The following is a 249914-nucleotide window of genomic DNA, read 5'->3' as shown; positions in this document are numbered from 1 at the left end:
TTTTTCTTGCTAACAGTCCCCCCGCACCACCTTCCCGCCTCGGTCCCACCGAGGCAGCGCCGCCAGCAGCGCCCCTGGGAGAGCGAGCACCGGCCACCCTGCCCTGGTTGGTCTGCGCTTCTCTCCGCGCCGTCTGGGTGGAGGCGGGACGCGGCCACATGCCCTGTCCCTGGCGGAGACGAGACTTGGTAGGAAAAGGCTTTCCCCGGGCCCCTGGCCGAGCGCCTTGGGGGTCCCGATCTCAGCGCGTTCCGTGCGCACCGGGAAACGGGCACCGCAGCTGCGGACGGGGCCCGCTCGCCCGCCCTGGGGCTGGGTGGTGACGATCTCGCCCGTCTCCCCAGGAAACTGCGCGTGTGTGTCCTGCGACCTCTTGCACGCGTGGTCTCGCCCCTGTCGCGGGGGCTATGAGGTGGTGGCGACCGTGGGGTCGGCCACGTGCAAAGCACGGCACCCGCTGTCCTGTCTCTGGGTTGGGGTGCACAGGCCAGTTCACGGCGACGTGACCTTGGACCTGGCCACCTTGCTCTCCGGGTTTCTAGCCCATCTCTGCTCCTTTTGTTGTCTCTCCCTGCCGTTTAGACGACGTTGGGGGCTTTTTGTTTTGTTTTGTTTTGTTTTGTTTTCAGGATTCCACTTCCTCCCCACTTTAGCTTATTTTATTAACGGCCTTGCTTTGGCTTTGACTCCCAATTCACAATCTGCTTCTCTAGCTTCACACACCCAGCCACTCCCATATCCTGCACGCCCTCCGGGCAGCCTATGTCCCCACCCTCCACCTCACATACCTCAGCAGACATCTGCCTGTACTCCTAGGAAGTCTCCTGGATGGATGCCCTCCCAGGAGGGCATTCACCTCCTCGGGCAGAGCGGCTGGTAATACTCGTTTAAAAAAAAAATGGAAAGTGCAATAAACCTGTGCAGAGAAAGCATTGCTCTACCTTGGAACCAAACGTTTCCATAAATGACACCAGCTCAAGAATGTTCACCTTAGTAATTTTGGGGGGAGGGGGGGTAAAGCCTTGGAAAAAGTAAAGTAGGGGTCTGTGGCTAGACACACGGTAGCAAAAGTACAGTTCACCACTGTATTGTGTGGAACGCAGCTGTTGAAGAAGATGAAGTGGCTTTGGAAAGGGGTGGAGGCTCTATCAGGGAGCAAATCTCAGGCCCCGAGAGACAGTGCTGGAGATAAGGCACTTTCCTTGCACGCAGCTGACCCAGGCTGGACCCCGGAGCACAGAGCCAGGTATAAAGCCTGACCACTGCTGGTTGTGGTCCCCAAGCAAAAAAACCAAAGCAAGAAACAAACAAGAAGCAAGTTTCAGAGTATCACCTCATGCCTACAAGTAACAATCATGATAGAATGTGGTTTTATGTTATTAAAGGACGTTCCCAGAAAGACAATTCCTTTTTATTTTGTTATTTCGTATTTTGGGGGTTTTTTTTGGGGGGGTCTCACCCCAGCATTACTCAGGGTTACTCCTGGTTTTGCACTCAGGAATCACTCCTGGCGGTGCTTGGGAACCATATGGGATGCCAGATATTGAACTCAGGTTGGCCACGTGCAAGGCAAACACCGTCCCTGCTGTACTATTGCTGGGGGTGGTGGGGAGGGGGGTGTTTGACCAAAAAAGACAATTCTAGCAGCAACACTAACAGCTTGCTTACAAAGTCATTTAGCTCTCACCACAGCCTTGTGAGAAATACTATTATAGTTACATTTAATTTTTAATTAAAAAATTTTATTAAGACACCATGGTTTGCAAAGCTGTTCAGAATAGAGTTGTTTCAGGCATACCATGTCCCAACATCAATCCCACCACCAGTGCTCCTTTCCCTCCACCAATGTCTTGGCAGGCATGTAACAAATTTATTTCATATTAGTTACTCCAATAAAACTAAAAGGAATTATCAGAAAATAAATCAATAAAAGTCACCTTGTGCTGATTGTTTTGTGAAGGGATTTTAACCAATATAAATAGGATATTAATTCACTATTGAAAATGTGTCTAATCCCTTAGCAAGTAAATACTCCTTTCTTAATTTAGTAAGGGCAACTATATGCCTACTTAGTGAGTGCAATACTTAATGCCCTGCCTTGGGAAGTTTGTTCTGTTCTTTAGAGAATCTTGCACCTTGCAAAACTGGTTTCAAAGCGATGAATTCCCTAAGCTGTTGCCTGTCCATGGAACTCTATTTAGTTCCTTCAAATCTGAATGATAATCGAGCTGGATACAGTATTCTTGGCGAGGTTTTCATTTCCTTGAGTTTTTGTACTCTATCCCTCTATACTCTGGCTCAGAGTTTCATTTGATATTTTGGGCTTTCCTTTGTATGTAAGTTCCCTTTTTAAATCTTGCTGCTTTCAGTATTTTGCCTCTATCTTTGGATTTTGTCATTTTGAGTACAATGTGTCTTGGAGTTTTCTTAGTTGAGTCTATTTCTGCTGGGACCCATTAGGCCTCTTCTGTAATCCTCAACCCTGGAAAATTCTTATCAGTGATTTCTCTAACTGTTGTTTCTTCATCACGTTTGCTTTCCTGTTCTTCAGGGACGCCGACGATTCTTAGATTGATCCTCACAAACTCACCCCAGGACTCTCTGGGGTGCTGTTCATTGCTTTTCAGACCATTTTCAACCTTCTGTTATTTCCTTGCAATTGTGAACATTGGAAAGGAGTGGCAGTGTCTTCTAGTCCGGCTCAGCGGAAGACAAGCCTCACCGGGAATGGTGGAGGGTCTCATGCTTTGCATGTGGGGTCAGTACCCGCCTAAGCACCACTGGAAACGACCCTGAGCACCAAGTTGGGAGTAGCACCAGACCACTGCTGAGTATGGCACAAAAGCAAACCAAACCAAACCACTTGCTGGCTGGCTCTTGAATATAAAGTCCCGCTTGATTAAGCACCAAATTTCTTACACAGACATGTTGTATGGTAACACATATTTTTACTTTTTTTTTTCTTTTGCGGGGGACCTTGTTTATTGGGGGGCCACACTCAGCAATGCTCAGTTGCTTCTTCTGGCTCTGAGCTCAGGAGTGACCCCTGGCGGTGCTCAGGGAACCAAACGCGGTGCTGGGAATTTGAAGCTTGGCCAAGCTAAGCATCTTGTCTTAAACTCTCTACCATCTCTCCAGCTCTCATATTTTAGCGATTATTTTCATTTTTCTTGCATTGTAAGAGTTGTGTGAGCCTGGTAAGTAGCTATCCATATTTGAGAGAGGAATAGGGAAGGTTTTGAACCCCGATGAAAGACTAGTTGCCCGACTATTGTCTCAGGGAGACAGGTTTTCTGGAAGGAGTGGAGTAGAGGCCGGGAAGGCAGCTTGCAAAGAAGGGAACTGAGCGAGCAGGGAGGTACTTTTCACCGTCACCCATCATGAGAAATACCAACCTTGCCACCTGGCATCTCTCCAACGTTACCCTCTTCTTTTTTTCAGAAAGGATTGACTTCAAACTTCTGCTTGGAAAGCCCCAGAGGTGAGTGTGCTGATTTTGGAAGCACTTTGAACAACAGAATGCCCGTGTTATCACATTAGATGCACTATTTTTAAAAAAAGATGCCTGATTTAAAAAAAAAATACTTTCTATATTTCAAAAACTCACCCAGCTACTTCAGATATCCTAGACATATTAATATAGGATACCCTTTGTTGACAATAAAATCATGAAAATGGTCTGAGGCATCCTTTTCCTACAGTAATAGCCCAATGAGAAATGTTATCTCAAAGGCAAATTTCGGCCGGAAAGTGAAAGGTGAGCACTTTATAGCTGAAAGTGGTTGCCAGTCATAGGAAGAAGCTGAAATGTCACCTATGATTAAGAACTCCCACATTTATAAGAACAGATCAAAAATCTGGATCCATATAAGTATACATTCAAATAAGCATAATCTGCAAGATGATTTAATATTTGTCAAATGTACATGCTCCTAATTCTAAAACAAAAGCCATCCGCTAACAATTCTTCCTGGCGCTGGGAAAAGCAGAGCACACTAACCTACTAACTCGGGCTTATTTGAAAAAACTCTCCTCCGAGAAGAGCCCACACCTCGCGCTGGAAATCCCCTCATCTCCCCACTTCTGCACAGACTGTTTAGTTTTCAGAGTCAGGTAATATTAAAGCATGGCTATTATTTTTGTTCCAGGGCACGGCTTGTCAGAATCATATTACATTTTAAGCCTTCGTGTAAGTCCCTGAAAACATGGGCACTATCTTGTTAACAAATCACTTGTCAGTGTCAGAGGGAGAATTAAGCACCTTCCCTAATCCATCTTCCTCACACCCCACCCCCAACACGGGGAGAGTCACCACACGCCGAGCTAAGGGGAAAATACAAGAGACATTACGTGCCAGAGAGATAGTCCAGTGGGTAGGGCGCTTCTCTCACACGCTGCTGACCAAGGTTCAATCCCCAACACCCCAGATGGTCCCTCTAGCCCTGCTGGGAGTGATCCCAGAGCCAGGAGTACAACCCTGAGCACAGAGCTAGGTGTGGTCCCAAACCCAAACATAAGGCAGTTACTAAATAATATTAAATAAACATTGTAAGCCTTGCTTACAGTGAAAGCTGATAAACCAATTGTTTTTGCAAGGCAAACACCGTACCCAGTCCTGAGTCGATGGCCACTTGCCTGTCATGCCGGAGCAAGCTGCCTCTGCCCCACCCCCACGCAGGGCAGGGCTGGCCTCCGTTCTGAGGGAGTTCTCCTTCCAGCCTCCTCAGCCTCAGGATGCCACCACGGCAGACAACTGAAGCTCGAAGTAACATTTGTACTTTTTAATTCTTGTTTTGGGTATGCCACACTGTCAGGCCTGATCCCCACGCTAAGGTAGGACTAAGCCCTCAGGGAGCAGGGCTCACTCCTAGGTCTGAGCTTGGGAATTGATCCCGACAGTGCTCAGAGAATAGGGCTCACTCCCAGCTCTGAGCTTGGGGGTCAGGCCGACAGTGCTCAGGGAGCAAGGCTCACTCCTAGGTCTGCGCTTGGGGATCAGGCCTGACAGTGCTCAAAGAGCAGGGCTTACTCCCAGCTCTGAGCTCGGGGGTCAGGCCCAACAGTGCTCAGGAAATTGTACGCAGGACTGGGCATTGAAAGGGAGCTGGCTGCATGCAAGGCAGGCACCTTCTTCAATAATGATCACTCTGGTTCTTATTTCAGTCGTTTTGTTTGTTTGTTTTCCTTTTGGGTCACACGCAGCGATGCTCAGGGGTTACTCCTGGCTCTGCACTCAGGAATTACTCCTGGCAGTGCTTGGAGGACCCTATGGGATGCTGGGGATTGAACCGAGGTTGGCCGTGTGCAAGGCAAACACCCTACCCGCTGTACTATCGTGCTGGCCCAGTCGTTTTTATTGAAATGTAATGAAGCAGACAGCTTGATAAATGATCACAAAAATGAAAACGTGCAAGAGGCCAGCATACTGAGCACAGGACTCCTTCACTTCTATTCAATGGACCCACCTATATAGTCATGCTCCCAGTCATCACCCCTTATCCTTCCTGAACAGACTTCACAAGACGCCCCCTGGGTGGTCCCGCCAGCCTGTGAACTTGCCCGCAGCTCCACACTGTTATTTTGCTCATGACCGTGTTGGTGCCTGTGCCTTTGCACTCTCCTTGTGTGCCAGAGGCTTATTGGTCTGTATCTTGGGTGAGTTTTGCCAGATGGGAGCTTTCTGACGAAGACCAGGTGCCTCTTGGCTTGAGCACAAACATGGAGGCTTTTTCTTTTATTTACAAACCTTTGTGCCTTACAGCTTGGAAATAAGAATCAGGAACCGCCTTTGTTTTTCACTTCTATTCAATGGACCCATCTATATAGTTGACTTCTCACGAAATATATTTATATATGATTAAGACACCTCCCTCGGATTATTATTCCTCCACCTCTGTTCAATCTAAAGCCCTCTTACTCTCTTCCTCAATTAGATTCTGGGGTCGTTACTTTAATCATCTCTTTGCAAACAGTTTTACAAATCAGTTATTGTCATTCCTCTTCTTTGGCATCTCGCAAACCCAACCCTGGTTATTCTCTTTTTTTTTTTTTGGAGGGGGGGTGGCCACCCCCTGCAGGGCTCAGGGGTTACTCCTGGCTCTGCGCTCAGGTCTCACTCCTGATGGTGCTTGAGGGATGATATGGGATGCCGGGCACTGAATCTGGGTGGGTCTCATGCAAGGCAAATGCCCAATCCATTCTCTCTCCGGTTATTCTTTATTCTGCCTGGCAAGCTACCTGTTACATATTCGATATGCCAAACACAGTAACAACAGGTCTCACAATGGAGACCTTACTGGGCCCTCTGGAGCAAATCGATGAACAACGGGAGGACAGTGTTACAGTGCTACAGTGTGACTGCACCATCTGCTCCTGCTCCTGGCTAAAGGGAACCACCCACATCAGCTTAACTGATTCTCTTTGAATTGCTAATTAGTACTTGCCTTGCATAAGGCCAACCTGGGTTAGATCCCTGGCTGCACCTACCTTTCCCCCGAGCACTACCAGGAGTGATCCCTGAGCACAGAGCCAGGAGTAAGCCCTGAGCACAGTAGGGGCTAGCCCCCAAACCACAAACAAACCAATATGGGAATTCACTCTTTCCAAAGAACTTTCAGAAGTGTTGCCATTCCAGGGGCTGGAGTGATAGGAAAGCGGGAGGGCATTTGCCTTGCACGCGGCCTACCCAGGTTCGATTCCCAGCATTCCATGGGGTCCCCTGAGCACCACCAGGAGTGATTCCTAAGTGCATGAGCCAGGAGTAACCCCTGTGTATCGCCAGGTATGACCCAAAAAGAAAAAAAAAAAAGAAAGAAGGGGGCTGGAGAGATAGCACAGCAGGTAGGGCGTTTGCCTTGCATGCGGCCTACCGGGGTTCGATTCCCAGCATCCCATATGATCCCCTGAGCACTGCCGGGAGTAATTCCTGAGTGCAGAGCCAGGAGTAAACCCTGTGCATCGCTGGGTGTGACCCAAAAAGCAAAAAAAAAAAAAAAAAGTGTTGCCATTCCAGTCCTCCAAGGCACTGCCAGGCCAGTTCCGAAGGCGCCCGGCTTGCCGAGTCTTCCTTCCGATGGGCCGGCTGAGCTCACGCCTGCTTCATGCTTCTCTGAGACAGGAGGAGCCAAGCGGAAACCCCCGAACATTCCCGCCATGGGGCTCAGCGGCATCACCTAGCTGGTTCTCGCCTTTCTCTGCGACTGAGCCCGGCCTCCCACCCTCCTCTCCAGGGGTCACTGTCTTGCAGCTGCTGCATTCCCCCCCCCCCCCCGCCCCCTCGCTCACACGGCCGCCTCTCAGCGCTGGGACAGGATCTCAGGTCTCTGTGAGAAACCAACCGAGCGCTCTTCCTGCTCGGGACAGCCACCACATCTCTGCTCTGCTCACAGGGAAGCTGAGAGGGTCATCTCCATTGTCTTTCTTTGGGGGTCACACATGGCGGGGCTCAGGGCTGCTCCTGGGTCTGTGCTCAGGGAGCCTTCCTGCTAGTGCTGTGTACCGGGGGGATTTAAACCAGGGCTGGTTTCATGTCAGGCAAGCGCCTTAAACACCCCCCACCCCTGTATAAATGCATCACCGTGGCACTGTAGCTCTGTCCTCCCGTTGTTCATTGATTTGCTCGAGCGGGCACCAGTAACGTCTCACAACAAATTGTGAGACTTGTTGTTACTGTGTTTGGCATATCCAATATGTCACGGGGAGCTTGCCAGGCTTTGCCGTGCGGGTGAAATACTCTCGGTAGCTTGCCAGGCTCCCCAAGAGGGACAGAGGAACAGAACCCGGGTCAGCCACGTGCAAGGCAAACGCGCTACCCACTGTGCTATCGCTCCAGCCTCCATCACTATAGTCCCTAAAATGTTTTTAAAATGCAAAATTGAAAGCCTTTTTCTCATAGGTGATACTAAGTATTTGTCAGAGAATCTGCACCTGTTAGTGTTTCAGGTCGGTAACTGAAAAAAAAAAAAGTGAAGTAGGGAGGTGACCAAAAAAACTGGGGAGTACGCGTGTTGCCTGCGGGAGGCTGAGCTCAGCGGCCCTTGGCACGACTTGGTCCCTTGAGCACTGCTTGGAGGCAACCCCCAGCACTGAACCAGGGGTGGCCCCTGTTCTCCTCCCCCACCCTCTATAGATTGGGGTCCAGAGAGAGACTGCAAAGGTCCAGAGTACATGCTTCGCAAATGGGGTGTCCTGGAGAGATCCCTGGTACTGCATGGTCTCTTGAGCACTGAGTCATGAGTAGCACCTCTCCCTCTCACTTCCCGGGCCACCCCGAATGTGGCACGAACATTTTGAAACAAAGGGCTGGGGGCAGGGGGGTAGCTCAGTGATCAGGGACTCAGGTTCCATCCGTGTTACGATCTTTCTCCCCAAACCTGAGTGGCCCCAGAACCTCCACTGCCGTCTGGGAGGTCTCCAAGCACCCGTCAGGTGTGACTGGGGGGTCCTGGCACCCCAGACCAAGCAGCACCCTGTCACTAGACACAAGCATTTAAACACTCACCCTGTCCCTGAGCACTGTTGGGAAGCCCCCTTCCTGTCTACTAAGGGGTCTTTCCTCTTGGGGCTTGGGGGACCATGTGGGGTGCTGGGGGTCGAACCCGGGCCAGCTACATGCAAGGTATTCTCCCCCATCATCTATATGTTTAATCCAGATCTATCCCCAGATCTGGAACTGGGAAACTTCTTCTGAGTTGGTAGTTTCCACTATTAATTTTCACACGTTTCTAGTTTTACCCAACTGAGACAGAATTGCAGGCGAATCTCTCCCAAGCTTTGTCTTCCTGTTTTTGTTCCCCATTGTTATTTCAGCCAGAAATTTCAGTGACTTTAGCCCCCTCTCCGCCAGCTCCCTCCCACATCAGCTCTGCTTCCAAAACACACCCCACGTCTGCCCATTTCCCTCCACTCTGGTCCAAGTTAACATCATCTCTTGCTTACAGTCCTCACTGCTTTCTGCCTTTAGCAGAAGTACATCTAGACTAGATATACTGGGCCTCTTATTGTCTAGTTCTCACTCTCAGAGAACCCAGCAGGCTACCGAGAGTCTCCTGCCCGCACATATGCCTGACTGGGAACACCTATAAAGATGATTAGAGGCTGTCCCAAAAGACTCCATCCCTCTTGAAGAGCACGGCAAGCTATCGAGAGTATCCCGCCCACACGGCAGAGCCCGGCAAGCTACCCGTGGCATACTTGATATGCCCAAAACAGTAACAATGATGGTCCTCATTCCCCTGACCATGAAAGAGCCCCCCAAATGCCATCGGGATACACTAGCACGTGACAGGGATAAATGGAGATGTTATTGGTGCCCGCTCAAGCAAATCCATCAACAACGGGGTGATAGTGATATCCAGCGGTACTGTACATTGGATGAATGTTACCTCTCCCGCCACTCAGAGGCTTCCTGTTCGGACATCTGGCCCTAGTGTAAAGCCCTCGAGGACCTGGCTGTCTCCTCCAATTTGAGGTTTCGATACACTGTCCTTCAAACTGCTCCTGCCATGTTGGTATTTTTCCCTCCCTGGTTCCTAGAACAAAAGCACCATTTCTCATTCTACGCTCTAAAGCACATGCTGTCGGTGGTTCTCTTTCTACTCTCACTTGGCTGTCACCCTAATGAAAATCCTCCCTGGCCTTCTTCCCATCCCGTCCCTGGGCATGTCTGTCGGTCTTCACTTCAGGCCAAGGTCCAACTCCATCTGCTCCCATTTCTCATCTTGGAAATAAATGCGGACCTTGTGAGCTGCCATATGACACAGCGCTGAAGCCAAATGCATAAGCACACACAACTCCCCTGATCTATAAGGCGATGAGGACGTTCTGTTACTACTCTGGCTGTTGGTTTCAGTAAGCCTGTTTGGGGGTGTCGGTATACCCCTATATCTCACTTAAGTCACTTAATCACTTAAGTTCCCGTTAGTCATCGATTTGCTTGAGCGGGCGCCAGTAACGTCTCCATTTGTCCCTGTCGCGAGCTAGTGTAGCCCAATGGCATCTGTTCGCTCCGGGAACATGAAGGGCCTCAAACCGATCGTTCATGATCTTGACGAAGAAGTCTGACCATCTGGTAGGTGGGCGGCCACGCGGTCTTTTGACATCCCGTGGAATCCAGTCAGTAACAGCTCTAGTCCAACGGTTGTCTTTAAATCTCATTACGTGACCAGCCCATCTGATTTTCGACAACTTGGCAAATGAGACAGCCTCCCTGATCCTTGATCGTCGACAGATGTCAGAACTCCGGATTCTTTCTCTCATTTGAGTGAAACGTGATATTCCAAGCATAGCTCTTTCTATTCTTCTTTGGGAGACCTGAATAGCGTTCTCATCTTGTTTGCGTAGGGCCCAGGTCTCTGAGGCATATGTTAATGCAGGAAGAACAGTGGAATCAAAGAGATGTGCCCGGAGCCGGAGGTTCTTCGTCCTTCGTTCTTGAAGGCGTTCCAAGCCGCTCTCTTCCTCCTGTGCAGCTCGGGTGTCAGGTCATTTGTCATGTTGACCTCTCGACCTAGGTACACATAGCTGTTGCATTCGGAGATGGTCGTTCCATTGAGAGTGAATGGGGCGTCAGGAACAAGGCTGTTTCTCATAAACATTGTCTTCGTAAGATTCAGCTGTAGTCCTACCTTTCCACACTCACGGTCAAAGTCGGTCAGCATTTGTGCCGCTTGGCTGATGTTTGGTGTTATTAAAACAATGTCATCAGCAAAGCGGAGGTGGTGTAGTTGCCGACCATCTATCTTCACTCCCATTCCTTCCCATTCCAGTCGTCGCATGATGTTCTCGAGGGTGGCACTGAAGAGTTTCAGTGAAGTGGTATCACCCTGCCGCACCCCTCTCTTGACATCAACGATCACTTCTTTGTAGAATGGTGAGATCCTGGTAGTGAATCTGCAATACAGCTCACGGAGGATCCTGATGTATTGGGCTTGAATGCCCTGATTGGCTAGGGCTTCAATGACCGCTTCTGTCTCAACAGAATCAAAGGCCTTCTTTAAATCAATGAGCGTTAAACAGAGCGGCATCTTGAACTCCCGAGAAACCTCAATGAGCTTGGTTATTGTGTGGATATGGTCGATGGTGCTGAATCCTTTGCGGAACCCTGCTTGCTCGCATGGTTGTCCTTCGTCTAGTGTTCTGCCAATCCTATTTAGGATGACTCGAGTGAACAACTTGTAGATGACAGACAATAGGCAGATTGGGCGATAGTTGCCAATGTCATGGATGTCTCCCTTCTTGAACAGTAGTACGGTCCTGCTGGTTTTCTCATCCTTTGTTATCTTCCGGAAGAGTTGTGTGGCCCTGGCATCTGTCTGACCCATCCACGCGTGTGGGCTAACCTACCACTGATCAGCCACTCCTCAGCGCCGGAGAGACACAGGTTGGGAAGGACACACAGTATTTCCTCTCGCAGGGCTGAGTCGTGACGGAGAGACGGCAAAACACGAGAGGGATGGTACATGCAATCGTGAAGAAGCAGCCAGGGGATCTGCTGGTGTTAAGGGGGCACCTGGGAACTGGAAGGGCAGAGCAGGCAGACCCGAAGAGGCTTGCTTTATGGCTTGAGGACTAAAGGGCATTAAAGCTGCTGTCTTCTCACATGTGACAGGCAGGTTGTCCCCATCCGAATCTCCTGTGTTGGCGTCGGGATTTCCAGTGGATGCCTTAGGGTGGGGCTTCAAGACGGGGCTGGAGAGGAAGTGAGCTGGGGTGGGGGGGTCAGCCTGCTGTCAAGCCCCTTCCCTACGGCAGGGGCTATGGGGAAGGTGCCCCCTGCAGTGCTCTGGGCTGGCCCAGGGCTGTGGGCAGCATCACAGACTGAGGGAGTGTGATCTGGACACAGGAGCTAAGGACTTTGCAGGCTCCATGTCAAGTACTCAGAAAATCAGTGAAGAGACGGTGTGAATGTTCAGGCCTGGGAAAACCAACATCTATCAACTCATTATTCCTCACAGCTCTGTCTTCTCCAGAGTAGCCAGGTCTGTCTCACAGGAGAAAAAAACAAGTGGATGGTTGGGGGCAGAGAGATAGTGCAGTGGGTAGGGCACCTGCCTTGCTGGCAGCTGATCTGAGTTTGATCGGTGCTACCCCCTATGGTAGCACGGTCCTGCTGGTTTTCCATTGGGACGGAACCTTGCATTCAGACAGGTAGCGAGTGAAGGGCCGAGCCAGCGTATTGATGAGTACTGACGGCAGGTTCTTCAGGTGTTCAGGTCTGACCTTGTCTGGGCCGGGTGCTGTTTGTTTCTTTACCGAAGAAATGGCGTGTCGGATTTCGGAAGGGAGAACGTTGGGAACGACATATCCATCCTGTGGAATTTGGTATGTCGGCAAGTGGACATGGCTATCGAAGAGATTTGAGTAGAAGTCATGGATAATCTCCATTGCCGTTCTGGAGGATGTGATGGATCCATCAGGACGCTGGAGGGCAGTCATCTTGGTCTTATAGTTGGCGAAGGACAGGCAGGCATTAAGAATACTTTTCCCGGCTTCTGCCGCATCTACCAGTACTTCTGCTCTTCTCTCTTTGAGGTCTTCCTTGATCGCATCTCTGCACTGCTTTGCGAGTTCGGACGTTAGCTTGCGGTTGCCTGAGGCATGCGCCAAACCACGCTGGCGAATTAGCTCAAGAGTTTTCAAAGATAGGCGATTTTTTGTGGCTATCTCTCTCTTGGCGTTCCTCGCACATTCATAGAGGTGCTGAACCAGTCGATCGTATTCCTCGTCAATGTTGTCAACAATGGCATCTTCCCATGTTGCTGGAATAGTACCAAAGAGTTCCCAGTTGGTGGTCATTCTGGGAGTTCTCTTTCTGAACTTTGCAGCCCTTTCTCCCCGCTCTGTGAAATAGAATTTTGCACGAAGGAGACGGTGGTCCGATCCCGTTCGAAATTTTGGGACAACAGCGACATCAGTCAGGCAAAACCGTCGATTGAATATGATGTGGTCTATTTTGTTGTGGAATCGTCCACCAGGAGACTCCCATGTCCATCGTTTAGATTCTGCCTTCTGGAACTGTGAGTTACCATGAATGGTCTTGGTTGACATGATGAACTCAGACAGTCTCTCACCCTGTTCGTTCCATTCTAGGCCATGGGTCCCGATGTGAAGTTCTTCAGCTGATCTTCTCGGTCCTATCTTGGCATTAAAATCACCCACAATGATCTTGTAGAAGGTGTGGTCTTCTTTATAGAACTTCTCTAGCTCCATGTAGAACTTCTCGATTTCTCTTTCATCATAATGAGATGTTGGTGTAGACAACGAAGAGAGAAACTGCAGGCAGTGAACCACATCTATTCAAATGTAAACGTCCGATTCGGGTTGTTAGGCATTCGAATGAATCAATGCTCTTGGCCAAGTTTGTGTTGACAAGGACACCAACGCCTCCAACACCTCTTTTATCGCATGTTCCGAGGAACAATTCTCCAGTGTCGAAAACGGCATGGTGAGATTCGTGCCTTCTTCTCTCGGTCAGACCAATGATGTCGTACTTGATCATTCGCGCTTGTACCATCAGGTCCTCGATGGATGCATCTGATGCTAGCGTACGTGCATTGAAAGTACAGACGATCATTTTTGTCTTCCTTCGTTGTGGCAGCCTAGGTCGGCCTTGAGATTTTGTCGGCCTCTCCTTTCTCATCCTTCTCAGTGCTGCCATGTCGGTGAAGCCTTCAGGGTCAGGTGAATGAGACCAGTTGTAGTTACTGGTTTTGGCATATCGAATACACAACGGATAGCTTGCCAGGCTCTTCCGTGTGGGCGGAATACTCTCAGTAGCTTGCCAGTCATTCCGAGAGGGATAGAGGCTTTTGGGGCGACCTCTAATCACCCTTGTAGGTGTTACCATATTTGAACCCTATCAAATACGGTACGACAATTCTGGAAGATGGGTATTTAGTGTTTTATGATGTGTCGTGCAGCCGCGAAGCGGCCTCGCGGGTCCGGAAAGCGTCCTGGAGTGTGGCGATGGTTGGGTAGTGGAAGTAGTGTCGAGAGTGGAAGTCAGCCAGTGGGGTATTTATCTGGGTAAGGTGGGTCTCCTGTGCGCAATTCGATCCCTGGGTGGTTGATGGAAGCAGACAGGGCAGGGTAGGGTGGGGCTCCTGATTAGAATCCCTTTGTCACCTGTGGTAGTGGGAGCAAGCAGAGAAGCTCTGTCCCTGGGTCCGCTGAGACTGGAGTCCAAGGTCTCAGAGAGTTCCGCTTATCTTGTTCTGTGGGTCTTCAGTCGTGCGTGGGTCTTGGCCGGAGCTGCCATGTGGGTCCGGAAAGCGTCCTGGAGTTCCGTGCAAGGTTCCGTCCCAGTGGAAAACCAGCAGGACCGTACTACTGTTCAAGAAGGGAGACATCCATGACATTGGCAACTATCGCCCGATCTGCCTATTGTCTGTCATCTACAAGTTGTTCACGAGTCATCCTAAATAGGATTGGTAGAACACTAGATGAAGGACAACCATGCGAGCAAGCCGGGTTCTGCAAAGGATTCAGCACCATCGACCATATCCACACGATAACCAAGCTCATTGAGGTTTCTTGGGAGTTCAAGATGCCGCTCTGTTTAATGTTCATTGATTTAAAGAAGGCCTTTGAATCTGTTGAGATGGAAGCGGTCATTGAAGCCCTAGCCAATCAGGGCATTCAAGCCCAATACATCAGGATCCTCCGTGAGCTGTATTGCGGATTCACTACCAGGATCTCACCATTCTACAAAGAAGTGATCGTTGATGTCAAGAGAGGGGTGCGGCAGGGTGATACCACTTCACCGAAACTTTTCATGCCGAAACCCTCGAGAACATCATGCGACGACTGGAATGGGAAGGAATGGAGTGAAGATAGATGGTCGGCAACTACACCACCTCCGCTTTGCTGATGACATTATTTTAATAACACCAAACATCAGCCAAGCGGCACAAATGCTGGCCGACTTTGACCGTGAGTGTGGAAAGGTAGGACTACAGCTGAATCTTACGAAGACAATGTTTATGAGAAACAGCCTTGTTCCTGATGCCCCATTCGCTCTCAATGGAACGACCATCTCCGAATGCAACAGCTATGTGTACCTAGGTCGAGAGGTCAACATGACAAATGACCTGACACCCGAGCTGCACAGGAGGAAGAGAGCGGCTTGGAACGCCTTCAAGAACGAAGGACGAAGAACCTCCGGCTCCGGGCACATCTCTTTGATTCCACTGTTCTTCCTGCATTAACATATGCCTCAGAGACCTGGGCCCTACGCAAACAGGATGAGAACGCCATTCAGGTCTCCCAAAGAAGAATAGAAAGAGCTATGCTTGGAATATCACGTTTCACTCAAATGAGAGAAAGAATCCGGAGTTCTGACATCCGTCGACGATCAAGAATCAGGGAGGCTGTCTCATTTGCCAAGTTGTCGAAAATCAGATGGGCTGGTCACGTAGTGAGATTTAAAGACGACCGCTGGACTAGAGCTGTTACCGACTGGATTCCACGGGATGTCAAAAGACCGCGTGGCCGCCCACCTACCAGATGGTCAGACTTCTTTGTCAAGATCATGAACGATCGGTTTGAGGCCCTTCATGTTCCCGGAGCGAACAGATGCCATTGGGCTACACTAGCACGCGACAGGGACAAATGGAGATGTTACTGGCGCCCGCTTGAGCAAATCGACGACTAACGGGAAGTTAAGTGATTTAAGTGATTTTACCCCCTATGGTCTCCTGGCGCTACTCAGGGTCCAGTTCCTGGACTGTGCTCAGGCATCACTCCTGGCTGTGCTTGGGGGATCATATGGGATGCTGAGGATTGAACCTGGGTCGGCTGTGTACAATACACGCACTTTAACCCCAGTACTGTCTCTCTGGCCCTGACATGAGAAGTTCCAAATACATTTATAAAAGCATGAAATAAACATACTTGTCAGGAATGTTTCACATGTGCGCTAACACAGTGTCCCACCTGCTACCACTGTTAAAAAGTATGAGAACCGACTGCTACCTGCCAACAAATAATCCCAACAACAACTGGCAGCTGGAGAAAGAATTTCATAGCTGTAATTCACAATACAAATTATGTTTATGGTTAGTATAAATTTTACTCATTAAAATCCCTCAAGAGGGCTGGAGTGATAATACAGTGGGGTAGCGTGCTTACCTTGCATGCAGCTGACCTAGGTTCAATCCCTGGCATCCCATAAGGTCCCTCGAGCACTGCTGGGAGTAACTCCTGAGTGACCAGCAGAGCCAGGGGTGACCCCTGAGCACTGCGTGTGGCTCAAAAACAAAACAAAAAGGATCCCTCAAGAAATCTTATTCCTAGTGATAGAAATGAAGTAACCTGCAGGTAACTTATTGGGAAGAAGAGAGGTGGCGGATTCGAGGAGGACGTCTCAGCTGCTGCCCACAGCAGGAGCCAGACTGTACCTGCATCTGCCCAGAGGGGGTTCCCCATCTGCGGTTCTGTCCAGAGGGGTTAAAGCTGCAGTGAGAATTGCTCTCTGCCGGAAAGGAACGGCATCCCTAATTCCTACCCTGGGGTCCCAGAAATGCCGCCTTCGCCCCGCAGAAAAGAATTTCAGAAGATGAATAGTGAAGTAAAACGTTTAGAGATTCTGAGGGAGGAAAGAGAGAACTGTTCATGGCCTCCGCCTGGGCTTCCTATGGACAGCAGAGGCCCAGGGCATTGTCATAAAGAGCTTTGGACCCCTGGACCCTCCTTTGCGCTCTTCTCTCAGCCTTTAGTTCCTGCTGAAGTTCCTCACCTGTGAGGGTCCAGGCTTCTCAGGCTTCAGCTGGAGTTGAACTTACCAGCCTCATTTTCTCTGTCTACAATGTTGTGGCCTTTTGGCTACTGCAGGGCTAGTGGCAGCGGAATTTCTTAAATCACATCCCGAGAACTCATTCCCAGGCCTTATGCCCCATGCCCTCTCCACCGATCTCCTGCCTACTTCAGAATAAAAGGAATCAAAACATAAAGGAATATAAAGCTTATATAAATAAGCTTTAGATAGAAATTTTCAGATATTAATGAGGATTCTTTGGAGAAAAGCAAGGTAACCTACATTTTTTTATCACACTGAACTGGGGGAATTGTGTGTGTGTCATATAAGAACTACAAGTGCCTCCCACAGAGGCAGGCTGGGGGCGGGTGGGGGGGGGGCGCGGAGTAGCAGGAGGGATACGGGGGATAATGGTGGTGGGAAATGTACACTGATGGAGGGATAGGTCATAAGTCAGTTTGATGTTTAGGAAAATTAGCTCTCAAATGGATGTGAACACCAATCAATAAAAATCAAAAACACCTATAAATTGAGATATTGTGTCAGTCACACATCAGTTTCATATACTTTGCTTTCTAAAAAAATTTAAATCCCTGGCTTGTTTTTATAAAATTATGATTTCCAATTAGTTTCTCATTACTCTGCAAACTTAGTTCTTATTAAGTATTAAAACGCATATGATATTTATGTGGTGAATTTGTGAGTTTTTATTTTTTTTAGCTATACCCAGCAATGTTCAGGGCTTACTCCTAGCTCTGCACTCAGGAATCACTTCTGGTGGTGCTTGGGGGGACATGTTAGATACCAGGGATCGAGGCTGGGATGGCTGCATGCAAGGCTGGCACACTCCCTATTATACTACTGCTCCGAACCCAAACTTGGGATTTTTAAGAACACACTAAGTTTCAATGATTAATGTCTGTCTTCTTCTTATTTTTTGCTCTATATTGTCTTATTTTTAAACAGCATAATAAGATTCAATTGAAATTGAAATATAATGTGTATCTTGCTAGCTGATGCCTTAAAAAAGCAAACACCTAGGTAGATTCACAAATAAAATCATAAATAAAACATATATTCATTAACCTGAAAACATACTCATATTACTAAAGTTCAAAGCAAATGAGAATTTAAAAAACGTCCTTTAAATCCTTTAACTCCTCTGGAATGTATTAAAATTGCAGCAATAGAATCTTTTTTTATGTAAACGTAAACTAAAATACAGGTGCTTCCTTATACACTCAAGTGCATTTTAATTAATATGTATTCCCACTTCCTTTGGTTTGGATAAAGTGCTTTAAAATGGAGTAAAGGGGCTGAGGGGCCAGCTTGGAGGCAGACACGAGGCTGGAGGTCTGACCCCTGGCACTGCCCACATGCTGAGTGGGACCCAGGGCACTGCTCTCGGTCCGGGGTTCCTAGTGAACACACAGCCACCAGAGAGTGGGTGAGCATCACGACTCAGTGTGTGACCGAGGTGACCGAGTGCTCAGCCCGAGACTACTACACCGAGGGGAGGAAGAGAAAGAAAATTTGTAAGAGCAAAATGGAAATAAGTATAGCCGAACACAAAACGAAAGCAAGTATTCAAAAACATTTTATTTATCATAGATCAACATTTTTTGACATGAAAGGAAGCCACTTTCAATTTCTCAGGAATGCCTAGAATCCAACAGTTCTCGGAAGGACTGGAGAGATTACAATGATTTTGCTGCGGGTGAAAGACATAATTTCAGAATGGGCTTTTCAAGTGGCTTTGCTAGGGCAACTTATTTGATAAGCCTGTGTGGCAAACTAGCTTTCCCGGGAAGTGGAATCCAACTATGCTTGAAGAATATCAAACCAGTCTGTACAACAAATATGAGAAGTACTATGTGTATCAACTGTGCTCAAATGAGAATTCTCTTATCAAAATATTAATTTTTTAAAAACCCCTCAAACAGTCACCCCCCCATCTCTGACCAGTACCTCTCTTTCCTACTTCAAGTCATACCACTGTACAAACAACTACCAAATTCCCGGGGAACTGTACAATGACTTTATGCTCTGTAATAAATACCCAACGCAAGAACCCTCGCTAACTTTAAGGAACAGGGTGATAACTAACCAGTAATAAGTTAGCCACTGTCATTTGAAGTTTTGAGGGAAAAAGCAGCCTGCAAATGTCCTTAACTTTTCAGTACTTCTCTGTAACACACAGAATGAAAAGATAATCTTTTGAAATTTAAATCACTTGGAAAATATCTTAAAAAAAATAGCATACACAGACAAGCATTACGTTTAAGATTTAAACTGTATTTTCTTTTATAATTCAACTTGGGAAAAAATTTTACAGTTATTATCATGTCTTACTTTTATTTTCTAAATATTTAAATCTACTACATACCAGTTTGTAAAATTCATCTTGGTGACTGACCAGTCCCCTTCACCTATGTGCTATCTTTCCTTGGGTAAATCTATTTGATGTGTGTAAATGCTAGGGAGACTTAAACAGCACTGAAAGAAGATTCGTGAGGGCTTTGAAACGTTGAAAGTTTCATTATTATCTACTTCCTGTAGGATTTGTACTTTGAATTCGGCACAGCACCATGAAGACTGTGCGAATGGAATGCACACAGTTCCTACAGGCACACAAACTGAAGTCCAAAGGCACAGAGTAATGCTGGTGGCTCTTTCTAGTCAGTTAAGAAACAATAAAAAGTCTGCATTATTCTTCATAATTTAAATACTTAAGTAATCTCCACTTTATTACTTTATAACAATGACTTCAAATTTACATTATTTTAAGTACCATTGTAATAGCTTAGTGTATAATACAGATATCTGCCGATATCCCATCCAAAAATTAAAAAAAAAAACTTTTCACCATATATATATATATGTATACATATAAAAAATTATCCTGAAAGACAAGAACACAGAAGAGGGACTTGGAGTATCGACTGCCATTAATATTTTTATCATCACAGTTACAACTCCAAAATAAACAGATACATAGCAATAATCAAAAGCAGTGCAAACATCTTTGGAGGTTAGGAGAAACTTATAATGCAAGAACATAAAACAAATAACAAAGGCAAGTACTTCAAGTACAAGGAAGCGGCCTGCTCGAGGTCCACCTTAGTGTTCGCTGGGGTCTCTTCCTCCTCTACTTCTTCCTCTGAAACACATTGGCCAACATGGCACCTGAAGTTGTTAACTGGCCCATTTTGTTCAGAAACTTGGTCTTTGTGTCTTCACTCACTAAGCTTGCAGCAATCGACATTGAGCTGGGGGGGAGGGGAGGGAAGAAACATTCCAATCATGTAAAACTATTCAGATACCCACTGTTCCATTTCAGTTTTAGTAAAATGCTAGCAGTTAGGTTCTGAACTGGCAGCACGTATTTATGGAGAAGTATTTTTTTTTTTTTTTGCATTTCGGGTCACACCTGGTGATGCACAAGGGTTATTCCTGGCTTTGTACTCGGGAATTACTCCTGGCGGTGCTCAGGGGACGATATGGAATTCCGGGGATTGAACCCGGGTTATCTGTATGCAAGGAAAATGCCCTACCCGCTGTGCTATCGCTCCAGTCCCTATGGAGAAATTTTGTGGACGCTACTCAGGGGCCTCCGTGGCTAGCCCCTGCAGTAAGGAAAGCAGGTGGATAAGAGTTAGAAGCAGGTCTGAGGAAGGCCCAACTGTGGCTCTATCATTTAGCTACAAATGACTCTGGCAAAATTATATAATGTGTTTCCATGTTTGTCAAGTGGAGACAATTCTATTACCCACCTCACTGGGCTACCAAAGTTGATTATATGAGTATAAAGAAAGTGTCATTATCAGTGGCGTCAGACAGGTAAGAACATGCGATGTCAAATGAGGCCTATAAGTAGCATTTATTCATTTATTTATTTCTCGTTTGGGCCACACCCAGTCATGTTCAGAGCTTCCTCTCGGCTCTGTGCTTGGGGATCACTCCTGGCGGTGCTGGGGGACCGTAAGTGGTGCCAGCCATCAAACCCCAGCCCCCTGCGTGCAAGGCCAGGGCCCTGTCTGCTGTTCTATCTCTCTGGCTCCCTCCCTTCATTCTTAGAGCACCCTGGAAGTTAGAAATGATCCCTATTTCAACGCTAAGTAAGCGAGGTCTTATCCTGTGCTGGAAACAGTTCTATACAATGCTACTTTATGGAGGCGGTGGGCCCTGTTCTCAGTGCCAATGGGAAGTTTTAGTAAATTTGTCATTTACTTTTGGTTTTTGGGTGACACCCTGTGGTGCTTACTCCTGGCTCTGGGATCCTTACTCCTGGGATCACCTGTGCTCTGGGGACCAGATGCAGCCTGGGGACTAACCCTGCGTTGGCCGCCTGCAAGGCAGTGCCCCTCCTTGCTGTACTCTCTGGACCCAGGAACACATTTTTCTGAGTCCATTTCCTCATCTGAAAAATGCAGACTAATTACTATTGCAGAACTTTTCATATTTACTTTTTTGGTTTTTGGGGCCACACTGGGTGTTGTTCAGGGCTCACTCCTGGATCTATACTCAGGAATCACTCCTGATGCTGCTCAGGGCACCATATGGGGTGCTGGGATCGATCCCAGGTCGACTGCGTGCAGGGCAACGGCCCTACATGCTGAACTAGCTCTTTGGCCCCAACTTTGCATATTTGAAATAAGCCACCATATAATTTTTGTTTTGGGGCCATACCCAGTGACTCAAGGAGCAGCCAGGGTGCGGCTCACTGGACCACATGTGGGCCGGCGGCATGAAAGGGAAGCGCCTTAACCCCAGGCTCTCACTGGCCCCATCACTTAGACATTTTAAATGATGACAAATGACCTGAAGTACTTACTTTGGTGTTAATTTGATAGATTGTGTGTTCAGAATGGAAGCCTCTCCCTGAAATATATGTGCAGAGATATCTGACATCTGGCCCACATCCCGGGGTGCTTAAGGGTTAGTCTTGGCGGTGCTCCGGGGACCACATGCAGGACTGAACTGGGTCAACTGCACGCAACCCCTCTACGATCTTTCCAGCGACTCAAGATACTTTTATTGTAAGTTGTCACGACCACTCTAGGAGGCGAGAGAGGGGCTTCTGCTGCGTGGTCAGGGACAAGTGCTGGCTGTGGTGGAGTGAGTGTGTATGGACGTGAGTCCCAAGGCTGACGGGTCAAAGGTCCTTTCATGCTCATCACCTTATGACAGAAACACCTTTGAACCATTTTTGCCCAGCAGGCCTCATTTAAGATCAAATGTCCAAGTTTACTTTGGCCACAGAACAACCGGTCTACTTGAAAAGTACTTCTCTGGGGCCGAAGTGATAGGACAGCGGGGAGGGTATTGCCTTGTGTGTGGCTGGTTCAATTCCCGGCATCCCATAGGGTCCCCTGAGCACCCCCAAGAGTGATTCCCGAGTGCAGAGCCAGGAGGAACCTCGGAGCATTGCCGGGTGTGACCCAAAAAGCCCCCCTCTTCCCCCCCCCCAAAATTACTTCCTCTACTGAATGTTCAATACCCTTTTACATCTAAGTTTGTATTTAATTTCACAGAATCTCTGAATTCTAACTGGTTTGATTAGAAGCTTGTGATTAGAACATAGAAAAATGTAAAATCCTCTGCAAGAGAAACAACTCCTGTCACAAATGAAACTATTTTAACCAAAGCAGTTATTTTGTTTAACCCAAATAGGGACCCCCAACATTGGCTACACATCAGAATCGCTCTGGAAGCTTCTAAACGTGCAACTGCTGAGAGGAATGCACACAGCATGAAGGCAGAGATTTAAATTTCATATTTCCCAGGTAATTTTGGTGCAGATGCCTATGGACTAGCTTCAGAGAACTCCAAATGTAAACAATTTTTTTCTCTCCCAAGAAATTGTTATTATACAAAGCTATAATAATCTATGTAAAGTTTGAACAGAGAAATTAAAGTGAACATGACAGCCTTAAAAACAACAAAGGATGAAAACCTTACCCTTGTGGCTCCTGGACAGTCTTGTTCTCTATTTTTTGTTCACATTCTTTGATCATGGAACTTAAAATAACCTGATGTAAAAAGCATGATTTTAGTGAAAGGCAATTTGCACTGTGAAATAAGGTTACACATAAAGCTTTGCATTTAATTTTCAATATTTCCATCAACGAACATGGCAGTTAAAAATGCAAAGTTTGGCAGTTACTTTGTTGAAAGAATTTATAATAAATAGTTATACTAGTCACAGAAATAGCTTCAAAAGATCCAAAATATTTTGCATTTTCCTATTAACCTGTCTAAATCTGATTTCCATTCTTTAGCTTCTCCCAGTAATCTTTCAAGTTAAATGTATATACATTTGTATATTTATCTCATGCACATATCACCATGGTCACAGAGATACTTTTCCAATGAAAGTGATACTGTTCCATGTCTCTTTACTTTCTCCAGGTTACAAAATGCAAGACGGTCTAAGGTCGATTTTAATTCCTACAGCAGAGAGCAGGTATAGGCCCATGTCCTTTAAAATATAATTCGAGTTGGAAAACATCCTTCTTGCAGGAAGAATTTGTAAGTGATGGACAGGGTGGATGGATCTAAACCACTGCTCCTATTGTTGGTAATTGCCCCCAAGATGGAACGACTCTTGAATATTCTTGGCGCGTACAGCGGGCATGGAGGTCACTGAACAGCAGTGCCAACTGCCACCCCTAATGTGGCGGGCTGCCCCCACCTCAACAGAGTGAATACAGTAAAACGAACAAACATGCTATGCCCCTTGAAGAATTTACATTCTAGTAAAGAAGACAGACGGTAAGAGTAACATGGGGCTGTGGCAAGAACATTCAGTGAGGGAAGTGGTGCTGGAAAGCCAAGGTCAAGAAGACTGTAGGGGGGGCTGGAGCGACAGTACAGCGGGTAGGGCCTTTGCCTTACACGAGGCCAACCCGGGTTTGATTCCCAGCATCCCATATGGTCCCCTGAGCACCGCCAGGAGTTAACTCCTGAGTGCAGAGCCACGACTCTGTGCATCACCGAGTGTGACCCAAAAAGCAAAAAAAAAAAAAAAAAAAAAAAACAAAAAAACAAACCCAAAAAAACAAAAACAAAACCAAAAAAAAGACTGCAGGGTCATGGCCAGAGTAGGCTTCCCGAGGAAGAGGACACATCGCAAAGGAGCAAGAGCAAGGCCCCGAAGGCAGCAGCGCACCTGTGGGGTTTTCACATAAGCTCAGAGAGCTCAGAGTGGCGGGCACAGGGCGAGGCAGAGGTGAGCACTGAGGCACAGACACGGGGTTGGGAGAGGTCCCATCGCACCCTGCAGATTATGGAAAGGGTTTGGGTATTATTCCGAGAAGGGCCCTTTTGCCCGGTGCATCTTGTTAAAAGAATTACAAGATCTTTAATTAAAAGATTTAACGGATCTACTGGATTAACCGATTTTGGGGAATATTTTCTCTTGTTTGGCTTGGCATTTAACACATTATATACTTTGTTTGGCTACCTTTGGCTTTTCAATTTTCAGTAATTTTCTTCTGCTACTTGCTGGTTTCCTCAAGCATCTCCTTGCCTTACATGTGGCTGACTCAGGTTCAATCCCTGGCACCACCTATGGTCCCCTGAGCCAGAAGCACTGGCGTCCCGTTGTTCATCTATTTGTTCGAGTGGGCACCAGTAACGTCTCCATTGTGAGACTTGCTGTTACTGTTTTTTGGCATATCAAATATGCCATGGGGAGCTTGCCAGGCTTTGCTTTGCCAGCAGCTTGCTGGGCTCTCCAAGAGGAACCCCGAGACAGTGAAATTCAAAAATCAGGAAATAGCAAATGAAGCCACAGTGGGATGCAATATCCACCAAATTCAAGTCTAAGGCAAAGGTTCAGAACATCGCATGCTGACTAGGTTATGCAGCAAGGATACACAACCCTTCTGGTCTGCAAAGCGCCCCTTCCACCTGCACTCTGATCACCAATGACTCCAGAGTTAGCAGTTTCTCCGGATCAGTGTGATGGCAGTGATGTGCTAGCAAAGAGTTTGAAAGCTCAGAAGGTGAGTGGAATAAATGAGGAAAAGAGATTTGGGAGAAGGCTAACGGGAATTTTTTGTTTTGTCTCATTTACCAAGCATAATAACACCTTAAAGAAAAGCTGGTTTTAAAAAAAAATAGGCATCAGATGTAGAGTAGGAAATACACAACTTTAGGATTTTGAAGAAAACACAAAGTTATGGGGAGAGAGAGAGAGCAAACAGAAACTTTGCTCTAATAAATTTGCAGGTCAGAGTATAGCAAAACTCTGTATAGCATTTTGTAGATTACCAAGTATTTCTTGGCCAGGAAGACAGATCAAAGGGCTGGAGCATATGATTTGTATGCGGGAGCTCCAGATTCACCTCACGGTCTCCTGGGCACCACTGGAGCACAGCACTAGGTGAAGCCCCGGAATACCCCAAGTGTGGCCCCCAAACACAGCAAGCAAAAGTATTTCATCTATTCCACACACGTTATCTAAGTAAATTCTAAATCAATTCAGGACAGGAGAGAACATTATTCCCAATGTAGAGAATTAAGGCAGAGCAAAGATGTTAAGGAGTTGCTAAGCTTGACCATCACCATTTACTTGGAGATTTAAAAAACTACACACAGCTTATCACTCCTGAGCCTCCTGCATAAAGGAATCAAGGCTGCAGAGGACATGGCAGGTACGGACACAGCACACTGATCATCACGGTGCCTTACCTCATGCTCCGGAGAGAGATGTTCCATATCAGTGCGTAAACATCTGAGACCAGGTAAAAAGTGATTAACCATTAAATCCTCTGAGATGACTTGTGACGGGCAATTAAGGGAATTAAAGCAAACCGACTAATGTGTCCGAATGAATAATGGATAGAATAAAAGGAAAGAAAATTTCTGAAGGGGGCGGGAGAGAGAGTACAGAGAGGGTAGGGTGTTCACCTTCATGCATCTTACCCGGTTCAATCCCTGGCACCTCATATGGTCCCGAGCACTCTGGATAAAATAATCCCAAGTACAAAGCCAGGAGCAAGCCTTAAGTACTGCTGGGTGTGGCCCCCAAACAACAAATCCTAAATGCAAGCTCACTGCTTAGAAAAAAACAGGCCTCCTTTCAGCCTGCCTCTCATGTGCTGACAGAGCTACCTTGAAGTCATTTATAATAAAAACTATTAAAAAATGAGCAATCAAGCATATTCATTCCAGTATCCTTTTAACATAAAATTTTATATAGAGCGTTTATTATTGAAATATTATATGATTTAATGATATATTACACAAACATGAAATTATGTGTACAATTAAGTACATAACTTCAGTGAATGTATAAATGAGCATGCCCCCTCCTCATAAGAGAATTGATGTTTCCATGACAACTGACTTGGCTGTTTTAGGAAAGATTTGACAAAAGCCAATTGCTTATAACTGGTAAGTTATGGATGTAAAAGGCCATTGTAAAAAAAAAATGGAAAAATTTGATGTCTAGCATAAGAAATGTTTCTGAATCTTCTTCACAGTTAATGAATTAAACTTAGGGGCTGGAGCATTGTACTATCACTGTGGCCCCAATGATGTGGTTTTATTAGTAGCCATACTACCCTACTAATAAAATTCAACCTGTTATGCTTACCACACAAACATTTTCAGTAAATGAACAGCATGTATTGCTTAGATGGCGCTTTCCTTTAACTGAATTGGGTACAATTCCTTGCTCTACAGGATTATACAGAACTTCTTACTTCTGCTTTTAAACACCTACTTTAACAAAGTCTAGGGAATAGGTGCAAACATTTCAATAAAAATCTCCCTCTCTTTCTCTATATATGTGTGTATATATATATATATATATATATATATTTGGAAATAAAACTCGACATGCCATTATTTCTTTCACATAAGGGTCCTGTCACTTCTCCATTACAAAGAGTTCTTCCTTGCTAATTCAAAGTACACTTCCTCTTTTTGCTTCCTCTATGTTCTCCAAGTTTCAAATGCTAACAAGATAAATCAGGAATGACAATAAGTTCTGCTTTTCACAGAACCAAGCACATGAAGATATATGTACTTATATCTTCATATGGATGAGGCATAAAATAATCAAATAGCTCCATCCACTTTATAAAATATGATTTATATTATCCACAAGAATAGGTGACCTGTAACAAATTCCCCAAATAAAACGGTCAACTATGCATATAATTTTGTTTTAAAGCTCCCAAAAGGTAAGTAGCTCCTTAACAAATGAATTTTACCTTTCTATTTTCTTGATTTGATTATTTGAAAACAAGTATCTCTCATCAGTATATTTCCTGCAATAACACTGTCAATGAGTATCAGTGGTTTTTTTTTTTTGCTTTCTGGGTCACACCTCGAGATGCTCAGGTTACTTCTGGCTCCGCTATCGGGAATTACTCTTGGGGGTGCTTGGGGGACCATATGGGATGCTGGGGATCAAGCTGGGTCGGCAGTGAGCAAGGCCAATGACTTCCCTGCTATAGTATCGCTCCCGCCCTGTATCAGTGCTATTCTGGAGCATTTTTTTTTTAAATTAAAAACTGGGAGCAACTGCATATAGGCACTTTTCTTCTATGTGGCCTTTCCAGGTTTGATCCTTGGCACTGCACATGGTCCCTTGAGCACTGCCAGGAGTGACGCATGATCCCTTAGCACAGAACTAGGAGTAAACTTTGAGCACCTTCAGAGTGTGGCCACAAAACATTGCTGCGCCCTCCCTCCCCCACCAACCCCCCCCATGGCCCATCCACTTTTTGCATTAGTTCAAACTGATGTCTGTATCTGTATCTGTATTTGTGGTGAAACACTAAATTCTACAACTTTTTGTTTTTTGGGGGGGCCATACCCAGTGGTGCTTCTGGGCTACTCACTGCTCCGACGTTTGCTCCCTCTGGTTCTCGGGGGGCCTTGTGGTGCTGGGCCTGGACTAGGCGTTCCCCCAGGCACAGCATGAACTCAGCCCGCTGAGCTACTTTTCTGGGCCCAGATGGTAACTCGCAATCCTGCTTTCTCTGATGAGTCACTAGGAGCAGCTCTTTGCGGCCATCTCCCCTGCCATAGTCTTAGGCCTGTGGGTATTTTACAGAAGCCTGTTGGATTATTCAGTCCTGCCTTCCGTGCTCTATCTCCTCTCCTCACCTCCTCCTGCCTTTTGACGGGAGAGCCTCGAGTGGGGGTCCACTCTGCTCCTCTTAATCTGAGTTTCACCTTAGGAACAGGGAAAAAGAACACTGAATGAGACAGCTAAAGATTATTATTCTACTTAGTGTCTCTCACAGGAGAAGTCACTAATGTGGTCAAGCTTTTTTTAACCATTTACAGAAAGGAGTGGGGCACACGGGGTAAGTGACCTCAGTGTTCTCTCACCACTGCTGCCATCACTGAAGATCATTATTTAGTTATTGCTGGCCAACCCGGTGGTTCTCAGGACTTACTCCTGGTCTGAGCTCAGGGATCACTCCTTGCGGGGCTTGGAGGACCTCTGGGGAGCCGGGCTCAAACCAGCACAATTCCCACTATACTACCTCCAGACTTTGCTGTTCTTTTCTTAGTGAGTGACTCTATGCAACATTTAGAATATTCTATTGGATACAGATGGCTAAACATTCATATTAAAGTATATAAAAAACTTTGTTAACAGAAGCTTTGACTATAAAGTTTTTTTTTTTTTGTCATACCCAGCTGTGCAAGTTACTCCTGGTGGTCCTCGGGGGACCATATGGGATGCGGGGACTGAACCAGGTCAGCCATGTGCAAGGCAAGCACGCTACCCTCTATATTATTGCTCCAGTCACTCAAGTTTTACTAATTATATCTTAAACTATAGACCATTAAAATTATGGTTGCGTTAGAAGTCAAGTCAAAATCAAAATTTCACTTTTCTATAATCTTTATGGTAAGCAGGGTATAGAAACTACACTCATTAAATTCATGAAAAAGTTACCAACTGAGGCTGACAGTAAAATTGGCCATACAGATGTAGAGAAATCTTAATAAAGCAAGGATACAACAACAGGAGAGAGCACTGTAGGCTTCAAACAAGTGGGTAGCGATATCCAGTCTTTTAGAATCCACAACCTGTAGATTGTTCACCAAGGCTAACTTATGCAAATGTGGAATAACAACTGAAAAAAAGAAAAGACATTCCCAGTTTATTAAAGTCATGCACTCACAACACTCATAATGAAAACTATCGACCTCTAGCATTATTTTTACAAATAAATGTCTACAGGCAAAGCATAAATATTCACATTAAAAAAATACGTAGCACAGATTTTCTTTTCCAATAAATTACTTTACTCCCTCATAAAATTATTGTTTTCATTTCCCAAATCTGTAGTAAAGGCTAATGTCAAACAGCACAGGCAGTTGAGTTTTCAAGTCACTAAGTAGACTTAATACCTTAAATTTTAAAATATATTAACATTTCAAAAATAACAATTTACTGCTGAAATAAAAGCAATGACTGAAGAAACATCAGCCAACTCAGTAGCAGAGTGCCAAATTCTGCGCTTCCCAGAGGCACACTAGCCGAATCTGGCAAACAAAACCCAAGTCTCTGTTGGTTTCCTGCTCAAAGGTCAATTAATTTATACTCTAATCCAGTAGTTGACATTGCCTTATCTCAACAAAATGATGATTCTAGGATTCAAAAATCGTCCCGAGATTTTCTAGTTTGCGGCGGCCCCGAGCTCTTGAACCTTCCCGTCTACGCTCTTTTTCCATCCATCCATGGCCTCTTTATTCCTTCTGCGATGTCTCTGTACTCAATTTTTTCTCAATGTCAACATAATTGCTATTAAAGGTAGCTATCTATTTTGTAAATAGAATTTTCAAATAAAACAATTATTTTTGGAAGTTCTTGAAAATTCCAAAGAGATATATATTAAGGTACCATATATGAATTAGAAATAACTACAGTCTCAGACAGGCAAAATACTATACAAATATTACCAAAAAAAGCTGAAGCAGAGCTTGTAAAAATCTGTACAAATGCTGATCAATTCTTCCCAGATCACATTTCCTGACACAGAAAGTTTATTTAATTCATACTTGGGGCGATCACATCGTTTTAACAAAATGGCACACGCAGAAAAACCGATACTCTACTAAGCCTATTCATTGATCCAGGAACTAAAACTTACTCTGTGCTCCTGGTAGCCTCAACAAAATTAAAGCAACTTCACAGTTTTTACTAAGGTCACCGATAAATCGGAAGTTACAGCATACCAAACTAAACTGGTTGCTAAAAAAAAGGAAAAAACTTCCTTGCTGTTCATTATAAAATATTGTCATTCTCGTTTTTTCTTTATTTGACCAGCACTTCACGGCCTTACCCAAAGAAAGTAAAACTAGCTTCAAGATTGTGTTTCTGTAGCTCGATAAAGGGTCTATGCCCACAGCAGACCTCATGAAGACTGCAGTCGAAATCCTGACTTTTTACCCTTTTTGCTTACTCTTGTCTTTTAAGAAAGTGAGGCAATAACTTAGCCAACGAGGAAACCAAACTGACTTAAGAAATCTTGTGGGGCCAGAGCAACAGTACAAGGGGTAGGGCTTTTGCCTTGCACGAGGCCAACCTCAGTTCAATCCCAGGCATCCCATATGGTCCCCCAAGCACTGCCAGGAGTGATTCCTGAGTGCAGAGCCAGGAGTAACACTTGAGCATCGCAGGGTGTGACCCAAATAGAAAAAAAAAAAGAAAGAAAGAAAGAAAGAAATCTTGTGGTCCCCTCCAGAGAATGTCAAATTACTAAGATGGTTACAGTGTAGCACTGATAACTGACAAGTTTCTGCATTAATAATTACTGGATGCTTTGATGCCCCCGGAGAAATTGTCATACAGTTTGAAGTCCATAGTAAAAAAAAAAATACTACAGAAACTATAGGGGCTGGAGCAATAGCACAGCGGGTAGGGCGTTCGCCTTACACGCGGCCAACATGGCCGACCCGAGTTCGATTCCTCCGCCCCTCTCGGAGAGCCTGGCAAGCTACCGAGAGTACTCGATATGCCAGACACAGTAACAACAAAGTCTCCAGTGGAGACGTTACTGGGCCCGCTCGAGCAAATCGACGATCAACGGGAGGGCCTTTACCTTACCTTACAGAAACTATCAAACAAAAAATGCTTTACCAGATCACTTTACCAGATTGATAATAAAATGGCATAGCCGAACTGCATGCTATGTGGTACATTACATATTGATCATGTGATAAAAATTTAAAAAATGTGGTTAAGGGATAAACATTTTCCTAAAAAGATGAAACAGTTCGCTTTAAATATATGACAGCATTGTATTTTGCAGTTATCAGTTAAATGTTTAAGGCAACTTGAAATTTTGAGTTTTCATGCCTCACAGCAGGTAAGCATACGTGAAGAATCTACTCAGTGTTTGTAATGTCCATCAATTCACATCACCAACTTGTTTCACTTTCAACACAAGAAGTGGAGGAAAGCTTTACCATCTGACAAATCCTCAGAGAATCTTTTAGCTTTGACTCTATATTACAATTCAGAAAAAAAAAAAAGCAGTAGCAAAATGCAACTTACATTCATCTCGAAATCTTGGTTCTGCATTAGGCCCAACTCGACCGAATGTTTTTATAATCTCTATGTGCAAAGAATACTGGTCTTGATACTGAGGATCTTCCAGGAAAGAAGCCAACTGCATTTTCACTCTTTCCAGCAACTTGAAATTGAATATTATAAATCATTTTAGAAATATATTAAACATAGCTTGAAGTACTGAATTCAAATGACATTAATACAAGAGCAGAAATTTGGAATTGAACAACTAGACTTTGCTTAAAAAAAGTTTGTATTTTAATGCTTGTTAATTCATTTTCCATTAAAAAATATAAAAATTTCCTGACAGCTAACTGGGTTAGCTGTGACGGATGTATAAACAGTAGAACTCTCTGCCCACCAATACTTAGGAAAAACGTTGTGACTTTATGCTGATTTTGTAGTTAAATTATAATTTTAAAAATATATCACAATGCAATTCATCCAGTTATTTACCTAAAAGAAGCAGTGAGTCATTAATGACTTACATCTTACTCACATTTCCCTAAAAGACATTTTTATTTTAGGATTAAGAACATGTTGAAATTCTGCCAAGACTGCAAGCTTTGCAAAATGATGTACTTTTTTTTTTCTTTAATGTTGCTTCACTAGTGGAATATATAATGAAGAAACAAAGGAATACAAGGGAATACTTTCTATAATGAACAAAGACGTTTAACTTTTATCATAAAAAATTACATGAGAAGGGAATTAGATAAAAAACAAAAACAAAACAACAACTTTTTTGGGAGGTAAAATGTCTATCCAGTGTTTCCATCTGGAAACAAAGGCCTTCGTTTTCCATTTAACTGACTAGGTTATATGTCCACAAATAATTTAGTATCTAATATTCAGGGCACTTCATTTGTATAAGGACATACACAATTTTATAACCAAGAATGAAACTGATACTAATTTAGAGAAGTGGTATAAAGTTGCACATAGAACCTAAAAAACACAAAATGAAGTTTCAGGATCGCAGTATGCTTTGAGGGAAGGAGCCTGACTAATCGCCGGAAGCAGGCTCCTGAGGTGTGCACTGCAGCGGATGAGATGAGACCTCGAGATGCTCGTGGCCTCCCATCAGTAACCTTGAGAGAAGGTTACGGTGCCTTCTCATTCAAACTTGTGAAGCTAGTATGTTGGGATTTCTATGTTGAAGCCAGTATCTCAAGCTCTCGGGCGAAACAGACTTCAGGTCTATACAAATGGGTAATGAGGAATCTGTAGCATCATTAGGTGCTTTTATTAGACGATCCTAAATTATTGGTCGTGTCAGTCCACCGTATAAACAAAAGACTCAGGAAGTAGACCCACTTGGAGGATTTGTAAAAAATGTATCATCAAGTCCAATTTAAAACAGAACTGAGAGTTGACTAACACGGTTTTCTAGTTGAGAAAAAAAGGACGGAGATTCCCTTGGGATATGAAAATATACTTTGGTTAGGCCATTATGTTTCAAATACTGAGATCCTCCTCTGCTTCATACATAAGGTGGAAATTAAATGGAAGCCATGATACCCCTACCCACTACTCCTGGGTACATGTATGTTAGAATGTCATCACCTTGACAACACAGAGACATAAATTCCAATCACGTCCTACCTCTCTTTGAATAACTGTTTCCATAATAGTGCCAAAGGCTGGAATTGTGGCAATCCTGACAGAGCTGTTAGAATTAAAGAAGAAATAAAATGAAACTTTCTGATGATAACCTGATTATGAAAGTGCATATCAAAGTAAGTACAAGGTAAATATACTGTATTAGTCTCTAGCAATGACAAAGTAAATTAAAAAAGCAGACCAAGAAGAATGCTCAAAAAGACAGACAGGATAACTTAAGGCCGCAGTCTGTGAAACTCACAATTCAGGATCACTGGACAAGGTAACAAGGGCCGGAGCAACCCGCTTGTCAACTAACGCTTCACTCATGCCTCGAAGAGTCAGCTGTAAACCAGTCAACATGCAATAAAAAATGGTGTGGTAAACTGGAATGAGAACTGGGTTAGCTGTGACTGAGGATGGGCAGGTAGACTCATTGGCCTGTCTTGGTTTAGTCACCCACACGAGCCATTAAAATGTTAAGCCTTTGGTTCATGACCCTACACACTTTCTGGTAACAACATGTTAGTGAGATTAGCAAAGCATCCCTTCTTGGCTTGGAAGAAATAGTCCATCAGCAAGTTTTAGTTCCTGGAAACGTTTATCGAGGACTAACGCTATGATGCTTCCAACACACGGCCTTTAAGTTAGGCTTCTCGTGAAGAGGTTTATGACTTTAAGAGGTTACATGAGAGTAACGTCAGAGCTAAAACGAAGTGAGCATCATCCAATGCTGTAACTATTTTTCATAAATTTTAAAAGCTGATGGTTATTTCTTGGCCGGCACATTCGGAAAGGATGCTGAGTGTAAAAGGCAGGGCTGACACTTACATTTCAGGGTCACTGGAGAGAGTAATGAGAGCAGGAACAACCCTCTGAGCTACCAGAGTTTCATTCACCCCCTTCACCAACAGCTGATTGGTCAACACAGGGGGGTATTCACAGGCGATGCATGGAAAGAGCAAACAGAAAAAAGGAACAACCAAGAGAAAGAGAGAAAACACAAAAGCAAAACCAAAATTAGAAGCTAAGCAAATACTGCTACTAGAGTGCTTTAAAAGGGCAGAGAATGCTCAGGAGGAAAACAAAGCTCAAACAGCCTAGAACAAAAACAAGAGCAGGTCACCAATTCAATGAGCCTGTACGTTTTGGTCAAACAGTTTGTCATCCCATGGTCAGCTGCAATGTAAAAGAAAGCTTTCCTGGAAATACACTTCCGGAGTAGATCTGGCCTAATCTAGCGTGACCGACCCGGTGCAAACTGGACTGTTTTTAAACAAACTCCGATAGCTACGGGCCACCACTAACTTGCTTCTGATTGTTCTTCAGAAAGCAAATTAGAAAACTCCACACAGGAAAATTCCCCATCTTTTGTATCACCAAGCCTTTCCTTTGTAGAAAATCTAATCCAGCCTTAGGAGGAAGTGTCTGATGTGGGAATCAAGTCTAGGTGCAGACTCCAGCTATGCACTTAGAACTGTGTGGTCCAAGGTAGATACGACACCGTGAAACTCAGTTTCCTCATCTGAAATGATGGACGAAGCATCTACCTTAGAGAAAAGCTATGCTACTAGTTTGCATCTAGTTCACTGAAATGCTGTGTGTGACAGACTAGACACTGAAGAAATGGGAATACAGCAGGCAGGGCATTTGCCTTGTATGCTGTCCGCCTCGGTTCGAGTTCCAGCATCCCATTTGGTTCCTCAAGCACTGCCAGGAGAAATTCCTGAGTGCAGAGCCAGGAGTAACCCCTGAGCATTGCCAGGTGCAGCCCAAAAAATGTAAAAAAGAAAAAAAAATGGGAGTTTACTCTTATGACTATTTCAGAGTTACATGATTTGTGACGCATTAAAAATTAATTAATTTTTGGCTGGACCAAGTGCTGATCATTTACAAGAAGTTCTAATTTGGCCTCTGGCACCACAAAACAAACAAAAAGCAAACATGCCTTCTCAACCCCTGCAAAAAAACAAAGCCCTCCACCGCTATACAAAACTACGCAACACAAGAGATAGTACTGCTTACTTATGTGAAGATTCTGAATTTTGCAATAATCTGTAATCATTTTACAAGTAGTTCTCTTTAGAATTTAGCTTCAGCATTACATAACTGTGACAAATAAGAGGCAATTATGCAGGAAAAGAAGAACTTTCACAATTAACTAAAACATTACTAGTATCAGATAAAAAGAAAACGGCAAAGAAATTTAAATATAAATAAATATAAATAAAAATATAAGTAAAACTTTTTTCTCTGTAGCGTTTTCTACAGGAGCTTACTTATGTTTGAGTTGACACAATGTATTAAAGTGCCTACTTACCATGTGCCAACCAAAAAACATTTTTACAAAAAGGGCTAACCTAAGCGCCATGTTCATTTTAATTGCTTGCGGGATTGGGCCACACCCCAACGTGCTCGGGGCTTACTCGTGGCTCTATGTTCAGGGATCATTTCCAATGGTGCCTGGGGGATCACGTGTGGTGTCAGAATCAAATCAAATCTGCATGCAAGGCAACATATATTATCTGCTCTGTCCTTATCTGACCTTAACTTTCTGGTCCCCGCTCTCAGTTTCAAAAGACATGTTCTGGCTTCATTTTGGTGTTGGGGTCACACCCCATGGCGCTCAGGAGTCACTCTTGGCTAGGGAGTTTTGGGGTCACTCCTGGCCACGTGCAGGATGAGATATGCATGCTGGGGATGGAAATGCTCATCTCTCCCATACGAAGTCCACCGAGCCATCTTCCTGGCCCTACTTTCACTTCTCTTTTTTTGTAGGTCCCACCCTCCCACCCCAGTACCCTCTGGTCTGGCCACTTAGGCACTCTGGCTCTGTGGTCAGCCTGGGAGTGCTAAGCTCCTGGGTTCTGGGGGTCACCAGGGTCATTCCAGGGAGGCCCGTGGTACTGGTCATCAAACCCGGTGTCTCCTTGCTAGCTTTTCCACTCTGGAGAAACCAGTGTTCTCTCTGGAACATGGATTTCCTCTCTTTCTCTCCTCTCACATCTTCTTATGCAAGTTTTGTTCAGTAAAAACTATCTTGGCCAGAGAGACAGCACAGCGGGCAAGATGTGCGTCTTGTATGCAGCTCACCCAGGTTCGATCCTGGGCACTCTGGAGGAGCCCCACAAGTGATTCCTGAGTGCAGAGCCAGAGGGAGCCCTTGAGCATTGTCAGGTGTAGCCCCCAAGCCGAAACAAAACAAAACATAAACCAGAAAAAGGAAAAAAAAAAAAGCCTTTAAAAAGTCCAAGTCTTTTATGTGTTGTAGCTAACATTAATGCTTAGTATTGTGATAGTCATAAGATTTATATAAGAAAAAAATAGTTTCTTCTTTCTTATAAGCCTATGGGCAGTTAAGGGGATATTATTCCATGTGTGATGAAAAACCAGGTGGGAATCATTACTGAAAGAAGTGTTCTGCATTCTGCAATGACAGTAATTGATTTTCTAATGTGCTTCATGAATCCAGTATTTTGAACTCCTAAAAGTTATATATTTTGGAAGACAGCCTGTTTAACAGTTTAACTGCAGTAGTCATTTATCTCAGTAAACAGAAAAGTACAGTCAAAAAGACTTGCATAGTACAGAAAATAGATAAGATTTAAAAGAAAATCTAAGAGATGGGACTGATAAATAGATTAACGTCAAAGGAACCAACAAGGCTAAGAGGCATTCTTAAATATGCCAAAGCTAAGGTTCTGCCCCATCACACAGTACACAACTAGATACTATTCAATACATCATGATATATTATGCAAATCACTTTCTTTAAACATTTCCCTTTCCCTCTTCCAAAGAAAATCACTGAGTCAACAGAAGCATTTGTTTACGTACCTCAAACATTCTAGCAGCAGTGCACCTCACAAGTGCTGAAGTATGTACAACGCCATACCACAGCACAGTTAATAACAATTCGTGGTAGGCTGGATTTGCACTGAAAGATAAAGATAAAAATAAAATTAATGTTAAAATTGACAGCTCCAGTGCATGACTGGCATATTAAAAAAAACCACCCCATTTATAAGGATATACCATATTTATAACGGTACACATATTGACAAAATTTAAGAAATTTTGTATGATTCAGTAATTTAATATTCTTTTGAAAAGCTAGCACTCATAGACACCACGAAGTTTTAGGATAGTCAAGGCTTATACTTTAAGCTTTTCTAAGCCTTTGCACGTGTGACAGAACTCAGTTTAAAAGTTATAAAAAAGAAAAGCTGTATCTTCAAGGAAAAAAAGAGCACTGAACTTATGAGTAAGAAGAAGAAGACATTTGTGGGTTTTAGTTTTATCACTTATAAAAAAGGGGCACTGCATGTATTATATAACATATCATATATGGATCACAGAAGATCAACTCAAACCACTGGAAGGGGAAATTGGCTTAGACCATCCAACTGGAAGGTATTATTAAGAAAAGCACGAATCTGTTTCTAGTAAAGGATGAGATAAAACTACTTTAGCAGCCAGATGATGTCATCATCAGCATAACTACTGGAATGAAAAAGAGCCCAAGGAGCCAGTGTTCATTTGAACTTTCCAGTTCAGTTTTAACTATTCTTTCAACCTATATTCATTGTATTTCTCCAAGTACCCCAAATAATAGGTCTCTACCCTTTTTATAGATCTTTTATTGCAATATTATTTTACATCTCTTGAGTGATAGCACAGCGGTAGGGCGTTCGCCTTACAAGCAGCCAACATGGCCGACCCGAGTTCGATTCCTCCGCCCCTCGCGGAGAGCCCGGCAAGCTACCGAGAGTATTCGATATGCCAGACACAGTAACAACAAAGTCTCCAATGGAGACGTTACTGGGCCCGCTCGAGCAAATCAACGATCAACGGGAGGGCCTTTACCTTTACCAATATAAAAATATTAAAACAAAATATTAAAATAAAAATATTAAAAATTACAAATAAGTAAAATGCCCCTCCCTGAAAGTTTAAGTCTTAAAACCAGAAGATCTGGCATGTAAGCCAATCATCAAGACTGAAAGCGTATCATGGACTCTATAAACCCAATGTATATGAATTTTAAAACGCCACACGTTATTAACTTTACCCTAGTTCGACAAACGAAGCTTTTAGGCTATCAAGAGGAGCATGTGACAACGAAAGCAGGGTCATTACATCTTCTAAGAATCCAACTAACAGTTTCCGATCTTCTTCCTATAGAGAAAAAAATTGCTCATGAATTTCCACACAATCCAGTAGAGCTAAAATAATATTCTATTTGTAATTAGAATATTCTAGCAAGTAAGGAAAATATATCCTAATTGGAAGCACCCTAAAGATATTTATTGGGGCTGGAGCTATAGCACAGTGAGTAGGGCGCTTGCCTTGCATGTAGCCAACCTGAATTCAATTCCCATCATCCCATATAGTTCCTTGAGGTCTGCCAGGAGTAATCCCGGAGTGCAGAGCCATGAGTAGCCGCTGAGCATGACCCAGACAAAAACAAAAAAATATCTGTTTGGGGCTGGAGCGATAGCACAACAGTAGAGTATTTGCCTTGCACGTGGCCAACCTGGGTTCAATTCCTAGCATTCCATATGGTCCCCCGAGCACTGCCAGGAGTGATTCTTCAGTGCAGAACCAGGAGTAACCCCTGAGCATCGCCAGGTGTGACCCAAAAAGAAAAAAAAAATTGTTAAATATACGTCTATGAGGACAATGGCACAAGGGCAAAGATGATCTAGATTTAGGCCAGAGGTTCTTATTTGGCTCACTAACCCCCGTTTCTAGAAAAAAACAAAAAACCCACTCACTACTTCTCTGGAAATCTACCTTCTTTAAGAAAACAAAAAAGTGCCCCCAATTGCTCCTGAGATGCTACTGTCCACACCACCGCCTCCTCCCTCTGTGGTGCCAATGACCGGAGCCCTTGGCTGAATTTAGACTGATGCTAACACAGTAGGCACTTGAGCATGTGGTCAACTATATTTAAATTTCAATGACAAGTCAAGTAAAATAGATTACGTTCCCTCGCTACCTCAGCTGTAATACAAATATTTATATTTATGAACCGTGTGGCACCTTATTGGACAGTTCAGGTAGCGATTATTTTCATCACTGCAGGAACTTTTACTAGATAGGCTATATTGTCTTGTTTTTGTGTGTTTGTTTGTTCTGTGCCACACGCAGAGATACTCCGGACTTTCTCCTGGTTGTGCACGAAGGGATCACTCATGGCAGGCTCAGCTAGGCGGGGTGTGAGAACTGAAGCTAGGTTGGCTGCATGCAAGGCAAGAGCCCTACCCATAGAACGTCACTGTCGCACCAGGTTATGTTGTCTAAGTAAGATTTACTTTCATTTTAGTTCCCCTTAAATTATTTAATTTTATTATTTTTTAGGACTGGGGATTGATCCAAACATGCGAAAGCATCTGCACTTCTGCTGAGCCACATCCCCAGTCCCCATTAATTTTGGTCCTAAGTATTTAAAATGAAACATTAATTATTAAATAAGTGCTATTTATTTAGTAAGCAGTATCTTCTTAAAAGTCTGTCTGTCTATCTATCTATCTATCTATCTATCTATCTATCTATCTATCTATCTAATCTCTCTCCAAACAATATGATTAGCAAAGAGAAGCAGCACACTGTTGAAATAAAGACTACTGTTTTTGGTTTCCCTTGGCTTTTTGGGTGACACCCAGTGATGCTCAGAGGTTACTCCTGATTCTGCACTCAGGAATTATTCCTGGTGGTGCTCAGAGGACCATATGGGGTGCTCGGAATCAAACCCAGGTGAACCCAGGTCGACCATGTGCAAGGCAAATGCCCAATGCGCTTTTTTTCTATGGCTCCAGCTCCAAAGACTATTGTTCTTCAGTGCCATGCTTCATTAAAAAAAGGGGGGGGGGGATGAGGGGTGGGGGGGATGCTGGGACCCGTGGGGATGGATGACGGGCACTGGTGGAGGGATGGGCACTTGATCATTGTATAACTGAAACCCAAGCACAAAATTTGTAAGTCTATAGCTGTACCTCATGGTTTTTCACTAATAAAAAGAGAAAAAAAACAAAACAAAACAAAAAAAAATCTACAGTTTAAAAAATTTCTTCAATGAACTGTTACTGTCAAACCCAGAAAATACTGATTTTTCACCACAACGCTCTACAATTCAGGAGAAGCAAATCTACTAAATTTCAAGAGCCAAAAATAACTTATGTTGTTTACTTTCCTAGGGGCAGGAAATCTGACACTGCATGGAGAAAGAAATGGGATGTTGGGGATTGAACCTGTGTCAGCCACGTGCAAGGCAAGGGCCCACCCGCCGCATTATCACTCTGGCCCCTGCTGTGTGCTTTCTTAAACAAGCAACTCTGTCTACCTTTAAAAGAGACTTTAATTTCCATCTTGTAGTTACGTTCTCTCTTTACGGGTGAAAATAATAGTATTTTAAAACTTCATGGAATGACTCAAAAAGATATATCTTTACTTATTCAGTACATCAATACCAAGGGCCCTCTGCGAGACAAATCCTGCTCTTAGTACCATTTTATGCTTTGAAAGATACAGGGTGAAAAATGACACACTAGCTAAAAATTACCAAAGTTTAAAAGAGAGAGAGAGAGAGAGAGAGAGAGAGAGAGAGAGAAAGCGTGACACCACACTTGTTAGTATGCTGGGACAGCCTCTCGAATTACAGAGCAGGTGTGTATACTTCCTGGCTTTCGTGGTAGGAGGCACCATCAGTGTAGGACGAGTGGGGCTGAAGAGAGTGTGGGCCCGGAGGCACGCGCGCACAGCAGGCTGACCCTTCACTACTGCCAGGAGAGCTACTAAACCAAAAGAAAAATTGACGCAACACACTACTGCTGTGTCACCTGACATATCCTGCACACAAGGGTTCTGCACATATCCACATTCTGAGGGAATTCTGCTTCAGTAGAATTGGAACTTAACTTGTTCATTTTGAGTTAATGTTGGTTTACAAGACTGTACTTTAAAAAAAAAAACTTTATTTATTTTTGCTTTTTGGGCCACACCCGGTGATGCTCAGGGGTTACTCCTGGCTCTACACTCAGGAATTACCCCTGGCAGTGCTCAGGGGACATATGGGACGCTGGGAATCGAACCCGGGTCAGCTGTGTGCACGGCAAAACGCCCTACCCACTGTGCTATTGCTCCAGCCCCAAGACTGAACGTTTTTAAGGCCACAAATTCAGCCCTTTTCTTTGGAGTAAGAGCTCCTATTGCAAGTCAGCAAGTCTCCTATTGCAGGAGAGCTAGATCTGAACACTAAGGCAAGTCAACTCAATTTGTATTTTTCCTTGGAGTACCTAACTTCCAGCACTGCCCATGACAACTTCCATGAGTGTACTCCACCACACTGTCTGCTGCCCACACCCAGCCGGCCCCCACCAGCTCAGCCCTGTAACCTGCTTCTCAGGGAGCTCAAACCTGTTTTGAAACAAGCGTGTAATAAAGATGAATCACTGAACTTCGGATTCAAAGATTACAAAATATGTGAGGATCAATGGGGGGGGGGGGGAATTAGGCGTTCATTTGTGATTCTCACACACTTTATTTTTTTAATTTAGTCACCATGAAATTACAAAGCTAGGTTTCGGGCTTATATATGTATACTGTTTCAACACCGATTCCTTCACCAGGAAGGCGATTCCCTCCGCCAATTTCCCATTTGCTTCCCACCCACCAGTAGGCTCCCACTAGAGGCACTTTCTAAAAACAGGCAAGCTTTCGCACTGTGGCTTGCAGTACTGCTGCTAACAGGGTTCCTAGACAACACTTCCCGTCTTTCTCCTCCTTGTCCTATGCCCCAATCCCCCAGGGGGCATGGGTGGACCTGCTGCTCCCGTGGCCCATGGAGAGGTCGCAGAACTGCACCGATGGGAACTCAGGCCCAGCCACCCTGCATCCCCTGGTGACTAATCAGTTCAGTGCAGCTGAGCAAGGGACCAGCAGCGAGACCAACAGAAGAGATACTCAGCTAATTCTACCAGCAACTAAACTGGTCATAATTTGGAGTTTATCAGGCAGTTTATTTAACTAAGAAAAACAGGGTATTAAAGAACTTTGCTAAAAACAATAGAGCAAAGCATTAAAAAAAAATTCATTCAATTTTGGTTTGGGGCTATGCCCGGCAGCGTTCAAGCTTACTCCTGACTGCACTAGGGGCTCACTCCTGATGGTGCTTGGGGTCGCTGGCTTTGTTTGGTTTTAAGGTCACACCTGGTTGGGATCAAGGCTCACTTCTGCCTTTGTGCTCAGGAGTCAGCTGCTGCGAAGCTAGGGGGACCATGTGGGGTGCCGGGGACTGAACTCGGGTCAGCCATGTGCAAGGCAAGCGCCCTACCCGCTGTTTCAGCCCCTTGGGCCCCTATTTTAAACATATTACAAATAACTTTATCTAACACATGTGCTATTGTGTTTTTAGGTCACGTACAGCTGTGCTCAGGGATCATTCCTGGAAGTACTCAGGGCACTGAACCCAGGCTGGCTGTGTGCAAGGCAAATGTACCACTATACTATCATCTTTCCAGCATTCCACTGTTTGTCAAGAAAATGGAATATAAAATACAAACTTTGTGACGGAAGCATAATCGAATACTTTCAGTAACATATCAAAAGCATACAATCACTAAAATCATTCAACTTAAAACTTTATTCTTAATTTCATCAAGATATACTATTATTGATTGAATAAAATAACTGATTTTTCTATATGAGTAACATTTTCAATTATAGGCTCATTAAAAAGACATGTTATTAAGTATCCTACTAAATACTGAGTAATTAATAAGAGTGAAACTTAGAAATGCTAGATAAAAGTAAAGGACTTGTACTGGAAACTCAGAATTTTCCCCTTACCTGAATGTAACATGTAAGAACTCCTGTTGCATAAATGGGGACGGTAGCTTTAGTGAGGACCCCATTTCCTGCTGAGGAATCTAAAATCATTAACATAATTTTAAAAATTAAGTATATTTTAAGTATGAAACAAAAAGCCACAAATCATAATCATAAGGCTTACAAAAATATCATTATTTTGAAATATATACAATGGTTTTTGTTAAAAAATACTTTTTAGAGAACTATTAACATGAACACTTCTAATAGACGGGAAAGAACTTGAACAACCAAAATGAGGTGCTAAATCTTTATTTCCATAATCATGAGATCAGAATCTTCTGAGTTTCCCAAGTGCCCACATAAACGTATCTTTGTAATAATTCATGCTTCAGATTTTAAAAGTTCAGTAAAAGGCACTAAATTGAAAGCAGGCACTTAGATATACTTAACTGCTCCCAGATACCAGATACTACCCCGTTTCCAGGACCATTTTGGCTCTCAAGAGAGTATCTGAGCTAGAAATGACTGATTATAATCACGGAGAAGGGAGAAGTAGAGCAGGGAAAGCATCCAACCACATGTGAGAGTTTTAAAAATTCCTGAACAATGTTGAAAATTACTATTATGGCACTGACAATGCTATTCCTGGTCACTAGGTACAGTTTTAAGTACTACTTTTATTTACTGACAGTTTTGAAATTTTTTTAAAAATTCTTTTCAGGTACATAAACAGTCAACTGATCTTAAAGAATCTGACGAACCGATCTTAAGCAAAGATAATCTCCTTTGTCCCCCCCCCCCCCCAGCCTCCCGCCCCCACCACTGAGCTCATGGCTTTCTCTAGGCTCTGCACTCAGGTTTCATTCTGGAGGTGCTCAGGGGACTATATGGGATGCCAGGGAACAAACCTGGGTCAGTCACATACAAGGCAAGTGCCCTACCTGCTTTACTATCTCTCTAGCTCCCAAAATTCCATTTTGACGTCAATTAATGCTTGAGGGTTGTTTATTCTCTTGATAGGAGTAATTTTTTCTCTGAGTGATTATTGATGTTGATGGAGTGTAGCTATTGCTAGAGGCAAGTCGCTCTCCTATATGGAGAAACTAGTATTTTATACTGAAAGTGTGTATTTTCTCCATTCTCATAATTCCCAAATAAAAGTATTTTACTAGGGAAAAAAAAGTGTGTTTATAGACTTGAGGATACACTGAATATAAAGATGAGTGTTTATACAGGGATAATTATCCCATCTCATATGAAATTAAAACTCCCCATTCCTACCATAGTCCCCAAAATATTAAAAATTTTTCCATTAATGTAACACCAGAAGTTATAATTACTTAAATATATAAGACCAACTTTTAAGCACCCTAGACATTAATCTATTAAGAACATCCATTTAGTTTAGGCCACACACCTGACAGTGCTCAGGGCTTACTCCTGGCTCTGAAGTCAGGGTAAGTCACTCCTGGTGGGACTTAGGGAACCATGTGGGATCATGGGGACGGAACCCAGGTCGACTGTGTCCAGTGTAGGTGCCCTACCCACTGCACTACTTTGGCCCATACATAAAAACCTTAGGATGCATTTGTTTGGAAGATTTTGTTTTTAAATCAATGTCTTTGATCTTAAAAGTAAATGGAGTTTATGGGGCTGGAGAGACAACACAGCGGGTAGGGCGTCTGCCTTGCGCGCAGCCAATGCGGGTTCGATTCCCAGCATCCCATATGGTCCCGAGCACTGCCAGGAGTAACTCCTGTGCATCGCCGGGTGTGACCCAAAAAGAAAAAAAAAAAAGAGTAAATGGAGTTTTGTAGACCACTAGATCAAACCAGTAAGAACAAAATTCGACTATCTATGCATACCAGTATCTATAATCAAGATGAACCGTGTTGAAAAAAATTTTCTTTTTCCCCAGAATTTCATACTAGAGACTGAAAGACTACACATGAATGTCAAGAACCATACATGAATGGTTTCTTAGGTCAATGGTACTAAACTAGACTTTTTTTTTTTGGTGGGGGGAGAGGAGGGTGGGACTGGGAGTTTGGCAACACTTGATGGTGTTCGGGTTTCATTCCCAGTGGTGCTTAGGGGACCATGCAGTGCTGGGATGAAACTGGGGTCAAGGGCCAGAGTGATAGCACAGTGGGTAAGGTTCTTGCCTTGCATGTGGATGACCCAGGTTTGATCCCCAGCACGACAAACGGCTGCCTGGCCCCCCTGGGAGTGAATCACCAGCACTAAGCCAGGAGTAAGTCTCAGTAATGCCAAGCATTACACCCAAACAAAAACAAAACAAAAACAAAAAAATTAGTGTCAACGGCATACCTGCCCAGTGCAGGGCCTAACCGCACCCCACCCCTGCAATCTCTCTAATCACTAACATTTTCAGACAGAGGCAATTCTGCCCAGTGAAGTGCCTCACCCCTGCAATCTCTCTTCAGTCCCTACCATTTTTAAATAGAGGCGACTCCCTGTGATGTGTGAGGACCATGACATGCTGGGGATCACACTCAGGGCCGTCTGCATATGCTCTGCCACTTGAGAGCCTGGGACATTTAATTAGACCTTTTTTTTTCTTGCTTTTTTTTTGAGGGGGGGGAATGGTCACACCCGGCAATACACAGGGGTTACTCGTGGCTCTGCACTCAGGAATTACTCCTGGCAGTGCTCAGGGGATGCTGGGAATCAAACCCGGGTCAGCTGCATGCAAGGCAAAGCCCTACCCGCTGTGCTATCACTCCAGCCCTATCTTAGACTTTTGAGTGTGCTTAGACTTTTAAGACAGATGAGTACAGATGATCACTAGTCTGACCCGTCAAGTCTGTCATTTCTTTCCTTTTATGGGGCAGGTCACACCTGGGGGTGCTCAGGGCTTACTCCTGGCTCTGTACTCGGGGGTCATTCCTGGCAGGCTCAAGGGATGCCAGGATCTAACAGGTTTGGCTGAGGCAAGGACAATGCCCTATGTGCTGTACTCTGGGTCGGCTCACTGGAGTTTCTTTTAGATCTTTCAGATCTCCTGTTGAAGGGCCACAGACCACAAGAGGCGCTGGGTGCGATCCCCAACACAAGCCCTCCACCAGCCTTGCCCAGGAGCCTCTCAGGGTACAGCCCCCACAACAGTAAAACAAAACCCACACTTCGTCTTTAATGTAAAAAGAACAGAGACCTTCTGTTCCACTGCACTGAGTTTGTTTACACTTTTCTCGAGTCACCTAAAAGTGACAGATTACATGCTCTTTACTTTCTAATTTTCAATAGTTTGGTTACAGCACTTCAACCCCCAAGGGCACAAGTACTCAGCTCTGAAAGTTCAGTCTTTGATCAAAGTGAAAGTAAGGGTAGGTATTTATAATCAGATATAAGATTAACTTCACTGCTACATTATGGGGATCAGATACGAGAGCTATAAAACCAAGAACTCTACAGTTTGTCTTCCCTTTAAAAGGACTTACTAGCTAATTTGTATAATTGACATGCACTGAATAAAATCTTCTCCTAATGTGTGAAGAGAACTATTTTTAAATTTGTTTTTGGTTTTGAGGCCACATCCAGTGATGTTCGGGAGATACACGGTGCTGGGACTAAAGAGAGACCGGCTACGTGAAGGGAAGGACCTTAAACCCTGGACTGTCATCTTATCCCAAGAAATCAATTTTTTGAAAAATAGCAATCAACTCACCGATGTTTTCTTCAGACAGCCTTAAAATCTCTTGAAACTGAGGTTTGACCTAAGTAATCCAAAGAAAAGATCCAAAGAATTTCAGATTCAAACAATCAGATGACAAATAAAATGCTGACTACTATTAATAACTAAATTAAAACAATTACCAAGATGCTGCTAAATGCTTGATATTATAGCCTGCTAAAACTGAAGTTAATGATAGGAAGGTTATTCAAGGTAAGTAAGTAAGTAAGTAAGTAAGTAAAGGCCCTCCCGTTGATCGTCGATTTGCTCGAGCGGGCCCAGTAACGTCTCCATTGGAGACTTTGTTGTTACTGTGTCTGGCATATCGAATACTCTCGGTAGCTTGCCGGGCTCTCCGAGAGGGGCGGAGCAATCGAACTTGGGTCGGCCATGTTGGCCGCTTGTAAGGCAAACGCCCTACCGCATTCAAGGTAAGTATGTTATAATTTAAATTACTGAAAGAACATTTGCTATATTTAATAGGAATAAAACAAACTCTGTTTAGAGCACTCAACAACATACTTATCACAGGTTTAAACTTTTACTTTCTTAAAATTTAATCATCAAGAACAGATTTAATATTTCAAGTTAATTTTTTTTTTAACTTTTTGGGTCACACCGGCAATGCACAGGGGTTACTCCTGGCTCTGCACTCAGGAATTACTTCTGGCAGTACTCAGGGGACCAAATGGGATGCTGGGAATTGAACCCGGGTGAGCCGCGTGTAAGGTGTTATTGCTCCAGCCCCAGAGTAAATGTTTTTAAAACAACTTTAATATTTATTTAGCAAAGTTTCAGTTGCCTAAAATGCTTATCTTTTACATGTTTTGATTAAAATGTGAATATAGTAACTATCTTTTATCCATTATATCATGTCTCTAAAGGACTCATTTAGATTATAATATATTATAAAAACAAAAAGGATCAACAAGATTAAAGAATGAGTTGGGTTCAAAGGAAAATACAATTGTGATATCTAGAACCAAAGGAACTTGGAGAACACAAATGTGACAAACACTTTGAGCAGCGGCTGTCAGACCAGTGCTGATTCCCACGGGGCCATGCTACTTGGAAGCCAATAGCCCTGCGGCAGGTCTACTACATTTAAGATGTTTGGCTCCACACTGCCGGAGTTCAGCGCAAACAGCATTTTCTTGACTCTGTGGCAGATGGTTATAGAAGCAGAAACAGCACACTTAAAGCAAGACAGCTGTTACCTACTGATAGTTCCTCTGCTGGAAATCTTCGAGATAATATTAGATGGTCTCAACAGAGTAAAAACCCAGACCTTACAGCTTTTTTATTTTTCATTTGGCGACCACACCCAGCTATGCTCAGGAATTACTCCTGGCAGTGCTTACAGGGACCATATGTGGTGCCAGAGATTAAACCAGGGTAGCTAATGCACGGCAGGAGCCTTAATCCCTGTACTATCTCAAGGGCCCTAGATTTTAAGTGCAGGCTAAATCATTTTTGGAAAATTACTAAAAATATGAATATTATCCATAAGAATTTTTGTAAGCTTTTTTTTGGGATATTAGAAGATAATTCAAAGAAGGAGTCATGTTTTTATTTGTCCTACAATTAGTACTAACCAATTACATTCCTATGTCTCTTATATGGAAGAAAATTTGGAGTATTAGTTTTTACCTTAGTATTTGTAAAGATTTTGCCAAATGTCCGACAGAGGCGCCAGAAAAATCTGGAAAATTCATGGACACAGGCCGATGAAGTAACGTTAATTTTGCCAACTATTTCTATAAGTTGCGGCAACCTGAATAGGAGAGGAAAGGGGAAGAAAGGCAGAAGGAGCACATGAATTACTGTTTCCGTGAAATCCTAGAAACAATGCAAACCTAACAGCACCTCCTATCCAGTTCAATTTTGAAGGAACGCTGTTACTTGGGACCTCTTGAAAAGGTCTTCACTTTACACTAAGTTTCTTAAAATATGTTTTAATTGCTTGCCAGAAAATTTATGGGATTCTAATGGCAGAGTCCTACGTATCCAGTTAATGAGACTCAGATCTCTCCATATGATGCTTCACTAAGAACCTGGCTACTACGGTGTCCATTTAAACACCCCAAAAGAAAAATATAGAGGTAGTTTTAAACTCATTTCCTTTACTAGATAGTAGCATAGAGAGACCCCTCCCATATTAGGGTAGGCAGCACCATCTTCACAGATAAGCATGTACATTACAGTGATTATCTCTTTTCCTAAAGAAATTCACTCTAGATCAAATGAGACTATATTTTGTTATCTTGCAGATTTCCTTGCAAAGGCTTAAACACAATGAGCTACCTCCCATTCAAGTGATTCAGGTATATCCAACGAGCAACTTACAATTGATTGACAACCCATAGTAAACTCTCCCAGCCTGTTGTACCCTCATGTTCTAGTTGGTGATCGTAGAGTTGGAGTAGGACGGCCAATTGCTCTCGACTTCCAATAATAGTAGATACATCTTGAAGAGGCGACATAGGTCGTGGGAACCTTGTCACTGTAATAATAATAAGAAAAACACATTACATGGAGAACAGCAGTTTGGTTAACTGTTGTGTCAAAAGGAAAACAAGGCTCTTCCTTCTAATATTTTGTCTTTAATAATAAAATTTTATGAAACACTCAAATCATTTTTAGAAAAGTCACACATGAACAAATTTCAAAAACGTGATTTTATTAGGTTATAGGGGCTGGAGTGATAGCACAGCAGGTTGGTCGTTTGCCTTGCACCCGGCCAACCTGAGTTCAATTCCTCCGTCCCTCTCGGAGAGCCCAGCAACCAGCAACTGAGAGTATCCCACCTGCACGGCAAAGCCTGGCAAGCTCCCTATGGCATATTCATATGCCAAAAACAGTAACAAGTCTCACAATGGAGGAATTACTGATGCCCGCTCAAGCAAATCGATGAACAATGGGAGGACAGTGCTACATAGTTAATATTCTGTAGAAGTTTGCGAATGAGTAAACTCATTTACTCATAAACTCATTTACTCACTTTAAATTAGGATTGGCCGAACTCATTTACTCATAAACTCATTTACTCACTTTAAATTAGGATTGGCCCAAAGATATTAGCTAAAATATGGGCTTAATCTCAGTTTTACATAAACATCAGAACTTGCAAGTCTACCAGAATATTTATGTTAATGAAGTAGTAAATATTATAAAATGTTTCCCATAGGGAGAAAGAAACTAATAGGTAACTGCAGGTAAAAAAATTACTTAATACCAGAAATAAGAATTTAAAAAAAAAATTAAGCCTTAATTAAATTAAGCCATAATTAAGCCTTGCGAGGAACAGATTTCTTTAGTACTAAATTGCTCATACTAAATGCTTTATTTAAAAGCATTTTCATTTGATAAACATTAGCTAATATGAAATACTAAAGCCAGTAGCCAGTAATTTAAATATTATAATCAGATACCATGTATATAACTTTAAAAGTTTTCAAAGAAAATTGGAAAACTCACTTTAAAATGACCTAATTAAAACATAACATTAAAACATAAACATATGCTATTCCTACACACAAAAAATAAACATATACTACTATATTTGAAAAATTCACATATATCAAGATCTGTGATTGCACAGAGCGTGATTAGATCTCAGGTTATTAATGAATACTTCTGGATTTGCTGCTGAGGAATACATGCCAACAGCTTATTAACTTTGGCCAGGAAATCCTACACCCCAATGGAGGGTTAGCCAACCCAACAGAGGCTAACACCCAAAAGACACAATAAAGATGCACCATGATCTCAAATTATTAATGGCATAATAATAATTAAGCGAAATTTAAAATTAAAATATCTTGAAGACAAATCATAGATGCTACTATTTTCTAGAATGCTAGAAGGAAGGAGGGCGCTGGGGAACGTGGCCTGCCCTGGCTAAGGCCTCCACTCTCAGTCTCTCCTTCCCCCAGTCAAACAGAATGAATGGTGAGGGGTATTCTTTTTTACATACACCCAAACCACATTTAATCAGGAAAATAATACACATTTATGAATACTGATTTATGATAGTTTAAAACTTTTCTAAACAACCAGATAAAAAAACCTTCGGAGAACTTCAAGTGATACACATTTCACTCCCACCACCCTCTCCGATTCGAGCCTCCTTCCCCCACCCTAGGATGGCTTTTGGCTTGTTCCCTCTTGCAGTCATATACAACCACGACATTTTGAAGGTGAAGACATGACTAATTTCTAGATCTTGTAAAAACTTGTCTGGCAGAACTTCAAAAAAGGTTTTATGTCATGCTGGTCACAAAATGCTATAACAAAATAAATGTTATTCCTCAAAACTAATCATACAAAAATCATGAATAATTAAAAGAAAAACAGGGACATTAAGATTTACCAGAGAGGACCAAAGAGCTCCTGGTTTGATCCCCGGCTCTATATATGGTCCCCTAAGCACACCCAAGAATGATCCTTCCAGCACAGGGCAAGAATAAGCCCCGAGCACCACCAGTGTGGCCCAAAGAACAAAAAACAAAAATAAAAGATTTACCATAGAGAGAGTGAGGTACAAGGATTTAAAGATAGGTTCAAGGAGGCAAAACAGTATCAGGATATATGAAATCATGTGGCTCATTAGGTTACTACAGAGAAGCAGAATAACTTAAGAATGGTTCAGAAGCTTCAAAACTAACAATAACAGAATTAAAAAACATAATTTATGTAATTTGAAACAACACAGAAAGCTTCCCAGAAGGTTATTTTAATAGACTGGCAAAACTAACAACGTAACTATCTAGTGACCACAACTATGCAGAAAGAAGTTATGAATCTTCATGAGATTATTAAAGGCTTGTAAAAAGGTTAATGGTTTTTATCTCCTGCTAGAATGTAAACTCTGCGATAGCATTAATTTTTGCTTATGTTATTCATGAATGTATCCTAAACATTTAAAATCGTGCATGGCATAAACAATAGCTACTGCTGTGGAATAAATGGGCAGTATACAGATTCATAGACTTCTAAACATAGGCCCTATTTGGGGATATGATATTTCTGCATTTATGGCACTGTTAAGAGTTACAGGACAGATTAAACCAGCCAGAACTGGAAAAGAAGATCAATTTTTCTGAAATGAGGAAGACCTAACGACAAGGCCACGCCAACACTAACAGACTACGTTCAGCATGCTACACCGGCTCTTCTAAATATTCCCCGAGTCTCAGCATGCGCTTGGCAACAGGTGACATTCAAGATTTATTTGTTAAACAAATAAGCCAATGACAGCAAATTTTGTAAATGACCACCCCAATCCTTATGCTGAAGTCCTAACTCCCAGATTAATATTTATTTGGAAACAGTGTTGCAGCAGACATAATTAGACAAAGTAAGACCAAACTGGAGCAGCGTGGGCCTCTCATCCGACAGAAATGATCATCGTAACTAGAAGCGGGCAGCACTGGGGCACACGCACGAATGTGCAGCAAAAGGCAGAACAGAAACTAGAGCGATGCATCTTCAAGCCAAGGAAGACTGAAGATTGCCAGTCCAGCAGAAGCCGGGAGAGGCAGGGCAACGACTCTTCTCTCGCCACCTTCGGCAAGAACCAAGCCCGCCAAAACGGTGATCTCACACTTGCCGCCTTCAGGACTGAAACAATCTGACAGGAAAGCACTCACACTGTATTCCCAGGAAACAAGCAGAAAAAGATAAGAAGAGCGTGAGAGAAGTAGAATGATAGGAGAAGCCCTCAACAAATGAAGTGCCTTAATAATGAGTACATAAAACTGAAAGGGCCAGCTCTGAATGCTCTATCAAGTCTTATCTTAAAAACTTTGAATGTGTACTCTCTCAATATTATTTTTAAATATGATGGCCAGAGCTGTGGAACAGCAGGTGGAGCACACGTCTCGCATGTGTGAGGTACTGGGTTTAATCCCTGGGGGAACTGTCACTGTCACTGTCCTCCCATTATTCATCGAATTGCTCGAGTGGGCCCAGTAACGTCTCCATTTTGAGACTTGTTGTTACCGTGTTTGGCATATTGAATATGTCACGGGTGCGGGCTAAATTCTTTCGGTAGCTTGCCTGGCTCTCCGAGAGGGGCTGAGGAATCGAACCCTACCGCTGTGCTATCGCTCCAGCCCCCCTGGGGGAGAGGTGAAAATAAAACCTTACCAAGAATAGGAACCTAAGTTTACCCCATCCATCCTTAACTTTCTAAGTAAAGCTGGTATTTCAGTAGTATAAACCAGTTTTATGCTGTGGCCTGATCTCTCCTTGGAAACAAGGGCTGAGACACAACATCCTAAAGATTTTCACTATCATAATTTACACTAAGAAAACTGCATTTCTATAAAAATTAAGTAACTGTGAATATTCCTGACATTATAATTTTTTTTGTCTATCAGAAACCAGGAAGACACAGGGGCACTTTCACAAATCTGAGAAGGTTGTAAAGAAATCTCATACAGAACAGTGGCTTGTCTAAAACCATTTATATTGGGTGCTGGTTACAAAGCGACTCCTAATGACCACGGATCAAAGACCAAGTACTGTTCGTGAACACATAAGAATGTTGCCGGGGGCTGGAGAGACAGCAGTGTGGGTAAGGAGCTTGTCCTGCATGCGGCTGGTCTGGGGTCCGTCTCTGGCACCCCATATAGCCCCTCAGTTCCTGTCAGGAGGGACTCCTGAGTGCACATCCAGGAGTAAACTGAGCACAGCAGGGTGTGCTCCAAGAGGAAAATGAATGGTTTTCTGCTATCAATTTTTTTTTACTTCTCGAAGAAAAATGTAGTCCTTCTTTGGTTTGAACAAAAAAAGGGGAAATTCTGCTGCATATGTTCATATTTCTATCAACAAGGAAAGAGAAATTGATTTTCCTTCCCTTACTAAAAATAAAGTCATACAGAAGAATAAAACAGAGGCAATTTTAAGTTCTGTAAACTGGTACTAGTAATTAGTGAATTTTCTCACTGACTCAGTAATAGACATGAAAGAAAGACTATCTTGGCCACTAAGAAAAAAGTGATAAAAAGGCGACAGATCAGGAATGGATCGATGGCGCAGAGGTAGGGTGCCTGCCTTGTACGATCTGGTTTTGATCCTCAGCACCCCATATGGCCCACCATGAGTGACCTCTGAAAACAAAGTCAGGAGCACTGCTGGGTGTGTTCCAAAAACCAAACCAAACCAAAAAAAACGGTGGATTAAGTCTGTAGCACTGTCCTCCCGTTGTTCATCGATTTGCTCAAGCAGGCCCCAGTAACGTCTCACAACAAATTGTGAGACTTGTTACTGTTTTTGGCATATTTAGTATGTCGCAGGTAGCTTGCCAGGTTTTGCCGTGCGGGCAAGATACTCTCTCTCGGTAGCTTGTCGGGCTCTCCGAGAGGAGCGGAGGAATCGAACCCGGGTTGGCCGCGTGCAAGGCAAATGCCCTACCCGCTGTGCCACCGCTCCAGTAAGTATAAATATCATACCAGGAGACTTACTCATTAGAAGACAAAGCCATCTAGGAGTTAAGACATCACGTAGGGTACGACCATGACATTTCACATACAGAATACATGTCAGTGAGGATGCTATTGTCTCAAACGAGTTTCAGAACACTCAGCGAAACATAATGCTTCGGGAAGCTAAGCTGCTGAGAGCCTACATCTTCCTTCCAGAACTGAAGTCCAGTACCTTCGATCTGTGGCACGTCACCGTGCAGCTTGGCTTTGCTGGAGAAAGGGGCATTCTGGAGCACGAGTGCAAAGAGGGACGGGATCAAGGACTGCAGAGCAGAGAGATACATGTGGAGCTTATGTTCATCCAGCCCGTGCTCTCCTTCCTGAAACAGAAGGAGGTGAAAGCTCATTCAGACTGTTGAAATGACGCGTTCACGACGCTCTTCCTTTCTGTGGCAACTAAGAGAACATTCGTTAAGGGACCTCTATGTCAGACGCAGCGTAAAACCTCACAGAGTTATTCATGGGTCTTAATTTCTCTAAGTATAAGAAAATGCAAAAGAAGCAGCGAGAGGCTGCATAGAAGAGACAGGATCTTGCATGTGGAGAAGTTTAAGGGGAACCAGACTCTTTCCGTTCGTTTCAACTCTTCAGGCAGGGTAAGAGGGTCTTGTCTTTGGAGATTGTGTGAGTCAGGGTGAAGAAACGACAGTGAGCCACAAGGACACTCGAAATGCTCAACTGCCAAAGCAGCACTTCCTCCCTTCTACTTCCCATCTCCCTTTATAGATCTGGAGACATCCGTATCTGCCAGCACTGAACGACTTTAAAACAGATCAGCACACAAAAAAACTGCAGGAGGAGAAAATTCAAAGGAAACAAGAACGGGGGAAAAGAGGAAAAGGGCCACTAGGACACAGAGAACCAAATAAGTGAAAAATAGGGTCACTGGAGAAGAAAGTGTTGTGAGAGCCTAAGATGGCCTTACTGAATGATACAACAACAACGATGTCAGAAATACCGAAGACGTGCGCTACTTAGAAGACAATTCTGGATTAATTTCCTAGTGGAAGAATTACTGTTGATGCTGAACATCGCAGGTATATTTAGTAGCCATGTGGAATTAGCCGTTTTATGGACAAGAAAAACCAGCTACGGGTAATTCTCATAAGGAAGGTAAACATTAAAAATGTGCTTGAAATTTCGAGTGCTGGGGAGAGAGGTCAGAGGCGCCGAGTTCAGCCCCCAGCAGGACACGCCACACTCCTGCCTATAGGATGGATCTTGATCATCTCCCCTCACCCCTGGGCCCAAGGAGCACTGTTCTGCTGACACCTCGCACTGAGCCTCACTACGTGCCTGAGAGGGCTGCTTCCCACATTCCTAGGCGTGTCATAAAAAGGATTGCTTCAATTAGTTCTATTCAATACAAACTTAAATATCCATTAAAATTAAAAACCATTAAAATATATGTGCAAATACCATTTAAAGAACAGCTGCAAGGTAGGGCATGTGCCCTGCATGCAGCTAACCTGCATCCCAAATGGTCCCCTGAGGCTGCCAGGAAGTGATCCCTGAGTGCAGAGCCAGGAGTAAGCCCTGGCTCTGCAGTCAGAGGTACTCACAGGGTATGACCCCTAAACAAACTGCAAAGCTTTAAATAGAGTCTAACCAATTCTTTCAAGTTTTGGGGTTGAAAAAAGCAAGAGCCTGAAGGCAGATTCTGGTTTTGTCATCTGCCAGCTTTAGGAACCCAAGCAAAGTTGCACATATGAAGTCTGTCTCCACTCCAAAAATGAAACAGCATCTAAGGGCTATAAAAATAAAACACATTTTATTTTTTATTAAATTTTTTGCTTTTTGGGTCACACCCGGTGATGCACAGGGATTATTTCTGGCTCTGCACTCAGGAATTACTCCTGGGGACCATATGTGATGCTGGGAATCGAATCTGTGCAAGGCAAGCACCCTACCCACTGTGCTATCGCTCCAGCCCAAAACACACTTTATATGTAAAGGATCTACCTTAAAGGGACATAATAACCACTAAAGAAATACCAGGGTTTGGGTCAAGGGACGTGGCTCACCAGAAGAGGCCCGGGTTCATTTTCAATTCCTGGTATAATAAAAATAAAAGTTTACTATTGTTTCTTTAACTTGGAAAGAATGCAAAACAAGCAATTTGAGGCCAGAGCAACAGTACAGAAGAAAGCATTCTGATATCACGTTAAAACGAAAACTTTAGTAACATTGTGTATTGTAAGTATCTCAGCGGGCTGGAGCGATAGCACAGCGGGTAGGGCGTTTGCCTTGCACGCAGCCAACCTGGGTTTGGTTCCTCTGCCCCTCTCGGGGAGCCCGGCAAGCTACTGAGAGCATCCCGTCCGCACGGCAGAGCCTGGCAAGCTCCCCGTGATGTATTCGATATGCCAAACACAGTAACAAGTCTGACAACGGAGACGTTACTGGGCCCACTTGAGCAAATCGATGAACAATGGGAGGACAGTGACAGTGAATTAGCCTGGAAATTTGGGAACTGGAGCTTTACCTAAAAGGTACGTAAAATATTTCAGTCTTCAGAAGAAAGAAGAAAGGGCTGGACCATGGTACAGTGGTAGGGTGCTCGCTTACTTTTGCACATGGCTGACCCAGGTTTGATCGCTGGCACCCCAGATGGTCCCTGAGCCCTAAATCCAGCTAGGGATGGCCCAAAAGGAGAAGGAGTGGGGGGGGGGAGAGGAGGAAGAGGAGGGGGAGGGGAGGAGGAGGAGGGGGAAGAGGAGGGGGGGGGCTAGCTTTCTGAAAAATATATGAGTTAGTTCCAGGAAGAGGCTATTTCAGCCAAGAAAGTCACTGTCTTTTCTTCCCCCCTAGATTTAATAAAGCAAAGCATTAAATCTCTCCTGGCTCCAGTTCAACAGAACCTTTATGGGGTAAACTATTTTGTATTATCATGTGCATCTAAGAAGTCCAATTGTCTGTGCTGCTCAGGGGACCTTAGAACAATACACTTCTTACATCATCTGTAAGCAATGCAGAGAAAAGAAGTGCTCACCCTGAGAAGTTTCTCAATCTTGCTGAGCAACGTAGGGATAAGATGCGACTGCAGGTTTCCGAGTTCTGTAGTCCAGGCAGCATAAGCTGGTAAAAATACTTGGTGTGTAGCACTAACGACCCTCTCTGAGGGATCACCTAAGGCTGAGAGTAACAATTCAAAGCCCTGCCAAAAAAGAAACAGGTTCAGTGGCGAGTTTTTTGGGAATATACGTTATAAGTCCCACAATATGTAATAAATACACGCGGCAATAAATTTAGAAGAATGCTACGCAGGAAAAGAAGCCATCATTAACCCCATCCTTGCCATTTTCTTCAGAGAAAATGCCTGGCATTCACTGATGAGGAAACCAAAAGAGAAAGGGAGGGAAACATAGCAGGCTTGGAGCCAGCTTCCGGCCATGAAGCTGTGGCAGATACTATAAGTTAGAGTCCTAGCAATTTTTCCTCTGAATTGCAGAACTGAAACCAGGCAGCCAATTCCAACTGCAAAAAGGTGCCAGACCTGCTATCCCGATTAAAAAAACAAAACAAAAAAAAAAACAAAACATGGTTTCTGAATCTGAGATTTGAAGCATCATGGTATTTGAAATGGCTCGTCCTCAAAGACATACCTGTTGATACTTGTCTGGGTCATCAATGTATCCCATAATGATACCAAGGCTTTTGATCACAGCTTCTCTTACCAAATCTGCCTTATCTTCCATTAACATCTGCTGCAACATTGACAGAACCAAAGAGCTACGGATTTCTTTCTGAAAAGAAGTGAGAACATGCTTTTACTACTCACACTAGCAATAGAAAAGTCCAGATTTTCAATGCCCCGATGACACGCACATTTATATTTGGTAAGTATGCTTCATTTTTCAAGACATAAAACATTACAGATACATCCTAAGCATTATTCTCCCCCTCTCTGTTCTGCTTCTACTCCACTCTTCCTTTCTAAAGACAGTAGAAAGATCTACCCTGAATTCCGAATCAGTAGCTTCCCAGTGACTTTATTTATATACCTCCTGACTACATGCGAACTGAAGCAGTCCACACTACTGCGGAGGGACAGTGACTTTTCTAGCACTACCTGCTCAACAGGCAGAGTTACAGGAACAAGAGAGACCACAAAAATCACTGTTTATAATGAAAACCTTTGCCTGAGGAAACAAACAGCGGCGAGGAAACAAAATCCTGATCTGTTTAAGTTTTTGAGCACTGAGGAAAAATTTCAAAGAGAATAATAAAATTTGGGAACAAAATATAAAATGAGGGGCTGGAGCAATAGCACAGCGGGTAGGGCATTTGCCTTGCACGCGGCCAACCTGGGTTCCATTCCCAGCATCCCATACGGTCCCCTGAGCACCACTAGGAGTAATTCCTGAGTGCAGCCAGGAGTAGCCCGTAGACCCTGTACATCACCAGGTGTGACCCAAAAGAGCAAAAAAAAAAAAAAAAATATATATATATATATATATATATACACACACACATATGTACAAAAAAAATGTCTACTGTCTTATTCCAGTTTTCCCACAAAGAATGTTAAGAAATGTCTCAGACTAATTATTGAGGTTAGAATAACAGTTTATCAATATACAAATTCTTGTCCTTTGTACACTGTTGTAATCAGATCTATTTATGGAACTCTTTAAAGTTCACTTGTTTGGGTTCTTTTTACAGATAATGGTTACAATAAACAGAAGTAATCATTTTTTTAAAAAAACTATGTGATTTGGTATGCAATGTAGTTTGACTATTAAAAAATTTGGAGGGAGGGGGTCCTCCCAAGTGGTGCCTAGGATGTATCTGGGATTCTTGGCCAATATTCAGTGGTTCAGTGCAAGGACCCCTGAAAATGCCCCACACAGTGCTAGGGATACCACTTGGAGTGGGGATGAGGGGTGGTGACATGCAGAACATGTGCTGCAGGAATCAAACCCAGGTGATTGCATGCCAGGCATGTACCTAGCCGCTGTACTATATGTCCCGTTTCTTAAAATCTGAAAATTTTAAGTGACCTATTTTTTAAATCTGGCTGAGTTAATGTTTTGAAGTATGTGCAATTTTAGCAGATTCCGTTGGTGAATATGCCATATGGTACAGCCTTGTTTATTTATTCTCTAAGCTAAAAATTACCCTCCCAAATGTCTCCAGTATCTTAAAGAAGCTTCTTGGTATCAACATGGATAATAAATAAACCTCAGCTGTGTGTGAGTTCAACTGTGCAGGTTAGTTTCATTAAGTCACCAGGAACCCCACAGTACAAGTCATGAGGCAACACCCCACTTCAACTGCGGCCGCTTGGATTTTACTGCTGCTGGTTACAGTAAGTTGCCAGGGAAGCAGATAATGATGGAGGAAACTTTATTGTCAATACTGCAAAGTATCCTTGGACCAGAGCATCGGAGAGCAGCTGACGTGTCTCTGGCAAGCATGTGATGTTCATCAATGTCTCACTTTTATGCTTACATGCTTATATGCTCAAACTCATTCAGGTATATATTTTTATGATTTATCACAGTAAGGTATTATTTTTCCCTTTTTATAAGAAAAAGTCATCAATTCCAGTTACTGGTAAAGGTATCAATGTTGACAGTAAAAATATACTCTCTTGGTTGAAGGCAATTTAACAATGTTCAAAAAAAAGCAAGCGTGAAAAATGGCAGAGACAGGACAGACAAGGCACAAAGGGGTAGGCACATGGCTGACAAGTACAAGGCACAGAGTCTGATCCCTGGCACCACATGATGTCAGACTCACTGACCTGTTGCAGTGCCAGGGACACTGAGTTATTACACCCACCGAGCCTAGGCAGGTAATGTCACTGGGTGGGCCCCTATAAAAAGAAACCGTAAGGGGCCAGAGCAATCGTGCAACAGGTAGGGCATTTGGTTTGCACGTGGTCCACCTGGGTTCAATCCTCGGAACCCATATGGTTTCCTGAGCCCACCAGGAGTGACTCCTGAGCACAGAGTGAGGAGTAAGCCCTGAGCACAGCCAGGCGTGCCCCCCAAAAGAAATAAAATATTAATAATAATATGTAATTCTCCTTTTAAGAAAAAGGATAATTTAAAATGCAAATGCTGAAAGATGCAGAAATGTTAATAGTATAAAAAGTTAAAAAATTCATAGGTAGTTCCACAAAAACCTGCCAGTGACATTTATGTAGGGATATAGAAAACTGCATATAGTATGATTAATATCGGGTAAAAAAAAAAGTTAAGGTAAATAAAATTACAAGTGAGTCTATGCATATGTTTTTGATTTCTTTTGATAACTACTAAAAACTATGAAAATATATCCTTCTGGAGAGAATGACAAAGTGCCAGGGAAAAATAGCTCTGATTTTCATTTCCTTTCCATGGTTCATAGAATTTCATTTTTAACAAAAATAAAAAATACAAAGTGATTGGGAGTGATACTATAAACTTAAAAATATTGCTCTGAATTCATAAAAAAAAAACTCATGATCTTAATTCTAGTTATTCATTTATCCATTCATTTATTATTCTGGAGGGAATAATATATTCATATATCATTACCAGCGGTGAATAGGGGCTGCCAGTCTAGCGGGTCTGATGGGGCCTTCAGTACTCCAAGCATGCTCTGCAGTTCTTAGAATGGTCTACCTGATCTGACCTTATTATTTTTTGTGGTGCTGGAATCTGATCCAGGGCCTCACACATGCAAAGTGCTGTACTGCTAAACAACAACCCCATTCCCCAAGCTTACTTTTAAAAAGACAACTGCTTGTCCATCTGTTTCTCACTCTTTACTATGTGAGATTAATAATAAATGCGACAACTATAGCTCACTCACTACTGTACAACTCTTTAAAATAACAATCTTACAAAATGACCTTTAAAGGCACAGGTCAGTGACCTTTGTGTTGGCCAGATGGCACGTTATCCTCATGAGAGGCCATCCGGTCTCTGCCGCAACCACGCAACTGTGCTGTAGCAGCGTAAAAATAAACAAACGGGGGTGGTTGTGTTCTGATAAAACTCCATATGCAGTCTGTGGATGAAATTAGGTTTCCAGGCTGGAGTCTGTCATCTCTCTGCTTTAAACCATGATCATTCTATGTGAAAATCTCTGAGCTGTTCCTCTACCACCTTTCTGCCCGCCAGCTCCTGGGCCCTGGGGAGGACCCAGCAGGCTAAAGAGTTGGGAATTCTTTGTCCGATGGTGGCAGAATTCCTTTTGCTACTTGGAAATGAAGGAGCACCTCACACTGCTCATGTCTGAGTGAATCTCGAGGCTGGAGAGACTGCTCAGGGGGATGGAGCTCAAGCTCAGCATGGAGCGGCCCAGTTCCAGACCAGACATCACACGGTCACCTCCAGGCTCCTCCCAAGCACAGAGCCGGAAGGAGCCCTGAGCACTCCTGGGAGCAGCTCCAGCCCTTTATTTAATAAAGGAACTGGCAGAGGAACCCAGGTGTGCGGGACCCGGGGCTAAGATCTCCAAGTCTGCTCCAATCGGGACGGGGCCTCCTCCACCCAGATCCCCCATCTTCCAGTAGCTAGGCGTTACACCCACCAACTTCCCCCGGCGTCGTGTTATCCCACCAACGGCCAAGACCCAGGGACTATAAAACCCAGCTCCTGGAAGACCTCTCATTATCTAGTTCTCATTCTTGGAGAACCCGGCAGGCTACCGAGAGTATCCTGCCCGCACGGGAGAGTCTGGCAAGCTCCCCATGGCGTATTCAATATGCTAAAATCCAGTAACAATGATGGGTCTCATTCCCTTGACCCTGAAGGAGCCTCCAATGTGGCACTTTCTAAAATCTAAGGGCTAGGACGAATGGAGACGTTACTGGTGCCTGCTGGAGGAAATCGATGAACGGGATTGACAGTGATACAGCAATTTAATAAACTCTAGCCTGTCACGTTAAAAAAAAAAAGGAGCATTTTAATAACTTTTCCTGATAAGAACAGGAGTTTATTTGGATTCTATACAAGTGGTAGTTTCTTACAATTAACTTCAATGTGGAATTTGAAAGCAAGGAAAGTTTATCACTGATGACAGACTTTTAGAACTGATACATAAAATCCCATTGATCTATCTTAGACTTTGCCTTTAATTTTCACCCATGTATGATTCTTGGATTTGTGCACTTGTCATTTGAGAATTACAAAAGCACTTTTTGTTGTTGTTGGTTTTTTTTTTCCCTTTTTGGGTCACACCCAGCAATGCTTATTGGAAGAGACACCGGCGTTTCCTGCAATGCAATGCCAGGGGCTACTCCTGGCTCTGCACTCAGGAATTACACCTGACAGTGCTTGGGGGACCAGATGGGACGCTGGAGATTGAACCCAGGTCGGCCGCGTGCAAGGCAAATGCCCTACCCGCTGTACTACAAAACCCCTACATAACCACTTATACTTACATTCTTTACCTGGAATATGGATTAAAATCTCAAAACATCACATTTTCTGGTATTAGCATAGATCTTACCACTAAAGTCTTCATATACTTGTGAAGTTAAAAACAAAATTCTAGCTTTCAATTTTAAAGCTTCAGTTTTATCACTTGTAAGAAAAGCTGTCACGCTGTTTTCCCTAAAGTGACAGGCTCCTTTCATTCATTTTCATGAAAATGTTTGCTAGATCCTCCAATCTGAATAACCACAGCTTATTTGTCAGTGGACTGCCAAGTTCAGTCTGCAAGTCAAACTATCTGGAGTGCTTTTCCGGAAACAGCCATCATACTTCAGTACGCAGTACAGATACGACAGAGTGTTTTCCATTTGATCATATTGATTATGATAAAGATTCGCCAAGGGCTCAAGTTTAGATTTCATTTGATTCATTAGCCAAGCTTATTGGAAGAGACACCGGCTTTTCCTGCAAGTATATGGCAGTGAAGAACACAACCACCAATTTACATGGGTGTCTCTGCCTTCATCAGTGCTGATATACTGGCACAAAGGCCCATTAGAGCATTCGCACAAAGGCCCATTAGAGCATTTAGTGTAAATGCTAACACAGAGAAAAAGAAAAAAAAAAGTTTCAATATATATTTTTCTTTTTGGGTCACACCCGGCGATGCACAGGGGTTACTGCTGGCTCTGCACTCAGGAATTACTCCCAGCGGTGCTCAGGGGGCCATATGGGATGCTGGGAATCGAACGTCCTCCCCGCTGTGCTATCACTCCAGCCCCAAATGTTTCAATATGATTCAGTTTTTACTTCACTGACCTTTTGAAAAGATATTGAGCAATCTCATGGCTGTCAAACTATACTCTGAAAATTGCTTATACGATGTATTTTACAATCATGCAAAATCAATGGTTAATATACCTATGTGTTGGCAATGCTGGAAGTATTGACGTGGTCTTTTACTTTTTTTTAGCTTATCTTTTTTCTTTAGCAGGACATATACTCTAGAAGATTTTAAAATGATAACACATTTAAAAAAAAATAGGCTACTATACCAAAGGAAAAAGTCTTAAAGTTGATAATTCTTACAGGAAGGTAAGGTGCTAACGCCCCACAAGATTCGGCCACAAGTAATCGTCTTTCTGGATATTTGTGATTAATCTGAAATGACAACAAAGGAAAAAAAAGCATAAAAAACATTATCTTCCTTTGCAACAGAGCTATTTTCCCCCAGTCCCTGCCAAGAATGAAATAGAGCTTCTTTCTTTCCCACTCTGGGGATCCCCGCGAGCCGTCCCTAGAGCAGGAGTCAGGAGTCAAGAAGACACTAGCAAGTGAGGCAAGGGGTTGATCTGTGAAGGAAAAGAGGATAAAGCAAAGAGGAAAACTTGGCACGGTATCTAGAAATCACGGATTCTCCTAAAACAGGACTTTCTTGGGAAATGAGAAGAAAGTTCGGATCCCTCCCTAGTAGTATTAGTAATCTGGAAACCCAGGTTTCTGGAATCTATAACTATCTATATATCTGTATCTATCTATCTGTCTGTCTGTCTGTCTATCTATCTATCTATCTATCTATCTACATACAGTCCATTCTATGTGCTAGAAATGACTTATTAGTCTACTTTATAGCCTAAGGGAGTAAGACGTGAGTTAAACAATAACTGACTCAATAACTCAATATGATGTGGTTTTGCTTTTATAGTAAAATCTCCAACAACTCCTGTATGCATAAGATTTGGGGTTTTCTACTGTGGTTATACTGAATCATAAAAAACAAACAAAAACCCAACAAAAAACCAGACACATACTGGGTTTTGTTCCCATATCTTATCTTCATAGAATAGAAATTTTTCTTTGACTGGAAAACAAGCATATCTGTTCTCATATTCCCATATGAAAAGGTGACATAATTCATGAATGTATTGGATGCCTAAAATTAAAAAAAGAAAATAATAATCTACTAAAGTAACAAACTGGAGCTATATGGTTAGATAGATTCCCAATATCCATAGTTATTCAAGTCACAGAAGAAGTATTCTCCAATTAAACTACAATAAATTTAATGCAGTCTTTGTTTTTTAACTTTTAATATATATATATATATTTTTTCTTTTGGGGGGAGCCCAAAATTAGTGCTTAGAGGGCCCAAGAGCTATGCCTGGAGATGCTTGGTCAACTGGCCCCACGGCTCAGTGTCAGAACCTGACAATGCAGTGCAGCATAAGGCATGCAGTGCCAAGGGTCACCAGGTCACATTCAGCAGTATTCAAGCCTCCAGGGCTACCTTCCGGTGATGCTCAGGAGGCCAGGTGGTGCTGAGGGATTGAACCTGAGTCAGGTGCATGAAAACCATGAGTCCTAATCCCTGTAGTGGTACCTTCCTGGAAGCCCTCAAAAGAAACTTTACAAGAAATTCAGCTGGCTTTCTAGAAGAAACTGACAAACTGATATTAAAATTTGCATGGGACCCACCTCCCTTCTTGGTACTTCGGAAGCCCCAACAGTCACACCCATGAACCACCTCTAGCGCCATGTTAATTCATCTACTGGCCTTGCTCCAGAGACTCCTAAATAAATCTTGAAAGAGATCAACCAGTGCCCAAAATCCTTCAGACACCAGTGCATGGCCGAGACATCGGGAAACCCAAAGAGGGGCGGGCCAGGCCAGGTCCCACCCAAACAAGAGCCCGGCAGCTGCTCACTCCCATGCTGCAAAATTGCTGCTATGCCTCCAGCTGGACTCCCTTGCCTCAGGAATGAGCCTCACCCAGAAATAAACCTGCGGAAAATTCAAGTAGGAGGGTCTTTGTGACTGAACTCTCCAGGCTTTTGCGGGGTCAGGATGGGCTATGTCCCCCTCCTCCCTGTACTTCCAGAAGCCCTGACAGTCACGTCCAAACCCTAACGCTGCTGCCCAGTTAAAAATTTAACTCCAGCTGTACCATTCAGTTAAAAATTCTGGACTTTTGGTGGGTGGGACGGATACTGGGATCAGTGGTGTTAGAGAATGGGCACTGGTGGAGGTATGGGTATTCGATCATTGTATAACTGAAACCCAAGCACAAAAATTTGTAAATTGACAACTGTACCTCATGGTGTTTCACTAATAAAAATTTAAGGAGAAAAAAAAAACAAAGAACAAACAAACAACAAGAAAAAAAGCCAAGGATACAGAAAAATTAGTGGACAAGAGCCAAGCATTTAAATACTGTTAGAATGATTGCCACCTCACAGAGGAAGACTCACATGAAAGGATAAGTTGGTCATGGAACAGGATGAGACTGGCATCTGACTACTATAAGAAAATGCCCATTCATCTGGAGACATACATAATTAAACAACACATTCTCTACCACAAGATTTACCCCTCCTAGTTATAAGTTTTCACTCCAGGAAATTCAAGGCTTAGCTGAATATTTTAAACACTTAAATAATTGCATTCCCATAGTACTGCAATAAAAATTGATTGAAGCCAGAAACTGGAAGAAACCTGAGTGCCCAAGAACAGAGGATGGTTAAAGAAACTTTGGTACATCTACACAATGGAGTACTATGTAGCTGTTAGAAAAAATAAAGTCATGAAATTTACGTACAAGTGGTACAACATGGAAAGTATCATCCTAAGCGAAATGAGTCAGAAAGAGAGGGATAGACATAGAAAGATTGCATTCATCTGGGGGATATAAAGTAACAAAATAGGAGATTAATACCTAAGAATAGCTGAGATCAGCACCAGGAGGATTACTCCATAGCTTAGAGGCCAGCCGGGCATTCTAGGGGAAAGGGCAGCTCAGATAGAGAAGGGAGCACCAAATAAAGGGTGTTTGGAGGATTCTCCCAGGAGGGGAGATGCATGTTGAAAGTAGACTATGGACTGAACATGTTTGCCACTCGATCCCTCTTTTGCAGGCCACAGCACCCAAAAGGAGAGAGAGAACAAAAGGGAATGCCCTGCCACAGAGGCAGGGTGGGATGGAGGAGGATGGGGGGTGGGAGGGATACTGGGATCAATGGAGGTGGGAAATGGGCACTGGTGGAGGGATGGGTACTCGATCATTGTATAATGAAACCCAAGCACAAAAATTTGTAAATCTACAACTGTACCTCATGGTGTTTCACTAATAAAAATTAAAAAAAAAAATTGATTGAAAAAGGAAGTACAGAAAGGGGGCACAAGTAGGTAACTCTTTAGCATACACATTATGAAGCTATGAAATTAGTCTTCCAAATGTAGAAAGCCAACAGCTGTCAATTATGGAATTAGTAAGTCTCAACTAAGGACTAAAAATTTGAATTTAGGAAAGTTCTCTTTATGTAATTAGGGGAAAACCTGAGATAGTTACTAACCTGTTCCCAGCACTGTGGCAAAAGCTCTGCCTCCACACGTGTTGGTCCAACGTGACGCGCAAACGCCACACAGCCTGTGAGGATCATTTGCCTGGAGACAATACAAAGAAAGCTTCACATTCACACGAGGAAGCGCAAGTAGAACTGGGGTAAAAATATTCAGTTCTATAAATCACATCAAGAACAATCTTTTTGTGCAACAAATGAGTCTTCTGTAGCCTGTCCCGGGTGGATCAGCCCCAGCCCCCTACCCCCTAGCAGAAGCATAATCTGAGAGAGAGATATTGGAAAAGAGCCTTGATCAAAACACCCTACGCTAATGTGGGCATTCTGAATTCCAAGAATGCCCAACGCTTCACCTGCTACCAAACCAGCACCGATTATTTTTCCACCATTTCCAAAATTAAAAATCATGAGGCTGCTGTGATGAAGCAGTGCTTTTTACATCAGATGTTTAAGCACTGCAGGTCAGGTGGGAGCGAGTGAGTGCTTCTGACACGGCTGCTGATCATGTCGCCCTCTGGATTTTCATGCCACTGTGATCCCTGGTGTGGAGATCTACACACCGATGTGTAGAGTGAAACCCAGACTCTTTTTGGGGGGACCTCCAACGAGGTACTGACCATTGTGGAACAGACCCCTCCCAGTGACTCTTGGCCACCAAGCCAGCAGATGTGGGGCTGCTTGGGTCCTGCAGGGCCAAACCCAGTAGTGCTCCAGCGGGGTACCCAGTGATGCTTCGAGCACCTCGAGGTGCAGGGGATGGGTTAGGGCCAGCCCCACGCATCGGGCACTCTCTCCAGCCTGTGAAGCTCCCTTCTAATGGACAAAATTACGGTCAAAGTGAAGGATGCCACTGCCGAGACTGGGAAACTGCCGTGCTTTAAGGCGGTACGCTGCCACACTGGCGAGGCCTCCAGGGAGCCTCTGGCCAGCTGTCAGCGAGGAACCGAGGCCCTTGGCTCAGAAATCCTTGGGGAACTGAATCCTACACCCAAACCCAGCCACGTGAAGAGTGCTCAGAGGCGATGATGCTCCAGCAGACCCTTGATGTGACCAACTGTTATGCTTCTTAAAAAGAGAAACAAGATTTATCACTCTTCCAAATGAAGGTCCATTATTAAAATGACTTCAATATGCGGAAATGTAAGTTTCTCCCTCTTTACAATGCTTCAGTAAAATGACTAAAATATAAAGTTGGTATCAATAAAAATTAAATTAGAATATTTAATTTGTAATAATTATAAAGTCAACAATTCACTTCTAGGCATTGCTCACAAATAATGTCAGTTTAATAGAAACTGCAGAATGAAGGTTGGAGCGATAGTACAGTGTGGAGGGCATTCGCCTTGCGTAAGGCTGAACCGGGTTCAATCTCCAACATCGCATATGGTCCCCTGAGCAACACCAGAAGTAATTCTTAAATGCAGAGCCAGGAGTAACTCCTGAGCATCGCTTGGTGTGACCCCCCCCCCCAAAAAAAAGCCAAAAGATGAAGAGAAAAAAAAAACTGCAGAATGACTGAACTTCTATTTAGAAAAAGCAAATTAGTCATATTACCTGTTATCTCAGTTTGAAGAAAATAGTAAGAACACCACCAAGAGTAGAAATGCTGGGTTGATGTGTCAGACATCAACCATACATTCAACCCACTTTCCATAACCTGGTAAATATTTTTTTGTCTTTTTGGGTCACGCCTGGCATTGCACAGGGGTTACTCCTGGCTCTGCACTAAGGAATCACTCCTGGCGGTGCTCAGGGGACCACATGGGATGCTGGGGATTGAACCTGAGTTGACTGTGTGCAAGGCAAATGCCCTCCCCGCTGCCCTATCACTCTGGCTCCCACCTGTAAAAGTTTTGCAGTGCTAGAGACTGAGCCCAGCACAGCCTGTGCTCAACTCCTGGGCCACATCCCAGTCTCTCCTGCAATTTTTATAACAGGGAATTCTTACTCCCTGTTACATTTATATCATTTTCTTCTATGATTATTTCTCAATTTTTCTTCTTTGCTATTTCCTTCTAAGAAGGTAAGTAAAGTGAATCTAAGAAAAAATGGGAAAACAAATCCTCAAAGTTTACAGACGGCCCTTTAGCTGCCTGCTAAGTGTTTTTGCTTCCACCAGTTTCTTGAAATAATGTGACACACAGAGGTTCTGTGTTTTGTAATTGAGATAACTCAAACCTGGTGAAATTTAGGCCTCTCAAATACTGCAATTATGCTAAGTTAAAATTTCTGTTTGGTTGATTTGCTTTTCATGTTAAAATCAACTGACTAGTCTATTTAGATAAATGTGCACCCGAATGGTGAAATATTTAACAATAGCATGAGTCCTTCTTTCTGACATCTCAACCTTGAAGTAAGACTATCAGGTACCCTCAGGGTTGGAAAGATAATACAGGGGTTAGGTACTTTTGCTCACGGGCAGTTGAACCCTGTCTGATCTTCAGCACTGCTGGAGCAACCTCTTCCACAGAGCTGGGAGTAGCCCTAGAGCAAGGGCCCTGCAGCTCACGGACTTCTGTCCACTAGATGGCAGCTCTTCATTTTACATGTAGAATCTGTGAAAACTGACTAAAAGGACCAAGGTTTTTGTCTTACAAATCTAAAAGAAGGTAAAGTAATAAACGCTATTTAATGACTAAGTTACAAGATCAGAAATAGCATTTCTTTAAGAGAAAATAAAATACTAACTTTCCGATCAGCATCAAACTGCCAGAGAAGTTCCAATTTGCCATAAGTGAAAGGCACTAACATAGTACTTCATTTGTAATTTATTTCTTATTTGTACATGACTGGCATGGGAAGGCTGTTGTGGAGATTAACTGGAACTTACCTGGTCTACCTATCCACTAACCAGGACTAGTTTGTTTCACATAAATACATACATAAATAGCCTCATTTTTGTTTAGGTTTTTCTCTTCGAGGTGGATATTCATTAGTTACTTGATCAAAATCCATCTGCCTCTCTTTTGGGAAGACACCTGGATGTGTAACCTATTTCCTTGCCATTCTCAGGGAAATCCATTTCTTTACCACAGCCCTGTGGCAATCTGACTCAGGACTAAGCAAAACAAATCACTGCATCTCCCCTGCTCATATAAGCTTTGATTTGGACCTTGATTACTGAAGTACTAATTTATGCATCAAAAACTTTATTCCTTGTAACCATTAATAGGTTATAGTGTATCTAGTTCATTTTGTAGAAATAAGGGAAATATTCAGGAGTTCTTAGAAACAGGAAGTGAAAGATAAAGGCAAAGAAATACTTGATTCAGAAATCAAGTTCAAGGTAATTAACTGAAAAACAACAACAAAAACACTGCAGAGCTGAATGGGGTGAATATTTCTTCTGTTTATTAAAATAGATCAAAAAAAGCATTCAGATTAAAAGGTCATTCTGATGCCAAATTAGTAAAATCAGTAAGTCACATTACATTCATTTTCCAAGGACATAGTCCTACCCACCTCTGCTCATCATCTGGTCTCTTGATCAAATTGAAAAGTATGTGGAGAAGCTGATCTCGCTCTTTCGGCTCAGGATGAAGGCAAGCTGTACACAGTATGAGGGGGATCAACTCCTACAAAAACACCAAGGTGAAAAATTCAAAGTAAAATTACATAACAGTATTCTCCCCCCCCGCCCCCCCCCACCTCAGGCCATTCTTAAATGGACATATAAAATGAAATAAACCTTAACACAGAAAACAACAAAAAGCAGTAAACTTACTAATTCAAGAGGAAATACTGAAAAATGTATTTATATGTTGGTTGTACAGATGGTGTAAATTACAAAGTAATGAAGCCGCTTGACATTCAACTGACACGCTTTCTTATCGGCACTTCTGGTGGGTCTACTACTAAGATAATTTAGCAATTTTAATTTTGAAAGTGCTTTGATATTAAAAAAAATTAGTCCTTGTTTTGGAGTCACACCCAATAGTGTTTAGGGATCACTCCTGACGGAGTTTGAGGGACCATATGTGGCGCTGGCGATTGAACCCAGGTCAGCTGCGTGCAAGGCAAGCACCTAACCTGCTGTGTTTTCTCTCTGGTCCCTTGGAAGTTGTAGAAGTATATTTTGAAATTTAAGAAGGTAACCTACTTTTGCACCTGTCACGTCTATGTCAGGAGCCTGGAGGTACGAAATCAAGTACGCGTTTCTCTGACTATAGCAATTTCATTAGAAGAGCTAAAAGAACCTTTCGGGGAAGAGGAAGATTTCCCTTCCACACAGTCAAGCATTAATGACAAAAGAGCTATAAAATCATAATTACTTTAAACCATGCCTCAGCTTCTGAGAGTACTTAGTAAATATGTGTGAGAGTGAAATACAAAACTGGCTTTCTACTGACCACTAAAGAGGGAATTAATTTTGCTGACCTATTGAGCAGGTTATTCAAATACATTAATACCCAGTTAGAAAAGACTTTCAGAATTCACAGAAGTCTTTCAGAATTCACTGAAAGGCTTATAACTTTTAACTTTACAGAGCAAATGATTTTTAACTGTTTACTTTTACAGTTTTAATAAAAAACTAGTTTTTTAAAAATATGAAAGAGCTTTCAGTCTTTAAGTGTTAGATTACCCATAAAATTTAGGTAAAATTAAAGTCCAAGTTTTCAGCATTTTATTCTTTCAATTTTACAAGCAAAACAAAATTCAAATGATAACAGAAAGATCAGTTTAGTGACAGTAAATGTTTTTAGACATTTCACATTTAATTCAAATATTTTTACTGAACTTTCATACTCATGAAAGTTTTCTCAAGTTATGTCCTAGGTACAGCCTATTTTTTCAAGACTTTATCATGAGTTCTTTAATTCTTAACAACAACAAAAAACCCTGGGAGTATAAAATTAGTGTGTGTTCAGATTATATAAACAGAAAACAAAAATATTCAAAGAATCTAAAAACATGTGAACTGACTCGATGTACTGGAAGAAAAGTGGTTTGAGAAAAGTAGGGAATGAAATTAAAGGCAAATTTTCACATAAAAAATATGCAAATGCGGGCAAGGCATTGCCAACAAGTTAGGAATCTAAATCCAAAAAGAGAGTATTAAAAAATACATATATTTGTATCTCAAGAGGCATGGAGTAAATGTTGTCCAGGAAGCGAAATTTGAAAGGTAACAAATAGTTCAATAAATTATTGTTCACTGCTTTCCCTCCCGGTTTCATCATTTCCTATTATTCAAGCCTCATTTAAAAGTTTTAAACAGCTATTTAAAATGTTCCCATCTAATCTTTTGCCTAACAATTGAGCAATAATTCAAGTTCTGACAAGATACAAAGAGGAAAAAAAATTACAGACTTAAAAGGATGCAAGATTACTCACCTCTGGAAAAATTTTACACTTTAAAGGTAACTAAAACAACTATTTCTTATTATTAATGTACGTATTAGGCTGGAGCGATAGCACAGCGGGTAGGGCGTTCGCCTTACACGCGGCCAACATGGCCGACCCAAGTTCGATTCCTCCGCCCCTCTTGGAGAGCCCGGCAAGCTACCGAGAGTATTCGATATGCCAGACACAGTAACAACAAAGTCTCCAATGGAGACGTTACTGGGCCCGCTCGAGCAAATCGACGATCAACGGGAGGGCCTTTACCTTTTACCTTAATGTACGTATTAATACATAAGTATTAATTATTAATACAGTAGTAGTAGTAGTAATACACAATTATTAATACTCCTTTATCTCTGCAATGTACTATACTTCATAGCAGCCTGAAATCGCGGATAGTGTCAGGGACAGGACCCACTAACTGTACCAAGGGTCCAGCCCAGAGTCTCACACCAGAGAATGCTCTACTACTGAGTCACATCCTTGTTTTTTCCTAAACATAGACATAATAATTAATCATTATTATCCGAACTCTGAGCCAGGCTGTTTTCACGCAGGGCGCCCCACAGGGAGGTGGGTGAGAGCCCGCCCTGCCCCAAGGGACCCAGCCCCAGCAGCAGATCGCCACTACCCAACCGCCGCCATGCTCCAGGCCGCTTTCCTATGACACTTCCTACCCATTTTCCATAATTTTCACACCATATTTGATAGGGTTCAGACAGTGCGCAACAAATCAGAGAGTATTATACATAGAGGTGTGTATGTGTGTGTGTGTGTGTATACACACACACACACACACACACACCCCTCTCGGAGAGTCTGGCAAGCTACCAAGAGTATCCCGCCTGCACGGGCAGAGCCTGGCAAGCTCCCCGTGGCGTATCTGATTTGCCAAAACATTCCCCTGACCCTGAAAGAGCCTCCAATCGTTGGGAAAGACGAGTAAGGAGAGGCTGCTAAAATCTCAGGGCTGGGAGGAATAGAGATGTTACTGGTGCCCGCTCGAGTAAATCGCTGAACAACAGGATGACCGTGATACAGTGATAGACATAATAAAATTAAATTTAAGAATTAGACACAGGGGGCTGGAGAGATAGCACAATGGGTAGGGCGTTTGCTTTGCACGTGGCTGACCCGGGTTCGATTCCCAGCATCACATATGGTTCCCTGAGCAACCCAGGAGGAATTCCTGAGTACAGAGCCAGGGTAACCCCTGTGCATTACCAGGTGTGACCCAAAAAGCAAAATGAATTAGACACAGTTAAGAAATTAATAACTGCTAAGAATAGAATAAATCTATGGCAATAAAACTTAGGTGAATGTGGTCTCTTTCTCAATATATCTTATTGAACATAGTATTTCACACTGTGGCCGACACTAATTAAAACTGTGGATGAGAAGTCATGGATAACGGGGGGAAAGCTGTATCTATAATTTCTGAAACTTAACACTTAGGAAGCTTAACTGAAATACTTAGGACATTACCACATAAAAAACTCCTCCCCTCACAAAACAGGCAAAGAAGATGAACCAACTTACCAAGCTATTTTACCAGGCTCTTTAGTTTATCGTAATTATCCTCAATATTACTGTATAACCTTTACTGCTACAATTTCCCGCAACTAAGTTAAAAAATTGTCTATGAAGCAAAAATCAAGGGCAATGATGAAGAACAAATCTTTCTTTTTCAGAAGATGAGCATGTCCTTAGCACTGCTTCTTAAACTTTCAGGGGATTGTTTTTCTCCTCTGCTTAGAAGTTTTTATGAGGTAATTTTACATATCACAAAATTCTTCTATTTAAAACATACACCCAGGGTTTCTTTTTAAATGTATTCAGAGTCAAGTAATCATAATCAACGTAATTTTTGAAATGTTTCTGACATCCCCCAAAGTAAGTTCTAACTTATTCCCCATTTCACACACTCCACCTCACCCGGGCCCACATGCCTCTCTTCCTGTACCACCCTGGCTAAGTGACTCCATGTTTCCTTGGAGCAGAATGAAAGGAAATTAAATTTGGATCAACTATTTAAAAATGCTGGGGCTGGAGCCATAGTGCAGCAGAGAGGGCACTTGCCTTGCATGTGACTGACCTGAGTTCAATCCTTGGCACCCCACATAGAGCCATGTGGTTCCCCAAGTCCTGCCAGGAGTGATCCCTGAGCACAGAGCCAGGAGTAATCCTTGAGCACCACCGGGGAGGGGTATGTCCAAAAGAGTCAAAACCAACCAACTGATAACAACCAAAAGAAAAAGTGAGATGGAAGAATTTCTATCTTCCAGGTAGAGCGATAGCACAGCGGTAGGGCGTTTGCCTTGCACGCAGCCAACATGGCCGACCCGAGTTCGATTCCTCCGCTCCTCTCGGAGAGCCCAGCAAGCTACCGAGAGTATCTCACCCGCATGGCAGAGCCTGGCAAGCTCCCCGTGACGTATTCGATATGCCAGACACAGTAACAACAAAGTCTCCAATGGAGAAGTTACTGGGCCCGCTCGAGCAAATCGATGATCAACGGGAGGGCCTTTACCTTTACCTTTACCTCAGAGAGTATGCATTAGCCCAATACCCAAATTAATCAAAGATGGTACAACTGATGACTATCGAGCAACATGCACCATACAATACTAATACCAAATCCAATACTAATACCAAATCCAACAGCATCTTAAAAAAAAAAATCTACACAAAACAGAGGTGATCTCTCTGAGGTCTGGAGTGATGCTGGAGCCCTGGGTTCAACCCCGGTACTTCACTGTTTCCTGAGCACCTCCAGAAATAAAACCCCGGCACAAAGCCAGGAGTGCTGTGAACACCATGAGATATGGCCCCGTTAAAACCATGGCCATGTGTTCCAGGAAGGCAAGGGGTTTTTGACATCAGCAACAATCTAATCAATATAGAAAACTAACATAATATGATAAAGGGCACTTATGAAAACCCACAGTTAACATCAAACGCAATTTAAAAGCGTCAGGGCTATCCTTTATCCTATCCAAGATGAGGAACAAGACAAAAATATCTGTTTTCTCCAACACTGCTATTCAGAGGTCGCAGATATGGCTCTCGTGGTCTGGCACATGGCTAGCATATCCCTGAGTTTGACCCCTAGCACCGCATGGTGCCCTGAGCACTGCTGGGTATGACCTCTCTAGAAAAACAGAAACAAAACAAACAAAAAGCTACTGTTATTCACTTAAGTACTGAGCAACTGAGCAAGAGGAAGAAATAAAATCCATTCATGTGGGAGAGAAACAAAACTGCATTTGCAATAATGTGATTTTATATATAGAAAAATCTCAATACACACAAAATTAAATAAATTGAATAAAACTTCTAAGTAGATTCAGCAAAATCAAAGGGGTTCACATTTAATAAAAATTAGTTTTGTTTCTAAATGCCAACAATAAAAACCTCAAAATAAAATTAAAGAAGCAATTACATTTACAATAGCATACTGTCATAAAGTCCTAAACTCAGAAAACTATCCCAATAATAAAAACTGATGAATAAATTTCAACAAGGAATTGAAAGACTTGATTATTCAACAGGGAAACAATTTCTTTTCAATTGAAACACTAAATAATTACAAGAAAAGATCCATGTCTCATTACTTATTTAAAAAAACAACCTCAAAATAGTTCTATAATGAAATCTAAGGGTAGAAAACTATATACCGTTTTGTTTTCTGGCCACAGCCAGGAGTGGTCAGGGCTTACTTCTGTCTCTGCACTCAGGGATCACTTTTGGTGGTGCTCAGGAATCATCTGGGATATCAGATATCACACCTGGGTTGGTTGTGTATAAAGCAAATGCCCTAACTGCTGTACTATCACTTGGACACTGAAGCTACTTTATTATTTATTTATTTTGCTTTTTGGGTCACACCCGGTGATGCACAGGAGTCACTCCTGGTTCATGCACCCAGGAATCACTCCTGGCGGTGCTCAGGGTACCATATGGGATGCTGGGGATCGAACCCGGGTTGGCCACGTGCAAGGCTATTTCACTGAAGCTACTTTTAAAAGGTGTGCGTGTGTGTGAATCTTTCTGACTTCAGGTTTGAAAATGGCTTCTTAACATTTTACACCAAAATAACAAGCAGCAAAAGAAAATAATAATTAAAATTCACAAAAAAACAAAACATCTGTCCACGATCAGGAAGAACAGAATCGAGATTGTGGGTGGGATACTATAGTAACTAAGGTAGAAAGGCACTTGCCTTGCATGTGGTTCACCCAGGTTCAATCCCAAGAACCCCATAACGTCCCCTAAGCCCTGCCAGAAGAGATCCCTAAATGTGATCCCTAAGAGCAGAGTATGCCCTGAGCACAACTGGGTGCGGCCCAAAAACCGAAAAAGAAAAAAAAAATATATATATAGTATGAAGAACGCAAAAACATTTTATAAAAATGGAGAAAATATTTGTAAATTAAATTTGTGAGAAAAATTTAATATTCAGAATTACCAAAATTTTTATAAATCAAAAACAAAGAAATCCAGTTTAAAAATGGGCAAAAGGACACCAGAGTGATAGTCCAGAAGTCGGATGTTTACCATGAATATGGCCAACCTGAGTTTGTCCCTTGCATCCCTGACGGTCCCCAGAGCACTACCAAGAGTAACCTGAGTGCAGAGCCAAGATTAACCCCTGAGATCACCAGATGAGGCCCAAAACTCCCCCTAAAACCAAATGGGGAGCAGGGAGGGCAAAAGATTTGATGACAGGGGCTGGAGCAATAGCACAGCGGTTAGGGTGTTTGCCTTGTATGTGGCCAACCCAGGTTCGATTCCCAGCATCCCATATGGTACCCTGAGCACCGCCAGGAGTGATTCCTGGGTGCATGAACCAGGAGTGACTCCTGTGCATTACCAGGTGTGATCCAAAAAAGCAAAAAAAAAAAAAAAAAATTGATGACAAACCATGTGAAAGTATTAATCAAAACCTTAAACCTGTTTCTTGTATTTTATTTAATCAGAATATGAATTCCTATGGTCAGTTTGTTGAAAAATGTTATAAAACTTAAGACATGAGGAAAAAGTAAAAACATTATATTTCTTAACCACAAAACCTTATATGAATAAACGTAAAATATTAAAGTAACCAATATCAAGGGATAAAATTAAATGAAAGTTTTATTCTTTGGTTTTCTGAATCAAGCCAAGAGAAATTTCATTATTTACCAACTTAATTTTGAGGAAATACAACTTTGATAAATCAGGAATAATAAACTTGCTGACAGAATAAAGTACAAATAATTGATGAGAATCAATTCTTCATAAAATTTTAAGCAGTTAAACATTAAAAAATATAGACACTTAAACTCAGCCCGAAAAAAAAATACCATACCACACATAAAATAAAATGCAGGTTTGTGCGTGTATATGAAATATATAAGCCTATATATTTAAATATACAACATCTGATTACTGATGATGCAAATTTATAAATACTTCATGCAGTACAATCAGATTTTAGTGATCTTTTATGATAAAACAGGAAGAAAATAAAGTTCAAACTGCATTTCGTAATAATTAGGTATCTGTGATTATGAAAGATCATTAAGGAAACACAGTAAAGGGGCTGCAAACATGAATGCATTGCACAGATTTTACAAGCCGAAGAAAGGAAAAGCAGCTCCAACACCATTCTGACAGGCAGAACTGCCAAACAACCTGAAATTGGAAACTGATCCTTCAAGAGAAAAATTCCCTTACTAACATCTCACAACTATTTTAAAATGTGAAAGAGAAATATCAGTAAGAAGTCATTTTTATCTATTTTTTATTAAATATCTATGGGAATCAAACATTTAGAGCTCTATAAAATTTTTCTTGAGGATCAGCACAAATTTCTTGTGCTAAAGAGATAAAGATAAGCTTTTTTTTTTTTTTAAAAAAAGTAGGTTTTGCCAATGCATTGTGAATCTATCATACTGTAGGTCCCATCATTATGACTGAAATAAGTGGTAAAAATTCAGATAAGGATATTTATATGATATCCTAAAATAATCTTAACTCGATTAAAAAAATCTATGAACTTCAAAGTGACTTCATAAACTAAATAAACAAAATTTGTTTGAAAATATATTACCTACTATTACTGGAGTTAGAAATAAATTTTTATTAATCTTTTAGAAGCTAAGTATTACTCTATAGGTGACTTAAGGTTTAGAAACAGGTTTTGTGTACTAAACTGTATTTACTACAGCATTTTGAATATATAAAGCATCAGTTATTAACAAATTGGCTATAAGAAAAATTAGGAAAGGCAATTCAAAAATTACAGTCAATGCTAGAATTATTCTACTATCCTAAGACAAATGAAAATCAAATAATAAAACATTAATAATAGGTAGCCACAAGTACATTTAAGAGTTACATTATTAGTCCTTGTTAATTTTCAATAGTGTCCATATTCGTAGACATATCAAGCTACATATCAAGAACAGAGATTTAAAAAAACATTCAGTTAAGCGGTTAAAAAAAAGTGTTCATGGAACATGTGTGGACCTACAGTAATAATTAGTGTTGCAGAAGCTAATGAGGCTTTAAGCAAAACTGAAACATGAATACCATGCATGAATACTGAACTCACCTGACACAGGTGCAAAACCATTCTCTAGGAGCAGAGATGCATGCACAAAAGTAAGAATATGATTGCAAGTAATAGACTTCAACAAAATTAAAACAGAACACTAAACTTCAAAATGACAAAAAAAAAAGACAACATGGTGAGGTTACTGGGATGAAAATATGAAAATAACTTGCTAGGTCTCACCTCTCTTTTGGCCAACAGGACATTAGGAACAATGTGTGGCAGGCAGCGACCCAGCATCAACATAACGTTTTTCTCACTGTCTGCAATCCGAGACACCTAGAGATGAAACACAACAACAACAACAAAAAAGAATAAACAGAAGTGTCAGACATCCATGCATGATGGCACAGAGATTTCCTGCTTAGATCCTGTTATCTCTGTGGCAAACACACATCCAAAGGACAAGCTAATAACAAAAACCCAGTGCCCAAATAGGATAAACATTGCAGTTAGCCATATGCCTGCAGGACATTTGAAAACACCAGAAGGGCAAGGGAGAAGAGAAGGAGAGCTGATCTGGTTTGACTTTTGGAAACAAAGAGGAATAACTCAGAACTTAGAGAGCTTCAGGGTTTTTTCCTCTTGTCCTTGGAAGGATGTTCAAAAAGCTATGATCTCTGCCTAAGGTGGTAAACTGCAAAATGGCTTTAAAGGCCCAAGTAGGCTGTCTTACACTGAAGACTTCCAGAATCCACCAGAACTATCCTGTAGGCTTTTCCATTTTTCCAGTGATACATGGAACAGAAGCTCATGAGAGGCCCAGTGAAATTCAGCACAAAGCAGAAAGGGAGGAATGAGTATAAGATGGGGAGAGGGAGGGCAGTAGGAGGAAGGAATCTTTTCAAGACGTTTCTACAACAACCATGAAGCACTTGGGGAGATCTGAGCTGACAAAATCAGCAAAGACCACCACTCTGAATGAAGTAACGGAATCCAAAAATAACGAACCCAACCAATGATGAATCAGCTAAATTTGATAAAAGAAAAAAACCCATATGTTAGTAGACATTACAAATTAAACTGCAAAGGACACTTTAATATTAAGTCAAGTTTCAATCCAAAGAACAGAAAAGATTCCCTTTTTTAAATGTTTAGAATTTTAGGAATTATTTTTTAGAACACTATTTCAGCTGTCACAGCTCTCTTTGGGATGCGGTATGAAAAAGAAAAAAGCAATGTTTGAGAAAGTTTCCAAATATCTGGTATTAATTTACCTCTGATCCTAAACGACTATCAGCTGACATTCGACAAAAGGAGAGCAGTGCTTGGTGGAAAGCAGGAGACAATTTTCTAGAAAAAAATATTGCAGGAAAAGGGGCAATGTAGAGTTACTACAGACATTTAAGGAGAAAGTAAGTTGCATGGTGTTAATTCCCATCCTTACATCAACCCTATCCCACAAAGAACCAAATTTCTTGGCCACCACATTTCCTAGAAGTGTGCTAAGTGGATCAACAGTATCACTGTCTTAAAATAGCTTGATGTTATGAATATTGATGGATCAGACCTGAAGCAATATAACAGGTCGACAACTGTGGCAAATTCTAAAATGACTCCCTACCACCCCCCGCCCCAATTCCCTCTGGTCACAGAAAGACAAATAGAGTACAAAGTTTAATCTGGTGTGCTGCTAAGAGAAATGAACATGTTTTGGATAGACATATGTAAAATGATAATAACTCACAAAAATAGCAAAAATTAAAAAAAAGTAAATTCATGGTATATTTCAGACAAGGATTTTTTTTGTGATTAAACACATTATCTTATTTATGGTCCTAAAGGCCATTAAAACATACATCTCTACCTAATATTTCTAAAATTATAACTATGCATTTTATGTGCTCAATCCACAAAGAGCTGATAGAACGTTACATAAAGATTATTTGGTACACAAACATAAGCAGCACTCAATAATTCCTGTGACTAGGGTGAAGCAGTTTGAGCCTGTTTAGCTATTATTTCTTCCATAATCTTTCAGGGCAAGAAAACAGTCCATTCAGTTTAACCCAATATAAACACCTCCAATCAGTTTCTCTTTTAATCGCGAGTAATAGCAAATCTTGTATAATCTAACCATCTCTATACGGTGCTGGGAATCTACCAATTTCTTTCACATACAGACCAGGCCTCAATCATGTATTTGGATTCTTCCAATAAACATATTTCATTTGCCTCCTCTTCCAGACTTGCGGCTCTCTAATTACCTCTTCCCTGACTATGTTCTGTCTAAAGCCTAGATTTCCTTCATTTCTCAGCTCTCTACAATGAATCAACTAAGTTTAGGTGACCATGTCTTTGCTTAATTCTCCAACTTCTTATCCTACTATTCTTCTGACTTCATTCTTTACTTAAATCTTAATAAATTCATTTTAGTTCTCCAAACAGAAATGCTGCTGTTCTCCATTAGGGTGCTCTGATAATTAGTTATGCAGTTGCAAGACCTCAGGGTAGATGACACTTCTTCCACGAAACTTTTCTTCCAAACATGACTATCTGATAAAGCGACTGTGTTCCTACAGTTGAATTTCTCTTAAATAACTAATTTTCAGGCTTCATTATAATTTTCTGATCCATTTCCTCATACTGTAAGATTTGTGATGGAAGAGATTACCGCATGTTTTACTTATCAGAACATTCCTTGCATAACACTGCCTGGAAGAAAGTTTAAATTTAAATTAATAGCTTAGCAACTTAACAATCACCTACCTTGACAGAGTAGATTTGAAGAAGAAAAGGAGAGAGAAGCTATGAACAGCTCGGCAAAAATATTCACAGCACAGACACATGAACTATGGGTGTAAGAACAGAGCTAAGGCAAAACCTAGCCTCATTCATTGTTACTTCCTTGTTTTGTCACTACTGGAAAGGGGGACACACCATATAGCAATGTTGAGGGGTGCCATCAGGAATTGAACTGAGGGTCTCACCCATGCCAGGCACTTACACCATTATTTCAGCCACATTTCTGACCTGGTTTAAATTCTCTTTGAGATCATTTAACTTAGTAATTATTTTGTCCTTTCACCCCCTCCTTTTTGTGCCACGCAACATCAATGTCAAACATTAAAGAAAAAAACAGTACTACAAAAGAGGCTTGAATAAGAACCAAAACTCTTGTAGTTTGACAATGTACTTAATGGACAAGACACATTTACCTCGAGGCTGCATTCTTACCTATTGGGTTTATCAAAATGGACTGGTGGTTTACTTGACGGTGAGGAGGAGGGCGTTCCTTCCCTTTCTCTCCTGGGAAAAGAGTTTGGAAAGTTCTCTTTAGGTACAGTGGAATCCACTTCATCTGGCTGTGAAAGATGGATATCCTTGTTTTTTCCCCGGTCTGAACTATTTACAACTGGATTCTGTTCACTGTCTTCAGAGTCTTCGTGGAGAGACTTATGTACAGAAGGACGGGCAGAGTCACAAACTACTGGTGCTGCAAAGTGCTCATTTTTGAAGAAGTCCATTTCGCTGTAGAAAGATGAAGAAATTTTAGGGAATAAATGCATTTTGAAAAACTGTTGTGATGCCAAAACTTCGTAATAGAGTACAATAGATTTCAAGCTATTGAAAATCTACAGCATATCAGATTCGGCAGTTGGTTCATCTCTTTAAAAAACTATTCTTTTCTATATACACAGATACTTTGTATACCTAAAAATTTGGATATAAACTTGTAGCAATAAAGCAGAAAAATGGCTTCAAAAATTTTTGCTTTGGGGCTGGAGCAATAGTACAGTGGGTAGGGTGTTTGCCTTGTATGGGGCTGACCCGGATTCAATCCCTGGCATCCCATATGGTTCCCCAAGTAACACCAGGAGTAATGCCTGAGTGCAGAGTGAGGAGTAACCCCTGAGCATCAATGGGTGTGACCCAAAAAGCCAAAAAAAAAAAAATAATAATTTTTTTTTTTTTGCTTTGGATTAGTACTTTATTTTCTTCATTTGTATATTAAACATATAAAGCCTCTGGAAGGCATGCATTCAGAATTGGAAAGTAAAAAAAAAAATTGGGGGATTGGGGTTGGACCACACTTACGGGTGCTTGATGCTCAGGGAACCATACGGGGGGTTGGGGATTAAACATGGGTCTACTGCATGCAAGGCAAGTACCCTACTTGCTGTACTACTGCTTCAGCCCAGAGAGCAAATAAATTTTACCATAACAACTGAACTGTTTATGTGGTATACATTTAACAACTATGAGTTTTAGAGAAATAATTAAGCACTAACCTTTCAAGTCTTCTGATTTGCTCCATCAAAGACCATTTTTCACTATTTAATAAAGTAATTTTATCTTCCAATTTCTGTATTAGCAAAGAGCTCTAAAATCAAAATGACAGAAAAACAGAAACTTAAGATCTCACAGCACGCCTCTATCTAATTTAAGTGACTTGGCTGGATTGCACTGGTGAAATTTTAGTATCTCTCACCTCTACAGCCTGAGGAGTTTCCAGGTTCGGAGGAAGGCTGCCCACAATTGGTGTCAGTGCTTCTAATTCATCTTCTTCTACTCCACTGGCCACATCGACAAGGTCTTTTCTGGTCACTTGATGATTTCCAAAATCTCGGTAGAGTTGCAATAAATCTGGAGGTTTTGGAATGTTTAATCCTACATCATCCCATAGTTCAAAATCCTTAAAGAGCAAAGATAAAAATACATAAAACATCTATGAGGCAATTTTACCTGCATTTTTAATTTTAATTTTATTCTTTATTGCTAATACCTTGAAAACCCACCAGTTTTCATGTTGTTATGTCAAAATGTATATACTGAATCTTAGTTCATATCTCCTACTGTTCATAACTAATAATAATTTATAGCCTGATGGCATAAATTTGCTTTTCCTTTGTTATTCCAACCTCAAGATTTAATAATATGTACTACATAAATAATTTAATCTGCTTACCTTCCAGCTGTACTTGTTTGTATATAATTTACAGTATTAAAAATGCTTCTGGCAATTTCTAGAAACCAAAGAATTGCTGTTCTATTTGTCTCAAAAAATATTTTAATTCAATCCTATTCAATTTCATGCTTTTTGCTATTTTTTGGATTTTCTGCAGTGCCAGGGATCAAATCCACATATATAGCTCTACCATATGAACTATATCCCTGACCCTACAAACCATACAAGATATTACTAAAATACAAAAGGCATAATGCTCAGTGCAGAACAATACAGAATGATGAACAATAATGTAGAATGTTCAAGCATTCTTTAGTCAAAGATTATTTTGTTTTTTTAATTTGATATTTGGGGGCTGGTAATGATAGGACGGTGGATAGGAGATCTGCCTTGCACACGTCAAGAGAGCCCACCAGGGCTAATTACTGAGTAGAGTGCCAGGAGTAACCCTGAGCACTGCAGGGGTGGGTCTCGTCATAGTCCTGTAAACATTTTTGGGAGGGGGGGCTGGAGCGATAACACAGCGGGTAGGGTGTTTGCCTTGCATGTGGCCGACCCGGGTTCAATTCCCAGCATTCCATATGGTCCCCCAAGCACCGCCTGGAGTAATTCCTGAGTGAAGAGCCAGGAGTAACCCTCGTGCATCACTGGGTATGACCCAAAAAGCAAAAACAAACAAAAAACATTTTTTTGGTTTGTAGACCACATAGACCACAGATGGCTGTGCTTGGGGCTTACTCCTGGCTCTGTGTTCAGGGATCATTCCTGGCTGGGCCCATGGGATCAGATGAGGTGTGAAGACTGCACCCAAGCCATGCAAGACAAGCACCCTACTTGCTGTACTATTTCTCCAGCCCTGTGGCTAGGTTGAAGTGTACTGGTGACAAGCAAATTCTTATAATTTTATCTGCCTTTAATGCATCAAGATTTAGTAATAATTTGCTATCTCATAACTTCCGTATGAAACTCTTTGAGAAACTATGGCATGTTAATCTGAATGTTCTAAATGTGACACTTGTAATCCTTTCAGGGCTTACTTCAATCATTACTTTTCACAAGCATAATTACAAGCATATGATAGTAAATAAAAGTGGGAGCTTTCAAAAATATCATATTCAAATATGCAGTCCACATTCGTCTCCACATATTTTATAAATTAATTTGAAACTGGGGCTGGAGTGATGGAACAATGGGTAGGGTGCTTGCCTCGCATGTGGCTGACCTTGACACCTGGACGATTCCCCAGCACCAGAGGTGGTGCCCCGAGCCCAGGAGTGGTCCCTAAGTGGAGAGCCAGGAGTAAGCCCTGAGCACAGCCAGGGGTGGCCTCCAAGCAAAAACAAAAAGTTGAAGCTTAATCTCAATATCTGTAAAATGAGTACAGTTCTTCTGAGCATTTTAAAGGGTCAAATAAAATACACAATAAGGTTCAAGGGGCTGGAGAGAAAATACAGCAGGTAAAGATACTTACCCTGCATGCACCCAACCTGGGTTCAATCCCCAGCACCCCATATGGTTACCCAAGTCTGGCCAGAAGTTATCCCTGAGCACAGCTGGGTACGACCCAAAACCCAAAACGAGGAAACCAAAACAAAACAACCCAGTATAAGTTCTTTTTTTTTTTTTTAAATTATTTTTGCTTTTTGAGTCACGCCTGGCGATGCACAGGGGTCACTCCTGGCTCTGCACTCAGGAATTACTCCCCGTGGTGCTGGGTGACCATATGGGATGCTGGGAATGGAACCTGGGTTGGTCGTGTGCAAGGCAAACCCCTACCCACTGTGCTATTGTTCCAACCCCAAAATTGTTGTTTTTTTTTGTTTGTTTCTTTTTTGGGTCATACCCGGCAATGCACAGGGGTTACTCCTGGCTCTGCACTCAGGAATTACTCCTGGCGGAGCTCAGGGGACCATATGGGATGCTGGGAATCGACCTAGGTCGGCCGCGTGCAAGGCAAACGCCCTACCTGCTGTGCTGTTGCTCCAGCCTCCCAGTTTAAGTTCTTAACGCAAAGCTCAGTATTTAGCAACTAAACCTATTTGAATTAAAAAAAAAAAATTACTGTTAGCACAGTGGTAGGGCGTTTGCCTTGTATGCAGCTAGCCCTGCCGAGCCAGACTTGATTCTTTCACCCCTCTCAGAGAGCCTGGCAAGCTACCTAGAGTATCTCACCTGCGCGGCAACGCCTGGCCAGCTACCCGAGACGTATTCAATATGCCAAACACAGTAACAAGAAGTCTCAAAATGGAGAGGTTACTGGGCCTGCTCAAGCATATTGATGAACAATGGGAGGACAGTGTTTGACAAACATATCCATCTTGTATTTGTAAGTCACCACTTAGAGGTTTCCATCAGCAGAGTATGACAACAATAAAAAGGCATAACCTAAATGGCCATGGGGAAATCAATCAAAGAAGAACTCAGGAAAGAGGCCAGAGAGGCAGTAAGAGGGAGTAACGCTTGCATTCGGGCAGCTGACCCAGGTTCTATAGTAGTCTCCTGAGACCCTTCAGTAGTGAACTGAGTACAAAGCCAGAAAGAAGTGAGCCCTGAACATGCCAGGTGTGGCCCAAGAACTGAAAAAAAGAATTTGGGGAAAGGAGTGAATTTCTTGAGACAGGAATAAGAAAAGGATTTTAGAAGAAATGCCTTGTGGACTCTCTCGGAGAGGGCTCTGCATTAATAAGGCACACAGCAACAAGTGATTAGAAATTAATTATTTTAGTGACAAGGGGAAAAGTAAGTAAAATTCCCAAGCTCTGAAGAACTCATATATGCAGGGAGATGCAAAACCTTCTGTTTCACAAGTTTACAATGAGTAGTTAAGATATAACACTGGTGATGTAGAAGTTAAAAAATATGTTGAAAATACTTATGAATTCAATTAAGGAGTTAAAGAAGCAGCAGATGGCTGATGTGACAAGTTGGTTAGGAAGGAAGGCACGTTCATAAGGTGAGAAATAGTCATAATGCTAAGACTGTGAGCAGGCGCAGAGGGTGACAGTGCAGACAGGTTATCTCTTCAGTGGGGTATCAATGATGCTTGAAGCTAGGGAACTCCTGGAAATAGATTCTGGGATGCACTAGTACTGACTTGGAAATAGGAAATAGGGTCTTTAGCAAAGATCTCTGATAAAAATCAGATAAGAAGTTGACAAGTGTGGGGTAATATAGTGGGTAGGGCGCTTGCCTTGCACATGGCCAACCCAGGTTTGATCCCTGGCACCCCATATGGTCCCCTGAGCACTGCCAGAAGTGATTCCTGAGTGCAGAGTCAGCAGTAAGTCCTAACCATTGGAGGGTGTGACACAAGAAATGGTCCAAAAAAAAAAAGTTGACAATAAAGAAATCTTATTACATAAAAGTTCTAGATAACAGGATCAGAAGAGTAGGAAGTAAGTCAATCACGAAAGAACTGATACGAAGAAGGCAAAGATAATGATTGCATGCCAATAAAAAAAAAATTAAAAAAACGTCCAAAAAACCTTTATTGGGTGTTTATGATACACACACATAGAAGCGAAGACTTTCAGCTTAAGAAATTCGTAATCTGATCAGGAAGACAAAAATCAATTTCATGCAATAAGTGTTATTTAGGAAACAAATGGGGAAATATTCTAGAAAATAAAAGTTTAAAAGAAAGCAGTACATTTGTAAACTGGTTTCAGACAGATTGAAGTTAGAACTAAATTGAAATTAGAACTAAAATGACGCTTAATGCTTAAAGAACAGGTTATTGATGCACCAAATTAAAAAGAAAAAAAATCAATCACCCGTTCTTGGACATTTAAGTTATTTCACAGATTTTAACTATTACCAAGCTGCCATGATCATCGTGTAGGAGCGTTTATACAATCATGTGCTTTCTAAAAGCAAAATGACAAAGTGAGTTTCTTTTCTGTCTTTTGTACCACATTCAACAGTGCTCAAGGAATACTCCTAGAACTGTGCTCAAGGAACACTCCTGGAGGGACTGGGGGACCAGATGGGTGTCAGAGATTAAACTTGAGTTGGCCAGGTGCAAGGCAAGTGCTTTGCCCATTGTACTATCACTCCAGCCCCAAACTTATTCATAATTTTTTTGGTAACCTAAAAACACACTTTAAGAGCTGGGGAGATTGTACAGGGATGAGAACGCTTGCCTGGCATGAGACTGACCCCTTGCTGATTCACTGCAACAGGTGGTATGGTCTCTTCAGCACCACCAACAGCGACCCTGAGCACAGAATCCCAAGAACTATCATGTATACCCCAGTCCCAAATCAAAAAAATGAAACGTGCTTTATATATATTCCTGAGCTCCTCTTAAATATTAAGACTTGCTTTATCACACAAAATATTATCCATTTTTGGTAAATGATCCACATGTATTTGAAAATATTTTGGAAGGGTAGACCATTTACACTTGAAGGAGGTCATATTTTTCCTGTGACTGGTTAGCTGTTAGGTAAACAGTATGTTAATGCACGTACAATCGAGGCATATATTTTTGGGGAGGCCGCACCCAGTGATGCTTTAGAGTGGCTTTCATTAATGCCAGGGGAAATATGTGGTGCCAGGATGGAACCAGCAGGCAAAGTATGGGGCACACGCTTTGTCCACTGCCTGCTATCTTTCAAAGAGGTCAGTCAAAGCATCACTTCATAAAGAACACCACAGGCGGTTTCTGCCGAATTCACAACAATAACTGAAGGAGTAATCAAACTCGATTTTTGTTAAACAATCCACTAGATATTTAGGTATCAATGTAAGATACCTAATTGCAAACAATGACTTCCTGATTTCCACATAATAAACTCTTCTCGAGTATTTAAAAATCCTACTAAGTGGCACTGTAGCACTGTCCTCCCATTGTTCATTGATTTGCTCGAGCGGGCACCAGTAACATCTCACAACAAATTGTGAGACTTTGTTGTTACTGTGTCTGGCATATCGAATACGTCACGGGGAGCTTGCCAGGCTCTGCCGTGCGGGCGGGATACTCTTGGCAGCTTGCCGGGCTCTCCGAGAGGGGTGGAGGAATGGAAGCCAGGTCGGTCACATGCAAGGCAAACGCCCTGCCCGCTGCGCTATCGCTCCAGCCTATCCCACCAAGTAAATGCATTAAAGTGAAGCAAACACACAAAAACAAAGTGTGTTTCACAATATATATCTTATCACAAATCACAAATCATCCTTTTATTCGTCGATTGCCTCGAGCAGGCCCCAGTAACGTCTCCTTCATCCTAGCCCTGAGATTATATTCAAGGCTCTTTAGGAGAATGAGACCCATCATTGTTACTGGTATTTGGCATATTGGGTACGCCACGGGGAGTTTGCCAGACTCTGCCGTTATATATCCTATATAACTAGATTATGTCGTTAATGACAACGTGTAAAAGTTACCTTAAAAGAAAAATAGGTCTGTAAGGTAGACAGAAGAAATCTATAAATTAATAAAATACTAAACTAGTGAGACAAGGAAATACTGTGTTTGGTAATTTGCAATACAAGATTTTTCTGTACACACAACCTTTGAAAAATCTTAAAGAAATGAGACAAAATAGAAAATAATTTAAAAAAGCAATAATTTTAAAGAAATAGTAACAATACCTGATCATCATTTTCATCTGAAAAGGTTATTGATGTAAGCTTATAGTTATTCTTCAATAAAAATTCATTGACTAAGAAGTTTAGAGCTCTCTTTTCAAGAGGTTTGATTGGCTCCTGGAGGCGAAAGGAAAGACAAAGCATCATCAATTTCCTCCAACCATATTTGAGCTACGCAGACGTGAACGACACTCCTCGACGTGCTATTTACCCACCTGAATTTCAGGACTTGATTTATAATTTTTTCGTTCCTGTAAAGGAACTTCATGTTCTGGTGGGGGAAAATAGAAATATTTTACTATTTCACATTTGAGAATAGATCAGCTACTTCTACATTGTCAAAGTAAAAATAGTCTCAAGAAAGTTTTATGTACACCACCTGCAGCCTTTGTCAGGTTGGCTCGGAGGGCCTGAATGGTCTCCTTGGCTTTCCGTAGTTCAAACTCCAGGACTGGACAGGGATTTGGAATAAACACACACAGGCATCCAACCAAGAAAAGGGAAACAAAAATAAAAAAAATAAAAAGCAAGGATGGGTATGAAAAAAAAATACAATTTGTATTGAAAACAGAAAGCATGCAATCTTTATGAAACTTGTGAACGCATGCAGCAGAGTTGATTTGCAAGCAAACTGGTGAATGTTTTCCATAGTTTTAGAAGTCAGGGGATTAGTGCTCAGGTTCCAGCTGTCTGACAAGGAATACTTCTATTTAAACATACAATCTATGGCAAACTGTAATTTCGGTAAACAAAAATATCAGCAATCGAGATACTTCTGCTCATTCTGCCTAGGTAAAAAAATGAAATGGGATATTTTCAGGTGACATCATTTCAGGGGAAAAAGACAAATCAGATGAAGTCTGAGAAGAACTACATTAAAAAAGATCTCAAGATATTTTAAAAAAGGTAATTCAGAATGTATTGCCTAGAATAATATTATAATCAATATATAATAATGTTAGTAAATACATTCCAATACTAAAATCTTTACGGAAAATGGTTTAAATATTAACAAATGTTGGGAGGTGTGTAGTTTTTTGGTATATATGTTTTCTACAATTGTAGATCTGTTGGTAAGTAAATTATTTAATTAAATAACAAATTAAAATGCTTCCTCATACATTAGATTTAACTCTAAAATTTATCTTAACAGGGATATTTAGTGTTAAATGTATGGAAAAAAACATTTCCATGAAGCAACTTTGGGAAAATAAAGTGATCCTTATCATCACAATTAAAAAAATTATAGTCTGTACATAGTTTTGCATAAAAACTAGAAAAATTTAATTAAAAAATTTTAAGATGCATTTTTTCTGATTAGTAAACAAAAAAGATGGCAAATGAGATGCACCAAAGACAACAAAGCTACAAAAATATATGGAAAAATTCGGATTCACTCAGTTTGCACAGTCTCGGTAAAAACTTTAAGATGTAACTACATCACATCGAGTACATGAAGGCCAATTATTTTGATGCACAGAATTTCACTGCAGCAAGATGGAAGCACAACTAAACTCAGATGACATGTATGCTACAATTTCTTTTTTGGTAGTCAGCAATGCTGATCTGCAAACATTTCTGTGCAATTAAGTTCAATTATTTTCTCTAAAAGTTAACTTCTAGAAACTCCTGAGTTTGTATTTAAAGTCAAACTTTTCATACTCCGAATAAGACAATAATGTTTTTTAAACTCCAAAACTCTAATTTAAAAATACTAAATAGTAAAATACAGTAATACGAATATGTATATTATGCTTTCAGTATCACTTACAATTTACTATGATTCATTACAGAACAATTGCAGATCAGAAATGCCCTGCACCAGAATGATAAAAATATGAAAAAAATAAATGGGAAAAAATTGATTAAAACATAAATTGTGAAAAACTCAAATTCAGTTAGTGACCAAGAGCAAAACACTGAATGATCAAGGCACAGAAAGCCAGAAAAACCCATGTCAGACGGCAAGAATTTATATTTTTATGCACATCGACAAATACATTGCCAATTATTACCAATGCTTTGAAAATAGCGCCTATCAAAATGAATTCACTCTGCTGCATGTTTCTTTATATACAATATAGACTTAAAAATTTAAATCTTTGAAGCTATAGCACATTTCTATAAAACTTATTGTATGATCAAAGAACTGTATTTATGTGAGAATGAGAAAGGACTAAAAGGCAGTACTTTATTTACAGAAATATTAATTTATATTTTCTTTAGTAAAAATATAAAAGTCCAAAATCTATTATGTAAAGAAAAACAATGTATTGAACAATATAAAGGTATTTTTCAAATATTCTAATTTTTCCTTAAAATATTGCAGGGTCTGTTTTTTAAAATAATGCAGGAACCAACTACCAGCTATTCATTCACTATTCCAATAATCTTCAATTAGTACAACTTTCCCAAATACAATTTTTTGGAAAATAAAGTAATTGCAAAGATACATATTCTCGGTCAGCACAGTACAATTTTGCCAAAATAAAGGGATTCAGTCAGTACAGATTTAGCAAAATTGCTTTTTTCCTAACCAGGGTTAGATAACACTATCCCAGAGTGCACTATACTAGACCCTAGAGTATCCCAGGGCATATTATACTAGAGAGCTCAGATATTTTGCTCTCATAACTTCGGGGATATTCAAATGACCATGCAGAGACACGAAAAGTGAAGTATTTTATCTAGAAACAGAAAAAAAAATCCTTTGTTGACCTACTCACACATCACCAATATCACCTTGAGGTATTCCACAGTCTAAGTTTATTTTGACACAAAACACAAAATATTTTATATAATAGCACTACTATGAGTCAGAAATTTTTTGTTTCTATTTCTGTTCACTATTGAGAGTCTATATCAACAGGTCTAACCCAAGGGCCATGACATTTCAAAAGAAAGGGGCCAGAGAAAACTGGGGAAGGTGCTTGCCTTGCAGGCACTTGACCTAAATTCAATCCCTGGCACCCACTGGGTGGGTCTTCCAGAAAGCATAAAATTAACAAAAAACCAGAAACACAAAACGATTTTTTGTTAAGTGAGAATTTCCAGTATTCTCTTGAATGTAAGGTGATTTAACTTAGAGTAAAACACTATTTCCCCATCTTTAATATTTCAATTCACTGTATCACTGTCATCCCGTTGCTCATCCATTTCCTCGAGCAGGCACCAGTAAAGTCTCCATTCGTCCTAGCCCTGAGATTTTGGCAAGTGCCACATTGGAGGCTCTTTCAGGGTCAGGGGAATGAGACCCATCATTGTTACTGGGCTTTGGCACATCGAATACGCCACCGGGAGCTTGCCGGACTCTGCCGTGAATATTTCAATTAATCCCAAGAATAACCCTAGGTAAAGGAAAATTCTTTTGAGGAAGAGAAAATCTATTCCAAAAGTAATACAAAAACCCTAAGATGGTATCATCACCATCCCTCACTGGGTTTAGAGAATTTCTTCTGTATATCACATACTTCAGAAATGTACTGTATTTATATGCATTACTTAGTAAACAGAAACAAACAAACCAAAGCAAAGTGCACTCTCCATAGTACATAATCATTTAGTTATCTATATCTATCTGGTGTCAGTATTCATTCATTCATTCATCATCCTGTTATTTGTCGATTGCCTCGAGCAGGCCCCAGTAACGTCTCTTTCATCCTAGCCCTGAGATTATATTCAAGGCTCTTTAGGAGAATGAGACCCATCATTGTTACTGGTATTTGGCATATTTGGTACGCCACGGGGAGTTTGCCAGACTCTGGCCTGTGGGCAGGCTACATTCGATAGCCTGCAAGTTTGTCCAAAGTAGGAATGAGATAATAAGATGTCATAAAAAGATGTCCTGATAAGATGTCGTGCGGCCGCAAATGCGGCCGCGCGGTTAAGGAGCTGGATTTTATAGTCTCTGAGACTCAGAGGTGTCAGTATAATTTCTAAAATTAAATCTCCAATTCTTCCTACAGTCTCTCTCCATCAATGGTATCACCACTTATGCAGTTGTCTATATAGGAAGCCCAGAGCTCATTCTCTTATCCCTGTCCTTCTGTCCCCATCAATTAACTCTCTAAACCGTACATACAGAGTTCAAGTCACCCAAACAACCATTAATCTCAATGGTCTTTTTTCAACTGTTCCAGTTTAGAACATTGACTTATAATGACTACACCTATCCACAACCTTATTAAGGGTGCTAAAGTTCTATAGAAAAAAGTCAAATTTCCAAATATATCTTTTCAAATTTTTTATTTTTAATTTTTGCCTTTCCTCTATCAATCTAACATCATGGAATACACATAGAAAATGTTGATCTGGGGCTAGAGTGATAGTACAGCAGATAGGGTTTTGTCTTGCATGCAGCCGACCTGGGTTTAATCCCCGGCATCCCATATGGTCCCCCAAGCTTACCAGGAGTGATCCTTAAGCACAGAGTCAGGAGTAAGCCCTGAACACCATCAAAAGCCATTAAAAAAAACCTACTCAGAAGTAATGAATAACGACTTTTAATTTTAGCTTAAATATAACAACCCAACATAATGGTGTTGTTTTTTACTCTGTCTATTTTAATTTTATGATAATAAATGCAGTGAAATCTATTTTTAAAATGCAACCTATCTTTTTTAGAGACTTCTTGTAGCATTTATCTTATCTTAGACCATAGAAAAAAAATAAGATTTGTTAGTGGCAAAATCAGTAAGACATAAGCACTATTAGGAGGTTCTGGGGAGAAATAGTATAACAAGGCAATAGGCTTATTTAATTCTGGTAAAACTGGGTACTATAGTGAGGTCAAAGCTAAAAAATGGCCACACACTACAACAGCTGTTATTTATGCAAGAGATATGGCCAGGCAATATTCTGAATGTTATTTTAGAACCTGTTTGCTTGTGCAAATTTTATTAAGAATCCTTGCATCTATCTTTTTGACTGTTGTTCTCAGAACAGCACAAGTTCTGGTATATACAGCACAGTTACTCAACAACTGTTGAGTAAGTTATTGAATTTATTGAATGAAAAGGGATTCCAGTACTTGATGCTATACATAATAAATCTGAAATAAGAGTGATTCTCACAGCATTTGTTAGAAGGCACAATTCTCACAGTTCTCTAGATCCCAACATGAAAGTGAAATTGTGTGGACTGAAGAAACAGCTCACGGGGCTAGAAACACCGAGTTCGACTGCTGGCACTGGACATTTTTCTTTTTTCTCTGTCCTGCTGCACCCCAGCACCACTGCGTTCCCAAGCCCAGCCCTGACCCTTCCACCACACAGCAGTTGAGTGGTGCTGGGCGGGACGCCCAGGCTCCTGCATGCTCTGGGCGAAGTCTCCCCCCTACAAAAAATGCTAAGGCATAAACTAAAGAATATAGTAACAGGGAGAGAGAAGAGAATGGAACAATAAACATGAGGCAGGGATAAAAATGGCTTCAAAATTAACTAGGCTCTTACCCTGTTTACAAAACGCAGAACTTTTGTTTGTATTGGAGAAATAAACATATTCAGTATCAATTCCTCAAGGGTGGAAATGTTATTTCATTTTTCTGTATCTAGTGCCAAATATAGTACCTAACACATCAGATGTTAAAAGTACTTAAAAAAAAGAGCATTCCCAAAAGTTATAATAGATTCCTTTTATACCCTTAAGAAAACTTGAATATTCAAGATATATATTTTACATCAACAAATACTAGCTTTGTTTAATTACATAGAGGAAGCATTTTATGAACAAGACAGCCAAAATGAGATGATTTTGGCTTATGTATCTGCTACTATGTATCATTAGGTGAAAAAAATGTATACCTCCAAATTCAAATATAAAAATATTTTAAATGAAAATCTTTAAAAAATGATATTTAAAATTAGAAAATGGCTATATTGAAATACCTAGTATGGGAAGACATGATTCTACTGTCGACATGAATGAATATACATGAATTACAAGTACAAAAAGTTAGTTTAAAAGTTATGATAACTTTTAAAGCTACAGTAAAATGCCTTAAGCTCACATTCTGATACTGCCACTTACCATATGAAGAATACTGGCAATTTTCTCACTCTTGGTAAGCCTCAGTTACCTACTCTACAAAACAAGGCTATCACAACCTGCCTTGTAAAATTGTTCATTTTCATTTCATCATCCTGTTATTCGTCGATTGCCTCGAGCAGGCCCCAGTAACGTCTCTTTCATCCTAGCCCTGAGATTATATTCAAGGCTATTTAGGAGAATGAGACCCATCATTGTTACTGGTATTTGGCATATTTGGTATGCCACGGGGAGTTTGCCATACTCTGTCCTGTGGGCAGGCTACATTCGATAGCCTGCAAGTTTGTCCAAAGTAGGAATGAGACAATAAGATGTCATAAAAAAAAAAAAGTTCTGATAAGATGTCGCGCGGCCGCAAATGCGGCCGCGCGGTTCTGGGATCTGGATTTTATAGTCTCTGAGTCTTGGCCACTGATGGGATTACACGGCGCCAGGGGGCCAGGTGGTGGGTGTGACCCCCGCCTACTGGAATTTGGAGGATCTGGGTGGAAGATGCTCGACTCCAATTTGAGTAGGCTTGGAGGTCTCGGCCCCGGAACCCGCGTGGCTTTGTCCCTCTGCCAGTACCTTCATGTGTGCGGAGAGTGGTCTCAGCATGGTGGTGGCTGGTCCTGGAGGTCTTCGGCTGCCGGAGCCCTGGTCGGGGCGGGGAGGAAAGCTCAACCCGCTCCCCTCCAAGGGGCTCCGGGAAGGAACACCCAGGCGCGGGGGCAGAAGACTGCAAAATTGTTAGTAAGATAAAGTGTTTTCTATAAAGTACCCAGTACACTTCCTGGAACAGAGTCAGTGCTCCATAAATTTTTGCTCAGTTAGAGATCTCTTCCTCCTTACAGGGTATGTGAACATATCTAAAAATACAGCCTTTTGAAAATTGGAAAAGGTGATAAGGACGATGGTGATGAAAAACAAACTCGTCTGCAATATAATGTCTTGATTAAAAAAGGGAGTGGAGCAGACCCAACATTTGCCTGGGTGAGCAATGGAATGAATATCTGTTACTCATAACCCCTTTTTATCCAAGACATGTATCCTTAGATACACGGTATATGTATTGGATACAAAATCAGAATACAGGATTACAAGCAATCCAAAGATACATAGTAAAATAATTTTCTTTGATTATTGGTCTTTCGATAAACTTTGAACTTAATACTGAGGATTACAAAAAGTTAAAACATCTTTTTGGAAACCTTTTTCCAGATTGTGATTAACTGTGATTAACTGAAGTAAAAAAAAATACTTGCCCACACACCATACATTTGATTTAATAATAGAAAGCACTCTTGTAATAACGTATTTTTTCCTCCTCTTTCCAATGAAGATGGGGGGAGGGAGGGAGGGAATGGATGATTTATATACTAGTATAGAGTAGTTAAAAAAAAAAATCACATTATCTTCCTAAGCTTAGAAGCGCAGTATAATTTTTTGGATGGAAAAACATAAGACCAAAACATCATGTATTTAGAAACATTTTCTTTGAAGTTCTGTTTATATAAAATATTTTATGTTCTCTTTTTGGAGGGGGATGGAGGGGTTTTTCTTTGGGGGGTGGGGGCCCACACCCAGCAATACTCAGGATTATTCCTGGTGGGATTTGTGAAATTACAGGGCACTGGAGATCACACCTGGGTTGGCCACATGTAAGGCAAAAGCCCTGCCCACGTATTCGATATGCCAAACACAGTAACAGCAAGTCTCACAATATTACTGGGCCCACTCGAGAAAATTGATGAACAACGGGAGGACAGTGCTACAGTGCTACTGTACTCTCCTCCGGCTCCAAATATTTCACTCATTTATCAGTAATGTTTCCCTTTAACAGAAATATTAAATACCGGAACAATGAGAATAGTGATGAATCCTAATTAATCATGAACTCTTAATTCTAAAGTTTTCAAAATAGAAGTTAAATGAAATATGGGCTGGAGGGATTGTGCTGCGGGTAGGGAGCTTCCCTTGGACACAGGCAGGATCTGGTTTGATCTCACACTACATATGGTGCCCCGAGTCCTGCCCAGACTGATCCATGAGTTGTAGGGCCAGGAGTTAGCTCTGAGTACTGCCAGTGTGGCCCCAAAGTCAAAACAAAGTAAAGGAAATAAAACAATGATATGGCCAATTTCTGTGTTGGTATTTAATATGTAAACATTTCACTTGATCACTTGACATCCCATTACTCATCGATTTGCTTGAGCGGGTGCCAGTATCATCTCCATTCATCCCTGTCGAGAGCTATTGTAGCCCAATGGCATCTGCTCTCTCCAGGAACACAAAGAGCCTCAAACTGATCCTTCAGGGTCTTGAAGAAGCTTGACTATCTCGTAGGTGGGCAGCCACACGATCTTTTGACATCCCGTGAAATCCAGTTGGTAACGGCTCTAGTCCAGCGGTCGTCTCCAAATCACATTATGTGTCCAGCCCATTTGATTTTCGATGCCTTGGCAAATGAGACAGCATCCCTGATTCTCAATTGTCGATGGAAGTCGGAACTCTGGATTCCTTCTTTCACTTAAGTGAAGCGTGATACTCCAAGCATAGCTCTTTTAATTCCTCTTTGGGAGACCCGAATAGCATTCTCATTCTGTTTTCGTAGGGCCCAGGTCTCTGAGGTGTATGTTAATGCAGGAAGAACAGTGGAATAGAAGAGATGTGCCTCGAGCCGGAGGTTCTTCGTCCTCTTACCTAATTCTTTGACGCTCTTGAAGGCGTTCCAAGCCACTTTCTTCCTGCTGAGCAACTCAGGTGCCAGGTCATTCGTCATGTTGACTTTTCGACCCAGGTACACATAACTGTTGCATTTGGAGATGTTTGTCCTGTTGAGAGCGAATGGAATGTCAGGAACGAGACTGTTTCTCATAAACATTGCCTTTGTGAGATTCAGCTGTAGTCCGACCTTTCCACACTCACGGTCGAAGTCGGCCAGCATTTGTGCCGCCTGACTAATGTTTGGTGTTACTAGAATGATGTCATCAGCAAAGCGGAGGTGGTGTAGTTGCCGACCATCTATCTTCACTCCCATTCCTTCCCACTCCAGTTGTCACATGACATTCTCGAGGGTGGCACTGATGAGTTTCGGTGAAATGGTATCACACCCTGCCGAACCCCTCTCTTGACACGGATGATCACTTCCTTGTAGAATGGTGAGATCCTGGTAGTGAATCCATAATACAGCTCACGGAGGATCCTGATATATTGAGTTTGAATGCCCTGTTTGGCTAGGGCATTTATGACTGCTTCAGTCTCAACAGATGTAAACATTTTTGATGTAAACATTTAAAAATAACAAATGTACAAACTGAATGTTTACTTGGTAAATATCTTAAAAAATAATATCATATATCTAATATATAAAATACATAACATCTAACATATACTATAAAGCATACATAAAATAACAGAACTTAATGAATTATAATAAGAAATTAGTCCTAAAATAATTTCTATTTGATTTGCTAATTTCTAGGTGTAACTGATATACTATGCTCTTTTGATACAGCTATCCAGGAATAATGCTGTATTATTAAATCAGCATTTTGATATGGAGTGCCATATTAAACTTTTTCAATAAGTTCCTCACTAAAGTGAGAGTTTCTGTTTACGGAATTCTGTTACTGCAGAACTAAAAACAATTTCGTATCTCCCCGTTAATTCATATAATATTGTCTGAGATTTTAAAATACTGGATACTTCTATGCTTGGGCAATGAATGAAATCATAAATCAGAATATTTTAATCAGGTCAAAACTCATTTCACACTAAGAGGCAGCATCAACCATAACCAATTGTAGGCTGTGTTGCTGGTTCTCCTACTTCTGCAAGTACAGTCTTAAATATTCCATTCCAGTGTCAAATATTCCATTCCAGCGTCTCAGTTTTCTCAGAGGGAAGAGGAGGGTGTGATCACAATTCCATAGCTCAATGAGTTAATATGCATTTCAGAATCATATTTAGGATGGAATAAGTGATACATAAAAGTTAGCACTCGTTTTTATTCATAGTCAACACCGGAAAGGTAAACATGTGATAGGAATTTAAAGTCTTGTCCTAGTAAGCAAAGAAACTTGATGGAGTTGGTTAAGAGAAGAATCCACATTATGGGTGTTTCCTGATGCCACACTTTGCACGGAATCCCTCTGCCCTATGTGGAATCACTCTGGCTCCAGAAGTGCCTTCCGCAGTGTGGCGATCAAGTACTTAGCTATTGCCATTCCCCAACTCGAGACAGTTCTTACAAACACTAAAGAATGACATCAATGAAAGGTAGTACAGCTTGAGGTACTAGAAAGATAGCAAATTAAAGCCACTCTTCAGTTTTTTGTAGGATTGCTCCAGGGTGAACACGACAGAATCTGACAGACTTCATCTGATACAGAGCATGGGGGTGGGGAGTAAAAATTGTCCCTTCGGATCCAAGGGTGGCAGAAGGAAGAATTGTGACGGGGAAGAGGAGGGGAAGGGGACCGGAGCAATTTGCAAAGCACCTCGGAAGGATACTGGTGCTTTCTGGAATGGGCATAGCCCTGGAGGCTCCTGCTATGCCCACACTAACCCTTTACTTTCCTTCCATAGGAGAATCAGGAAAAAGTTCCTTAGAAAAATGTGATGATGGCTAGGGAGTGATTACCCAGGGGAACTCAAGACAAAGTTTCATTTATGAAACAGCATGGAGTTACTTCAACCCATCAGCAGAACTGTACTGGCACGATATCCAAATATCAGCCCTAATTAAAGGAATAAAAAAGCTAAATTCCAACTAACTTTGCATTTTACCATAAAGGCCCTCCCGTTGATCGTCGATTTGCTCGAGCGGGCCCAGTAACGTCTCCATTTTACCATGACTAAATTTAATCTGCTGCATACCAGATTTATAACTACTCGGCTACAAACAAATTAAACCAATTTTAAGAGTATGTAAAAGAAACCTACAATCTCATTGCAAACGGAAAGATGGCTAGGGTATCCTCCTAAGTCTAATAAATCAGTAACATAACAGCATATTCTCTGTGTAATTATATTCACATACCAAATTACAGAAGAGAATTCCACCAGTTCTTTTTGAAACGTCAATAAATCCAAATCCTGACAATCTTACCTGCTACCCTTTCATCTGTTTCCCTGTTACCATCATCTGAATATCTTGCAAAGTCTAAAGAATCAAGGGTACTGATGCTCCCAGCTCGATCTGTAATAAAGAGAAAAAATTAAACAGATGTTTACTTTTCAAAATAAGGGACGAGCTATTTATGATTACTCCAGTTAATAAAATGATCACACATTAGCATAGTATAGTAGTTTAAAAAGTATTCTATTTCCCCATATTAAGGATAAAACATAATCTTTAGAGTAAAAACAGATGGTCGGGATCTGGGCAGATACATGCTGAGCAAGCCAGAGCCCGGCTCCAATGTCCTGTACTACCTGCTCCCTGCCACCCCAACAGGTTGGGAGTAACCCTGAGCATGGAGCAGGAAGTAACGTCTACTTCCACCCCACCCAGCTGGGAGCAACCTTGAGCATGGCACCAGGAGTAGCGTGTGTGGTGCCGGGTGTTCCCCTCCCCCACCCCAACAGATGTCAGTTAAACTCAACATATTTGAAATGTCATCGTATTTTTAGTTGTGACATTTTACACTTATGTCAGAAATTATTTGATAGATGGAAAGCCTATGAAGTAAATGATAAAAAAGAAACGAAACATTTAAATTTGACTCATTCAAAATTTTTAATCCTTTCTATTAGTGCCTCACAACCTGAAGACACTTGGTGAATGGCAAATATTTCAAGTCTTCAAGTGCCCGAAGATCTGTTTTTTGGTTTGTTTTTTATTTGGCTCACTTACACTTCCTTTGATGCTCCCAGTAGCTATTACTATGAGTTTTATAGCTGTGTCAGAAAATAAAGCTATGCTTATCAGAAAACTTGAAGGGGCCCGAGAGACAGTAGAGAGGATGAGATGCTAAGGTGCTTGCCTTGCACATGGCAGGTGTTTATGACAGTCGAGGTAATTTTTTTTTTCTTTTTTGTTTTGCACAGGGGGAAGGTTGGGCCACAGCTGGTGGTAGTCAGGGCTTACTCCTGGCTCTGCCCTCAGGGGTCACTCCTGGTGGTATTCAGAGAGCTCATATGTGGTGCCTGGGATCTCTCCGAATTTAAATATTATGCAACTTCTTAATCATTCACATTATAACCCAGAAACTGAAATGACTGGGGGATTTCCATTGTAGCTGACAAGCTGGTAAACCCTGTTGTAAGCTTTGTTGTCTGAAAGCTAAATCTGTCATGCACAGTGATCTTACAATTCTCACACAAATGTTGTCTCTAGATTTACCTTCAATTTTTCAGTACTGATGACACAATATACTTCTCACAGTGGTTAAAAAAAAAAGTCTGCTGGAGAGATAGTACAGTGCGTAAAACGCTGCATGTGGCAGGCCTGGGTTTGATCTCTGTATCTATCACATGTGGTCCTTGAGCGGACATATGGGAGTAAGCCCTGCTGTGGCTCAAAATCCGCTCCCCACCCCCAAATAAATTTTACAAAGTCTCAGGCCCTTTAAAAGGCATCTTTGTGGGAATCATACAGCAGGCAGAAAAAAACTGAAGTAGGGACCAGCGAAACAAGGCAACACGGCCCTTGCCTTGCAGGCGGATACAATAGCTGCAAGCTTGGCTCCAATTCCTGGCAGCACATGGTCTCCTGAGCACAAAGCGAGGAACGGCTCCTGAGCACTGCCGGGTGTGGCTCCAAAACCCAAATAAATAAATAAAAACTAAATGTAACAGAAAATCTGACCAGCTGCTGATTGAAGAGTGCTGGTTATATTGACTTAACATTTATTGACTAGTTAATTCTACGAGATTGATGAAAAGTACAGGAAACAAAGGCTCAGTTTGGGAGGGTCACAGCCAGCAGTGCTCAGAACAGGGGGTGCTGGGGACTGAACCCGGATTCCTGACAGCAAAGCATTAGCTCCAGCCCGTGGTGTGACCTCCCCAAACCTAAAGGGATACTTTCTACGAAAATATGCATGTACAAGTCCAAGTAGGTATATTTGTGTATGCTCATATGTGCGTTAAGTGTTTTTGCATATACAATAAGCTATTACTAAAAAGTGACTCCTCACTGGGGCCCTTTGGATGGGGGAGGTTGAATTTCCCTCTCTGCCCCGAGCAGAGCCCTCGCATCTGAAGACCTCTGGAACCCAGCCACAGCCATGCTTAAGACCACTCTCCACATGCTTGGACGAGCCTCACACATGAAGGAACTGGCAGAGGAACCCAGTGACCCGGCTGAGATCCCCAAGCCTGCTCGGATTGAGACTGGGCTTCCTCCACCCAGATCCCCCATCTTCCAGCACAAGGCAGCTACACCCACCAACTGCCCTCCCTGCCCCCCCCCCCCCCGGGTAATCCCATCATCAACCAAGACCCAGAGACTATAAAACCACCTCTTATTATCTAGTTCTCGCTCTCGGAGAACCCAGGAGGCTACCACGAATATCCTGCTCACACAGCAGAGTCTGGCAAGCTTCCCCCTGGTGTATTCGATATGACAAAACCCAGTAACAATGATAGTCTCATTCTCCTGACCCTGAAAGAGACTCCAATGTGGCACTTGCTAAAATCTCAGAGCTAGGATGAATGGAGACGTTACTGGTGCCTGCTCAAGAAAATCGATGAACAACGGGATGACAGTGATACAGTGACTCCTCATACTTTTTCACTAGAAACTTTTCTTTGTAGTATTTGAATTTCTTTTGTTTTAGGTATACCTGGTGATGCTCAGGGCTTACTCCTGACTCTGTGCTCAGGGATCACCCTGGCTGGGCTTGGGGACCATATGAGGTGCTGGGGATTGTACCCAGGTCAGCCACATGCAAAGCAAGTGTCCTAAAGGCGGTATTTTCTCTCCAATTTTTTAAGTTTGGCTGTGGTAGTTTGGGTCTAACGCTTTCAATGTTGATGGCTTTGTGGTTCAAATACATACAAATATCACACCTCATCACTGGTGTGTCAGAGGCCCTGACCCTGTCCCCTACTGATCACCTCCTGCCTGACTCCTCTTACTTCTTAAAAGTTCTTAAGTACTCCTGTACTAAAATTTGGCCTTAAATGTAACTGTACGCCATATAAACTTTTTGTTTTGGGTCAGACCCAGTGATGCTCAGGGGTTACTCTTGGCTTCGCACTTAGGAATTATTCCTGGTGGTGTTTGGGGTACTGGGGGCTGAACTCTGGTGGACCTCATACAAGGCAAATGTCCTACCTACAGTACTATTAATCCGGCCTAGAGACCTTAATGCTGTATTAGTGTCAAAACTCATATTCATATTTTCTGATCCTCAATTCTCCAATGTTGAGGCTCATTTTCACCGATCTCTTTATTCAAACTTAAGAGTCGGAGGGAATATTAGTTCAAAGTCTCATTTTTACAGATGAGAAAACTTGAATATATTCCCTGAATGAGTAACCTATCGTAGGGAACATAAATATAAAATTCAGCTATGCTTCTTTCTTGCTTAAACAGGCATCTAAACTACTGAAATTAAGACTTGCACAAAGGGCTGGGGATGAGGCTTATGGCAGAGTATATGCCTCCCAAGTATGAGGACCCGGGTTCAATCTCTATACTGCCTCGCCTAGCCCCAAAGGAATAAAAAGCTACATGCACAGATAACAACAATAAAATCCTATCACGCTATGTTAAAGATTAAAACAATTAATTTCTATGCAATCTGGGTGTAGAATTCAAGTCTACCAGTAGAATTCAAATGTGTATAGTACTTTCTTTGTCACAGAAGAGTCTACAAAATGAACTAAACTTCAAGATCAAAAGATTTAGAATTCGGAAGCGATTTAAATGCCGAAATAACTGCAAATGATTTCCCTAAGCTGAAATTTATATATGCCAGATGGTATTAACATACGATGAACTGTCAAGCAAAGAGATTATTAATTGAAAGTTTGTTAGAAGCCAGAGAAATAGTACAGTGGACGAGGCATTTGCCTTGTACAAGGCCAACCCACGCTTGATGCCCAGCATCTCATACGGGTCCGCTACCACTCCCAGGAGTAATTCCTGAGTGTGGAGCCAAGAATAAATCCTGAGCATTGCTGAGTGTGGCTCAAAAACAAACAAACAAACAAAAAGCAGTTTGTTATCTTAACATTTTGACCACTTACTCTGTGCCAGATACTTTTAGGCTTTATTTAAATTCCCAATTTCTTTAGAGAGTCACTACCATTGGCATTTTACAATAAAAGAAGCAGACTATGCAGAATCATGCAACTAGGAAATAGAACAGAGAAGTGAAGATGAACTCCAGCTGACACCAGACCCTCAGCCCTTAGGTCGCCTGAATAATAGAGAAAGCCATGCAAGTCCCTTTTTCCCAGATTCTGGTAAATGGAGCCTGATACTGTGAATGACCTCAGAAAGATCAACTTGGCTCACAGTTGAGGAGATAAGCCGAAAAAGGGTAAAAGTGAAAGGACACAAAGACTGTATCTGTGTGCTGCCACTAATAAAGATCATTTGTATAATACAAGTTCGACATTTATTCAACGCTTAGTTGCTAGTCACGATATTAGGCTCCGGGGACATGGATAAGCAAAAACATGTTCTCTCTTCCATTCTCATGTCAACTCTCTCTGTCCCAACTCTTATGCCTATTTTCCATTCTGTGAAGTAAATATTCACACTGTAGCATTTGTTCCTAGCTTGAAAAAAGATGACACTAGTTGCAGACTACAATGTCTCTATAAAATAAACCTATAGTCAGCTGAAACACTAACACACAAATACTTCCAAAACACTATATAGGTCAAGTGAAATCTGCAAGTGGAACTGACAAAAACACAGCATCACAAATTCAAAGCTTCTGATGATCACTACTGGTTGGAGAAGCTTCAAGGAAAGGAAGAAACAAACTGGTACTTCCTTTAGAGATAAAAAAAAAAAAGGATGGGGGTTGGGGGGGAGAAAGAGGATGAGGCATAAATATTCCAAGAGAAGGAAAAGTAACATACGTGGACAAAGGCACTCTGGAAATGATAAAGCACATTCAAAGGCCACTGAGCTGTGAGCATAACCAGGATTTATACATGGACATGAAGTTCTGTTTTCCTGAAATAATTATCCCTAACTGACTTCCTTTTAGACTAAATACCAAATACCACAGTGACGGGGCTGCAGCGATAGCATAGTGGGTAGAGCATTTGCCTTGCATGGGGCCGACCAGGGCTCGATTCCCAGCATCCCATATGGCCCCCAGAGTAATTCCTGAGTGCATGAGCCAGGAGTGCATCTCCTGTGCATCACCGGGTGTGACCCAAAAAGCAATAAATAAATAAATAAACAAACAAATACCTACCACAATGAGTTAAAACCGCAACTTCATAACTACTATTACTATTAAGCTGTGAACCAGGTAATGCCAAGTGTGTTCCCATGTGATATTTTAAATGAAGCAAAATATGAAAAACAAATATGATCTTTTCTTTACCCTTATTTCCTTTTCCAGTGTAGAGAATCAAGATACAAACAGGGCTGGATAGAAAGTACAGGGATTAAGGTGCTTGCATTGCATATTATTGACCCTGGCTTGTGTATCTGATTTTTGTTTTCGGAGACGGAGGGAGTAATTTTAGGATCTCTTGAGTTTCATCAAACAGATGTCAAGCTGCAGAGATATTCAAAATTATACAATCTTCATTTCAGCAGCCTCAAGCCCTCAAGAAAAATAATACCCTTCTCTTTCTCACATACAAAGTCCACAGCCCATAGACTGACCAAACAAATAAATGGAGGAAAAAATGATCTGCACGTGTATTCCCACGTGTGCAAGGGCTGACTGGGGTGGGCAACTTGAACTCAGCTGTACTTATCTTTTCTACCCACCCCCAACCCTGGCACATTCATTTTTTAAAAAACATCTTTGAGATTATTACTGGTTTCTCATGCACCTAATTCCAATACCACGCCCATCACCCATCACCGGGGTATCTATCTTCTCTCCTCCCTCACATACCCCCCCCCCCCACTCAATTGTGTATCAGTTCTCCCATTGTGTTGTCTTTGGACCTCTGTTGCTCCCTTGCTGTATATCTTGAAGCCCCACACGAGAGATAATTCTGCATCTGTCCCTTTCCCTCTGTCTTTATTTAGCATGAGATTGCTGCACAGAGCTGTAGAGTATTCCATTGTGTATATAAACCACAGCTCCTTGATCCACTCATCTGCAGTTGGGCATTTGGGGTGCTTCAGTATCTTGGCTGTTGTACTCAGTGCAGCTATGGACACAGGTGTGCAGACATCCTTCTGGATTAATGTTTCTGTGCTTGGGGGACAGATGCCAAGTGATATTACTGGGTCAAATGGGAATTCTCTTCCTATTTCTTTTTGAGAGTCTCCATATTTCTTTTGGTAGAGGATGAACCTGATGCTGACAGTATTTTCACTAACAGTGGCTGAGGGTTCCTTTCTCACCACAATCCTGCCTATACTGGCTGTTTCAGACTTTTGGGTAAGTGCCATTTCCAGACATGTGATGGTTTCTCTCTGTTGTCCTGATTTGCATTTTTCTAATCATGAGTGACAATGAGCACTTTTTCATATGCCTGTCAGGCACCCATATCTTTTTTTAAGGAAGAGTCTGTTCATCTCATGGTCCCCATTTATGGATGGGGCCAATGACCCTGGTTTAACGCCCCACTCTTCCTATGGCCCTGAGCAGAGCCAGGAGTAGCCCCTGAGCACTGTCAAGTATGGCCCTCAACAGTCCCCTCCTCCCAAAACAACAGAAATAAAAATAATAGGGCCAAATAACAAACCTCCTATGAAAAACTTAACCCATCCTTAGAGTCAAGCATAGACTTTACTTTTTCCACTTTAACCACACTCAATAATGATTTTTCTGTATCTGGAAGTTTATTCTACTGCTTGCACCACAGATAATGATTTTATAGTTCTTTCAACTGTTAGTCTTGCCTCAATCAAGAACATAAGCTCAAGGGTCAGAGAGATGGTACCGTGCGTAAGGAGCTTGCTTCTCGCACAGTCAACCCAGATTCTGTCCTGGCACCTCTTAAGGTCCCTCAAGTATTGCCGCGAGTAAGGCCTGAGAGCACAGTCAGGTGTAGCCTCAAAATCAAAAGACACACACACACACACACACACACACACACACACACTTCCAAGAAGATAGCTTCAAAGGCTGGAGTGCACATAAGAACCCTGGTTCAAGAGTACTGCATGGTTCCCAAAACACTACTGTAAGTAATTCCCAAGGACTAAGCTGGGAGTAGCCCCTTTAATCTGGTATGCCCACACAAACAAACAAAAATCCCACAAAGAACAAAGCTCAAGACAGATTAGACAGTTACCAGAACCTTAAAATCCTCAAATGATCATACAACTTTCAATTAATTTATCAACAGCTGTAAAATATTCAATAACAACTACATTCAAGTCCCAGTGCTATACTGTGAAAATCTATGACTCAAACTCCACAAGAATAATTTCAAATTACTGGAAAAGGACAAGGAAGAAAAAAGAGTTATGCAATAAACCGGTATGTACATGGTCAAGACAACACTGGAGGGCTGGAGCAATAGCACAACGAGTAGGGCATTTGCCTTGCAAGCGGCCAACCCAGTTTCGATTCTCAGAATTTCATATGGTCCCCTGAGCACCATCAGGAGAAAGTCCTGAGTGCATAAGCCAGGAATTATCCCTGTGCATCCCTGGGTGTGACCCAAAAAGCAAAAAAACACAAAACAAAACAAAACCCACTGGAAAGTCTTATTAATCTGATAGCAGGGAATATAAGAATAGTAGAATTATTCTAGTGGCTTTTTCTCTCACAGAAGTCAGAGAAAGCAATAATTTTAAGCTAACAGGGAAGAAAACTTGGTACAATGTAAAAGAAGAAAATGGAATGACTGAAATTGTAGATTAATATTTCCTGACAGTGAGAAAGGAACAAGGAACACAGTAAGAGAGGCACTCTGGAGAGTTCTGAGAAAAGATCAGTAGAATCATAAACAGAAAAGGTTATGAAAAGAGGAAGATGACTGAAGGTTGGCTGGAGGCTCTGAAGTGAAATGATCCCACTCAATCATAAATACTAGCTTCCTGACAAGCTGCATTATGAAAGTTTGAAGACATGGTAAATCTAATGAAAACCATTACTGAAAGGCCTTGTTACTTTTATTCCTACTGGATCAGCCACTGTCTCTGCTGACTTAAAACCTGTGCCTTACAGTGAAAATCTGGAGAAATTACATTCAATTTTGGTGAGAGCTCTAAAGCTTTCAATGCAACCAGCATTACTATGTCTCAAATAGTACAGAGCTCAGCGTTAACAATCAGTTAACACTCCCACAATTCTGATCTTGCAAGGTAACTAGAAAGCAAAATTTTACTAAGTTATTCTGACTTAGTTGGCAAAAACCCAAGAATATAAATGTCATTTGTTTACCAAGTAGAGTATAAACATTGCAATGATAAATGTATCAAGCACCAAGTTTTCCACAGAGTATGTCATAAGCAATTTTATTCAGTCAATATAATTTCTACTAAAACATCAGTTATCAAGTTAAGATTCTTTAAATTTTTGAATGCTTTGCAGTGTGTCAATCTTCTAGTCAAGGAAAAAAGATCAGCTTTTTTCTTTGCTTCTGACCAACTGGTGACTGGAGTTCCTGGGACACCCTCCACAGGTTGGCTAGGCAGTTCACAGAACTCAGAAAGTCAGTTCGCTCATTAGGTAAGAGATTTATTACAGAGGACATGGTTGACCAATAGTCAGATGGAAGAGGAGCATAAGGTCAGGTATGGAAAAAAGCACTTCTTCCTACTTACAAATGCGCATCTCCTCACCTCTCCACCTCCAAAATTCACATATCCAGAACTGAGAAGTCTCAAAAGCTGCCTCTCCTTGGACTTTGATAAAGGCTTCAGTTTGTATGTGTAACTAATTCATCTCTTGGCCAGAGGCAATTGAAGCCATTCATTAGCTGAATATAGAAAACCTTAAAAGGCAGGCAGTAAGTAGATTTAGGGAAGGATTCAACCTTAGAATTTCTAAAATTGTGTAATCAGAAGCTTAGTACCTTTAAAATACAGTAGGCAATAATCACAGATTATTTTAGCATTTATCTATTTACCTGATATTTACTGGTTATTTATCGATTTATCTGACTGAAATTTACAAACATAGATGTATTGAAACTAAAGCTCATGTTATAGCTGTACATTTTGCTCGAGCGGGCCCAGTAATGTCTCCATTGGAGACTTTGTTGTTACTGTGTCTGGCATATCGAATACTCTCGGTAGCTTGCCGGGCTCTCCGACCCCACTTGCCTGGCCTGACCCCACCATCTCAGGATGGACCTTACCAAGATATAATATACTGAAAATTTGGGTATGTGGGTTTTGTGACTGAAATTTCCAGACTTTCTCGGGGTCAGGATGGGCTACCTCCCCCCACCTTCCTGTACTTCCAGAAGCCTCAGCAGTCACATCCACACCTCAAAGCGGACACCCAATTGAAAAGTTACTCCAGCCTTACCATCCGATAAAAATATTGAACGCCCTGAACAAACACCATGACCTCTTGGCATCTGTATTGCAAACCATAATACATAAATGGAAAAGGAAAAAGAGAAGAAGGAAAGTGGGAAGGTGTGTATGGGGAGGGAGTTAGGGTGGTGGGAGATGGTGGTAGGGAAACAGGGTAGACTGGTAGTGGGAAATGTACATTGGCGGAGGGATGGGTGCTGGATCATTGTATGACTGAAACCCAATTGTAAACAGTTTTGTAATGGTTTATCTCACGGATATTCAATTAAAATTTTTTTAAAAAGTAATGTAATGTGGAGTTCGTGCCCAATTCAATCCACTTAATCAATGGCTGAATAAGAAGCAGTACCCCTACATTATAGCACTGCACTGTATAGCACTGTCCTCCCGTTGTTCATCGATTTGCTCAAGCGGGCACCAGTAACGTCTCCATTGTGATACTTGTTACTGTTTTTGGCATATCAAATAAATCAGGGGGAGCTTGCCAGGCTTTGCCGTGCGGGTGGAATACTCCTTGTAGCTTGCCGGGCTCTCCGAGACGAATTGTACCTGGGTCGGCCGCGTGCAAGGTGAACATCCTACCCGCTATGCTATCACTCCGGCCCTACTCCTATATTAAAAAAAAAAAAAAAGAAATTTATCCATGTTTTAATGTGTTAGTAGTTCATTCCTTTCCAGTTTATTCATTCATCTGTTGTTGGACATGTCTGTTTTACAAGTTGGGACTATATAAAGAGAGCTGACAGGAAGATGCTTGTTAAAATGTTGCATGACTGCAAGTTTTTCATTTCTTGGGGGTAATAACTAAGAATAGAATTGCTGGGTCACAGTATGCGTTTAAAAATAAAATATAAAAATTATAAGGCTATTTTTCTGGGCTGAAGAGATAGCAGACTGGTTAAGTGCTTGCTTTGCACACTTTGGAAGCCAGTTCAGTTCTCTGGCACCGCCCAAGCATTGCAAGGCATGATCTCTGAACCCAGATCAGGGGTTAGTCCAAATCAGTCCAGGTGTGGCCCCCAAACAAAGTCCAAGTGTGGCCCCCAAATAAAAGCAAAAGAAAACCACCCCCCCCCACCCAAAAAAAAACCACCTCTTTTCCAAAGTGGTTGTTCCATTTACATTTTTCTCAGAAAACAAGGGCGGAAATAAGCAAGGCCTCAGCTCCATCACTGAGTAACACTGCAGGCTCTAATGCCTGCACTAGTGAACATTCCTTGCTTGCAGAGAGATCCAATTTCCATACACCCCCCAAATTCTCTTACCTTCAGGCTTTTACTTAGGTTAGTCTACTAAGAGCACTATGGTACTACGTGGTTTAATCTTCCTGAGGACCAGTGATGTCAAGTCCCTTGGGGGTGTTTTGTCATTAACCTTTTAATTTCTGCCACAGTGTATCTTTCATTGTGGCAAGTCCGTCCATATCTTCTGTGACCCCAGGCTTTTTTTTTTTTGAGGGAGGGCGGGGGTGGTCACTGATAGCACTGCAATGAAAGACCCAAACAACTCCGCCTGAAGAGACTCATTTAGCTTTCATAATGATAGCATCTGAGCTGTCAAGAAATTTTTAGGAGCTTGTTGATAAACATCACTAGATAATGGAGAAATCTTCAAAAGACAAGAAACTTTTCTACAACCAACTATGCAACAATTTGCTACACTGCTTTGTTACATTTCATAGTCTTAAAGGTCAACAAAGAGAAAATCTCTTCCTGAAAAAGATTAAAGAACGTCTAGCAACCCAGACAATTCCATAGCCAACTGAGAAAATGGGACAGTGAACACGCCACAGGCTTCTGCCTTCTCTAAGTTGCCAACCTAAGTCCCTAGCATCTTCCAAAAGAATAAGAAACAAAACATGATTTGTTTAAATCATGTTAAAACGGGCACATGTGACTTTCGTTAACAAACAGTTCCTTCCATTTGGCTTCCTCTAACAACTAAAAGCATCCGTTCGGTAATACGTTTTCAGGTCACATGAAACGTTCAGAAATGTATGCTGAATGGGATTTTTTGTCAAAAAAAAAAAAAGGATTGCAGCGTTATGAAAGAAATTTCCTCATTTACGGGGCACGAAGAGCCTGCCAGGTGGGTGGGGCCGCGAGAGAAACTGCAGAACTTGCTGGCCCAGCTCCTGAAATCGCCTGCAATGTGGGAAACGGAAATCGAGGCATGGAAATGGGAATGGAAGCGACGCATCCCGAAGGGCAGCAGGGCCCGGATCTGCAGCGGGGCGGAGAGGTGCTCCCCCGGAGAAAAGGGGCAGCGGGGGGCTCTGGTCTGGGGCGCGGGCATGGGGGCTTCTCCCTTCGGCCACTCTCTGGGCTCCGAGGGTCGCAGGAGTTGAAGAGACACTGGTCTCCCAGAAGCGGGGATCCAGGGGAGCGGAGAAAAAAAAAAAGAGGAAAAAGGTTGAAAGCAACACACCACCGGGCTGGAGCGACAGCACAGCGGGGAGGGCGTTTGCCTTGCACCCGGCCAACCCGGGTGTGATCCCCCAGCATCCCACATGGTCCCCTGAGCACCGCCAGGATTAATACCCGAGTGCAGAGCCAGGAGTAACCCCTGTGCATTGCCGGGTGTGACCTTCCCCCCCAAACAACAACAACAACAACAAGAAGAAAGCAACACGCCACTCTGCCTGGGGAGGCAGGGGGGAGTCTATCTGGAGCCCTGGTCCAGCCCAGCTCCAATGCACGAGAAACTCGGGGTGCGGTGCTATGCCTCCCCCCACTTGCATCCATCGGGGGTGGGGATCCAGGATAAAGGGGTGCACCTTGGGGTGGGCGGCACGCCCTCCCCTCGGCGCTCTCGCCCGCACGCGTTCCCGGGTGGGCGCCCCCCGCGCGCGCGCCCGGCCCACCCCCACACCTCCCCACTCCCCCCCCCCCCCCCCAGCCGGCTGCGCGCACTTACTGAGCTGTCCCCCGCCGGACGCCGTACTCGGCTCCCGCCCGCCGGCCCCGCCGAGGCCCGCCGCTCCCGGCACGCCCGGCGCCCCCAGCCCCGGCGGGGTCCCGCTCTGCCGCTCGAAGTTGCCGGGGTTGGAGAAGTAGTCGCGCAGGCGGGGCAGCTCGCGGCCGCTCTCCAGCAGCTCCGTGTGCAGCTCCAGCGCCGTGAGCAGGTACTGGTCGCGCAGCAGCTGCGCCGCGATGGCGTCGATGGACAGGCGCGCCGGGGTCTCCGCGCCGACCCCCGGCAACGCCGCCGCCGCCGCCGCCGAGGCCGCCGCCTCCCCGGGGAGCCCGGGGCGCGCGCCGGCCCCCAGGGCCACGGGGTCCTGCGGGGACAGCGAGTCCGCCGAGCCGGGATCCAGGCCGCCCCCCGCGCCCAGCCGCAGGCCGGCCCTCCGCTCCTCGCGCGCCGCCACCTCGTCGTCGTCCTCGTCCGTGTCGCTCAGGAAGGGGTTCACGCCGCCGCCGCCGCCGCCTCCCGAAGCCATGGCCGCCATCTTAGCCTGTTAGGAGTGTGGGCGCCTCCCCCGGACGCGCTGACAGGCCGCGGGCCGAGACCCCCGTCGGCGTCCGGGCGCCCCCGTGCACCTCCACGGCGCGGCCACACCCGGCCTCCGCGCCTCGGCCCCGGGGAGCGCGGCCGGGCCCCAGGCGCCGGATTGCAGCAGCTCGGGCTGCCTCGGCCGCTTGCTGCAACCCAGCAGCCCGGCGCTGCAGGCGTCTTCCTGGTCTCTAGTCTCGCGAGAGAAATGCCCTGGCCCCGCCCCGGCCCCGCCCCCAGCCCGCCCAAGCCTCGTAGCTCCGCGTCCGCGGTCAAGACCAGACCCCGCCCCTGCCCTCGCTTGATTGGTCAGAGGTAGCGAGGGGGCGGGGTTACGGAGCGCTGGAATTATCGCGAGAGCCACCCCCCCCAGCCAGGTAGATGTCTGGGGGCGTTCCGCGGCTGGGCTGGGCTCGGGGGGCGTTGATGACAGCGGCTCCAGGAACGGCGGGAACGGTCCGAGCGTGGGTCCGGGCTCAGCGCGGAGGAGTCGCCGTCCCTAAGATCAGGCCCGAGCCGGGGTAAGCGCCGGATCACGCCCGGGAAGCGGTGCACGGCGGCGCGGGCGGCCCCGAGGCTGTCCTGAGCCCGCGAGCACGCTGCTGCCTGCCTCGGCGGCTCGCTCCTAGCTCGACCGACGCCGCCTCCGCGACGGAGCGATCTGCGCCGGGCTTTCACCGTCTCCACCTGCCGGTTAGCCCCGAGGCCTATTTTCTCGCCCTTATTTTCTCGCACTTTAGGGGGGAACCGCCCCCTGCCCTCCGTGCGAGGTCGCGGCGCGGGGGCTTGGGGCAGCTGGAGACGGTGAGTGCAAAGAGGAGCTCCTTGGCTGTGCGGCTGTTGGGATCTGTGCAGACCCCGAGAGCCTGGACTTGGATATTAGTGCTCAGGGGGCACTGACAGCTCGATCCGTAATTGCACATCGGGCACCTTCTGGGACCTCAGTCAGAGCCAGTCCCATCAAGAGGGGCAAACAAGCGTTCAATGCAGCTGATCAAAAGTCAGCCCAATTAATCAGTACTCACGGGAGCCAGAACCGGTTCCTTTGCTCCAAACGCTGTGCCTTGACTTGCCCATTTAGGCTGGAGTTTAAAATATTGCCGGTAGAACTTATTTTAAAACATGCGTTCGCCGTAGACAGTTTCATTTTCCTTTCTCAAACGCGAACAGCTCTAAGTACACCGACTTAGGAAGATCGGTAATTATCGTTTATGTTATTCCTTGATTACAAGCCGAAGGGTAAAAGGAATGTGGCTACTCCTGCTTTCTTTCGGTGTGCCTGATAGCTCCTTGACACAAATTCCCACTTCTGCAGGTTTTAGATTTCTTCTTGAATTGCATTCCTTTCCATAACTATAAATAGGTACCACAATTATGCTATCAGATAAGTTACATATTACTTGGAAGCAGTGTGGAGTATCTCTTTTAGCTCTGGAGAAATAAAAATAGCATTCCTATTGACCTAAGACTAGATTGCTGGTTCCCGGTAAAGGTATATCAATAGTTACCTGTAGATTTTAATTTCAGTGTACTCAGGCTCAGCAAGCCAACGTTTTCATTCGAATGAGGCTTTGGGGTTTTTTATCCCCAGTTTTTTTTTCTTTTATTAGTACTAAGAATTCCAAATATTTTTATGACTACTAAATATGCGTTTTATGCCCTAAGTTGAAGAAAACTTTGAAAAAAAAAACAAAAACCTCCGATCTTGGGAAAATAATGTCAAATAGTCAATGTGGTATATTCCTGTTACATATTTCTTAGCAGAAGAGGATTGTTGATTCTTGTTGAGTTTGTGAAAAAAAATTGAAACTGGAACCAGGTTTTGGAATGGAAAGGAGGGATTTGTGAATGACAGGGTAAGGCTATATAACTGAGAAGAGATTGTTGATACCCATCTCTGTAGTGGGGAATTCTGGAAATCTGCACCTGGTGTCCTTGAAGATTTGTGTTTGTCAGGTAAAAGAACCAAGCCAGTTCTACCAGTTATTTGCTGTGCAGACTTAGAAGGGTGACTTCAACTCTTCTCAGCCTCTTTCCCTATTAGTTACCTGTTAAATGTTATTTTAACTAACACTTAATGGTAGTTAAATGTTATTTTCAGTGTTATTCCTAAATTAGGAATTTACTAATACAGAATTAGGAATTTACGTTTCGCGGTGCCGGCTCTACCTGGTACACAGTAAATGATTTTATAGTCACTTATCAATTAGTGTCTTTAGCATATATTGGCATGTTTTTTGCAAAGTAAAGCAAAACATGATAAACATCCACTGTCTTACGTCTGACAGGTGGATAAGCAGCATGTCAGTAGGGCCCAAAGGGAATGCCTTTAATTTGGAACTGACTTCTAAATTGAAAATAGATTTAAAATGTTTCCTCAGACACTTGTGAGAAGTTGGAGGTAGAAGTTCTCCTATGATTGCCTTCAAATTTCTGGTATTTTCCACAGTCTACTTTATATCCAGGATCATGGATTTGTTAAAGTGACCTCAGAACCAGCAACAAATCAACCCGCCAGTCTTCTAGTAAGTGCTTTTCCCCACGATACTTATCAGTTAAAAATGTTTTACGAAGCAGCACATACTCAATTATTAGTAATTGCTGATTTCTGTGTCCCAAGTTATGAGTAATAGTGTTAGAAGATTTTATTTCGACTTTCAATGAATTACATTAGTGTTGGTCATTTGTGTTTCATTTAATTATCAGTATAGTTATTACAACATGTATCCTAGCAGTGGAAACAAAAATATTTTTCAATCAGGTCATTTTAGTATTTACAGTTACTCTGACTTTAATCATCTTGTATAGCCACAACTAACATTTTAAATACAGTTTCTGGTTGATGGAAATTTTTTGAAGTAACTTATCTTTTTATGGGGTTGGGAATAGCACACCAAGCTCTCAAGGCTCTGCTCAGGGATTATTACTGGAGAGTTGGGGGAACATATGGGGTTCTGGGGGTCAAACCTGGGTTGGCCACGTACAAGGCCAGTGCCTTACCTGGTGAACTCTCTCTCCAGCCTATACTAGTCTGTTGTTTTTTTAGTGTATCTTAAACATTCCACAGGTGGAAGATGAATAATTTTTATTAGTACATGGATATGTGTCTTTTCAGTTTCTTTGTTAATTTATTTTGGAAGTTTTAAAATGATTCAACTATTATAATATTTTAATTTTAAATAAATCTGAATAAAATGTGATAGTCTTTAAAGAGATGTTTAGTAATAATATTTCTTAGCTGGAGCGATAGCATAGCGGTAGGGTGTTTGCCTTGCACGTGGCCGACCTTGCTGAGCCGTGTTCAGTTCCTCCACCCCTCTCGGAGAGCCGGGCAAGCAACTGAGAGGACCTCCCCCACATGGCAAAACCTTGCAAGCCCCCTGTGACGCATTCAATATGCCAAACACAGTAACAACAAGTCTCATGATTGAGATGTTACTGGGCCCGCTCAAGCAAATCGATGAACAACAGGAGGACAGTGCTACAGTATATATATGCCTGGAGAAATAAATCAGGTCTTATGTGAATTATCATATTTTTGAATCTCTGGAATTTTATGCACAGTTAGTGGTTTACACATTACAGATGATTTTGAAAATACTCTGAATCTTCACACTTTTGGTGTTCTGTGAAAATTAAAAAAGAAAAGCAGTGCAGCCTCTAGTGGCTTCAATGCGTATTGCAAGTACTTTTGAAATAATTCTTAATTATTTATTTATTCAGCAAGCATTTGAGCACCAAGTACAAAAGACTAAGTAGTGAGGACTATAATATGTACTTTCTTTCAAAGAAGAGTGGTAAAGTAATAGAAACAGACCTTTAGAGTAAAAGACATAAAGAATTATAAGCTGAAGAAAAAAGAATTATAAACTGGTTTCTGATTTGGACAGCGTAGTCCCTGAGTAATTGATGCTTATAAAGGGACATCTGATGAGCCACTGGATTGGAGAGTAGATTGAAATTGCATTCTATGGAATGGAATGTGGGACCCCTGAAGATCTTACAGCTCTAAGGAGCACTGGGTGCTTGAAGAAATAAGGCCGCGTGGGGAGATGCTATAAAGGACAGAGAAAGGATAGAACTAGCGAGGTGGGCGAAGGACGGTCCTCTTTCATCATATTAAGGAATTTGTCTTGATTGGGAAGTGGGATGCATTGAAGGGCTTTATTCAAGGGATGAGAGGGTCAAATTTTCACTCTGGGGGAAAAAAAAAGCAAGCCCAAAAAGTTAATACAGGTGACTGTATAGCAGAGGAATGAGGTGTCACCGACTCTCTGCTTTTACGCCGAAGTGAAAGGTGGGCTCAGTATCCGAGATTCTGACACTGGAGAGTAAAGTCAATCAGTACACAGGAGCTGTTCTGGAGGATCCCAAGAGTTCGGTTTTAAACATACTCAGGTGTGTTTGAAATACCCAGGTGGGTGTGTCAAGGCTGCAATTACACATAGGAATTTGGAACTAGAATTTGAGACTTTCGCATATAGTTGGTAGCTCAAGCTAAGATTACGAATTAAAAACATCTAGAACGAAAGTATAGACCCAGTAAGAACAAGTTTTGAGGGGCTGGAGCGATAGCACAGCAGGTTAGGTGTTTGCCTTGCACGCAGCCAACCCGGGTTCGATTCCCAGCATCCCGTAAGGTCCCCTAAGCACCGCCAGGAGTAATTCTTGAGAGCAGAGCCAGGAGTAACCCCTGTGCATCGCCAAGTGTGACCCAAAAAGTCACTTAATCACTTAACTTCCCGTTAGTCGTCGATTTGCTCTAGCGGGCGCCAGTAACGTCTCCATTTGTCCCTGTCATGTGCTAGTGTAGCCCAATGGCATCTGTTCACTCTGGGAACATGAAGGGCCTCAAACCGATCGTTCATGATCTTGACGAAGAAGTCTGACCATCTGGTAGGTGGGCGGCCACGCGGTCTTTTGACATCCCGTGGAATCCAGTCAGTAACTGCTCTAGTCCAGCGGTCGTTTTTAAATCTCATTACGTGACCAGCCCATCTGATTTTTGACACCTTGACAAATGAGACAGCGTCCCTGATTCTTGATCGTCGACGGATGTCAGAACTCCGGATTCTTTCTCTCATTTGAGTGAAACGTGATATTCCAAGCATAGCTCTTTCTATTCTTCTTTGGGAGACCTGAATGGCGTTCTCATCTTGTTTGGGTAGGGCCCAGGTCTCTGAGGCATATGTTAATGCAGGAAGAACAGTGGAATCAAAGAGATGTGCCCGGAGCCGGAGGTTCTTCGTCCTCTTAGCTATTTCTTCGACGTTCTTGAAGGCGTTCCAAGCCGCTCTCTTCCTCCTGCGCAGCTCGGGTGCCAGGTCATTTCTCATGTTGACTTCTCGACCTAGGTACACAGAGCTGTTGCATTCGGAGATGGTCGTTCCATTGAGAGCGAATGGGGCATCAGGAACGAGGCTGTTTCTCATGAACATTGTCTTCATAAGATTCAGCTGTAGTCCTGCCTTTCCACACTCACGGTCAAAGTCGGCCAGCATTTGTGCCGCTTGGCTGATGTTTGGTGTTATTAAAACAATGTCATCAGCAAAGCGGAGGTGGTGTAGTTGCCGACCATCTATCTTCACTCCCATTCCTTCCCATTCCAGTCGTCGCATGATGTTCTCGAGGGTGGCACTGAAGAGTTTTGGTGAAATGGTATCACCCTGCTGCACCCCTCTCTTGACATCAACGATCACTTCTTTGTAGAATGGTGAGATCCTGGTAGTGAATCCGCAATACAGCTCACGGAGGATCTTGATGTATTGGGCTTGAATGCCCTGATTGGCTAGGGCTTCAATGACCGCTTCCGTCTCAACAGAATCAAAGGCCTTCTTTAAATCAATGAACGTTAAGCAGAGCATCATCTTGAACTCCCGAGAAACCTCAATGAGCTTGGTTACCGTGTGGATATGGTCGATGGTGCTGAATCCTTTGCGGAACCCGGTTTGCTCGCATGGTTGTCCTTCATCTAGTGTTCTGTCAATCCTATTCAGGATGACTCGAGTGAACAACTTGTAGATGACAGACAATAGGCAGATCAGGCGATAGTTGCCAATGTCATGGATGTCTCCTTCTTGAACAGTAGTACGGTCCTGCTGGTTTTCCACTGGGACGGAACCTTGCATTCAGACAGGTAGCGAGTGAAGAGCCGAGCCAGTGTATTGACCCAAAAAGTAAAAAAAAAAAACAACAAGTTTTTGAGTGACTTTAAGAGTCAGTAACTACCTCATGATCATTGGCTTGATTGTATTTTATCATGTATTAAGAGTTTATTGTTCTCATCCCATCCCAAATGAAAGTTATGAGTTATGTAGCATTTAAAAATATCAGTTTACATGGAATCATCAACTTATGTGAAAGTGTATATGAGCGTATTAAGATTTACTTAAACTTCGTTTCTTCTTTCAGTTGTTCTTGAAGTTCAGTTGCACTGGACATGTTGCTGCTCTTTATTTCTGGATTGCTCGTACATTTTGTGTTCTTCGCCTCCATCTTTGATATTTATTTCACATCTCCTTTGGTTCATGGGATGACTCCTCAGCTTACACCATTGCATCCTCCAGCAAAGAGATTGGTGCTTTTTGTTGCTGATGGTCTGAGAGCAGATGCGTGCTACGAACTAGATGAAAATGGAAAATCGAGAGCCCCATATATTAGGTAAGCCTGTCAACTGATACAGAGACCTCTCTGGAAAATGTTATCCTGATACTGGTTATCTCTCACCGGGCATAGCAGTGATGAGGAGGAGGAGAACAGGGCACACGTGTACCTTTACATTGGCGGGTTGGCGAGTTTACACCTTCCTAAGAGTTATTTCTGTTATTCTGAAAGTTGCTAAGGGGCTAATTGTAATTGGATGACCTTAGCTCCTTACTTTAACTTGTCCTAATTTCTCAGGCTCAGCTCACACTCAGTCTATTCTTTCTCTTATAAAACAGACCTGCCAATTTTAAATATATATATATGATATATATATATATATATATCTTCTCTTTTTTTTGTTTTTGTGTTTTGGGCAACACCAATGGTGTTCAGGGCTTCCTCCTGGCTCTGCACTCAGGGATCAGCCCTGGCGGTGCTCAGGGGACTATATTGGGTGACTGGGATCAAACCTGGATCATCAACATGCAAGGCAAGCAACCTACCCAGTGTACAACTGCCCCGAACCCTAACTATGTTTTCTAGTAGCCACCCTTGGCCGTGCTCAGGGCCCTGGGGTCACTCCCAGCAGAGCTCGTCTTGCCAGGCTGGCCATGCTCAGGCCACGGGTGCCGCATGCAGCCGTGCTCAGGGACGCCCAGAGCTCCACCTGGCCGGCCTGCAGACTCAGAACTCAGGGCCTCGTGCATGCGAGCACGTGCTCTACCCTGAATGCATCTCTGCAGCCCCGAAGCCTGTTCGAAATTCAGATAATGACAAGCAAGAAGCTGCAGTGTTGATTCATTGCCTGTCACAGAGTTTAGTGGGAAAAATGTCCCCTTCCCCTACACTCAAGGGCGGTCTGCTGTCATCCTGTCCCCAGCTTGCCGGCCCTGCAGAACCTGTCCATCTCCGAATCCTTTGTCAGCGAGCTGCGTGTGAAGGGAATTCGCCCCACTTCCTTCAGGCTCCGGCTGCCCTTCCTCAGGTGCTGCCCACAGAGGATTAGGGGCCACCTGGCCTCCCCCTTCTGCCAGGTGTCTACCTGGGCTCTGTGTCCATGAGCTCCCACTGAGAAGTATTTCCTGTCTAGAAGGGTCTGTGCTGCACAGGGTCCGGTGCCCACCCCCACCCTGCTGACTCAGGGTGACCTCTGCAGGCCAGTTGGCTCCTTCCTTCCGTCCTTGGCCACACCCCGGCCACTTTGCACCGTTCTAACATCCTAATACAAACAGATCCATCCCAGGCATGCATGGAGACGTCTTCTTGCTCTTTATTTTGAAAGATATTTTTTTGGTCTTTTTCCAGGTGCTTCTCTCTCTGCTGCCTGTACTATGTTGACCTATTTTATGGAGGCCTTTTAATTAAAAAGAGAATACAGATTAGTACAACAGACAGGGAATGTGTTTGTTTTCAATTTTTTTTTAATTATTTGTTACCTGGGGTGGTAGCCGGGAGAGGGAGGCGCTCAGTGTCCGAGAAGCTTGTTCCTTATCACAGAGCTACATCCCTAGCCCCCGACTCCCTTTTTTTGGTTTTTATTCCCTTAACACCATTTTTGGGGTTTGGTTAAGAAGTAGGATTTACTCTGGTGGGGTCAGATAGGATGTTGAGGGCTGGGGTGGGAGCAGGGACTCAGTGGGGACAGGTCCAAGGCTCTTGGGAGAGCTGTGCTTCCATCTGTCCAGAGGCTCCTGATCAGGGGTGTATGTGACCCCACAGCAATCAGATACAAACAGATCCATCCAGTGCCAAACAATCCATCCAAAGGGACGAGCCACCTTTTGGCCCCTGTGACTTCAACTCCTCTGCACTAACTTGGTAAAACCTCCCTTCTTGGGATGTGGATCTTCTGGCGTCCAGGGAACTTGAACTTGACCCAGGGCAGAATCTCAGTACATGGTCTCTGTCCTGCAGTTTGGTGCGGATGGACATGATGACTTGACCAGTATGGACCCTGGCTGCGGTGCCCTGGGGCTGCCCGCCACCCCTCCCCCGCCCCCAGACCTCTGAGCCTGAGACTGGGCCAGCACCAGAGCAGATATGAACGCCCACTGCAGAGGACAGTCCCCAAGGTCCCTGAGAATAGCCCAGACAAGCCACAGGCTGCTACACTGCCCGGGATGTCACTTGCCCTTTGCAGCCATTGTACAGGGTCCCCTAGAACAGAGAGCAAGTCGGCTTAATTGGCAGCAGCTTTCTTATTTTCTGAAGCCTATGTAGGGCATTCAGTCATGATATATGCTAACTATTCATTGTTAATTTTTTTAGGAATATCATAATGAACGAAGGTAGCTGGGGGATCTCTCACACGCGTATGCCAACCGAATCCCGGCCGGGTCATGTGGCCCTGATAGCTGGCTTTTATGAAGATGTCAGTGCAGTTGCCAAAGGTATTATCGATTGAGATAAGTGTATCATGTTAAAATTTCTATAGAAATACTGCTTCTTTAGTACTGAATCATGATATAAAATGAAGCATTTTGAGATATTTTTGGCAAATATTTCAACATGCCCGTATATAGACAGTGGTGTTAATTCAAAAATTAAGTTTTGCCAAACTCAACACTGGAAAAACCAGTAGCACCATCTCAAAAAAATGGGGGAGGACATGAATGACATGTCTTCAAGGAGGACATAAGGCCAGTAGGCATATGAAACAAATGTCTGTCATCAGTTATATCAGGGAAATGTAAACTAAAATGACAGTGAGATATCATCTCACACCAGTGAAATTGACATGTGTTAAAAAGAGTAGAAACAAATAGTGCTGGTGGGGATGTGGTGAAAAGGGAACTTTCCTTCACTGATAGGCTCGTCAGGTTCAACCTCCATGGGAAAGAATATCTCTAAAAGTAAGAGTAGAGTGCTGGAGAGATAGTACAAGGGGACAGGTTCTTGCTTTGATTGTGGCCAACCTTGGTTTGAATCCTCAGTTTTGAGCACCAAGCCAGGAATAGCCCCTGAGCTCTATAGGATGTGGCCCCCAAACCCAACACTCCCAAATGTAAGATTAGAGCTTACATGTAACCCAGAGATTTCACTTCTTAGTACCTACCCCCCAAATACAAAAAAAACATTCATTTGAAAAGATATATGCATATCAATGTATATTGAAGTGCTTAGAACAATGGTCAGGGTGTGGAAAAAATCCGAATGTCCAATGGCAGATGAATGGATAAAGATGTCCCATACGTGCGTTGTGGAACACTGTGTCGGTGTAAGAGATGATGAACTATTGAGGTTCCCTGCAACTTTGACGGGGGTTGGAGTGTTTCATGTTAAGTGGAATAAGTCAGAGGAGAAGGACCAACGCCCATGATCTCACTGGTCTGTGGCACAACTAAACAAGGAAATGGGCAGAATTGAAGGACGAGAAATGCTTGGATTACTTAATAGAGATTGCCAAGCAGTGGGGGGAGAGGGGAAGGAGTGGGGAAGGAAGAGGCAGACTAGAAGTAACATGAGTAGACGTAGAGGGTCTTGGGTACTTGGTGGTGTGGTACAGTAACTATGTTAAAACCACAAATGTTACCATGTTACCTAAACTATACTAATTTTTAAAACATGGCTTATAAACTATAAAAATAATTAAGCTCTAGTCTTTATCACTTTGTACTATAGAGAGGATATGAGTATGTGGATCCATGGTTGGCCTAAATGTTAACTCTTGAAAGTTCAAAAATAATTCTATATTTTAATAAGAAATAAATTTTCTTGGGGCTGGAGCAATAGCAATAGCAATAGGAAATGTGGGTAGGGCATTTGTCTTGCACGCAGCTGACCTGGGTTCGATTCCCAGCATCTCATATGGTCCCCCGAGCATCGCCAGGGGTGATTCCTGAGTGCAGAACCAGGAGTAAACCCTGAGCATCGCCGGGTGTGACCCAAAAACCAAAAAAAAAAAAAAAAAAAGGTAATTTTTCCTGCTGTTTTTTAAAAGAGTTGCGTTAAATCTATTATTTCTTTTTAGTCTGCAATTATTGTTTTTAATTTTTTAAATATTTAACACTTTTGTTTACTTATTTACCTTTGGTTTGGGACCACACCTGGTGGTACTCAGGGCTTGCTCCTAGCTCTGCACTCAGGATTTACACCAGGATTTACACGGGACCATATGGGATGCCGGGGGTTAAACCCAGTTTGCCAGTTTGGTCACATGCAGTACAGTGTGTAGGGCAAGCGCTCCTGCCCCAGGAATTGTTGTTTTTATTTTAACAATATTCACTTATGGTCTATGCTAATTCTTTTCCATGTCCATGTAATGCTGTTATTTCTTGCTTTTTGTTCCCTCTATATTTGAAGGATGGAAGGAAAATCCTGTAGAATTTGATTCTCTTTTTAATGAGAGCAAATACACATGGAGCTGGGGAAGTTCAGATATCTTATCTATGTTTGTCAAAGGTAAGAATCATTGGTGTTTCTTCTGTTTATTTTTTATTTATTTTGTTGTTGTTGTATTTATTTATTGATGTTTCCTCTGTTTAAAGGTGATAAGTTATAAGTTAGCATGGTAATTTTAAGACCCGTTTGCTGATTTTGAGATTTATAGTTCTACATATTTAACTTCTCTGAAATAGGGATGTGTATTATTATGGCTAAACAAGGTAGATTTTTTCCTCCTTAGCTGCACTTGTACTCGAGGTATTGGCAAATCATATGATTGTCAGTATCTTAGATTTTGATGAGATGATAAACTGAAATGGTCAACTTATCTTCAGTTTTCCTTTGATAAAATCTCAGGGATTTGGATTAAGTTAGGTAATACATGTGGAACATTTAGTAATATATTAGTAATATATTATCTCATAATTTATTGTAATGGCAATGTTAATGTCTGGTTTATTTTATCTTCTTAAATTAAGAATCTGTGGCTAGACACATTCTAGGGGAAAAGGGAACTCAGATAGAGAAGGGAACACCAAATAAAGGGTGTTGGGAGGGTCCTCCCAGGATGGGAGAAGCATGCTGAAAGTAGACTATAGACCAAACATGAGTGCCACCAATTGCCTCTTTTGCAAACCATAACACCCGAAAGGAGAGAGAGAACAAAAGGGAATGCCCTGCCACAGAGGCAGGGTGGGATGGAGGGTTGGGGGGTGGGAGGGATGCTGGGACCCATGGTGGTGGAGGATGGGCACTGGTGGAGAGATGGGTGTTTGATCATTGTATGATTGAAACCCAAGCACGGAAATTTGTAAATCTACAACTGTACCTTTTATCATGGTGTTTCACTGATAAAAATTTGAAAAAAAAAAAAAAGAATTTGTGGCTAGAGAGAATGTCCAGGAGGTAAGGTGCTTGCCTTAATGCAGCTGACTCCAGGTCAATCCTCAGTACTGCGCAAGGTCCCCTGAGTACTGTCAGGACTGACCCCTGAGAACCAATTCAGGAGTAAGCCCTGAAGATCACCAGGTGTGGCTCAATGTCCTGTTGTGTGAATATCACAATCCCCCAAAAGCTTATGATATTTACACAAAGGTATACTGTTAAAATGTTTGTGCTTCTCATTTTATTTTGTTTTGGTGTTTTGGGACCACACCCAGCAGTGTTAAAGCTTACGCCTGCTCAGGAATCACTCCCAATGGTGCTTGTTGAACCGTATATGGTTCTGGGGACAGAACCCAGATTAACCGCATAAAAGGCAAGAAGTGTTTGTACTATCTGTTGGGCCCATATCCATCGTATTTTGTATATCGAAGGCTGTGTCATTGGATTTATTGTATTTTTTATCTGTGCATGAATTTTCAAGTACTAGAATTTAGAAAATACTTTGTGCCACACTTAGGGGCTACTCTTGGCTTGGTGCTTGGGCTCAAGCACCTGGAGGTCCTTCATGGGAACCACATAATGGTGGACATCAGACCTGGGACTCCTGCCTTGCAGAACATGTCCTCCAACCCCTGAGTTGTCTCTGTCCCTAGAACACCGGTTATTATAAATTTTTTTTTTAATTTTCTAAAATCAGTTGCATTCCATTTGCTTGTGTAGCACATTAGGGGACGGGGCTGGTGGTAAGGGTGGGTTGCATTGCTCTGCCTCCCGAGACTTCCCTTCCTACTTTTGGCTGCTGTTGACAGAGCAGACCATTGCCTGCATTGGAGACAGTGTAGTAGGAATATCCATGTTGTACGGTAACCAACAAACCCACTCAAATCTCTACTTAGGTAAGGAAATGAGAATGGTTCAGTAACCACGTTAGTGCAGTAGTTTAGTCTGAACTATGAAGAGATTGTTTTTACTTTGTTGTGTCCCTGGCATATAACAGTTTAGAAACTCACTAAGGCTATTAGATTATGTTTTCATTTTGACGTGGGTTAGAAGTGCTTGGGCTTAAGGGCTACATGTCATGGTGCTCCGGAGTCACTCCTGGCAGTGCTCAGGGAAGAATGAGGTGTTCAGGATTGAACCTCGACTTCCTGCATGTAAAGCATGTTCTCAGCCCTTGAGTTATCTCTCTGACTCTGGTCTTTACACTCAAATAATATGTGATATGTGTGGAAGATTGTATCATATAAGAGTATTTTATGTGAAATTTTTATAAATAATTATATAAGCATAACAATTTTATTTCTCCTTCAAGCTACCAGTAAGAATATTTTGGGATAAATTTATTATACTGAGAAAATATGCATATTCCATGAATAAGAGTAGTGAAATATTTGAGTTTTCTTCTTGTTTTAGTAAGTTTTGTAAGCAAAATGACCTTGTCTAGTTTAGAATGCACAAAAGTTGCAAAAAAACTTTAAATAGTTTAATCATTACCTAGAGACAAAACCAATTAACTGTTATGTTGTGCTATCGTATATGTTAGTTTTGTGACTTACGAGGTTAAATAGCTTACATGCATTATATCAATTAGGTAAGAATATTTTACTGTGACAACAATGAAAAAAAGTGCTAAAAATTTGTAACACGTAAGATAAATAATTGTTATGTATTCCTCTCATCTTTCTCCTCCTCATTACAAAATATTTTGTGATAAATCCTGGTTACAAATAACACTAAAGAGCTATTTCATGTTTTGATGGTTAGAAAGACTATTACAGTGTTTTCCCCAACTTTTCTTCTCAGGTGCTAGTGGAAACCATGTGTTTATGGATGGTTATGCCTCTCGCAGTGAGGATTTTGGTGCCAGTGACGCAGCGCACCTGGATACCTGGGTTTTTAATACTTTTAAGGTGTGTATACTTGAGCGATTCAACGCTCACGTGTCCTAAAGTACGAGATACTGATCAGCAAATGCATCTTAGTCTTCTTTTGTACCTGCATGAACTTGAATATTTAATATTATGACACAACATTTTAAAAAGACTTTTAAGAAATTAAAGATTCCACAATAACCAATTAGTAGAAAATTTTGAAACATAGTTTCAAAAGGAGCCTTTCAGAACTTTCAGAATTCTGTTTCTGACAGTAAAATGAGGCCTCGTCAATAGTGGTTGGACTATAAAGACACGCAAAAGCCTTTTGACATGTGTGCTGAAGAGCTAGATGCACTAATGGTAGCACACAATAGATGTTTACAATTGTACTTGCCAGAAAAATATCAGCAAAATAAGCACCGTAGCACTCTCTTCCCGTTGTTCATCGATTTGCTCAAGCGGGCCCAGTAACGTCTCCGTTGTGAGACTTGTTGTTACTATGTTTGGCATATCCAGTACATCACGGGGAGCTTGCCAGGATTTGCCTTGAGGGCAAGATACTCTTTTTTTTTTTTTTTTTTTTTTTGCTTTTTGGGTCACACCTGGCGATGCACAGGGGTTACTCCTGGTTCTGCACTCAGGAATCACCCCTGGCGGTGCTCAGGGGACCATATGGGATGCTGGGAATCGAACCCAGGTCAGCTGCATGCAAGGCAGACGCCCTACCCGCTGTGCTATTGCTCCAGCCCCCACGGGCGAGATACTCTTGAGTAGCTTGCTGGGCTCTCCGAGAGGGGCAGAGGAATCGAATGCAAGGCAAACGCTCTACCCCGCTGTGCTATTACTCCATCAAAATAAACAAATGAGCAAATTTTTAATAATAAGATGAGTTTTCTTACTGAGGGTTTTTTTTTTGTTGTTGTTTTGTTTTTTGTTTTTGGCTGGAGCGATAGCACAGCGGGTAGGGCGTTCGCCTTACAAGCGGCCAACATGGCCGACCCGAGTTCGAGTCCTCCGCCCCTCTCGGAGAGCCCGGCAAGCTACCGAGAGTATTCGATATGCCAGACACAGTAACAACAAAGTCTCCAATGGAGACGTTACTGGGCCTGCTCGAGGAAATCGACGATCAACGGGAGGGCCTTTACCTTTACCTTTTGTTTTTGAGATTGTTGGGCCACATCTGAGTGTGATTAAGGGTTCCTCTTGGCTCTTTGCTTAGGAATCACTGGTGACTCAGGGTACCTTATGCAGTGCTGTGAATTAAACTAGGGTCAGTTACATAAAAGACAAATGCCTTCTCTACTCTATCTCTAGTCCTGGGCATTTTGATCTCTGAATGACTATTATGACAGATTTGCTAGGTCTCCAAAAGAATCTATATTTTCAAAAATTGTGTGAAAGTCTGAAATCTGGACTTTTTTTCCCCCAATTCAGTGTTTACAACTCCAAATGATAATTTACGATTCGTCAGTTGTAAGAAACATGTCTTGCTTAATTCAAAACCCTGATAAAACAGAGCTTATCAAAGAATAGATGAACACAGGTGGGACTTGTAAGATCATACAGTATGCCCAGGACTGAACCCCGGTCAGCTGCATAGAAGACAGTCACCCAACCCACTGTACTCTCTCTTGGCCCCTAATAGAAATATTTTCTATCTTGAAGATAATGGACATAATGCCTGAAGTAGATAATTGATGCAGTCAGAATGGCCAGAGAGGTTCCAAATTTTGTTAAGAGCTGGTCTCTGCAATTTCTCTTTCATCCTCAGTGCATGCTTTTTATCTTCAATATCTTTTTGTCTAAGAGGGCCAAAAGTTTCATCCATTTCTTTAAAGAATAAGGAATAAAAAAGAAAGCATCTCTTTTACTAAAATAAAATTTTTTTTTCTTTTTTGGCTTTTTGGTCACACCCGGTGATGCTCAGGGCTTACTCCTGGTAGTGCTCGGGAACCATATGGGATGCTGGGAATTGAACCCAAGTCTGCTATGTGCAAGGCAAACGCTCTTCCCACTGTGCTATGGCTGTGGCCTGTAAAATGATGCATTTCTAAAAACCTTAATTCCCATATAGCCTTTAACTGAGATGTTTGACTTAAATTCTGGTAACCCTACTTCCCAAATGCGGGTCAGGATATATATTTGATTTGTTTTTGATCTATTCCAGTAGTGCTCAGGGTTTATTCCTGGCTCTGTGTTCAGGAATCTTAATGGTGGTGCACTGGGGACCATATCAGTTTTGGGGCTCAAACTAGAAATCACCACATGCAAGGCAAGTGTCTTAACCTCTGTACTAAATTTCCAACCTCAGAAATACGTGCATTGACACCTCCCATATAATCAGAGGATGGGGAGAAAGAGACAGCACAATGGGTAAGATGCTTGCCTTGCATGTGGCTGACTGGGTTCGATCCCTGACATATTGTAAGGGCTTCTGAGCCCACCAGGGGTGATGCCTGAGTGCAGAGGCTCAAGAGTAATCCCTGAGCACCACCATGTGTGGCCCCCAAACAAATCAGAAGATTTTACTTAGAATGGGAGAATGTACCTTGGTGTTCTCATCCTGCAGTCTGTAATGATCATGATTTATTCTAAACATTTGCTGAGTACAGAAATGAACAAATAACTTTGAGAAGAAGAGGCTAGGAAAAAGTAGAGGTCGGTAAGAGTAAGAATATTAAATATTGAGGGAAGATTTTGATAAGAGCTAAATTAAGAGGGCTAGTAGCAACAGTTGTGTTTTATCATTTCAAAATACTTTCAGAGACGGCTGCTTCTTGTTCTCCTGCCTGTTACAGCCCTAATCCAAGCATGACTCTCCTTTGAAACATTACAGCTAGCTCTTAATTCTTTACCCTAAGATTAGAAACTGTTCTTCACATTGTGATAGAAAATTTTCACTTCAATGAAAAATAATTTTCAAATTACATTTAATGCATAATTTAGCTCTTATCAAAATTTTCTTTAGTCTCTTGGACTATTAGAATCATGGTTGTTGACGTTATGAAATCTTCACGAAAACAAAGTCTTCTTTCTTCTTTTTATTTTTATTAAGGCACCATTATTTGCAGAGTTATTCATAGTACAGTTTCAGGTATACAATAAGATTTTCTTTCTAAATTTTTTTTCCGGAGGGAAGGGCACTAATTTTAACAGAAAATAGTGGGTTTCTTATTTTGTTATTTGAGATTAGATTTTGTAGGGATTCTAATAATAATCACTTTGTGTTAGTAAATCCTGAGGATAGCTGTAAACAAAATAAGGTAGTTTCATTTTAATATGTACAAACTTAGTCAGTGCATTAATCTGCATTATTTTAAAAATAAATGAATTAATTTTTTAAAATATTTGTTTCCTGTAGGAATTCTTTCATTCTGCCAAAAAGAATCAGTCTTTGCTTTCTCAACTAAATGAAGAGAAAATAGTTTTTTTCTTACATTTGGTGGGAATAGATACAAATGGACATGCTCACCGGCCATCGTCAAGGTAATTTCTTGGTGGGCGGGGGTTTGGGTCACCCTGTAGTTCTGAGAAAGGGGTGCTCCCTTGGCTCTCTGTGCAGTGGGTTGCTGGCCGGGGTGCTAGGGAGCCTCACAGGGCCTAGGACCCGAGCAGGATCAGGAATGTGCCAGTAAAGTGCCTTAGTCTGTGTCCTGTCTCACTGGCTCCCACGGAGATTCCAGTGCACTTCGGAACCTTAGTTAGGAGGAGGGGGGATGGGGGGGAAGGATTTCTTGTATTTCAGGGATACAAAACTGTTCAGTTTGAACTTTCTAAAGATTGTGTTTAGTTTATAATGATCACAACGGAATTTGTATTTCAAATAACTCAGGAGTAGAACTCACGTGTATGAGCTGTAATACGATTTAGTAGCATAAATCTTGTGTAAAGTGGCCAGAATTCGTATTAATAAAAATGAATTATATTCTGTACATATGCTGATGACAGAGAAAAACCATATTTTAGACATATTTTAGTAAATCTTTGAAAGTATCTTATGGTGCTGGTACTTCTGTCACAAACCCACACGTTTTCTATTCTATGTGCTTTCTATTTACTCATTATTGTATGTAGCAAATAGTTGTATAATACCTTGCATATTAAGCTTCAGTAGTATTCCTTATATAGAGTAGCAAACATTTGATTATTCTAGAGCACAGAAAGAGAAAAAAATTCAAGTTATACCTTTATTCCTTATTGGTAATTAGTTGATTTTAGTCTACCTTTTTATATAGTTGTAAGGTCTATGCGCTAGTTACCAATAATGAAAGCTTCATGTTCTTTTTCTTTATTGTAATACACTGATTAAGTGCTATAATCCACCCCCGGACCACTGTGTTCAACAGAATGGAAAGCTTGTCCCATATGATTTGTTCAGACATTATATTGTCTTATAATCATATTATCTTTTATATCCCAGACACTCTAAGGGATGCAAATAATTAATAGTAAGCAGTGCTAGCTACCATTAAGAAGGGAATGAACTTGAAAGTCACCATTATCACATTGGAGAGTTAAAAAGCATCCGTTGAAATGTATTTGCTAATTAGTAACACTGTAGCACTGTCCTCCCTTCAGTTTGCTGGGGTGGACACCAGTAATGTCTCCATTGCGAGACTTGTTGTTGCTGTTTTTGGCCTATGGAATACTTCACGGGGAGCTTGCCAGGCTTTGCCATGCGGGAGGGATACTCTCAGTAGCTTGCTGGGCTCTCCGAGAGGGGCGAAGGAATCGAACCCAGCTCAGCTGGGCTGGCTGCATGCAAGGCAACGGCCCTACCGCTGTGCTAGTGCTCCAGCCCTTGCTAATTAGTAACCTCTTTAAATTCATTTCTGAAAGCAATTTCAGATTCTTTTGTTGTGCTTTCTTTTGTGTTTGGACCACACTCCGCGGTGCTCAAGGCTTATCCTGGCTTTGAGGGATCACAACTGGTGGTCTGAGGGTGTGGGGGGAACCATATGGGGTGTTGGGGACGAAGCCTTGGGCAGATTTGTGTAAGGCAAACACCTCCCTGCTGTATGATCTCTCCAGCCCCAATTTTACATTCTTTTGCTTCGTTTTAAAGAAAACATTTTTTTGGGCTGAAGCAATAGCACCGCAGGTAGGGCGTTTGCCTTGCACGCAGCTGACCCGGGTTCGATTCCCAGCATCCCATATGGTCCCCTGCCGCCAGGGGTAATTCCTGAGTGCAGAACCAGGAGTAACCCCTGTGCATTGCTGGGTGTGACCCCCCCACCCCAAAAAAAAGAAAGAAAGATAACATTTTTTTCAAGAGCTAAAGAGTTTTGGGGCTGGAGCAATAGCACAGCAGGTAGGGCGTTTGCCTTGCACGTGCCCGACCCGGGTTTGATTCCCAGCATGCCATATGGTCCCCTGAGCACTGCCAGGGGTGGTTCCTGAGTGCAGAGCCAGGAGTAACCCCTGTGCGTCGCCAGGTGTGACCCCCCCCCCAAAAAAAAAGAGCTAAAGAGTTTTGATAAAATATTGAAGATGAAATCTTAATGTATTCTAGGAATTATTGTTTGAATATCATGCTGAATAAATTGTATTTTTCCCTATTATTTTGCTCAGATTTTCCATTTCTTTTTACTTTTTTTTAATTTCTTTTTAAACAGGGAATATAAAGACAATATTAGAAAGGTTGATGAAGGAGTAAAAGAAATCGTATCCCTCTTAAATAATTTTTATGGAAATGATGCGAAAACAGCATTTGTCTTTACCTCTGATCATGGAATGACAGCATGGGGTTAGTCTGTGTTTTCTTTGTGCTTATAATTAAAATAGAGGCAAATATAGCTCCAGATATCATATGTTGAAGTGGTAAGATGGTTCAGTACATGCAAAAGTTCTGTCTAGCACATAATTGCATGCCTAAAATGTTAGTATAAAATGAACTGAGAATATAGAGTTATACAGAGAAGTTTTTACAACTATAAAAGAAATCTTTTTTTTTTTCAAATGAGAAACTATAAAAAAATGAGTGGAGAAGAAAGCAAAAAATACCTAATATTATATATGATGGCAAAGGTTGCTCAAGTTCAGGTGGTTTTATCAAAGGACCCGGGATCACTGGAAATCTCTGGGTGAACCTGACCTTCCTAGAGGCCCCCAGGATAAATACAGTGTTAACGCGGAGAACAAAATAAGACCACCGGTAGGTTTGGCTCCTCAGATCACAGAGCTGAATTGTACTGAACTGATATGATTTGGCCTTTACTTTCAGCTGGAGAGGAAGGAAGGAAGGAAGGGAGGGAGGGAGGGAGGGAGGGTGAGAGGGAAAAAGGGAGGGAGGGAGAAGGAGGGAAGGAAAAAAGGGAGGGAGGGAGGGAGGAAAGGAAGGAAGGAAGGAAGGAAGGAAGGAAGGAAGGGTGAGAGGGAAAAAGGGAGGGAGGGAGGAAGGAGGGAAGGAAGAAAGGGAGGAAGGGAGGGAGGGAGGGAAGGAAGGAAGGAAGGAAGGAAGGAAGGGAGGGAGGGAGGGAGGGAGAGAGGGAAAAAGGGAGGGAGGGAGGAAGGAGGGAAGGAAGAAAGGGAGGAAGGGAGGGAAGGAAGGAAGGAAGGAAGGAAGGAAGGAAGAAGAAATTTCTGTATTCTCTCCAGGGGAAGGGAGGGAGGGAAGGACGGAGGGACGGAGGGACAGAGGGAGGGAGAAACTTCTGCATTCTCTCCAGGATAGAGCGGGCCTCAGCTCCTTCTCCAGTCTTGACCTACTCCCCCAAATGATTTTTCTTATTCATTAGCCTTCGTTGCTATTTTAGTGGCATTTCATCCTTATTTTATAGTTGTTAATATTCCTGTTGTTATTTAACCAATCACTAAACCTACTGTTTTTGTTTTTGCCTGTTGGTGCTGGGAAAAACCTTTGCAAACCTTTGGTAGTGTTGTAGTCAGAATTGGTTTGATATGGATCAACTCTCAAGTCAAACAATTGTTGAATGAATACTCATGAATAATTAGTTCTCTTTCTTTTTCCTTTCTTCTGTAGGTAGCCATGGAGCTGGTCATCCTTCAGAGACTTTAACCCCTTTTGTCGCTTGGGGAGCTGGAATCAAGTATCCCCAAACCGTGTCAGCCCAGGAATTTGATGACACATTTTTGAAAGGTATCGGTATTTAATTCTTTGTTTTTGAGCCACGCCCAAAGGTAGGGAGGGCTTACTCCTAGCTCTGTGCTCAGGGATCACTCCTAGCAGGACTCGGGAGACCGTCTGTGGTGCCGGAGATCAAAATAGGGTTGGCGGTTCAAGGCAGGCACCCTACCCACCATACTATCTCTCTGCCCCTAATTCTGTTTTTAAAAATTTCATTTAAGAGCTATGATCTATAGAGGTATTGATGATGAGTTTTAGACATATTGTATTTGTTCTAGCACCAAACCCACCACTGGTGTTCCCAGCATTGCTGACTCTGGTTTGGATGTTTAGCTGGACCACTGTCACTCACCAATGTTTAATTCTGCTTTCTTAAAAAATAAATGTAACATGTGAAAACAAGCCCAAAGTTTAGTTTAAGCCCAAAGTTTAGTTTCAAGTTAGAGTTTTCATTTTAATATTTGTGTCATCTGGCTGGAGTCACAGTACAGGGGTTCAAGGTCCCCAAGTACTGCTAGGGTCACCCTGAGCACCGACGCAGGAATAGCCTTCCAAGGACATCTGGGTTCGATACCTGACACCCCTTGTGGCCCGCCAAGGGTGATTCCTGAGTGCAGAGCTAGGAGCAACCCCTGAGCACTGCCGGGTATCTCCCTCTCCCCCCATCCTCTCCGCCCACACGCCCCCTAAAAAACCTCAGAAAAACAGTTCTTCCTTTTTAAGTACTCTTTTTGTTCGTTTTTGCATTAAAATCCAGTTTTCGATACTTTCGTTTGGAACTCATACAACTTATAATAACGTGTGACTTACTCTTTCTTCAATCATAAATCAACTTTTGTGTCTTTCAGAATGGAAGTTAGAGAAATGGAAGAGACAGGATATCAATCAGGTATTGATTTCAGTTTAATCTTGTTCAAATTGAATTCTAACTTCTGTAAGAAATTTAGGTGAAAAATCTGGGGGAAAATATAATAGTGATGATTAAAGGATTTTGAGGATTTTAACCTGAGAGTTTAGGTGTGTTTCCTTTAGATAGCAAATGGATGGATTTTCTTCCCTGATCCATCCAGCTACCCTTTGCTTTTTTAGAGGGAAGTTTATTTAGTCCAATGACATTTAGAAAGATTATTGATATAAAGGGCTTTGTTGCCTGTGTGTGTGTGTGTGTTTGTGTGTGTGTGAGAAAGAGAGAGAAAGAGAGAGAGAGAGAGAGAGAGAGAGAGAGAGAGAGAGAGAGATCCAGTTGTTTTTGCAAGACTCTTTTTTTATGAGTCCTTTGAGTAAGTCTTTCAGGATTGGTTTAGTTGTTGCAAATGCTGCCAGCTCTTGTTTGTCTGAAAAGGTTCTTATCCCTCCCTCAAATCTAAATGACAGCTCTGCAGAGCAGGCTAGGCTAGAAGCTTCTTTTCAGTCAGAACTTTGAAAATGTTATTCTACTCTTTCCTGGCTTGTCGGATGTCACATGTAAGGTCCGCTATGATTCTTAATGTGTTTTTTCCCCCTTATATTCGAGGGTTTTCTTCTCTTGCTCCTTTAGGTGATCTGTCTTTGTCTTTCGAGTTTACCATTTTGATTACTGTGTGTCTTAGCGTTCTTCTGTTTAAGTCTGTTTTGTTTGGTGCTCTTTGAGCCTCCTGAGTCCGTGTGGGAGCGGCTCTCAAGATACCAGGAAAATTCTCAGTTATTACTTTTTGACCAGCTGTTCTTCCCCTTCCCTCTTTGTTCTTCTGGTGTTCCGGTGATTAGATTTTTTGTCTTGCTATTGTCTAGTAAGACTCTTAAATTCCCTACCATTCATTTACTTTTCTTTTTTCTTTTTAAAAATCTATTTTTTTATTTAATTTAATTTTGATAAAGTTGTTCATGATGATTTGTTACATTAATACTCCATCATCAGTCCCACCATCATTACACCTTCCCACCACCATTATTTTGAATTTTCCCAACCACCACCCGAGCCTGCCCCGCTAACCGGCCCTAAACAATTTATTTTGTATTTCTTGTTATGAGTATTCACTAAAAATAATCAAATAAAGATTTCTTTAGAAGAAAGTGTGTACGAATTGTTGTATCTCACCCTGGAGCCGTTAAAGAAGAGATCACTAGTAGAAGAGATTACTAACATGTTGTTACAGGCTGAGCCTTGCGTGCCAATATTTCCTTAATCGAGATTGGTTGCCTTCTGCTTTGTGTCTCATCAACCCTGGTGTGCTACTCCTGCTATATCAGCGGTGTAGAGTGTGAGATGTCACACTCCAGGAATTCAGTCTAAAGATAGCTTTGCAGAGTAGTGGACTCTAGGCTGGAACTTTTTTTTTTTCCAGTCAGTACTTTGGATTATGTCATTTCACTCTTTCCTGACTGGTAGGATGTCACATGGAAGTGTGGTGATATAAGCTGCAGTTAACTTTTTAACTGAATGGTGACCTTGGGGTCTGGAAGCATCTCTGAAGCTTGTTGATCTCTTTAGATTTTATTTATGAGTCTCTAGATCATGGGTTTGGAGATATTTGGCTGCCAGGGCTCTGTTTGGGTGGGCGGTAGGCTCACCTTCCCCTTCCAAGGTGCCCCAGATGAGACTCATAAATGTGGGGTCTGGAGGCATTGCTGAAGATTGTTGATCTCTTTCGAGATTTATCTGTGAGTCTTGAATCATGGCCGGTTAATGAGCTTATATGATGCCAGAGGCAGTCCATGGGCATGACTGCCAGGCTCCCAGAAGAACAGGGGGATGGGGACTTCTGTTTTAACTTCATCATTAGTGATGGCTAGTACTTTGTCTTCAGTATCTCCGATATGCTCCTCTGCATGTTGAGTTCTGTTACTGTGACTGGCTGATGTACGTTGGAACTTCTTCCATCGCATTTGTAAAAACTCTCTGATACCCTGGATCAGTTCATCTTTAAGTTGGCTGCAGTTTTCTTCCAGTGATTGTTCCATGGCCATTGTGTGGAGCATTGATTTGAGTCCCTCATCAATGAGGCTTGAGGGTTTATTTGATTGAGTTCAGTGACTTACCAAGACTTCTGTCTCTGTCTGCCAGAGCAGGTGAAATCTTTCTTTTCACCATTGTTCCTAAAGATTTGTGGGTGCTACGGTTTGAATTTAAGATGTCAGATATCTAAGGTCTGATCTAATTTGTTATTTTTGTGCTCTTCCGATGTTACTTCACTGGTCATGCTACATCCTTTTGTATAGAAGGGTTAAAATAGACATATTTGAGGAAAGGTATAACTCTTGAACTCGAACTCTTCAAGAAATCTTGAGATTGATAAGGATGAGGGGTTGCGATAATGTTTGGATGCTAATGCGTGGTTTGGGGTGAGAGTCTTTGGGAGGGGCTTCCTCAGTCTGGGGGACTCCATAAGGTCCCCACAGCAGAAGTCTTGGAGCAGACTGGGGGCTGGCACTCTCGATGCACCTGAATGACAAAAAACTGATTAAAGGATTTTAAAAAACATTTAAGTTACCAAAGGAAATCCCTTCAGTGTAAATATTTTAATCAGATTAATCTTTCTATTAACAATATATATAAAAAAAAGCTTGAAGTAAAACTGAAAGTGGAAGCCTTCCTCTAAATAACACTGGTGAATTAAAGAACTGGTATGTAAATTGAAATGGGCATGCCTGTTAAAATTCTGTGATTTCTTGTCATGGTTGTCTTGCTTAGTTACTTTAAGTACAGATCTAATAAAACCCCTTTCAGAGTTCTTTTCTAAAGTATGTCAGTTATTGTTTCCTTTTTATTAAAACTCAATTCTGCCCAGGATCCTGACATTTGCGATGGGGAAAAGGTGACAGAAGTATAAATTGATCAGCCAGAAATTGTTTTATGGATTGAGGTTCTGTGAATTGCAGTACTATAAACAATGGGTTTCCTGTGTACGCAATTCCAAAACACCACACCCACCCCTCACCAGTGTGTCCACCTCCTCCCCTTTGCACCCCAGTTCTTCTCCCTTTCAAGACTCCCCCAGCCCCCCATACACCTGGAATGGTACAGCATATTGCGTGATTTTGTTCTTTCTTAAAGCTGCATCATATTCCATCACATGTATACACCACAACTCTGTTTGCACTCATCTGTGGTTGGGCTTTTGGGTTGTTTCCATATCTTGGCTCTTATACTAAGTCCTGTGATGAACGTGGGTGTGCATCTCTCCTTTCAAATTAATGCGTTAGTGTTTGGGGGATAAATGGTAAGAAGAATGGTTGCTTGGTGGTATAGGAGCTCTGCTCCTATTTTGTGGAGAGATCCCCGGATTGCTGGAGTGAGCCAGAAAGTTTTATATTAATAGAAAATACGCTGCCAACCTAGTCAACATAGACTGGTAGCATTCTCTCTAGCTGTGAAGCATGGCATTTTCATTGTTGACATTGGACTATATGAGCAGCCGTCAGTGCTGGAATATTTTATCCCCCGACCCCACAGATGACCTCTCAGGTTGTCTTTCCTGGCTTGTGGGTAAACCAAGATCTAGGGCAGTGTTTCCAGAAGAGTGGGGCCACCCCTGGAGCCACTGGCACAATCCAGGGGTGCAGCACTAATTGTGTGTGTGTGTGTGTGTGGCCAGGGTGGGGACAAACAGTTCCTTTCTGTTTGTTCATTTTAAAGAAGATAGATTTCTGGGAGAGGGCTGAGTGAGTTTTTCTTTTTATTCTTTTAAAATTATGTTTATTTTTTTAAAATTATTTTTTTAAATTATTTTTTATTTTATTTTAATTTTTCTGAAAAGGGCACAGTTGGCCAAGTAAGTTTGGGAACCTCTGGGGTCTTGTTTTCAAGCCTGTGGTCACAAAAACCTGTTCTTTCTTAGCATATTAGTCATGGTCTCCTCAGCATGAATGTGTATTAACCCTGTAATTGGAAAAAATGTAACAGTTTTGTTAGTTTATGATAAAAATCACTCTCTAAAGGCTAGTGACAATTTGAAGGCCATAAAACAAGAACCTATTATATATAGTCAGTCTGTCTCATAATCAGAAACTAATTATGGGTTTAATGGTTGCTCTCTCAAGTGCTCCTACTTCAGGTCTACGTTAGAATTTCAGTATCTGTTTGTTCCACCCACACTCTGTGTGTGTGTGTGTGTGTGTGTGTGTGTGTGTGTGTTTAAACATTGTGCAAACAGGAATGTTAAATCATTAATGATTGTGTCATGGATATATTGGGTGAGTAAAGGCAGACCCAACCACGTGCTGAGAAGTATCCAGTCTAGGTGAGTACTAATCAAACAAGTACTAATCAAATCATTAACAAATGAACAGGGAATTGGTGATCAGTAGGGCCAAACGTGAAGCTAATTAGAGCTCAGGGCGAATGTGTGGTCAGCAGAGGCTTGCTGAGAAATCGGGAATCGCTGTCAGGTGGGAACAGGCCAGGGCAGGAGGAGGCTTGGCAGGGGCCCGGGGATGGGGGCAGCACATGCACGGAGCACTGGGGTGAGTGCACGGGGCTTTAAATGAAAGTACTCCGCAGGAAGCGGGCCTTGAGAGTGATGGGGTGATGTGAGGCACGTGAGGTAGTTATTCAACCAGGGAGGCCGTGTGGGCTTGGGGGGCTAACCCTAAGAGCCTGTGGGGTTGTGAGAAACTTGAGAGTGACCTGAGGAGGGATTTTGTGGAAGAATATCGCTGACGTAGCACGAAGGGCCTAGAGAGAAGCCCGGCAGAGGGGCCCGGAGTGAGGCAGTTAGACCGCTGGAGTTCCCTGGTTCCTACGGGACCGTAGTTACTGGAGAGTCCAGGTGGAGGAGAGTGAGAGGACCGAGGCCCAGGCCGGCTCCAGTGTCCGGGGTGCCAAAGAAGAGTGTGGAGAGCAGGCACAGTGAGCGCGCTGCGGGACAGCTGTCACTCCCTGCAGGGCCCAGGTGCTCAGAACCGACTCGCTCAGTCTCCCTTATTCCTGCCACTCTGTGAAGCAGAAACTGAGGGGAAGCTGGGAGAAGGTTTGGGTGACATCTCGCGGTGCTCGTCGCGGCTTGCTCTTGGTTCTGTGCTCAGGAATCGCACCCGTGGTTCTCAGAAGATCCTATACAGGATCATATGCGATGCGGGGGATCGCACCAGGGTCAGCCTTGCGCAAGGCAAACACTTTAACCTCTGTACTCTCTCCGGCCTCCATACACGCACTCACAGATACACACAGAGACACAGATCTGAGTGTGCAAGGCGAGCACTGTAACCCCTGTGCTATCTCTCCAGCACCCCCCCCACAGATAAACACAAACATACACACGCATATCTGAGTGCACAAGGCAAACACTATAACCCCTGTACTATCTCTCCAGCCCCCCACCCCGCACCCACCGGCACAGATAAACACACACGCACACACACACACACGTCTGATATATCTGTGTGTGCAAGGCAAACACTTTAACCCCTGTGCTAGCTTTCCAGCCTCCATACACACGCAGATGAACACTCATACACACGCATGCACACACAGACATACACACATGCTTGCAAACATCTATCTCTCTCTTTGTGTATGTGTGTGTTTTATTTCGGAAGGCAGAAATTTTTTAAGTATCCTTTAAAAACTGATAAGCTGAGGCATGGGAAATGTTACAATTCCCCCTGGCTCAGAGATTTGCAAGGATTGGAAACTGGCATATAGACACTTTGCTGAGAACTTATATAATATACAAGTAATCAATGACTTTGGGGAAATGGAAGCATTAGCTCCCGGAGAGAGAATGTCTGTGGGATAACTCGGTGTCGCAGCAGGTCAGAGGGGCTGAGGGGTGATGAGGACCTGCAGCACTGGCGTCAGGCCGTGACTAAGCAGCGGCACAGGAAGGGGAGTGACCCCAACCCAGATGTGGAGTCTGATGTCTCAGGAGCCCGGGCCTCTGCCTGTTAATCTCTTTTGGGCAGTTTACTGCTTGGCAAAATCTCATAATACGTTCTTGAGTTCCTGCATCTATTTCTTCAGATAAGTCTGCTATTGCAATTCGTAGTGAAGGAATTATTGTCCTAACACTAAAGAGTTGGCCAAAAAATGATGAAGGAGTCTAGCTTTTTATCTCCTAGGAAAATGACCTTTTGCTTTAGTGGGTTTTATGCATTTGGGTTCTTTTGTTGTCGGTGAAGTAAAGCAAATTTTCTGGGGAAATAAAAGGAGGGAGGAAGTAGGTGTAGGTTAAGACATGCTCAAGAGAGTACATTTATATTCTTAAGTTTCTTTTCAAATTAAATTTTTCATAAACTCATTTACCTATTTCAAATGATATTGTTAGAGATTGATATCAATAAATATTCAAACGTAGCAAATTATAGCAAATATCATGGGTATATTTCAATCTATAATTGCATTAAAATTTTTTATATTATATCTGCAGTCTTCTTAGATTTGAACTTTCTTTGTAGGCTGATGTTGCACCATTGATGGCTTCTCTTATCGGAGTTCCCTTTCCCCTTAACTCAGTGGTAAGGAATAAAATTTTATTGTCATATCTCAAGATTAACAAGTCACCAAACAGTAATTTTAGTTATGTGTCTTTATGAATAACTTTTGAATGTATTTAAAGCTATTTTCCTTTTTCTTTTTTAAAATGCCGTATACTGTAATTGTGTGCTAAACATAGTCTAAAACATAGAACAAGTCTAATAAGTTTTCTTAAATGATTTTGCTTTCTGGGGTTCGACTGACTCAGTGCGTGCTTTATAGGCAGGAGCTCAGGTTCAACCCTGCACCACTGAGGAGTGATCCCTGAGCACAGAACTGGGAATTGCCTTTGAGTGCTGCAGATATAATTCCTAAGACCCCTTCCCCAAAAGTTTATATTTTCCAAAATGTATTTGCTCGAGGTAAAGGTAAAGGCTCTCCCGTTGATCGTCGATTTGCTCGAGCGGGCCCAGTAACGTCTCCATTGGAGACTTTGTTGTTACTGTGTCTGGCATATCGGATACTCTCGGTAGCTTGCCGGGCTCTCCGAGAGGGGTGGAGGAATCGAACTCGGGTCGGCCATGTTGGCCGCTTGTAAGGTGAACGCCCTACCCGCTGTGCTATCGTTCATGTATGTAGGTGTATATTTGAGTTATGTTATAAAAATATATAAATACTTTGTATTGCAAGCAGCAGGGATGGAATCCATTGAAAGGGCTTCTATAAAGAGATTGCTGATTTGACAAATCCTACCTGCTTAAACTTGGGCTCACAGCCCCACATGGGCTCTCTAAACTTCGTTAAATGTCATTTCAAATTTTGTTATGATTTATTACCAGCAAATGTTAAACTAGTTTACCTGTTTTATATCCTTTGTGCCCTGAGGCTACTTAAAAGTTCCTTAGCTGAAAGGATTCATGGGTGGAAAAAGTTTCAGGAGCCCCAGGATGAATCAGAGGAAGGTTTGGCACCAAGCAGTGGTCAAGTGCTGCAGAGAACTGGAAAGAGGAAGTGAGTGTGGTCCCCGGCTGGGTTGGTCTCCTTGGGGACAGCGGCGACTCGCCTGGTGTCCTCTCCCTTCTGACTAGTAGAATTCCTGGACTCCCCTGAGAGCTGTCCTGGCTTCCTCGTCTCCTTTAGTAAGGGATGGCAGTGGCCCATCGCAGAGCCCCAGTTGTTCTGCCTGCTGACACTCCTCCTTACTGGTGTTCGGGGCCGCAGGGGCTCCTACCGGGCGTCCGGGAGCATGTGGTGCTTGAGTCAGGGCTCAAGCATGCAAAGCTTTCCTCCTCTGTGCCTCACGCCCTTTTTCCTTTTCAAGTATGCTGTGGCCCACCGTAGTAGTTTTTTGGTACGCCACCGTAGTAGTTTTTTGGTACACAGAAAGCACTTAGTGCACTGCCAACACATAAATCAGCTTTAAATGAATACAAGATTTTATTGAACTTAATCTCTTTTTCTTTGTATGCTTGATCTACTTTGTGTCAAAAAAAATGATAGAACATCATTTTCATTTGTGGTTTTCAAAATGATTATTTCAGAAATCTATTTGTCTATCTTTTGCTTTTGTTGTGAGACTGGTTTAAATGAATAGTCTACGATTTGATAAAACGAATTTTTAACTAATATTTATTGTTTACAGGGCATCCTACCTGTGAATTATCTTAACAATACTGCTTTGTTCAAGGCAGAGAGTATGTTTACAAATGCTGTACAGATGCTTGAACAATTCAAGGTAAAGCGCACACACACACACACACACACACAAACACACACAGAGAAATGGATGCTACTGCAATTTGCATAGCAAATATATTAAGTAAAAATATTTGATATTATCTTTTAAAATGATTTTCTAGAATTTATCTTTAAATGTTGTGTTATAATCAAAGTTTTTCTTTTACTGGGCTGGAGCGATAGCACAGCGGTAGGGCGTTTGCCTTGCACGCAGCCAACATGGCCGACCCGAGTTCGATTCCTCCGCCCCTCTTGGAGAGCCCGGCAAGCTACTGAGAGTATTCGATATGCCAGACACAGTAACAACAAAGTCTCCAATGGAGACGTTACTGGGCCCGCTCGAGCAAATCGATGATCAACAGGAGGGCCTTTCTTTTACTAAATGTGATATAAGGTTTTACATTTCTGAGGTATAGTTTCCATGAATCAGTTTGAAGATAAAGACTTTTTCTGTGAGAAATGTTCCTTAGTTCCTTATTGTACTACTGTGTCATATGCTAATAAAGACTGAAAGCCAAGTTTTTATCATTTGGAATTTGCCCATAGAAGTGTAACCTGAAACACTTCTGCCATTCCATATTATTTTATGCGTAACAACTTAAAGAGGTAACAATTTAACTGAATCTGTGATACTGTTAATGTAGCTTGGTTTATTTTATTTTTTAAGAGTTAAAGAAGTAGTTTAATTACAGTATGTTATTTTGCAGGCTAGTTTGTTATGCATAATTCTTAACTTGTGATTGTATGATCAAATTTTCTTTAGTTATGAATTAATTTGGTAGTATAAAATTCCATTTCTTTTCATAATATTTAACCATCCATCCCCAGACAACCACTTTAATGGATACTTTAATTTCACTATGAAATTGATTTTTTCTTTTTTATCATATAATAAACTATTTTCCTATTTGGTTCCCAGGTGAAAATGACTCAGAAAAAAGAAACTACTTTGTCATTTTTGTTTACACCATTTAAGTAAGTATTATTTTTTGTTAACTTGTAGGGAAAAAATTTCTAAAGAATTGGATGCTGTGTGAAGCTAGATTAGTTCCTTAGAAAGTGTTTTGTTTTGGTGGTGGTGGTGGTGGTGGTGTGTGTGTGTGTGTGTGTGTGTGTGTGTCTGTGTGAATTAGTGTAACTTCCAAATTGAAAGCCTTTGCTATTGTTTTTGTACTAATGAGCCAGATTCCGGATGCCTCTGAATGGCTGCTAAGGGAGTTGGAGGGCAGAGAGAGAGAGAGAGAGAGAGAGAGAGAGAGAGAGAGGTGGAGGATTTCGGAGGTCGTTTCGGGGATGGATTCCACCCGACTTGCCTCCTCCACTGGGGAGGAGTGGGAGGGCTTGGCGGGGAAGATGCTGATACTGGGTTCTTGTTTTTGTTTTTCCCCATTTTTATTGATTGGACCATTGTATTTATTGAGGCACAATAACAGAACTTTCATGTTTGAGCTTCAGTCATGCAATCATCAAATACCCATCCCTTCATCGTTGCACATTTTCCACTCCCAAATTCCCCAGTATCCCCTCCCCACCCCCCATTCCACACCTTCCCCTGCCTGTGTGGCAGACAATTTGCACAATACTCTCTTTCTCTACTTTGGTTACCTTCGGCATCTGAGCCCAGTCCCACCACCATTCATACCTGCCGAAAATGCAGTGCTAGACAATGTGTTTCACATTGCTTGTTATGGATACAATATAATGTTGTGTGGCCGCAAGAGCGGCCGTGCACTCTAGGAATTCTAAAATTTTAATAATTAGGGTCTGGAGAGATCGTTGCAGCGAGTTGCTTGGGTCCGAGATTCATTTGTGTGTCTCTGGATCATGGCTATGTGGGAGCTTAAGCAGACAGTGGCTGTGTGTGGGCGTCATCTCAGAGTCCCCTTGGGGCAGGAGGAAGGAGAAGGACCGACTCCTCCCCTGTCCCGTGAGGCCTGGTGTTTCCCGCTACCACCACCTGTACCTGGAGCTTTTCTCTGAGGCCAGGATTCCTAGAGGGCAGGCAGAGAGATGGCACCTGCCCCCAATTGGAGTTTCCTGGCGAAAATGACCTTTTGCAAAGTCCATCTCTGCAGCAAGTAGCTCGGGTCCGAGATCCGTCTGTGTGTCCGATGCTGATACTGCTGTGACTTACAGGGAAAGAAGGACGATCAGGTTGGAGAGGCAGGAGTGAATGCGGCTGGGTTCACTTTACGTTGGATGATCCCAGTGAAGGAGAAATAGGGACTTAGATCACAAGTGAGACATGAAGTTTGTTTATGAAGATTTCACAGCCACCAGCATACAGATGGTGATAAAAACACATGGGAGGAGTATATGCTTGTTACGGAAGTTCTAGAGGGAATGTAGAAAGTGGTAAAAAAAAAAAAAAAGGGGCCAGAGATCAAATTTTGGGAAACATTGTATTGGAAGGACATAGAGGAGGATTGACTTTGATAGGCAGCTGTTTCAAAGCCCAGAAGGATGTATTTTCTGGAATCACCACATACCTTGCACTGCTCGGGTTTATTTTTGTTTGTTTGTTTGTTTGTTTGTTTGGTTGGTTGGTTTTTGGGCCATACCCAGCGATGCTCAGGAATTACTCCTGATTCTACACTCAAGAATTACTCCTGGCAGTGCAAAGCAAGGGCCCTACCCTGGTAAGGTACTATCACTCCAGTCCTAAGGTTTATTTTTAAATAGGAGGGGGGTTTAGTCAACATCTTTGAAATTCATTTTCAAACAGCGAAGTTTCACATTGAATCAGGATTTGGCAACTGAACAAAGAGAGAAGAACCTGCCTTAAAATACAGTGACAGAGTAACTTCCTTCGAATTATTTTTGTGTGAATCTTCCAAGCGGTGCTCAGGGAACCTGGGAGCCGCTCCCAGAGCTACTGTAGAGCAGGACAAGTCAGTCTTAGGGGCCCAGAGGCGTCATCTGTGGCGCCTGAGGACCTCAGGGCTGCTCCGGTAATGCCGTGGAGGGGGCACGCAGTGCTCCAGCTAAGCTTAAGTCAGCCCTTTGAGCTGTCTTACGGAGCCCTGACAACGATTTTGACAGCTTCCGTAGTGCTGTATGTGATATTCAAAGAGGAGAAAGGTTTTGCCCCCCGAATGCCAGTGCATACCCCAAAGAGGAGAAGTCCCTGAGTGTCAGAGCATGATTGTCACAACTGCTTAAAAATAAGTCACGGCGGGCTGGAGTGATAGCACAGCGGGTAGGGTGTTTGTCTTGCACGCGGCCGACCCGGGTTCGATTCCCAGCATCCCATATGGTCCCCTGAGCACCGCCAGGAGTAATTCCTGAGTGCAGAGCTAGGAGTAACCCTTGTGCATTGCTGGGTGTGACCCCAAACAAAAGAGTAAATAAATAAATAAATAAGTCATGGCTTTATCGATTGGGGTTTGTCCCGTATTCTATCATACACATATAATAAGCATCGTGGGATAGTCAGGCCACAAATAACTCAACAGTGAGCTAAACAGGGAAACAGGCTATCAGCTCATTGTGTGAAGGGAGAGAGTACACAGAACATTAAAAGCAGAAAAGAACACGAGGTTTGCTTTCGGCCTGCCATTTTAGAAAGCTTGCTGAGGAGAGCACGCTCGGCCGGGGCCCAGGTGTCCGCTGCCTGCCAGTGGGAGAAACTCTGCAATGGTGTATCAGGACATAAGGGTCTAGTGGGCTAGAACCCAAAGTCATTTTCTTATAAGTCCTAAGGATGATTGTGAACTCTAATGGGAAGAATGCATTCTCAAGTGGCGCGTATCTGGACAGGGAGAGAGCTCAGAGGGGTGGTATGCGTGCCTTGCACACACGAGGCCCCGAGCTCCATCCCTGGCCCTGCCTGCTTCCCCGGGCACTGCTGCCTATGTTCCTGGGTGGCCCCGATCCGATCCATTGACTTCGTCACAGCAACAGGAACATTTCCCTAATCTCTCTCTCTTTCTCACCCTCTCTCCCTCTCCCCCTCTCACCCCTCCCCCTCTCTGACTCTCCCTCTGACTTTCCCTCCCTCTCTCTCCCCCTCTTTCTCCCTTTCTCCCTCTCTCCTCTCTTTTTTTCTTTCTTTCTATTCGATGAACAATGGGAGGACAGTGTTTGTTGTTGTTCTTTCTATTCAATCTTGGCTTAATTTTTTTTTAATTGACTACTTCCTCTTGTACAGGGCCTTTCTGGAATACATACAGACCAGGAATATTGGCCAACCCTTGGACTAGGACTGGGTTTTGGCTGCAGCAGGTCTTCCCCTTCTTTGAACTTTTAGCTGTGGAGTGAATTTTTTTTTTTTTTTTTTTTTTTTTTTTTGCTGTTTGGGTCACACCCAGCAATGCTCAGGGGTTACTCCTGGCTTTCACTCAGGAATCACTCCTGGCGGTGCTCTTGGGTCCCAGTTTCTCCTTCAGAGCTGGCTTCTCGAACTTTCACCCACCATCTTGCGAGGCAGGAAAGAATGAAATTAATTTTAATGGTATCTTGTATCTACCTACCATCTTCCATTCTCATTTAGTGTTTTATAGCATGAATAACTGAATAATGATGAAATAATTCCTTTTACAGTCATGAAGTACCAAATGTTTCAACAGACAGGAAAAATTAGAAGGCTAATATTTCGTAGTATGTCTTGAACTTGTAAAAGTGTCTGATGGGTCCATATGGTTAGGGAATTTTCTGTTTTATTTTCTTCTTTTTTTTTTAAAGGAAAACAAAGTAGTTTTTATTCAGTGAAACTTGCTTAGAAGTGAGAGCAGAGAATGAGGGGAAACGTGTTCAGGAGAGAGCACGGGTTTCTCCAGAGTGGAAATAAGCAGTCAGAGAAATAGAGGGACAGGCAAGTGAGATACGTATTCAAGGGAGAACACGGGCGTGGAGAGCCTTTCCTAGTCCCTAAACTACAAGCATTGTTAGTTTAAAGATCTCTCGGATGTGACAGAAGTCATGAGATAATCCACTTTGACAAACGGAGCCACTGAAGAAGCCAAGCAGAACTGGGGTCCAGTGGGCACTGTGGTCATGGCAGGAGATGGCCAGCAGGTGTCGCTATACAACTAGGAAAGTTTAAATGGTTTGCCTGAGTGTGAACATGCCTCAAAAATCAAATGTATTTTAAATTTTAAAGGCCCAACTAAAGCAGGAATATCAGGAACAAAAAAAGAAATTAGGATCAGGTTACTCCACAGAACGGTGCACATGCCTTGTTTTCGGTAGCCCGGGGTCAGTCCCAGCACCGCCGAGACCCCTGAGCACGGAGCCAGGAGCAGATTCTGACAACTGCCAAACCAAAAACCGTGACAGAGTTTAAGGGGAAAAAATTCTATGAAATGGGGGAGATATGAGGAATGTCTGAAGGAGATATTTTAGAAAAGAGTTATTGTACCTTCCTCTTAGACGCAAAAATATTTATTTAAATGTCTGTGTAAATTCAGGAGGCTTAAATTTTAACATACTGTTTAGATCTATTTTCTACTGAAATGGGAAAACATATTTTGGTTCCTTTTAATATATTCATTTCCCTTAGGCTAGTAAGTTTCTCTCTTAGATCAAATTTAAATGCAAGCTTTATGGTATCTTTCTGCTATTTCTGCTTCCTGGCTTGCTAATTATTTACAAGAAATGGAACTTGCTGCTTCAAAACTAAAATCTTCTTTGAGAGAAGTAACTTTATCACATACATAATAGAAAAATACTGAATTCATTGTTACGGCATAAAAATAAGCATCTGTATTAAAGATTAGTCTAAAGGAATTCAAAATATTCTACAAAGTTTTTTATCTTGCTTTCTCTGTCTTCATCTTCATGAAATATTCCCCCCTTTCATAGATAGATATTGTAAAAAGGAATAAATTATGTATCAGTAGGTATCTAAAGTACATAATAAATGCAGATGAAATATAAAAATATGAGTAAGAGGGTACTGTAGAGGGGCGGGATTTTAGGGAGTTTTTGCCCTCTGAGCATTAGTTCTTCCTGAATAATGATGGTAAAGTCCTTTTTTTTTTTTTTTTGGCTTTTTGGGACGCTCACCCTCACCTTGGCAATGCTCAGGGTTACTCCTGGCTCTGCACTCAGGAATTACTTCTGGCGGTGCTCAGGGACCATATGGGATGCTGGGAATTGAGCCCGGGTCAGCCTTGTGTAAGGCAAATGCCCTACCTGCTGTACTATCACTCTGGCCCGGACACACTTTTTTTTTCCCCCCCGTTTGTTATTGTTTTTGTGCCACACATAACAGTGCTCAGAAGGGACAGTACTCCTGGCAGTGCTCAGAGAAGAATGCATGCCCGGCCGTGCTTGGGGGGTGAGAGGACACAGTACCCCTGGCAGTGCTCGAGGGAAAGTGTGGTCCCTGAGTTCAGTCCAGGCGTCCTGCAGAAAATCCCTGTGCCCCAGCTGCTTGGGTCATCTCTCCCGTCCCAAGTTTAAATAATTGTGGGAAAAATATGGAATACTGGCAATCTCAGCAAAGAAATGTCTACACTTCATATTCCTTCAGCTCAGCACGCGACAGCATATGCTTGTGAGACCTTCAGCTTTGAGATCAGTGACTAGAGCACAGCCTTCGAGCGCAGGAGGCCCAGGTGTGAGCCCGTTCGATGAACTGTTTATTTACCCTTATAGCCATACCGATTAAGGTCGAAACTAGCAATGAAGAATCCATGACTTTTCCTTTTGGTTGGCCTAAATGTGAGCAGGATATCAGGAGGTCATTCGTGTGGTAGCACTGGCATAAAACATGACTGTAATCTGTATTGGAATAGAATTCTGTTCCCCAAAACAAGCCATCATCTAGACACTGTAGCCCGAAGAGGCTTGTTTGCTTTCTCTGGCTTCTGCCTGGCTTCGGGGGACCCTTCCTTGCTTCTTGTGTTTCTCCCCTGGAGCTTTGTTGCTCTCATCGACAGCATTCTTCCCTGAATGTATCTTCTCTAAATCTCCTTTTGAAACAGCAGTTTCGGGATTGAGGGTATTCTTATATCTATTATGAATTCATTTTAATTTGCTTATATCAGCGAAGACCCTATTTCAAAGTGCGATTTCACTCATGGATCCCAGGGAATAAGCCTTTCACCTCTTTGGGCCTCCACCCGCAGGGTGATAAGTGTGTAATCACAAAATAAATCAGTGAGCAGTGGTGGCGTGGTCTCTGTCACCTGCCACGTGTGTTCAGTGGCCATGTGCTGCTCTCTCACCTCGCCGTGCAGCAACCGGCAACAGGCGCAGGGAGGTAACAAGGCCGCCAGGCTGGTTGGTGGTCAGTTCCCATTTATTCCATTCTCCCTGCGTACCTGTTCCAGTCTCACTAAGCTCCCCATCCCCTCATTCCTATCTCCTCCTGTCCCAATGCTAGTCTTTCCATGCTCCATCTCCCTGCCTTCATCTTGCGCCCAACCTCCAAGCATCCCAGGTAGCAACCACACCCAGGTGAGGTAGGACTATCAACATAACATCTTCCTTCTTTCCTAGGGAAACTTTTTTTAAGACAAAGATCTCCTGCAGCCAGAAAATCCACTCAAGGGTGAAATACCACCTGGGTGTGTGTTTCTCCTTTCTTTAGTCCAACAACTTTTTAAACATTCATCTTAATTTTAGTTCTTAAAATATTAGTCATTTTGTATGGACACAGTAAAAGATACATTAAGATTGTAGGGTAGCTCTCCTGGGGACATCTCGCTGTAGATCAGAGACTACAGTGCTCAGGCCACATTAGTCTTTCCTAACCCTAGCAGGGTCCTAGTCCAGTAGCTAATCTTTGGATCATGACAGAATTTGTCCATGACCATGCTCTTAACTTGTAGTTAAGTATTATGGCTCTTGGTCTGGCCCATTTTGATGCCAGGGTATCTCACAGCTTGCCCTGGGTCCATCCAGTCCCTTGTTGGGACCCTGAACCAAGGGCAACTGAGGCTTAAATCAAGAAAACAGATGCCCGGGAGTGAATATTATTCAGAGTCAGTTAACTCCCAAGTTACCAAAGCACAGCATTCACTGTCTTCCTGTCTCTATACAAAAAGGTCATTGCTCTAAAGTAAACTGTGCAAAGAACATAAGGGAAAGAGGAAAGCAATAGTCCACTCACAAATACAAATTCAGAGATTTCTGAGGAATCAGACTTTATAAGTCACAGGTACTGCTTAGGGGAAACGAGTGATTAACAGCTAGAGAAAGCAGAGCACAGAGAAGTTAAAGATGAAGGCTGAGGAAACGTGGGCTGGAGCGATAGCACAGCGGGTAGGGCGTTTGCCTTGCATGAAGCCGACCCAAGTCCGATTCCTCCTCCCCTCTCGGAGAGCCCAGCAAGCCACCTAGAGTATCTAGCCCACAAGGCTGAGCCTGGCAAGCTCCCTGTGGTGTATTCGATATGCCGAACACGGTAACAACAAGTCTTGTAATTTGTTGTGAGACGTTACTGGTGCCCGCTCAAGCAAATCCATGAACAATGGGAGGACAGTGCTGCAGTGCAGGGCTACTGAGGAAATGGGAGTGCTTCGGGAGCATTGTGCTGGGTATTACTCAGTAATCCTAAGCTCCCTGTGGCCAGGGATAAAGACAAACCAATGTTAGCCTACAATAGGGACATAATTCAACCCTCAACAGGAGATCCTAGTTCATATTTGTCATCATTTTAGCAATTGCAGAACAGTGATCGCAAACGCTTCATTCATTAACTTAACCGATGTTCATTGTTTTCCTTCTCTGGGCCAGGCACTGTTTTGGGTGTTGGAGAATCAGACTTAGTATCCATCCTGGTGGTAAATTGCAATACCATGTGATGGGTAGTTTTACGTGACACTAAAGTATTAGTGGATGGCGCTGTTTTCACTGGAACACACAACACTATTGCCACTGATGAAAGATGCAGGTTTCTGGACCTAAAGAAGGTCGACAACTCTGTTGAAGGCAGTGCTGGGTAGGGGGCCTTTGTTTCTGGTGTTGCTGGGGGCACAGGAAGTCATCGAGTACATGCACCTTCTACAGAGGGTGCAACTTCTGTGGCTGCTCCAGTTCCCTGGGACTGCTGTGGTGTACGGTAGCAGGCTCTGAGGAAGGGGTGTGCAGGTAAGAGAATGGAGGGCGCCAAGTGGAAAGGAGAGGTAGTGGTTAGAGACCAGCATTTACCAGTTTTCATAGTCTAAGTATAGTTTCCATACTCTCTCCACGATGAGTTTCAAGTTAGCAAGTCTCCCGTAGGGACATTGGAGCTGGAGAACTGCCGTGACAGGCTCTGAGTGACTTAGGTCTCTTCCAGGAACAAGAAAAGCAGAAAAACCAGATGCTTTTGTCAAAGATTACATCTCCAGAATAAGATTAGGTCTCCAGAATGTCACTGTCAGGGAGGTGGGCTGGATGTTGCGGGCCAAAACAACAACAACAACAACAATATATGTGGACTCTGTAGGTAATAGAAAATCTCTGAGTAACAGCTAGCCGGAACAGTAAACCTTGCTGTGTGATTTGCATTACTGGCTCTGTTCTCTGTCCTTGAAGGGTGGTCAACTCAGGACCACCGTGCCATCGACTCCAGAAAGCACTTAGGGTTGAGATCCAAGAAGAAGCCAGGGGAGGAACGCTGAGAGGAGACCGAAAGCATTTTTCGCAGTTGTTCCCTTTGACTTTTATTTCAGTGAGCGGGTAGGCCTCCAAAATGAGACATCGTTTCATGCATGCTCTAATAACCTTTCTCTGTGAGGACATATTTTAAAGTCAAATAGAAGAGGTTTGATTTTTTTTTTTGCTTTATGCTTTTTATTTCATATTAAATCTATGAATGTGTATTATAGCCAAGAGGATAGTAGATCCCCGTGAGATAACAAAATAGTATAGTCTCTAGAAATAATAGGGCCTGTAGAATTCAGTGAAAATTTTCAGCATTTTATTAAAAGCTCCCTGGGGTAATGCAGAATCAGAGACTCTTTATATTGACCTAAACAGCGTCTTTGACCTTTTTTTCTCGCCCTCTTTCCTTCTGCTCAGACCCAGCTGTCCCCTGAGCTCACTCTAGCATCACCTAGGCTCAGATTCCTGACCTGGGTACTTTTACCTCCTGCTGATCTCAGGTGGGCCCCACCTATTCGAAAGTTCCTTGTTTAAATGTAAAATACCCACGTGGCCCAGTGGTTTTTGTTATGTTTCTAGCACTTCTCTGTGATCTGTTTGGAGTCTCTTTGGAGTTCCTCCTTCTCACTGGCCTCCTTCTCCTTTCTCTGTTTATACTCAGAAAGAGCATAAGCAGATCTCATTGTCCTTCAGATTCTTCCATTTCCTCATAAAGAGGAAGAAAAGAATCATATTTTCCACTATCCCAGATTTTTTTTAAATTTAGAAATTTTACATTTTTTTAGTTCCAGTGTCATATGTGATGTAGTGAATTTTTGATCATCTATAGGGGCTGGAGTGATAGCACAGCGGTAGGGCGTTTGCCTGGAGCACAGCCAGCCATGCTGAGCCGGGTTCGATTCCTTCGCCCCTCTTGGAGAGCCCGACAAACCCCTCTTGGAGAGCCCGACAAACCCCTCTTGGAGAGCCCGGCAAGCTACCAAGAGTATCTCGCCTGCGCGGCAAAGCCCGGCAAGCTACCTCTCGTATCCCATATTGTTTTGTAATTTGAAACATTCCAAATACACAGATTGTAAAAGAATTTCTTATCCTAAAAATGACCCATGTATGACAGGGAGGTGAGTTAAGTTTCCTGTCACAGCTAATTGTGTATTTTTAATGCCAGTTTTATCATCACCCTTCTACTCACCTTCCACTGGTATGTGCGTTTTTGTGGCAAGTAAATAAGCTAAATGCCAAAAAGCAGCATATTCAAAAAAGTTATTGAGTATATACACGATGGACAGCCATATAGGGAATAGACAGAGTTGGCGAAGGGGAGGAGAAGGCAGAGCTATAGTACAGCGTGTAGACTGCCTGCTTTGCATGTGGCTGACCGAGGTTCAATCTCTAGTAATCTCTAGTATCCCATATTGTCCCCTGATCCTGCCACGAGTATTTCTTGAGAATAGAGCCAGTAGTGAGTCCTGAGCATCACCAAGTATGGCCACAGAACAACAACAAAAAAAAAAAAAAGAGAGAGAAGGAGGTGGAGGAGGAAGAAGAAGGAGAAGAGGAGGAAGAAAAGGCAGGGGGAGAGGAAGAGGAGGAGGACTGAACCCGATACACAGAAAGGGCTAGGGATGTGGTAAGGTGGTAAAGCACATGTGTTAGATTGGTCAAGCCCTGGGTTCAATACTGGACATACCAAAACCAACCAACGAAACAAACAAAAACTCAGTCATGCAAGGACTCAGGAGGGAATGTCAGTATCTTCTTAGTAAAAGCACAAAAATAGGACTATCTCAGTCTAAGTGTTCTCTAATTAGAAGTTTGAATTGGTCGGTTACTACATATTCTTTATAGAAACTTTTTGAAATGCTTTTAAGCAATTACCTTGAAATTTCAAAGCTAATTAGATGTGTACAATTAGAGTTCTGAGATTAAAAGGTAGAAATAGCTTGTGGAACCACTCTATCCTACTCATAGTCCACTGTGGTGCTTATGTCACGTTCCAGAGTTGATTTGTGCTTAGACACAGATCTAGTACCCAGTATTTTAAATCTTTTTTAATACTTTTTCGTACTTCTGATTTCAAAGTTAGTGATGCTAATCCGATTCTTTCTATTTACATAGGACATTCTTATTCTTTTTATTTTCAGTTGTTTGAACATTTTCCAAAGTACTGTTTGAATGAAGGAACTCTCCTCGGCCTTGAAACACACTTACACCGTCGTCAGTGTTACATCACCCAATCAAGTCAGACTTTGCACTATCCTCATCCCAGACCTTCTGTAAATTGCCGTGAAACTTGTAGATAGCAAATGACACACACCTTTCTACTCATAATTTCTGTGGGCCAGGAAAAGTGGGCCTGGTGTTGCTGGACTCTGCTTCATGGCTGTCTCAATAATCGGGATGTTGGTAGAATCTTGGATGACTGGAAAGATAGACTGCCAGCGTCGTTTGGTATTGGCGGGATTCTGTGTCCCACAGGTGGTTGGCCAAGGTTCTTAGTTGGCCTGCTTGATCGTTGGCTGTTGACTACCTTCATTTCCTTGTGTGAGTCAGGAGGGCAATAAAGAGGGTGCTAGAAAGACAAGTCACAGCACTCTAGAATGCATTTACAGAAGTGACATTCTCCAGTGTTGCCATATCCTATTGCTTAGAGAAAGTTACCCAAGGGGACGGATATACAAAGTTCTGAGCTCCAGGGGGCCGGATCACTGGGATCTATTGTCGAGGCTATGTTCTGGTACACAGAGGGAAGACCAGAGGAGGGATGTGTTTGTTGAACCATTTTTGTTCAGAGACAGTCACAGATAAATTGACATTCGAGCAGAGATTATGAAAGTCAAGGAGTTAAATGTGCAGATGTTTGAGGGAAGCGCATGCCAGCCAGGGGCCAGCCAGTGCCAAGGGCTGGACGAAAGGAAGAGCCAGTAGGCTAAGGACTGCAGTGACCTGAACTGGGGGCAGAGGGCTTGGAGGCGCATTAGAGAACAGGTGGTTCTCATCATCAAGCATCTTGCAACATTTGTGAGGTGCTGTTGCGGGTCAGGTGGGATGGCTTTGGAGATGTTCAAGCTCCAGAAATTTAAAGGGATATGGATTGTTCGTCACTTGATCACTTGACCACTTGACTTCCCGTTAGTCAGCGATTTGTTCAAGCGGGCGCCAGTAACATCTCCATTTGTCCCTGTCCTGTGCTAGTGTAGCCCAGTGACGTCTTTGTTCTAGGAACACAAAGAGCCTCTAACCGATCATCGAGGATCTTGATAAGAAGTCTGACCATCTGGTAGGTGGGTGGCCACGCTGTCTTTTGACTTCCCGTGTAATCCAGTCGGTAACTTACGGCCCTAGTCCAGCGGTCATCTCCAAATCTCATTACGTGTCCAGCCCATCTGATTTTTGATGCCTTGGCAAACGAGACAGCGTCCCTGATTCTTGATAGTCGATGGAGGTTGGAACTCCAGATTCTTTCTCTCATTTGAGTGAAACGTGATACTCCAAGCATAGCTCTTTCGATTTCTCTTTGGGAGACCCGAATAGCACCAAACATTAGCCAAGCGGCACAAATGCTGGCCAACTTTGACCGTGAGTATGGAAAGGTCGAACTACAGCTGAATCTCACAAAGACAATGTTTATGAGAAACAGCCTCGTTCCTGACGCCCCATTTGCTCTCAACGGAACGACCATCTCCAAATGCAACAGCTATGTGTATCTAGGTCGAGAAGTCAACATGACAAATGACCTGGCACCCGAGCTGCGCAGGAGGAAGAGAGCGGCTTGGAACGCCTTCAAGAGCGTCGAAGAAATAGCTAAGAGGATGAAGAACCTCCGGCTCCGGGCACATCTCTTTGATTCCACTGTTCTTCCTGCATTAACATACATCTCAGAGACCTGGGCCCTACGCAAACAGGATGAGAACGCTATTCGGGTCTCCCAAAGAGGAATCGAAAGAGCTGTGCTTGGATTGTTCTTTGGTGACCATATTGCTGCAGTGCAAAGCAGGAACATGGGAAGGTAAAAACCCGTCACAGGAGAAGTCAGCTTCTTGCAGTATTCCAGGAAAATGGGGAGTGCTAAAGGGAAATGAATTTAGGGCCAAAATAATAGGATTTGCTGACGGATTGAAAGGGTGTCAGAAGGAGAGAAGAGCTAAGGATAACCGCCAGAGTTTTGTGTTCCATCCGGGCCAACTCTGGGAGGACCAGTTTGGGAGGAAACCCGATGCGTAGTATTGCTACTACGAAGACCCAACCTGAACTGTGGCATGTATGAGGGCCGCCACGTTTCAGACTGTGGCAGGGCCAGACAGCTGTGGATTAGCAAGGGGTATTTCCCATCACGTTTCCTACTGCGCGTTCCCTACCTACTGCCTCTGTTGGCAAAAAACATTACTCTAATGTTTGGGAATAGTAGACATCTAGGCATTTTCCGAAACTCATAACTGTATACCCCAAAGATGTACTGTGTGTCAATTTTTTCAGTGACTTTTTAAAAATTGAAAAGTTTTAGTAAGGCACCATGATTTACAAAGTTATTCATAGCTGAGTTTTAGGAATTCCATGTTCCAACACCAGTTCCGTCACCAGAGTTAATTTTCCTCCACCTGCATCCCCAGTTTACTGTCTTCCCCCACCCAGCCTGTCTCTTTGACAAGCACATTTAAAAAAAAATTATTTATTGTATTATTCTTAAGGGGGCTGGAGCAATAGCACAGTGGGTAGGGCATTTGCCTTGCACATGGCTGACCCAGGTTCGATTCTTCTGTTCCTCTCGGAGAGCTCGGCAAGCTACTGAGAGTGTCCCATCCGCATGGCAGAGCCTGGCAAGCTCCCCATGGCATGTTCGATATGCCAAACACAGTAACAAGTCTCTCAATGGGGACATTACTGGTGCCTGCTTGAGCAAATCGATGAACATTGGGTGGACAGTGCTACAGTGCAGTGCTTTTATTTTTAAGGGAATTTTATTTTTATTTTCTTAAAAAAATTTTTTTAACGGAATCACAGTGATATATATTGGTTAGAGAGTTGTTCATGATTGGGTTTCAGTCATGTAATGTTCCAACACCTGACCCTTCACTAATACACATTTCCCACCACCGTTGCCCCCCGTTTCCCTCCCGCCCCACCCCCAGGCACCTGCCTCTGTGGCTGGCACTTTTCTTCTCCTCTCTGTCTATGTCTCTGTATCTCTGTGACTCTCTCTTTATGTCTCTCTCTCTCTCTCTCTCTCTCTCTCTTTCTCTGTCTGTCTCTGTCTCTTTCTTTCCTTGTGGCCCTTATGGTTTGCAATACAGAAAATGAAAGGCTACCAGGTATATCCCTTGACCTACTTTCAACACTCAGTTCCTGTCCAAAATGATCATTTCCAGCTACTATTTTCAGGTTGGTCCCTTCTGCAGGCACGTTTTTTAAGTGTGGTTGTGGCAGTTTGACTCTCTTGCTTTCCATCTTGTTAGTTTGTGGTTCGGATATATAGATAGACCTTCACTATCCGTGTGTCCATGGCTTCTGCCTCCAGCCCCTGTTACACCTTCCTGTCTGCCTTTTCTTTGTCGCACTCAGTTTCTTTCCTTCCCTGTCCTCCTCAATTCTGTAATCTATCAACCACAGTAATCTTTGTATCTCTCTTGAGACCTTGCATACTCTTACATACCACAGATAAGTGAGATCATCTGGTATTTGTCCATCTTCTGACTTTAATATCGTATCCTCCAGTTCCATCCAAGTTGCAACAAATTGCACGCTTGCTTGCAGCTGCGTAGTATTCCATTGTGTATTAATTGCACACTTTCATTATCCACTTGTATCTATGATTGGACACAGGTTGATTCTATATGCTGGCCATTGCGCTAAGTGCAGCAATGAATAAATAGTGGTGTACATATGTCCTTTGAATGAATGTTCTGAGGGTAGATACCAAGAAGCGGAATTTCTGGGTTCTGTGGCTGGCATATCTGTTCTTATTTTTCTAAGTGTCCATACTGTTTCCTGTGAGAGTGAACCAGACGTTTCTATCAGCACAAAATGAGACTTTTCATACATCCATGACAACACAGATTGTTTTCAGTATTTTTGATGTGTGCCATTCTTTCCGGTATGAGATGATACCTCATTGTTGTGTTGATTTGGAGTTCCCTGATAATAAGTGATGATGAGCACTTTTTTATGTGCCTATTGGCTATTCATCTGTCTTCTTCAGAGAAATAACTGTTCATTATTTCTTCCTGTTTTTAATAGGGTTTTGTTATTGTTGTTTTGATCTTTATAAATTCTTTATGTAAGCTGCCTCCTTGTCAAAAATTAATTGATCATAGATCTGGGAATTTGTCTTTGGATACTTGATCCTAAACCATTGGTCAGAGACTCTGTCCTTATTCCAGTACCGTATTGTTTTGATCACTAACAGTTTCAAGCTAGGCAATAAGATACCTCCCAATTTCTTACTTCTCTTCTGGCTTGGTATTCTGGGTGTTTTTATGAGATTCCATGCAAGTTTTATTATTGACTATTCTAAGTCATCTAAAGAACCTTGGAGAATGTCATCTAAATTTGGAAAATGATTGTGCTGAATCTATATAATAATTTAGAGAGGATGATCATTTTGACAATACTGATTCTTCTAATCCATGAGCAATATTTTTCCATTTCCCAAGGTCATCTTCTGTTTCTTTCTTAACTGACTTATAGGTTTCAAGGTATAAATCTCTCACATCTTTTGTTAGTTGACTCCTGGGTACTTGATGTTTTTGTACATTTATGGATGGAGTAGACTTTTTGATCTCTTTCTCTTCTATTATTTGCATATGGAAATGCGATAGATTTTTGTGTTGACTTTGTAGCTGACTACTTTACATTTTGGTTTGTTTTTAGGAGTCTTTTCATGGACTCTACGGTTTTGTTTTGTTTTTGTTTTTGCCTTTTGGGTCACACCCAGCGATGCACAGGGGTTACTCCTAGCTCTGCACTCAGGAATTACTCCTGGCAGTGCTCAGGGGACCATATGAGATGCTGGGAATAGAACCCGGGTCGGCTGCGTGCAAGGCAAACGCCCTCCCCACTGTGCTATTGCTCCAGCCCCATCTACGGTTTTCTATATACAGTATCATGTCATCTTCAGATAGTGATAGTTTGCATTCTTTTCCAGTTAAGATCCCTCTGATTTGTTATTACTACTATTTTTGTGTGTGTGAAGTCAAAATAGTTTTGATTTAAAGAATTTACTTAGAGAGATGTGAGAGAGAAATACATATTCACGAGAGAAGATAGACTGCTCTGGAGTGGGAAAAGCCCCCTTTGATTTTTTCATCTTGCCTGATGTTTCTTTGACGTCTAATTTTGCACTGACCAAAAGTGGAAGGGCCAGAGAGATGGTACAGCAAAGTAATGCATATATGCCTTGCACATAGCTGACCTGTATTCTGGTCCTAGCACCACATATAGTCCTCTGGTCCCCGCCAAGAGTGACCCTGAGCACAGAGCCAGGAGTAAGCCCTGAATAAGCACCGCCAGTTGTGGCCCAAACCCCTGATCCCTCCACCCCGCTCAAATGTGGAGGCAGTGAACAGTTTTGCCTGTGCTTGATCTCAGAGGGAATGCTTTTAGCAATTTTTTTTAAAACTTTAGGAAAAACTTACCTCAAACAGTAATTTATAGATAACTTGTGAAAAGCAAAATACCTGTTGTGTACAGAAAGAGAAAATCGGAGGCCAAAAGAACAGTAGAAGAGACCATAGCACCTCGTGGGAGGCAGGTGAATACACTGGTGGTAGGTATGGTGTTAGACCGATGTGCACAAGAAACCATCATTAACAGTATTGTAAACTACAGAATCTCAATAAAAAATTTTAAAGGTCATAATAGTGATTCAAGAGAGTGACGAGGTCTTGCAATATTTCTGTGTCTGTTATCCTCACTGCTACCTGTTCACACTAGCTTTATGTATGCAAGTCACATCTGTTAGCTTTTAAATTCTCCCGACACTGCCATCATTATCTCAAATGCCACACGAAGACATTGAAGCAGAACCGAACTTCGTCTAAATTTTAGAATTAGAAGATAGTAAGAGTTTTGCTGGAGCTGCAGGCGGTGTGCTGGGGAGGCTGTCACTGAGCGGGGTGAGGGTTATCTGCCTGGGGCCTGGAGGAATAGCGCCCATGGGCTAAGAAGGTATGGCTGGAAGGAAGATGGAGATTTAGCTGAATGGGAAATGGAATCCATTAAGTTCCAGGTAAAGGCCAGGAATAAGAGAGAACGGGAGAGTCGAAGTTGTGAAATTTCTTCTTTTGATAGTGTCTTGGATATTCGTGTATTTCCCAGACTGCAGCGGGAGAACAGGGGAGGCTCAAGTGTGAATATTTTGAGTTTGAAAAGCCTGTAGAGCATCCGTGATTGTGCTCAACAGATTGTGCTTCTGAACAGCCTGGAGTTCAGAAGTAAGAATTAGATTCTAAACCAGATTTAGAAATTGTCCAGATATCGTCATTGAAACTGTGGCGTTAGATGAAATCCTTCAAGTATTGAAACTAAAGGCTAGATTGTTAGGCAAGGATGAAAAAATAGAAGAAATGGTAATATTGTTTCCCTGCTTTTCATTTCATAGAATGTGTTTCTGATAAATGGTAGAATTGAGACTTAAAAGCCTTCAAACTATTCAGCTGAAACATCTGAGCTCTAAGCTTATTACCTTAGCATTTTATTATAATGATATTTTAGCCTTCTCTGGTTTTTTTGGTCTCTGGTGAATAAATTTGTCTCATACTAGAAAATGACATTATGTGATAAAATTTGTAGAAGTTATAGACAAAGTATTTACAGATGTCCATGCATCAATATTTAGTTTTTGTTGGTTTTCATTTCATCCTGTTATTCGTCGATTGCCTCGAGCAGGCCCCAGTAACGTCTCTTTCATCCTAGCCCTGAGATTATATTCAAGGCTATTTAGGAGAATGAGACCCATCATTGTTACTGGTATTTGGCATATTTGGTACGCCACGGGGAGTTTGCCAGACTCTGCCCTGTGGGCAGGCTACAATCAATAGCCTGCAAGTTTGTCCAAAGTAGGAATGAGACAATAAGATGTCATAAAAAAAAGTTCTGATAAGATGTCGCGCTGCCGCAAATGCGGCCGCGCGGTTCCAGGATCTGGATTTTATAGTCTCTGAGTCTTGGCCGCTGATGGGATTACACGGCGCCAGGGGGCCAGGTGGTGGGTGTGACCCCCGCCTACTGGAATTTGGAGGATCTGGGTGGAAGATGCTCGACTCCAATTCGAGTAGGCTTGGAGGTCTCGGCCCCGGAACCCGCGTGGAGTGGTCTCAGCATGGTGGTGGCTGGTCCTGGAGGTGTGCGGAGAGTGGTCTCAGCATGGTGGTGGCTGGTCCTGGAGGTCTCCGGCTGCCGTAGCCCTGGCCGGGGCGGGGAGGAAAGCTCAACCCGCTCCCCTCCAAGGGACTCCGGGAAGGAACACCCAGGCGCGGGGCAGAAGACTGCACTGTTCTCATCCGGGATCTGGATTTTATAGTCTCTGAGTCTTGGCCGCTGATGGGATTACACGGCGCCAGGGGGCCAGGTGGTGGGTCGAATTGGAGTCGAGCATCTTTTTGTTGGTGAATATAGAAAATGTATTAATTTATATTAATTTATATAAAGTAAATTATATTAAATTATATTAAAGTATATTAATTTATATAAAGTAAAATAGGCATTCTTTAAATTTATATACATCAGTAGAAGGCTTAACAGGACAAATAGATGAAGTCTTGTTTTGTGATATATGTCAGGGTATATTTGGTAGTGTTTTTATTTGTTAATAAAAATTAAAATTGCATACCAAAAAAACTGCAACAAATACAATGACCAAGTTTTGAAGAGTCTAAAATAACCTGTTTTTGTTAAGATTTGGGAGTGGAGTACTTTGGGAATCCTGTTCTAAGATTGAATTGTTCAGTTCACACCCAAACTGCCAGGTTTTGGTAAGCTCTCCAGGGGCCTGTGAACAGAGGAGGGAAGGGAAGGCCCAGGAAGTGAGAGGCGGGACAACTGCCTTTGCCTGTGACTCTGTGGCACTCTGTGTCTCCTGCCGTGAGGGTCAGCTTAAGGTGCCTTCGGGCCATTGACCTGACCTAATGGATGCCTATAGCAGGGAGTGGCTTAGCCAAACCTTTGACTTAATGTCTTTCCCACTTCAGGTATCTTTTCTTACCTGAAAGGTCTCCATCCCAATTTCTAACCCTAAAATAGGAACCTGGCGCCATGTAATCCCATCAGCGGCCAAGACTCAGAGACTATAAAATCCAGATCCTGGAACCACGCGGCCGCATTCGCGGCCGCGCGACATCTTATCAGAACTTTTTTTTATGACATCTTATTGTTTCATTCCTACTTTGGACAAACTTGCAGGCTATCGAATGTAGCCTGCCCACAGGGCAGAGTCTGGCAAACTCCCCGTGGCGTACCAAATATGCCAAATACCAGTAACAATGATGGGTCTCATTCTCCTAAAGAGCCTTGAATATAATCTCTGGGCTAGGATGAAAGAGACGTTACTGGGGCCTGCTCGAGGCAATTGACGAATAACAGGATGATGAAATGAAAAAATGAAAAAAAATAGGAACCAAGCATTCAGAACAGGTGGGTCTTGGCTTTGCATTATTCTCAATGAAACTGCTGCCAAGCTAGGTGTAGCCTGTGATGGTTGTGTGATTTTAGTTTACATAACTGGAGAACAACAGACCAAAGTGTGTTGCACTCTTTTCCAACTTGTGAAAAATTAAAACTTAACTATATTAAGGGATGAATTTATGAGCATCTTTAATGTCATACATACAGAGAGACTTGTGCAAAACATTTTAATGATCTTCAGGCATGTTATAAACTTTTAATATTTCTCTTCTGTTTATAAATTGTCCACTTAGAAAAAACTATACATTAGACTGAATTGGTTTTTCTACCAAAGTACTTTGTACATAATGTTTCATGTATATATAATGTACTGAACATAAAAGTATTTCAGTGTCTTTTCTCAGACTTTGCTTGCAAATGTGTATTAAATTAAATTAAGCAATTTAGTTCTAGACAAGCTTCCTTTTATCTTTTTGTGTAATTCAGTAAATCATTAAGTGCCTTACAAATGACAAAATCTATTATTCTCTTTTTTTCCTTTTAAAATTGTACAGTATTTTGATATTTTTTTAATCAATTGAGATTTATTGATTAATTTTATATGCTTAGTGCTTTGCTGAGTATTATTATAGATATTAATGGAAATAATTAATGGTCCACCAGGAAGTTAATATTTAATCACTTAATCACTTAACTTCCCGTTAGTCGTCGATTTGCTCGAGCGGGCGCCAGTAACGTCTCCATTTGTCCCTGTCGCGTGCTAGTGTAGCCCAATGGCATCTCTTCGCTCCGGGAACATGGAGAGCCTCAAACCGATCGTTCATGACCTTGACAAAGAAGTCTGACCATCTGGTAGGTGGGCGGCCACGCAGTCTCTTGACATCCCGTGGAATCCAATCAGTAACAGCTCTAGTCCAACGGTCGTCTTTAAATCTCATTACGTGACCAGCCCATCTGATTTTCGACACCTTGGCAAATGAGACAGCATCCCTGATCCTTGATCGTCGACGGATATCAGAACTCCGGATTCGTTCTCTCATTTGAGTGAAACGTGATATTCCAAGCATAGCTCTTTCTATTCTTCTTTGGGAGACCTGAATGGCGTTCTCATCTTGTTTGCGTAGAGCCCAGGTCTCTGAGGCATATGTTAATGCAGGAAGAACAGTGGAATCAAAGAGATGTGCCCGGAGCCGGAGGTTCTTCGTCCTCTTAGCTATTTCTTCGACGTTCTTGAAGGCGTTCCAAGCCGCTCTCTTCCTCCTGCGCAGCTCGGGTGCCAGGTCATTTGTCATGTTGACCTCTCGACCTAGGTACACATAGCTGTTGCATTCGGAGATGGTCGTTCCATTGAGAGCGAATGGGGCGTCAGGAACAAGGCTGTTTCTCATAAACATTGTCTTCGTAAGATTCAGCTGTAGTCCTACCTTTCCACACTCACGGTCAAAGTCGGCCAGCATTTGTGCCGCTTGGCTGATGTTTGGTGTTATTAAAACAATGTCATCAGCAAAGCGGAGGTGGTGTAGTTGCCGACCATCTATCTTCACTCCCATTCCTTCCCATTCCAGTCGTCGCATGATGTTCTAATTTAATAGAAGAGAAATAAATTGATTATTAGACCATGCTAAAGTACTAATGCTATGAGGTGAGATTTGGAGTAGATCATAAAAGACGATGGTTACTTGATTTTGGAGACAGAGAGGGGAGTGTGTTAATGAACAAGAACTCAACTGTGAATACAAGTTAGGTGGAGAATGACAAGTTTTACCACTTAATAGGTCATTTTGTGTTTACATTGGGTATAAAGAAAAATAGAGAAAGGAGAGGGCCATCAGGAGTTGGGGAAATTTAGAATGGATGAAGTACACGTAAGGTGCTCACATCAGTTTCAGAGTGTATCAGAGCAAGGGAGAGATTTCATAGGAACTTGTAAAATTGAACTAGATAATAGCCTTCAAAGACTACCTGTGTCCTTTGACTCTCCAATTACGTTTTTCAGACCAGGGCTTACTGGTGTTGGTAAGGGCTTCTCTTGGCTGGGTTCGAGGGCTCTATGGGGTGCTGGTGATCAAACCCAGGCCGAACATGCGAGGCAGGTATCCCAGCTGCTTATCTCTCTAGCACATCTCCCCTCCCCAGTTACATTCCTGAGCCTTCTCTGCAGTGTCCCAGATGTGTGTGTGGTGGATGAAGTCATTGCAGCACTGTGACTTGTTTTTCTTTAATGTGTTCTTACTTCCTACTACTTTTCTTCTCCAAAGCTTGGTGGCTCCAGAATGGGTGATCTTCAAGCAGCCTGAAATAGTAGTCCCTGAAAGATCTGGGAGTCCTTGGAATTACAACGGATTCTTAATAGGGCATTGGGGGCTCTCTAGAACTCTAAGGGAGTTTAAGATAGGCTTCTAAAGTTCATAAACTTTCTGAAATTGTATGTAAAATTCCAGATAATGTGCATTTTCCTGGCCAAGACTTTTATTTCTGAAAAAAGTCTGTGGACACCCCCCCCCAAATTTATAACATAGCTTAAAATTTTCACTTGGGGCTGGAGAGGTAGTTAAGGTGTTAAGGTGATGGCCTTACACACAGCTGACCTCAGTCTGACCCCTGGATCACATGATTTCTTCTGAGTATCTCCAGGTGCATCTCTGGAGCCCCTGAGCATTGCCAAGGAGGCCCTGAGGCCTCTGAGTACTACTGGGGTGCCCATGTGACCCCCGGCCCTGCAGAGCTTAAGTACCACCGTGTCCTTGGCCCAGCATGAAACTTGTGCCCTGTATGGCCAGGAATTGCCAGGAGGGGCCCATAGACTCTTCATAACCAACTGGGAGGTCCCAAATTTTTACTTCCTGCAAACCTTATTTTTTTCTCTTCAAGACTGTTTTTCCTCTTCAAGACTTCAAGACCTAAGAAGAAAGAATACAGCGATTTGACACACCCGTGTACATATACACACACATCCATACACGTGCACTCGTATGATAGAGTATTAGTGGTATCTCTTTATGTGTTTAAGGTTCCGTAGTGGTAAAATAAGGACAGGGAAATAATAGAAAGAGAAATTTAAGCTATAGAAACCCCAAATGGTGTATGGGATAGTTTAAAAATGGTACACAAGTTCACACTGCTGACTGTTTGTTGGTTAGGGTCTGCCCGGAAATGAAGCTTCTTGGGCCCTGGCTGGCACAGGGTCCCCTGTACCCGGATGGATCCGCCTGGCACAGGGACGCCTTGTCCATCCTGAGTACCATGAGCATGGGGTGGGGGCAGGCGGGGGCTCATCTGCCTGTTTGCTCTTCCCTTTGCCATGCTGATAGGATTTTGTTTTTGTAAAATGATGTTTTATATGACCTTCATCAATACAGTCTGGGACTGAAACTTTGAGTATAGAAAGTCAAACTTATAAACTTTCTTAGAGGAGTTTGGATAACCAGGTTAGGTCAGGGTTTCTTTTTTGTTGATTTTCTCAGTATTCACTGTCTGTTTTCTGTTAACCTGAAAACAGGAAAATTAAGGGAACCTTTAATGTGTATCTCTGTTTTATAGGTTGCTTTCTGATTCTCAGCAGTTCAACCTTCTAGCGAAAGCAAGATTCAATATAAAGCAGAGGAAGTATGATGAAGCGGTAAGTAAGACAAGGTGGCCTTCTCTTCAGAAACTGCTGGTCATCATTTCGGGTGGGTGTGGGGAGGAATGGCCACGGAGAGCACTGTGAGAAGTCCAGGGAGTCCTCGGAAACCGCGGGACTTTGAGTGACTGTCACAGCCCTGGGCATTCCACTCTGAATAAACTTTCTAACATTAACATTAGAGATGCGCAGTTGCCGTTTTCTGTAATGAAAAAAATCTTGTCAAGTTTTGTCTCTCTAGGCTTCATATTATAGAGTAAGGCATATTTGTACATTTGGAATTACCTGCATTTTATCAGAGTTCAGTGATAATACTGAAGCTTCAGTTCTTCATAATGCGCTTTGGTTTTTATTAATCTTATGCTCATTAGGTGGTTATATAATTTTAAAATAGGAAATAATTTTGGTTTTGGCCTTTAAAATGCATAAGTTTTACCTACAGTGCTTATTTTCATTATGTTTTCAAAATGACATTTTTTCTCTAAGTTATTAAACTCCTGGGCTAGGGAGTGACTCCAGAGAAGAATGGAGTCACTTGAATGAGACCTGGCTGAATCGGATCAGAATTTCTGTGTTAGAGTATGATTTTTTAAAAATTTTTTTTAATTTTTGGGTCACACCCAGCACAGGAGTTACTCCTGGTTCAGGAATTACTCCTGGCAGTGCTCGGGGGACCACATGGGATGCTGGGAATCGAACCTAGGTCGGCTGCGTGTAAGGCAAACGTCCTACCTGCTGTGCTATTGCTCCAGCCCCTATGTTTTTTTTCAAATGTAGGTTTGATTCCCAACATCAACAAGGGAATAAGTTTTTTGCTAAATTTAAAAAAAAGAGCTTTAAAAATAATTTTTATAATTAATTTTGTATCTATGAAGGGTGAAAATTACTTAAATGTGAACTTCATTATTTGGCTCTATCTTTTACTTTCATTTCATTTCATTTCATCTTTCACATATCTTGTGAAGATAATTTTCACAACATTTTAAGTCATTGTACATAGCGAGAGCACAGCAGGTAGGGCATTTGCATTGCACATGCCCCACCTGTTCGATTCCTCCGCCCCTCTCAGAGAGCCCAGCAAGCTACCGAGAGTATCTCGCCTGCACGGCAAAGCCTGGCAAGCTACCCATGGCGTATTCGATATGCCAAACACAGTAAAAACAAGTCTCACAATGGAGACATTACTGGGCCTGCTTGAGCAAAATCGATGAACAGTGGAAGGACAGTGCTACAGTGCTACAGTACATACGATATACAGTTTACATTGAACATAACCTTTCCTGTAACTGTCACTGTCACTGTCCTCCCCAGCTCTGTACTCAGAGGTCACTCCTGTTAGTATTTAGGGGACCATGCAGTGCCAGGGATTAGACCAGGGCCTACAGCATGCAAGGCATGTGTTCCAGTCTTTTGAGCCATTTCTCCAGTCATAGAATCTGTTCTTTGATTTTTCAATTAATTTTATTTTTATTGAAGAATCTTATACATAAAACCTTCCAGCACCAGTCCTTCCGCCAGTGTCCACCATTGTCTGGTTGTCCACCCCATGCTCTTCCTCCCCTCCCCCTACAGTGATCTGCTCCCTACAAAAGACCAGTTCTCTGTCTCTGCTGCCTTTGGGTGTTCGTTATTTCCTCACTATGCTAAGATCTATTCTTGATGCAGTCTCTGCAGTTCACTCTATCATTTAATAATTTCCGTCTTCTGATAGGTTTATGCATTCTTCTCAAGTGGCAGGTTCTGTTTCTTCCCCTGTAGGTCTCCATCTGCACGGAGCTGATGCATCTTGCTTTGAAAGGATTGTCCTATTATCACACTTACGACAGATTGTTTTTGGCCTTCAACGTGGTTCTTGGTTTTGTGGGATGGGCCTCCTACGTGTCATTGTTGGTCATCAAGTCTCATTCCAGCTTTGCCAGAGGTGTTAAGAAAGAAGTTAAGGTAAGTTCCGAACATATAATGAAGATGCAGGTCATCTGTGTATTCACTAAGAACAAGGAAACTGCACCAGATTAAGTCTAGTAGTTCAGACAGTGCAATTCATTGTATTCCGTCCTTACCCTCTCATTTATCTCTTTATTTAGATGGAAAAAACATTGTATACTGTTGATTCAGAAACTTAAGAGGTCTTTAAAGATAGCTAATATAAACTTAAGTTTTCTGTTGGTGTTAATTTTCTGTTCTTTTTTCATAAGTGTTCATTTAATGTAAGTATTCCATATTATTATAGAGCAGATGACCAGAAGCCACTTCAGAACAAGTGTAGGAGCAGGAAAGTGATTAAAAAAAGAAAAGAAAGAAAAAGAAAAAAGAACTTATTTCAGAATGTCGTGTGTGTGTGTGTGTGTGTGTGTGTGTGTGTGTGTGTGTGTGTTTTGGGTCACACCCGGCATTGCCCAGAGCTTACTCCTGGCTTTCTGGCTCATGCACTCAGGAATTACCCCTGGCGCTGCTCAGGGGACTATATGGGATGCTGGGAATCGAACCCGGGTCAGCCGCATGCAAGGCCGCATGCATCCCTATACACTGTGCTATCGCTCCAAGCACCAAAATGTTCATTTTTAACTATATGTTTTTCTAAAACTATTCTCAACCTTTCAATTTTCAAAAAATAAGTGGGAGGGCCACACTCAGTGATGCTTTGGGGCTTTTCCTGGCTCCGTTCTTGGAGGTCACTCCTGAGGTTTAGGGCATCATGCAGGAAGCAGGGCAGGTGTGCCAGCCCAGTGAGCAATCTCACTAGCCCCAAGTTTCAAAAGTTCTCAATTCAGTTTCCAGAACTTTCTGTTTACCCTCTAGTTTACTGTCCTTTAAGTGAATAATATAAAACCTTCCACAATAATGCTTCATATAGCTGAGAAAATATGATGGTACATATATGGTTTTACTACATTAAAACACTTTAGTCTTTTAAATATATTGCAGTCATTTACCAGGGAGATTATGCCACTTTACTTCATCCTCTCTAATGATTATTACTATATCTAAATCTTCTAAAACGCAATCTATCTGGATGGTATATTACTAAGAATAATAGTCTGCAAACATTTCCAGTGGTAACTTTCACAGATTTTATATTTTATTTTTCTGTAATGAAAGGAAGAACAGTAATGCTCATTCCAATATTTTATAGCTTTTAATGCATCTTAAATAACTTCCCCAAGTAATTTTCATAATTTGAATAATTTCTTACATGGTAGGAGACAGAAAGAACAGTGTTTCAGTAATGGATATATATAGGCATACTGCTGGGTACTTGAAATTTATTTTGCTGTTTTCATCTCAGAGCAGTGTGGAACTAAGCATTGTAATTTATGTTTACAAAAGAGGAAGGTAAACCTGAGGGGCTTTGAGGAACTTGTTAAGGTTCCCTTATCAGCTAGGATATGGAGAACTTGAGATTTGAACCGAGAACACTCTTTGGCCAAGTACTATCGTGTGTGTGTGTGTGTGTGTGTGTGTGTGTGTGTGTGTGTGTGTGTGTGCCTGCCAGAGAAAACACTTGGCAGTACTTAGGACTTAACTCCTAGCTTTGTGCTTTGGGATCACTTGTGGCAGGGCTTAGGGGACCATATGAGATGCTGTGGATCAAACCCAATCTGCTGCATGCAAGACAGGCACCTTACCCACTATACTATCTTTCTGGACCGTTACTATTCCATGTGTATCTCAATGTTTGGGTTACTGAGAAAGGGTATGTCTTTGGATTGCTGTGTCATCGGCATATTTGATAGTTTGGTAGTTTTTTACTGGCTAATCTGGTAATTGAATGTATAGTATAATTTTAGAAATTTCATAGGTCCTATAAGAAATAGAAAATTCACATTCTGCCTCCAGCTGCTTAGACTTAAAGACGGCAAAAGGTAGATAGACATAATCATCTTGTCAGATAAAAGTCATTGCACTATGCTACATTGCAAGAAACGTCTTTAATGTTTCGTGACTGTAATATGTGTTCATTGTCTGGTTCTAATATCAAAGACTCACCTTAAAGAGAGCACACTTAGGGTGATATAACATGTAAGCCTTAGTAGAAATTTAAGTCAGTTCATGGGGAGAGGATGAGAACTAGGTAAAAAATGAATAGCATGAAAATAGCAAATTGGGGAAAATATATTATTTTCTGGGACAACAAGTAATTCTTTTTTTTTTTCCAAATCATTTTTTATTATTATTATTTTTTTTTTTACAGTTGTAGATTTACAATTTTTTGTGCTTGGGTTTCAATTATACAATGATCAGATACCCATCCCTCCACCAGTGCCCGTTTTTCATGGATACTATCCCTCCCACCCCCATCCCCCCATCCCCCCCTGCCTCTGTGGCAGGGCAATCCCCTGTGTTCTCTCTCTCCGTTTGGGTGTTGTGGTCTGCAAAAGAGGCATTGAGTGGCAAACATGTTCAGTCCATAGTCTACTTTCGACATGCATCTCCCCTCCTGGGAGGATCCTCCAAACATCCTTTATTTGGTGCTCCCTTCTCTATCTGAACTGCCCTTTCCTCTAGGATACCCGGCTGGCCTCTAAGTTATGGAGTAATCATCCTGGTGCTGATCTCAGCTATTCTTGGGTATTAATCTCATACTTTGTTACTTTATATCCCCCAGATGAATGCAATCTTTCTATGTCTATCCCTCTCTTTCTGACTCATTTCGCTTAGCATGATACTTTCCATATTGTACCACTTGACAACAAGTAATTCTTATTGCACGCCACTATTCCAGAATTATCTTGGATACTTTATATGCATCACTCATTTAAGCTTAACATTTTCTTTGTGGAAATACCAGTGTTAAGTAGCAGAAATAATATTTTATTACACATAAATCCACACTCTTTCTACACTAAGCTGCCCTCAAAATAAATAGTTCAATTTGGGTAGACAGTGAAAAGTTTGTTCAAAGTACTGAAAAAGTAATACTGACAATGTAGATTAGGTTGCAGTCATCAAAGGCCTAAAAGCTAGCCTACAGAGTTTTAAAAAATTAGTATGGTGTCTGTATTCAAAGATTTAGTGTTCCCTCCCTCCCCTCCCCTCCTTTCTCCTTTCCTTCTTTCCTTCCTTCCACAAGAGGTGGGGGTTGATGGAATGGGTTGAGTGCTAGCAACCAAGAGATGTGATGTTCCAGCCTTGCATCTCTATGACCCACCAGGGGTCCGGTTGGTGCTAGGGCCTCCAGGAATACACCTAGTGAGTACATGGAGTTCTTAAATCACATCTACTAAAAAATTTTGACAGTAGCACCTAGATTAGCGCTGATTGAATAATTGGGAACTATAGCCTGGCCGAGTTGACACATAAAGCTGACCATTAAAGCTGAGGTCGTTAAAAGTAAGTTGAACTATTCGGCTTCAGTTGAAACAGCATTCTGATTCCTCTGCACCAAAAGTATAGAATCTAGTAAAGGAAGTCCTGAAGGAGGCCTTCCGGTTATGGAGCATTGACTGAAGGTAGAGATGGAGAGCTTTTTGGAAACTCTAGTTTCCTGGGCACTTATTGGAATGGGATCCTGCAGCTGAAGTGGTGAGGTGGTTCACAGAGGAGGTTATTGCCACAGAGACATTTTAAAGGGGGAGCAGGATAACGCAGAACATGGCGTGTGCTGAAGGAGGCTGTGGGAAGAGCATCAGGCCCTGGTCTAGCTGACTTAGAGGGCCGGTGAGGAGGAAAAGGACCATTAGTGTGTGTTGCTAGATAGGAAACAGGTTCACACAGGCAAATTGATCAGTAAGGGAATGGCAGCCCTGGAATTACATTTAGGTCTGACTACAGAGTTTATGGTACTTGTACCCCATCTTGTATCAAGGTGGTTTCTAAGCCATAACCATCACACGCAGTCTTCAATGAATAGTCGCTTCCCATTAAATATAATTTGCTGCAACTCCTTGTTGAACTCTGCATTTATCCCCTAGAAGATGTGCTTTTCCTTTGCTTTTGCTAAGTCTGATATCTTTTGCTTCAGAACAAAATACTAATTTTGCCACATGCTTTCTTTTGTTTTCTTGGTACCTAGATAAATCTCACAGTACCAATCCCTTAAACCATATTCATATTTCTGTCTCTACCTGTCTGGCTTAAAATTCTTGAGTGCCAGCACCTGCTGTAAGTTTAAAAGGTTTGCTGGATAAAGGAGTTATCACAGTGCCCATGGCATATAATAATCTGGATGGGGATGGTAAGTAAATTTACAACAAAGTAGAAAGTGTTCCCAATTCTTGTAACTTCATGTCCTTTCTATTTTTTTCAGCCAAATCAACTTCTTTGTTTTCAGTTTCTTAAAAATACATGTCCTTTATAAATGCCTACTATATGTATGGGCTGGAGTGATAGCACAGCAGTAGGGCGTTTGCCTTGCACGCAGCCAGCCTGGCTGAGCTGGGTTTGATTCCTCCACCCATCTCGGAGAGCCCGGCAAGCTATCGAGTGTATCTCGCCCGCTTGGCAAAGCCGGCAAGCTATCCATGATGTATTTGATCTGCCAAACACAGTAACAACAAGTCTCACAATGGAGATGTTACTGGGCTCACTCGAGCGAATGGATGAACATCAGGAGGACAGTGCTACAGTGCCACTGTATATTAAAGAACTAGGTAATTCCACCCTACCTTATTATGAATGGATTCTTTGGTTTTTGTTCCGGCAGTGATTTGGGGTTACTCAGCTCTGTGCTCAGGAGTCGTTCCTGATGGCAGTAGGGTGGTTATACTCTGTCAGGGATTGAGCCTGGGTCTTCTACATGCAAAGCATGTGCTCAGCCGTGGAGCTGCTTCTCCACCTTAGTTAGGAATCCTTTAAACCTTATTTTACTCTTCTGTAAACGATGTAAACATCCTCCTCTCTCACACTGAATACTGCTCTGACTGCCTTCAGCCTGGGGGTTCACCTATCGATACGTGTTTGAATTTGCTGTTCTCCCGCGCCCTTTCTACGGACAGATTTCCGTTGGACTTCTGGGGCTAATACAAGGAAGTGCGAGAGGGTAGACACTGAACATAAAAATAACGGTCACAATTTATTAAATAGTAATAATATTCTGGCCATTTTGTTAAGATTTTTGCTTAATATTTAGCGAGTGTCTCCAGCCATGACAAATCGATATGGAATTTATTCGTCCTACGTTATAGGGGAGGTGAACTTATCTCAGAAAGAGTTTTGCGAATGGTCATACAAGTGAGCAAATGACACAACCTGGCTCAGAAATCTGCCCTGAGCAGCCCCAGACTGCCCAGTGCTACATTTCGCTTGACCTTCCGTTTTGCTGCTCTGCTCCCGTTTATCCTTGTTTCTTACTTCCTTTATGCTGATTTTTCATACCAGTAGACAGGGGTTATTAAAAAGGATGCAGCTCTCTTGTTTTTCTTTTTCTTTTCTTTTTCTTTTCGGGTCACACCCTGCGATGCACAGGGGTTGCTCCTGGCTCCAGCCCCTCTCTTGCTTTTCTACCCGAACTCCCGGTGCTCCTGAAAAATCCTCTTTCACTTTGGTTATCAAAGTCGGGGGAAGCAGAGGGAGTGAGGAGCTGAGCCCTGCTTTACTCCCCACTCTCTGTTACTTGCCCTCTGCTGTTTGCAGTCGCAGCTTTCCAGAGCTGTGCTTTCCCCAGCCTTGGAATCTCTCTCCTTCACCCAGGTCATTCCTCCCGGGAGCACCCTGTTCCGTGGAGGCCCTCGTTGATGGCTTGGATGGGGAGTTCCCTTCTCGGAGCGGAGGAGGCTGCAAAGCCGAGATGCAAAGATGCGAAGACGCTATGTGGTGCTGAATAAGCCCACAGTGGTGGGGCAGAGAGGAAGCCTGGTTTGAACTTGAAATAGACAGAAGCCTCATAGCCGGCCAAGATTAAGTCCCCTCATTTCTTCAGGATAAATAGACTATAGTGGACTAGTCAATGTAAATTAGTGAATTCAATTCAAAAGAAATCATTGCTGAGGAGAAATATGGTACAATTGCAAATAAGCTTTGGTCCCACAAACTTGAGGAAATTAGTGACTTTTAAATTGAGAATTATGGGGCTGGAGTGATAGCACAGCGGGTAGGGCGTTTGCCTTGCATGCAGCCAACCCAGGTTTGATTGCCAGCATCCCATATGGTCCCCTGAGCATCGCCAGGAGTAATTCCTGAGTGCAGAGCCAGGAGTAACCCCTGTGCATTGCCGGGTGTGACCCCCTCCCAAATAAATAAATAAATAATAAATTGAGAATTACCTGCTTGAAAAAGTTATGGATTATTCAGTTTATTCTTCTGTAGTATGCTTCTCTAATGGCAGTTTGCTTTTGAATGCAATTTGTAGATTAGCCATCTAGTCGCCAAACCCCAGGAAGCAATATGTTCTATTCACTTGAGAAAACATCTTTTAAAAGTACTGATTCTCATGGGTCTGGGTGTATTTCAGTGTTGTGTTTGATTTTCAGAAACCAAGCCTTCTCCTGCCATATAGTTTTGTGGTTCTCGGCGGTTTTGTCACAGTTTTCCTGCTGATTCAGTCCTGTCCCTGGACATATTACGTGTACTGCTTGTTGCCGCTGCCAATATGGTACGCAGTTCTAGCAGAGTAAGTGACACCCCTTACAGTCTTTTGTGTTGCGTTGCGCTGACAGTTAAATGTACGGTTAAAAGTATTAACTTATTGGAGCCTAAGTGCGTCCTTCAAGATACTTAAAATACCTTCAAATCTCCAATTCCCTCTCTTCATTTACAGCATAAACAGCTGAATACCCCATTTGATTCATTATTTGTTATCCTGGGGAACTTTTGGCTTGTTCTCTTGTCTAGTATCTTTAATAAGGAAAATCGGGAGCAAAGCACTGTCATTGGACGATGCCAGGGGCAGCTTGTTTCACCTTTTCTCCTCAGCTCACAGCCCAGCGTGTCTTCCTGCTTCACACAGAAATGTGCATGCCTTCTTCCCGTGCTTTTTCCCCATCTAGGCATTGTGTGAACCAGATCAGGGACATTTTGCAATCAGCTCGAGTGAACAGAGATTAGTGGAGGTACATAGGGGCTGTGAATTTTTGGCGATGCTCAGGGGTTACTCCAGGCTCATGCACTCAGGAATTACTCCTGGCGGTGCTCGGGGGACCATATGGGATGCTGGAAACTGAACCCGGGTTGGTGGTGTGCAAGGCAAATGCCCTACCCACTGTACTATCGCTCCAGCCTGGGGCTGTGAATTTAAGTACTTCCTCGGTCTGGCCTTTCTGGCCTTTAAAACTTAAGCTTTTTGGTTTTGTGTGTGTGTGTGTTTTTTTTTTTTTTTTTTGCTGACCCCTGGCTCTAGATGGTCTAGATGGTCTCTCCACACTCTGTGGAATGACCCCCAAGCCCAGAGTTGGAAGTCGCCCCCAAGCCCTGGCAGGTGTGTCCCCCCACAGAAACAAAAACAAAAACAAATGAAAATTCTCCAATTAATAGAATTATTGACTATTTTTGTCTTAATCTAGTCACAAAATATTTTTACTTATTTTTCTCCTGGGAGCAGTCATTTCACTGTGATTACACCCGGCGATGCTCAGGGGTTACTCCTGGCTCTGCATTCAGGAGTTAATCCTGGCGGTGCTTGGGGGATTGTATGGACGCTGGGAATTGAATTGGGGTTAGTACGTGCGAGGCAAATGCCCTACCTACTATACTATCACTCCGACCCTGGTTTTTTGTATTGTTTTGAGCCTGACCCTGTGTGCTCAGTCATTAGCCCTTGCCCAGTGCTTGGCAGGGGTGGGGGGTGCCTCATGGTTTTGAGGATCAAACCCAGGCCTCCTGGTGTGAAGCACGTGCACTAACTCTTTAGACTCACCTCAGCCCCTAAATGGAATCCTCGAGCACCTTAGAGGTAGAGCTTTCAGGTGAGAGTCAAGTTTTCTCAGAGAGAAGTATCATGAGAAACTTCATGAGAGTATCATGAAGGTCAAGCCACACGTTTTGTTCATTTCCTCATCTGTGCTTGTGAGCTAGACTCGAATGTCTGGGATGATCAAGCCTCGGATGAGAAAACTAAGCCCTGAAAGCAGAAGCAGACCAGGAAGACCAGGCGAGAGCCAAAGGGTGTCTGGGGTGTCTTGTCATGATACACATTATAATTGTTTTTACATCTCTCTTCTATCCCTTAAAAACAGGAAGTATTAAGCAATAAGATAGAATGGGAAAAAACTGATGAAAGAACACACCATTACCCCTTTATCGTTTGGAAGGAATTGGACTGCGTGCTCTCTCTCTCTCTCTCTCTCTCTCTCTCTCTCTCTCTCTCTCTCTCTGTATAATATGTCTATACACATATGTTATATTAGCTATTATTGTCATTTTTTTAATAATCTGTGAACTGAAAGTTCCCTGATTCAGAGCTTTGCATAATTCTTTTACCACCTATGACTTAATTTTTTAAATTCAGGAGTATAATCCTTTAATATGTAACCTTGTTCAACAGATTTCAAGTCATTCAAGACCTTTTCTCATCACTGCTGACCTTTTCTCTGAGTCATTTTGTTGGCTCCCTGTTAGTCTTTGCCCTGGGGATTGAAGTATTAGTAAGTAATTTGCCATTTCAAAACATTTTTCCAGTCTCTTTCGTACATATTTATCTCCCTTTAAATGACCTGATTTTTCTTTTCTTCCCTGAACCGTGTTGCTAGGTTCTGAGTTTTTTCCACCGCCACGTGCTCACCGTGGGCCTTACTGCGTTTGCGGGCTGGCCGTTCATCACACAGCTGTGGACTCGAGCAAAGGTAGAAGTACTTGATCGTGACGTTGAATGGATTAATAGCTACTTAGTTTGGGTGTGTGTTCAACTCTGGGAATTACTCATTTTTAAAGAGCAGGGTAGAATGTATCTTGACATAAAGAGCCCAGGGCTTTTGTCTGAGTGCCGAGACTACCTTTGAGATTTCAGAGGTTCACTTTATGCTTAATGCAGTGATCCTTGGAAAACCAAGGAAGCAGAGTTAATGAGATTTTCAGTATTGTGTAGATTCCTGCATCTGAATGATGGGGCAGTAGGGAACAGCCCTTAGCAAGAGCATCCAGTGACCTGAGGGCCCCGTGCTGAAATCCAAAGGCCACTGGGAGGAATCAGGTGCCCTCCTGAGCGGACCATCTCACTTACTTGTCTGGGAAAGTATGTAATCATGATAGATGATTTGAAAACATAGTTATGTATGATTTTCTTCCTCTGTGTAGGAAATTATAGTCTTGTTTCCACATAGAGTCTTTTGATGAAGGAAGCAGAAAGACATATCTCTTCTTTTCCCATTATGAGAATTTATGAAACTCTCCCGTTAGGACCAGAGAAAGCTCCAGAGTCTGAACATATGCTTGTATGCAGGAGGCTGACCCCTGGCTCACAGATTCCACTCTGTGGAATGACCCCCAAGCTCTGGCAGGTGTATTCCCCACAGAAACAAAAACAAATGAAAATTCTCCAATTAATAGAATTATTGACATTTTTGTCTTAATCTAGTCACAAAATATTTTTATTTATTTTTCTCCTGGGAGCAGTCATTTCGCTGTGATTATAGCCCAGCTTTATTATAGCTACGATGGATACATGGTACAACAAACTGAATGGTGGGCTGGAGAGATCGAAAAGGTGCTTGCCTTTATGTGGCCAAGCCAGGCTCAGTCCTAGACTCCCCGTGTGGACCCCTTAGCACTGCCAGGAGTGACCCCTGGACACAGAGCCAGGAGTAAGCCCTTGGCATGGGCCGGGTGTGACTCCAAAGCCAAAGCAAACAAAATCAGACTTGGGTCTCAGTAGCTGTCAAAATTTGCTAGCATAAACATACTGTTATTTATACTTAGACACCTCTGAGTTAGTTTCTTTATCTGAAATATTGTTAAAAATATAACTTCGATCTTCGGTTATGATGAGTATTAAGTGAGGTAATGTTTATATTATGCTCAACACAGCGCCTGCAACAGAATGGGTCCTTCGTTTGTAGAACAGGATGGTAGCAGCATTTCTTTTTGTTTATTTGTTTGTTTGTTTTGGGGGGGTGACACCCTGTGATGCACAGGGGTTGCTCCTGGCTATGCACTCAGGAATTACTCCTGGTGGTGCTCAGGAGACCATATGGGATGCTGGGAATTGAACCTGGGTCGGCCACATGCAAGACAAATGCCCTACCCGCTGTGCTATCGCTCCAGCCCCCAGGTAGCAGCATTTCTTTGTAAGAAGGCAGGTGCAGGATTTGCATTTCATTTCCATGGCAGTGTTGTCTGTGATACACTGTGGACAGTTCTGTGGCACGTGTTTGTCTAACGGAAAACTCTTCTTTATTTCAGAGCACCTCACTGAGTTGGATTGTCTTCTGTTTGCTCCTGGCCGTGTTCCCAATGATGCCTGTTGTAGGACGAAGCCCAAATATCTCTGTAGTGTATGAATGATATTTTAACTCATTTCCTTTTTTAAGACATTTGTTTTTCTCATCAGTACTGTGAAATATGAGCCTAATTGTAGTCATGAGTTTAAAAATCATGATAACAAAGTAGAAGTTAAAGTACTAATGCCAGTCATAATTCCTCTCTCTCTCTCTCTCTCTCTCTCTCTCTCTCTCCCTCTCTCTCTCTCTCTCTCTCTCTCCCGCCCCTCACACACACACACACACACACACACACAGATGCCAAATAATGATAAAATTCAAAACAAAAGTGTTTGGGATTTGGGAAATTAGTGAAAGGTTTCATATAAAAAAAGTTTCTCTTGCACAAAGAGAAAGATAAAAGCCAGTACCTATATCCTTGTCTCAGAGTGCCCCTGCATTAAATGTCCTTTAAAAAAGAAATTCTCTCCTGTTGTAATCTGGTTGTAAAGAGCTCCATGGGAGGAAACCTCATGTACCTTGGCAACTTCCCCGTGCTGCGTTGTTTAGAACATTCTGTGCATCTTATCTGAATGCTTCGTGCTTTCCTATACCCCAGTATATCTGTAAAACAGTTAGCTACCCCCTCTTTCAGAGTTGCTGTTAAATTATTAATAAGTAATCTTGTTCTCTGTGTGTCTACATGGACTAAATGTGTTATTTAACATTTCTTCTCATTTTCTAGTCTTGTAATCATCTTTGTTATTTATTTTAGCAAATAGATAGAGGTTTATTTTTCTTTGGGGGGGAGGGATATTCATGGCAGTGCTTCGGTGGGGACCATGTGGTACAGGTAATCAGGCCTGGGGTTTCCACATGGTGGGAACTTTCTGCTTGGCTGCAGAGTTCTTTCTCCCCCAGCCCCCGCCCCCGCCTCACCCTTTGGTTCACCAATTTTAATGGAGCCAAATGATTATACAGTAAAAGTTAATAAACATTCACACAAAAACCAAAGTGTGTATATATATATGTGTATATATATATATATATATATATATATATATATATATATGGCTTTTTGGATCACACTGACAATGCTTAGGGGTTATTCCTAGCTCTGCACTCAGGAATTATTCCTGGCAGTGCTCAGGGGACCATATGGGATGCCAGGGTCAAACCCAGATTGGCCGTGTTTAAGGCAAATGCCCTAGCTGCTATACTATCACTCTGGCCCAAAGTATAACTTTCTTGACTAAAACATGTTAATACACAATTTTAATATATTGTTTAGTTTATGTGTTCACTTTAAAACATTTGATCTCATTTCTGTGAGAATTCCGGTATAGAATGGATCAGGAATTATTCCAGTTTATTAGTAGAGCCCAAATTAATTGCACTGAGTGTTCAGTTCGTATTTACCACCATACTGGCTTGGTATCATTAAGGACATGGAGTTGTCTTAGCTGTCAACCTGGTGTCAGGTGGATTCAAGCAGACATTTCCACTGTTTCCATGAGACATGTTGTTCTCGGTGCTCTTCTGTTATCTTTGGAAAACTCTGTCCCCCCTTCTGGCCTGTTTGTCCTGCTCCAAGTCCGTCGATAAAGTTGAGCAGATTTTATCCTGGTGCAAAGGAAAGAAGTATCTCCAGGGAAATTTGCCACCCCTGTAGTCTATTTAGGATTAATGCATCAAGCAAATTTACTAAAACATGAGAAATTAATTTGTATTAATAAAAGTTATGTTGTTTCTTCATTTAAAATTCCTGTGATTAAAGTTTTTGTTGTTTCCCAGTAGCTATATTTGCAGTTTTATCTTGAATCTGTTCAGAGAGAAATTTCTGCTCTCCCTTGGTCTCTCCCTTTTTATTTTTTTTATCACAAAAATATGTGAAATGTTTAAGATAAAATTTAAGGATAAGGCAAAGTTGTTTATAACAACTGTAATGTCCCTAATTCTCTAGTTCTCTAAAACAAAAGTGTATTTTCTAATTCGTTTAAAAAAAAAACAACAGTATTTTAAAAAAGGAAAGTGAAGGGCCTGGGAGATCAGTTGAAGGCTGGAGGACTTATCTGCAGTCCTCAATGTCCTGAGTTTGATGTCTGGCGTTTGGGGCCCCCCGGCCCCCAGGAGCACCCCGAACACCAGTTGGTGGCCCCTGAGCCCTGCTGGGTTGGCTCAGGTGGTCCCCAGCACCGCTGACCTTAGCAGCCCCACTGTCCTGGTCTGAGCGATGACCCCTTCGACTCACACAGCTGGGATGGTGTCTGGGCATGTCCCAGTCCCTGGGCACTACTTGGGAGGTCCCAGCCAAACTTTGCTTTTTTTTAATTAAAAAAAAATGCAAAGAAAAACAAATGATGTTCCTACAGCAGCTGGTTTTCATATATTTTGATAACCCACATTGAGTGTGTAACTGTCTCCCCCCACCCACGATTCTCGCGGGAGCTTTAAAACAAAACGAGCATTTTCCGAGGAATCCTCCTTTGTGGCCTCCTTAGCCCTGCCGTTTGCTCACTCTTGTTTCTTTTAAACCAACTCTTTTTCTCTTGGTGGCGTTATTGCTAGTTTTCAGATTCTGTCCTCAACATAATCTCAGTGGTTCTCGATGTGACGTTGATTTTTAAGAGGTGAGAAATAGAACTCTACATTACTACACCATTGCCTTGGTAGCAGTTTCTTTCAAATCCAGGACCGTACTATACTTGGTGCTCCAGGTGAGAATTCTTTGGTTTTTAGTCCTTTTACACAAACCTCACCTGCCTGCTGCCTTTGCGATTGTGGTTTACCCTCTGAGCCAGGAACAGTGATCGGAGAAGGGAGTTCTGCTGCAGATCCCTTCCGAATGAGTGAATGCTCATAGTCAGAAAATACATGTGGCAGATACGGATGTGTTCGTTTTGCCACATTTCATATTTTTTCTATGACTCTGTCCAATTCATGCGCGGTATTATAGTATTTATAACAACTGTAATATCCCTAATTAATAAAAATGTTAAAAAATATCATGAGAATTTTTCAAATAGCCTCATCCTTGCAGTATCTTCATCTGAGAATTTTTCCATATTACATTGTGTGTCCACTATAGCGCGTCATCTTGATTCAGTAAAGTAACTGGGAGGTTCTACATTAGAGTGAGATGCCTAAAGTTTTCATGTGATATGCACCCAGTAAATATCTTAAGACAGTTTGAAATTGTGCATTCCCTTTTGAAACAGGATGGGCGCGGGCTTGCTGCTTTTACTGATCTCCCTGTTTGTTGTCACCTCGCTCAGAAGAAGACTTGGTTTCGTCAGTGAACAGCTGCTTCTATATTTTATGCAGGTCAGTGAAAGATTTTCAGCACTACTTTATACTAATGTTTCACGAATCACAACCATCCTGTTATTCGTCGATTGCCTCGAGCAGGCCCCAGTAACGTCTCCTTCGTCCTAGCCCTGAGATTATATTCAAGGCTCTTTGGGAGAATGAGACCCATCGTTGTTACTGGCATTTGGCATATTGGGTATGCCACGGGGAGTTTGCCAGACTCTGCCGTGTGGGCAGGCTACATTTGGTAGCCTGCCAGTTTGTCCAAAGAAGGAATGAGATAATAAGAAGTCATAAAAAGAAGTCATGAAAAGCTTTGTCCCTCTGCCAGTACCTTCATGTGTACGGAGAGTGGTCTCAGCATGGTGGTGGCTGGTCCTGGAGGTCTTCAGCTGCCGGAGCCCTGGTCGGGGCAGGGAGGAAAGCTCAACCCGCTCCCTTCCAAGGGGCCCCGGTGAGGACAGCCAGGCGCGGGGGCAGGAGACTGCACTGTTCTCTTCTGGGAGCTGGTTTTTATATTCTCTGAGTCTTGGCCGTTGATGGGATTACACGGCACCAGGGGGCCAGTTGGTGGATGTGACCCCCACCTACTGGAATTTGGAGGATCTGGGTGTAGGATGCTCGGCCCCAATCCGAGTAGGCTTGGAGATCTCGGCCCCGGAACCCGCGTGGCTTTGTCCCTCTGCCAGGGACATACTAATGTTTAACCCCCCAAAAATGTATTTTTGTTTTTGGGTCACATCCAATTGTGCTCAGGGCCTACTGGCAGTGGAACTTTGGGGGAAGAATTTTTTTTTTTATGGTTGTTTGTCATCATTATTCTTAAACACAGAGCAGAACTGTGTTTACTCTGCATGTGCCAGCTGAGAACTACGTTTTCTATTTAAAATATTATATGGAAATATATTTTCAAAAGGGTGTAAAATAGCAAAGAGATTGACAAAGAGAGCTCAGAGGGGGCTGGAATGATAGTACAGCAGGTAGGGTGTTTGCCATGCACGAGGCTGACCCGGGTTTGATCCCTGGCATTCCATGTGGTCCTTCGAGCACTGCAAGTAGTAAGTAACTCATTCCCGAGTGTATGAGCCAGGAGTAACCCCTGAGCATCACTGGGTGTGACCCAAAAAGCAAAGAGAAAAAAAAAAAAGAAGATAGCCCAGAGATGCTGAGGGAGCAGGGATTAAGGAGATTGAAGGCTGATCAAAATGTGTCTTGATTGGGGGCTGAGAAAGATGTCCTCAGGACTGAAATGCTGTGTCTCCCCTCTTGGAGAGGAGATAGATCAGCTTCAGAGTGAGGGCGGCTTCTGAGTACAGTTATGTGGAGAACAGCCCGGTTAAGAATTCAGATGAGCATCCTCGGAAAAAATACACTTCACCTTGCTGCTTCCCTTTGGTCTGCTGAAAATATCTTTGAACCTGACATTTTGAAATGGAGTCAAGTCCCAGTCACGCTGCGTAGTAGTTGTGTTATTTTCAGTAATACAATTCCAGTCTGTTTGTTTTGAATCTGTAGAGATAGTATCTAATAGAGTTAGGAGAATTGGAGTTACATAATGTAATATCAAATTCTGTAAAGTGATACCTTTTCTGTAAATAAGAATGAAAACCCATTTTTTTCTTTTAAATCATAAAAGATGAAAAAAATCAATCTAAAACATGACAAAACAGAAATTTTATGAGTCTTCTAAAATATTTCCTTAGAACAAAATTGAGATAATGTAGTATTTCCAAGAAAACTCTGAAATAAAAATATACAACATTTATAAGATGCCAATTTATTCTTGGAGAACTACAGAGAATATATAAAAGGAGAAGAAATATTTTATGAAAGAACTGTCAAGCCATTGGAACATATCTTTCTTTTTAGGTTTCATACTAGCTGGCTTTAATTTAATTAATCCCCGAGTAACTATAATAGAATTCATCTCTAATAATGAATACTTTGACAGAAGGGAATGTTTCTGAATCTCACTCTGTGTGAGCAAATGACTTGTTAAAATTCTTCTGGACTTTATTAGAAATACTCCTGAGTTTAAGGTAAATCTGTTTTGAAATTCCTTTTCCATAAATTTTACAATTTGCATTTATTCCTCTACTTTATATCATACGTTTTATTGATGCCACAACACATTTCTTCGCATTTTAACAATCTGAAATGTGAATTAGAATGTGAAAAGATCCTAGGACAGTGTATTATAACTTTATTGGCTGCATTTTTTCCCCTTAGTTCACTAAAAATTTAGTTCATCTATCTCTAGGATTTGGTGAGGTTGTCATCAGCTCTCTGGAAAAGTTTGCTTCTTTATGACTGTAGCTTTTCTTAAAATGGTAATGAACCGACTAAGTTCAGCAAAATGTTTTACTTTTTGCTTTTTTCAGTTTGGGGGTGACACCTGGCAGTATTTAGACTTATTCCTGGCTTTATTGACTCCTGGTGGGCCTTGGTGGGCCATATGGGGTACTGAGGGCTGAACTTTGGTCAGCTGTGTGTAAGGCAAATGCTTTCCCAGCTATGCTCTCTCTCCGGGCCCAGCAGATTCTTAAGAGTCAGATTGTAAATATTTTAGACTTGTGCTCAGAGGGATTTAGTTGTAAAATTTTAGCCCTACCGTTGTAATGTGAAGGGAGCATTACATGGAAATGAACTTGAGTGGCTAAGTTCCCATAGAAAAGGTATTGCTGTTAAGTGACCAACAGCCTCTGCGCCATGCTTGGCCAGTCTACACTAATTTATGTACCTTTCCTGGAGAATATTGTACTGTTTTATACAAAATCCCAGGCCTAAGTAGGACACACATGTATGTTCAGTGAATAAATGTGTATGACTGGGTGAGGGCCAGAGAAGGAAGACAGTAAACCAGGTCTTTGCCCTCCCACAACTAAAGAAACTTTAGTCTCACAGGGTCAGTGAATAGGAGTGTAAGATGTTTGCCTTGCACATGGCAGGTCTGAGTTCGATCCCTGGCATTACAGGGTATAGTTCAGCCTCTCCACTCTACCCCCCAAAAAGAAAATAAATCTTCAGTGTTGATCTTGAATATTTATAACTAGAAACACCATAATAATACATGTCACATACTCTTTTTTGTTTGTATGTTTGTTTTGGGTCACACCCGGAGATGCTCAGGGGTTACTCCTAGCTCTACACTCAGGAATCACTTCTGGCAGTGCTTGGGGGACCATATGAGATGCTGGGACTTGAACCCTGGTCAGCCGCTTGCAAGGCAAATGCCCTCCCTGCTGTACTATCTGTCCGGCCCCTGTCACATACTCTTGAAAGTATGAAATACCTCATTTTATGCTTATCAAGGAAGACCTTTGCTTAGTACCAGAGTTCTAACTCTTAGGCCAAGGTGAGCTGAAGGTGGGCGGGTTGACTTCAAGTGGCATTTTGGCCAGATAGCAATTGTTCAAGCACTATTCTAAATAGATCTTTTATTGTAAATTAGTCTCTCACATCTTGTCTGCTGTTCAGATGGTTTGTTTCTGTTTTCAGGTCCTGAGCATCGTGCTTTCTGTGTGTGTTGTGTATAGCACCCATAAAAGTTTGGACAGAAAAGAAGGACTGCCTTTTTTAAATCAGATTGTCAGCTGGGTATTGTTAGGTAAGAGGTTGTCAAATCAAACAAGGTAACTTTGGATTCAATCACATCTTAAATGATCCACTTACATTTTATAGTGTTATTATTGAAAGAAATGATATTGTTGGAGGAAAATAATAATAGCCATTTATTACATACATCTCTTGCTGAAGTCTGACAAAGGAGATTAGAACTTTTCTGGGCGTCCATGTGTTAAAAATAATTTCACTGCACTGCACTGTCCTCCCATTGTTCATCAATTCGCTTGAGTGGGCACCAGTAACGTCTCCATTGTGGGACTTATTGTGACTGTTTTTGGCATATCGAATACCCCACAGGGAGCTTGCCAGGTTCTGCTGTCTGGGCAGGATATTCTCGGTAGCTTGCCGAGCTCTCTGAGAAGGATGGAAGAATCGAACCTAGGTCTACCATGTGCAATGCAAACGCCCTACCTGCTGTGCTGTCACTCCAGCAGTTAAAAATAATTACTTCATATAATATTTTTAACCTTATACAAGGTTATAATTTATTCACAGTTGATAGGATTAAGTGATTGCAGAAGAAAAGAGAGTTTTCTTTGGAGACCCACACCCAGAAGTGCTTGGAGACTACTCCCAGCTCAGTACTCAGGGATAGCTCCCAGCAACACAGGGAAGGATACGGTGTTGGGGATTGAACCCAGGGCTTCCACGTGCAAAGCATGTACTCTTGCCTTTTGAGCTATCTCTTCAGCTCCTATGCTGAAATTTAATATTAGTTCATAAATTTTTAGTTCTTACAGAGAGGCTGGGAAACAGTTAAATTTAATCTGGATTTCCCTTGCTGAAAATAGCATTAAGTCATACCCTAACAAATTTTATAAAGCCAGTTAAATGTTTCAAAACATATTTCTCTCTAGTATCCTAAGCCCGGCAAGCTACCGAGAGTATTCGATATGCCAGACACAGTAACAACAAAGTCTCCAATGGAGACATTATTGGGCCCGCTCGAGCAAATCGACGATCAACGGGAGGGCCTTTACCTTTACCTTTACACATGAAGCAAACAGACGTAACATAAAGATTGACTTTTCCTTTCAGCTAAAAAATTAGGAGCAAGCTTTAAATCCAGTTGTTTTGTACCGAGAAGATACTTGACAATGCTTGTGAATGATGTGACATGCAATTTAGCCTTTATACTTAAGAAATTATTTTTATTATTCATTATCAGAGAAGGAAAAAGTATTTGGAACATCATCTTAAAAATAGGAGGAATATTAAGATATAGGAATATTTTCCCTAGAATTACTTTATGCAGAGACTTAGAAATATGAGAAATGGATGCACATCTAAAGTTGATCCACCCCATTTCCCAAACACGTTGATCCATGTTCCAGTGGAGTTATTCTTGGACAGCAACTCTTCGATCATTACAAATAAATTTGTGACTGGAGAGATAGTAACAGGGATTAAGGTGACTGCCTGGCATGCTGCTGGCCCGAATTCATTCCCTCGCACCACATACCGTTCCAAAAGCACAAGCAGAGATCACTCCTGAGTACAGAATCAGGAAGAGCTCTGGAGCAGTACTTGGTATGGACCCAGAGTTCCTCCAACAAAATAGCAATCACCTCACCTTCACTATGTAAACTTCATTTTATATGGGCATTTTATAGCTCTTCTCTTTCATATTGATTGATAAGGTTAGTCATTATCTTCATTCAATATGAACAATATTAATTGCTGTTCCTTATTGTGAAGTATTGTGTTAGATTTGTACAAAGTTCTAGCTCTATTCTTGTTCTTCGAGAATAGTAGATAGATTAAATCCCTTCCCTCCTGTACTTGCTATATTCTCAAGGGACAGTGCAAGTCTTTTCTTCTGGTGAGATAACACTGTATGTAATGATCTCTTTGTAACATGTTAATGTTCAAATCCACAGGAAAATTAAAAATTATGAATAGCAAATATAATGTTATACTGCACAGATTTACAAATATTCAGTCGTACGCATAACCAGCAGATAAAAATGTGGCAAACAAAATGTGACAGGTTAATAAATAGAAGATGTGGGGCTGGAGCTATAGCCCAGCAGGTGTGGCGTTTGCCTTGCACGCAGCCAACCCAGGTTCCATTCCCAGCATCCCATATGGTCCCCCATGCACCGCCAGGAGTAATTCCTGAATGCAGAGCCAGGAATAACCCCTGTGCATCGCCGGCTGTGACCCCCCCCAAAAAAAAGTGCAAAATAATAAATAAATAAACAAACAGAAGCTGTACACATATTATATACTGTGTATTATATGCTCTATTCTATACACTTTATACAGCAGCCAAGATCCTGTTCACCATATAGCTTCATTTCTTGTAGCCTAGCTGAGTGCCATAGTTTTACCTTCCTTGGAATAAACCACAATGAATAAGAAAAGCAGAAGAAATCAGAAATCCAAATTTATTTTTTAACATTAAATAATTAAAATTATTTTTATATATCCAAGGCTTCTTTAAAATTGTTTAACCAGAATTACTGAAAGCAGTCTTCTACCTTCGCAACTGTCTTTTATTTGTATTTATGAGTATCAGTTTGTATAAAGTCATTTTATCTATTCTACTGACCTTATAATTAATATTTAAAATAGGACTTAGTAATGCCCTCTGTGGTATTTTTCCCTTTCTTTTGTGACATTGACAATTTTGAAGACTATAGCCAACCCACTCTGTCCTTCCAATGGACTGTTACTCAATCTATATTTGTCAGATGTTTCCTTATAATTAAATTGAGGATGTACATTATTGGCTGGAATACTGCTTAAGTGATGTCGTGTCCTTGGGTCCCAGTTGGAGGCACGTGACCTTCATCTCCATCACTGTTGGTATGAGTTTTCATTACCCTATCAAGTTAGTATCCAGGTTGTTTTGTTTTTGTTTTTTACTGTTCACTGTTTTTCTTCTTTCTTACAGTAAGCCATTCATGAGAAGACACTTTAAAACCACCAAATATCTTTCCCATTAAAATATCCCCCCCGCACCTCCCCCAAATAGCATCCATTCTTCAATCTTTCCTGGTTGGTCTTGGTTGTGGTAGCTACAGAGTGTTGATCTTGGAGCTCTAAGTCTCCTGCTGCATTTATGAAGGGGCTCAGCACTCACCTGTGAGGACCCTCCCTTCTTTCTTAATTCATTCATCACTCACTTATATACTATTATTGTTGGGGACCGTGGAGATACTATTTTTTCCATGGCTTCGAACTTGTTACTGTTGATGCGTTGGTTTTCAAATTGTTGGAGGACTGTCCAGAGTGAACCCCCTTAAGCTAGCTCATAAATAGCCCTTCACAATTTTGTGGAACACTTTCTTATACTCTGGAATTAAGGGGGCGCTTGCCCTATCCGATTTGCCTTCTGTCCACTCTGCCCATCTCTGGAATCAAGTTTCTCAGAGAAATTCAGAGTTCTGTATATTAGGTAAGTGGCAGTCGGGACCAAGTTTGAGTGCGAGATGGACTGATCATTACCAAAGTAACTTTGCTCTGTTGCCCTTCCATAGACAGAATTTGGAAATACAGACACGTGTCTCATTTACGTGTGCATACATTACTTACAGGTACAGAGGAATACATACATTGTGCCTACATGTGTATCGTGTGTGTGCATAAGCTTACATATACATGGCTTGGTTCCCAACAGCATTCAACACATTGATTCGCTCGGCCACATGGTACAGCTAAAATAACTTTAGAATGTTTTACCCATGCGATTACAATAAACAAACTAAATATAAATCAGAATTTGTTTGCTGTTGACGCTCTGCCTCCACACCACCCAGCCAAGATTGCAGGTTTCTGGTTAAGTACCGCGTTCACAGTCACTTGGATTTGCGTGCCCACCCACGTGCTTCCTTCTTCCCACTCAGCCCTGTCTTTCCCTTCATTTCCCTCTTTGTAAATTACTAGATTCATCTGAAGTCCAACTGTTTCCTTTGCTTCAGTTGGCTTTGTGTACTAGATATTTTTCTCTCGCCCATGTCTTATTAAATTTTGTTTGTTTCTTTCTTTTTGGCCATACCAAATACGCAGGGCTTACCCCTAACTCTGGGCTTACTCCTGGCTCTGTGCTCAAGAATCACTCATGGAGGTGCTTGGGGGACCATATGGGATGCTGAGAACCAAACCTGGGTTGGCTGCATGCAAGGCAAGCACCCTCCCCTTTGAACTATTGCTGCAGCCTTCTCGCCTGCACGGCAGGGCCTGGCAAGCTCCCCGTGACGTATTCGATATGCCAAACACAGTAACAACAAAGTCTCCAATGGAGACGTTACTGGGCCCGCTCGAGCAAATTTTTTTTAATTATTAAATTTAATTGTATATGTAGAGTATTCGCAAACTTTCAAAAGCCAGATTGTTCAAAACTATCTTTAAAGAGGGGCCAGAGCTATAGCACAGCAGGTAGGGCGTTTGCCTTGCACGCAGCCGACCCGGGTTCGATCCCCAGCATCCCATATGGTCCCCTGGGCACGGCCAAGAGTAATTCCTGAGTGCAGAGAGCCAGGAGTAACCCCTGAGCATTTCTGGGTGTGACCCAAAAAAGAAAAAAAACTATCCTTAAAGAAATGCTACATATATTATTTCCACCCCATTCTCACCTACCTCTGATCTCTACCAAGTTGTAACCATTATTGTGTTCTGATTATCCTTCATATTGTTCTCCTTGCAATGAGAAAAAGTATAGGAAACGTAGTGCTTTGTACTTATGTATTTTGAATATTTTCCTTTAAAATGGGCTGGAGTGATAGCACAGTGGTAGGGCATTTGCCTTGCACGCAGCCAGTCTGGTCGAGCCAGGTTCGATTCCTCTGCCCCTCTCGGAGAGCCTGGCAAGCTACCGAGAGTATCCAATATGCCAAACACAGTAACAAGAAGTCTCACAATGGAGATGTTACTGGGCCCCCTTTAAAATATCATAGTATGGGGGCGCGGGGGGCAGGGAGGTAGCACAGTGGACTAGAGAAAGGATGTGGGAGGGCGAGGTTCCGTCTCAGGCACTGCATGGTAGCCTAAATACTCAGTCGGCATCAGCCCTCAAACACTGCCCCCCACCAGGAACAAACCAAATACCCTCCTGCTATTTTTGTGACCATGTCATCACAATTCATAAGTTTCTTTATTATTAACACTATTGGAACTTACATATGGAAAACTTCACTGTCACTGTCCTACCATTGTTCATCGATTTGCTCCAGTGGGCACCAGTAACATCTCCATTGTGACACTTGTTACCATGTTTAACATATCAAATACGCTATGGGGAGCTTGCCAGGCTTTGCTGTGCAGGCGAGATACTCTCTGTAACTTGCTGAGCTCTCTGAGACAGGCGGAGGAATCAAACCTGGGTTGGCCAGGTCAGCCGCGTGCAAGGCAAACGCCCTACCTGCTGTGCTATTGCTCCAGCCCACGGAAAACTTAGAGACTAATCTGAGGATAATGTAGGTACAATTTGGGTAGTTTTTATGTTTGGGGGTGGTGTTTGGGCTATACCAGGCGGTGCTCAGGGCTTACTCCTAGCTCTGTGCTCAGTGATGACTCTTGGCAGTGACCTTTGCTGCCAGCACTACCTGGGGATTGAGTCAGGGCAGGCCGTGTGCAAGGCAAGCACTTTAACCTCGGTGCTGTGTCTCTGGCCCTCGTCTTTACTCTGTGATTTGATTTTGAGTGAGATTGTCTTTACATTTAATGCACAATAAGAGCCATTAGTAAACACTGACTGCTCGTGATGAGAGATGACATTTATAAAGCACTGTGTGTCCCAGGCACTGTGCTCAGGAAGCTTTTTATAGGTGAAATTAGATTTGAACCTCACAGTTTGACAAATGGAGGGATGCTGCTTAAATGAGTTAACCAACTTGCCCCATGGTTAAACAATACGTGATTTAATAAGGATTTTATTCCAAGTCATCATCTCTATACTTTGTTTAACTTTATTGCCATCTTAAGCGGAAGGGTTCTTTCCAAAATAGAGATTGGGATTGGAGGTATGTTTTGCTTCTTTAGACTTTCTCCCTTTGAAGTCATTACTTCCTTATTCTGGAGGACAAACTACTTCTGCTCTTAAAATTTCCTTTACATCTCTCACATGTGGTAAAGACCATTTTAATGAATTAATTTCTCATTTTCTTGGGCTGGAGCGATAGCACAGCAGGTAGGGTGTTTGCCTTGCACATGGCCAACCTGGGTTTGAATCTTCTGTCCCTCTCGGAAGGCCCAGCAAGCTACCGAGAGCCCGCCTGCATGGCAGAGCCTGGCAAGCTCCCCATTGCATATTCAATATGCCAAAAACAGACAACAAGTCTCACAGTGGAGACGTTGCTGGTGCCCGCCCAAGAAAATCAGTGAATGGGAGGACAGTTCTGCAGTGCTACGGTGCTCATTTTCTTAAAGATCCAACGCATACTCTGCAATGTGAAAACTTCGGGGTGGAAAGGGCTAGGAAAAATATATTTCTGGGCAAGTAGTTTGTCTTTGAAATTGATGCTTAATTAAGAGAAGAATCACTGAATCTTAGAGTAATTTGGGCTGGAGCGATAGCACAGCAGTAGGGCGTTTGCCTTGCACGCAGCCAACATGGCCGACCCGAGTTCGATTCCTCAGCCCCTCTCGGAGAGCCCGGCAAGCTACCGAGAGTATCTCGCCCGCATGGCAGAGCCTGGCAAGCTCCCCATGACGTATTCAATATGCCAAACACAGTAACAACAAAGTCTCCAATGGAGACGTTACTGGGCCCGCTAGAGCAAATCGATGATCAACGGGAGGGCCTTTACTTTACTTTACTTTACTTACAATTTTGCAAAATATTTAGGAATTCATATTCCAGTAAGCAAGGTTTACTATAAATTAAAAACTGAGTGGTTAAAATTTAAAAAATAGATTTTTAATTAAGAGTGTGACCTCATTTTCTACAAAAAAAGATTAAGACAAGAATTTCAAAGTTGGGCAAGGGGCTGGAACAATAGTACAGCAGGTAGGGCATTTGCCTTACACGTGGCTTACTCAGGTTCCATCTCCGGCATCCCATATGGTCCCTCAAACACCGCCAGGAGGAATTCCTGAGTGCAAAGCCAGGAGTAACTCCTGAGCATCACTGGGTGTGACCCAAAAAAGCAAATTAAATGGAGTCGGGCAAACAAGAAATGCCTTAAGTGACAGCTGGTCATTCGCTGTTTCTCGTGCTTCCTGCGCTGACTCTGCCCCTTGTCTCGTTGCAGGCTCTTCCTTCTTCACGCCGCTGCTGAGTTCCACGGTCCTCTTCGAGCGCTTGTTCAGCATTCTCCTGGCCTTGATGTCCACTTACCTGCTTCTCAGCACAGGGTACCAACTTGTTAGAGTTTTTAGTAGCAAATTTTAAATAATGATGTACTCTCATTCCTCCATGGGTCTTGAGCCCCTCGAGACAGAAAGCATTGTGTAAATCTTGTAGATAAGTCATAAGTATTTCTACTTTTTTGTACTCTGGATTGTCTCTAAAATCATACGTACCAGTCTGTAATCCTACTTTTCTTTTTCTTTTTTTTGCTCTCTATTTCCTAAAATTGTTTAAATGCCATATTACTACAGTGTTAGAAAATTGTGGTTGCGTATGAAGGAACTTAATTCTTGAGACTTCAATCATTTTTGGTTCATTCCTTTCATGTACTTTAAATTATACCTTGACTTGATGTTTCTTATTTGAATATAATATTTTATTTTTATTTTTAGATGTTACATGCTTTTCATTGATCAGATATTCCTTTTATTCAAAAAACTCATATTTTCCCCTAAGTCATTGAAGAAATTTTTATTTTAGAGTCAAAATTCCTGGGGCTGGAGCAATAGTACAGTTGGTAGGGAGCTTGCCTTGCATATGGCCAACCACATTCCATCCATGGCATCCCCTAGGGTCCCTCTAGCACTGCCAAGAATAATTCCTGAGTACAGAGTCAAGAGTAACCCCTGAGCATTGCTGGATGTGGCCCCAAACTTCCTCTCAAATTTCTTTCAAAATAAGATTTAACTTAGGGTGGACCCTGGAGCACTCTGCAATCGTTTTTCTTAGTCTTTTCCCCACTGTGGCTTCCTTCCAGCCTGATTTCCTTCCCGTGGCCTCTGTGCTGCCATTGGGCTCCCCCCAGTCTCCTGCCATGACCCCCATTTACTTGATTTTGACCTGGAGCCCACCTACGAATAGGTGTCCCTGGTTGAGAAATGCCACCCTAAACTTGGTGACAATAGAGAGATCCCTATAGACTGATCTCCTTAGAATAAAAGAGTTCAGAACTTGCTTCTGAGTTTTTATTTTATCCTTTAGTAAATATTAGAATAAGAAATACATATATTATAAGAAAATGAGTAAAATAGAAAAAAGAAAGAAACATCCTTCACCTTTTGACATTTCACCCAAATAGAGGGTTTTCATCCCGGTTTGACTTAATGGATTCACCATTGCAGTAAAAATATATTGCTCCATTTGGATGATTTTGTAAAACCATTTTGGGTCTCAGCATTGGGTTCATTTTTTGGGGAAACTTAATTATTCTATTTCAGAATTAGATGGATGTTCTCAAAATCCTTTCATATTAAGCTCTAACTTCCTAAGTGCCTTTGACAGCGGGAGTTATCTTCCAAACAGAAGAGAATTCAGTGGAACACTCAAAAATTTTTTTCAATTTCAAAAAAAATTTTTTTAATTGAATCACAATGAAATACACAGTAGCAAACTTGTTCATGATTGGGTTTCAGTCATAGAATGTTCCAGCACCCACCACTTCACCAGTGTATATTTCCCACCACAACCAGTGTCCCCATTTTCTCTCCGATCCCCCCAACTTCCTTCTTTTTTAAAAAATTGCAATCTCCTTGCATAAAAACTTTGAGACACAGCTTTGAAACATAATGTAAGCAACATGAGCATTTTCTTTCTTTTCTTTCTTTTTTTTTTTGGCTTATGGACCACACCTGGTGATGCTCATGGTTGACTCCTGACTCTGCACTCAGGAATCCTCCTGCTGGTACTTGCGGGGACCATATAAAATGCCTGGGATCGACCCCGGGATGGCCACGTACATAGCAACAATTTACCTGCTCTACTATTGTTCTGGGCTGGAGCGATAGCACAGCAGGCAGGGCGTTTGCCTTGCACACAGCCGACCTGGGTTCTATTCCTCCGCCCCTCTCAGAGAGCCCGGCAAGCTACCGAGAGTATCCCGCCCGCACTGCAAAGCCTGGCAAGTGTCCCGTGACGTATTCCATATGCCAAAAACAGTAACAACAAGTCTTACAGTGGAGACGTTACTGGTGCCCACTCAAGCAAATCAATGAACAATGGGAGAATAGTGGACAGTGCTACTATTGTTCTAGCGCCAGCATGAACATTTTCACCTGATTTTACTTACGAACTTAAGATTGGCTGGGTCTGGAGAGATGTCACAGCGGGTAGGGCGTTTGCCTTGCACGCGGCCGACCCGGTTTCGATTCCCAGCATTCCATATGGTCCCCTCAGCACCACCAGGAGTAACTCCTGAGTGCAGAGCCAGGAGTAACCCCTGTGCATCGCCAGGTGTGACCCAAAAAGAAAAAAAAAAAACTTGAGATTGACTTGTTTTTAGAGTTAGACTTTGAACTTTCAAATAAAGCTTGAAGTCTATAAGCATTTTCTTTTTCAAATTATAAACATAACAGCACCTTAAAGACTCTTCAGTTCTTTGATGTTTACTGGTGAAATTTCTGGTTGATTAGTTGTGATCGGAATTCATTACAGTATATATAGATTAGAATGTGCACACATTTTACATTTAAATAAGGAAACAGATGATAAAACTCATTTCTGTTCTAACCCATCATTTTGCATTTCATTATGAGATCACACCCAACAGTTGCCTTAAGGGAATAAATGTTTGCGAGGGGGAGAGAATATGTGTGAAGTTCTGCATAGTCACTTAATAAATATTTTAAAAAATCTAATTCTAAAGCAGTAACTGGATTTAAAGCAATGTATAATGGATTCAAAAAGAAAGCAAATCTAGAAATAGATATGGCTTGCTGGGGTAGGGGTGTGGGCAAGGGGAAGAAGCTAGAAAGGAAGGAAATGAGGAAGAAAGATTGAAAGGATGGAAGGGAGGGAAGGAGGAAAGGAGAGAGGGAGGAAGAAGGAAGAACAGTTGAGGTTTAATTTTGAGTAAAACAATATTTCAGGGCCCACAACGTGATGTAGAAGAGTACATGTCTTGAGTGTGCGAGGACCCAAGTTAAATCCCTAGAACCATAGAGCCAGTCAGCGTGGCCCGACAACTAAAAATAAATGTAGAGTGAGTTTTAATGTGGGGCTGGAGCGATAGCACAGTGGGGAAGGCGTTTGCCTTGCACACAGCAAACGTGGCCGACCCGAGTTCAATTCCTCCACCCCTCTCGGAGAGCCCGGCAAGCTACCGAGAGTATCTCACCCGCATGGCAGAGCCTGGCAAGCTCCCCGTGACGTATTCGATATGCCAAACACAGTAACAACAAAGTCTCCAATGGAGACGTTACTGGGCCTGCTCGAGAAAATCGATGAACAACGGGAGGACAGTGACAGTGAGTGAGTTTTAATATAACCTACAATGGGGATAAGCAATACAGTATTTTTTATAGTAAAATATTTTTTACAGCAACCAAAGTTTATTTTTTAATTTTTTATTAGTGAATCACAGTGAGGTACAGTTACAGACTTACAAACTTTCATACTTGTGTTTCAGTCATACAGTGATCGTGTACCCATCCCTCCACCAGTGCCCATTTTCCACCACCAGTGGTCCCAGCATCTCTCCCACCACCCCTACCCCATACCCTCCACCCTACCCTGCCTCTGTGGCAGGGCTTTCCCTTTTGCTTTCACTCTCTCTTTTTGGGTGTTGTGGTTTGCAATAGAGGTATTAAGTAGCCATCATGTTTGGTCTATAGTCTACTCTCAGCACACATCTCCCATCCCGAGCGGGCCCTCCAATCACCCTTTACTTGGTGGTCCCTTCTCTATCTGAACTGCCTTTTCTCCCAGCATGTGAGGCCAGCTTCTAAGCTGTGGGGTAATCCTCCTGGTACTTATCTCTACTATTCTTGGGTGTTAGTCTCCCATTCTGTTACTTTATATTCCACACATGAGTGCAAGTTTTCTCTGTTGGTCCCTCTCTTTCTAACTCATTTCACTTAGCGTGGTACTTTCCATATTGATCCACCAATATGCAGATTTCGTGACTTCATGTTTTCTAACAGCTGCATAGTATTCCATTGTGTAGATGTACCAAAGTTTCTTTATCTAGTCATCTGTTCTCAGGCACTCAGTTTTTTTCCAGATTTTGGCTATTATCAACAGTGGTGCAGTAAACATCTAAGTGCAGATGCCATTTCTACTATACTTTTTTATATCTCTGGGATATATTCCCAGGAGTGGTATTGCTGGATCAAATGGGAGCTCAATTGCTAATATTTTGAGAAGCATCTGTACTGTTTTCCAAAAGGGATAAACCAGCCGGCATTCCCACCAGCAGTGAAAGAGAGTCCCTTTCTTGTCACATCTGCACCAACACCAGTTGCTTTTGTTCTTTCAGATGTGGGCCAGTCTCTGCGGTGTGAGATGATACCTCATTGTTTTGATCTACATCTCCCTGATGATTAGTGATGAAGAGCTTTTTTTCATGTGCCTTTTGGCCATTTAGATTTCTTCTTTGAGAAAGTTTCTGTTCATTTTGTTGCCCCATTTTCTGATGGGGTTGAATGTTTTCTTCTTGTGGAGTTCAACCAGTGCCTTGTAAATACTTGGTATCAACACCTTATCAGATGGGTATTGAGTGAATATCCTTTCCCATTCTGTAGATTGTCTTTGTATTCTGGTCACTGAATCTTTTGCGGTGCAGAAGCTTCTCTGTTTAAGGTAGTCCTTTGTTTATCTCTGTTTCCACTTCCTTCGGCAATAGTGTGTCAACTTTAAAGATATCTTTAGCTTCAATGTCGTGGAGGGTTTTGCTGATCTTGTCTTCAATGTACCTGATGTATTCTGGTCTGATGTTTGAGGTCTTTGATCCATTTTGATCTGACTTTTGTGCATGGTGTTAGGTAGAGGTCTGAGACCATTTTTTGCATGTAGCTGTCCAGTTTTGCCAGCACCATTTGTTAAAGAGGCTTTCCTTGCTCCACTTCACATTTCTTGCTCCCTTATCAAAGATTAGATGATCATATATTTGAGGGTTTGTGTCAGGATATTCAACCCTGTTCCATTGGTCTGCGGCTCTGCCTTTGTTCCAGTGCTGTTTTAATTATTACCTCTTTGTAGTAGAGTTTGAGGTTGGGAAGGGTGATGCCTCCCATCTGCTTTTTCCCAAAAATTGCTCTTTTTTGTGGGGGCAAGTAATACAATATTTTAAATAATTTAAAAAATATTTTAGACATTTAAATACAATATTTTAAATATTATTTGAGAAAGATGCCTGAACAGATTAAAGAAACACACAGTTTGAGATGAGGTTAAAAATATGTAAAGGCCCTCCCGTTGATCGTCGATTTGCTCGAGCGGGCCCAGTAATGTCTCCATTGGAGACTTTGTTGTTACTGTGTCTGGCATATTGAATACTCTCGGTAGCTTGCCGGGCTCGTCCGAGAGGGGCGGAGGAATCGAACTCGGGTCAGCCATGTTGGCTGCGTGCAAGGCAGACGCCCTACCCGTTGTGCTATCGCTCCAGCTCCAAAAATATGTATAAATATATATATATATTAAATTCTGGGCTGAGTAAGTACAGTGGGGTAGGGCACTTGCCTTCACATGGCTGACCCAGATGATGTTGGCTTGAGCTCTGCCAGGTGTGTTCCAAAAACAAACACAAAAAAATGTATACTAAATTTACAACAGCAATTGTGAATATGACTTTATTAATGAATGTGTTAAGAAATATATTTCAACATTCGAAAGCATATTTTCCTTTGCAAAATAGTTTAGTAGGAGTAGCATAAAAGAGCACAAAGTTGAATAATTTCAATTCGTGTACTTTTCAGTATTGAATCAGATCAAAAGAACATAGTCTACCGATTATTGTTTCACATCATATTTTTGACAACCCAGAGTTTTATAACAACTCAGTGAATAAACAATTATAGGATATTTAAAAGAAGTTTTATTATCATGGAAAGAACATAGTAGTATCCTAAATTCTAACAATGTATCTTTGATTTAATGAATAAAGAAGATAGATCCCGTTTTAATCAGCATTTAATTATTGTTATGCAAATAGGAGTTACTTGAAAATAGTTTTAAGTTGTTAAACATTTACTTCTGAAATTTTGTTTATATTATCCCTTAACTTTGCAAACTGTAATACAAAACTAAATGCCTTTCCAGCCTACTTCAATTAGCACAGAGACCAAACTAACAGATTTGATTTAGTAAGGTTTTATCATGTACACTGGGAACTTGTGGTGACATTTTGTTGGTATTTCAGTTTATTAATTCAGTTATGCATATTTATTATAAGATATTGATTGTCCTAAGAAATAAAATCCCATAGGAAGATGGTCTCTATCAGATTTATTCCTCTATATTTTTCAAAAGAAAGTGATTATAGTTTATAGTTTCTAAACATAGTCTTAAAATAAATCAGTAGCTCTATTTGTGCAGCTGTGGAATTTTTTTATATTCTAGGAAAAAAATTCTGCATATATATCTGCAAGTATTTTAAAAACTGTGGAGACCTGTTTTACTCAGTATGCACCTCCTTTTTAAAGAGCATGTAGGATGCAGGCATTCTAAATCTTTGTTTTTCAAATGTTATGTTTTTAATCATTGTAAAAATAGCATAATTACATTTTGGAAATAGGATAAACCTTCATGTTGATGTTCCATTCTGACCACTACTGTATTTATCATAGTATTAATCATAGTCCCTGTACTGTTTTGTATTTTTTTTCTACTTACCATCATTTCCCCTGATGACTCATAAGTTTCCTAATCATCATTTATTTTAAATAAATATTCAGTGTTTTATTATGTGAGTTTACCTTGGCTTACTTGTGCCATTCCTCTTTTTTTTTAAAAAAAAAAAGTACTTTTTATTACTATAAATTGTATTTTAAGTTGTTTTTATGCATGAGACTCTACAGAGTTTGGATTATTTCCTTTGTTTACTTCTGAAGTGCAGTGTAGGATGGTGATCCATTGAGTATAAACTTTTTAAAAATACCTTTGTCTTAAGAACAGTGTCAGTTTATAATATCACTAACAATGTGATAGAGCTTATTTTTAATACGTTCTTCACAATATGTGTTATTCTTATTTTTTAATTCTGTTTCATTTCTTTTTATTTTGGGGCCATTCCAGTGGTACTTAGGGCTGACTCCTTGCTCTGTGCTCAGGGATCACTCCTGGCGGGGCTCAGGGACCATGTATGGTGCTGGGGATCAAACCCAGGTCGACCACATGCAAAGCAGGTGCTTAATCTTGGTACTATCTCTCTGGCCAGTTATTTTATTTCTTTTTTCTGTTTTTGTTGGTGGTGGTGGTGGTCACTCTCAGCAGTGCTCAGGGCTTACTGGCTCTGTGCTCAGGGGTTATTCCTGGCAAGACTTATGGGGCCATTTATGGTTCTGGGGATCAGACCTAAACCAGGTGAGTGCCAGGCAAGTGTCTTACCCACTGTCCTATTTCTCCTGCCGCTTTTATTTTAATTTTCAAATTGGAATATCAAGTGCTCTTTTCATAGTTCTCAAATGCTGCACCTGGGTCTGACGTGCTGCCGTGTTTCGCTAGTGCTGTTTCCTGTCTTCTTGGCCATCCTACGTCCTCTGTACGAAGTGATCTGTACGAGCATCCTCAAACTTGTTTCCTTGCTGCCCACTCTTGGGTATTTCACTTTTAGAGTCTAACATGGCATTTTAAGGACTTGGTTTCCTTTGTTTTTTTTTTTTTTCATTTTTAGGAAATAGTGCAACTTGGAATAGGATTTAATAGTTGAAAGAATTAAAGAGAGGTAAAGGCTTTCTGCTTGGATTTGTTTGCTTTTGTTTCATAAGTAACCTGCTCGGCAGACACTGGAGTCTGGGCCTGCTGTGTGACGAGAGACACACAGGGCTCACGGGTATGAGTTAGCATGTGACGAACATGTGTGTTCAGTATCTAGACCAGATGGGGAGGACTTACCTGGAACATTTCTTCCAAACTAGCGGCGACTTCTGTCACAGTGTTCCCTCGTGAGAAAGCTTTTCTCCTCCATTTGTGTTCTGTTGACTACGTCCCACCTCAGCCTGGAGCTGTGCCATGACTTCTTGACCCCCTGTCGTTAGATTTGTCTGGTGTTCCCTGGTTCCCCTCCATAATCGGTGTTATGAGGACGTCTTCCTAAGGGACTTACCCTGCATATCTGATTAAGTATCTCAGAGCAAATTTGTCAAAGACATCACGGAATTATGGTATGTTAAGATTTTTTAAACTATTGGTGCATCATATTAGATTGCCTTCCAAGAAGTATTTGCTCCTATGTGGAAATGTGAAAGTCCTTTTCTTTTTTCTTCCAATTCTTGTTGACATCTTTTAAAAATACAGGTCAGCAGGACAAATGGGTACAGTATCTCCCCAGTGTTTTCATTTATCAGTAAAATCATAAATATGTTTTGTGAATTTATCAATGTTTTTCATTTTGAGAGATTTATAATCATTTACTGTGTAATTTTTAAAAATAAATTGGGATAATTCTATTGCTCTTTTATCTATATTAATAATTTTAACTCAGAAATTGCCTGTCTTACAGCTATCAAAGTTATCGATAGCTGAATTCTAGGCGTATAATATTTCCATGCCTGTCCCTCCACCAGTGTTCCCATATTCGCTCCCCAGCCGCCCCCACCCCATTCCTATCTGCCAGCTTGACAAGCACATTACGGAGTTCCAGTGGTTGCTGTGTCGAGCTCATGTTTTTCAGTCTTGTTGAGTCTGTGTTTTGGACGTCTGGCTTTGCCTCTCACCCTGACCAGTCGAACTGAAGTCCTGATCCCTGCTCACTTTCTGATCTCATCTCTCCCTCACCCCCTTGATTATTTTCCTTGTGTCCTCCTCCTCTCTATAAACCCTGGGGTCAAGGGTGATCTAGGCATCCTCCTTTTACTATAACACATTTCCTCATCCAGTATTCTGTACACCACAGATAATCTTAAGTTTTTGTATGTGTATCTGTAGTTTCTTATAAGTCTTACTCTCAACTATTTATTCTTTACTAATGAATTTTACTCTTACTATTTTAAAAATCTACTGATCTCAAGGTTTAGTATTTTTTTTTAAAAAAAGATAGTGTTGGAGGGGGCTGGAGCCATAGCACAGAGGAAAGAGCGCTTGCCTTGCACGCGGCCAACCCAGGTTCGATTCCCAGCATCCCATATGGTCCCCTGAGCACCGCCAGGAGTGATCCCTGAGTCCATGAGCTAGAAGTAAACCCTGTGCATCGCCAGGTGTGACCCAAAAAGCACTGTAGCACTGTAGCACTGTCCTCCCGTTGTTCATCGATTTGCTCGAGCGGGTCCAGTAACATCTCCATCATGAGAATTATTGTTACTGCGTTTGGCATATCAAATACGTCACGGGTAGCTTGCCAGGCTCTGCTGTGCGGGCGAGATACTCTCGGTAGCTTGCCGGGCTCTCTAAGGGGCAGAGGAATCAAACTTGGGTTGGCCATATTGGCCGCATGCAAGGCAAATACCCTATCCACTGTGCTATCGCTCCAGCCTCACCCAAAAAGCAAAAAAAAAAAAAAAGATAGTGTTGGAGTTGATATTTAAACATTCATTTCCTAATTTTTTTCTAGAAACTCTCAGAAATTTATGTTATTATGATTTATAAATATTTTCAAGATTGTTTTAATTCTAAGAAAAACCTCTTATTGTCAACTTGCAATTTATTTTTCAATTTTTTTTCTTTTCATTTCTACTTTGTACTGTACCCCTGCCCTCCTAGGTATGAAGCTCTCTTTCCATTAGTGTTGTCATGTTTGATGTTTGTCTGGATACACATGGAACACGCAACCTTTCAACAATCTGGTCTCTCCTATAAACAGAAGGTAGCTTGGCAAAAGTCATTGTTGCGTTTACTTGAGAATGTATGCTATGTTCTATCAGGAAGTTGCAATGCTATTTCATGACAAACCTTTCTGCTTAAAATATTGCATTGTTTACATATTAATGATTAAACTAGAAATAATTCACTTGTAAGGAAATCTTTCCTTATACACACAAATTTAAAATTTTCCACAGGTTGGGCTTTGTTTCCAGATATATTTGAGGATTTCTGAATGGTATAAGAAACACCGATATGATAGAGAGATGGTAAAGTAGCCAAGGCTCTTGCCTTGCATGTGGCAACCCAAGATCAATACCTGGCACCACATATGTCCCCTGAGCCCACCAGGAGTGATCCCTGAGCACAAAGCCAGGAGTACGTCCTAAGCATCATTGGGTATAGCCAAAAAAAAAAAGTTTTGATCAGACTTATGTAGATGGTCTTTTCTTAATACTAAACATTTTAATATTAGATACATACTAAAAAATGAGGGGCCAGAGAGTGTGTTGAAGGGGTATGGTGTTTGCCTGGTGTGCAGCTGACCACGGTTTTGATCTTGACACCTGTGGTCCCCCAAGCATTGCTAGAGAGTCATAGAGCCAGGACTAACCGCCAGCTGAGCACCTCTGGTGTGGCCCAAACCATCCCCACCCCAAAAGACAATGATTGTGTTATTGTTTTACTCTATTTTAATTTTATTTTTGACTTACACCTAGCAGTGCTCAGGGGTTACTCCTGGCGGGCTTGTAGGACCTTATAGGGTGCTGAGAATCAGAATCCAACTTGGCCAGGTGCAAGGCAAGCATGCTAGCTGCTGTACTATCTCTCCAGCCCATATTCTTAGCATATTTTAAAACAGACAACAGATCAGTCTTTCTCTTTAGAGCATCCTAAGAATTTGTGGGGAAAAAAAAACTTACAGAGTATGGAGAGCAGAGGAAGAAAGAGTGCATTTGTTCCATAGGAATTGAGTAACTTTTGGGCCAGAGTGATAGTACAGCGGGTAGGGCGTTTAACCTTGCATGCAGCCAACCTGAGTTCAATCTCTGGCATCCCATATGGCCCCCCAAGCACCGCCCGGAGTAGTTCCTGAGTGCCCAACCATGGGTAACCTTTGAGCGTCTCTGGGTGTGACCAAAAAAAAATCGAATAACTTTTTATCTTACCAAATATAAGAATGTTTTGATTTTTTTAAAGAGAGAGAAAATAATCTTTCTACAAATAAAATTAGCAGAATAAAGAAACAGATGCTTCATTTTGTCATGCTTTCTAATAACATAAAATACATGTATCTGAAAAGATAATGACATCCTTAGAAATTAGTTTTTAGAAAAGGGAAGAATTTTAAACTTGGTCTGAGAAATGAGCATAGTATGAGATGCCAAGAAACAAGTAACAGTAATTCAAAGGATTACGTAAGATTATCAAGGGATTTGAATGTCTTGTCCAAGAATTAGAACTTTATGTAGAAGGTTTATGTATACAATGGTTCATTTATTTGTAACTGTAGTTTTCAATATCTAAAGTGACTGAAATATACCATAACCTGTGTCCCAGATTTCTTATTTATTAAAAGCCAATATCAATTTCAGTGTAAAGTGTAGGTATAAACATTACACATGCATATTTACAAATTGCCTAATAACAATAAATAACAGACATAACTATTGTTGTTGTTATTTTATGCTTCCTCTAATGTGTTGCAGTACAATATGAAGATATAGTTTGCAAAGAGAAGGAAAAGGAAAGGAAGAATTACATAGGGATTTAAAAGTGAAGCTCTTATGTCCTAAAGGAAAAAAAAAAACAATTCTCACTTTTAATACACTTAATGGCAGTGCTACAACTTTAATCAGTATGTCAGCTACATATTTTACCTTTTGGAAGCTTTTATGAAGGTGTGATTAAGTGATAGAAAAATACTCATTTGTTGGGGGTGGTGGGATATGATCTCTCCGTCACTTTTGTATTCTAGACTAAGTCTGCCTTTGAGGATGAAGCAAGCAAACCACCACAGTGCGTTCACGTATTTCTTAACCGTCCACAGGTCAACAGTATCCAGTTTGCCTCTAACCCTGACGTCACTCGGCACCGGCAGCTCTATCTGGATGACCTCCGGAGGGCCTTTTTTCTGGTATCCTTTGGAAACTTCTGTCTTCCGGAGCTGCAAGCTCCCATGTGGTGGAATGAGAACATGTTGAAGGCATTTCTGCCCATCACTTAGTATTGTATGATGCACCGAAGCTCATTTAACCAATACTCGGCCAACTCTCAATCAGAGACTTCTCATACTTCATACTTGAAAGCATGTTGAAACCATAGAAAAGTATATTTTGTAACAACAAGCATATATTTTTTTAAAAGATCACTGTATCACTATCACTGTCATCCCATTGTTCATCGATTTGCTTGAGTGGATGCCAGTAACGTCTCCATTTGTCCCTGCCCTGAGGTTTTAGCAGCCTCTCTGTAGTCATCTTTCCCAATGCTGCCGAATTGGAGGCTCTTTCAGGCTCAGGGGAATGAGACCCGTTATTGTTAGTGTTTTTGGCCTGTTGAATATGCCACGGGGAGCTTGCCAGACTCTGCCATGCAGGCAGGACACTCTCAGTAGCTTGCCGGGCTCTCCGAGAGGGATGGAGAATGTACATAAGAGAATACAAGCAAGTATGTTAAAACCAAACACATGCGTGCTGCTTTAGACTATAAGAGGTTTTTTTTAAAGATAAAAAAACATAAGCAAACCCAGAGTCCAGTGTTTGTGCTAAAGCTGAGCTCTCGGTACACTGTAGGGTATTCTGAGAGTTTAGCAGAGAGAACAATTCTGAGATCTCCTTCACCAGTGTGGCCCTCCCGCCTAACCTCAGGGATCCGGTGTCCAGTCTCCTGCTGGATGCTCCCAGCCGTGTGTCCCCAGTTAACAGCTTCCCACTCCTCTCCAGGTCACCTGAGCAGGTCTCGTCTCATTGAACGGCTGCTCGGTCTCTCGTCACTAACTCTTGGCCCGGTCTGAAGTCCCCCCTGCATTCTCCCTTCATTCCCTCTGCACCATCTCACGCTTACTCTGCTCCTACCTCCAACCACTTAAACAGCTTCCTGATTACACTTCCTGATTGCAGTTACCTGTCTCTCTGATCCTAGTATGTGTCCCTGGGATTTCTCGATTATGTCACTCACTTAAAGTGACATAATTGCTGCCATGTCTCCACACCAAAATTCAAGCCTTCATTGTCTCCACACTAAATTTCAAGGCATTTTATTAATATGGCATTCTTCTGTATTGCTTCGTCTTTTCCTGTATCTTGTAATGAAATCTTAAGCTTTTCTCATCCCTATTTTTTATGTCTTAACTACATCATTTATTTCCCAGTTTCCTTAAGTACTTCTTATGTACTTCTACTTATTATCATAATTTTAGTTGCCATATGAGCACTCAAGATTTATTTTATTCATATTTATACTCTTAATGCATTGCCTGCTTCTAACACATATGAGATAATAAATGTTGGGTATTGATCAGTAGAATGAGTAGATCTGTGAATACATTAAGTCTCTAGTGAATTGCCACATATTCCCCGAAACTTGGCACAACACCTGCTTTTTCTTCAGTGTTTACTTGCAAATTTTATGTCTTTATAATAATAGAATAGCTAACATCAAGCCCTTTCAATGGGTCAAGCACTAAGTGCTTTACTGGTAGTAATTTTGAGATACCAGAAAGATTAATATCTACTTTTCATTACTGCACTACTCAGGAATTACTCCTGGCGATGCTCAGGGGACCATATGGGATGCTCAGAATCGAACCCAGGTTGGCCGCGTGCAAAGCAAAACCCTACCCGCTGTACTAGAGCTCCAGCCCCACATTTTCTTTTCTTGTTGCTGTAAGCATTCTATTCTGTCATTTTGCTATTTTAATTGCAGTGTTACCTGGTTTTGCATTTATTTGGGTTTATTTTGCTTGGAACTCTTTGATCATCCTGCATATGGCTATTTGCCTCCTTTCTTTCTTTTTTTCTTTCATGTGGAGAAGTTCTTGTTATTCTTTTTTATAACGTGAGATACAGTTACAGACTAACAAAGTTTCATAATTATGTTTCAGTCGGGCTGGAGCGATAGCACGTTTGCCTCGTATGCAGCTGACCTGGGTTCAATTCCTCCTCCTCTCTTGGAGAGCCCGACAAGCTACCGAAAGTATCTTGCCCTCACGGCAAAGCCTAGCAAGCTACCCTTAACGTATTCAATATGCCAAAAATAGTAACAACAAGTCTCACAATTTGTTGTGAGACGTTACTGGTGCCCACTTGAGCAAATCGATGAACAACGGGAGGACAGTGCTACAGTGCTGTTATTGCACTGATACAAATATAAGCTTGAGAAATGCCCAAACGCTTAACATTTTTTCCTCCTCTCATTCCTTTTTGGATTCTTTTAGAAACCGGAATCTTCTGAGGCTTCAGAAGAACCTAGAACAGGTTTCATACGCAGTTGGCACCAGCAGGCGTATCTGAACTTAGAAGAACAGGAATACTGTTTCAGCTGAAAATGTCTATGACCTGTACCCATTCCATGCTCTCCTTTGGAAAAAAAAATATGGTGCCCAACTAGAGATACGACAGTCCAGCCTTCACAGGTTAATGATGAGGGAGAATAGTTCCTTTCCCAGGGTTTCCAACGGCGAGTGTGGATGGTTTCCAGGTCCCACGGTTCTCAGTATTCTGCTGCTGCCGTCTGGTTCTTGGAAACGTATTCACAAGGAGATTGATGGGGCTCTCATTTGCAGCAATTAATAATTAGATGCATGAGAAGAGAAGCCAATTACCTTCACGATAATAGGCATGTCTGTCCTAAATGAAAAGAAAGTTGTATGAATTCTCACAGCCCTGGGAATTTCCTTAACTCTCCTTAGGTTTTCTTCATAGTGACAGCATTTTTTGGAACTGGGAACATAGCATCTATTAACAGGTGATTTAAAATTTTAACAGCCTATATGCAATAAAAATAGACACATCTGGATATTATTCTGCACTTTGCTTTATGAGGGACAGAGATCGGAGATAGATGTGTATCAGCACATACAGATCTAGCACAGTCCTTTCAGTTACTTCATAATATTCCTTGGTACAAAGCTTGCTTGTGTTGTTGTAGGAGTAGATTTCAAAAAATTGGCTTAACTGTCCTGCTTAGCAAGGTACTTCTTTTTTTTTTTTTAATTTTTATTAGTGAAACCTCATGAGGTACAGTTGTAGACGTACAAATTTTTGTGCTTGGGTTTCAGTTATACAATGATCCAGTACCCATCCCTCCACCAGTGCCCATTCTCCATCATTTACATTTTTTTAAAAAATTTTTGTTAGTGAAACACCATGAGGTACAGTTGTAGACTTACAGTTTTTTGTGCTTGGGTTTCAATTGTACAATGATCAAACACCCATCCCTCCACAGATGGGGAGAATTAACATTGTCAAAATGGCAATACTTCCCAAAGCACTGTACAAATTCAGTGTGATTCCTATTACAATACCCATGACATTCTTCAAAGAAATGGAGCAAACATTCCTGAAATTTATATGGAACAATAAGCCCCCACGAATAGCTAAAGCAATCCTTGGGAAAAAGAAAATGGGAGGAATCAACCTCCCTAACTTGAAACTCTAGTACAAAGCAGTAATAATAAAAACAGCATGGTACTGGAACAAAGGCAAGGTACTTCTTTAATGTTGCAATATGAATTCTGAAATTCTTTCTCTTTCTGTCTGGTCGTCAGCTTTGAAGTCTCCTCTGTCTACTGCTTTTTGACGATGTTTAGCCCTTTCGTCATGGGAGCCTTAATGCTTTGGAAGGTGAGGCGCCTTGTTCTATTAAGACACCGATTAATTCCATGTAACGTTATGTAACTTGCAGATTACTAAGTCATAGTGTCAGGTGGCATGAGTTGACTCTTCGGATACTGCTGAATGGGGGGGTAGGACCTTCCAGCCTTGACTCCAAAATACACTAATCCTTCTGCTCTATTCTGAAGTTCATTTAACTTCAGAAGAGTGGAGACCCTGTGCTTAGTCCTATCAGTGGAGGCTCAAGCCTACGAGGGTGTGCACAGCAGATCAAAAGTGCCTCACGATCAGTTTCCCGAACTGTGTTCCTTTACCCTCCAGACTCCCGTGTGTCACCTTTTCTCTTAATCCATGCTCCCAAAATTGACTGATCCATTCAACACGTCGGTGATGGCTTATCTTCAGTAACATACCAGCACCAGCTGGGAGCTGAGGAACCAAGCTATGAGCGAATTCTCAGCCATCCAGACGTTTAGTGTGTCCAGCGGACTGTGGTCCCTGTTCGTCCCCCTCTTGCTTACAGTCATTGTCCTATTCCATCTGCCATGTTTCACATCAAATATCTACTGTCTGCTAATATTGCCTCTTTCAGATTTAATGAGTCAATGAATTTCAAATCGATATAAATTTTATTACATTCCTTAAAAAATATTTTTGCAATATATGTGAATGTTATTATCAGGAATAAATTAGTTTTAAGATAAAGGCGAGGTGGAGAGGAAGTGGCTCCAAGCATTGGAGTGTGTGCTTTGGTGGGGCCCAGGGTTGCTCCCGGCACACAAGAGCCTCTCCCCGCCCCCACTGCCCAGCACCCCAGGAGTGCCTGAGGTGGGGAACAGAAAAATGAATCCAGAAGCAGGGGCAAAACAGTGAAATCATGTTTTTGTAGTAACATGATCTTTCATGATAACCATTTGAACATTTTGGTAATCATTTGAACATGCCTATTAATTACTATAATGACCAAACGGGACAAAATTATGTATTAGCTTTTATTTAGAAGTATGTTGATACTTCCTTTTGTTAAGTGTTTATGCTATAGGTACAGAATTTAAATCAGTTTTATTCTGTGTCATCGATATCACTATTTTCTATATATTTTGCGAAAAAAATATATAAGATACTTGAGAAATTAAGTTATCTCCATAAACAGATATAGCACTTATTACAGAGTTTTTCTGAAAAGATACTGAGGCATCTTTTTTTTTTCTTGTGTGCAGATTATAATCCCCTTTATTCTTGTGATGTGTGCTTTTGAAGCAGTTCAGTTAACTTCCCATTTACCATCAAAAAGGTAAGGTGACTGCTTAAAGAGCATTGGACTCATCCAATTTTAGGAAATGAGAGTAAACATTTGAGTTTATCGCTTGTGATTTTTATTAATATGCTGTGACAGAGATTGTAAATGTGAAAAAATACTTTATCTTTTTAGTCAGATTTTAGTTGTCATTAGAGGAAATTAGCAGATTAGTCTCTAATAGACAGATTGCTTTCTCAGCAATAAAATATTATTAGAATGTTACTCAAGCTAGTGAAGAGCCTCCATAGAACCAATAAAGCAGAAACATTCGATTATTGTAGTTAATGACTTGCTTGTTGTAGTTAGAACTACAAGAAAAGGAGGACAGGGGCTGAGTGGAGGCTTTGCCTGCAGGAGGCCCAAGTTTGATCCCTAGTACCACATGAGGTCTCCAGAGCACCACTGAGAGTGACCCCTGAGCACAGAGCTGGAAGTAACCCCTGGGTAGAGCCCACAGACCAAAAGCAGAAAAAAAAAATACAACAGGGGGTTGTTATTATTTTTCCCCTTTGTTTATATAAGAAAATGTGTTGCAATTACTTAGCTTCTAGACCTTCAAATTCACTGTTTTAAATGCCAAAAGTTGATGTCGGCTCTCCATTTTGGATTTTTATACATTTGACAGATGGATTGGGGAAGTATTCTGAGTCTCGTTCTTCCCCTTCCCTTTGTTGTTGCAAGTGTTGGTACTCTTGGTGGTGCTCACACACTTCTTTGCAGTACCCTGGAAGTCACCCTTGTGATGCCTTTGATCACATTCAGCCCCAAGGATCGCTCTCACCGACGTGGGCAGCTCCCAGGTTTGAAGAGGTGACTTTACAAGTGCCAGATAGGCACTCCACCACTGAACTGCGTCCCTGAGCCCCTTTTCCTGAGATCTAAGGGATTTCCCAAGCACTCAGCCTTAAGTAAGCATAAAGACAAGCTGTCAACTCTTTATTTGCTTCTGTAAGCCAATAAAATTACCTGATAAGCACAGAAGTGATAAGCCTTCTCTGAAAGACACTTGAGGTAAATGTGAAGTTTCTTAGTAGCTTTGTTATTTTTGAATCAAATTGGCATATTTGATACTGAAAGAATATTTTTAACATAAATTTGCATGCTCATCCTGATGAGTTTAAGCTAGGACTGTGTTTAGCATGTTATTATGCATATGCTAAAATTTTAAAAACAGCTTTCCACTATTGTTTAAAAATAGTACTAAATCCTATTTCTAGTTAAATTTAGTAATATTTTTTGCAGGATTTTTATATGAATTTAACATGGGAAGTATTTACACCTTGTCAATATCTCATTATTGTTGCAAACTGGTAAAATCTATCTAATTTTTACATTGTTAGTGAATGCATTTTCCTAAAAGGGATTTTAATTAAAGTTTAAATAAAAGCTGGGAATACATGGCATGAGAAGTAGAAAACTCATCAGAGTGTATGTGTGTGTGTGTGTGTGTGTGTGTGCATTAGTATATGCATGCACACAAGTATATGTGTGTGTGTGTGAGTGTATTGTCGTAGAGTAGTTCTGTTCTGAGATGAGTGCAGTGACAAACTGAACAAAGGGACAGAGCTCCCTCTCAGAGATGGGAAGTTTATACAAAGGTGCCAATGTTGAGATCTGAGAAAAGTCTTCTCTTTTGACCAGCCACTGAGATTTCCTCCACAAAGTCACACTAACCCTTCAGATCTGCATGGAAGGGTATAAAGCCATGTGCCTGATGCTCGGTAGTGTTGTCAATCAATGTTAGTAAAATTAATATTAGTGCCACTTTTGAAATTGAAAAGAAACATGTGGGACATACAAAGGCATCAGGTAGAGATGTGCACGGTATATTTGAAGGACCCTGGCCTGTGATGGGATATGCAAGCAGAAGAGCTGTAGGAAGTCAAGCTGAAGAAATAAGCAGAACCCAGATCATATGGTCCCTAGACTCTTTGAGACTGTAGTTGGTATGTCTGGAGTTTTTCTAGTTGTGACAAAAAGTCACTGAAAGGTGTCAAAGATAACCCTGTCATATAGATCATATCTTTAGGAGAACAAGATTATAAAGAGTTCAGTTAAGAGACAGTTGTAGATAAACAGTCCTAGTGGGTGGCAGGATGTGATATTGCAAGACATAATATTTATTATCAACTGAATAAAAATCCAGTTGTCCCTCTTCAAGTGTTTATCTTGAAACAAAGAAATGAAAGTTTGCCCCTATTCGTGGGGCAAACTTACAGGATCTGGGTCCTCAGAAGCTTCAAAACATCCCAGAGATAATCTTAAGACTCTAAAACTAATCTGCTATTAATAGAATTCACATCCAGAACAAGGAGAGTGATAATGTCATTTTCCTTTCACAGTCATTTGATCACCATGCATATTGAGTAGTGTGTTTCATTTAAGCTTCTTATTTGAACAATTTATGAATAAACAAGGGAATCTAGGGACACATTCAAAGAAAAGTGATGAACACACTAAAGACTCCTGAGAGTCAGTTGTGCTCTGGGGAGAGCATAATGCATAAAGGGAAAAATTGACAAATTGGACTTCATCAGAACCCTGCACAGCCTGCAGAATCCCTGCTAAGAGACCCAGAAGACAAGCTACATACCAGGGGGAAAAAATACCCGCAGTACTTGTCTGACTAATACCTAGAATATAAAGAAATACTTAAAAGTTAGCAGCATAATACAGCAATACAATTAGAAAATGGACAAAATACCAGCTTGAATCTATACAGATGGCAAAGAAGCTAATGAATGAAAAAGATGGTCAGCACTATTAGCCGTTAAGAAAATGTCTCTTAAAATCACTACGAAGTATCTTGACATAACCATCAGAATAATGAAAATGAAAAATAGTGAGGTAATCAAATGCTAGTGATGGGGTAAAGAAATTGCTTTCATACTTTGCTTAATAAGAATAAAACTATATAACGCTGAAAAAGTTCTTCTGAAATGAAGTATGTCGTGTGATTCAGCAATTGCATTCTTGGATTTCTGTCTAGAGAAATGAAGATTTGTTTTTACAAAGAAATACAGAGGTGGGCTTGCAATTCAGGCCCATGATCTCCCTTGGACATACACGGTCTCTATGTACCTGTGCTTACTTGATTTTTCCACTTTGGAGAAGCCATAGTCTCTCTTGAATAGGTATTTCTTGTCTTTTCTTTTCCCTCACATCAACCTAAATAAGTTTTATTCAATAAAAGCTATATTGCTTCACTGGAAAAAAAAAAAGGTAAGAAACATACGTAGTTGTTTATAACCCCTTTATTTATAATAATTTTAGTTTGGAGACAACCCAATCTCAGCCAGTGCTGGAAATAGTTGAGCTGAGCATGGTACATCGATGCAGCAGAATACTTATTCAGCAATAAAATGGAACAAACTGTTTATTGATACACACAGCACCTTAGATGAATCTCAGGGGAGTTAGGTTGCGTGAACAAAAGCAGTATTAAAAGGCTGCACATCCAAGCAACATGCTCGAAATGACAAAATTCTAGAAATGGGGAATAGATTGCCAGGGTTTATTGATCAGACAAGAGAGTGAGCTCTGGAGGACAGGTATCCCCCTCCTGGAGTTTCTGGGGACCCTGTGACAGTGGAAACAGCCTGACCCTTGAGAGTATGTGGGGCAGTGTCCCGAGATCTTGATCAGAAATCAAAACTGGGTTTCCTGCTTGTGAGCCATGTGCTCTAGCCCTTGGACTCCCTCTGAGCCCCGCGCCTACAGTTCTGTCAGGTCTTACACCTGGGAAAACTGAGCTAGTAGGACTTGGGATCCCTCTATGTTATTGCTTGCAATTACATGTAAATCTATAATTACTTTCAAGACATGTTAATGAAAATCATAATTCAGGTCCCTTTCAGACCGCTTAAATAAATTACTGAATAACACTGTTTCATTTCAGTTCATTCCTATAGTCTGCGGTAATGTGGAAAGGGCTTTTGTTAAAAGTAATATTTTCTGAATCAAAAATGCTAGTAGAATGTTTTCTGATAATTCTCATTTTGATTTTAAGGTATCTGTTGTATAATATGATTTTTCTTTTTTTTTTTCCCCTCCCAGTCTTTTTCTCATGGTTCTTGTCATATCGGACATTATGGCTTTGGTAAGGCATTATTTATATCAGATGTACAGTGTCAATAAGCTGGAGACACCAAATACTTAATTTAATCAAGAGAACTCTGAATGCATTTGTGTATATGGAATCTTTAGATATTGATTTATAAGTACTGACATAATTTACATCTATAAATTGCTTTTTTATGAGACATTTACAGTAAGAGTTCCCTCAAGTCAAAAGTCTTTTCATCTTATATTTTATGCCCATTTTTTCATTGGACATTATGTCTGAAATGAATCATCCATCGAAAGTTAACATGAGAGGCTAACTTTAGATTTAGGAAAATACCATTTTCTTTCTTTTTTTTTTTTTTTTTTTTTTTGCTTTTTGGGTCACACCTGGCGATGCACAGGGGTTACTCCTGGCTCTGCACTGAGGAGTTACTCCTGGCGGTGCTCAGGGGACCATATGGGATGCTGGGTATCGAACCCGGGTCGGCTGCGTGCAAGGCAAACGCCCTAACCGCGGTGCTCTCTCTCCAGCCCCAGGAAAATACCATTTTCTATCTTTTTAACTTTTCTCAGATTGGAAAAGAAAAGAAAAGAAATAAGAGGGAAGGAGGATGGGAATAGAGCTTTTTAGGTAAGAAAATATTACCAGGGAGATACCACTGAAGCAGGCTTGCTGAGCGTGGAGCTTGTGGGTAGGCCTCTTTATGCAGCGTTTCATCACAAAGAGCCTGGTTTGTTTTTTGGAGAGTATTTTTGGCTTTTTTAAGTGGGGCCACACCCGGCAATGCACAGGGGTTACTCCTGGCTTTGCACTCAGGAATTATTCCTGGTGGTACTTGGGGGACCACATGGGATGCTGGGAATCGAACCCAAGTCAGCCACATGCAAGGCAAACACCCTACCCACTAGACTGTCGCTCCAGCCCACAAAGATCCTGGTTTGTACCTGCCAGTTCCGGGGCTTCACAGCTCCCTTCATCTTTTATCTGCTAGATGGACTCCAGGGCTCGCAGACTACGACTATGACCAGTGATGCTTTCTTCCGGAGAGAGGACCTGGGTGACAATAAGTCAGCCCAGGAAAAGAGGCGGAGGGCAGTGTGGGGTGGGTCCCCTTGCAGACCTGTTAGTTGTTCTCTGTGGAGTCGGGGCCACGTTCCTGGGGCAGCACTGACCTGTGGCCGTCATAGGAGTTCCTCCAGCCTGACTCACAGGGCCCAGTGTTCAGCTGTCTCTCCTTCCACGGCTGATCTTTAATCTCTGGTCCTTGGAGGTAGAATTGGTACCATGCAGCCCCGTGCCCCCAGCCAAAAGCAGTGACAAGATGCTTCTAGGCAGCGTGATTTCCAGTGGGCCTAGAACTCAACTGGAAACAGGCCTCTGGGGAAGGTGATTCCTTCCCGCATTATATCCCAGGCTGGGGGTGACTAGGGCCCCCCACTTCCCAACTTCCCATCTAGATTTCTTTGTCATTAGATTTAGAGAAGAATTTTGGAAATTGATCATGCACAATGTTAGAACAAATCAGCTTTCAGTTTCCTCAGAACACGGCAAATAGATCAGACAGATAAATAAAAGTCAAGATCTCGCATTGGTTTGTATGGAGTTGACTTGCATAAAAGGCTGTTTCTGGGTCCAGTTGGCTCACTGGACAGGCCTGTCTTTCTCTCTGCCTCTCTGCTCCTCCCAAGCATACCCGGCTCCCCACTGTGTGGGGAACAATCCTCTCTCCCACCCGCCTTCCTTCTGAAGCTGACTTTTCTTTTTGGGGTCAAGTCTTTATCGAGACAACCTCCTCTTATGACCCTACGTCTGTGCTTCTTCCTCTACTCCCTGAGTTCCTATATTTAGGAGTGACCTTTTGAGTCATTCGCTTGATCATATACCTCCTAAAAAGCAGTTATCCACAAGATCTAACATGGTAATGAGCACATAGTGTAAGGTTCACGGACCTATCACATAGTAGTTTAAAAAACATTTTTTTGAATTTTTTTCTATGAAAGGGTTCTATTAGCTTCTTTTCACTGAGGTCTTTGGAATTGTTTAATGGCTTTGTTAAAAATATGACTTAAAATTTCTTGTTATTTGTAAATGTCAGTTTTGTGTTCACTTGATTGATTGGTGATGCTATTTCTGGCTTAATTTCGGCCTTTGCTCATTTTAGTCCAACTAAAATTTTTGGTCAGGAGCTTACCTTGGTGATTGCAGTCAGACAGTGGTTTTAAGGAATCAGAAATCCAAAATGTGTAATCCTAAATGTGTTATTTTTAGATAGTCTGAGTAGCCTTTGTTTTTGATGGAGCCATATTTTGTTTTCTTTCACAGCATTTTTTCTTCATGGTCCAGGATCATGGCAGCTGGCTTGACATTGGAACCAGGTAGAGTATATACTCACATCGAAATCGCTAAGAGTGCAGTGAAATGAAAATTACTCAACGTCTTAATATAGCAGGTGCCAATTTGATTCTTCAGGGGAGCAAAGCAAGTAGCAATTATTTTAAGCCTCTGGAAGTGAGACATATCCCTTCAGTTCTTGGCATGAACACATTAGCAAGTATTTTCTTAGGATAGCGTGGGGGGATGTATACGAGGTTTGGAGAGAATCAGACACAACAGGAAGATGCAGGGAGCTCTGCTCGGGGCTTGGCTTTTCCAGTAGAACTCAGCAATGTCTGGGTGGCCGTTTCGTCTCTCTTCTGGCCACTGCATGGCAGCTAACAGTCCGTGTCGTCATGAGATGCCTTAGACTCTTTGACAGGAGAACATTCCGTGTGTGATACCTGTAGCATTGCTATTTGAATTCCAACCTGAAGAAAAAGGCAGTGTCCTGTTTATTGTGCTGTGAAAGCCAGTGACTGACAAAAGTCGTTAAATGTCCTCTCCTTGGCAAGAAGAAAGCACAGTGGGTCTGTTGCTGTTTTATTTCCTGGAGCACTTGGAGTCAAGATACATTTTTACAGGTTGACTTTATTTCATTGAGTCAGTCCTTACTCACGGCTGCCAGGAACTGTTAGGTGGTGTGAGACTCTGCTTGACACTCTCTTCTGCCTCTGCCTCTTCGGTGGCGCACAGCTTGTGCCTTCTTGTTATTTATGTGCCAGTCTGCCTCCAGCATCTCAGCTGATCTGGGCCTCTGCCATTCCGTATGGGCTGCCACCTCAGCCCTGCTCCGTGCATCACTGGTTTATTTGCTTGTGTCCCTTCGGGAAAGTCTTGATGCCTTCTCATTCCTCTGATTCCAAACTGTGGGTCATTGTGGGCTTTCGACCAGAGCACTTGGGACCTAACTGTTTGGACGCTTCGTTTTCTCTGTGAGGTTGTTTGCAAGCGACTTCCTCTCAACTCTGTCTCTGATCTCTTGTAGTCATTGGGAATGAATAAATTACTCCATGTGAAGTATTTAGCATGGTGCCTAGCATTGAGTAAGCGTAAGGAAGTGGAGGCATCAAAATAAATAAATAAATCCTCGTTGCTGTTTCTTCTGACATCTCTCCTTTTTTCTCTAATAATTTTCTCTACTTATTATTTAACATAGGTTGGGGGACTGGAAAGATAACACCGGGGTCAAGGCACTAGCTCTCTGCATGCAGCTGACCCTGGTTCCGTCCCAGGAAGTAGCCCAAGCAGAGACCCAGGAGCAGCCCTCTAGCACCCGGGTGTGGCTGAAACCCCAAATCAAATCTGATCGACTTAGGTTGGAATTTCGTGTGGAAAATATGCTGATGCAGCATTTGTTTGCATGTGACATTTTATTCTTCATTGTGGTAAAATGGCTATAGTATCAAATTTGCCATCTTTACCCTTTTTTCTTTCTTTTTTTGCTTTTTGGGTCACACCCGGCAATGCACAGGGGTTACTCCTGGCTCTGCACTCAGGAATTACTCCTGGTGGCAGGGGACCATATGGGATGCTGGGAATCGAACCTGGGTTGGCCGCGTGCAAGGCAAACGCCCTACCCGCTGTGCTATCGCCCCAGCCCCTTTACCCTTTTTTCAAGCGTACAGTTAAGGGTCAGTAGTTTCATTCACATCCCTCGCTGTCATCGGTCTCTGTAGCTCCTCCCCTTCTAGGTCTGAAACTGAACCCCCTGGATAATAAATCCACCCCGTCTTCCCCACGGCCCTGGCAGTCACAGTATGCTTTGTCTCTCTGATTCTGATTACTTGTGGTTTTTGCTTAGCAATGAAATTGCACAGGACTGTTCGTTTGTGATTGGATAAACATCATTTACCCATAACACCATGAATTTTATTTTCTCTGATTAACTTGGATTTTATTCTTATCTGGAAATTTTCTTAAAAGTGCCAAGTTTGCTGTTATTACCAGTAAAATAACTATATAATACAGTGCATTTAAAAATACTCACGATCTCAGTTCAGTCCAGCAAATGCTTATTGATCGCCAGCCTATGTGCTCAGCAGGTTCACAGTCTTGACCTTGCAGCTTATGTCCAGGAGAACAATCAGATCCACGAATAGGCAAGCGGTGCTCTGGGACAAGTTCTGGAATAGTCTCAGGTATTATGGGGACATAAAATGGGACACCTACCTCAGCCTTAGGGACTGAAGGCTTCTTTGGAAGGGGCTGTTTGACCACAGTGAGGAATTAGGAGAGCACATTTGGTTCCAAGACCTGGGGTGAGCCCTAAATTCTGCTTGTGCGACACCTCTGTCCCCCAGAGTGACAGAGGACATGGTCACAAAAATGTTCCATTTATCAGCATCTAGAAGACACTTAAATGGCATTTAATGGCAATGTCTTTCAAACATCTTAAAATATTTTCTTTCCTTTCCCTGTTGATTTTAAAATTCACTTTTCTTCTTAAATTAAAATTGTCTTATTTGGGGGGGTGGGGGTGCACATCCAGCAGTGCTCGGGGGCCAGAAGCCAGTCTGCCTGGGTGCGGAGCTCACACAGGCAGGTCCAGCTGGGCCACAGTTTCCTTAGATGTGCCTTGGACCTCACACCCGATTCCGCAGGAGAGAATTCAGAAAACCACTGAGGTCATAATGAATCAGATTCAGAGTACGTGCACGCTGCTCCTTCTCTCCGGCAGAGACATAATGAGTATTGGGAATTGATGCTTATGTGAACGGCGACATACAAAGTCAGATACTTCAAAGTTGTTGCGTGTATCCCTTTGCCTGCTTTTAACACTCGGTCCATGTCCCGCGTGATCATTTCCAATCACTACTATCATACTGGTCCCTTCTCTGTCTTACCTACCCTCCACCCCACAGACAGTTGGGTAGTTTCCAACCATTACCCAGTCCTGCTAGCCCTGTTTTCCCTGGCCCTGGATATTAGTCTTCTACTGTGTATTTTTTTATATGCCACAATTGAAGGATCTATTTCACAGAGATTTTTTTTAAAAAATTCACTGTCACGGTACTTGAGTGGGTGCCCATAGCATCTCCATTTGTCCCAGCCCTGAGATTTTAGCATTGTAAACTTTATGCTCTCTCTGCGGATGCGGCACGCCAGCTGGATGTCCTGGGGCATGATGGTGACACACTTGGTGGGGAATTCGCAGAGGTTGGTGTCGTCAAAGAGCCCCACCAGGTAGGCCTTGCATGCCTCCTGCAGTGCCGTGACAGCTGAGCTCTGGGAGCGCAGGTCGGTCTTGAAGTCCTACGCGATCTCGCGCACCTGCCGCTGGAATGGCAGCTGACGGATCTCGAGTAACGCCACGGTGTCAGGCCGGTAGCGGTGCGGCTTCTTCATGCCACCCATGGCTGGCGCACTCTTGCAGGCCGCCTTGGTGGCCAGCTGCTTGCGGGGCGCCTTCCCACCCGTTGACTTGCATGCTGTCTGCTTAGTTTGAGCCCTCTCGTTCTTCCCAGCTCAGCTGGAGACTCCTTCAGGAGTTTCTTTTTTAATTCATTTAAATTTATTTAAACTAAAAAAATGAAAATACAAAGTCGTGCTCAGGAGTTGGTAACCTGCGGACCATCTCAAGTGCAAAGTGGCGAATTAGTGTATTCGAGAAGTGGGTGAGTAGGGAGGAGGGGCTTGTTGCTGTCCCTTTCTGGCTCTCCACACTTCCACGCTCGCTCGGAACTTCTCGTGCGACTCTGGCAACAGTGAAAGGGAGCCCTGGGCTGGCTGGGGTCAGGAGTGGCTTCCCGTAGCCGGCTTCAAGCTCAGAGTGACAGCACGCCGGCAGACGCCTTCTTGCCCAGGCGCGCAGGAGTCCGAATGCACTTGGCAGGTGTCCACATCCATTCCAGGCCCTTCTGTCAGGGCAACCGTCCTGGACCCCGGATCGGGGCTGACATGAGTGAGGCCCCTCTCTGGAGCTGCTGTGCTGCCGCCAGCAAGCCCCACGGTCACTGCACAGCAGCTGGTCACTGCTGCATCTGAAGGAAGGTGGGGATTTGGAGGGGAACAAAACATTGGCCCCGTAGGAATGAGGCTCTGCGTCCCGGTAGGAATGTTCAGAGAAGTCTCGTGTGTAAAGAGGAAAATTAGAAAGACAGGGGGAGGGGTTGGAGGCATCTCTGGGAGATTGGGGGGTTGGAGGGGTACACACGCCTCCCTGAGGCATGCAGGCTCCCACAGGCCCCACAGACACGCCTCCTGGGCCCCCATTATTATTTATGTCAGAAGACATAGTATGTCAGAAGCGGCGAGTCTCCCTGGGTGAGGACAGTCTCCGTGACATAAAGAGGAACCTCGTAGCCAGGAGACTCAGAGGCCACAGGACTCGTGGTGCCAGGATGCGGAAGCTCCGAGTGGGCCTGAGGGTCTGGGACACACTCAGGGGCAGTAGGAACCAGATGCTGTAGGCAGCCCGCAACACGTGCTCTCTGCCCCGGGCCCTTCTTACTGCCCTTCACCGCGTCCGTGCTCACCACGTGAGTGGAGGAGGTTGCTTTTGCGCTCAGGGTCTCTGGCCGGGGCCCTTTCCCCTGACTGCCGCGTTCCGTCTCTCCTGGTTTCATTCAGGGTGACTCTGACCATCGGCGCCTGCCCGCCTGCGGCACCCCTGAACCAGCCCACCCAGCTCCTGTGTCTGTTCCCCCTTCTGTCGCCTTCCGCCTCTCACCCTGAGCCCAACGGGCAGAAGGCTCCCGCAACTCCAGATCATTTCCTTTGCGTTTCTCTTCCTTACTAATCTATGCGGTTTCCCCAGAAAGCAAAGAGGGAAGGGAAGGAAGAGGTGGGGGAATGGGAGTGTGAGCAGGGGGCCCATCACTGCAGAGCGCTTTGCACCAAATCCAAGTTACACTTCTTACTGACAGGTTCTTTCTTCTCTGCTTAAAAGAAAGAAAAGGGGACAGCCCTGATAGAATATGTTCCCACTGTTCTCCAGCCAATCCCCAGGATTGTTTCTGCATGGATGTGGGAGCTCACTGTTGGGCTCTGCGTCTCCCCTTCGCCCAGGGCTGGCCGCCAGCACGCTGCTTTCCTTTTCTGTGAACTGGTCCACTCTGGGCACCTTGACAGAAGTGAGAGCAGATCTGTCCTTTCGCGGCTGGCTTGCGTGCGCTTCAAAAGTCAAAAGGGGTCACTCATGGTGCACACTGGGAATTTCCTGACTTCTGGGGGATTCCATCACTTGTCTGTTTGACAGTGTATTTATCCACCCATTAATGCTAACATGGCCCTGAGCATGGGGTTCATATCTGTTTTGTTTCCCTTCTTTGTTGAGCTCAGCCATGCCATTCTGGGTCACGATGCGTCCTAATGTCTCTCATCACAGCTGTGCCGTTTTACCCTCTGGTCAACAGTCGCCAGGGTACCCCACCCTCATCAAACCTTAGTTTGGGGGCTTTTTTCAGGAGTAGCTATTGTGAAGGATGGGACATGCAGCTCGGGGTGCAGTGACAACGTCTGTGCATCACACATCAGTCTTCTTTGGGGGAAGTAACCATCCCCTTTTCTTCCTCAGGCCCTTGCTCGTTCTGAAGCCGGGCTGTTTGCTTACTGTTGGGTGTGGGAGTCCCTCAGTGTATCCTGCATATTTCCTTCTGCTCAGAGACTGAGCTGAGCTGCTTCCTCCTGCAGGTTGCCGGTTCACTCCATGCATAGCCCCTTTGCTGCACAGAAACTTCCCATGGTGGTACGTCGGTCTGTGTGTCTCATCCTGAGTCACTGCTCTCTGCCTTCTCCCTGTCTCCCGCCCTTCCGTCTTCTTGTTGCTCGCACAGTGGCTGCGGTGCCCGGGGAGCTCTGAGCCAGGGAGGTCCGCTCTCCAGGCCTGTTGCTCGTGAAGCGTGCAGGCTGTGGTGCTCATCTCAGGGGCCTGCAGTGCTCATTCACTTGCTCGCGGGGAGGGAGGGAGGGGCGCACTTCCTGGCTAAGGCACCCATACTTTTGTGGCTATGCTTAGGGACTGCTCTTCACTCTCTGCACTCGGGGATCACCCCTGGCAGACTCGGGGGACCATATGGGGTGCCAGGATCAAAACCGGGTTGGCAAGGCATGTGCGAGGCAAACACCCCCACCTGCTGTACTCCCGCCCTACCCACACTCTCTTTAGTCTTAGTGCTTGCTGGGATTTCCAGCTTTCCTATGGTGCTTACACCTGCCTCACTGCACTGCTGCTAGTATCAGTGGCAACACCAGCAACCACAGCAGAGCTCCAGAATTGTGCTTGGCACATGTGGGAACCAGAGATTTGAACTCATGACCAGGTGTTTACAAGATTGACACTCAAAAGCACTGTTCCCTATTTTGCTTTTTTTTTATTTTTAATTTTTGCCCTGGCTGCTTTTATTTATTTTTTTGTTTTTGTTTTTGTTTTTGCTTTTTGGGTCGCACTTTGCATGAGCACAGGGATTACTCCTGGCTCATGCACTCAGGAATCGCTCCTGGCGGTGCTCGGGGGACCATACGGGATGCTGGGAATCGAACCCGGGTCGGCCTCGCGCAAGGCAAACGCCCTACCCGCTGTGCTTGCTTGGCTGCTTTTTAAAAAAGCTGTGCTACCTTGTAAATTTTGCATTTTGTATCTCCCTGACACCCCTGTGTGTAAACACCTGTGCAGGGTGCCTTCAGCCCTTTTCCTTGTCTTCCTTTACACAACCATCTTGGGGATAATGTGTTCATCTACACATCAGTTATTGGCCAGGAAGAGAGAGTCTCCAGAGGCATAAAACAAACAAGGAGCATCGTTGAACCAAGCAGGCACAATGGTGCGTTGGTACTCATAGGCAGAGGAAGCCTGGACGATCCCCATTCTAACACTAGCCAAGGAAAAGGCGCTCTGACTTCCTGTTTCAGTGCCTTACTTGATTTATGATACACATTAAGTAGCAGTTAAGTGATGTTAGCCAGCATAGAAACTATCCTGTAGTTTTCCTGGTGGCAATATTTTTATCCTGGGGGCTGCCCTCCACTTACAGTGACCCGTCCCTCCAGGATTACCCGAAGTGGCCCTGGATTAGGCTTATTGTCCTAGTGGAATCATTCCATTCTCACCTATACAGCATCAGAAATTCAGAATGGTTGGGGAGATGACAAAGGCCTGACTCGTTGGTTATGTTAAGCCTCGGTTTACCTCACCCCCGTGGGTTCAGCGAGAGGCTTCTCACGGCTGTCGCTGGACTCAGGGCAGTGGGCTCTCTCATGTACATTCCCTGCACACTCCCCTGCTCATCCCTGCTACGTTTCTCTTGCTCTGCTCTCTTTTCCTTTTTTTGTCTCTTTTTGTATCTGCCACAAAGAACCCGTGCAGGGCAGGAAGTTGATTGCAGAGGAGGCAAGGGTGCAGGGAGGAGGAGCTGGGAGGGGACGCGATGGAGACGCAAAATGAATCTGAATGAACTGGGCTCTCGAAATGGAATGGCCCCGACTGATGCTGTAGAATTTTAGAATCTTCTCTCTGTATCACGGGCAGCAATAATGGCATAATTTGAGCCTTGTAATTCCCGTCTAATGGGTAAGAGTGGGTCATGCATCTTCATCAGCATCAAATTGATCACCCAAAAGAGCTTGGATAATGGGGGAGAGAAACTAAACGATTCCAAACTCAAGCAGCCACAACAGGGATTTTATAGCAAAGCGTCGCCTTATTCTACCTTTTTCTCTTTGCATTAGTGTAAATGTTCCTTCTAAAGTCTTGACTTGTAATGATTCCTATGTCAATGCATGTTTAAAAAGCTGAGGGGTTTTTTGGGGGGGCAGATTATAAGTATTCTTAGACTTGCTGGCACAGTTCCTTTAATGGGCACCAGGGTTCATTGGATTCCGCACCTTGATTTCCCTCTGTGATACATTTTCTTTCTACACTCCTTTGTTTTACTAACACTGTGAATAACTCCAGCCATTCCCTGCCCACTATTCCTTGAAATGTGCTGTTGTCCTGAGGTCCACCCAGTGAGATTGCTTTATTAATGCAGAAATAGTGGACATCTGTCTCAGGATTTGAGAGGGGAGTGGGTGAGCAAGTGCATGTGTGCTGTCTGGCTTGGACCTTTACCTCGGTGTCAGCCTCTTGACTGTCTTGGGTTTTCAAAATAGGTTTGAGAAGGTCCTCAGTGGTTTCAGATTCAGATAAAGTCACATTTTCTTTAGAGATTGCATTGCAGGAGCAGGAGATAGTATACCTGTGTCTGGGTATTGGCCAAGGTAAATATCTATTAATGCATCCTCAGAACAGAGTGGAGACTTTTTATTTTTAATTTCACTTTTTTTAATTGAGTCACCATGTGCTACACAGTTACAAAACTGTTCATGATTGGATTTTAATCATACAATGATCCAGTGCCCATTCCCTCCACCAGTGTCCCATTTCCCACCACCAATGACCCAGTTTCCCTCCTGCCATTCCTTCTCCCCAACCTGCCTGTATGGCTCTATGGCAGGCGTTTTCTCTCTCTCTCTCTCTCTCTCTCTCTCTCTCTCTCTCTCTCTCTCTCTCTCTCCTCCCTCTCTTTCCTTTTGTGCATTATGGTTTCCAGTACAGACACTGAGAGATTCTCATGTTTGATGAGGTACAAACATGATAACCAAACGTGAGTTGAGACTTTTTTTTCTTTTGGCTTTTTGGGTCACATCTGGCAATGCACAGGGGTTACTCCTGGCTCTGCACTCAGGAGTTACTCCTGGCGGTGCTCAGGGAACCATAAGGGATGCTGGGACTCGAACCCGGGTGAGCCACGTGCAAGGCAAACGCCCTACCCGCTGTGCTATCTCTCCAGCCTGAGTTGAGACTTTTTAAAGGACTCCTGGATCATCAGCTGAGACTGGAGCGCTCAGTCTGTAGCATCTGTGTTCTTCCCCCAGAATGGGGACAGGACCCTGCTGAGCCCAGGAAAATGAGTGGGGTCAGCAGACTGGAATTTGGTGTTTTTTCTTCTTTTGATCTTTAATTTCTTCTTCTTCTTCTTCTTCTTCTTTTTTTTTTTTTTTGCATTTTTTATTTGCTTCCCACCTGCTGTTCTGAGCCAAGCAACTTGGCCAATGGTTCAGTGCCAGGGCCCGAGGATGCTGATTGTTCAGTGCCCAGGGCCACACTGGGTGGTTCACACTCTCACCGCTGCTCTGTGTCTGCCTCCCGGCCTCTTCCTCTCTTGATTGCTTAGCTCTTCCTTCATTTCTAGCAGGGCATATTCACAGCAGGGAACTTTACAGAGCATTGTCTTTTATATGGCCTACTAAAAGAAGTGCATATTTTAAATGGGAGGGGAAAAAATCCTCTGAGGTAACTTTACTAGCTCTAAAAACCTTTACAAATGGATGCTCTAACTATTTTTGGCAGGAGGTGAAGAAACTCAGCATCATTAGTTAGAGCCCTCGTTTGATTTCAGCCGGGTGTTCATTTGGACTTTGATCATTTCTGACGTGCACTATTGTTATACCTTATTAAAATACAGATCACAACTGAAATGATCTTTTCTGGTAGCTTCTATAAAAACGCATGAGCATTGTCAACACTACCCTAAATATAATAGCTATAAAAGATCCGTACCCTGACAATGAATACTAAGCCGGTGATTCTCACGCTTCCTCCTCCCCGTACTTCTGACAGGTACACGTTTCCGTTGCTCATTCCCACGAATGAAAAGTACCAGCAACCTTTTTTTGCCCATTGTACAGGGCTGCAGGGCCCTGTCCGATGATTCTCTATGTCCCTGCACACAGACCCTGGGCCATCACACACCTTTCCCATCGCACACCTTCGCGTACACTTGCAGAACGGCAGGTTGCAGTGATGTCCAGCACCGCTGAGGGGAAAAGGGGATTCGGGGCTCCTTTTCCATCTCCATCGCATCCCGGACTGAGATGACACCCAGGCGTGATGGATGGGTGTCTCCCAGGCTGAATGCCTCGTGGCCCCTTTTCATGAGAATGATGAGCTTTTTAACTGCTCCCTGCCAATAACGTTAGCGTCAATGAGCCAAGAGCCAGTAATTTCAGGCCACTGCAAGGAGATAAGCGATCTGTCTCTTTTACAAATAGACTCACTAAACCAGAGGCGGGGTTGCCTATTGGTTTTACAGAACTTACTTTGTAAAGCAATCAAGGCTTATTTTAATACTTTAAAATAACCTAAAATGCTAAAAGTGATTGACAAAAGGCATAAAAATGATCGCAAAATGTAGCAGAATAAAACTGTCCTAGAATGTGATCTTTTTTTCCTTTTCCTTTTACAGTGTTATTGAGGTATAATTTACATTTCACAGAGTTTTAAGGCTTCAAATGATATAAGTAATTTTAAACCACTTTCACTGAAGTTGTGAATCATTATCACACTTGAGTTTTTTAATATTTCTGTCACCCTGAAGATTCCTGGGCCTGATAATGAATAAATAACAGTCTGCTTTCTCCTACCCAGCCCCAGGCAGCTCCTGACCTGCTCCTTAGAAAATATTGCATAAACACTTGCAAATACTCTGCTGTCATTTGTTGGTTGAGTATATTATAATTGTTTGTCATGACCTGTAGGTTAGTGGATTATTAAGTTTATTGGTATCTTTGCTGATATTTAATCTAGTAACGCTAGCAATTGTTGAGAGAAAGATACTGAAGTCTCAGCTATAATTGTGCATTTATTTCTCTCTTCCTTCCTGTCAATTTGTGCTTTGCAAATTTTGTAGCTCTGTTAGTTGAGACAAACATTTACCATGGCTGTATCCTCTTGGTGAAGTGAACCTTTTTCTCTTTTTCTTTCTTTTTGGATTTTGGGTCCCAAAAATATACTGAAAATACTCAAGGCGTACTCCCAGCTTACTCTCTGTGCTTAGAGCTCACTCTTGGTTGTACTCTGGGTACCATAAATGGTGCCTGGGATTGAAGTGGGCTTGATCATTTGCAAGGCGATGCCTGAGCCCTTGTCCTGCCTCTCCAGTCCTTGGAATGAACCTTCTTAGCATTAGGTAATGTTCTGTCTCTAGAAATTATCTTTGCTCTAATGTTTAGCTTCTCTAATGTTAATATTATTTGCTGTCGCTAATTAATTGAATTTTAATTAACGTTTCCATGATATAGTGTCTTCATTGTTTCCTTTTCCACCTAATATGATATAGAAATATATCATTATATTAAAATGAGACAGCATGTTACTTGATCAGGCTTTTTTTATCCGAAGAGGAAGAAAAAGGGAGTTGACAGCCATATTTTATTTTTCTTTATTTTTTTAATGTAGGAATGCTGCTATTTATTTGGCCATTGATTAAACTGATTGAATTGGGCATGAATTCCACATTACTTTTAAAAAATTTTTTTAATTGGATATCTGTGAGATAGACCATTACAGAGCTGTTCATAATTGGGTTTCAGTCATACAATGGCCCAGAATCCCTCCCTCCACCAGTGTACATTTCCTACCACCAATGTCCCCCGTTTCCCCACCACCAGCCCCCCACCCCCCACCCACAGCCTCCCTCTATGGGAGGCACTTTCCTTCTTGCTCTGTCTTTTTCCTTTTGTGCATTATGGTTTGCAATACAGGTGCTAAGAGGTCATGGTGTTTGTTCAGGATATTCAGTATTTTTATCGGGACTGTGGGGCTGGAGTAGCTTTTCAGTTGGGTGGCAGCGTTAGGGTGTGGATGTGACTTTCGAGGCTTCTGGAAGTACAGGGAGGTGGGGGCAGGTGGCCCATCCCAACCCTGAGAAAGCCTGGAGATTTCAGTCACAGAACCCGCATACCAGAATTTTCAGCAGATTGTATCTTGGTGAGGTCCATCCTGAGATAGTGGAGTCAGGCCAGGGGTACGGCAGTGATTTTGAATTCTGGAAGCAAGCTGCTGCAGGGGGCTTTGCTTGGGTGGGCACAGGCCAACCTGCCCCCCTATGATTTACCCTGGTCTGTTCAGCCATGCGCGGGTCTGAGATTAACTGCAGCTTTTGATCTCTTTCGAGGTTTATCTATGGGTCTCTGAAATAAATGGGTTTGCATAGATGAACCAGAGGTGGTTTGTAGGCATGGCTCCCACGTACCTGACTTTTGGCCATTTAATTTCTTGGTAAACTGGCCCAAAGTTGTTGGGGCCCAGCCAAAGGCACAGCGGCAATTTTGGGGTATCAGGAAGCCTGAAGGCACCATCAGGCTGCTGATGCACTTGCCCCGCGGGTACAGGTTGACCTGCTGGTGACAGTATACCCCCTTTATCAGGTTTTTAATCCAGTCTCTGCTTTTAGTTGATACAATTCAACTATTTACATTCAATGTAATTAATGATATGTTCGGGTTTAAGTAATACCTGACATTTAAGATTTTTCTTTTTTTTTCTGTAGTATATTTCTAATCTGTCTATGAGATACTTGAATATTTTATACAATTCCATTTTATTTATTTATTTATTTATTTATTTTGCTTTTTGGGTCATACCTGGCAATGCACAGGGGTTACTCCTGGCTCTGCACTCAGGAATTACCCCTAGCAGTGCTCAGGGGACCATATGGAATGCTGGGAATCGAACCTGGGTTGGCCGTGTGCAAGGCAAATGCCCTACCCACTGAGCTATCGCTCCAGCTCCTAGAATTCCATTTTTACATAGTACAAGTATATATTAGAAGTATATTTTAAAGTATTTCTCCTTGTGGAGTTCATGCCCAGTTCAATCAATGTAATCAATGGCTGAATAAATAGCAGTACTCCTACATTAAAAAATAATAAATAAATAAATAAAGTATATCTCCTCTATGGCTTTTTAAATTGTTGCTCTAAGACATATATCCACATAGCTAGGTACCATCTGCTGGTTGGGTCATTTTACCAGTTAGTCTGATAAGTAGTAGCCTTAGGATTTTTGCTGTAGCTTTCAAACATAATTTAGAAAACTAAAGAAAAGTCTACTGTATTCATTATTTTTCTACCAATTTTCTTTACCTTCATTGATTCCTTTCCTCCTTTCTTTTCTGATTGGAGAACCTCTTCATTCTTTCAGGGTAGGTCTGAAGGCAATAAATCCTCTTAGTTTTTGTCCCTTGGAATATATCTTGATTTCTCGTTCATCTGAACCGACAGTTCCTTTTCGTTCAGCACTTAAAGGATGGTGTGCCATTTCCCTCTGGCTGCCATATTTTCTGCTGAAAAATTCACTGCCATTGTAATTGTATGTCCCTCCCCGCCCAGCAACAATGCTGTTTCCCTCTTGCTGCTTTCAGATTCTCTTCCTTGCCTTTATTTTTCTGCAGTTCTGTTTATGTGTGGATCGCTTTGTGCAATTAGCTCAGCTTTCCTGCAATCTCTTGACTTTCTCCCTCTTTTCCCTGAAACTCTGATAACACAATACACAGTCTTTTGTTACAGTCCATAGCTCACAGTTCTGCTCAATTCTGTTCTTCTTTAAGTCACTGTACTCTTGCAGTACAAGGCTGGATGATTCCTATTGTCTTTTCTTAGCCATTGTGTTCCCTTTGTTCTGTGTTTGATCTCATCTATAGAGTGATTTATTTCAGTTGTATTAAGTCTAACTTTTCCATTTGACTCTTCTTCCCATTTCTTTGTATAAGCTTTATTTTCCCTTTTCCCCATCAGGTGTGTTTATATCTGAGCACTGAAGTGTTTCTATCATGACCACTTAAAATGTTCTGCGTGCTGATTCTAACAGATCTGTCTTGGGTGCTCACATCACTGTCTTTTTTGTTTGTTTCATCCAATTTGAGATCTTCCTGCTTCTGATACCAAATGGTTTTCAATTAAAACCTGGTCTGGCTAACAAGAACAACAAAATAATACATAAAAAAATCATAGGGCTTATAAGAGTACAGCAGGGAAGGTGCTTCTCTTGCCCACAATCAGCTGGGTTTGGTCCCCGGCACCACATATAGTCACACCAGCAGAGGTGATTCCTGAGCACAGCCAGGGATGCCCCAAAACAAAGCCTGAGCAAACCAAGAACACCTGGTTTGGGGTCTGACCTTGAAAGATCATCGCAGGCTTCCCATGCTAGTGCTTCGGAGAGCCGGAGGGGATGGGCATTGTCTCCCCTCTAGAATTCAGCAGCCCTGGTGTGTGGGGGTGAGGAGCAGCTCCCCTTTAATAACAGGCTCTCTTATCCCTCCTCTGACCCTCCCCCGCTAGGAAGGGCAGGAGGAGGCTCCTCTGGGACCCCCACGAATCCTAGAGTAGGACGTGGACAGCGAGTGGGTATATACGGTAACTATGACCCCATTACCCTCCTCTGCCACTCAGCCTCACTTCTGCCGGGTGGGGTGGATGTTCGTCTCTGCCGACGTCTGGGTTTGGAGGAAAGTACCTCTGCCCGCCAGCTCCGACCCCACCCCGGGCCTCCCCTTCTGGCCTTTGCTGGAGCAGTTAATGTCCAAAAGTTTTCTTCATTTGGAGGCTGCTGCTTTCCTGGTCTGTCGTTTGCCTGGTTGGAGAGAGAGTATGCTTTTTTGTTTGTGTGTCTTGCGTTACATTCACTTGATCACTTGACATCCCGTTACTTATAGATTTGCTCGAGCAGGCACCAGTAACGTCTCCATTCGTCCCTGACGCGTGCTAGTGTAGCCCAATGGTGTCTGCTCATTTTAGGAACACGAAGAGCCTCAAACTGATCATTCAGGATCTTGACAAAGAAGTCTGACCATCTCGTAGGTGGGCGGCCACGCAGTCTTTTGACATCCCGTGGAATCCAGTTGGTAACAGCTCTAGTCCAGCGATCGTCTTTAAATCTCATTACGTGACCAGCCCATCTGATTTTTGACACCTTGGCAAATGAGACAGCGTCCCTGATTCTTGATCGTCGACGGATGTCGGAACTCCAGATTCTTTCTCTCATTTGAGTGAAACGTGATATTCCAAGCATAGCTCTTTCTATTCTTCTTTGGGAGACCTGAATAGCGTTCTCATCCTGCTTGCGTAGGGCCCAGGTCTCTGAGGCATATGTTAATGCAGGAAGAACAGTGGAATCAGATGTGCCCAGAGCTGGAGGTTCTTTGTCCTCTTAGCTATTTCTTCGAGGCTCTTGAAGGCATTGCTTTACATTATTTTTTCCTTTTTAAATTCTTATTTTTGGTTTATAGTACCATTGATAATGGTTTATCATGGACACAGTTCCAACGCCACACCCCTCACCAGGGTACCCGTCTCCAGAGTGGCTTTTGTCATTTGGGTTTTTGTTTTGATTAGTTTTGTTTGGCATTGCCAGGTCACTGCCTCCTCCTTTCTAGGTTTCTAGTTTTCTAACAGCTTGTTTTACCGCCATTTCCGTGCTGTGATTAATTTGCTGTCCCACTTTGAAAGGCATTTCGAGTAGGATTCTTCACCCATTTACCAGTGTCCGTGTGAGAAAATATCAGCATAACTCACAATTTAAGTATCATAATCTCATAGCACAGCGGTAGGGCGTTTGCCTTACAAGCGGCCAACATGGCCGCCCCGAGTTCGATTCCTCCGCCCCTCTCGGAGAGCCCTGCAAGCTACCGAGAGTATTCGATATGCCAGACACAGTAACAACAAAGTCTCCAATGGAGACGTTACTGGGCCCGCTCGAGCAAATCGACGATCAACGGGAGGGCCTTTACCTTTACCTTTTAATCTCATCAGCTATGGCATGTGTTTTTCAGAAGAATCTGGTTAAAAATTAGTTGAGGTCATTTATTACCAGCAAGGATTGGTAAACAAATCTAATCTTACAGTTAATTTTATTCAAAAATAAATTAATTATTAGTACTTTATTTCTTCCCTGGATACATAATTAAATGGTGGTAAGATCTATATCATACTCACTTGGGGTTAAAATATATATAAACATAAATTAAGTAGATTTAAATTCCAGGCCCATTCTCCTATTTTTAAAAATTTACAGTGAAAACAAATAACATTTTTTTTTCCTTTTTGGGTCATACCCAGCGATGCTTAGGGGTTACTCCTATCTCTGCACTCAGAAATTACTCCTGGTGGTGCTGGCGGACCATATGGGATGCCGGGGATCAAACCCGGCTCGGCAGTGTGCAAGGCAAACGCCCTACCCGCTATACTATTGCACTGGCCCCAACAAATAACAATTAAAAAAAAAACTTACATTACTGATAATATTTGTTTAGCAATTTAAGGATGTAGCACTGCACTGCACTGTCCTCCCGTTGTTCATCGATTTGCTCGAGTGGGCCCAGTAACGTCTCCATTATGAGACTTGTTGTTACTATGTTTGGCATATTAAATATATCACAGGGAGCTTGCCAGGCTCTGCCGTGCGGGCGAGATACTCTCGGTAGCTTGCCAGTCTCTCCGGGGGGGGGGGGGGGATGCAGGGGGGCCGGAGGAATCGAACTTGGGTCGGCCAGGTCGGCCTCGTGCAAGGCAAACACCCTACGCGCTGTGCTACCGCTCTACCCTCTGTGTGACCCGAAGGGGAAAAAATATCTCAGTCAGTGCCGATCCATAGAAAATCTTACCGAGTTATAAAGCTTTCCAGTTGAGGTGCTTCCCAAATAGCTGTAGCATGACCCTAATTCAAATAGACAGAAACACTGACTCGGGGCCTCACCCCTTCCTTCTTGGCCGGTGCTGAAGACCCCACCCAGGCACGGTGACGCTCGGCTTGGCTGGGACATGGAATTGATGAGAATGGGGGAGAACTGTGTTCCCCACCTTTCCCCACACCCCGGGCCCTCTGGGCGACAGGCCGGGCTGCCCTGCGCCCAGCAGTCACCCTCCCAGATGTCCCATGAGTGTCTTCGGGCCAGTCCAGGCTGGGAACTCCTTTCACCAGCCCCTGGAGGAGGGAAGGGAGGCGGTGGGGGGGGGGGGGGGTGTTGATGTCCCCTCCCACTGGCTGGCCGGTGAATCTGCTGGAGTCTGAGACCCAGGTGGGACTCTGCCGGGCACAGGACACAGCTGATGTGCCCGCCTGTGCCCTAGGGCAGCTGCGCAGTGCTGCCCAAGTCACTGGAGGTGTCATGTCCCCAAACTCTGAATTTGATCTCGAGCCACGTTCTGTGTAGACAGTACAATGATGGAGTTTAAAGAGAGAAACTGAGCATTTAGGGCTGCTGAGAGATGAGTGTTAGAGGCATCCTAATGGCACCTACTATTCTCTTTCTCAAAAAGTCTTTGAGGCTGTAGCTGTGTGTCCGAAAGACACATCCTTGCTTTCTTGTTTAGATTCCTTAACTAAAACTTTCACTTCACCGGATTTGAGTTTAGATGACATTTTTCTTTCTCTGTGACTGGTAGTCTGTTAGAGTATTTTTTAACTTATAGCAAAATATAGGATAGTAGTGTCCACTGAATGAGCGGAATATTTAAGCTGTGCACATCTGGGAGGTCCTGTGAGTATTATTCAGAAAGTCCACAGATTAGAGCAGGGGATGGATCTTTATTTTTCTAGAGCTAAGATTTTGGAGTTCAGTTTCCACTGGTAACAAAGACACAGACCATGCTGATACTAATCAGACATTTTTGTGGCGTGTGACAATTGTCGGAGCTATTTCAAAGTATTTATACTCATCACTACTTCTCTAACCATTTCATTTTAATATTTTTCTCTCTCTTTTGAACTTGTCAGCTTCCCTTGTCATTGAGTAGCTTTTGTAGAAACAGGTAAAACGTTCAGGGAGTTTGCTGGGTTACCCCACCCATGTCCCCCGTCCATAACGCCTTTGTCTCTCCCCCAGCATCAGCAACTACGTGATCGTCATGTGCATGACCATCTTCCTGATGCTGCTCAGTGGCCTGGCACAGCTGCTCACCGCGAGGAGATTCAGACCCTGGGGCAAACCCAAAAGCCACTTCCGGTGATGCTCCCGGAGCCATCTCTCTGACCCTGGATCCCTTTTCTCATGCTTCTCTCTGGCCTGAGATCAAGCATTAAATAAGAAGAAGGAGGCTGGAACGATAGGGCATTTGCCTTGCATGAGGCCGACCCAGATTCTATCCCCAGCATCCCATATGGTCCCCAGCACCGTCAGGAGTAATTCCTGAGTGCAAAGCCAGGAGTAAGCCCTGAGCATCGCCAAAAAGGAAAAAAAAAAGAAGGGTCCAGATATAGAGCTTCTTCTGCTCTTCGAGAGGAAATCGGATATGGAAGTCTCCATGGACAGGCGATCCGGAATAAAGGCTCTTTCCTTCTCCCTGGACTTCCTCACACGTGAAATGGTGTTGTGGCCAGTGGCCAGGAGGAGCTGGTGAAGCACTCTCCACTCCCATCTTCCTCTTCAGCTGGATGCTCTTCTTGCTAGTACTTCTGAATGCCTGTTGCAACCTGTCCCCAACTGCACAGTCTGCTGTGCGTGCAAAGAAGGTGCTTCTGCAGGGCAGTTCTGCACCCTCCCCCTGCCCATCCCAGGCTCAGGGCTGGGACCAGGTGGGAAGGAGGTGGCCAGGCCGCATCGTTACTCACCCCCTCTCAGCAGCAGTCCTGACCGTTGAACAAGGACGCCGGGAGATGCATCAGAATGTCTTCCTTCAAGTTGTACTAAAGCCTCGGGAGAAAGACTTACCAGGAGAAAGATTTGTCCTTTTTTCACCAGAGGCAGTAATACTCTGTACTGTTTCGAAGGTTTTCTGGTTCAGGAGTTAGATGCAAGTTTGCTTTTTTTTTTCCCCCCATTTCAGGATTCCTAGGGAATTGTTGGAGATAGGAAATTAGAAAATGCTTGGTATCTTCCATTAGGAAAAAATTCACTATCTGTTACCCCATACTTACCCCATGTACATTGTTTCAGCAGAATTCTTCTTATCAAGAGTTAATGTTTGTGACAATCCAGGAATGATGCAGAGGTCAGGGAGATAGCCCAGTGGATTGGAGAGTATACTTCATGTGCAGGAACCTTGAGTCTGGCCCCTAGCGCCACAGATGGTCCTCTGAGCACTGAGCCAGGAGTAGCCCTTAGGCACTGCCAGGTGTGGCCCCAAAACAAACCAATAAAAACAGAGTTACTGCCAAAATTGTTCTTCCTGGATATGAAATTTTAGCCCAAAGCCCAAAAGTCCTCTCATTAAATTTAGATTTCCATTTGTAAACTCATTCTTAGTATATTGAGAGTGATTTTCATTTACATTTTTTTAGAAAGTAACCTTAACACACACACACACACACACACAAACACACACACACACACACACACACCACACCACCCCCAGACTTTAGCTCATTGTGAATCGCTCCATTGGGGCTAATGCTGAACTTTGCTGGCATGGGTCCAATTTTTAAAAAATATAATCATTTTTTAATTAAGTCACAGCACACCCACTTCACATCAACAACGAGGAAACCCTTATCTAGGTTTTCAGCAGGTTTTTCTAATTGACAGAGAATCCAGAAACTTGCATAGTGCCGGAAAGGGATTGAATCTCGTGCCTCACAAATCTGACTTCATAGTCGCCAATTATTTAACTCCTTTTATGTCTGGTTTTGCCTTCACCAAAGACTGAAGAGTATTTTCTCCTGACAATGTAAAAGGCGACCAGTGCTTCCCCGGTGTTTTGTTCTTTGAGGCATGTCTGTCTTGCTGCTGTCCGAGTTTCCAGAGAGGGTCGTGTACCTGCAGTATATCCTGTTGCAGTGACTTCCCGTACTCCCCCTACCCCACCCCTCCTCACCCCTGGCACCTCCAGCAGGGTTTCTTACATGGTCCTTTTCTATTGCACCTCTATCTGGTGTCTTAAAAGGTTTTGAACTGTCCTTTTAAAAAAAATTTTTTTTTTTAGGCCATCCTCAGTGATGCTCAGGGCATAGTCCTTGCTCAGTGCTCAGGGACTCACTCCTGGGTGGTACTTGAGGGACCAGTTGGGATGTTGAGGGTTGATCTGGGGCGACCTCTTGCAAGGCAAGTGCCCTCCCCGATGTATTGTCTTTCCAGCCGGAAATGCTCATGTTTATATTGGATAACAACAAGTACGTAAGATGGAAATGGAGTGCATTTCTGTTTGAGGCACGCCTTTTTCATTCTAACAGCAAATATCAGATTTACAATTCAAGACTCACGATGTTTATGGATTAACTTTTTTTAGAAGTTGCTATAAGATGTGGGCTTACCAAATTGAGAAAATGTGGCTCGAATACGTCACGGGGAGCTTGCCAGGCTCTGCCGTGCAGGCGAGATACTCTCGGTAGCTTGCCGGGCTCTCCGAGAGGGGCGGAGGAATCGAACTCGGGTCGGCCATGTTGGCTGCGTGCAAGGCAAACGCCCTACTGCTGTGCTATCGCTCCAGCCACTTTAAAATCACGCTCTATACCTGGCCCATGAGTCCTGAATTTAGGAAACTCCCCATCACTTGCCAATGGTTTCCCTCAATGTATTATATTCAGCATACAGTATTTAAACCATAAAATCCCCTCTATTGGAGTGGGGGAGGTAATTTTATAAATGGTAGTTTTTTAAAAAAAAATTCCTCAAAATGATTTAAGAAGGATAAAATTGAATTACAGAGCTAGAAAATTTAATTTCAAATTTTGGCCAACTCAGATGTTTGCAACGTATGTGTCCCCTATTTCCACTTCTACTTTACCATTTTTTTTTTCTAGAGTTTCCTTTGCTCCTCTACCTTGAGGCATAATTGTTCCATCAGAAATATTCCCTGGGTAGGGTGTTTGCCTTGCATGTGGCCGACCCACGTTCGATCCCCAGCATTCCATATGGTCCCCCGAGCACCGCCAGGAGTAATTCCTGAGTGCAGAGCCAGGAGTATCCCTGTGCATCACCGGGTATGACCCAAAAAGCAAAAAAAAAAAAAAAAAATACTCCCTTCAGCTGGAGCTAGCTCGAGGGAATTGAGGGTTGCACGGGTGTTTCTGCTAGCCCAAGGGAAATGGGGGTTGCACGGGTGTTTCTGAGAACGGGCAATAACTGCTGCAGGATGCCAGCTGTCCTGGGAGAAGCAGATAACATCACTCCTACACACCTGAGATCATCTAGTTAGGAGAATGAAAAGAACAGATTAAGTCAGTGCCGTCATTTGCAGAGAACCCCATTGGGCCACCTCTGGGGAATCCTTGAAAAGAACAGTAGTAACTGGTAATTTCTCATCTTTTCAGAGTTGTTCCTTTTGTATTGTCTGTCTTTTCAGTTCTCTTTTAAATACTTGCAGGTGGGCTTGTTAGGGTGTGTGCAGTCAGAACTATGGTGATGTGTGTCACGTGCCCTTTGGACCTTCGTATGATTTGTACAAAAGGTGGGTGGGACTTCAGCACTCCAAACTCTATCCAAAGAACAGCAAAAAATGGGATATGTCTCTTCTTTATTCCTCTCCTTGGAGACACTGAAACATGTCATTGTTGCCCAACTCAGCACCCTTGGAATCACAGTATTTCTCAAAGTATGGCCCTTTGAACATCAGGTATTCCTTAATATCTAAAGAGATGCTGGGCCGGAGTGATAGCAAGCGGGTAGGGCATTTGCCTTGCATGTGAACCACCTGGGTTCAATTCCCAGCGTCCCATACGGTCCCCTGAGCACCACCAGGAGTAATTCCTGAGTGCAGAGCCAGGAGGATCTCTGAGCATCGCTGGGTGTGACCCCAAAAAAGCAAATAAATAAATAAAATTAAAAAAATTTTAAAGGGGGGTTGCTGGAACGGTAGTACAGCGGGTAGGGCATTTGCCTTGCTCGAGGCTGACCTGAGTTTCATTCCCAGCATCCCGTATGGTCCCTCGAGCACCACCATGAGTAACCCCTGTGCATCCCTGGGTGTGACCCAAAAAGAAAAAAAAATAAAGAGATGCCATAATACAAAACGAAAAACACCTAGTCAGAATTAAATAGGTTATCTTAAAGTACTTCTGTGGCACTAAGGAACTCAGTCCGTGCATTGACTAAGAAGGGGTCACACAGCTGTGTGCCAGAATTTCTCACTGGCTTGCTGGCAAGGCCTCTTTGAAGTTCCCCAATGGCTCAACATTGTTAGAAATGTTCCCTGTGGTTTTGCACTGAAAACCTGTTTGTCACACTTTTTTTCAAAAGGGTATTGTATGCTAATTGAATCTTTTTGTTCTGAGAATTAGTCAACAGTTTCCATCATCAATTTTACCTTTGTCTACAAATTTTGCCGGTGTGTGGGGGCGGGGAGCCAGCCCTATTCCAGATCAGTATCTGATTTACCCACAGTTGCTGGATAATGCAAGAACTCAGCTTGTCTTTATTTCTACTTATTTATTTATTGGCTTGGGAGCCACACCTAGTCGTGCTCAGGGCTTTCTCCTGGCTCTGTACTCAGGGATCACACCTAGCCAGACTCTGGGGACCATATAGGATGCCAGGGTCAGCTGTGTGCCAGGCAAGTGCCTTTCCCACTGTACTTTCTCTCTGCCCCTGTCTTTTATCTTTTAGACAGTACATTCTTTACTTGGAAAATAAATTCAAAGTAAATATAGACTTGCTTTTTGTTTGAGTGATTTGCCATAATAGAAGGTGATTAGTACTTAAATTTTTGTGATGCTGTATTATAAAAAATTAAGACTTGAAAATCATTCATGGTCAAGATTTTTTTAGTGGACTTCAAGGACTAAAATATAAAATTGCTGTTCTTGTGGTGGTGGAAAATGGGCACTGATGGAAGGATGGGTATTTGACCATTATATAATTGAAACCCAAGCACAAAAATTTGTAAGTCTACAACTGTACCTCATGGTGTTTCACTAATAAAATTTTTTTAATGGGGGTTGGAGCAATAGCACAGCGGGTAGGGCATTTGCCTTGCACGTGGCCAACCCGGGTTCGATTCCCAGCATCCCATATGGTCCCCTGAGCACCGCCAAGGGTAATTCCTGAGCACAGCACCAGGAATAACCCCCATGCATTGCCGGGTGTGACCCAAAAAGCAAAAAAAAAAAAATTAAATCTTTTAAAAAATGTTCGAGCGGGCCCAGTAACGTCTCCATTGGAGACTTTGTTGTTACTGTGTCTGGCATATCGAATACTCTCGGTAGCTTGCCGGGCTCTCCGAGAGGGGCGGAGGAATCGAACTCGGGTCGGCCATGTTGGCTGAGTGCAAGGCAGACGCCCTACCCGCTGTGCTATCGCTCCAGCCCTAAATAAAATATAAAGTTGCTATTCTTAAAATTGACTTATTAATTTAAATTAAAGGCCCTCCCATTGATCATCGATTTGCTCAAGCGGGCCCAGTAACATCTCCATTGGAGACTTTGTTGTTACTGTATGTGGCATATTGAATACATCACAGGGAGCTTGCCAGGCTCTGCCGTGCAGGCGAGACACTCTCGGTAGCTTGCCGGGCTCTCCGAGAGGGGCGGAGGAATCGAACTCGGGTCGGCCATGTTGGCTGCGTGCAAGGCAAAGGCCCTACTGCTGTGCTATCACTCCACTAATAAATATTAATAAATATACAATTTTGTACAATTAAATAATTACTGTTTAAAATTATAAGTGAAGTCATGAAACTTTTTTTCACACAACTCAAGTTTGATTTGGCTTGTGTTCAACAACACATGAAATATCAATGAAATATCAACAATTTCATAAACTTTGTGCCTCTGTCCACTACAGTCCTCTGCTCTACCAGCTGAGCTATTGAAGGTATTGAAGGGACGCAGCCAACATGGCCGACTGGAGTTTGATTCCTCTGCCCCTCTTGGAGAGCCCGGCAAGCTACCGAGAGTATCTCGCCCGCACGGCAGAGCCTGGCAAGCCACCCGTGACGTATTCGATATGCCAGACACAGTAACAACAAAGTCTCCAATGGAGACGTTACTGGGCCCGCTTGAGCAAATCGATGATCAATGGGAGGACCTTTACTTTACTTTACTTCATAAACTTTTACAAGTTGTTTGAACTATAAATAGGAAACAATGAACTTGCTAACATGATACTGCCCAGGAGCCCAGCGGAGATGACTGTCAGTCTTGAAGGCATTTACCTAGAATATCTCAGTCTTCGTAGACCTCCTAAGAGAAGAGCAGGTCGCTTGATTCCCTCCCTTTTAACTTACTGATAAGTAGCACTTTTAGGTTCCATAAAAATCAAATCCTAATTTACCTGGTGTGCGGTAGTAGCTATCCTCAATGGTGCCAGTTATTGTGATGGTTTTATGTTTAGGACGATCATTTACCCTACCTCAGCCAGGTGGTGAAGTTTAACCTCAGCAGACACTGTTAATGCCACTAGAGCATGCCCTTGAGGTGACGAGAACAGCACTTAGGATTCCCTCCCCGCGACCCATGACCCCATTCTCACCACGAAGGAGAGAAATGGACAGATTCCGATCAGGCAGGGACAGTCACCAGTCACATGACCAGTATCCTCCAAACCGCCGTGACTGTCCAAAGCAAGGAGAAACTCGCAGCTGAGAGTAGCTAAGGAGACAGGCAGCTCAGGGTATGGCTACCTCCTCAAATGGAAGGATCCTGGGGTAAAAACAAAGGAAATTCAAATGGCGGATGGGCTTCAGTACCAATATAGCAAATGTGTAAATAGTGACTCATGAATTGTGACAAGTCTACTTTGCTAGTGAAAGACACTAATAGGAACTTGGGGTGGGGGGGAGCAGGTCTGCAGGGAATCTACTCTTTTGACAATGTTGCTGTTCATTTATACATTTTCTAAAATAAAAATAAAAATATTTTGATTATAATTGTTTTGTTTTCTATAGGACCTATACCCAGCAATATGGGGCTCCTTGGCAATGCATAGCCTTGGCCATGCTGGGCAGATGCCTTATGTGAGCTTTCCCTGCTCCTGTCATTCACATTTTATGATTCTGTACATATAAGTGAATTTTCACAAGTGAGCCTGTAATGCAACAAATTAGCAGAGGGACAGAAGGGTAATTTGTGTATTCTTTTCTTTGTGCTTTTTGGGTCACACCCAATCAAGAGCAGGGGTTATTCCTGGCTCTGCACTCAGGAATTACTCCTGGTGGTGCTCGGGGGACCATATGGGATGCTGGGAATCGAACCTGGGTTGGCTACGTGCAAGGCAAATGCCTACCCGCTGGGCTATCACTCCAGCCCCAACTTGTGAGTGTCTTATTTGATTTCCTTTCTCCTTCATTGTCTCTCTGCTCAAATCACTCCCCTCCCACATATGTGTGACTGCACTTTTCTTCACTCATGTCCCTACTGGCTATATGTTCAGTGTAGAAACAGTCCGTGTGTCTTGCTCTGCTATACTGTTACCTGCCTGGCCTTCTCTTTCTCAAGTGACTGCCTGTCGCCGACTCCTTGTACTAGCAAGAGCCAACCTGTCTTCGACGATTCTTCCGTCAGCACAGTTGAGTAGGGTACACATCTGACCCAAGCTGGACCAATGGAAGATTTCTCTAGAGTAAGAGAAAAACTATTAAGACGCTAAGGATGACGAAGTTTAATTAAGTGAACAGCTATGGAACCTCTCCCTACATCCTTTCTCCCATAAAAATGAATTTAGGGACGCATATGCTGCCCGAACCCATGTGCTGCTTGCGCCCATGAGGTCAAGCACATGTGGTAGCTGAGCGCATGTATCGCCCGCATCTCCCCTCTTGAGATGTGGACTTTCATGCTTTTCTGTCTAATGCTGGCATGTGTGTAGAGGCTCTCTCCGCCCTTGGAGAAGCCCACATTCTCTCTTGAGTGTGTTACTCTCCACTCTCTCCCCCTCCACATTTTAAAAAACCCTCCAAATAAAACCTATTTATTTCACACACACACACACACACACATTGAATTGGGGGGCGGGGGGGCGGAGTGATAGTACAGCAGGTAGGACATTTGCCTTGCATGCAGCTGACCTGGTTCGATCCCCCGCACCTGATACGGTCCTCTGAACCCCACTGGGAGTGATCCCTGAACAGTCAGGTGTAGCCCCAAAACAAAGAAACAAAAGAGGGATTCATTTTACTGCTTTTTCTAAGAACTTAGTGGATGATGACAAGTCCAAACTTTCATGTTCTCCTTCTTGTTTTTAGCACACGCTTTCTAAGTTGTGATCAGTGGCCCTCCATGACGGCTTAGCTCAGACTTCATCACTCCGACCCCCGGAGCACAACTTTCATCCCTGAGGTTTCCGATGGTTAAGTGCCCAGTTCTGGTATTGATTGTAGAAACAGTAATTCAGGCTCTGCTTTACCTAGTCTCTATCTTCAGAAAGGCATGGAAGCTGTTACACAATCATTCCCCTAAACAGAGCAAAAATTCTCCCTAGATGCTCCTGAGAAATGGTGACATAATTGATCACTATTTCTGGAGCACCTGCCAGGTGCCAGCCCTGTGCCAGGTCTGTGCCCCCCCCTTTTACTGAAGTGTTAAAACCACTGGTGCCAGGTCAAACCCTCAGCAAGCCTGGCAAGGGCGCCAAGCTGGCAAAAGTGATATTTGAGACTTTGTTTCTTTTTATTTTTTTTTCCTTTTTTGGGTCAAACCCGGCGATGCTTAGGGTTTATTCCTGGCTTTGCACTCAGGACTTGCTCCTGGCAGTGCTCGGGGGACCATATGGGATGCTGGGAATTGAACCCGGGTCGGCCACATGCAAGGCAAACGCCCTACCCTCTGTGCTATCGCTCCAGCGCCCCCTTTGTTTCTTTTTAGTGAAAGCAACAAGCAGTGGAAAGATTATCACCAGGGGAAAAACGGGGGAATCTAGGGCGTCCCCAAAGGTGTGCCCCACTCATTTTGACTCCTGCAAATCTTGTTCTGTAAGAGAGAGCTTCTGTGGACAGCACTGGAGTCCAGGTAGGTTCTTTCCAATCTTCAACCCTCCCCGAGGTAGCTAAGGGTTAGATTAGGTACTAAAATCCAAGGCAAGTAGAACCATATACCATTTGTGATGGCTATTTTCTTTTTATTTAAAAATTTTATTTTGGGGCTGGAGCAGTGGCATAACCAATAGGGCATTTTTCGTGCACGTGGCTGACAAGGCCGACCCGAGTTCGATTCCTCCGACCCTGTCGGAGATCCCAGCAAGCTACCGAGAGTATCTCGCCTGCACAGCAAAGCCTGGCAAGCCCTCCGTGGCATATTCGATATGCCAAACACAGTAGCAACAAGTGTCACAATGGACACGTTACTGGGCCCACTTGAGCAAATTGATGAACAACAGGAGGACAGTGACAGTGACAAAAATTTTGTTGATAATTGTTTTTTATAGAATCTCTATGAATTAGAGAGTTATAAAGATTCATCATTAAGTTTCAGGCACACAGTGTTCCAGCACCAGTCCCTCCAATGTCCCCGGTTTCCCTCCCGCCCTCATCCTGCCCCTAGAGCAAGCCTTTCCCCCTCCCCAATGTCCTGGTGTCCCTTCCCTACCTTGTCCCTTCACCCCTATTCCAGTGGCAGGCTTCCTATCGAAGAACGCTTCTGCTCTTTGCTTCTACTGGCTTTGGGGCTCTGTTATTCCCTCACGACATTACTGTTTTTACATCCCACACGTAAGAGAGATCATTCTGTCTGTCCCTCTCCTCTGAGCAATCTCACTCAACAGGACACGCTCCAGACTGGGATGGCTACTTTTATCTGCCAATTTGGCTGGCCCCAATATTTCCTAAGCATTATTCTGGATTGTCCGGGAGTTGTGGGTCTAGCACTTGAATCAGTGCGTTGGATTTCCCCCCTCTGGGTGAGCATCACCCAGGAGGGCTTGGGGAGGACAAACGAAGGAGGAAGGGAGCTCTTTTCTCTCTCTGGCTACCGTGAAACCTGTTCTGAGGCAAACACCCTTGCTTGTCCCTAAGCTGCCACCCTTAGACAATGGGTGCAAAGTAATCGGTCAGCGGTGAAAAACACAAATCATCTACTGGCCGTGACAGCAGATCCCCAGCACCCCAGATTCTCCCCACCATGGGAACCAGCCACAAATAACCACTGCAGGCCATTTCCTTACATCTCTAGAAGCCCCTCCAATCTCTAGAAGCTCCTCTCTGATTTTTTTTTATAGAATCACTATGAATTACAGTGTTACAGAGATTCATCATTAAGTTTCAGGCACACAGTGTTCCAGCACCAGTCCCTCCGAAGTCCCCAGTTTCCCTCCCGCCCCCATCCTGCCCCTAGAGCAAGCCTTTCCCCCTCCCCATTGTCCTGGTGTTTCTTCCCTACCTTGTCCCTTCACCTCTATTCCAGTGGCAGGTTTCCTATCGAAGAACACTTGTGCTCTTTGTTTCTACTGCCTTTGGGGCTCTGTTATTCCCTCATGGTAATTAATAGAATCACTATGAATTACAGTGGGGCCACTCACATTGAGACATGCCCCCTGAACGAGGACCTCATCCAGCTTGATCGCCTTCTGACTATGCTACAACTGTGTCAGCTGGAACAGCTGTACTGGGATTGGACTGGGATTTGCCCTGGCATCTCACCTGTTTCCTGGGCTTGCAGAAGTGGACTGTTGGCTTTACTAAGCCATTGGCTTAACTGAGGTGGATAATTTGCTTAACTAAAGTGGACCACTGACATCACTGAGTCAACTCCTTATAATAAATCTCTCACTAGAAGTGCAGATGTATAGGAAGATAAAGGATAGATGGATAGACAGGTAAGGTACTTGGATGCATGGATAGGTGAAGTAGTTGGGTAGTAGGCAGGGTGCTTGCCTTGCACGTGGTGCAGAGCCAAGAGTAAGCCCTGAGTATGACCACGTGTGGCCCAACCCCCACCAAATAAAATGAAATAAGGCCTTTAACTAATAACTGGGTTGCCACATGAAAATGTATATGGAATTATTTTATTTCTTCAGAGAAATCTCTAGCTGCTGGAATTTAAGCATTATGATATTGAAACACAGTAATGTGTTTAAAATTTGGTTCAAGTTCCAGTTGAACTTTACAGACTGATCAAATAAATCGATTCACTTGCTAATGGTTCACCTTAGGGTTGGATTTTATTTGCATAACAAAATATGTGCATAACAACAAAATATAAAATGTTGCTAGTTACATTGCCTGACTTCAATGGAAACTTAAATAATTCAGTACTGATTGCTTTGCCAGGTATTGAATATTTTTATTGAACTGACCAGTTAGTTAATAGAAAGCATTGAACAGGCTTTGAGTATATTTAAACTTCCAAAGAGGTATTTATGGTCATGTGGGCGAAATATCAGATTCACAGGGAAAGAAAAGTCAATTTTGTATTTCCATAGCTTTAGCGCCATTTACGAAGTGGCTTGTCATTTGTCACATTGTTTGTCATTTATTCATTGGTCCGCAGTCCCAGACCCCTGCATCTTCTGGTCAGGACCAGAAGGTAAGAAGCAGTGGCAGGACACGGTGGCCTGAGCTCCGTTTTAGTAACTCTCCATCTGCCTGGGGGTGGCGAGTGGGGGGGACAGAGGGAGGGAACTGGCCCTTGCCCAGGTCAGGGAAGCACAGGAGATGAATGTACTGGGAGTGGCCCGTAGGCCCCCTGTCACTTCTCCTGCTCCTGCCCAGGAACCGACCTTGGTCATCCTGTCAGCCCCCTCAGTTCTGGGGCTTCGGTGCACCCAGGTCTGTTCTGTGGATCCTTATCAGCTGCGCCTGGTGGGCAAGTGGGCGAGTCAGCTCCCCAGAGGCCAGTTGGAAGGGCCGCTGTGCTCAGGCTGTGTCCTTCATCCGCCTCCTCTTCACAGCCCTAGACCTCTTGGGACTGGTCCTTTTTAGTTGTTGCAAGGGCGCCTGTGGACACATAGTAGTCGGGCTTTTTCTTTTCTTTTGGGTCACACCCGGAGATGCACAGGGGTTACTCCTGGCTCTGCACTCAGAAATTACTCTTGGTGGTGCTCGGGGGACCATAGGGGAGGCTGGGAATCAAACCCAGGTGAGCCATGTGCAAGGCAAACACCCTACCTGCTGTGCTATCGCTCAGCTTTTTTTTTTTTATGACAGGGTGATTACTTGTTCATTTTGAGGCCACACCCAGCAGATTCCTGGCGGCTGCTCCTAGCTTGGTACTTAGTATTGGTACTTAGTACTCCAGGTTCTTCCCTAGGGGCTCAGGCCATGCTGGGGGTGGAGGCCAGCCTTGGCTCCCTAAGCTTATCCTCCCACCCATTGAGCTCACACCCCACCTCTGCCCTATTTTTGCAAAAGCAAAAATGTCAACCCCCCACCTGCCCGTAAGCCCCTGTGGGAGGGTCTGGGTGGGGCCCTGTGGGCCTGTCCCTGGTGCTGAAATGTAACTCAGGGCCAAGCACTGGGTGACCCCTGGGAATCCTGACCCGCAGGGCAGTACCAGAGGCGCTTCACTAAATCCCCCTGCGCCCATCTTCCTGCCCCTCCCTCCCCAACAGGCAGGTGCACTGCCCGGGCTTGAGCACTAGACGGCTCTTTCCAAGGGGTCCTCCTGAGTGTCCTCAGGGCTGTTCAGGCCTGAGACCACCCGACCCCCATGTTCCAGATCACGGGGGCTGAAAGCCCAGAGCTAGGGTCCCAGGAGGTGCTAGTGAGAGACCACAACCCAAATTGTGCAGCACGGGCCCAGAGCTTGCTGACCTTGCTGTCTGAGAAGGCAGCGCTGAGTGCGAATTCCACACCTCAGACCTGTGAATAAACCGGTGAGCTCCAGTTCTCAGCACCAGGAGGTTATGTCCAAGATGGGGTACATTCTGCTTGCGCCCCCAGCCAATGGCTTCTCTCCTCACCTGACTCCTGTCCCTGACGTCCCCTAGCCACCCACTGTCCACAAACCAGCCCCTGGAGTGTGTCTCATGCAGAAAGAGGCCGTGTGCCTCTGCCCAGGGTCACAAGGGACCCTCCTGCACACACTGGTGGAGTCGGGTGGGCACATTGCGGCCCTAAAGCTTCTGATCATTGATGCTCTGGTAAACCAATGTCAGCTCAGTCCAAAAAGATGAAGACAATAATCCGGGGCTGGGAGCCGGGTCAGCCGTCAGGGTTCACAAGAGGCAGGTTCAGTTCCTGGCCTTGCATGGTCTCCTCTCTCCCAACTGCTGGAAGCAGCCCAGGGGGCCCTCACTGCAGGGTGGCCCCAGGCACCCCCCTCCCAGTCCTTCAGCAGGGCCAGGGCAGCTTCACATCCTCAGCTGCTTGCTTTGAACCTCTGACTGAAAATTGCCAGGGGGTCCCGAGCACTGCTTGGGAGGCCCCCAGATAAATAAGTCAACCCCAGGGGGATGTGCCTTCCCCAGTAACCGGCTGCGTGACCTGGGCTGGAGAGCGCTGGTGCGTTTCCCCAAGGCTGCCCTCACTCATGTCCTCTCAGTCTTGAGGTTCGGTGTAAATGAGACATGTCGCCAAGGGCCCAGGACAGGGCCAGGCCCCGTCCCGAGGGCATTGCCTGAACCTGAGAAGCCTGCGAGTGGCACTTCTGTGGGCCAGCCCTGAGGAGTGTGTAATGTTAACTGACAGTCTGGTTCAGGAGATCTTGTTTCCTGTCAGTCTGAGGGAGGGCTGCAGCCGCCTCAGGCCCCAAGTGACTGCCGGGGCTCTCTGGGGCTCTGAGGGCCGGTGATGAGCTGGGTATGGAAGGCCTTGCCTGGGGTGTGTGTGTGTGTGTGTGTGTGTGTGTGTGTGTGTGTGTGTGTGTGTGTGTGTATCTAAGCTCCTGTGACCAAAAGTCCTTGCCTGGTGTGTATGTGTGTGTGTGTCTAAGCTCCTGTGACCAAAAGGCCTTGCCGCGTGTGTGTGTGTGTGTGTGTGTAAGCTCCTGTGACCAAAAGGCCTTGTCTGAGGTGTGTGTGTGTGTGTGTGTGTGTGTGTGTGTGTGTGTGTAAGCTCCTGTGACCAGAGGCTCCCTGGGTCCCATTGATGGGTAGACCAGCTCCCCAAGGTTGACCTCCATCAGGAACAAGCTGGTAAGGCCCAAGGCCCACTTAGGAGTGTAGTCCCATTATAGAATGCTTTGTTTTGTTTTCATGACTGAGTTTCAGGCGTATATTGTTCCAACACCAAACCCTAAACTAAAGTGCCTGTTACCCTCCACCAAAGACCCATTTCCCTCCCGCCTGCCAGCTTGCCTTCTTTCCCCATTGTCCTTTGATGAGAGCTGCAGATAACTCGGGCTGCTGTGTCCAGGAACTTGAATGAAAGTCCCCTCCAGAACTGGCCACTCTCTTCCCATTCCTAGCTCCCCCCACCACCACCTTTATTGTTGCTTTACTGACTGACATGTTGTCAGCCTGGCTGTGGCGGTTCCAAGTACTAACGGTCCCCTTCCACTTGGCATCATGTTCAACTTTTCAGATTGAGCCGGTTCCAGTGTCAGTGAAACAAATGCCTTCCCTCAGGAGAAGGGTCACTTCCTTTCCTCATCCTTCCATCCGCCCACCGCCTTCTCATGTCCCTGGAACCGGCTCTGCTTGCTTGCTGTCAGCTCTGAGGTTATTGGCTCATCTGATGGTCAGAGAGCACCCCCCACCACACACACACACACCTCACAGCATCTCTGCACCCACAGGCCCTGCAGTGGTGGGAGGTGGAAGGGCACCCCAAATGGTTTGCTCAGCAGGATGAAAACAGTGAAATGTGTTATCAAACTGTGTGAAGAATGGAGCCAGCTCTCTCCCTCCTGATGCTTCTTCCTCTTCCATCCCTGTCTACTGACTCACAGAGGGAACTCAGACTAGAATCTCCAGCAGCTGCTGTCAGCCCCACAGTAGGCACCTGGGTTTCAGCTTTGAGAGACCAGGAGCAGAGGCTGTGCACGGCACAGGCTCCGATCCCAGGAACTGGACGATGCTGTTGAGCTCAGCTGCAAAGTTTGTGGTTAAGCTACACAACAGGAAAAAAGGCATCTATTCCAGGGCAGTTGCCAAGGGGAACACAGTGGCTTAGGGACTGGAGAGATAGTTGAAACGGTGCAGCACCTGTGTCTGAGATGGGGACAGACACCTTGTTGGCTTGCAATGGGAAGGGCCCGTCAAACCTTTGACTTGATCTGTATCACAGCGTGTTTATTTTTCTGTCTCTTAATGGGCACTGGATTGTCTCTTATAAATAAACATTCTAAATTCCTAATTGTGAAATGCTGGATCAAATTGTAGATTTTATTTATTGGTTTAGGGGCCACTGTAATCCTGGTGACACTCAAGGCTTACTCTTGGCTCTGCACTCAGGAATCACTTGGCAGTGCCCATACAGGGATAGAACCTGAGTGAGTTGCATACAAGACAAGTGCCTTATCCACTGTACTATCACTACATCCCCTCAAATAGGTTTTAAAGGTTTTAAAAGGTTTTAGAGGACATTTCTAGGTTGTATGCAC

The 249914-nt window shown here is 42.9% G+C and overlaps 2 protein-coding genes and 1 non-coding gene across 6 annotated transcripts; 1 reads left to right on the top strand and 2 right to left on the bottom strand.

The window, feature by feature from the left end:
• Positions 1-18332: 18332 nt before the first annotated feature.
• RELCH (RAB11 binding and LisH domain, coiled-coil and HEAT repeat containing) lies at positions 18333-113246 on the bottom strand. 4 transcript variants are annotated; one of them, XM_056106950.1, is made up of 29 exons: positions 112637-113246; positions 100229-100318; positions 89471-89542; positions 89307-89362; positions 89095-89208; positions 83026-83229; positions 82826-82917; positions 81771-82064; positions 79811-79886; positions 78777-78872; positions 70115-70227; positions 66647-66737; positions 63386-63457; positions 57530-57670; positions 56917-57081; positions 54097-54244; positions 48781-48937; positions 48085-48208; positions 46429-46477; positions 42759-42838; positions 37981-38087; positions 36747-36846; positions 33741-33823; positions 32913-32976; positions 31293-31431; positions 28750-28866; positions 25451-25539; positions 22715-22785; positions 18333-20022 (listed from the first exon to the last, which is right to left on the bottom strand). In XM_056106950.1, the coding sequence occupies exons 1-29, from the start codon at positions 113169-113171 to the stop codon at positions 19902-19904; spliced, it is 3660 nt and encodes a 1219-aa protein (XP_055962925.1). In that variant the 5' UTR covers positions 113172-113246; the 3' UTR covers positions 18333-19901. The 4 variants fall into 4 exon arrangements, with proteins under 4 accessions (XP_055962925.1, XP_055962928.1, XP_055962926.1 ...); XM_056106953.1 differs by lacking the exon at positions 33741-33823 and adding an exon at positions 33172-33254; XM_056106951.1 differs by having other exon boundaries at positions 42759-42829.
• Positions 113247-113679: 433 nt separating this feature from the next.
• Positions 113680-235038, top strand: PIGN (phosphatidylinositol glycan anchor biosynthesis class N). Its single transcript, XM_056106954.1, has 30 exons — positions 113680-113736; positions 115597-115740; positions 119627-119875; positions 122129-122250; positions 124163-124261; positions 126932-127038; positions 130364-130488; positions 132618-132748; positions 133985-134101; positions 134938-134978; positions 141464-141523; positions 143125-143217; positions 144139-144194; positions 166911-166989; positions 168751-168933; positions 175401-175540; positions 177410-177509; positions 177615-177707; positions 179263-179354; positions 182498-182603; positions 186087-186195; positions 193409-193511; positions 203137-203239; positions 205286-205372; positions 208148-208203; positions 209006-209081; positions 210293-210366; positions 214429-214471; positions 216761-216813; positions 234457-235038. The coding sequence occupies exons 3-30, from the start codon at positions 119655-119657 to the stop codon at positions 234578-234580; spliced, it is 2793 nt and encodes a 930-aa protein (XP_055962929.1). The 5' UTR covers positions 113680-113736; positions 115597-115740; positions 119627-119654; the 3' UTR covers positions 234581-235038.
• On the bottom strand, positions 121920-122053 carry LOC130016323 (small nucleolar RNA SNORA70). Its single transcript, XR_008791228.1, has one exon. It is a non-coding gene; the product is annotated as a small nucleolar RNA SNORA70 (small nucleolar RNA).
• Positions 235039-249914: the final 14876 nt, after the last annotated feature.

The sequence above is a fragment of the Sorex fumeus genome, unplaced genomic scaffold, assembly GCF_029834395.1.
Source record: "Sorex fumeus unplaced genomic scaffold, SorFum_2.1 ptg000151l, whole genome shotgun sequence".
Taxonomy (NCBI): domain Eukaryota; kingdom Metazoa; phylum Chordata; class Mammalia; order Eulipotyphla; family Soricidae; genus Sorex; species Sorex fumeus.
This window is presented reverse-complemented; position numbering and strand designations above follow the sequence as displayed.

Coding starts and splice junctions, on each gene's coding strand:
- PIGN (XM_056106954.1), top strand. CDS start 119,655: ATGTTGCTGCTCTTTATTTCTGGATTGCTCGTACATTTTGTGTTCTTC. Junction 179,355..182,497: donor AGCCCAAATATCTCTGTAGT/GTATGAATGATA, acceptor CTTTTGAAACAG/GATGGGCGCGGGCTTGCTGC. Junction 182,604..186,086: donor TGCTTCTATATTTTATGCAG/GTCAGTGAAAGA, acceptor TTCTGTTTTCAG/GTCCTGAGCATCGTGCTTTC.
- RELCH (XM_056106950.1), bottom strand. CDS start 113,171: ATGGCGGCCATGGCTTCGGGAGGCGGCGGCGGCGGCGGCGTGAACCCC. Junction 42,839..46,428: donor GCTGTCTGAAGAAAACATCG/GTGAGTTGATTG, acceptor TAATGATTTTAG/ATTCCTCAGCAGGAAATGGG. Junction 36,847..37,980: donor GCTTCGTTTGTCGAACTAGG/GTAAAGTTAATA, acceptor TTTATCTTTCAG/TGCAAATCCAGCCTACCACG.